General features: G+C 46.5%; 4 protein-coding genes across 31 annotated transcripts in view; 3 read left to right on the top strand and 1 right to left on the bottom strand.

Moving 5' to 3' along the window:
- The window catches only part of Ubr2 (ubiquitin protein ligase E3 component n-recognin 2), a 94,299-nt gene extending 87,994 nt beyond the window's left edge, over positions 1-6,305 (bottom strand). For all 4 annotated transcript variants that reach the window (XM_004846569.3, XM_004846568.4, XM_021259802.2 and 1 more), the window contains exon 1: positions 5,872-6,305. In XM_004846569.3, the coding sequence (XP_004846626.1) occupies positions 5,872-5,949 (78 nt within the window). In that variant the 5' untranslated portion in view covers positions 5,950-6,305. The remainder of the gene's footprint in view (positions 1-5,871) is intronic.
- Positions 6,306-73,597: 67,292 nt separating this feature from the next.
- Positions 73,598-261,191, top strand: Trerf1 (transcriptional regulating factor 1). Of its 24 annotated transcripts, none has more exons than XM_087184550.1 (18): positions 73,598-73,783; positions 74,615-74,698; positions 149,129-149,256; positions 199,436-199,543; positions 221,586-223,254; positions 224,623-224,669; positions 225,704-225,854; positions 227,150-227,464; positions 229,343-229,718; positions 230,815-230,881; positions 232,474-232,613; positions 232,750-232,853; positions 235,061-235,136; positions 242,097-242,185; positions 244,892-245,005; positions 250,750-250,953; positions 254,032-254,279; positions 257,884-261,191. In XM_087184550.1, exons 5-18 carry the CDS (start codon positions 221,842-221,844, stop codon positions 258,206-258,208), a joined length of 3,669 nt encoding a protein of 1,222 aa, XP_087040676.1. In that variant the 5' UTR covers positions 73,598-73,783; positions 74,615-74,698; positions 149,129-149,256; positions 199,436-199,543; positions 221,586-221,841; the 3' UTR covers positions 258,209-261,191. The 24 variants fall into 24 exon arrangements, with proteins under 24 accessions (XP_087040676.1, XP_087040682.1, XP_087040680.1 ...); XM_087184547.1 differs by having other exon boundaries at positions 73,764-73,859; XM_087184562.1 differs by lacking the exon at positions 73,598-73,783 and adding an exon at positions 73,856-73,996 and having other exon boundaries at positions 149,129-149,210.
- A 4,116-nt stretch (positions 261,192-265,307) lies between these two features.
- Positions 265,308-274,556, top strand: Mrps10 (mitochondrial ribosomal protein S10). 2 transcript variants are annotated; one of them, XM_004846575.4, is made up of 7 exons: positions 265,308-265,400; positions 268,586-268,650; positions 268,740-268,809; positions 270,943-271,079; positions 271,878-271,986; positions 273,875-273,964; positions 274,205-274,556. In XM_004846575.4, the coding sequence occupies exons 1-7, from the start codon at positions 265,353-265,355 to the stop codon at positions 274,286-274,288; spliced, it is 603 nt and encodes a 200-aa protein (XP_004846632.2). In that variant the 5' UTR covers positions 265,308-265,352; the 3' UTR covers positions 274,289-274,556. The 2 variants fall into 2 exon arrangements, with proteins under 2 accessions (XP_004846632.2, XP_004846631.2); XM_004846574.4 differs by having other exon boundaries at positions 268,737-268,809.
- A 7,603-nt stretch (positions 274,557-282,159) lies between these two features.
- Guca1b (guanylate cyclase activator 1B) lies at positions 282,160-285,726 on the top strand. Its single transcript, XM_004846576.2, is given in 6 exon segments — positions 282,160-282,328; positions 282,331-282,444; positions 284,087-284,236; positions 284,398-284,440; positions 284,443-284,505; positions 285,599-285,726. Coding segments are annotated over 6 exon segments (588 nt in total). The 5' UTR covers positions 282,160-282,238.
- The last annotated feature ends 947 nt before the right edge of the window (positions 285,727-286,673 follow it).

Genomic DNA, 286,673 nt, shown 5'->3' with positions numbered 1-286,673 from the left:
TTCACAAAGCTATTTTCCGGATCTCAAGTTATTTCACTTTCTCTAAGATGTCTTCTCAGTCCATTCCCCACACGTACATCCCTTCCCCATATCCCCAGGTCTAAAATGGGATATGGCCTCAGTGAACATTTAGTAAAACTGAATGACCCTAAGTACATTTATACTACTTACTGTAATATAACCTTGACATTTCAGAAAGATGCTCCATGAGGTTTTTTCTTTTTGGTTTTTTGAGACAGGGTCTCATTGTGTAGGTCAGGCTGGCCTTGAACTCACTACGTATCCCAGGCTGGCCTCGAACTTGGGGTGATTCTCCTGCCTCAGCCTCCCAAGTGCTGGGATTACAGGGGTGCACTACCACACCCGGCCTCCACAGGACATTAATGAAAGCAGAGGAAGGGAGATCCAGACCTAGAGCCTGGATCAGGTATCAGTCTCTGAAAACTAACCCTAAAAAGCTCTAGAAAGGCACCCTTCAAACCACTTCCCTTCTCTTCCCTGTTTCTTTCTGTCTTCCTTTATTCTGTCATTTATCTGTCTCCTTTGCCATTTGTGTTTACTTATTTGTTCGCCATACTGCTTTGTGTAATGTGTAAGTCATTTTGACTCTAAATAAAAATATAAAATCAGAAAACATGAAATAAAACAACTTTTTAAAAAAATGCAATTAACTGAACTGCTAACACAACTAACAGATCCAATGTTTACCTATGAATTACCTAAATTCCAATTACACCCATGTTTAAAAAAATATGGTCAAGTTAACACCTAGTGCCATAAGTCAACGTAAGGTCTTCATTTTAACTATTACTTGTATAATCTGCACTTCCTTCCTTCTAAAAATAACATGTAGAGATTTTAAATATTCATGAGGTGGGATATAGAAACATTCTAATTGATTTCATGTTATTGAAGAACTTTTACTAAAAATCTAAAAATTTTGTTCCTAAGAGACCAAATGGAAGGTTATAATCAAATACAGTGAGTTTCCATCCTAAGGTAAAACTGTATTTTCCAAACATTGTTATCTTTTGTGTTTGCCTTATGTAAGTAGGAAAGAGGCTAAATTTTGCGAGACAACCCCAAGATTTTAAGGATTTGCTCCCTTCAGTGGCTCCAAATCAAAACTGTGTATGGGTGCATGAATGTATGCACATACTTTCACCTCAGTATCATAAAACACAGAAGTGGTTTTTTTCATTTCGTTTTGTTTTTGAGACAGGGTCTCTTTATGTATGAAAAGGGTCTCTTTATGGCCTTGAACTCACTATGTAGCCCAGACTGGTCTCAAACCTGGGATGATCCTCCTGCCTCAGCCTCCCGAATGGTAGGATTACAAGCATGTGTCCCCATGCCTAAGATGTTTTTTTAAAGTAGAGGGCAGTGCTTGCTTCAGAAGCACATTTACTGAAGTAGAAGGCAAAAAGTTACCAACAAGCAAACTCAGACTCTTACTCTGAGCTAAAAGTTTTGTTGGCTGCATCCGAATGTCCAATTTCTTACCCACTGTCAGAGCAAACCAAAGTACGAATAAAGGTAATCAAATTATCCTAAGCAATTTATTCTTTGTGGATAAAAATTAAGCAATAAGTCTGAAAGAATTCAGACAATTTTTTTTTGGTACCGGGGATCGAACTCGGGTTCTTGCGCTTGCGAGGAGGCAGGTGGCAGAACCACTAAGCTAAATCCCAGGCCCTTAAATTCAGGCAATTCTAATTTACAACACAAAAGGCTTTATTTAGAAAGCATTTTTGTGCCTTGCAAGCACAAGGACCCGGGTTCGATCCCTGGTACCAAAAAATAAATAAAAATAAAATTTAAAAAGCATCTTTTTTTTATATCATATGTTCCCATTTCTTGTAAAATTTAATCTTTGTAGAATTTTAGTCTGGGAAGAATAAAAACCTTACTAAAATAAATTATGTAGATTATGTAGTCTTGGGGCTCCAGCAATGGACAGGATAAACATCTTTAGATTTCCTTTAGTAAAAACATTTGGAAGCTAATATTAGCTTCTGGTTAAGAAAAAAATATCAGCCACCTCACATAAAACACATTTTTGGTAAAACAAGTATTCATTTTAAATATCATTTTATTGTATATTGTAATAAAAAAAGACTTCAAAATCTAGTTTTAGAAAGGAAGACATATGTTCCTTATCTTTAAAAAGTTTACTACCAGAGCTGGGTGTGTAGCTCACTGGTAAAGTGCCTGCCTAGTGTGCGCAAAGCCCTGAGTTCAATCCCTAGCACTGCCAAAAAAAAAAAAAAAAAGGCGCAGTGTGCGCGCGCGCGTGTGTGTGTATGTGTGTTAATTACCATTAAGTGAGAAATCTAACAGACCTGGGCTCTATTATGGGCACCTTCGCCTGATTAAACTCAAGACTTTGGACACAAAGTAAGAAAACTTTGTAACCGCCTTTTGAATAATGGTTCATGCATTTCTCAAAGAAAATCTAGAGCTTTTCCTCTTTAGTTCCACTGTTATATGTGGACTGTAACTATTTCTTCAACATGAAAAAACTACTGAGATTTCTAATTTGGATGCATTTTAATTTGTCCTTATTTCAGACACCTGTAGCTGTCACATCCACGTGCACTAGAGTAGTAAGGATTTATAATCTTATACATAAAATCACTCATAAGGGAAGTAAAGGAACTGTCAACTCATTCCACTAAAGTAAACATGCTATGACAACGTTTCCAGGAGCTTTCCTTTTATTGAATGCCAAATTTATGCCTTGGGATACAGAGCAAGAACAATAAACTCAAAAATGGGTGAATTTCTAGAGGTTAGCCTTTTTACTGTAGCATCGAATTATATTACTCTATGGTGAATTAAAATTGCATCCTCTAACACAGTTGGTTTTGCTTTCCAACAAGGATAAGCACCGTGTAAGTTAATCATAAAACAACACTGGTGCTCCAACGGAGTTTTGGGAACTACATTAAAATTTTTAAATAAAGGCCGGGGATTTAGTTCAGTGGTTTCGAGGCCTGCTGCGCAAGCTCAAGGACCTGAGTTTGATCCCCAGTACCAAAAAAAAAAATTTTTAAACCAATTCTACTAAGCGCTCTACAAATGAAGAAGAGTATTTACAACTAAAAACAATAAATACAGAAACTCAGTAATAAAAGACAAAAAGCCTTAATGAAAAATGGGCAAAAAAGATACACAAATGACCAATAAATTCAACAAAAAAATTCAACACCATAAACCACCAGTGAAATGGCAACCAAAATCCTGGGAAAGCACCCCACACACTATAGAACAGCTACGTTCAAAACACAAATGCTGGCAAGGATGTGAAGACACCAGAACACTCACACACTACGGTAGAAATGTGAAATGAGGCAATCGCTGTGGAAAACAGTCTGGCAGTTCCTCAAAAGAGTTATTAACACATGACCCAGCAATTCTATTCCTAGGTACACAGCCAAGAGAAATAAAAGTGTCCACACAAAAATCTGTATACAAATGTTCATAGCAGCATGGTTCATATATCCAAAAAAGGAGAAACAACCCAAATATCTATCAATTAATGAATGGGTTAAACGTGCTTTAGCCACACAATGGGTTATCATTTGGCAATAAAAAACAAACGAAGAGTTGACACATGGCACAACATGGATGAACCTTGAAAACATTCTGCTGAAAGAAGCCAGTCACAAAAGACAATCCATTGTACAATTCCAATTTCTATGAAATGTCCACAACAGACAAATCTATGGAGACAGAGAACAGATTAGTGACTTAGGGTTTGGGAGCTTAAAATAAAAAAGGAGAGGTGCAACTGTATACACAATTTCATATTCGGGGTGATCAAAATATTCTAAAGTTGACTAGTAACATAAAGTTACAGGACTCTGTGAAGACACTAAAGACTACTGACTCGTACATGGTACGAGTTATTTTCCAAAATACTGTTTAAATTTTTAAAGCCAAAAATAACCTACACAGCCTTACAACTTTAAATAAAACTATGAAGGGTCAGGGATTTAGCTCAGTGGTTCCGCTGCCTGCCTCACAAGCACAAGGTCCTGAGTTCAATCCCCAGTATAAATAAATAAATAAATAAATTAATTAATTAAAAAAAACTATGAAGACTCAAGTCCAAATTAATAATTTTTTTTTGTATTTCCCTTAATTTTTCCCACAATGTCTGCTTGAGAATTTGCACAAAAACTAAGAGCGTAAGCCAGGTGTGATCATGCACAACTGTAATCCTAGCACTCTGGGAGGCTAAGGCAGGAAGACTGCAAGTTTGAGCACAGTCTGGGCAACTTAGCAATTCAATTCAGCAAGGCCCATCTCGAAACTTTAAAAAAAGCTGAGGATGTAGCTCAATGCAAAAGCCCTGGGTTCAATACTCACCACCGGGGGGGGGGGGGGGAACTTTCCTCAGGAGCCTCAACAAAGTAGAGAAGCTCTAACCACTGAACAGCCTGACTTTCAGAAAATGGATAATGGAAGATCCAGCCTGTATCACTGGGCCAACAGACATAAAATTCAGTGAGAAAAAATGCTACTTTAAGATAAACAGATTCAACATCTCTTACTGTAGACACACATAGTGAATAGCTGTTATTATTTTCCTGTTTACTGGTAGCATGACTTTCATTTTCTTCTTCCTATCTCTGATAAATGAAGGCAGATGGGGCTGAAAATCCTTGGGTTGTGCAATAGTTAACTTGATTATAAATGAAAACAGACTTAGACTAAACAAGTAAATTAGTCTTTTAAAAAATACAACAAAACATGGCAAAGACTCATCACTCAACAATGTATTTCTCTGAACTTTTCACCTCTACTCCTGCCATTCATTTCCACTTGAACTGCACCAATTCACTCAAAATTACTCCCTGACCAACAACTCCAGAGCCCCCACCCACATTTTGTGGGGCACTTTGGGAATGCTGACTGGTTTAATGATTTCTCCTAGTGGAGGTTCTAGAGGTGGGGTTGGAGTTGTTTTGGTCCATTCCTAATCACCGCGGACATCTGTTTTAATGGGTGTTCCCTGCCCTTACTGGGGAAAAGACCCCACTGAATTTATTAAAGTAATCATTTTACAATTCTACAACTTATACTAGCATATGTATATCACATACTGTGTTTGGATGGTTTAAGCGTGGGGGCCTAATTGCTGTTACCATGCTGTGATCAACTCTCACTCTGGCTGATAAGGTTGCATCGTTGACCAAAGCTGCTCTCTCAAAGTTATGTAACGTTTGTTCTCCATCCAACTTTACACAACTCCTAGAAAAACTGTTTAAATTTTTCAGCCTCCACTCCTACTTCATGCTCTATTTTCGTGTTGAGACATCACTTTCCACACATGCATCAACACAGTGCACTAACTCAACCAGTGCAAAAATAGAAGAAAAAAATAAGCACTAAAGGGGTAAATGGAGGGACAGTGTTGTTAGCACCCTTGGGGCCTCGGGCAGTGTCAGAAACAAAGTCGGGACCTCGATAGGGCAGCACGCCTGCCTCAGATGAAGACGCACTGACTGCTCGGCTCATCCCAGAAAATGGAATCAGGAAGGTAAAGCGGGTGACTACCCCGAAAACACTAGGAAGAGTCTCTTTCCCTGCCCTCTTCCAAGCGCTGGTCTGAAGGGCAAAGGCCTATGTGTCGGGGATTTCATAGAGCGTGCGGGGAAGAGGGAAGAATGCCAGCGCTGCGGGTTCGCCAGACAGATGGGAAGGGGGCTGGGGCACGGGACAGCTCCTTCGGGGGATCCTGGATCGGTGACCTCCCCGGCGGCTTTCTCGAGGACCCGGCCCGTACCCACGCGAGCGCTGGTGGCCCTCAGGTCTCCAGGAGCCGGTTCTCTCGGGGCGTGCCCGCCCGGCCCCGCCACTCACCCCCGCCGTCTCCTCGGCCGAACATTCCAGAAAAGTGCGATCGAGGCCCTGCACCTCGGGCTCCAGCTCTGACGCCATCTTCCCTGCTGTTCCTCGTCCTCGGTTCCAGCGCTCCCGCAGCCTGGGGGCGGCAGCCTGGCCTCCGCCCCAGCAGCCGCGACGGTCACCCGTACACCGGGCCGTCAGTCCCGGGCCGTCCTCGCGCTGTGCTAGGAGCAGGAGAGAAGTGAAGGGGGACGAGAACTCGCGGGAGTGACGGCGGCCTCCCGCGATCGCCGCTGGGCTCAGCGCCCAGGAGCCAAGTCACTGCCTCGTCCCTGACCCAGGGAAGGACACAGAGAGCCCCGGGCCTGACACTCAACTAGCCACTACCGCGTCCCACGCCGCGAAAGGGGCAAAAATACCCAGGAGCGAAGCAGAGTATGCTGGGTACTGTAGTCGTTGCGGCACGCGAGGGCGTGGCGCCCTTAGTAGCTCCCCGGGCATCATGGGAGTTGTAGTCCATCTCCTAGCTGGAGTCCGGAAAGGGCGGGAAACGGGGCGGGACTTTTCTGCACACCTAGAATCCTGGCCAAGGACTGGAGGAAAGAATCCCCCACCAAGGAGAGAGGCAGAAGAGCAAGATCAGTCTGAGAACTGTAGTTTCATTTCCCCAATACCATTTATTCATTTTTGTATCTGCAGCTCGGTAGATACTCAAGTTCTTGTCGAAGTCTGGCATGTGGCAGGCCCTCAATGCCTGGCAAAGCAGTGAATTAGTTACATTCTATTTCTGTAGTTCTAATGCCCTGTCATCCATTATACCCTCATACATATACTAGTAACCAAAGTGAATATTACCCAATTTTTTTTAACGTTTTCAAACATATTTGTAGTGGGGCATGGTGGTGCATGCCTATAATCCTAGAACTCAGGAGGCTGAGGCAGTAGGATTGCTGTGAGTTCGAGGCCAGCCTGGGCTACATAGTGAGTTCAAGGCCAGCCTGTAGTTCAGGGAGTCCTTGTCTCAAAAAAACAGAAAAATAAATTTAAAAAAATTTTTAAATTTAGTAAGTCATTTATTTATACCCACTTGTTAGAATATATTACAAATCTTCCTGTAAAGGAAAAGATGTTTAACAAGCCAATTTAATAAAGATTTACTCTTTTTTTGTTTTTATTTTCTTGAGATGGAGTCTTCCTATGTAGCTCAGGCTGGCCTTGAACTCACAACGATCCTCCTGCCTCAGCCTCCCTAGTCCTGGGATTACAGGCATGCACCACCATACTCAGCTAAGATTTACTTTTCTTTTTTTTAAGATTTACTCTTGCTAGGACCATTTTATAGAAATACACAATCATTGTTAGACTAGGTGCAAAAAAAAAAAAAAAAACAACTACATTTGGTTAAAGCTAATTAGACTCTTTTTGACTGACAGGTGGGCGACTGGGCTTCCTAGCACACAAGTTTTCAATTTCTTCAGAGTTTTTCAGCAAACTTACACATTTTATCAGATATGCTAATTTATTCCCAGAAGGAAGTTGTGAATTATATACAGAAAAAACAAGTTCTTACCCAGACTAGGTTTGGGACATGTCTGTGTTTTTTTTTACACTTGATCTTAGCCAAAAGGCTGAGAAGTGATGTCTGTGGGGTTTTTTTGTTTTGTTTTTTTACCGTAGTTTTATCCAAGTTTAAAATAAGAAATAAAAAATTATTTGTAACTGCACAGTCCAATTGAACCATATCATCACTTTAAAAAATAAATCATCTATGTATAATATCAGAAACTCAAAGCCGATAAGAATATCTTTAAAAAGGGAAATCGAGTACTTCCCATTCCTCTTATTCCCAAACCCCTCTCCACTCCAAAAATCATTTTAACACTTTATGATTCTGTCCAGAAAAATATATATGCACATATCTGCACAGATCCATGTAATGTGAAATCTTGAAGATTATTCTATGTATTACTTTCTTTCTTGACCAACTTTCTCACACTGATCCACTTCCTGGCTAGAATCAACCTGGAGGAAAACTGATTGTCACAACCTGGAAGCAATGACTGTGTCTCTTGAGATCCTAACAGTGGATTTAAGCCATTAAAATAGATTGTAATGGCTGGGGATTTAGCTCAGTGGTTCCACCTCCTACCTCGCAAATGCAAGGAGCTGAGTTTGATCCCCGGTACCAAAAAAACAAAAATCAAACAAAAAAAATAGATTGTAAAGAAAATTTCTGCTCTTAACATTATTTTATTCCTTCTATTACTTTTAGACTGATTTTAATGTTCTTTTGCTAAGTCCTTGAGTTGTATACTTAAGTTATTGATCTTTCTCTTTTTTTCCCCAATATGTACATCTAAGGCAGTAGTTTTCAAACTTGAACATAAATAATATGTTGACAAAACACAGATTTTCGGGCCCCAGAAGTCAGAATTTCTGAGTCACTGGGTTTTGGTTAGCCCCTGAAATTTGCATTTCTCTCACATTCCCTGGCCATTCTGCTGGCATGAGGAGCAACATTGAGACCCACAGATTTATCATACAATACATATCGCATTGTGTACTGCTCTAACTGCATTCAGCACGCTTTGGTACATAGCATTTTCATTATCATTCATTTAAAAATATTTTCTCATTTTATTGTGATTTGTTCTTTGACACATGTAGTGTGGTTTTTTTGTGTTTTTTTTTTTGTACCGGGGATTGAACTCGGGCCCTTGCGCTTGCGCAGCAGGTGGCGAAACCACTGAGCTAAATCCCCGGCCACATGTAGTGTGTTTTTAAATTTCCAAATGCATATAACTTTATTGAGATCTTTTGTCACTGATTTCTCATTACAGTATTCTACTGTCTGGATTTTGTGATGCTCATGGTATTTGTCAGCTTTTATAATTTTATACTCTCTATGTAGTTAGACTGACCTTGAACTCACTATGTAGCCCAGGCTGGGCTCAAACATGCAGTGATCCTCCTGCCTCAGCCTCCCAAATACTGGGATTACAGGCATGTGCCACTATGCTCAGCTCTTCCTCTAGAATTTTGAAGGCATTTCTAAATACGTAGTCTTCCAGCTTCTAGTATTGCTATTAAGAAATCTAAAACCACTTTGACTTGTCATCTTATATTTCTGGTCTATTTTTCTATCTCTGGAAACCTAAATGATCTTCTTTTCATCCCTAAGATCCTGAAATTTCATAATGATGACTTGATGTAGATTGATTTCCATCCATTTGTTCTGGGTACTAAGTAGCCCCTTTCAGTTGCAAAACTTACATCTTTAAGGTTTGGGGAATTTTAAAGAAATAACTTTTCATTTATTTATTTTTCTTTTTTTAAAATAAATTTTATTTTATTTTATCTCGATCCCCTCTCAAGCCCTCTCCCCTCCCTATGAAGAGAAGAGTTGTTTCCATTTTCCTCTTCTATTTTCACTGCTTTTCTTGTCCCTTCCTTACTTTCTCCCTCCCTCCTCCCTGTTCCCCTTCCCATTTGAATGCTTTTTTCCCATTTCCCAGCATTTATTATAGATTTCAGTCCTTATGTCCACTTTCAGTTTCTCACAGTAGAGAAACAATGCGGTAAAACATGTGTGTCTGATTTATTTCACTTAAGAGTATGGTCTCAAACTGCATCCATTTAGCTATAAATGTCTGAAGCTTGTCCTTCTTTATGCCAGAGTAGTACTCCATTTAATTAAAAAACCACATCTTCTTTATCCACCTGTTGGTTGATGGGCTGTTTCCAAGATTTAGCTGTTACACATTGTGCTGCTATAAACATGGGTGTGCATATACCACTGTGGTATGATGTTTTTAATTCTTTCAGGAGGATACCAAGAAGAGATATAACTGGGTCAAATGGAACTTCTAGTTTTAGTTTTTTGAGGTGTCTCCACACTGATTTCCACAATGGTTGCACCAGTCTACACTCCCACCAACAGCGGAGAAGAGTTCTTTTTTCCCCGCAGCCCCTCCAGCATTTGTTATTGGTTGATTTTTTGATAGCAGCCAAGAAATAACTTTTTTTTTTAAGAAATAACTTTTTATAAATAGCATTTTGCCTACTTTTCTCTTTTCTGTCTTCCTGGAACTCCTGGGCTAATCTTTTACTTTTCTTATCTTTTCTTTCTTATTTTCATCTATTGGCTTTTATTGTTCTTTCTGGGTGATTTCCTAGACTTTATCTTTAATCCTTTAAATGAGTGTTTCATTTCTTCTATTTTTAATTTCCAAGTGCTCAGTTTTTTCCTTGACTATTCTCATTTAAAAAACATATTGCTGGGGGTCGGGGATTTAGCTCAGTGGTTCCGGCGCCTGCCTTGAAAGCGCAAAGTCCTGAGTTTGATCCTCGGTACCAAAAAAACCAAAAACAACAACAACAACAACAACAACAACAAAACATATTGCTGGGGCTGGGGATTTAGCTCAGTGGCACCACGTTGGCCTTGTAAGTAAGTGCAAGGTCATGAGTTCAATCCCCAGTACCAAAAAAAAAAAAAAAAAAAAGAACATATTGTTCTTTTGTGCTTTCAGTATGTTATCTCTACAAGGATTTCAAATATGAGTGGGATTTTTTGTTATTATTGTTAAAGTTTTCTTCTCTCCTAGTTTCTGCTTTGTCCTGGTTTCTTTTTTTTCCTCTGTTGGTTTTAGTCTCTATTTTTTGCAAGAGGCTGTAATTGGTGATTATTGGCTCATTTTTAAGTGTGGGAAACTACAAGCCTGCTGAGATGCTCTGAAACCAGGGGTTGTGGAATGTGCCATAGGAGGTCTGCCTGGGTGTTACATTGGCCAACCTATGGTGCCAATATCATTAAGCCTTTCCTCTTAGTCTAGTCAGATTTCTCCAGGAAGACCCTTGGTCTTTTGCCTGGGTGATAGAACTGTCCAGTCTTTTCTGATTGTCAAAGGAGCTGTCCAATACGGCGCCCACTGTCAGACCCCGCAGGAACACAATTCCCAACCTCCCAACCTGGATCAATTAATCACACTTATTGTAGAGTTTTTTTTTTTTTTTTTGACAATCTCACTTTGTAGTTCAGGCTGGCCCGGAATTCTCTACGTAGCCCAGGCTGGCCTTGAACTCATGGGGATCCTCCAGCCTCAGCCTGCCAAGTTCTGGAATTATAGATGTGTACCACCATACCTGGTTCCCGCTGGTCCTTATGTGCTCTATCAGTCCATTAGTAGCTGATGCCCAAGGAGACACCTTAGGGTGTACCTGGTGTTGCTCCCCACAGTGAGGAACAGTCTCTGTGCTGTTGAGAGCTGAGCTTTGACCAGCAGGAGCCAACATGAAAAGAAACAGGTTCAAAGCACCTACGCTAAAAAGAGAAGATTCTTTATGTGATTTTGTGTACAGAACTTATGTTGAAGGTCATATTTAGTATTTCCCGGGCCTCCGTTCTCCCCTTCATGATTTGACTCCCAGATAGTTAGTTTATCATTTATAGCTTATCTACCATTTCTCAAAAAAGAGTTTTCATTTTTACTTTAATCTTTCTAGTGAATTGTGAAATCATAAATTCCTGTCCCAGCTTATTCAGTGAGTAACTAGATTGGTCACTGACATCTTATAAAACCCAAAAGGCAGAGGGAAATTTCATCTTAGACTCATATGCTTACTTGTTAGTTTTACCAGTTCCTAATTCTTTTTCCATTCTTTGCTTCAATCTTTACTTGTGCTTTATCAAAGCAAAGTTTAAAACTCTATATTTGTATTTATCAAGTCTCTTTCTGGGTCCCATTGCCAGCCATATCTGGGAGTTTGGCTCATTTATTTGGGAGACTTTTACCTGTACCCCATTAACTCTGCTCTTCCTTTGGTTGTGCTACCATGGAGTTATGTGATAGGGAACAGTTATCACAAGAGTGAAATCCTCACCTACAAAATGTGGGGTCAGTCTCTTTTTTATTTGTTTCTTGGGAAAAACATACAAACTGAGAGTGCCATTTTATATTTAGATAATAAACTCATGCTTGACTCGCACGAGCTGTGAAATCATTTCCAGAGCACATACTAACAAATCAGGAATGCTATCCTGTGCACAGCCTCCTAAGAGTTGATTCTATAATGCTTGCTTTTATTGAATTAAACACTAATTGTTTTGGGACCACACTTATGGCCCAAGTGGGCTGTATGGCAGTGAAACGTAATCTCCCCTTCAGCCACAGCGGGGCCATTATGTCCGGGCACTGCAGTGGTAGGCACGGCCCGTCTCACAGGGCTGGCTGTTAAGTAACCACCTTGGCCCTGTGCCCACACCAGGCCAGGCCCATTTCTGCATGATCACTTGCTGGCCCCCTCAGCTTCACCACCCTCAGGATACCCACACCTTTGCTCTGTGGGCTTCCTAGCCAGGGATCTGATGGCTTCCTCATGAGGAACCAGGAACTTAATTCTCTCAGAATTACCAATTGGATCTTCAGCATTTTGCCCTAGGCAAGCAAAAGGCCAGTGGCCCAGCCAGTGTGTTAACATTAACCACAGCTCAGGAACTGGAGTCCAAGAGAGAAAGTCCTGTTGTGCCTTTAGAGGTGAAAGGCATGGGGACTGCCTTTAATTCTGCTTTTCGAGGCCCCTCATCCTCTGAATTAGCCCTCCACCCAGGGTGTCAGAGGACGGCTACTCTGGGCGGATTTAGAAATGACAGCGGCTTTTGGCAAACCCTGCCTCAGAGTCAGAAACCTGCACCCCCTGCAATGCCACTGGGAGCCTGCAGGGGCCGCTCTTGCCCAGGCCTGGCCTCCACGGGGCGGGAAGGAGGACCCGCCTGCGTGGGGCTGGCCTCTCCCATCCCTGAACAGCCTCTGCTCAAACAACGGAGCTTGCATAGGTTTAAACGTGATCACATTGCACAGCCTGGGCCTCAGAAGTACTTGATGTCCCAATGTTGTTTTAGCCTCCATAAGCAGCTGGTGACTGACATTCAAAGGGACCATGCTGAGGACAAAGCCAAAGACCAAGTCCTTCCCCTCCCTCCGAAATCCCCCAAAGTCCTGGCCTCTTAGGTTAGCAGATGCAGGGCTGTGGACCCCAGAGCCCCAGACGCTCCTTAATGTCTATGCCTGCTTTGTAGTGGCAGGGGACTGAGGAACAGCAGGCCCTGCTAGTCCAAGGCGAATTCCTCCAGGGCCCAGAGGTGGAGCTTGGCTGGCCCCTTTTCATTCAAAAATTTAAAAATAAATAAATCAACTGAAGACAGAGCTACAGGCACAGTTGTTCTTGAATTACCTGTAAGTAATAAGTCACCATTGATAGAATAACTTCAGTATCTGAATTAGGGCCCCTGTGGAAATACTGCTGTCTAAGATTACAGTACGTTGCTCACGAACTGATATTCCACTGTAGTGGAACCAGTCTGGCTTTGCCACAAGAAAACTAACTAACTGACTAAAATGGGTTGTCAGATGTAGCCAGTGGAAATAAAGACACCCAGTTAAATTTTAATTTCAGACATAACAAATTTTTTTTTCATTGTAAGTGTGTCTCACATATTTGCAAGGGACATCCTAAAAAATCAATTTGTTCTTTTTCTGAAATTCAAAATTTTAAGTGGATGTCCTGTATTTTATTTGCCAACCATGTTAAAAGAGAACTCAAAGACCTGAGATCCTCGATACCATTGTGTAGCCATAAGCACCAGTAGGGTATGGGTATATTTTCCCATAAACTATTCACGACTATACACCAATATTTATATGTGTTCTCAAATCCTGGCTCATCCATTTGCTGAGTGACTTTAGAAGAGTTATTGAACCTCTCTTGGGTTAGTTTCCTTATCTGTAAAATGAGGATAATAACAGTACATGCTCATAGAGCATTAGGGGCTTAAACAAATCTGTCACATAGGGGGCACTGAATGAGTGTTATCTCTTAACAAACTATCAGTAAGTTTCTATTATTAATAATGATAATTATTATGATTTTTTTATTCAATAGGGATCAAATTCAGGGCCTTGCATGTACCAATCAAGTGCTCTACCACTGAACCACGTCCCCAGCCCAACAACTATTATGATCACTATACAGCATGTCTTCAAATCTGAGTGGCGATGACTCACAAGAATTGTTCTGTACATTGCTCTTCTCATCTTTTGTGTCTTGTTCTCATATTCTTGTTCACAGATGCATAGAATTCCTGGTAAGAATTGAAGTCTACTTCTTCTGGATCATATCTACATGTCCCCCCAAAGCCTCCTGTGTTCACAGGAAGGATTTGAAAGGTGATTGAATCACAGGTGCACAATAACTAAGGGCAGTTAGGAGGTGGGGCCTGGTGGGAGGAGGTGAGTCACCCCGGGGAGTGGCCTGGAAGGGTATATTTCCCTCCCAGGCTCCTCCCTCTGCTCTCTGCTTCCTGGCTGCCACAACTTGAACAATTTTCCTCACCCAGGCTGCTGTCCATGCAATGACTGAAACTTCTGAAACATGAGCCAAAATAGACTACTCCTTCTTTAAGTTGAGAGTCTCAAGGGTTTCTTCTCAGTGCTGAGAAAGTGACTCATGGTCGTGTAGGTTATTTTCACACCTTTCTGTCTGAAGATAGCTGCAGTGAACACCTTGGTGGCCCCACTGCTGCCAGCATGCCTGCTTTGCACTTCCCAGAAAACAAACCTCCTGTCTTCTACCAAGGAGGTGGGAGGGGATCCAAGCCTCTTCACTACTACTGCTTCTTCCGCTTTTGTTTTGTGTTTTGCAGCTCTGGGATGGAACCCAGGACTTTACACTTGCTAGGCAAGTGCTCTACCCGGAGCTATGCTCTCAGCCCTGAACTACTCTCAGTTCTCTTTATTTTATCCTCCTTCACTTCCAAAGGTAATTGGTTCCACCAATTCCAGACCCTTGGAAGGCTTCTATAGTAATAAATTGGCTTGATTCTTATCTTTCCTTATGGGCATCTTGGTATTCTATTTTTTCTGGTCTGAGTCATTTTCTTATAGGACAGCAATTCATTTTTGTATGTTTGTTTTGTTCATGGACAAAATAGTGCATTTCCTTGTTCTTACCTTTCCAAAGCACACAATTGTAACATCTGCAAATAATGAAAATTTCCAGGCCGGGAATTTAGCTCAGTGGTTCTGCTGCCTGCCTTGAAAGCTCAAGGACCCAAGTTCAATCCCCAGTACTAAAGAAAGAAAGAAAATTTCCTTTTCCTTATCAAATTTCATACTCCTGTTGCTTTCCCTTCTCTAATTGCAGTGGTTTATTCCTTTAGTACAGCATGAAATGGAGGTGGTGATGTGGGCATCTTGTTGGGTTTTTTTTCTGGGATTCTCTTAGTATTTCATTATTAAACAGGGTGCTGGTTTTGGTTTATCTGCACATATTTATTATGCTGAAGAAATATCCCTCTCTTTTATTAAGTCATTTTTGAGACAAATGAATGTTGAATTTTCCCAAATACCTTTTTTGTCCTCTGTCAATTGTTTTCGTTTTGGAACAGGGTCTTGCTCTGTAGTCCAAGCTGGCCTTCAACTTGCTATGGAACTCAGGCTTGCCTTGAACTTGCGATGTAGCCTGGGGTAGCCTTGAACTTGTGTTCCTATTACGTCAGCCTCCCAGATGCTGGGATTACAAGCCTGCACCACTGTGGGTGCTTTCCCCTACGAATTTTTAAAATATATTGTTCATAAGTGAAATTTGTCTGTAGTTTTCTTATTGATGCTGCATTTTTCAGGTTTTGGTGTCAATGTGATGCTGGTGTTTCAAAAGTAGTATCTGAAGAGAGGGGAGGGGATTGGGCAAAAATAGAATCAAGCTATATCTTGTAGAGGTACACTCTATGATGAATGGTATCATCATGTATGTCTAAAATGTATCAAGGGCTGGGGATTTAGTTTAGTGGCACCGTGCCTGTCTTGCAAGCACAAGGTCCTGAGTTCTAGCCCTGGTACAAAAAAAAAAAAAGCACCAATAAAATTAATTTAAAAAAAGAAAAAGAACAAAAGCAGTATCTGAAGGCTTGCTTTCTCTTTGGGCTTTCGAAAAGTTTAACAGCATTGGAATTATCTGGCGAGGAATTATAAAGCTGCAGTGTCCAGCTCTGGGACAGATTGGATCACCATCCCGCTTCCAGTCAAGTCTCAGTCTGCCTCTTAGCAGCCTCCCACGTTGTCAGCTTTGAAACTGTAGTCGCAGCAGGCACAGAAATAATATTGAATGAAAGATGTGAAATTTACTTTCTAGAAGCTTCAGGGAGCCGGAAAAGGAGGAGAAGGAAAAGGAAAAGGAGGAGGAGGAAGTTAATTGTGTTGTTTGGACAAGAATTTAGTTTAACAGACCATGTTATTTTTCAGCCAACCACAAGACAAGCCTGATAAAATAGGACAAAGGAAAAGGCATTTCTACTACTCCTTTTTCCAGAGAGTCTGGGTCCCACAGCTCTGTGGTTTCTGCAGTAGCTTTGGTTGATGCTCTCCTGAAGGAAATACATGAGGCCCTCTCTGTACCACTGGAACACGGTCTGAGGTTGCCAAATCCTAACAAACAGCAAAGCACTGTGTTAGTGAAGTAATTTGCTTTTTTTCTCTGATGAACACAACGTTGAATTTATTGTCCTGGCTTCATTTGGCTAACTCGGGACCTAATGATGTTTCAGTTTACTGCCTGGGGAGATACTGAAGTGGAAGGTTCTAGAAAGAATTCAATACATTAAAAGGAGAAACTTCTGGCCATGTCTGCATATGGAAATGACTTCCTCTGAGAGCTTAATTTTACCACCGAAACACAGTTGAACTGAGTGACAGGGGTGTCTTATAATTCTCCAACTCTATAGTTCTATGAAAAGCAATTATTGAAGGCCACCACTTCATCAAACGTGGCTGCACTGAGAGCATCATTCTCAATGGCTAACTGCATTGCCAAAGCTAAGAACCCCTTTACTACTGGTGCAGAGTTGATCCTGCCCGTTGCTAAGGACATTGTCATGAACTTTCAGGAGATGCTGCAAGTCAGAAAGCAGCATGTGTTCCTCTTTCAGCTAGCGCCATAATTAGACAAACTATTGAAAGAGCAGCGGATTTTGAGTGGTATGGAATCTAGACTGAGAAGACTACCCATGTTGACAACAAGGAAACAATGGTTGTTTTTGTGCGATGTATTTTTCAGAAGGACGTGCAGGAGGGTATGTTATATGCACTTCTGTTGCCAACCAACACCACGGCTCCAGGACTATTTAAGTCTTTGAATGATTACATATCAGGGAAACTGAATTGGTCATTTTGTGTCAGTATATGGATGGAATGGCTGCCATGCCTGGACAGCTTTCTGATTTCATTACCTGGGTCAAAGAGGTTGTTCTGAACCTGAGTCTACGCAGTGTGTCATCCACAGAGAAATTCTGGCTAGCTAGAATTCTGGCTACACAGAAGGGAGATGGACCACTAAAGGTACATCATTGGCCAGAAGTTTTGAGTTACAGAGATTTCTTTTAGAAAAATAGTCATCACTGGTAGCACCTTTTACTGACGAAGAATGGGTTGCAAAACTTGCTCACTCATGTGACATATCCAACCTGCTGATTGAACTCAATGTGTTCTTTAAGGGGAGAATGACAAATGTGTTGAAGTTGGCAGATAAAAATGGCTGCATTCAAAGACAAACGGGAATTAAGGGGGTGACTTATGAACATGGGGATTTTCGATATGCTTCAAACATTAGCAGAGATTTTGAAAGAGACTAAGCCAGGGCCTTCTTTCTCCTAGCTGGAGCACAATCATCCATTTTAGCTTTCAAAAGAGTTTGCACGTTACTTCTCCACCACAAAATACTCCCACATTGGGAAGGAATGGGTCTGTGACCTATTTGGGAATAGCCAGGTGAATTGACTTTCTCTGTGTTGGGAGAGGATCAGCTGCTTGAGATTGCAGATGATGGTGGCCTTCAAAGTATGTTTGAGACAACTTCGCATCTCCATGCATTTTTGATGTTAAAGTTCAGGAGGAATATCCTGAGACTGACACAAAAGCACTGGAAAGCCTGCTTCCATTTCCAACATCCCATCTTTGTGAAGCAGGGTTTTCTGCAGTGACAGCAACCAAAATGAGATTGTGGAGTAGATTAGACATACGTGACACACTTCAGGTGTCACTGTCTCCCATCACCCGGAGATGGGACCATCTGGTTGCAGAAAGATGAGCTCAGGGAGCCCATTGATTCTGCATTATGGTGAGTTGTAGTCATTTCATTATATATCACAATGAAATAATAATAGAAATAAAGTGCAAAAATGTAATGTGCTTGAATCATCCTGAAACCACCCCTAGTCGCGTGGAAAAATTATCTTCCACAAAACCAGTCCCGGGTGCCAAAAAGTTTGGGGACAGCCTCTCTAACAGGGTTAAAGGCTGCAAAGTGAGCCTCTTGGCCACTAGAGGGCAGAATAAAGCACTTGGGGAAGGAAGACTCGGCCTGAGGGCCCAGAGCAGTAGTTCACAGTGGGGCCTGAAAATTAGCTCAGTGGTTTCGCGGACCCAAGTTCGATCTCCGGTACCAAAAAAAAAAAAAGTAGTTCCCACTGGGGTTGTTGGTGCCTCAGGCTCCTGGACTAAATTAAATCCTCTAGGCTCCCCCAGAGGACTTGACCTTGGCCCCAGGACTGAAAATTGATTTGATCTTTCTTGAAAAAACAGTGTGATTATAGAAAATATTTATTGAGTGCCCACTCTGTGTCAGACACTAGGGAATCCCTCTTGTGTATTATCTCATTTAAATCAGCACCGCAATCCTGTGCCCTGATACCGTTATTATCCCTATGTTCTGATGGAAAACAGGGGCTACAGAGATTAAAAAGCGAGCTATGGCCACAGATCTGGACAAGAAAGGATCAGAACCCAGGAACTCTGCCACGGTAAGCACTGCTGAACCTCTCAGATGGTGCCAAAATAGACTTTGACCACAGCATTCAGTTGTTGGATTTTACTCAAGGAAATGACAAGACAATTGCATAATTCAGAACAAACTAGATCTAAAAAACTTAATGTCCTATTCTGGTAGGAGACCAGTCAAATAAATTATTCACACACAATTACATAGATCACACAGGTTGGGCCAGGGATGTAGCTCAGTGTTGCCGCACCTGCCTGGCAAACCCAAGGTCCTGAGTTCAATCCCTGGTACTGCAAAAAAATAAAACAAAACAAAACTTAGTGCCTTAGATTGCACAGGTTGATTTTTTTTGCCTACTACACTAATTTTTCTGGGATAAACTCTTTTTGGTTATGATATAATATTCTTTTATATGTTATTGATTTAAGTTTTCTAATCTTTTTTTTTTTTTGGTACCGGGGATTGAACTCAGGTCCTTGCGCTTGTGCAACAGGCGACGAAACCACAGTTTTCTAATCTTTAAGGATTTTTATACAAGTATCTAGCTTTATGAAGGCTATGGTATATATGCAGTTGTGTGTGTAGGTGTGTGTGTGTCTGTGTATGTTTTGGTGCCGGGGGACCTCACACATGCAAACAAACTATTATATAGCCATAAAACAAAATGATATGCAACAGCTAAGAGTGCTGATCAAGAAGTTACTTATTGAAATGGAAAACTCTTCATTAAATACTAAGTTTAAAAGCAAGTTAGAAGCTAGGTGCAGTGGCACACACCTGTAATTCCAGCACTGAGGGAGGCTGGGGCAGGAGAAGGATGGGAAGTTTGAGTCCAGCATGGGCAGTTCAGCCAGACCCCGTCTCATGATAAAAAGTAAAAAGGGCTGGAGGTGGAACTCACTGGTGAATTGTCCCTGGGTCTAGTCCCCAGTGCTGCCAAAAAAAAACAGAAAAAAAGAAAACACATCCTGTTCAATATCCAGAAAGCAAAAGCCAGAGATTATGTACATGCAGGAGGGAACACTAAACTAGCAATGGTTGGGTAAATCTGAGGGGAAGCTTAGGAATTTTAATTTTCATCTTTACATTTTTCTTTGTAGTCTAATTTTTCTATAATGTATCTTTTGGGTGATGTTGTTAAAAAGAAATTCAAACTGAGATATTTCAGGATATGAAAGAACAATGCCCATTTAAAGGAAGTGGAAGGAGTAAATGGGAACTAGTTTTTGAAATTGTCCTGGGCACTAATTTTAGCCCTAAAACTCTTGGCAGCCAAAGGAAACAGAGAAACATATTGGTTTGTGTGTCATTTTCACATTATTTCAGTTAATGTTTTAGGAGAAAGTCTCCTAAATGGTTTTCCTGTTGGTAATTGTTCACTGCTGTGAACTTCAGAGTGTGGGACCTGAGTAGCTGCTCCACAAGGGTCCCGACTCTGTGTCACCAAATACACTTCGCTTGACGGGACCCATGTGTGCTGAGAGCCTCTGGCGAGGCAGGCTGGGTCTTCCCTTCCTTGAAGCAACATTCAGATTCCCAGCTCCGGCTCAGCCCCCATCTGGAATCCCATCTACAGGAATCCTTCAGGTTGACTTCAAGCCCCTTCACTGATCTCCAGTTCAAACCAAGCACCCCCTTTTGTGAGCCCCGGGGCCCCCATTTCAGTACCTACACATCCCCCATCACTTCCTAAGCAACCACTATGACTCCTCTAGCAGACTGGAGAAGCTTCCTGAGCATGTTCTCACCTGTATGGAGCCCCGGGATTTGCAATTTAGAGTTTAAGGGAAGACCTGACAGCTATGAGGAGCCACGAGTCCCGATTAACCCCAGGCTTTCCCAGTTTTATCACGGAAAGTTGTTTTTTTTTTTAAATCATTGAGAGTTCTGCATCTGGAAAAATTACTTTGTATTGGCAGGATAGCTAGGCAGCTGGGTGTGGTGGCATATCCCTATAGTACCAGCTGCTCAGGAGGCTGAGGCGGGAGGATCACTTGAGCCCAAGAGTTTGAGACCAGCCTGGGCAACAAAGTGAGACCCTGTCTGAAAACAACAAAGATAGTGGTGCACGCTATGCTTTTATGGATACTCTATTCCTTGATTTCTTGAATTGTTTAGTATGGTAAAATCTTTACTGGGCATGTGCTCTTTTTTAGTTACACTACATTGACAAAAACCCCTTGCAATGCTTTTATTTAAGCAAACTCTGGGAGCAGAAAAAGGTAGGGAGTGTTTATCCAGGGGAGGAAACTGAGGCTGAAAAGAGTTTTGGGAATTTTTCCAGATATTGAGTGCTGGCCAAAACGAGGAGGTAGATCTATGAGCTGGGCTCTTAACTGGGGCTTCCTGGAATTTGAAAATACCCACCATCGACCTCCATCGTTTCACATAATTGCGAAGGACCTTTGTAAAGAAAACCACAAGTTGTAGTCTGAGGTCCAAAAGATTTACGCGAATGAAACCTAGGATGTCCTATTTTGAGTGGAACAATTCACTATGGTAAAGATAATTACCCCTAAATTCATTGATCTTAATGGAAGGCAATTTCAAAGAAAATTCCAACAAGATCTCTTCTTGTGATATAACAAAAGGATTCTAACGTTCACCACCCTACCTCTCAAGACAAGTTTAGAAGTTTCTGGAAAAGAATAATTATAAAGGAGGAAATTATATTATGGGATTAAAAAATTATTAAATTACAGTGATGAAACGGTGCAGGGGCATAGAATTGATTGATCAATAGATTTTTTTTTAATCTAAAAGAGAGCCCAAAGTATTTAAGAAATTTGGTATATGATAAAAGTGGCTAAAGTAATTAGAGAAACGATGGTTTAATCAGTAAATGATGTTGGGTGAATCGGCTGATTATCTGAATGCAAATAAAATCAGGCCTCTACCTCTCTCACAATACCAAAATACATTTCAGATGGCTTGCATCTTTTAATGTAAAAAATGAGGCTACAAAAGAACCAGAAAAACCAGCAAATATTTATGAGACCTTCTTGTGTAGAAAAAACTTCCAAATATAACACAAAAGGCAGATACAATAAGAGTAAAAACAGATTATATTTGACTACACAAAAAATCCACTTGTAGAAAGTACAAGAGAATTGACAGTGTGGGAAAACCCTCACTACTTTTCTGACCAACAATTTAAAAGACTTCTTACAAATCATTAAGAAAAGATGCACTAATAGGAAAACGGCAAAAGACCATTTACCAGAGAAGTAAAAATGGGAGCAAAAGTATAGTTAAAAAATTCTAAACGCTGAGTAAGCAAATGAAAGTAACTAAAAAACAGAAAGATCTCCCTCTCTTTTATCCTTTCTTTTTTTTTTTTTTTTTTTTTGGTACTGGGATTGAACTTGGGACGTTGTGCTTGCGAGGCAGGTGGCAGAACCACTGAGCTAAATCCCCAGCATCTTTTTTCCTTTCTTTTACTTAGTCCGAGTAGCAGAAAAATGGAAGCAATAATATCTTTTCCTGCTTGGGTACCGACAGCAGGCTTTCCATAAAGCCAGTTGTATCAGGAACCAAAGGCCTTGTCAAAGGGCATAGTTTTTGATCCAGCAACTATATAGAAATGTGTTCTAAGGGAATAATCAGAGATATGTGCAAATGTCTCTTTATAATTATCTCCAGAGGAATTTTATTTATTGAAGTTAAAAGGAAGAAAGAACCTAAATGCCTAGTTCCAGGGAAACCGCTGAATAAATGATAGCATATTGGCTCTATACAAAAGGACACAGTTAAAGAAGGATATTAAGCAGTTGGGGTCATAAGAAAATGTTTAATGCCGTGAAAACCCACCTGGCAATGTATTTGTCTTGGCAAATGTAAATGCATATTACTCAGCTGCGTGCACGGTATGGCCCTGTTTGGTTACATACATACACTCATGGTATGAATTGTGCATTGGTAATGATTTCATTCTTTTTCACTTGTATGCATTTCTATAGTATACTTGTTTTTTTTTTTTGAGACAGGGTCTCTCTATGTAGTTTAGAACTCATGACGTAGCCCAAGGTTGGCCTTCAACCTGTGGCAATCCTCCTACTTCAACCTCCCAAGTTCTGGGATTACTGGCATGTGACACCAGGCCTGGGTAACATTTAAAAAAAATTTTTAAACAGGGTCTTACTACGTAGTTCAGACCGGCCCTGAACTCATGATGTAGCCCAGGCTGGCCTTGAACCTGTGGCAATCCCCCTGCCTCAGCCTCCCAAGTGCTGGGATTACAGGTGTGCCATGCCTGGCAGTATACATTGATTTAGTTTTTCTAATCAGGAAAAATAGTAGTTACTATTAATTGTTATTAAAGGAAATTTCCAGACCCTAGGCTGTAGCATTTTGAGAGTATGGAATTATAGAGATGTTCGTGTTCTCTGATGTTTACTTCTGCAATGCATGGATTTTATTTATTGAGCCAGATCACTTTCATAGTCAAAAGAAGGCAATTTTTAAAAAGACAGAAAGATTAGAGACAAAAAAGGTTATACCCTGAATCCCACTATTTCAGTTTTAGAAATCTGCTTAACCCTGAGTATAGGCAAATGTTTATAAAGCCTGCTCATCACAGCAGTGTTTATAGTAGAAAGAACAAGTGAACAAAAATGTGCTAACAGATATATCAACACCATCTCAGTGTCTAACAACGAGGAGAAGGAGAAATTCGTTTGTACAAACCCATTAGATGGACCTACAGCTGCACAGTGAGGACACACGTGTCTGCTTTGGTTCACCACTGATATTATCTAAGTTACTCATCTGAATCTCACCATCCTCATTAGTAAAATGGGGATCACAGGACTTACCTTACAGGATGGCTGGGAGGATTTTTACCATCAGTCAGAATTCAGGCAGGAAACCAATGAGACACTCAAACTGGGTCATCTGGGGAGAGTTTACTAAAGGGACTCCACGGAAGGGAGGCGGGGCACAGGGAAGTCACCAAGGAGAGTGCAGTAGTGACAGGAAGTCACAGGAGCAGTTCTTGGATCTCTGCCCAGCGGCTCTCCATAAACGCTCCACCCCCACACTCAGTCTCCTCTGAGACATCCGTCCCTGCTCTGTCCTGGCTGCTGCAATAAGACATCCCAACAAACCCATATCCCAGTGGCCCCCAACTACCAGCATTTGTTCCTCTTCCTGCCAGGCCAACGGGGGTGGCTCTGCCTCAGGTCCCAGGGTGGATTCATGTCACTTCGTCCTGGGATCACTGGCCAAGAGGCCAAACAGGCCAAGCCATGGCAGGCCTCCTGTGGGTCTGCAGATGTCCAACAGCTAACATGTGATACCCGGCTGAGCCCCCAGTACATCCATCCAGCAGGTACTTGCATTCCGTATGCTCACATGGCAAATCCTTACCTAGGGAGGGAGCCAGAGAGAAGAGCTGGAATTGCCATCCAATCTTCCATGTGGCCACTGGCCAGCCTAAGGCAGGTAGAGGACCCAGGAGCTCCTCAACAAGGGTTGTGTATTCAGCCTTCCCCGGCACAGGGCATCGAGTCTTATTTTAAATTTTATCAGTGCATATTAGTATTCCATGACGAAGTTAGCACAGGCATTTAGCATCTCTTAAGCCATTTCAATCCCATGACCCCTCTCCTTGTCATCCCACGGCTGTCTCCTTCCCATCTCTAAAAGTCTGACCCCTGGTTTCCTGTGCTCTCTCCTTTATTTTAATTAATTATTAATTTATGTATTTTTAAAAGTTTCTTCTATAAGAGAAATCATGTGGTTATACATGTGATTATGTATTAAAACTTTTTAATCTGGCTAATTTCACTTACCACGATGGGTTTCTAGTGTCATGTATTTTCCCATAGATGACATGATTTCATTCTTTTCCATAGCTGAGTAATACTCCATTTTCTTTATCCATTCATCTGTTGATGGGTACCTGAGCTGTTTCCAGAGCTTAGCTACTATGAACTGTGCTGCTATAAGCACAGATGTAGCAATGTGATGCCCTTAATTCTTTTGGGAATGTGCCAAAGGGTGGTATAGCAGGATCCGAGGGTTTTTCTGTGTTTAATCTTTGGAGGAAGAATCTCCATACTGATTTCCATAGTGGATGGATTAGTTTACATTCCCACCAAAGTGGAGGAGGAGGGTTCTTTTCCCCTGCATCCTTACCAGCATTCATGGCTTTCTGTATTTCTTTAATTCAAATGTGGGAATTCAATAGAATTGGATTTTTTATATTTGAAATTTAAAGTTTTTAATTTAAAAAATTAATTTTTTCTCCATTTTAATTTTATTAGTCCATGTTTGCAGTACATAATGATTACATTCCTGGTGGGGAGTTGCTGCATGCACATACACATCTTATTGTTTTTTTTCATCCCCTTCTCTGTCTTTCGTATTCTTAATGAAAGCCATTCTGACTTGGCTGAGCTGCGATCACAATGTGATTTTAATTTGTATTTCTCTAAGTAACAGAAGCAGCATGGCACTGGCACAAAACCAGAAATGTAGACCAATGGAATGGAATAGAAGACATGGAAATGAACTCAGGCACCTATAGCTGTGTGATTTTTGACAAAGGGACCAAAAAATACACTAGAGAGATAAGACAGTCTCCTTAACAAACGGTGCTAGAAAAACTAGTGACCAACTTGCAGAGAATTATAGCAAACCTGACCTCTTACCTTGGACTAAAATAAAAATGGATCAGAAACCTAGGTCAACATAGGGGAAACACTAGAAGCCATAGGCAGAGGCAAGGACTTCTGGGTCAGGGCTCCAAAAGCACAGAAAATAAACCTGGAATCAACAAATGGGACTCATAAATTAAAACTCTTCTGCATAGCAAAGGAAACATTTAACAGCATGACGAGACCATCACTGAATGAGAGAAAATCTTTGCTAGCTCCTCTTCTGATAGAGGATTACTATCTAGAATATAAAGAACTTAAAAATTTAACCCCCAATAGACAAGAGACCCAATAAAAAGATGGGTGAATGAACTAAATAGATACTTCTCAAAAGAAGTACAAATGGCCAAAGAGTGTATGAAAAAATGTTCAACATCTCTAGCCATCTGAAGGCAGGGTCTTCAGGGACTACACAAGCTATTTTTTTGTTTTGTTTTGTTTTTTAAGAGTAAGAAAAATTTATTGAGAGAAAGACAGCTTCTGTCTAAGTGAGACAGACGGGGGACCAGGCGACGGCACCACTAAGGTACATCCCCGGCCCACAACCTAATGTTTTAATGAGTTCAGGATAGTAGCTGGCATGAAAATATATATATATATATATTTTTTGTTTGGTACTGGGAATTCAGTGCAGGCCCCTCATACTGAGCTACATCTTAGCTCTTTATTTACTTATTTTTAAATTTTGAGACAGAGTCTCATTAAGTCACTAAGTTGCCCAGGCTGAGCTTGAACTTGTATTCCTTCTGCCTTACACTTCCAGGGTGCTGGGATTATAGGCATCTACCACCATGCCTGGTTAAGTGTTTATTAAATGAGACAATAAAATATGGTACCATTGAGAATGATGTCTTCAAGAATTTTAATTAAATGCTTACAATATTCATAGTTAATTGGAAAGTGAAAGAGGTTATGAAACAGATATGTTTGTACATTATAATATAATTTTAAAATCCAATATACCCAGAAGAAAGACTAGAAAGAAATTAGGCAAAATGTTCATGTTGTTGCTGGGAAGTGGATTCATGAAGTATTTTCTTTTCTGTGCTGTGTTCAGATAAGGCTGTCACATATGGCAGTCTAGGTAGTGCACTGCACAACTCCGGGAGGCCCTGTTTATCCCCTTCACACCTCTAACTTGCACAAGTTTAATCCTCACAGCTTCTAAAACACAGATGTATTACTCTCCTGTAATCAAACAAATAAAAGCAGTTTTTAAAACTGCAACCTTGGGACGGGGATTTAGCTCAGAGGTTTTGCTGCCTGCTGTGCAAGCGCAAGGACCTGAGTTCGATCCCCGGTACCAACAAAAAACAAAAATCTGCAACCTTGCCTCATCTTCCCAAAACATTTCAAAAACAAATGAAGTTTGTCATTTGTATTTGTGCATGAGAAAGATGAGTCCTGAGTCTGCAATGACTGTTTCTCTCTCACACACACACACACACACACACACCCGGTACTGGGGATTGAACTCCAGTCCTTGTGCTTGCGCAGCAGGCGGCAGAACCATTGAGCTAAATCCCCAGCCCTACAATGACTGTTATAAAGGTCTCCTCTTTTACCAGATCTGAACCACGCAGCATAGTCACCACTGCAGAACTGAGAAGCATGGTTTGGCGTGTGTTTGCATAAATAAAGAAAGCATATTTGGCTTGAGTGAGTTATTACATTTTTAAAAAAACTTCAAAATATATTTTATCTGCTGGAAAAATCCAGAACTACTGAATCAGAAATGATGAATCTAAGAATAAAATGCTCATATCAAATTCACAATGGAGAAGATTTAAAGTAAAATGATTTCAAGTGAAAAGATTTGTCATCTCAGTCTCTGAGTGCCCACACACCACTCCTGAGTGCGTCCTAAAATCTATGCCTAATAAACTTTTCCTGTGCCTCTCAAAAAAATAAAATAAAATAAGGCAAAAAGATTTAAAGTAAAATGGCTTGTCTCCACATGCCTAGGATGGATAGAATCTGCTGTTTTCAGTGGCATTCAGACCAGTCCTGGGCTTCTGTTTTCATGGTTTGGTTTTGTTTTTGAGAGAATCTCACTATGTAGTTCAGGCTGGCCTTGAACTCACTATGTAGCCCAGGCTGGCCTTGAACTCACAGTGATCATCCTGCCTCAGCCTCCCAAGTACTGGGATTACAGGCATGTGGCACTATGCCCAGTATGGGTGTTCTATTCTTTGAAGCTAACACATTCACACACACACACACACGCACATGCACACCTCCTCTTTGAAGCCTTCCATTCCCTGTGTAACATTAAACACCCCTCCTCTATGTCCACAACCCACTATATGTACCTCTATTCTTTTATTTAAATTTTTTTATTAGTATGTATTTGCCATCCATAATGTTTACATCTATCTTAGGGAGGAAGTACAAATACAAAACATCTTAATTCTTTTTATTCTACTTCCCCTCCCTCCACCTCTAGAATCCCCTTCCCATTTGCAAATGATCTATCTCCCTGTTGCCTATTGTCTATCTTTTGTCTTTTGAAATTATTGATAATTTCTCATATAAGACAATGTCCTCCTATTCTAGAACAGCAGATAGTGTCCTAGGCATTCACATGACTTGGTTGTGAGATTGTCCAAAGAAATCATGGATTCCCTTCCACTTTTGTGACTGCAGTGCCCTGTAGTGGGCAGTAGGTGGAGAGGAGAGGGGGACCCACCCATGGGCACACCCTTGGGGGAAGGCTGAGTCAGGAAAGCCCCAGGGACCATACCCTGCCCCGAACCCCTGGCAGGATGCCCTGGAAACCTTTCCCCAGCACCGAAAGTTACTGAGCTGTAGGTGGGCCAGCCAGGGGACGGTGGGTCCCCAGGATTCTTTTCAGATTTTTTAAAACTTAATTTTCTTTCTCCTTCTTTTCTTTTCTTTTCTTTTCAAGATGAAAATGTTGACTGCATTTCAAATCTAAGCTGGAAGATGTGGGATGGTGGTGAACTTGCTGTCCCTAACGCCACTGTCCACCCCTGCTGGGTCATAGCTGTCCTCCTTTTCCTCTCCGGCACCATCAACAGGTCACAGTGTTTAAATGTGCCCCTCATCTTGGTTTGGCTTTTCTTTTCTTTTTTTTCTCCCCTTCCCTCTTCTTTTCAGTTCTGTAGATTGAAACCAGGGAGCATTTGGCCCCTGCACCCCCATTTTGAGACAAGGTCTTACTAAGCAGCTCAGTTACCCAACTAGGCCTCAAACTTGTGACCTTCCTGCCTCAGCCTCCCAGAGTACTGGGATCGTAGGTATGTGACACCTCACCGGGCTTTTTGTTTTCTTCCAATAAAAAGGATGCTGCCTCTGAACCAGCCGAGGGATGTGGCTGCAAAGCTTGGACTGGTTCACGCTGGATATCATTGTATGTGAATACTTGCTACACAAAACTCTAAATCTGCATGATTCCAAGTTTGAAATTCGGAGCTTCAGGTCACAGTGAAAGTAACCAGTGCACATGCTGTTGTCGGATGGAGTTCAAATGTCCCATTGACCAACCTGATAAATGAATTCAATGAAGGGTAAAGGCTGGGAAGAGATGTACACTGCAGGCCACCCAAACCTCATTTGCTGGGTAGTGGCTATGTGGGGTGATCAGAAAATATGGTGAATGTTTAATTTTAAAAAATTACAGTAAAAGACACATTGCCCCGAATTCCCCACTAACTACTCCTTCTTGCTTTGAAAATACTTATCCCATCGTTCTTGCCACTTTCTGCAGCAGTTCTGGAAGTGCTCTTTCGTGAGTGTCTCTAATCATGCTGTTGTGGCTGCCCTGATGTCCTGAATCTACTCTGTGTGGCTAATCCCGGCCGACTGTCAGGCAGATGTGTTTCCTATGCTCTCAGGGGACTGGCCGGTGTGGCTGGCTCTTGTGGGTCATTTCCACTGTGATTGGCTCAGAGGTAAAGGTCTGTGTCCATGAGTTTGTGACGTTGGTCATGTGACAGAATATTCCCAGGCGGTACAGCGTGTGCAGCCCTGGAAGGCTAAATTTTGTACAGTGAAAGAAGAGGGAGATTGGAGTAAATCGACCAAGATTCCAACGGTTTCTATCTGAGTTTAGGTCTGCGTGTTTCATTCACATCTGCAACATTTCTCCTCTACTTTTTTCCCCAGGGGATCTGCGTTGGAAGGGAGGATGACTCATTGCTCGGCCACATCTTCCTGTCACTATTTAATCCCTTAATGTAAAAGAGAATTAGGCAAGAGGATTAAGGGAGATTAAACAAGATTCATTACTGAGTTATTAAAAATTAAGCTCTGGCTTAAAATAACCCAAGAAGGGACGTGTACAACCATCCAAAGGACATGAAAACTCCTCATTCAGGCACAATAGATGTTATCTACTCGTTCCTTGATAAAATCAATAACCAACAATATGCTCGGAAGACACCATTAGTGTTTCTTCATCCTGGACTCCTGAAAGGCAAGTGTAGACCTAGCTAAGCCTCTCAAGCACTGGCATAGGCTCATCCAAGACCAGCTCTTCTTTCCTGGTGGTGACACACTCATCACATTCTTGTCACTCTCCCAAGGCTGTCATTCCCCCAGACATTCTCTGGAGCAAGACTTATGGGAAACACTGAAAACTCACTGAGCTTTGCCTCTAGCCCTCCTTCTTCCTTTGTTTTTTTTTGTACCAGGGATCTAACTCAGGACCTTGCACTTTCGAGGCAGGTGATGGCACCCTGAGCTAAATCCCCGGCCCCTTTTTTCTTTTTAATGACAGACCTGGCCTCCAAGGTCATCATGCCCTCTAGACTTTATGTAGGAGAACAGAATGATAATCTGTGACAAACCAGAAAAAGTGAGCTTAGGTTTTCCTGAGAATGTATCAAAAAAAAAAAAAAGAAAGAAAAAGTTTAGATTATAGAAAGATGAATAAAGTGTTTAAAACAAGGTTTTAAATAATGTTGTTTAGTGAGCCAGGCATTGTGGCACACATCTGTAATCTTAGCACTTGGGAGGCTGAGGTGGGAGGATTGCCAGGAGTTCAAGGCCAGCTTGGGCTATATAGCAAGACCCTGTCTCAAAAAACGTTTTTAAAAAGTTGCTTAGTAAGTTTCACTCCTCTCCAGGTACTTAAATCTCAGAAAGGACACTTGCAGACATTAGGGATAGACTGAGACTCTAATGAGACAAGCTCATGTGGCCTTTGGAGCTGCTGGGTGTTGCATGAGGAGGGGTCATGCTGTGGGTGGGCTTCCTACTGCTGTGTTCAGGGTCAGGGCTTGTAACTTGCTTAGGAGGACCATGGGTGGGCAAGCCTTCAAGTCCAATGAACTTATAGCAAATTTTTCCTGAGATGTACACAGGTCAGGGGAATGTGGAGTATCCCAAGCTCTCATCAGATTACTGTAGTCTATGACCCGAATGTGAAGACCCTGCTTCCAAGACTGAAGTGTTTGCCTTCTGGATTCTGCTGCAGGACATGCATCTTCAATAAGGGTAATCTTACTTTCCCCATCTTACAGATGAGGCAACAGGCTGAGAGAGTTTGAATGACTTGTCCAAGATCATACTGCTCAATGCTTGTCCGTCAGTTGGGGTTGCTATAACAAACTACCATAGGCCAGGTTACATCACAACAGAAATGCATTTCTCACAGTTCTAGAGCTGGAAGTCTGAGAACAGGTGCTAGTATAGGCAGGTTCCAGTGAGGACTGTCTTCCAAGTTGCAGATTGTGTCTTCGTGTATCCCCACACAGTGAAAAGAGGGTTATAGAATGTGCTAAGGTCTCTTATATGAGGGCACTAATCCCATTCTCAAGGGTCTCATCCTCATGACTCAATTTCCTCCAAGAACCCCACTTCCTAATACCATCACACTGTGAGTTGAGAGTTCAACACACAAAGGTCCAAGGGACAAAATGCACAGCCCCTAATAATGGTAAGCCAGATTGTATACCTAGATCTGTCTGACATCAGACCCCTTCCCCCATGGAATCTAGATTGGATGAGGTATGCTTTAACCAATAGAACATGATGGAAATGATGTGCAGGCTGCGTAAAGGTTTCAGAGCTTCCTCTTTTACATTTTTGGGAGCTCAGTGCTGCCACAACCACTCTGTTGGAGAGGCCACATGGAGAGATAGAGTTCTTGAGACTGTCCTGGATGCCCAGTGCCCCACCTGAGTCCAGCTGTCCAGCCACTCCTGGCATGTTACCAGACATGTAGGGGAGCTATCTTGGATGACCCTGAACTGTAGGGCTTCCAAATGTCCTTGGCCCAGCCAACATCACGTAGAGCAGAAAAACCACCCAGCAGAGCCCAGTCAACCTACAGAAACATGAGAGATAACATGATGTACAGTGGCTGTTGTTTCAAGCCTCTAAGTCAGTGATGGTGAACCTTTTAGAACTTTCAATGATACAAACAGCCTGCTGTGGCACATGTGCCATAGGTTCGCCATCACTGCCCTAAGCTGTGGGATGGTGTATTATATAGTAATAGATAAGCAAACACTTATTATATATCAATGGGTAGACAAAGTAAATAAAGCGCATATTATAGCAAGGTAATGTATTTACAAGACGTATTTATTTCACAGAATACCCAATCAGAAATAAACCTCATGAAACCAATAGGCAGACCATGATAACATAGCAACTTATATTCCCTAGGATGGCTATAATAAAAAAGATAGATAGAAACGGGCATAGACCAGGATGTGGAGGAATTGGAATACCCACACACTCCTAGTGAGAATAAAAGATGGTACAGCTGCTTTGGAAAAACATGGTAGATCCTCAGAATGTTAAACAGATTTATTGCGTGACCCAGCAATTCCACTATTAGCTATATATCCAAGAGAAATGAAAACCTATGTTCCTACAAGAACTTGTACAAGAATGTTCATAGGCAACATTATTCACAGGGGCCAAAAAGTGGAAACAACTCAAATGTCTATCAACTGATGGATGGGCAAATAACATATGCCATCGTCCCTACAAATGGACTGTTACTTGGCAATAAAAAGTAACTGCTTATACCTGCTACAATATGGATGAACCTTGAAAATATTAAGTGAAAGAAGCCAGTCATAGAGACCAGAGGTTATTTACATGAAATGTCAGAATAGGTGACTCTACAAAGACTAATCTATAAAGTAATAAGCTATCAAGGAATAAAACTAACCTATATAGTAATTAATGGTTGCCTAAAGTTGGGAGCAATAAAGAGAGTGACTCACGGGTCAGAAATTTATTTTGGGGGGTAATAAAAGCATTCTAAGTTTGTGTTAATGATTTCAAATTGTAAATATATTAAAAACATGACTTGCATATTTTAAATGAGTGAATTATATCTCCATAAAACTGTTACCAAAAAAGTCATCTTCTATAAGGCTAAACATTGTTTTGACCACTCTGGGTACCAGACTTCTGCCTGTGATCAGATAAGGCTAAGCAACCCAGACCTCTAACCATAACAATATTTGTATGGGCTTTTCCAGTGGGAGTTTGTAGAACCAGCATCTGAAATGAGAACTGCATGTCAGTTTATTACCCAGTAAGTGTAGTGTCGTTTTACGGTTAGAATTCTCACCTCCCTCTCGTCACCAAAGTGATGATCCCTAGCGAGATTTGTTCTGAGTTCTTACAGTCTTTGGAAAATTTTGTTAAGTCACTTCTTAGAACCTGCTGTGCTGTGGGTTCCATGTGCTTTCTGTTTTGTTACATTCTTGTGCCAAGTCTCTTACATATCATCCGATTATGATTAGGAAGTGATGTTAGCTTGTCACCATGAAGAATGAGGAGGGAGGTATCAGTTCCTCCTCAACTTCCCAGAAAATAAAACAATGTTTATAGCTATACTTGTAGGAACACCCAAAGTGTTTGAACTTGCTATGTAGAAAGCCAGAAAATATAAGTGACAGTTGGACTATCTTGCAACAGCATGGTAGTAAATTTTTTTACTATATGATTGCCTTTTTTATCTGTTTCACATGGTTTTGAAATAAATATGTTTTGTTTTGTTTTCAGTACCGAGGATCGAACTCAGGACCTTGTGCCTGAGAGGCAGGCGTGGTGCCACTGAGCTAAACCCCCGGCCCAAATATGTATGCTATATTTGCTATTGGCTACATTTTATTATTCAGATGCATTAATTCAAATCTATTTGTTGTGTATTTAAGACTTCTGTGAACTTACCATTTTAGATTCTTACAATTAAAATAATAAATATTTACTTACTGATAAATTTCAAGCATGTCAGTCTTTGTGTTGGGCACCTAAGCAGGTCACAAATTCCTGCCCTCAAGTAGCTCCTGGTAGATGAAAAGTATCTCACTGTATGAAGCTAGATCTTCAGTGTAGGTTTAGGTCCCCAAGCAACACACATAATAATAAAATAATAATAAGGATAATTTAATTAAAATTAAAGCTCTGGTTTTTTTTAATCTATCAAATTTTGATAAAGCAATGTTAAAATGTCTCACTTTAGTTGTGGAATTACCACTTTCTCCTTTAGACCTGTCAGTTTCTGCTCACTGCACTGTGGAGCTCTATTGTTGGGTACACAGTGGTTTTGGACTGTCACGGCTTCCTGATGGAGTCTCCTATAGTGTCTGATTTACTGGTCATCTTACTCTGTGAAATTTTATTACAGACATTATAGTTTTCATCTCTAGAGGTACAATTAGGGTCTTTTTATATTTTTCTGTGTATCTGTTTACAAGTATCAATCTTTTCTCTACTTTCTTGAATATATGCAGTATAATTAGAACTCTTTATTGTTCTGATCTACCAAATTCTATCATCTTGCTGTTTCTGGATATGTTTCTATTATCTGATTTTTCCTCGTTGTGGATCATAATCTCCTGTTTCTTTATGTGCCTGGTAAGTTTTGATTGGATGTTAGACATTGAGTATTTTACCTTGTTAGATGCTGAATGGTTTGTAGTGTTATAAATACTCCTGCATTTTGTTCTGGGATACAGTTAAAAAGGTAATAGTTTCATTCCTTTTAAGGCTTTTTTTTTTCTGTATTGGGTATTGAACCCAGGAAACTTCTCACCCAGCTACCTCTCTAGCCCCTTTTTAATTTTTTGTTTTGAGACAGGGTTTCATTAGTTGCTAATTTGGACAGGCTGGGGTCAGACTTGAGATGCTCCTTCCTCAGCCAGGAGACAGGGCTCAGATGCCAGCCCTCTCCAGGAGTTACTCGCAGCAGAACAGTGGCTTTGCCCTCCAGGCTGCGGTCCTTCCTAAGGTCAGCCTGCCTCAATGATTGGGCCTCTTGTCCCCATGTGGGCCCATGCATGCTGATGGCAAAGGATGGAACTCTTCTGGGACAGCAGTGACAAGAGCCCCCCAGTGTCTGAGTTTCAACGCTGTGGATGTCAGGAGCAATGTGGTCCTAAGGCTTCCTGATTCCCCAACTGATCGGTGGTGACAAAAGTAGCAGCTCCCTTCATGGGCCGCATTGGCCTCTCATCGTGCAGCCATTCCCGGAAGCTCAGCCTGGGGCTCTTCCTACTGTCTTTCAGACCGTCTTGTAAATACCTTGTTCCTGGGACTGTTTGTTTAAATGAGCCAGAGCATTTTCCACCATCTACAGAACCCAAGAGCACCTCTTTCTTTCATACCGCCACGCTCTTCCTACCCAGCGGGGGGACAAAATTCCACCTGGGAATTTTCCTCCGCTTGTTCGGTCCTTTGAGTCCTGTAAAAGCTTCCCAGCCCTGGGAATGTAGGACCTATTGTAGGCTGTTCTTGACCACGTATAGCTCACAACAATACATTTAGAGAATTTGTTCCATAGCAAATGAAGAGCTCCCTAAAGGGAAAAATTCCCCAACAGCATGTACTTTTTAAGGAGAAGGTTTTCTTTTTTTAATTTAAAAGTAAAATGTAGTTATTTTTACGTAAGACAGTTTTCCATCTTGAACACATTTACATTTTTTCTTCTCCCTTTTAAAGCCTATTTCCTGAAAAATGTTCAGAAGATTTAAGTGTCTAATATTTTCCAAGACCATCTCATGATTCATCAGTTTATTGTTTGTTAAAATGTTAGCCTCAAGAAACTGAAACTGGCTTAAACGGGAATGTTCATCTGGATTTTCTCTTCTGATGTACTTCATGGATGACATGAGAATGAATTAAAAGATTAAAAGTCAACATTTCACTGAGTCTTTTGGATAACAAAGAGGCCCTAAGAACCAAGGGAGGCTACATAGGCAGCCCTCATCCTGTGAGGCACCCTCAGATATTAGCAGAATTTAGCAGGGCAAGGTGCGCATACCTATTTATAATCCCAGCACTCAGGAGGCTGAGTCATGAGGATCACATCACAGTTGAGGCCAGCCTGGGCTACACAGTGAGTTCAAAGCCAGCCTAAACTACATAGCCACACCCTGTCTCAAAAGGAACAAACTAACAAACAAACAATATTAGCAGAATGTGTAGTGTAGCCAGAAGGGGCATTAGGCCTCTCACCTCATTACATAGAGGAAGAAACACTCCCAGGTAAGGGGCAGAACTAACTCAGAATTGCTAGAGGCCCACTTTGCAATGCCCTCTCTCCTGGCTTGCTTATTTTTAAGAACACCCTTTTTGATCACCCTTCCCTTTCCTGCTTTCCAGCCCTTTCTACTTCAGCTAAATTAGATGCCTTTCTGAGTATCCGTATTTTTGAGAAATACAGAGGCCACTTAAGGAGCTAAGCATTTCCTTCTCACTCAGAGCTCCATAGAAGTTAGGACTCCCATACCCAGGAAAAGTTCAGAGAGGGAGTTTGATTCACCCAAGAACACACAGCTAAAATGAACTCAGCCTCCCGAATGCTCTGGCAATGTCCTTCCCACCACGTGCCAGTGGGTGACTCAGTGCCTTACATGATTGCACTGTGCCTTTGCTTTGTAAAGCATATTTAAAAACCACCCAGGGGAAATCTGTATGGAGATACCTCAAAGAACTAGGGCTAGAGGTCCCATTTGACCCAGTTATTCCCCTAGTGGGTATCTTCCCCAAAGAATTAAAAGAATCATACCACAGCAATATATGTGCACCCATGTTTATAGCGGCACAGTTTGTAATAGCTAAAGCTTGGAAACAGCCCAAGTGCCCATCAACTGGAGACTGGATAAAGAAGATGTGTTTTTTTTATAAAATGGAGTACTACTCAGCCATAAAGAACAAGAAACTAGAGTCATTTATAGCTAAATGGATGCATATCGAGGCCATCCTCTTAAGTGAAATAAATAGATCACACGTGTAAATACCAAATAGTGTCTCTAGTGTGAGAAACTGCAAGTGTAAATAAGGATGAAAATGATTAAAATGAATAATTGATAATTTGAAATAGGAAAAGGTCCAAAGGTGGAGGGGTAGGGGAAAGGAAAGGAGGAAAAGGAAAAATTATGAGAAAAGAAAAAAATGGAAATGAAATCTATGTAAATAGGGAAGGGTGCACAGGTAATGGGGAAAAAATAAGAACTAAGATACATCATGTTCAGGTACAAACACCCAATGATAAATGTAAATGTATTGTATACCCAGAATGTACCAATTAATATATTAAATAAATAAATAACCACCCGGGGGGAATTGATGGAGTACCTATCATTAAATATCATTAAAAAATATCATTAAAAGGAGGTGTTCTTTGAAAGGCAAGCCAGTGACATTACCTTTCCAAAGCAGACGTTAGGAGGAGGTTCCTGTGTAATTTTTCAATCGTTTGACTTTGAGATTTCTACCTAGAGAGCACTCACGGATCTGCGTGTCCTTTTATGATGGCCTGAATCAAAGTTTGCTTGAGCAGAAAGCTGCTAAAGGTCAGCGATCATTGTCTATATTGTGAAAATAATATAAACCCACTCCAGATCTTTGGTTTAGGAAAGAAAAAAATATCATAGCTGTACCATGCGGCATGATATTGGTATTACTCCGTATAGTACATGTCTTTCTATTAGGAATGTTTTTACATGGTCTTCTAATGTCCATAGCATGCTTCTCAATTTGTATCCTGCTTCCCCCTGGTATAAGATCACACATGTTTTCCTTTTTTTGGAACCGGGGATCGAACTGGGGTCCTTGCGCTTGCGCAGCAGGCAGCGAAACCACTGAGCTAAATCCCCGGCCCAACACGCGCTTTTCATGTAAGGAATTGGCTTCATGAGCATCAGGCTTAATGGCCACAAACCATTACACTTCATGGGTGTCTGTGATTCTGCGGAGCCACGACCATCATTCTGAGGGTTTGTGTCGTCAAAGACAGCAATGGGATTTGCTTTAATTTAAAAAAATAGCTCAATTATTTATTGAAAGCATTTTTCCTTTGGAGCCGAATGGCATGTTGGGATGAACACACATAGGATCAGTGGAAGGGATGGGCCAGCTCCTTCTTTGGTCTATACCCTGCTTAACGTATCGCTGGTCAGTGCCGCTCGAGTATAAGTCAGTCTTAATCCTTTGCTGTATTATTCAGTCTGCACTCATAATGTATTACAGGTTTAAAACAGAAGGATATGGACTGCTGCTATTAACACATATTAAGTTAATGGGGAAAATGAAATTATAATTCTGTACTGACATGTGCTACAATGTGGAGATCTGTTGAAAACACTATGCCAAGTACAAGGAGCCAGTCATGGAAGGACAGATGTTGTATGAGTCCCTCTTTATGAAATATCCAGACTGACTCATTCATAGTGATAGAGGGGACTGGTGCCTCCCAGGGACTGGAGGGGGAACGTGGGGATGCCTGCCTACTGGGCTTCTAGGTCTCTTCCGGGCAATGAAAATATTCTGGAACTGGAGAGCGGGGACAGCTGTACAAGATCGTGAATACACTAAGTGTCACCAATGGTAAATTTTATGTTGTGTGTATTTTACCACAATAAAAGTTTATAATTCTGGGGGTTTTTTTGGTACTGGGGATCGAACTCAGGACCTTGTGCTTGCGAGGCAGGCACCGGGATTTATAATTCTGAAAAATTTTCCTTGAGATAATCTTTACAAACTGTGTAAGTTGTATTTATTTTGTAATTCTAATAGGAAATGTCAAAACAAAATCTGTTTTAAGAGGAAGGAGGAACAGTTTGTTTACGAGGGATAATGATTATCCAAACCCAAATTTCATTCCCAAAGGTGTTTGTAGAGAAGTATTTGCAAAATGACAGCCCAAAATCCTCCTCATTTCTTTGTCTTTTTGTTTTTCTGTGAAAGCATTTAAAAAATATTTAATGTTAACACTAACCTGTGTTATAAATATTTGTCTTATATATATGGTCATGCATCTGTATTTTGGGAGTTGTTTGTTTGTTTGTATTTTCTTTTGTTGTTGTTTTTTGTTTTTGTTTGGTACCAGGGATTGAATTTAGGACCTTGCACTTGCCAGTCAGGAGTGGCACCACTGAGCTAATTCCCCAGCCCAGTTTGGTTTGGTTTTTTTTTGTTTTTTTTGGTACTGGGGATCGAACTTGGGTCCTTGCGCTTGCTAGACAGGCGGTGGAACCACTGAGCTAAATCCCTGGTCCCGGTTTGGGTTTTTTAATAATAAATTTTATTTTATTTAATCTCCATCTCCCCTCAAGACTCTCTCCTCCCTATGCACAAAAGCTTTGTTTCCATTTTTCCTTCTATTTTCACTTTTTTCTTGTCCCTTCCTTTCTCCCTCCCTCCTCCCTTGTTCTCCTTCCCATTTGAACACTTTCTTCCCATTTCTCAACATCTATTATACATTTTAGTCCTTATTTCCACTTTTGATTTTTCACACCAGAGAAACAACGCAGTATTTAAACATATGTGTTTGATTTATTTCACTTAGGAGTATGGTCTCAAGGTGCATCCATTTAGCTATAAAGGTCTGAAGCACATCCTTCTTTATGGCAGAGTAGTACTCCATTGTATAAAATGCCCCATCTTCTTTATCCACTTGTCAGTTGATGGGCTGTTTCCAAGATTTAGCTATTACAAACTGTGCTGCTATAAATATGGGTGTGCATATATTGCTGTGGCATGATGCTTTTAATTCTTTTGGGAAGATACCAAGAAGAGGTATGGCTGGGTCAAATGGAACCTCTAGTTTTAGTTTTTTGAGGAATCTCCACACTGATTTCCACAGTGGTTGCACCAGTCTACACTCCCACCAACAGTGGCGAAGGGTTCCTTTCTCCCCACAACCCCGCTAACATTTGTTATTGGTTGATTTCTTGATAGCAGCCATTCTTTCTGGAGTGAGGTGGAACCTCAGTGTTGTTAGGGGTTTTGGGGGCTTTTTTTGGTGCTGGGGATTGAACTCAGGACCTTGCACTTGCAAAGCAGGTGGAGGAACCACTGAGCTAAATCCCCAGCCCTCAGTGTTGTTTTAATTTGCATTTTATGAATGACCAGTGATGTTGAACACTTTTTCATATATATATTTGTTATTTCTAATTCTCCATCTGAGAACTGTCTTTTTATTTCAGATGCCCATTTTTCCATTGGGTCTTTAAAATCGAGGGGTCTGATTTTTTGGATAATAGTCCTTTATCTGAATAGCTAGTAAAATAATTTTTCCACTCTGTGGGCTGTCTCTTAGGTCTGTTGGTGGTTTCTCTTGCTGTGCAAACACTTTTTAATAAGATGAGGTCCCAGTTGTTGATTCTTTGTAGTATTTCCCATGCAGTCTGGGTTTTGTTCATGAAGTCTTTGCCTACTCCTATGTCCTCAAGCATTCTACCTTAGTGTTTCTGTTTTAATATTTAGATTTTTGATCCATTTTGATTTTAGTTTAGTGCATGGTGAAAGATATGGGTCTAGTTTCAATCTTTGGCATGTGGAAAGCCAGTTTTTCCAGCACCATTTATTAAAGAGGCTATCTTTCTTTCATTGCAGGTGTTTGGCTCCTTTGTCAAAGATGAAGTGGCTGAGTATGTCTGGAATTGTTTCTCCATCCTCTAGTCTGTTCCATTAATCCTCAGGTCTGTTCTTTTGCCAGCACCATGTTTTTTTGTTTTTTGTTTTTTTAAATCATCACCATAGCTTTGTAGTATAATTTAAAGTCAGGGATTGTGATATCCCCTGCTTTGCCTTTGCTGCCCAGAATTGTCTTTGGTATTCTAGGTCTCTTCTGCTTCCAAATGAATTTTAGGATTGTCTTTTCTAATTCTGTGAGATATGCTGTTGGAATTTTGATTGGGATTGCATTGAATCTGTACAACAATTTTGGAAGTATGACCATTTTCACTATACTGGTTCTTCCTATCAAAAGCAAGGGATATATTTCCATTTTCTGGTATCCTCTTCAATCTCCTTTTTCAGAGTACTGTAGTTTTCAATGTAGAGGTCTTTTACTTCCTTCATTGGATTGATTCCTAGGTATTTCAATTTTTTGAATCCTATTGTGAAAGGGATTGTTTCTCTAATTTCTCTCTCTGTGAGTCTGTTATTTGTGTACAGGAAGTGTTGACTTTTATCCAGCTACACCACTTAATTTGGTTATCAAATATAAAAGTCTTTTGATAGAGTTTTTGGGGTCTTCTATGTAGAGTATCATGTCATCTGCAAATAATGATAATTTAACTTCTCCTTTCCTATCCTTATTCCTTTTATTTCTTTCTCTTGTCTAATTGCTCTGGCTAATGTGTCTTGAAACAGAATATGAAGTTAAAAAAATAAGAGTTGACATTTTAAGTTAAAATGCAAGAATGTTAAACACTAGTCGATGAAAACCATTTTTATTCATTTTAATGCCACAGCGTGTAATTGCTTTCGATCCATATTGAGTACAGTACAGGTTTGGCCTTTAAACTAAATGGAACAAACTGTTCCATTACTATTTCATTTTCTTTCATTATTATTTTATTTAAAAAAAATTTTAAGGCAAGGTCTCACTGAGTAGTCTAGTCTGGTCTTGAACTTGCAGCAATTCTCCTGCCTCAGTTTACCAAGTCCTGGGATTACATGTGTGTACCACCATGGCCAGCAAACCATTCCATTTTTAAAATGTATATCATGGACTGGGGATTTAGCTCAGTGGCACCGCGCCTGCCTCACAAGTGCAAGGTCCTGAGTTCAATCCCCAGTACCAAAAAAAAAGCTTCTGCAAAATGTATATCATAAATTGTAAATTGTCTGATCTAATTAACTTTGCATTTGTGTCATATGTTAAATGGAAGTTAGGTTTTGTCTAAATAACATGAATTATTGAAGCTTATGTTAATCTTTCATACAATTTAAATATTATCCTGTTAAAATATTTTACAAAAATAAAGAATCATGGGCCAGGGATTTAGCTCAGTGGTTCTGGCGCCTGCCACGCAAGCGTGAGGTCCCGAGTTCGATCCCCGGTACCAAGAAAAAAAAAAGAATCATACCACGGCGATAGATGTGCACCCATGTTTATAGCGGCACAGTTTGTAATAGCTAAAGCTTGGAAACAGCCCAAGTGCCCATCAACTGGAAACTGGATAAAGATGTGGCTTTTTAATAAAGTGGAGTACTACTCAGCCATAAAGAACAAGAAATTAGAGACATTTATAGCTAAATGGATACACATTGAGGCCATACTCTTCAGTGAAATAAGTAGGACACACGTGTAAATACCGAGTAGTTTCTCTAGTGTGAGAAACTGAAAGTGTAAATAAGGATTAAAATGATTAAAATATATAATTGATAATTTGAAATATTAAAAGGTCCAAACGTGTAGGGGTGGTGGGAGGGGTAGGGGAAAGGAAAGAAGGGAAAGGAAAAATTATGAGAAAGGAAAAAAAATGGAAACGAAATCTATGTAAATAGGGAAGGGTGGAGGGGGTGAAGGGTGCACAGGTAATGGGGAAAAAATAAGAACCAAGATTCATCATGTACAGGTACAAGCACCCAATGAGAAATGTAAACGTATTGTATACGTAAAATGTACCAATAAAAGAATTAAAAAAATATTTTACAAAAATGTTAAAATATATAAAAAAAGGTAATATTTAGAAATGTAGCATTTTAAAAGTACTTAGAACAATGCCTGATATATATGAAGCATTATATATCTTCGTTAAATAAAAAGAATGTAAAAAAAGCTGAGTCTGGTGGTGCAGGCCTGAAATCCAGCACTCTGGGAGGCTGAGGCAGGAGTCTGAGCCCAGCCTGGGCAACTTAGTGAATTAGTAAGATTTTTTTCTTAAAAATAAAAAATAAAAATTTAAAAATGGGCTGAGGAAAATAGCTTTGTGCCAAGTCCCTGAGTTCAATTCCCAGTACTGCAAGAAAGTTATAAAATAATATTTAAAAATACTATATACTTTATAAGAGTATATGAGTTGGCAAAGGAAACTTGCACTGTTAAAAAATATGTGATGATATTTTTAAAGCATAAAGAAAGTTCTCTAGTTTATGTTATTTTTTGAGGTATATTCATAGGATTAGGGTTTTTGGCCCAAAAGCTGGGACGACATGCATTACTTTTGATATGTGTCATCGTCTCTGATCTTTTCTTTGTGGCACTTTGCATAATGTTCAGCTCTAAGCTGGGCTCTGGGCAATAGGCCTCACCAGACTTTCTCTTCTGATCTTCACAGTAGCTCTTCAGGGGAGAGGATGTTATCATCCCTATTTTCTAGATGAGCAAACTAAGATTTGAAGGGTTGACTCATCGTGACCTGATATCTTGGAGGAAATGCAGAGTTTCCATTTCAGGGTCATCAACAGGGAAGACGGTCTTGTGGTAAATTCTCTTTTGGTTGAAGGGGGGGTAAGGGGTCAACTTGTCACCTATAAGGGACATGGAGAGGGATTATATCGTGGGCTCGACAGTCCTACAGTTAAAGACTGGGAAGATAGAAAATAAGTTGGCTAGTGGTGCATGGGTGGTTGGTAGGATTACTTGGTGTCTTTGTTTAAGCAAGAGAAACTTATATTTTCACCTAGTTTCAGGGGCCATCAGTCCAGGGCCCTGGGAGAGGGATCTTTCCTTGCCTCTTCTAGTTTCTGGTGGTTGCTGCCTGTCATCTTTGGTGTAGCTTGGGTTGTAGATGCATCACTTTCATCTCTGTCTTCATATGGCCTCCTCCTCCATGTGTCCAAATTTCCCCTTTCCCCTCTTCTTGTAAGGACATGGGTCATGTTGGAGATACCATCAACCCCAATCCAGAATGACTTCATCTTAATTTGATTATAACTTTTAGGATATTATGTATTTCCAAATAAGGCCCTGAATTGGGTGGACATGAATTGGGGGGAACACTTTTCATCCCAGTATGATTGGGTAGCAGGAGCCTGACTGTTTGGCTCTTCTCCACTCCTGTCTTGTGCCCATGAAGAGGCCAGCACAGGCTCTGATCCAAGAGAGTGAGGAGGAAATCCTTGGGTCCAAAGAGCAAGCTGGGCATGGTGATGCATGCCTGTAATCCCAGGACTCTGGGAGGCTGAGGCAGGAGGATTGAAAGCTCTCACCAAGCCTGGGCAATTTACGGAGAACCTGTCTCAAAATAAAAATAGATGGGAAGCTAGCTCAGTGCAAAGACCCTGGATTCAATCCCTAGTACCACAAAACAAACAAAGAAACAAACACAGGAGCAGGGTGCAATAAATAGCTCCCAGTCATGGTAACAGGGAATCTCAAAGGAAAAGATAGGCACAGAGCCAAGGATTTCTAGCACATCATTCAAGAGATGCAAATGAAACAAATGATTAATATCTAAGAAACAGTTAAGAGAATTCACAGAAGGTGATTTTAAGGGAATTATAATGAGAATCTTCACAGGGATAAGAAAGATAATTGAATTCAGGAGACAAGAAGGAAGTTATGAAAAAAATCAAGTAGAGATCTTAGAAGTGAAAGCTACTCAGAAAGAGGAGAGAATAGCAGAATGAATGGAGGTGAGGAGCTATTTAGTGTGCTGAGAATAATAGCTGAGAGTTTCTCCCAGAATATTGTGCAGAATGCCAGAGAGAAGATAGAAAAGAAATGTTTGTAAACATGGAGGACAGACTTGCAGCTCCCTAATCTCTCTATATCCATTGCAGAAGAAAATGAAAAGAGAAAAGATGAAAGGGAGAAAAAATTCAAGATATAATCAAGGAAAACTTTCCAGAATGGAATAAAGACACAAGTCTTCCAGTTGAGAACTGAGCAAGATGAGTAAGAAATGATGGCACCTAGGTACACAGAGTGAAATTTTAAAACAATGACTATAAAGAGAAATCCTGAAAGAATGCACAGTTTAAAAAAATTCTATAAAAACTGATGCCAAAATTCCCAAGAGAAACAAGAAGACAATAGAAAAATATCTTCAATGTCTTGAGAGAATATGGCTATAAATCTAGAATGTTACAGTGAGCTAAACTATCATTCAAGAACGAATGCAAGGCCAACTGAACAATTCAGGGATTATGGGCACCAATCCCTTGTGTGGCAAAAAATTCACTTTAATATATTTTTTGCAGTGCTAAGGATTAAACCCAGAGCCTTTACACTGAGCCACGTCCTTAGCCTTTTCATTTTTTATTTTGAGACAGGACCTCAGTAAGTCTAAGTTACTCAGACTGGGCTTGAACTTGTGATCCTCCTGCCTCAGCCTCCCAGAGTTCTGGGATTCAGACATGTGGCCATCGCACCCAAGTAACTGTGTACAAGTTTTGGATTCTCAAATATTTTACTACTAACGACCTACTGTTGGTCAAACACCTTATTGATAATACAAATAGTTGATTAACATGTATTTTGCATGTTATATATACTGTATATGCTGAAGCATACACAGGAACCTCAAAAGATCGTTTTTCACTGCCATACACAATTTACCAGAGAGGCAGACCACTCACTTGGCATCAATGAGTGGCACCTGTATTTATGACCCATACAGGAAGTTCCTGACTCTGCCCTTTACCTCCTGGTGGCAGGAGGGGGTGTGGTTTTGCCAATGGTTGTCATGCCCCTCCCTTGAGGAGGAACTGGCATTGCTTGGCTCAGTGTCTTGTCATCGTGCTTAATCACAGCTACTTTCCGGGCTGCTCTGACAGGAGATGCAGCCCAGCTGTCAACTTCTGTGCTCCTTCAGTGGCCCCAGATGTTGCCCCATCTCTGGAAAATCTTTAGTGGCAGAGATCAAGGAGGGATCTAGGCCCACCATTAGCATCCCCAGCATCCTGAAACCCCAATAAGTTGTGATTACCACAGCGAGAACTCCAAATGATTTCCCCAGTTTGGCCTGTCATTTTTCACGGAGACATCATAGCTGTCAATCAAACAGCCAGTGTCCCTCTATGTTCCCCCAAACTACTTCTATGACAGTGGATGCCCTGCATCTGCTCCAGGGGATGTCTACCCTGACCACAACAGGCTTGAATTTGAACCAAGCAGAACTGAACTTGGACCAATCAGTAGGTGTGAATGGGAAGGGTTGTGTTTAGATCAGTTTGGACTGACTGGCACTAATTTTAGACCAATCAACAGGATTGAATTTGGACCAATCATAGGCTTGCAGGTGCTATTAAGCACTCCTCTCACATTTTGTGGGTGGTTTTAGGAGTGTTGCCTGTTGTGCACTGATACCTGTGTACTGTGCACAGGTCCTGTTCAAACAAAGCCTCATTCCAGTGGTCCTATAAATCTACTCATGATTTATGCCTCAGGTAGTGTGGGCTAGAAAGGTCCTAAGTATTTACTCAAGATTCTTATACTGAGTAATGTAGACAGAGTGGTCACTTTGACAAAGAGCAATAAACACTGGAGACTGTTAGCTGTGAAGAGCTCAGAGACCAGCAGCAGATGAAGATCAGCAGCAAAGACCAGCAACTGCAGGGTCAGCTGATGGCGTGTGGCATTGGTTGGTGTTGACCAGTGGTGCTGCATTAACCAGTGTTGACTGGTGGCAGCTGGAAGCAACAGAGACCAGCAACCAGCAGAGTTGGCTGATGTCTTCCACATTAAGTGGTGTCAACCAGAAGCATCAAGGCCAAAATCTATAACACTGAGGACTGCGAATCACTGATGCTCAAAGCCTGGAGCCACTAGGGGAGCTGCACTTTGCCAATTCCTGATTTCTATCTGCACTGAGTTAAAGAACTCTCAACTGATTGGTAATATTTACGTCAACACTCTCAATATCTTGAGCTTACTATGATAACAACAAGAGATGGTTGTGATCATTATCATGGTAGGGTTTGTGATATAATTAATTTTATGCAGTTAATCCAGTATCTTTATGTTTGTTTATATTTCTCTTGACTGTATGGTGCCATGTATGGTCTTTAAGTGTTTGTGTACGTAAATTTTGATTAATTTTAACTTTTTATAATCATTTGTGTATATTTTATGGTAGTCAATGATAAAATAGACTATCATCTACACATTTTTTTTTTGGTATCAGAAATTGAACTCAGGACCTTGCACTTGCCAGGCAGATGCGGCTACACATATTTTGAACACTCATAATATACCTAACTTTGTCTTAATTTTTTCTATATTTCGGAGGTTTAAATTCTGACTGCAAATTTTTTCAAATTGTCACAAGTCCTACAGATTGAAATCAATGAATGGAAATGGAAATACACAGTTCAATGGGTGGTCGATTACATATTACAGACATTCAAGGAATATGAAACTTTGCCATCCCCCAAGAATTAATAAGAGATGGCTAGGAGCAGTAATGCATGTCTCTGGTTCCAGTGACTCAGAAGCCTGAGGCAGGGGGGTGGCAAGTTTGAACCCAGCCTTGGGGACCTGTGAGACCCTGTCTCAAAATTTAAAAATGAAAAGGGCTGAGGATGTAGTTCAGTGGTAGAACAGTTGCCTTGCATGCATGAGGCCCTAGGTTCAAACCCTAGTACCAGAAAAAAAGTGATCAACAAAGGTTTTTATTTAAAAGAATGATCCCCACACTCACAAAGTTGAATATATTTGAATTGTTTTAATTCATTCCATTTACTTTTATTAAGGCAAAATTGTCACATTTCTAGCTGGTAAGCATCTCTTCTAGTTGGTTCCTAAGCAAATTTGACATTTTCTCTGTGGTCTTTAGCATTGCTGTTTCTAATGTGACAAGTTGGTCCAGGCTCATTCTCTACATTTCTTGCTCCAGATCCTCCTACCTCAGCCTCCCCAATAGCTGAGATTATAAGCATGCATCAATGCATTCAGCCTTTATTACCATGTTCTGTAAGAAACAGGGGTGTGATCTTGGTTGTTAATTTAATTGGATTGAGAAATGCCTTGAAATTTAATAAAACACACTTTTGGGTATGTCTGTGTGGGTGGGTGTTTGCAGAGACAGTTGGCATGTGGGACAACAAACTGAAGGAGGAGACTCACTTTGAATTTGGGTGACATCATCCAAGAGGCTGGAGGCCCAGATGGAATAAAAGTAAAAGAAGGAAGAACCCTACCAGCAGAAACCTCTGCCCCTCTGCTTCTGGCTGACATGATGTGAGCAGTTTTCCTCTATCACAGCCTTCCACCATGACGTTTCTGTACTTTACCCCAGGCCCAGAAATAATGGAGCCATCTGACCGTGGACTGAAACCACTAAAACCATGAATCACAATAAATTTTCCCTGCCTTGAGTTGTTTTTCTCAGGTGTTTTGTCACGGCAGTAAACACTAACAGCAGGAGAAAGAGAAACATTAAACACCACCAGCAGGATATAATTAGCGAAACCCAGACTATACGAAATTCTGGAGCCTGGTGTGGTGGGGTACACCTGTAATCCCAGCACTTGGGAAGCTCAGGTTGGAGGATCACTTCTAGTTCAAAGCCAGCCTGGGCTATGTAGTGAGTTCAAGGCCAGCCTGAACTACATAATGAGACTCTGTCTCAAAAAACCAGAAAGAAACAAACAAAAAAAGGAAAACAAAAGGAAATTCTGTAGAGCATCTGATCCTGTTCTTTAACAGATAAATTCCAAGCAAAAAGAAGTGTATGTGTGTGTGCATAGACTATAGATTAAAAGAGACATAAAAGACATATCACGCAGGACTGGGGATTTAGCTCAGTGGTTTTGCCGCCTGCTGTGCAAGCGCAAGGACCGGAGTTCGATCCCTAGTACCAAAAAAAAAAAAATACATGCTGAAATATTTATGGATGAAATGATATGTTGTCAGGAATTTCCTTCAAGACCATTAGGGGAGGGGTGGAAATAAAATGATCATTGCTATGAGTTGAACATTTGGGGCTACTGGGCCAGGGATTTAGCTCAGTGGTTCCACCGCCTACCTCGCAAGCGTAAGGTCCTGAGTTTGATCCTTGGTACCAAAAAACAATCAAACAAAAAACATTTGGGGCTATCAGTTCACAAATGGGATTTATTATATTATTTTCTGCCTTTTGTGATGTTTTAAGAGTTAAAAATGAAAAAGATGCCAAACCTAAGAAGTTTTATGGGAGGAGTACCAAACTTTTCAGAAGGAGATAATTTCTGTGTTTTATATATTATTCTAGATTTGGAAAGATACCCCACACAAAGCGCTGAAACCAGTAAGATCCACCTCACTAGTAGCACAGAGGCACAAAGTAAAATACAACAGTAGATCAGGATGTACCAAAGATATTATGATGTGGATTAACGTGACAAAGAGAGGCTAGAGAAGTCCAGAAATCAATTTGAACAAGTCTATATAATTTACTACATGCACAGATTAGACAATAAATGCTTAAAACATAATTAATAAAATTCAGCATTTAATAATAATTTAAGAACTCTAAGCAGCTTGTTAAAGAAGGGAAATTTCTTTTTTTTTGGTACCGGAGATTGAACTCAGGACCTTGCGCTTGCGAGGCAGGTGACCAAACCACTGAGCTAAAACCCAGCCCTTAAGAAAAGAAATTTCTTAACAAAGGGACCTACCAAAATCTTATAGCCATCACAATACTTGGTGAATTTAGAAGCAATCCTATTAAATCAGGAATAAGAAAAGGATTCTGCTTTTGCTCTACTATACAACATTAAATTGGGAGATCTAATCAATATAATAATACAAGAAGAATGAATAAGAAATCTATAAATGTAGGTGGTTTTGTCTACTAAACACAGAAAAATATGGTTTAAAATAGCTTATACAAAAAAATAGTTTATACAATAAATAAACTTTACTGTCTCCAATAAGAAATTCTGAGGTAGGAAATGTCCAGAATTGGCTTATTCAGTGGTTTCCTGAAATCATTAAGGACCCAGATTCTTTCTAATTTTACTTCTATGTAGACTCCCCAGTGTGACAAGTTTCACGTCTCTCCAGCTTGTCCTTCCTGAAGAAACAAGATGGCTCCCTTAGGACCAGCACCCTATCAAGAGGAAGTGATGTCAACTTCAAGAGGGCAGGTGTTTCCCAGAAGCATTCCAGTATATTCTGTCACATGACCATGTTCTATGGTCAGAACTAGAACACATACCTGTCACTGAACAATGTCATAGACTTCCCAGTCTGCCCATGATGGGCATTTAGCAGAGGGAAGAAAAAAATCTTAGTGGTTAGACTACTAAGGTTTTGGTGTGTTTGTTACTGCAAGATAACCAAGCCTATCCTACAAAATTCAACCTTAGTCAAATGTTTCTTTTGAATAGTTCCAATATTTCTTTATGTAGATACAAGCAAATAACAATATAGATTGTTTCACTCTATATTTGCATAAATGGTAGCATGCTTTGTTACTATTCTACACTCTCCTTTTTGTTACTTAAAATAGAGCCTGAAAATCTTCTATATCCATATATGTGCTGCTGAAGTAAGCACAATCTTTCTATATCCAAAAAAACCTTCTTAATATTTTTACAGCAGTATTATAAATATAGAATACTTTACTGAATCAGTTTCTTATTGATGGGCACTTTGGTTATTTCCAATACTTTTCTATTGCAGACAATAATGCAATGACAAATTGCCCTGTACGTACATCATTTTTTCAGTATGCAGGGGAAATGTCTAAAATCTCCGGGAGTAAAAATGCCACTTCAAAGGTTAAATGCATTGTAAATTTGGGAAATATTGCCAATTGTCTTCTATTATGAGTATTTCAATTTTTACTCTTGCCTGTAATATACGAAGTTACCTGATTCTCATAGCCTTTCTAATAGAATGTGCTATTCAATTCTTGGATTTTCTTCCTCTAGTAAGTATCTCAGTTGAGTTTCAATTTGCAATTTCCTTATTATTAGAGAAATTTAGTTTCTTTTTATATACATACAGCCTTTGTATAGCTTTTTCTGTGACCTTTCTCATCAAGTACTTTGCTCATTTTTCTTTAAAATTATGGTTCAATATTGGTTTTTTTCCTATTGGTTTATTATAATATATATATTTGGATAACCAGCCCTTTACCAATGGTGTAAATTGCAAACATATTTTCTAAGTTTCTCATTTGTCTTTCCCCACTGCTGTAGCATATCTTTTCATGCATTTAAACGCTTTAGGTAGTTAAAATTATTAATCATTTTATATGTATCTTCTGTATTTTGAGTCACAAAGAAATTTGCTTATGTTTTCCTATACTAGGACTTAAAAATATATATTTCCGGGGCCAGGGATTTAGCTCAATGGTTTCGCCACCTGCTGCACAAGCAGAAGGACCCAAGTTTGATTCCCAGTTCCTATATATATATATATATATATATATATATATATATATACTGTATTGTGGTACATGACGAGAGCTATAGCTTTAATTTTATTTTTCCCAGGTCCAGTTGTTTCATGCCATTTACTTTACCAATCCAATGTGAGTTGCCTCGTTTTCACATCCCCAATTTCTGTACACAGCTGGATTTATTTCTACCCTTTCACCTATTTCTCCTCCTTTAACCCATCTACTTAGGCACCATTATCATGCTGCTTTAATTAATGGAAACTTGGATTTCACTATCTGATTAGGATAGCTGTGTCACATAATAACGTTATTTTCAGAGGTTTTTTGTTGTTGTTATTCTTGCTTATTAATTTTTTGAATAAATTTAGAAACGACTTACCTATTTCTGGGGTGGGGGAAGACAGGAACTTTATTAAGATGAGGTTAAATTTTAAAACTGACTTTCAGAGAACAGACTTTTTGTCACTTTTGTTTGTTTTTAATTTTTTTGTACTGGGGATCGAACTCAGATCCTTGCACTTGCGAGGCAGGTGGCGGAACCACTGAGCTAAATCCCCAGCCCCTTTGTGACATTTTTTAAAATCAGAGAATAGGGTCTATCTTTCATTTCTATTTCTTTCAAATAGGGACTACTTGTTCAGTCTTAGGCTTGTGTCCCATTGTAGTATTTTGAAATGTTCTCTGTAAAGATACTGGATATTTCTTGTTAAGTTTATTCTTAAGCAGTTTATCTCTTTGTTGTTGTTGCTCCTGCTATTGCCAATGTGGTCTTCTTTTCCAGTAAGTTATTTCAACTAGTGTGGTTTTATACAAGAAAGTTAGTCACTGCCCTATATTAACTTTGTACTTTGCAATTTACTGGATTTTCTTATTATTTGTAGTAACTTTCAGTTCATTCTCTTAAGTATAAAAATAATTCTATCTGGGGCCAGGGATTTAGCTCAGTGGTTCTGGCACCTGCCTAGCAAGCTCAAGGTCCTGAGTTCGATCCCTGGTACCAAATAATAATTCCACCTGAAAATACTCATAATTTTACCATCTTTTTTACAAGTTTTTTTTTTTTTGAAACAGAGTCTCATTGTGTAGTTCAGGCTGGACTTGAACTCACAGTGATCCTCCTGCCTCGGCCTCCTGCGTGCTGGGATTACAGGCTTGTACCACCATACCCAGTTTATGAGATTTTTTTTTTTTTGTACTGGGGATCAAACTCAGGACCTTGGGCTTGTGAGGCAGGCACGGTGCCACTGAGCTAAATCCCTGACCCATGAGATGTTTTTTAAAATCTAGAAAAGACTTTTATTTTTTCCACATTGCTATCAGTATTAGTTGAGATATTAATTTTCTCCTAGGACATAAATATAGACAGATTTTTAATATTGAACCATCTTTTCATTCACAGAATAAAGATCACAGGTATTATTTTATTTTATTTTATTTTTATTTTTTATTTTTTTTGGTACGGGGGATCAAACTCGGGTCCTTGTGCTTGCACAGCAGGCAGCAAAACCACTGAGCCAAATCCCCCACCCCTACAGTTATTATTTTAAATGTACCTCTGATTCTACTTGTTGACATTATACTGAATGTTTTTGCATTGGTATTTGTAAGTTAGCTTGGTTACAGTTTTCTTTGTGTAATCTTTATTGGTCTTGGGTATAAACATTATATTCGCTTTGGAATCACTTAAAAATAAATGGTCAGATTGAGGTTTCTCAGAAACCATGGGCCACGTGAATTAGGTCACAAACCAGTGTGAAGACCAGCTTGTGGTTCTACATTTTCAGGTGATATTTTTATTTTGCTTCCTAACCACCGCCAAGATTGAAGCAGCAAGTTTTCTCACCGTACTTTTTGAGGGCTGGACTTTTCGACCTCTTCTTTTGGTGTTTTAGCTGTTTTGAGGTCTCCCGTTTATCTCCCCCACGTTGGAAGAAACCCTCTGCTTCTGATCTTGTAGGACCATGGGAATGGAAACTCAGGGTCATAAAAGACACCATTCTAACTGGTTTCTCCTTTCACTCCTTTGCTTATGTAACATTTTGTGACCTTCTGGCCGACTCACTTAAAATATTTCATTTTTACACTGGAAACAAATCTGTTTTGTCTAGCATTTTACTTGTTTTGTAGCAAGAAGGTTATTATGGTAACTGGGCTTCTGCATTACTATCTAGAAACAGATATTACAGCTTGCCATGTCAAATATTAAAATATTTTATAACACTAAGAATTAAAACTGCATGATTTTGGCACAGAAATAGGTAATAGGTTAATGGGGGTAGAATGGAGGTTGTAGAAAAAGGTCTGTCTATTTATAAAAAGGAATAGTAACATATAATGTTGGCCTCACATTCAGTAGCGTTGGAATAATACTATTTATTAACATAGCATTAATTAATTTGTTAAATATTTAGTATTAGAAATTTATTAATAGAGACTATACTCTTGGGAAAAATAAAGCTACATCTCTACCATTTGTTATTCCCAAAATAAATTCCAGATGGAGTAAAGGGATAAATTTTTAAGACTTCAAAGCTATAAAATTATTCAGTGAAAATACAGGCAAAATATTTATAACCACTAAGAAAGGCAGAGCCTGTAATGCAAAACACACACACGTGTACACACACACACACACACACACACACAAACTCATATGGAAAGATATAGGCAAATGCTTATAAACACAGGGTTAGGGGAGATTTTCTAAAGTAAAGCACACTCACGTGCCAACACCTAAAAAGCCTTACAGGAAAGACTACTCCTTAAAGATAAAAATCTTATTCATGTAAAACCCATCAAAACCAAAATGAAAAAGAAATCAAGGGCTAGAAGACAAGATTTGCACTATAGATATGGTAATAAAAAATTAATATCACAAATAGGTAAGATAATGAGTGTCACTAAGAGACAGGAATTTCTTATCCCAATTATAACCTTATGAAACTGTTATGCTGAGAATGACACAATACCCTCTTTGGGAGGTGGGGAAATTTGCTGTCATCAAACGTAATTATTCTGTGGAGAAATGTGTGGCTATCACCCTAAGCGGAGTACATATATATGATAGTTTTACAACGACCAGGTCAGGTCAGTTTGGAGGGCCAATTGTGCTTGTATCAAATTTAAGTTCAAGGGCCGGGGATTTAGCTCAGTGGTTTCACCGCCTGCTATGCAAGCGCAAGGACCCGAGTTCGATCCCCGGTACAAAAAAAAAAAAAGAAAAATTTAAGTTCGATTTTCAGAACTTCTTCGTTTGGACTTGTGGATGAATGATTGAGGAGGTGTGATTGGATTTTACACTTGGTAAGGAGTAGCTGGAGACATAGATGTGCTAGCAACTAGCCTGGGGCCTAGAGATCAGCTTTTCCAGGAGTTGGAAATGTGGAAAGACCTGGAATGCTAGCACCTTGGTAGCCTCTGAGGGGGAAGCCGGTCCACGATTAAGCTCGGGACCAAGGAAAGTGCAGGGAACAGCAGATCTGAAATTTTAGTCATGAGAACCAACACCTTTCCCTATAATTTATGCCAAACTGAATTAGGGTTACTTTTGTTATTAGGCAAAGAGGCATCCTAACAGGTATGTTAGTTGGAAGCATGAGAACTACACTTCTCCAAATATTTTATCAGCTGAATTTTTCTCCAGAAGGATTCTGCCAGTAGAAGTTATTCACAGATCTGGAGGGCAGAGGAGCCAGAAACCATCAGTTTTACTCTGGCATTGAGGAGCAGACACGTAGCATTTAGGAGATGAGAGGTCTTTGAAAATCACCCTGGCTCCAAGCTTCAGGCAGCTGTGACCATTAGCACTGGTTTCCTTTAGCTCCTGCTTTGGGTGGTAGAAGCTTTGGAATTCTTTCAAAATCAACTATGATAGGAGAGCTTGTGGCGCTTTTTCTAGACTTCAAAAAGGTAAAGCAGTGTCAGCTTTTGCAATTGGGACATACAATCAATGGGCATGATTTCAAAGAGAACAATTCTATTATTAACCAGGATGAGGACTGTCATGGGCCAGAAAGAACATATTTCAAGCTTTAACAAATTAGCTGTTTAGAATTTATCGTGTACCGTGTCAGACACCGCTGGGGATACAATGATTAAAATGCTGATCTGTCCTTTAGAAGCTGTGTCAGGAGATGTGGATTTGACTATATGAAACACTAAAGGCTTAAACTTGAAAGATTTATTTTTTTAGTCAGGTGTGGCAGTGCACGCCTGTAATCCCAGCACTCTGGGAGGCTGAGGCAGGAGGATTGCAAGTCTGAGCCTAGCCTGGGCAATTTAGGGACTTAATGAGCCTCTGTCTCTGTCTCAGAAATAAAAAGTAACAAAATGAGTTGGGGACGTAGCTCAGTAGGAAGGCCCCGGGTTCAATCTCCAGTACTGTAAAAAACAACAACTTTTCTTTTTCATTTAACAAGAAAGAGATCTAGAGGAGATGGTTCCAGGACGGAATAGTCACTTCACAGAGTCCTTGGATGCCAACCTTCTTTTACTTTTCTACTCCGTTATCCTTAGCTGGTGGCATTGATCCTGAAGGTCATCTCATGGTCCCCAGAGGGGCTTTCCTAGTTCTAGGCTCTTCTCTTTACCCCAGGCAGAAGGCAGCTGGAGGGAGGATGGGACAAGATGTTCCAGAAAACATGTCTCCTGATATCTTACTGATCAGAGTTCAGTGACATTGCCATATTTTCCCGGAGAGGCTGGAAAGTGTAGTTTTTATGTGATTTTCTACCACCCTGATTAACTGGGGCTCTGTTAATAAGCAGTGGGAAGGAATGCATTACCGGATGGCAACTTGTATTTTTGCCTTACAGATGAATGGATAAAAAATGTGGTATACACATACAATGGAGTACTACTCAGCCATAAAAAAGAATAAACTTGAGTCATTTGTAGGAAAATAGATACGCCCTGAGACCATAATGAAATAAATCAGACACAGAAGGTTATATATATCATGGTTTCTCTTACATGAGAAACCCAAAATATAGATAATTTAAAGAGAAAAATAAAAGAGAGAGGATAGGAAACAGGGAGATAGATTTTGTGGAAGTTGGGGGTAGCGGGAGAGGGTAAGTCTGGGAGGGATAAAGGAAATAAAAATTTTAAGATGTGATATTTATATATGTACCAATCCTCCAAGATGTACATAATTATTATATATCATAAACATATGCCAATAAAAATAATAATCTTTGCCTTAGCAAAGTTAGAGTCTACCTTGGGAAATTAGCACCTGTAGGTTTGAAAAGACCACAGTATTTTGCGAAGGGCTAAGTGATGGGTTACAGTGGAGTTTGGAAGAAGAAGGGAAGGTGCCAAGGTGGTCTGTGAAAGCTTCCTGGAAGAGCCAGGATTTGAACTCCCCTTTGAGGGTGAGTAGGATTCACGCACACAAGAAACCCCAGCAAGAAGAGCCAGGCTGAGCGGAAGCCCAGAGCTGGGCCGTGCAGATCAGCCATGGGTAGGCAAAACGCGACCAGTCAGACCACACATCTGGCTGGGATGGAAGACTCTTAGGCTAGAAAGGAAGGATTGTTGGCTGATCTTAAAAAGTCACCCAAGATAAAAATTCTGAGCCCTCTCTACCAGGATAAAAAGCTGAGTCCTAAATTGGCTTCCCTGCTGCTGGAATTGACATTTCTGTATTCGCTAACTGATTCACACCAGCCAAAATGACTACAGAATTCATTCCAGTGAGTCGCCCTAGTGGTGGATTGCCCCAAATCCCACAAGAGTGTAATGAGTGAACACACGACGACAGTAATAAAAATAAATGCATGAGAAGCATAGGTCCAAGGCCCAAAGTCATTATTCATTGAATGGGGGGAGGGAGAGGCCTGTGACTAGAGGGGTTCTGGGTCCCTTTCGTAAATGTTAATTGTTTATTTCATGATTCTTCTCTGATCTAAACAGACTTTAAGCTGCCTTTTCTTAATATGCTGCCATAAAGGATTATAAACCGGAGAGGAGGTTGGTTTAAACAAAGTAATCAGAAAGTAAGCAATCTCCTTCTCCTGCTCCCTGGCTCACAGCTTGTTTTGTCTGTTAGAGAACTTGCCTCTTTGCTGCGTGGACCTCAAGGTCAAATAGAGGTCACCCTCTGCTTTTTGAGGTATGGGTGCTTTCACATTATTTGCTCATTTTTATGGCTGAGGATAACCACCCATTTGCCCAAATAACCAGGGCCCTCTCAACACAAAGATCCGAGGGTGGACCCTGGCAGGGGGGCTAATCGTGTTGGACAGAACGCAAACAAGTACAGAATCTCATCGCAAGGATACAAATATTTGCAGTTTAGACAAGGAAGATAGAAATGTGACACAGAGCATTTTAATCATTTAGTAGAATAAATCGTACCAACATGACACTAAAACTGTCAACTTGGTGGAAAAAAGGATAAAAGTCCATTAATAATACAACAGTCATGCTTACTTTTTCACATGAGGAAAATTCCATTACAACAAACAGCCCATGGCCTTCAGGTTGCTTTTATTCAAAGTCAGTTATAAAGAATATATTGCTGGGAATGATATTTTGGATCAGAAGATGAAGCCTAACTAATTGTTTTTTTGGGTTGAGAACCAGCCGAGATGGAGTAGCTGTATGAGTGACCTCTTTTATGCGATATTTTAAAGCGTAGGTCTTTCATGTAGGTGCACAGTTTGGTGAGCAGAATTCAAATCCATATTCTCCCTTGTGCATGGCATAAACTGCAACCTTTTGCAGAGGCCCAGTTGTGCAACTTTGTTCTTTTAAGGCCTGTTCAGAAATTGACTTTCTAGAATTTTGTCCCTTGAGTCCACCATGCTAGAGATCTCACTGTATGCACCCTTTTCAATGACAGATAAAATTTCCCACTTATGAATTTGGACTAATGCTCTTCCTACCTGGTTTTAGAAGCATGTTAGATTTGTCAACAAAGGTCATGACACATCTGGAAGGACACCACACAGGGTCTGCCTGAGGCCCTCTGAATGTACAATCTCCCTGGGGTGAGGGGGTTGTCTGAGCTTAGGGTCCCCTAAAACAGAATCTTTACACAAGGACCTGGGCATGTATAGTTTATTTCAGAGGCAACCCTGGGAGGCACAGTGAAGGACTAGGGATTAAGATGAGGATGCTGGAAACATTGATAAAGGATGCATCACACAGGGGATTCTCAGAGACCCCTTAAAACACACCTCAGACCTGCCCGGGCAAGGCAAGGAAGCTGGGGTGTGTCCTCACTGACCCTGACCTTGTGGACTGAGGAAGACTGAGCCCAGGCTATGGCCTGACATGGAACCAAGCCACGGCAGGCTCAGAGGCTGAAGCAGCAGGTGTGTGACATAGACAGCCCTGGTATTGCAGGAACTTTCAGCAAAGCTTGAGGTGGCCTCCCAGGGACTATGGATGGGACATGGATAATGTCTCCCTCAGAAGCTGTCAGTGCACAGCATATCCTGATATGGCCCTGTGGCCTGTGCCCTCACAACTCATTAGAGGGTCTTCCCAGGGACTCATGCACTCATAGATGGGTGGCTGGATCTAGGGTATGTGATACTGGGATTAATGATGTCTGATAACTAAATTGGTTTAGCATAGTTCTGGGTCTGGATAATGAAAGCCCCACCCTGGGTGTAGGTGGCACCAACCAATAGGTTTGTAGCCTGAATGAACTACAAGGGGAATGAAGAAGGAAGACTTACTTGCTGCCTCCTGCCTACCCTGTCGTGGACTATTTCTGTTCTTTGATGCCCCTCTGTTCCTTTAAATTTGGGCAACAGGTATTTTGTCTCAGGAATGCAAAAACAAACAACAAACAAAAACTAGGAGATGGTTGGGCAGAGAAAGCTCAAGAGCCCTCAGGTCTCCTTCCTGCCCTTGCAATGGTCTTCAGCCCATGCTTCCCACAATGGGGCCCTGTAGTTTCCTACGTGCAGCTGAATGCGTGGAAAGACCACATTGCAGCTCATGGTGACATTCTTGGAGCTGCTTTTGAGCAAACTGAAATGAAGTGACTGCCTGACACAGAGAAGCCCATGAAAATGAGGGTCCATACAGCCTTGAGGGCACCAGGAATTCCAGGCCCTGAGACCCCAGTGCTGATGAAAGGTTCAGAGCCTCCCTCTTGCCTGTCACTAGGCCCTGTGGACCAGGGGCTCCAGCTTTTCTGTAGTTGGGGACTCCTTTGAGAGTCTTTGAATCATGGACTTGCTTCCTAGAATAATGTGCAAATACATCCACGTAAATACACAATTTGCATACATTTTCAGGGGACCTATATAGCCCCAGCAGCTATCAGGGGACATTTGTGTCCATTTCTATGGCCCAAATGATTGAGCTGGACTTTCCCAGCCCCCTGACACTGTCCCTAAGATAATACAGTAAGCTGATGAAGGATCAGCTAGTCAGGGACCATTCCAGCTGTGTCACCATTTGTCTGTGTGCCTGTGGGAAGGGCACTGATCCCTGTGGGCATTGATTCTCTCATCTGCAAATAGGGATAATAATAGTGCTTACCTTGTAGGCAGGGTCAAAGAGTTAGTAGATGTGAGGCATTTAAATATCTTAGTCTGTTTTGTGCTGCTATAACAAAATATCTGAGACCAGGTAATTTATAAAGAACAGGATTTTATTTCCTCACAGCTCTGGAAGTTCGAGGTCAAGTGCAGCAGGATCAAGGTCTGATGAGGATCAGATTCACTTCCATGATGATGCCATGGGCCGGGGATTTAGCTCAGTGGCACTGTGCCTGCCTCAAAAGCACAAGGTCCTGAGTTCGATCCCCTGTACTCCAAAAACCAAATGGTGCCACAGATGTTATGTCCTCTGCAGGAGGAGCACCTGATCCTCCTGTGGCACAGGATGATGGCACAGGAGAGCTGAACATGGACACAGCCCCTTTTCAATCCCTTTACCCATTCACAGAGAGGACCCACCATGCCCTCAACACCATCTAAAATCCCCACCTCTCCACACTGTCACATGGCAACACCAGACTGGAGGGGACACATGCAGACCTTAGCAATGGTGTGTGTCATTGCAGGTGCACCAGGTGCTGTTGCTGGTGTTACTCAGGTGGGGCCTGCTCTGGAAAGTAGGAGTCTCCATGGAAAGTGTGGCTATGATGTCAGTAGATCTCCCAGCTGTGTGACCTTGAGGGAATAGGGCTTTGTTTTTCACTCTCTTGGTATCAATTTCCTTACCAAGGTCACTGGTTCTTCATTAATATTTTGTAATTCCCCTATTTCTATGCCATGGTGATATTATGAAAATTTAAAAAATTATAGTAAACAAAAATAAAAGGGAATGCCAGGCACAGTGATATATGCCTGTAGTCTCACATAATCAGGAGACTGAGGCAGAAGGATTGCTTCAGCCCAGGAGTAAAGACCAGCCTGGGGAACAAAGTGAGATCCTGTATAAAAGAAAGAAGAAAGAAACAGAGTGAGAGAGAGAGAGAGAGAGAGAAAGGAAAGTAGGTTATCATTAAACTGCAGTAGTCTCCCTTTATCCAGTTTCACTTTCTGTGGTTTCACTTACTTATAGTCCAAAAATATTAACAGAAAATTCCAGAAATAATTCCTAAATTTTAAATTGTGTGTTATTCCAAGCAGCCTGGTGAAATCTCACACCATCCTACTTCATCCCCCCAGGGGAAGACTCAGTGTTTCCACCCTGTATACACTACCTGCCTTGAGATGGGGGAGAGAAAGTGGAGAGCTGTATTCACAAAACTTTCTTTATAGTTGCTATAATTGTTTTATTTTCTCGTTAGCTGCTGTTAATATTTTACAGTGCCTAATCTGTAAATTAGGCTTCACAATAGACACGTACATTTAGAAAAACTTAGTATGTTAGGGTTCAGTACTGCCCACAGTTTCTGGCACCAGGCCACTGTATATAAAATGCTCAGGCTCAACTATAGTGAGAACCCTAATAAAGCTGTCAGATGTTTTCGTGTATATAAGGAGTCACTAGGAAGGTGGTAGCCTCAACTGTGCACAGGTACCAGGGTGTGGTTTGTATTGATGACTTGAATACCATGGCCAATACCATGAGGTGACAGATTTTTATAAAATCTGTCAGAAAGTGACCCACTCTTGATAAAGTTCTTGATAGAACAGTAGGAAAACCTCTCAGAGCACATGTGGCTACACATGCCTGTAATTGCAGCACTCTAGGAGGCTGAGGCAGGAGGATAGCAAGTTTAAGTCCAGCCTGGGCAACTTAGTGAGAGCCTATTTAAAAATTTAAAAATATTTTTCTTTATAAATGGGACTAGAGGGGTGGGGATTTAGCTCAGTGGCAGCGAGCCTGCCTCAGAAGTGCAAGGTCCTGAGTTTGATCCCCAGTACAAAAAATAAATAAATAAATAAATAAATGGGACTAGAGGTGTAGCTCAGTGCAAAGGCACTGGGTTCAATCCCTAGCACTGTAAAAACAAACAACACAACAACAGACAAATATCACACACACACACACACACACACACACACACACACGCTCCCCAAACAACTTCATTTTAATAGTTTATATTCCTGCAAAAATGAGTATAAACCTGTGACAAAGCCCTCTTCGATTATACAGAATACAGTCAGATTTCAGGCTCAATCATTGTAAACAGGCTTTGTGCCTTATAGCTGTCCAGCCGCACTCTTGGCCACATCCTGGTGGTGGACGGGGCACATTCTCTGCTGATGAGGGTGGTGCCACAGGTCGAAGGAAGGAGCTCATCCCTGCTCTGGCCACTAAGGCCAGGAATGTCAACCCCCACTCATTGTGATATCAAAAGTCCCTCTAAGTTTCTAAAACACACCCTCGTAGGGAAGTACATTTCTCATAACAACCACTGGTTTCCTCGTCTTGAATCAAAAAAGCCCAAAACCTCAGGACCAGAAAAAGCCTTCTTTGGTCTAGATTTTACTGCAGTCTCAGCCTGGGGCAATAAGACTAGAGCAGGGCCAGCCGGAGGGGACCTCCAAAGCCCTCTCACTCCTCTCTGCAGGGCCTTCCACCATCTGCTTCCGCCTCGCTTTCTCCCTATCTAAACCTCCTTTCAAAAACGGAGATAGCAGATATTTGTCTCTCGGTACAAATATACGTTAATCTTATGTCTCTCAAATCCAAATAGCCTAGAAGAACATAAAGGCAATGAAAAATTTATAGTATCAATGAGATACCATTTCCTGCTCATCATGCCCCCCACAGACTGGGGATCGAACTCAGGACCTTGTGCTTGCCAGGCAGGCTCAGTGCCACTGAGCTAAATCCCCAGCCCCCTTGCTCATCAATTTGGAGAAAATTTCAAAGTCCAACAATACCAAACATTGGGGATAAAAAGGTGGGGAAATTGGTGTAACCAGTTTGGGGGGCAGTTTGATTTTATCCATTAAAACTGGAAACACCCATATCCTATAATCCCGGAAAGCTACTCCTAGATAGATATATCTTAGAGAAACACTGTGGTTGCCACCCAAAGATGTATGTGTTTGTGACAGTATTGCTTTTTAGAGTGAAAAACTCAATCAACTGGAAAGCTTTAAATGTCATTAATAGAAGAACAGATTCATATATCACCATGTAGTCAGATGCAGAATATTACACAGCAATCCCAAGGATGAATCAGAACTTTGTGTCTGCCCAGTGATGAATCTTTAAAATAATACTGAGAAGCTAATTGCAGGGTGTATAGTGTGTGAGACCATTTAAATAGTTTAAAAATCTTCAAAACAATAGCATATATTGTTTATAGATGCACGCATGTGGAGTAAAAGCATAAAGCATGTATAAAAGTGATTAATTTTTACACCAACATCACGATCTTGGTTATTTCTGGAGAAGGAGAAGAAGAAGAAGATCGGGGAGGGGGTTGCAGGAACCCCATGGTTTCTTTGCAAGCTTCTGTTTTCTTAAAAAAAAAAAAAATCAGAGAGAAATGTGGCAGAATGTCCAGGTTTAATTTGCTATAAGTAGTGCTGGATTTATGAGGTATTCGTGATCTCTTTTATAAAGTATTCTGATGAGTAATATTCCATAATAAAATAATTTTTTAAATAGATGTGTCTATAAGGGGGATTTTTACTTTTTATTTAACAAATTCTTTTTGACCTGCTAAGCGGCAGGGGCTGAGGTAAAGAAATGGGCAATGAACAAGGGTCACACAGAGGCTTCGTGACAAGGACACAGGCCCAGCAGCCTCCCCCAGAGAGAAGGCAGGGAGATGCCGCCAGGGGCTCTGCGAGTCCCCGCGCGGGCACAGCAGGTGGGCACCAGGCACCGTTGACTAAGCGAAGTGAAGAACTGAACAAGGACTGTATTCATTTGGAAACTTCGCTTGGGCACAGGCACGCACTCAGCATAACAGCGGCTTGCACCTTTCTTAGCCTGTGGCCAAAAGACATAAATAGAAACCAAAATTAATTTCATTGTGGGCTTCCCACAAGTCAAGTATGGCAGGAAAGCCTATCGTTTTCTGCGTTTACATGGTTTCTGCGCTGGCGATGCCAACCCCAAAGTGAAGCTAAGCCACCCCTGTATCTTGGACGCTCCTGCTAGCTGTGTCCCCAACTCCTGCCTCTAAGATCCGGGAGCTCTTTGAAATGTCGGCCTTCCAGTTTCTCTGCTCAAAATCCTGCTCACCCTGAACAGTGTCTCTTCCTTTCTTTTATGTTTGCACTGTTAATGTTTTTCTCTGGCCTAAAAAGCCCAGGCCATCAGGAACTAGAGTTGCCTTTCTGCCTTAAACTAAGCACATAAAATATATGAAAAAATGGGGACAGAGTTGGACAGGGGTTCAGAGGATAGGAGGATGACTGAGGGGCAGCAGACTTGGGGGTAATGAAGATATTTGTTACCTTGATGAGGTGATTTTTTTTTTTACAGGTGTGTGCTTATTTCAAAATTTATTAGGTTGTTAATGAATGGGTGAAGATGTGATTTTTTTTAATACCATGGAGTACTACTCTGCCATAAAGAAGGATCAGCTTCAGACATTTATAGTTAAATGAATGCACCTTGAGACCATACCACATTGTTTCTCTGGTGTGAGAACCCGGAAACGAAAATAAGGACTAAAATGTATAATAGATATTGGGAAATGGAAACAAAATGTTCAAAAGGGAAGGGGAACAAGGGAGAAGGGAGGGAGAAAGGAAGGGACAGGAAAAAAAGTGAAAATAGAAGCAAAAATGGAAACAAAACTTTGGTATATAGGGAGGGGAGGGAGGAATGGGGAAAAAAGAGGCAGAATGTATCATGTACAGGTGCAAATTCCCTACGATGAGTGTTATGATCATGTATGCCTAAAATGTAAATAAATGTTTTGTTATTAAAAAGTTTGAGCCCAGCCTTAAAAATAAAAAGAAACACGATTACTTACACACACAAATTCATCAGGTTGTGTACTTCAAATATGAGCGGTTTATTATATGTCAATTATACTTCAATAAAGCTGTTTAAAATGTACTAAGAAAAAAATAAAGAACCAGGAAGCACAGGCACCATTTAAAAAATATTCTCATGCTATTAATCGGGTGATTTCTCTTCACTTAGCAGATTTTGAAAATTCCTGGGGAGCAGAGGTGAACATAGAGTAAAAACTTCCCCTCCTCTGTCAGCTTTGTGACCACTGCTCAGCACAGGTAGATATACTATGAAGTGAACCCAGTTCCTCGGCTAAACAGTCCTTCCTTCCCAAACACCCGCACCTAACTTTTTATAGCTTTGTGCGGCAGCACATGCGGTGGGATCCATCCCGGGCGGGCCAGAGGCTGTGACTTCAGCCAGCAACAGCTGCCACATGGACTGAGCCTTGTGGTCCTCGACAGCACCCCCTGTGTCATGAAGGCAGGACGTGGAGTCAGAGATTATTCTTAAATCCTAAGATCTAAAATTGTTTGACCTGTTGGTTTCGGATTTCCTTGGGATGCATTAGCTCTTTCCTTTTATTTTATTTAAAAAAAATTTTTTTTTGGTGCTGGGTATCGAACTCGGGTCCTTGCGCTTGGGCAGCAGGTGGCAAAACCACTGAGCTAAATCCCAGGCCCAGCTCTTTCCTTTTAAATTTATTTTTTATTTTATTAGTACATATTTGCATTTCACGCAATTTGCAATCATCTTGGGGAGTGGTTACATGTAGAAACCACAGCTTCTTTCCTTCTTTTTAAAAATCCCCTTCCCTTTCCCTCCTCTTCACCCCCTCCAATTCCCCTGTCCCGTTTTTCATTCTTGTTGATATTATCAATCTTAGCTCATGGTATGGCATATAAAGTTTACATTAACTGAGGTTCTCAGGGTCCTGTACATGGCGTATCTTTATTTGCATAGCTCTTTGTGTTAGTCTGTTCATCCCTTTGGAATGGGAATGACCAGCCTGTCCCTGGCCTGCCATGCATTTTGGGAGCACATTGCTTGTTGGGTTTCAAGGGCTCACAATGAGCCCTACCATGAGCCTCAACTGTGTCCCATTTGGATGAAATCTTGGTGAGACTTTGGGGCCAGTGGGATGAGGTGAATGCATTTTGTAAGTGAGGAAGACATGGGTTTGGGTGACCAGGGGTTAGGTGCCACGCTGAGGATGAATGCGGAACTCCAAATTTCATACCCCGGAGGGGAGGGCATTCAGGGGGCTAGAGGGCTGCTCTCTGCTCTGGTGGGTGGGATCCGTGCCACTTACAGGCTTGAGTCTGCCTCAAAAATAAATAAATATATTAAAAAGACTGAAGCTGTAGCTCAGGGCAAAAGTCCTGGGTTCGAGCCTCAGTATGGGTTGAGGCGGGAGGTTGGAGGGTGTGAGCTCATCTTTCCCTTCCCCTTTTGGCTTCTTCCAAGCAAGAACACATCAAGCAGGTGCTGTTTTGACACCTTGTAAGCACAGAGCAAGCCCTTCCTATGTATCAAATCTGTTAGCAACTTGATTTTAGGCTTACAGCCAGCCTGCAAGGCTGTAAGAAACCAATTTCTATTTTAAAAATATATCATCCAGTCAAAGGTCTTTTGTTATAGCAGCAGGAAAAGACTAAGAGAAGTACTTAAAGGGAAATTTATAGTATTAAAATGCTTACATTAGAAAAAAGGTTGTCTCAGAAAGAAAGAAAGAGAGCAAGCAAGCAAACAAGCAAGCTGGGTGTGGTGGCACACACCTGTAATCCCAGCACTAGGGAGGCTGAGGCAGGAGGATTGAAGTAAATTTGAGGCTGGCCTGAGCTACACAGTGAGTTGAAGTTCAGCCTAAACTACACAGTGAGACCCTGTCTCAACAAAACAAGGTAAGGCAAAACAAAACAATACAAAAAACCCTCAAAAAACCAAAGGACTAGGGTCAGGGATTTAGCTCAGTGGTTCCACCGCCTGCCTTTCAAGTGCGAGGTCCCGAGTTCGATCCCCCGTACCCCCCCCAAAAAACAAAAGAAAAAAACAAAACAAAACGAAAATACAAAGGACTTTGGGGGAGGTGATAGAATTGTATGTATCCTGAATGTGATGTTTACACAAAAACTGCACATGCAGCCACACATCCAAATGTCAATTTTATTACATGTTAGTTAAAATAAAGAAAGGAAAGGTCATATCTACGTAGGGGCCCTGATTCCTTAGGAAAAATAGAATTTGCCAGAATGTTGGGTTCCCTATTTAATTCTAGAGGAGAAAACAAATATTTTGGAGTCAAGTAAATAGGTAAATAAAAATAATGCCAAGGAAATAAGCCAAACTAAAAGAGCATACCTACTTGCAGGCTCAGTGCCAGGAGGTCAGAAGTAGCCAGCTGGGTAAATGTTATCCTACGTAACTACAAAGCACGGACAAAATCCTGCTTCAAGTTGTTAGTGCAACAGGCAGAACTGGAAAACAAAAACTAGACAGGGCTGCTTTCTGATCTGAAATTGTCAGCGTTCAAAGGTTTAGTGTGCTGCTTTCCTTCATTGACTTAACTTCATTTTCTTTCTTTCTTTCTTTTTTTTTGTACCGGGGATTGAACTCGGGTCCTTGCACTTTCGCAGCAGGCGGTGAAACCACTGAGCTAAATCCCTGGCCCTTAACTTCATTTTCTATCATGCTGGGCCTATTGAGTACTCTGACTCCATTTTTCCTTAAAGAAAGTTTGTGTATGGGACTCACAGCGGGTTTATAGTGATGTGTAGGGGGCCGGGGGATGTAGCTCAGTGGTTCTGCTGCCTGCCTGGCAAGTGCAAGGTCCTGAGTTCCATCCCTGGTACCAAAAAAAAAAAAAGAACTGGACTATTCATAGTGATGTGTATTTTCCTCTCTCTACATCTCAGTGATTTTTTAAAAAATTCCCTACTGAGCATGGATTACTTTTACAAACTAATATGTGAAGTACATTTTAAGAATTTAAACCAAGCTGAGGTGTGGTGTGTATGCTTGTAATCCCAGCCCTCAGGAAGCTGTGGCAGGAGGATTATGAGTTCAATGCCAGCCTGGACTACACAGTAAAATCCTGTCTCAAAAAACCAAACCAAAACCCTGAAGTCAATTGCTAGAGTATTTTTCACACAGAAAATTTCTGGACTTTGTTTTATTTTGCAAATAAGAATGGGCTAATAATCTAGGTACAATATCAACTGGTTATAAATGAGTGCTTCTAAAATGGTTTCAAATACTGAGCTCCCTTAAAAAGAGTATATGTAAAACAGTTCGGCAGTTTTCCAAAGAGTTAAGCACAGAATTACCATATAACCCAGCAATTCCACTAGCTATATAGCCCCTAAAATTGAAGACAGGTATTCAAACAAAAATTTGTACATGAATGCTCAAAGCAGATTATTCCCAATTGCCAAAAGACAACAACTTAAATATCCATCAGCTGATAAATTCCTTATATCCATACTGATAAATATTATATATGCACATAATGGAATATTATTTGGCCATGAAACAGAGTAAGTACTGATACATGCTTCAAGATGGCTGAACTTTGAAAAATATTATGCTGTTGATGTGAAACATAAAATATCACATACTGTACGAGCCCCTTTATATGAAATATCTCAAACAGATAAATACAGATAAAGAGGTAAGATTAGTGGTTACAGGGCCTGGGGAGAGGGAAGCATGGGGATTAACTGCTTACTCTAGAATCTATCAAATATCCTAATGATGTGTGAAATACGGCTTCTTCTAAGTGGGAGCCTATTTTTTCCTCAGGCTAGAAACCTGCCTAGGACAGAGACAGCTATCACTTATATTACTAAACAAACACGTTAGGGCTCCCATCTTGAGCAAGGCTTTCTCTCAACACCATCCTTAACAGACTTGGAGGAGGCCCTCTGTCCATAAATTATGCTGCCTTATTGATTGTCCAATGGGAGTTACATAAACTCGCCTGTGCTGTTTTTATTTTCGTTGCTTTGGTCAGTACAGATTCAGGGATGGTAAAGAACCTAGCGCTTGAGGAACATCCCACATCCCTATTGTTTCCTTGCTTCCTCCATCTCCTAACACATACTACATTCCACTTCTTGTGTTCCCTCGCACTGGCCCTGTTCCAGAGTCCACAGGTACAGTGGAAGGGAGGTGTATTTTTCAGTTCACGCCCTTCTCTCCTCAGTTTTCTATGCCTCAGTTTGTCTAGCATTAAAAAAGCTAGCATGGTGGCAAATGCTTATAATCCCATCATTTGGGAGGCCAAGGCAGGAGACTCGCCAGGAGTTCAAGGCCAGCTTGAACTACAAAGCAATACCCTGTATCTAAATAAATAAATAAAACTAAAAACCTCCACCTTTAATATAAAGAAAAGCATTATATAGAAGGGTTTCCATCTTTGAAGAGTTACCAAATATACTGTCTTATCTTTTCCCCCGAAATGCAACTTTTCTCTCAAAGAGTACAAACTTCCGTTTCAAAACAGGGTCATCCCTGTAATCCTAGCACTCTGGGAGGTTGAGGCAGGAGGATAGAAAACTGCAGTCCAGCCTAGGCCATTTAGTGGGATTCTGTCTCAAAATAAAAAAAGAAAAACGCCTGGGGATGTAGCTCAGTGCAAAGGCCCTGGGCTCAATCCCTAATAACAAAGTGGGGGGTATGTAAAAATAATTCCAGCTGTTTAAATCCAGAGCTACAAAAATTACCCCAGAACAATACATGAATGCTCACTGGGCCCCAAACATTTCCTTTGGTTATGAATTGGATACATTTCCATTTCCATCCAGCTCTGATCTGTCCCTGAGATAGGAAGTACAACAGTCTGGCCAGGCTGGAAGCTGGAAGGGGCCTGAGAGGTCCTAATCCAAACTGCAAGGGGAAGAACTCAGAGTCGCAGCTCTGGATGGGGCAGCACTGGTAAGGCGCAGAGGAGAATTTTACCCAGGGTCTCTGACTCTGGTTCTGGGCATTTTTGGAAGTGACACTTCACGTGCCACCTACTAGGATTTTTTCTTGCTGCAGAGAATTGACAGGGTCAAGTACTCAAGAGTTAACACTGCAGGCTGGGGATTTAGCTCAGTGGTTTCGCTGCCTGCTGTGCAAGTGCAAGGACCTGAATTCGATTCCTGGTACCAAAAAAATAAAAAAGAGTTAACACTGTAGACTCATAACCAGTAAGAGTCAGAAGGAGCAAAGAGGCTACAGATTGCTAGACAGGATCTTTCTTCATTTTCCCTCCTTATTATAAAATCAGGCTAGAGGCCTTGTCTTTTTTATTCTTTAACTTACATTTGGAGAAAACCCAACCTTTTCCAAATCCATCTCAAATTGGTAAAATATAACCTAAAGGTGACATTTTGGGACAAATGTCAAGTTACCCATAATCATTTAGGATACACGACATGCCTTTAAGATCTCCCTTGTGTACTTTTGAAAAGAAGTACAGAGAGAAAAAAAAGGAGAGCGAGAGAGAGAGAGAGAGAGAGAGAGAGAGAGAGAGAGAGAGAGAGAGAGAGAGAGAGAGAAAGAAACAAGAATGCCAAATATTTAAGACAGAGGATTTGGGTTCAGGTCAGACTGGTTGCAAATTGGTGCAAGTTGTGCAATCTCTCTGGAACTCCCTTTCTGCTTGCATCTCTGTAGAGCAGGGGTAGTGATGACAGGAGGTAGATTAAACAAGATTTTAGCATGCAGCACAGTGCCCAGCACATGGAACGTGTTCCGAGGATGTTAGTAGTTACTGGTGTGGAGAAGGAGAAAGAAGCACAGTGTTTAACCATCTGCTTTGACATTGGGGGGTCAGATCATCCAACATAAAGAGTTAACTAGGCACCTAAGGAACTCTCACTAGAGCTGAAGAGTTTTAGGACTGCTAATCCTCATTGCCGCCATAGAGGAAGAACAGGGCAGGTGGCAGACAGGGTGGGAAGAGACTTTTGTTGTTGATTTGAATCTGAAACCACATAGATGCATTAAGCTTATTCAAAAAATCAAATTATATTTTCAAAAAGTCTTTTATCAGATGGTGGTGCACATCTGGAATCCCAGCACTTGGGAAGGCTGAGGCAGGAGATTCACAAATCCTTGCCCAGCCTAGGCCATTCAGGAATTTAGTGAGATCCTATCCCAAAATAAAAAAACCCAAAAATTTTAAAAGGGCTTCGTGAAGGGAAGGGGCCAGTAATGGGATGATCCAGATCTAACCCAGATCTAAGGATGATAATATCCCTTCACTCTGTACAGTCCTCCCCAGGAGGGTGTCAATCATGTAGGGCGGGCTTTGCTTCAGGATCGCAACTGTATTAACCTGACTTGCTTTCAAAGCACAAAGTAGTATTTTAATCTCAGCCATCCTCCCTTTGACCCTTTTTCTAAAGGTTCAGAACCAGTACGCACAGAACTGCATTACTCACCCGGTGGATTGCCTGCAAAAGCTGAGTTGATTTTATTGGCTAAATGAGGGCTTTGTTTGTATTATCTGTGCATTTATCAGTGCTCCCCCCCACCGCCCCGGGCTTTTAGGACATAGATAATTCTTGCTCAAAGCAGTTAAGACTCCTGGCTGGCACCTCATTTTCTGGAGTGCTGGGGAAGTGGGTGGGGCGACACATAACTCCATTCACAAATAATCAAGCGCTTGTTTTAAGATTAACCTATTGAAACCTCACATAACACTATTATCCGTAGGTACCACCAATCCCATTTTACAGGCAAAGAAACTGAACTGGGTGAAGTTAAGCAGCCCAAGGTCAGAGCTACCGGTAAACGGTTGGCTTAGTTTACCTATCTGTTGGCAGTGAACCCTGGGGGCCACACATGTAGAGGGGTACTTTGAAGGTGACTAAGGATCCTAAGCTGTGTAGTAGCTATAGCTGGGGAATCTCAAATCCTCTGCAGCTTCCGGTTTGGACGCCCTAACGACCAGGATGTAAATTTCTGCATTGGCCCGGGGCAATTGACTTCCTCCTTGAGCCTGATTCCTTATCTGCTCAGGTTCCTTATCTGCCCCAGGGAGGAGCTAGATGAAAAGCCCTCTCCTCCTCGCGTTAGGCATTAGCGAGAGTGGGTGTGTGTTGGGGGAGGGGGACGCGCTGCTTTCCCCAAGTCCCTGTACGAAACAGGGTCTAAGCCAATTCCCTTTCAGGAGGTCAGGCCCCTGGGCAGAGGTGGCGCTCAAACTCGGCTGCTCCTCTGCCACTGGGAAAGCACAGCTCGGGCCACCGCCCCGCTGCCGGGAGTTGGAGGGTTGGGTCTTTCTCCCCTAAGGGAGTTAGAGACGAGGGTGTGCGCGCAGAAGGGCTGCTGGGAGTGACAGCTGAGTCACACCCCGAAGGTCCAGCAGGAATTAGTGTTAGCTGGCAGGGGAAGGGAGCGGATCATGCACCCTACCAACAAAGAAAGCTTGCAGCGCACGAGGAGCGATGCAGAAGTCCGCAGAGGCGAAACCACGCAGGGCTTCGGATGCGCTTTATTCTAAGGGAACGGGGAGGGCTTGGGGGATTAAAGGTGAGCAATCAGGAGTGGCAGAAAGACCCTCGGAGGCTGCTGAAGATGACCGAGGATCTGAAGCGACCCTACGCGCTGTCCCTCGGCTTTCTTTGATTTGGGCCAGGGCTCGGTCATAGGCTGGGCGCCGGCCAGACCCTCCTTGAGCGAAGTAGTGCGGCGCCCCCTCCTCTGTCGGGGGCTCTCAGGTCCAGGCGCCCCAGAATTGGCAGGGCTAGGCGGGAGGGCTTCCTCCTGCATAAGATGAAAAGCCGGTACCCCTCAAAACACACAAACCCCTCCTCGGCCGCCGAGGGCTGCAGCCTCCTCCGCCCATGACCTCATGCTCTAAGCTCCCGTATCGCCTTCCCCCGCCCTGTCCACACCCCGAAGCCGAGTGGGGGCGGGGTGGAGTAGGGGACAGCGGCGATCTGGAGCGCCGGAGCAGTTTACTCATCCTGCGCGAGATTTGGGGGTAAGGGGCACAACGATCCTACACTCTGAAAACAGGATGGTGTAACTTTTCCTCGTGCAAAAAAAAAAAAAGAAAAAAAAGAAAACCCCCGAAACCCCGCTGCTTTTCTTGGGATCGACGCCTAGAGACTAGCTCAACTCTTGGGCTCCCTTTGGGAGACGTAGGGGTCGCGGGCTGGGCTCCAGGCCCTCGCCCTGGGAGGGACCTGGGCGCTGTCCGGCTCCCCGCGCCACTGGGGTTCGAACCCCGGCTGGCCTGCCTCGCAGCGCGCAGCCCTGCCCCCCGGCTCGCAGCTGCTCTCCGTTTGGGTGCAGCGGTTTCCCCCGCAGAGCAGGAGGAGGAGACAGCGCGAGGGAGCGACTCCGGCTCGGGTTTCCGCACCAATGCCGAGCAGCCCCGGGCGGCCCCCGGCTGCCGTCCCTCCTCCCCGCACCACGTCCCACAGTCATGGCGCGCTGGCGGGCGGGCGGGCGGCGAGGAGGGGCGGGCGCGCGGCCGCACCCGCGCCCCCTCCCCGGGTCCTCTCCCCGCTGCCAGCCCGGGCCCTCTCCTAGGCAACCTCCCTCCCCGGCCCGAGCGCCTCGGAGGCGCAGCCCCCTCCTCGGAGCTCCGCGGACCCCTCCCCGCCCCCACGGGGCGGAGGGATGGAGCGCACGCCTCGAGAACCCCGGCCCTTCCCGGAGCCCCAGGCCGGCCCAGCCCACCGAGGCCGGGTGTGGTGGGGGCAGAAGCAGCCCGTCCCCGCACAGCCTGCCTGGCCCTTGGCATCTTTGGAAACCCTTCCAAAATAAAGAAATGAAAGGAAGGAAGGAAGGAAGGAAGGAAGGAAGGAAGGAAGGAAGGAAGGAAGGAAGGAAAGAAAAAGAAAGAAAGAAAGAAAGAAAGAAAGAAAGAAAGAAAGAAAGAAAGAAAGAAAGAAAGAAAGAAAAAGATCCCCCCAACCCCCAGTCTTTAGATTGCAACGCGCGGTACAATAACCCGGGCGGCCACGCAGGAAGCAATCCTGCACGGGTCCTGGTGTAAGGCGGCAGCTTCCCGGCCACGCTGCCTTCTCCGGGGCCTCGATTTACCGGCCACGCCGGAGAGTCCGCTGAGCCCAAGACTGACAGGTCCCGCCCGGGGCCGTCACTGGGCCCTCGTCCCATCCTCTTCCAGGGGCTCGCCAGCCTACAAAAGGTGCAACCTCACGCGCACGTAGAGCGCACACATGCACCGCCGGGAGGGCTGCGAACAATGCGCCGGGCGTCCCGCGCCCGCCGGAGCGCGGCGCGCTGGGGGACAAGGGACGGGGGACGGCGGACGGGGGACGCGGGCGGGGGCCTCGCGCAGGACCCGCGGGCTGCAAGCGAAGCTGGACACCTTACTTCCTCCTTCCCCGCCCGCGGCCAGCCCGGCTTTGCGGAGGGATATCTCACCCCTCCTCTGTCCCTCTCCTCCCTTCGCCCGCCTCCCCCCTTTTTTGCTCTTGCTCCCCCCGCCCCACCTCACCCCGCCTTTCTCCTTTTGCAAGAAAATAATTTGACAGTCGATTTGCTGACAGGGGAAGAATTTGCATCCTGGATTAAAAAAAAAAAAGGCCGAGAGGAGCTTGGGAACGGTTGCTAGGGGTGGGTAATGGTGAAGAAGGAGGGGGTACCGAGGATCGGCTGAGGGAGGGGGCGAGGGTGGGGAGCCATGCAAAAGGTAAGGCCAGGTTGCCGCGGCTCGGCCCCGTGTGGGCTGCGGCCGGGGGAGGGGCGAGAGATGCATATGTATTTCGGGCTCCCCAGCACACCCCCTTCCCTCCCAGCGATGGCTGAGGCGGTGCATGCAGACGGGGAGTAAGTTTCCTGAAGGGGCGGGCGGCTGCACGCGCGCAGCCCGGCGCTGCGAATTTGCACCCGGGAGGGAGAGTGGTGGATGCGGAGAGTTTAGAGTTGCTGGCGGAGGGCAGGAGGGGAGCCGGGCGGGGAACGGGGGCTGGCGGGCGCTATAGCTGGGAGTAAGTTTCCAGGATCGGGAGAGCCTGCACGCTAGCTCGCTAGTAAGTTTCTGGAGGGGGAGGGCGTGTGGGGAGCGGCAGAGGGAGGGGTGCATGCATATAGAAGGGGGAGGGGGGAGCAGATTTCCTGCGGGGAGACTGAATGCATATGGAGAGATTTCCTGGAGGGAGGGTGGAGGCGTAGACGGGCCGAGTAAGTTTCTTGCAGGGGTGGTGGCGGAGGTGGTGGGTGGGTGCTTTGCAAACCCTGCGCTTCCCACTGGGAGAGGGGGAGCACGCTGTTGGGGGTGGGGTGGGGTGCGAGGGGCCAGGTTCCCTGCTGGGGAGAGGGGCTTGCATCTGGGGAGTATGTTTCCTGGCGGAGCGATATTTGTTTACTGGCTGAGGGCAGTACTGGGAGTGAGTAGCTCTGCCAGAAGGCGGCTGACATAAATTAATATTGAAATTACTCCATCAGCCCCACCGGCCCCCTGTCGCACCCCCCAAGCGGAGACTGGGCTTCCTGTCTTTTTGCCATGCACTTGTTGCAGAAGCAGCCAAGGTAGGCAAGAAGCTTATTACGTTTCATTTTTAAAAAATTAGTTGGGGGGATGCTCTGGGAGAAGACGGGGTGGGGAGGGAAGCGTGGGGTAATCGGGCAAGACAAGTCTCCCGCCTCCCCTTCACTTTCCGGGTGTGAGCTGGGCCTTCTCCCTGCTTCCCTTCTTCCCGGTTCCCTCTCAGGGCTGCAGAGCATCACAGCCCAGGGAGAGGGGGAGGTGGGCGCTGTAGTTGGCCACCACGCCTGCAAGGGTGCTGTGGAAGACTGGGACGTTATAAAGCCTTCATTCTTCCAGCCAAGAAACCGCAGGACCCTGGGGATGTGCCTTTTGGGGTTTTGACATGATGCATGTGTACATGTGTGTATGCCTGCAGGCTCTGTGGGGGCTGGGCGCTCCCTCGAAGTTAGTGTGGCCCCCCGGGTGGGAGAACATAAAAGGGGGCGAACTTGCCCCTTCACTCCCCAACTTCGCTTTGGGAGACTGGGAAGTTACCGCCGGTGGTCTGAAGAAATAGATTTTGCAAACAAAACAAAACCACTCATTCACCGGGGAGGCGGAGAGCACCTGGCCCGCAGCCTCTGGCCAGCGCTGGGCCGGAGCATGTGCGCCTGCCATCCTTGGGTTCAAAAAACCCTCTGGTTCTTCTGTGTCCCTTCCGCCGGCCCGATGGAGCCAGCTTCGTGGAAACTCTGCCCCAGACGAGTCGCTGCTTGGCAAGAGAGCACATTGAAGCCCTTGCTAACAGCGTGGCCTGGGCTGTCTTGGGAGTGGTTCAGGTTTAGGAACGACCGCTCCTAGCTTGGCTGGAGCAGGCCCTGGAGGCGAGCTTTAAGAGAGGGGTTTTAAGTTGTTCCAGTTGGTGCCAACCTTCTGCATCTTCAGCCTTTCAAGGAAGGGGTTTGTTGAGGGAAAGTGTGGTTTTGCTGCCCACTGGAAGGCTAAGGAGCGTGCCCAGTCAGCATTTAACCAGTTAACCAGCAGCCTCTGCCTCTCCTGGCCTCTGATTTCTTGGCCTTCAGCCTGCTGGTTTTCTGCAGAAGGGTTGTAGGTCTTGGCTGTCAGGGTGCCTTGATGGTGCTGGGAGTTTAACTTTGCCAGGATAATTTTAGCACCAGGAGGTCCAGCCTGGAGATGTTCAGTAGGGTTAGGGAGTAAACACCAGTGGGGTTAACTAGAGTTGGTTAAGCTTTCTCCAGTTCTGTAAGGGGGGAAAATGGGTTAAAAAAAAAAATCTACGCGTTTCTAATGCACAGTGCTTTTCTTTCTTTCTTTCTTTCTTTCTTTCTTTCTTTCTTTCTTTCTTTCTTTCTTTCTTTCTTTCTTTCTTTCATCTTTCTTTCCTTCCTGTCATCAGATTTCCAGATTGAGGGGTGATATTTGGCAGTTTGAGAGTTGATTTAGTGGGAATTAAATATTATTGATACTTATCAAATGTTCCTACCTAGGCGTTAGTTAAACAAATTAGCTATTATTTTTAACCATTGAAAATCGGAGTCTCCTTGGTACATATGCTGGGAGGACAAACAGTATCTTTATGTGTGTTTATCCCAGGGTGGAATTATTTACATGCCTAGCCTCGGAGCTAAGAGCTGTCATTCAGCTTTTCTCCTTACATTTATGAGATTTATTTTATTGTCTTGCTTTGGTCATTAATCAAGTCACAGTGGCTTTTTTTTCCCTCCTTTCTACCGAGAATGTTCTTGTGGTAATAAAGGTTTGAAGGCCCATGAATCATAATTCATTCTTTTAAAATATTGTGATTGTCAGGATTTGATTTATAGGAATTGATCCCTGGCATGACACACCTCTCCGGGGCCCCACCCTTGTAGGCATGTCCGTTTTTGCCAGCGGATTGTGTAGAAGCTGGCTCGATGTGTCAGAGAGTGATTCTCTTAGGCTTTAGAAGCATTGTGAAGATGAATTCGCCAGGTTCCATGGTGAACATGGGTCTTCACAGCTTGGTAAGCAGGCTTCCACATAGCAGGCATGTGTTACCATCACATCGTGTTGATGCGAGCTCGCTGTGAAAACAGTTGTTCTGTGAACTGTGTGGAAAGTACTCAGTTTTGCCTCCTTCACTCACTTGGGCTTGTGGGTTTTTGTTGAGTTAGGAGCTTAAACTGTAAGGAGTGGACAGACTCATTGCTGCTTATATAATAAAATGTGTGGTCACAAAAACAAAGCTTATTTATAATTTTCTTTCCCTCCTCCTTGGATGGGTGGTTTAGTCCTACTAACCAGAAGCACTGGTTTTGGGGAAAGTACAAGGATTCTCCATAAAGTTGATCACTAAAGAAGTGTTAAATTGTCTTATATGCAGGAGTCACTTTAAGTCCACAATGTTTGTAAAGTGACAAAGACTTTTTAAGGTGGTTTGATACTCAAGGCAGGGGAAACTGTCACTAAAAAGATAAGTGGGGAGGGTTCCAATTTCTAGCCATTTCTAGGCTTCAGATTTTTTTTATCTTAAACATGCATGGTTGGACTTGAGTTCCCTTCCCTCGGAAATTGTGCGTCTTGCGGAGCAAGGTCCCAGAGGTCTTGAGTGTCTTCCTGGGCCAACGGCCAAATTGCTTCATTGACTTGGGTGAGTTGATTAACTTCTGTTTTTATCTTTTCTTGGACAAAGAGGATACCTTTGCATTCCAAAAGGGACTCTTAAGCGGCCTGGTAATCTTGAGTGTCAGACACCAGGAATTACTGGTGAAAGTGCCACTGTTTTGGGAAAAAATTCCCAGTTATACCAGCAAGTGAGAGTGTGTGTGTATGTGTGTGTGTGTATAATCCCGGGCACCAGAAATCAGTTCAGTTCATCTTGGAAGTTTTCCTTTCCAGCCAGCTGGCTAACTGGTCTAATGCTTGGTCAAGTGTCAAGTTAAATGAGCTGTTATTTCCAGGCACAGGTAGCTCTGGGGAGGTAAGCCGGGGAGGACCCGAAAACCCAGTGTGGCCTTACCTACTTTCTGCAGAGACTTCATCTGTGGGTAATTGGGGTTTGGCTGAGTGGTTGTGATGGGGTTCAATAGCAATATTGTGTTTCTCACTTTTGGGATACTGTGTATTTTACCATGGGCATTTTGGGGGAAAGCTCTTGATGTTTTTATTGACTTTGGACATTGATATAGGAAGTAAGGGTCCAGACTAGTGACTCAGGCCCCAGGCTGTATAGGCGCGAGTTGATTGTTCTGCTCCAAGAGCAGCTCATTTTATTTCTGACCTTATAAAACCATGTGACGGGAGGGGATTAGAATCTGCTGGGATCTTGTGGATTAATGATAGTTCTGGATTTGTATATTGGAGGAAAACCAGTGAACTAGAGGAGAGGCTAAAACATACTTGATTTCTTTTACAGGCCGGAGACAAGAACAGCTGGGTTGTGGTTATTGCCTTGCTTTTTGACAAAGGTGCTGTGCCATTTTTAATAAATAGGATGGTCTTCATACAACTCTCTTAGTAAATGTTTTCTTCCCGGTTAAAAAAATACTCAGTGAAAAGCCTCAGTGATATTTTCTAGGAATTTTAAATTCTCAGAGTAGCTGCTCATAGCCAGGCATGGTGGTACATGCCAGTAATCCTAGCACTCAGGAGGCTGAGGCAGTAGGATCACCTGGAGTCCGAGGCCAGCTTGGGCTACATAGTGAGTTCAAGGCCAGGCTGAACTACCAAGTGAGACCCTGTCTTAAACAGACAAATAAATAAGAGAGAGTAGCTGCTGATAGTAATTTGGATTTACTTAGGAAGTGGGTAATTTTTGGATTTATTTTTTCTCACAAAGACAATAAGATGGGAGTGGGTTGGGATATATGTGTAGCTATTAGGCAGTTGGTTTAGCAACAATAAAAAAAAAAAGAATTTTTTGAAAGTGGAGGAAGAGATAAAGAACCCGTGTGCCAAAGTGACAGTGACACTTGTGGGGTCATAGAACGAGGTAAGAGAATTTTCATGATATAAGAAGCACTGGTTTAATTACAAAAAGGAAATAAAAGAATCTCTAGTTTATTCATTCATACAATGGCAGCTGCTTTTTGAGCACCTCCTGTTTGCCTGTCACTATGTGAAGGGCTGGGAATCTGGTGATGATGAAACTTAGGCTGTCCTGCCTGACCCCTGAGTCAACTCCACACAGTTCAGAGTCAGACTCGGAGAGGAGGGTGTATTGCAAAGTGTAATTAATACTCTGCCAAAGCCACCAGGAGCCATGGGCCTTTCCTAGGAATGGGGTGGGAGGAGTCGGAGCACATCAGAGAGCAGAGGCTGAGGCAGCACAGCTCTGGCTTTGGGGGAAATGAAGCACTGAATGGGCATGTAGACAATCATACTGTGGACCTCGGAAAGGCCTGGATATCATGTGCAGAGCAGTGGGAAGCCACTGGAAGTGCACAGTGGGAAGCGCCAGGCTCTAACTCACATTTATGGTGCTACTGGGGATTGAACCCAGGACCTTGCACATGTTGGGCAAGTGCTCTACCGCTGAGCTAGATCTCCAGCCCTCTAACTCACATGCAAAGGAGACAGCATCGGTGGAAGAAAGTGGAGGGGGCAGGAGTGTAGTTGAGGGACGCAGGAAAGAGTTGGGGAGAAAGAGTTGGGGAGCAGGTGGAGGAGGAGCAGGAGAGGGAGCATGCAGAGGAGCGGCCCAGGGAGAGGTTGGCTGCTGGAGGTAAAATGGACAGGGCTTGCAGTTGGGTTGGCTGGGGTGCAGGGAAAGGGAATGTAGGATGACTCCCAAGTTTCTGGTGTGAGCAGTTTTGGGTAGAGGGTGTTGCTCTTTGTTGAGAGGGAGGAAGAGTGGGACAAGGAGGGGCACAATCAAGCTATTTTCGTTTGGGCACTAGTAGATTTGAAATGGCCATAGATGCGAAATGGAGCTGTCAAGGCCGTAGCCTCATGTAGCGTCTGGTTCCAAAGGATTGGGCAACCAGGCAGGAGATAAAAATGCGGGCCCTGGCTGGGCGTGGTGGTATATGCTTCTAATTCCAGCACTTTGGGGGGCTGGGGCAGGAGGATCACAAGTACGAGCCCACCCTGGGCAATTTAGGGAGACTGTGTCTCCCAGTAAAAATAAATAAGTTAAAAAGGCTGAGGATGTAGCTCAATATGAAGACCCTGGGTTCAACCTGTAGTACTGGGGAAAAAAAGGCTCTATCAGCATGGAGATAGCACCTAACTCTAGATCGGATGAGGTGCACGTACTGGTTATTTCATGACATTGACAAGGCCAGAAAAGAAGCCACTGGATTTGGCAAAATGAACCATTGATGACTTTGGGAGGAACAGTGGAGTGGAGGATTGGATAGGACCAGAACTGGAGAGGGTTGAGTGGGGAATGTGGGCCAAAGAGCTCTGAAAAGTAGATACAGCCAACTTCTTGGCAAAATTTGACTATGCTGGGGGTGGGGAGGGGCACAGAGTGGGAGCTGGTAAGACCCGTATGTAAAGGAAAGGGTGCTGTGTTTGTTTGTGTGCTGATGGGAAGCTCGGTGGGTTCAGTTGGAAAGGATTTGAAGAGTCCAAAGGGAAGAGCTGGCCTGTGCTGGGGTGAGAGGGTCAGAGGAAGCAGCCCAGAGGGGACATGGATGCAGCTGAGAGAGAGGCAGGCGGGCAGCTCTGGGGAGGGCTCAGGCTGCACCTCCCCAGGGCAGGGTTTGGACTGCAGAGGTTAAAAACTGCATCTGAAATTGTACTGCATTTTCTGAACCCTTTGACTGCATTACTGAGCCACATGGAGGACAGAGAGGGTCTCTTGCTTGGGGAGCAGAGTCTTTAAAGTAATTTGTGTCTCACATTAGATTTATTTGCAAACTAGGATTGGAAAAAGGCTTCTGTGATTTTTCAGCTCTGTTCAAAATTTGGTGGCCACTGTGTCATATGTTTTGAGCAAGAAGCTAAAAGCAGGACAAAAAACTGCCTCTAGTTCAGCTGCTTTTCCCAGAAATACCCTGTGGGTCCTGCTAGCCTCTATAGTCTCAACTGTAGGGGTCTGTGTGAGAGGTGGGCAGTGAGTGAAGAGGGAGTTTGGAGAGCTGCGTTGAGCTATGAGGCCCTGGACAAGTCTCAAGCCCTTTGCCTCTGTAACAAGGGTGATAGCATCTGTCAACTTCCCGCTCAGAGCTGTGTGCGGTGGAGTCAGATGATGTATGGAAAGTGCTATGTAAACTGTAAGAATCGCACCCAGGATGCAGCAGGTGACTTGATCTTCAGCCGATCTCTTTGCAGATCTAAAGTCTGACAATCACTGAAACACAATTCCTTAAGTTCCCAGAGCTTCTCCTAAAACTCTGTTCACCATGTCCCCTCCCACCAGCGTCCCCTCCTACCCACTTTCATATTTGGGCTTTTCAAGTTCTCTGAGATCCCTTTAGCAAAATGAAGAAGGCCAGCACCAGAAATACTGGCTGAGAAATACCAGCCAGGATAGGTTCCATCTCTGATTGCACATTCAAAAGTTGAGAGTGCCCCTTCAAAGGGTCCAACAGGGCTGGGGATTTAGCTCAGTGGTTTCACCTCCTGCTGCGCAAGCTCAAAGACCCAAGTTCGATCCCCGGTACCAAAAAACAACAACAACAACAAGAACAACAAAGGGTCCAACAAACTTGGTCTGTTCTGTAGCGGGGACCTTGACCCAAGAAACTGGCTGTGGTCCTCTGGTCTTAGAAGTCTGAATTTGTACATGGTGTTTGAGGCTATTTTATAAAGCCAGGTCTTCCTAAAATCAGTCTGTACTCCTCCCTGTGTAGTCCATTACTGTGCATGCTGGAAAATTATTTCCAGTTTTAAAAAAACATCCAGTGCTTTTCACTAATTGGATCCTCATCTTCTGCTTAAGAGTGAGGGTTGATTTGTTTATTTGGAAATTATTTTCATAATGAGAAAACATTAACCATATCAAAAGCAGGTAGACTGGTAAATGACCTCCCGTGAGCTCATTGCTTAGATTTTTGCAATTAGATTTTGCCACACCCATGGATGAGACTTCCTGTGTCTGTATAGTAAATAAATGTTGGCTTTGAAACATCAGTGGAATCCATATTAGTTTGATTTCATAGACAAGGGAGAATAATCAGAGAAAAATAAGAGAAAGAGAGGAAATGGTTGACACTATCGAAATAGCTAGTAGTGTTCACCTAGTTTTTTGTTTTTTGTGTTTTTTTTGGTATTGGGAATTGAACTCAGGGACTCACGCTTGCCAGGCAGACACTGCACCGCTGAGCTACATTCCCGGAGCTCACCTAGTATTTTATAGTTCCAAAGGCTTCCGGCGGGTCTTACTTATATCTCCTAATCACTGTAGAAGGTAGACAGATTCTCATTTTATAGCTGAGAAACTGAGGCATAAGAAGTAGAATTGGAAAAAAAAAGTGACTAACCCAGAGTCGTGTGACTAGCTAGGGCCAGAAACCTTATTTTAACGCCAGAATTTGAATGGTCTACCAATTTTGTGCATGCTCAAATAGATAATGCGATGTAGTATTAAATAATGAGAATGTGGTACAGAATATATGCAAAAGATTATGGAAACCAGGAAGGTCATCTGAGTATTTTGGGTTTACCACTCCAGTGACCTTAGTTGGAAATACCCAGATGATTTAAGCATGTTTTGGACGTTACATTTTTTAAAAACTTGAATTGCCTGGCTCTGTCTGCAGCACACGGCTTTCTGGCTGCCCTGTAATTAGGGCCAAGACTTGATGTTAGCAGCCCGCTGGCTACTCAACCTCAGTCCCCGGCTGTCTTCCTTCCCCGGCCTTCTGCTGGGCCCCAGTGGTCACTCCAGGGTGGCCTGGCCTCTGGCCTCTGACTTTGGGTATCAGAGGGCCCAGAATAATTTGCTACCTGGAAAGAATCCCTTCTGGGGGCCCCTAGGGGTCCCTGTTTAAACAGAAGCCCTTCTTACCTTCTTAGTCTTTGGGAAACTGCCCCCCCCCCTTTAACTCCGTTGAAAATTTTTTAAAAATGGAAAAGAAAAGGAGAATTGATGCCCAGGGAAAGGTTTGCCAGGAGTGTTGTTAGAGTTCTCTTATTGTCATCCTCATAGGCAATGCCAAACTCCCTTAACATTTAACACGAGGATCTGAGGAAGGAGGCTGATTCTGAAGTATTGGGGCTGGTTCTTGTTTTTTTTTCGTTTGGGTGAAGATGTTCGAGCCAGGGGCTTTCGGGGGAGCCGTGGTAGGTAAGGGCATTTCAGGGACTTCTTTCTTTTTGAAAAATCTGACTTCTTTACAAGCCAGTGTGGCGGTCAGAGGACCCACCTTGCAGACAGCCCCTTCCTGAGGTCTTTCTCCGTGCCTCTGTGTGCCTGGTCCTGGCTGGGGGTCTGCGTGGACCGGAGGCTGGGACCTAGGTCCCCTGCTGCCTTGGGCTTCTAGGGCTCTGTTGTCACCTTTGTCATGGGGCGTGTCTTCCACCCTTTCTGCACTGGGAGCTTGGGAAGCACAGAACTGGGCCACTTCTCATTTTTATACCCCTAGCATTTAGCATAGAGCCTGGCACTAGTTAGTGGTATAAATGCTTACTTACATAACAATCAGCTGGTTTAAAATTTTTGTTTTGTTTTGTTTTGGGGTTGCCCACGATTCTCTCCCTAGTAGATCTTGTTGAAGGTAGAAATCAGGCCTTGCTGCTCCCAGGCCCAGTCCGTGCAGCCCCCCGAGGAGACCAGACCAGAGAAATATTTCCTTCCCCCTTGCCTGGCCATGGAGGCCCCGCAGTCTATAGCCAGGGTGGTTTAACTGAGCTCACGAATGCAAATGCTGTCCCTTCCCCCATCCCTTTTAATAAGTGACATTTTGTTAAATCAGTTATTCAAGGCCTTATCTATATTTCTGTCTGTGCTGGCTTAGTCAAAATAGGAAAGAGAGGGAATATTAGATTTCTTCACTGCCCTCCTCCTCCTTCCCCTCTGAGCAACTCTGTGCAGGATTTCTGATCGGGGAGGGCTCCCGCGTCCTTGAAGAGTAAATGCCGCTTACAGAAAAAATGTGCAGGGCTTTGACTTGTAGCGAACGCTGTTTTTCAGCAGCTGTGATTTTTTTTTTCCCCCATTTTTCTTTTTCTTTCTGTTTTGATTAGTGGAACTCATTGTGCTGCAGGGTTGGGATTGCGTTGGGGGGGGGCGCGCCCAGGGAGCAGCATTTCCGGGGAGAGCTGGAGTTGGGGAGGAGCCGGGAGGGAAGGGATTTATTGAAAATATATGTCTACTTCTTCGATGATAAAGAGGCAGGCATGTAAAAATGCAACAGGGAAATCATTATTGTGGTAATGTAGGCAGAGCTCCGCTTTCTCATTAACCGAGCCCAGCCCACGTGCAGGAGGGGGCGGCGGGCTGCGCGGAGAGTTGGAGTATTCAATAATAGCAGAAACTCCGGGGACTGTCTCCCGCCCCCCTGCGCACCCCCTCCAGCTGCCTTCGCCTTTCTCTCTCCAATCGGTTTGCAACCTTCTCAAAGCTGCTTGATGGATTTTGTGGTTTCTTCCCTCATCCTCGCCACCCCAAAATGCAGCGAGGACTGTGTAATTTTAAAAGTTGGAATTAAAATAAATTTTCTCTTGGGAACTTGAAGAGAATTTTGGCAGCACATGGTGAGTCAGAGCTTGGATGATAGCCCTCGAAGCTCAGGGAATACGGAGTAGAGGCTGTGCAGGGCCTCAGAGGTGAGAGCCTGTGCCCTGGGGACTTGGAAGGAAGGGTCCAGGTCACTTTAATAGGATGTCACTATTATAGTGAGCTTACTGTGCGCCTGGCCTTGTGCGATATTTTAGTCATTTTCTTCTGTTACCATTGTAAGAGGCAGAAAAGCTGCCCAACTTACACTTGGGGCAACTGAGCCTCAGAGCATCAAAGCGATTTGGTTAAGGACTTACAGGGTTCCTGATCCTTGGGCCATGCTGCCTCTAAAATTTCATTAGTCACTCACCCTGTACAGATCTCTAGATCTTTTTTTTTTTTTTGAGAGAGGATCTTACTATGTAGTTCAAACTGGCCTTGAACTCACTATGTGGCCCAGGCTGACCTCAGAATCAATGATCCACCTGGCTCAGCCTCCCAAATGCTGGGATTATAGGAGTGCGCCGCCACACTTGGCTTTATTTTTGAGACAGGATCTCACTATATCACTAAGTTGCCCAGGCAGGTCTTGAAATTTTGCCATCCTCCTGCCTCAGCCTCCCAGAGTGCTAGGATTACAGGCATGCACCACCATACTCGGTGAGGGGTTCTTTTCTGAAGGCCTGAATCCTATTCATAAGTTCTTTACCCTTGTGACCTAACTCACACCCCAAAAGCCCCCCCATACCACCAGAGCGGGGGTTAGGATTTCAACATAGGAATTTTGGGGATGCATTCAGTCTATACCACTATCTTACTTCATTTTTATTACCTTTAGGTTAATGCTCTAGATCTGCTATCCAATATGGGAGCCACTAGCTATTCATGGCTATTTAATTTCAAATTAGTAAAAAATGAATAAAGTTAAAAATCCAGTTCCCCAGTTATACCAGCCACATGTCCAATGCTTAGTAGTCACATGTAGCTGGTGGTGATCCTATGGGCCAGTGTAGATGGAACACTGGTGTGCATTAGTACGTATTGACCTGCTAGCTAGTGGCTCACAGTCTCTTCTGGATGAGACATTTCTTTCCCCTTTGTCCCTTACCTGTCCAACTCCTGTTTCCCTCACATGCCTTCCTTAAAAGCTGCCATCCATCAGGAGGTTTATTTGGGCTCATGGTTCTGGAGGGTCCCGTCCAGGACTGTTGTCCCCTTGCTTTGGGGCCTGTGGTGAGGCAGCACAGGGTGGCAGGGGACACGCAGGGCAAAGCGGCTCACCTCAGGGTGGGGTGCAACATAAAGAGGCGGAGGGGGCTGGGTCCCCACGTTTCCTTGAAGGCCACAGCCCAGGGACCAGAAGGCCTTCCACTAAATCCTACCACTTCCCACATGCTGAGCTGGGGACTAGACTTGGGTCTACTCCAGGAGCTCGGGAGGTGCTGGAGACAGAGTCAGGAGCACCCACGGTGGGGACCTGGCTGTGGCAGGCACACTCAGGTAGGGGCGCTGCTGTCTGGGAAGTGTGGCCTCTGCCTCTCCCTGGACATTGTGGGGCCCCTTGCAGTTTCTGAGGGACACTGCTGCGTCTTCGTTCTGTCCTACCCTGCCCCTTTCCACTTTATCCTTTGTGAGGGGGTGGCCTCCATCCCTCTCCGCCTCACCCTGTGCCCACTGTCCCTGTCCTTTTGGGGTGTGTCTCATGCCATTTCATCTGCTCTGAAGCCTGTGCTCAGGTCTGAGTGGAGCTGGGCTTTTAGCTTCCTCTTCATCCCCCGCTGGGGGAGGACTCTTTCCGGGCTGGAATTGAAACGTTCAGACGGTGTTTGGAGAGGAGACTGGGAGGTACCAGGTCAGCTGGGCCACCTCTCGGAAGTGGTGAGGAAGAGCCAGGATGCCAGGGCTCTAGGGTGGTGTTGGCACGAGGGATTCTTTCCTTAGGAAGATGAGGATGTGTGCTCTGGTCACCATGTCCCCACTGTGTGCGCTTGGAATGGGAGACATTTCTGATGAGACCAGCTACCTACTAAGTGCAAACGTGTGGTGCGATTTTAGATCTGTTTTTTTAAAATGTATTTTTATTAGCACATGTTTGCAGTACATAGTGATTACATTCGTCGTGGAGAGTTGGTGCCTGAACATAAAACATCTTAACTCTTTTTATAACTTTCCCTCCCACCCTGCCTCCCACCCTCTATTTCTTGGTCCCTTTCCCTTTTGGGAAACATCTATCTCCCTCTTTCCTAGCCTCTCTCTTTTATTTTGCTCTCTAAATTATTTATATTTTGGGTTTCTCACATAAGAGAAACCATGTCATATTGAAGCTTGTGTGTCTGATTTATTTCATTTAACATAATGGTCTCAAGGTTCATCCATTTTCCTACAAATGACTCAGGTTTGTCCTTCTTTATGGCAGAATAGTACTCCATTGTGTGTTAATACCACCTTTTCTTTATCCACTCATCTGTCAGTGGACATATAGGCTTCTAAGATTTAGCTGTTATGAATTGTGCTGCTATAAACATGGGTATGCATGTGTCCCTGTAATATGATGCCTTTAACTCTCTTGGGAAGATCCCTGGGAGGAGAATAGCTGGGTCAAATGGAATTCCTAGTTTTAGTTTTTCTTTTTAGTTCTGTTACCTCATAGTCCCACAGCAACTGCACGAGGAAGGCATTGTTATCCTCATTACATCAGTGGGGAAATGGAGGCACAAAGCAACTGAGAAGCTTGCTCAAGGTCACATGGCTAGATTGGAACCCAAGCCCCCAGACCTGGGTGACTGTAGAAGCAGGTGCTTTGGCCACCTCTGTGTCCTGCCTCCTGGGGGCCGAAGCTAAGTCCTCGGGGCCTCAGGGTCCCTGTCCTTGGCACCTTTGCTCCCCTGCCTGACAAGGTTTGAGAGTAAAATGAGAGAAAAGGTGCAAAGGGGCTTTGAGAACTGTTCAGCTCTGCTTTCTCCTCTTGTGCATAATCATTGCCTAAGGGCCTATGCTGTGGGAGTGTTGTGTATGTGAGCGCACGTGTGTGTGACACAATTCTGTTAACTTTCAGAGTGTGTGTGACTGATTGGTTCATGTGACTTGGGGAAATTGTTTCTTTTTTGTACCAGGGCCTTTGCACTGGGCTACATCTCCAGCCCTTTTTATTTTTTATTTTGAGAGAAGATCTCGATAAGTCTCTAAGTTGCTCTGGCCGGGTTTGAACTTGCAATCCTCCTGTCTCAGCATCCAGGTCACAGGTGCTCGCCAATTTACTTGGGGGGAATCTTTGATAGCCGATCAGGTGGGTGGGCCTTCAACCCCCGCTGAGTGCCCGTGTGACCCTGGGGATGTCGCTTCATCTTCCTAAACTTCCGTGTCCTGAGATGGTAAGGTCTGTTTGGATGCTTCACTGGGGAAAGGAACATCCTGCCAGACTGTCACTGTGTGTTAGTGACAGGGGAGTGAGTCTTGGGCACCACAGTCCCCGAGTTGGGCCCTTGGACTGCCTGCTCTCCCTGGTCGGCAGGTGTAGTTCTGATTTATGAAGCAGTCTCCTGCTTTTAAGGCTGGAGAGGACATGGTTTAAAGCTTCATTAGAGTTAAAACCCTTTCCCTGAAATTACATAAATGGCAAGCGAAAGTAGTTTGTAAAACTTCTTTGGAAGGGTAGAGAGAGACTATGAATTGCACATGATGATTACAGAGAATTTGGAAAATATTGACAAGGATAAGGCAGAAATTAAAAATTGTCTTTAATTCCTCCGTGTTAGCATTTTAACATATTTCCTCTCAGCATTTCCGGTCCCAGATAGTTTGTGATGAGAAGAGTTTACTTTGGAGTCAGACTGTCTAGATTTGAATCCAGAATTGTTTTTTATTTATTTAATTTATTTATTTATTTATTTTTGGTACCGGGGCTCGAACTCCGGTCCTTGTGCTTGCGCAGCAGACGGCAAAACCACTGAGCTAAATCCCTGGCTCAGAATTGTTTTTTAAAAATTAATTTTATTAGTACATTTAAGGTATATAATAAAATGACATTCATCATCAGAAATTTGCAGCTTTACATAATCTCTCTTGTTTCTTATTTTTCCCCCTTCCCCTGCCCTCCCTTCAACCCCTGCATCCCTCCCTATCTACAAAGACTGTTTTTCCATTTTTTTATTTTCTTATATTATTTCCATTCCCTTCTTTCCTTTCCCCCACCCCTCCCACTTCCCCTTCCCCTTTGCCCCTTTTCTTTCCTTTTTTTGGTACCAGGTATTGAGCTCAGGACCTTGCGCTTGCAAGGCAGGCAGCAGAACCACTGAGCTAAATCCCCAGCCTTGCCCCTTTTCTTCCTATTTCACATCTATTATACCTTTTAGCCTTATTTACACTCTCAGTTTCTCACACTAGAGAAACTATTCGGTATTCACACATGTGTGTCCTATTTATTTCACTTAAGAGTATCGCCTCAACGTGCATCCATTTAGCTATAAATGTTTCTGCTTTCTTATTCTTTATGGCTGAGTAATGCTCCATTTTATTAAAAAACCCCACATTTTCTTTATCCTATCTCCAGTTGATGGGCAATAGGGTTGCTTCCAAGTTTTAGCTATCATGAATTGTGCTATGAACATGGGTGCACATATATCACTGTAGTATAATCCTTTTAATTCTTTGGGGAAGATACCCAGCAGGGGAATAGCTGGGTCAAATGGGACTTCCAATCCTATTTCTTTGAGGTATCTCCATACTGCTTTCCACAGTGGTTGCACCAGTCTACACTCCCACTAGCAGTGGAGCAGTGTTCCTCTTTCCCCACAGCCCTGCCAGCATTTGTTATCGGTTGATTTCATGATAGCAGCCATTCTTAGTGGGGTGAGGTGGAATCTCAGTGTTGTTTTCATTTGCATCGCATTGCTCAAATGACCAGTGATGTTGAACATTTTTTCATATGTTTATTTGCTATTTCTACTTCTTTGTGTGAGAAATGTCTGTTCATTCCAGATGCCCATTTTTGGATTGGGTCTTTAAATTTGGGGGGCTCCTGATGTTTTTGAGTTCTTTATATATTCTAGCTAGTAGTCTTTCGTCTGAGGAACAGCTGGCAAATTTTTTTCCCACACTGTGGGTTGTCTCTTAGCTCTGTTGGTGGTTTCTCTTGCTGTGCAGAAGATTTTTAGTAAGAAGAGATCCCACTTGTTGATTGTTTGTGCTAGTTCATGGGCAACTGTGAATTTGTTCATAAAGTCTTTTCCTACACCAGTGTCTTCAAGAGTATTCACCTATGTCTTCAATGTCTTCACCTAACCTCTGTTCCAGCCAGTTCAGCCGCACTTCGTCCTGTTTCTTCATTGACTCCAATCAGTCTGATGTTATTTTTCTCTGCATCATCTAGCAGCTGCTGGATTGATGTCTCGTGGTCCCTTACTATTTTTAAGAAATTTTTCTTTTCTTGGTCACTAATTGCAATCTTATCTTCTACATCTGAAATTCTATCCTCGCATTGGCTCATTCTGCTGTGTAAACTTTCAATGGAGTTTTTAATCTCCTGGAAATCTGTTTGCATCTGTTTTATGGATTCCATTTGTTTCCTATGTTGGAATTCCATCATGTTCCTCAGGTCCTCTATTTTTTTAATCTGTGTCAGCTCAAGATTTATTAATCATGTCTTGCACTATGGGCACAATCTCTGCTGTTATCTGAGAAATTATTTCTGATTTCATTTTTTCCAGGTCCTCTTTTGTTGCCAATTCAGAGAGTCCAGGTGGTTGAGTATCAGATTGTTCCATCTCGTTTCCCTTTGGGGTTGCCTTAGGTGATCTGGAAGTCTGGTTTTGAGACTTGTTTACATGTCTCCTCATTTCAGCAGATGCAGCCTGCTGTGCCTTTGTTGAGGTGACTTTTTGCTCTTGAATTCTCAGCAAGCCACCAAGCAGCCTTCAATCTGCTGCTCACCAGTACACCAATTCCTGGGTTCAGAGTGGTGGCCTTCTGGATCCCTGAGCTGACCTGTTGTCTGGGCGGGCTTTGGCTCTCCATGCGCTTATCAATGGTATTGGGGCGAGCCTCTGGGTATTGCTTGTGTGCCTGTGTAACCCTTTTCCAGGTGGGTCCTTGGCTGTGGCCAGTGGTATGGTGGGCCTCTGGTTGAAGCTTGTGCGCCTGTGCAGTTCTCTTCTGGGCGGGCCTTTGGCTTGGGAGGGTGTGCAGGAACCTCTGGGTCAGGGTGGAGCCCTGGCTGGGATCCTCCTGCAGCTGCGTTGGTCTTGGGCTCACAGCTATTCCCTGGGATCTGTGCACACTTAGGGATGGAATGGCGAGCCTCTGAATCCGGAATCTTTAACTCATTGGAAATAAGAGAGACCTGTGGGGCCGAGTGAGATGAACTGAGATGATGCTTGTAAGGCGTTTGGGGCTGTTCCTAGCAGATACTGAGTTAATACATATTAGTCATGACTTTGGGATTTAAAATAGTGCTGGAGTTATTTAATACCTTACTCATTAAATACACTTTAGTGGGGTTTTTTTGGTAGTACTGGGGAATAAACCCATGACAATCACATTGAGCTACCCTTTTTATTTTTTTTTTGGTACCGGGGATCGAACTCAGACCTTCCGCTTTTGAGGCAGGCAGCAAACCCACTGAGTTAAATCCCCGGCCCTACACTTTTATTTTGAGACAGGGTCTTTCCTGCTATGTCACTAAATGCCCATGCTGGGTTTGAACTTGTGATCCTCCTGCCTCAGCTTCCCATTGTGCTGGGATTATAGGTGTGTACCACCATGCCTAGTTTGTTTAACAAATATTTATAGACCGAGTACTATATACCAGGCACTGGATCCCATAATTTAAGTAGTTTCTATTATTGGAAATATAGCCTTTTTATCATTTTTAATTATTATGAGTAATGTTTTGATGAATATTCCTGTACATAAATCTTTAAGCATAACTCATATTGTTTTCTTAGGATAAATTCCTAGAATTTAGAGTTACTGTGTTAAAAGGAGTGGACATTTTAAAGGTTCTTGATCATATTTCCTTATTGTTCTTCAGAAAATTTTCATTATTTTTCGTTTGTACTACCACACAAGGCGAATAGCCACTGAACTTCACCAGTCTCGATACTATCATTTTTCAAGAAATGAGAATTCTGGAGTCTCATGGGTTGTCCCTTAAACAATGTACATTACTTCTTCAGGGCTCAAGTTTTTCCTGCTGCAGAGAAGAGTCTAATAAATATCGGGTGATTGGTGACTGCAGCTTGTTGATTCATCAAGAGCTTTGGAGTCCTGGTGTGGAGGGACTATGCAAATGACCTGCATATTATCAAAAATTGAGGCTTTATGCTGGGTTAGAATTTCCTAGTGCTCTGGGAAGAAGGCTTTAGGATACCAGGGATCCAGTCTGTATCAGCAGATTCATGAACATCCCAGAACTAAGGTTGCTAGTAACTAGATGAGGAATTATAGGGTCTCCATGCAGTTTTCAAGAAATTTGTTCTTTTGAACTTTGATAGGAAAATGAAGGCTATCATCACTTCTCACAAGTTCAAGAAAATATAATTACTAGCTTTTATATGAAAAAAATGTTGAGCAAAAAGGTGTTGTACTGAATATGCTGGAGTACAGAGAAAATGAGAACCAGTCATACTCCAACAACTAGGGAGAAACTCTGTAATAAAAACATGACACGCTTCCTTCTAGTATGTTTTTAATATATTTATCTTTGCATAGTTGGGTGCCTTGTATTAGGCTTTACATCTTTTTTTCCTTTTTTTTGGTACCAGGGATTGAACTCTGGACCTTGCGCTTGCAAGGCAGGCCCTGAAACCACTGAGCTAAATCCCTGGCTTTACATCTTTTTTTTAAAGCACCTAACTTAAAATAATATTTTAACCATTACCTGGACAGTGCAGGCTTCTTTAGCATGTTGACTCCTTTTACTTTATATTGTTTGAGACCTTATGTATTTTAATTCTCTCTCTAATACATTGTTTTAAACAATCACAAATAACAGATTAATTCATAGATTAATCTTTTCTATGATCTTCATTTCTCTCTGAATAACCATGCTTCTCTTTCAGATTAATGTCCTTTGAAGAACTCCCTTTGCGGGGGGGTGTGCAGGATATTTTCACTAGATATAGAATTCTAGCTTGTGGTGTTTTCTTTTCACTCTTGTTATGATTGAGAGCTAACCTGACCCCAAAGCCTCATGGGTCTGGAAGGTGATTGGATGATGATGGCTGGTAGCTGATTGGCTGTTAGGAGGTGAGGTGGATGTGGACTGGCCCTGGAAGCATTTGTCTCCCTCCCTGGCTCCTCCCTTGACTCTCTACTTCCTGCCCATGAGGGGAACAGTTTTCTTCCTCCAGGGCCCTTCCATCATGCCCCCAACCATACAAGGATTGAAACTTCTGAAACGTGAGCCAAAATAAACCTCTCTTCCTCCAACTTGTGGGTGTTGCAATGAGGAAAGTGACTTAAAAAAATCCTTTCTAGATGTGATTCCATTTTTTCTGGGTTCTTTGTTTCTGTTAAAAAGTCATCTGTTGATGTTAACAGGCTTCTTTGAAAAGTCACATTGTGGGGGCCAGGGATTTAGCTCAGTGGTTCCACCAAATGCCTTGAAAGTGCAAGGTCCTGAGTTCGATCCCTGGTACCAAAAAAACCCCAAAAACCAAAACCAAAAAACGAAAAGTCACATTGGGTCTTTTTTCCTCTTTGGCATGTTAAAATGATTTTACTATGATGTGCATGTGTGTCACTTGTGGAATTCAGAGAGTGTCTGAAAGTTGTGGCTTGACATTTTGAGTTAGTTTTCAAAAATCCTTGGGTAGTTCTCTTCAAATACTGCTTTGCCCCATCATCTTCCTCTTCTATTCTCAGACTCCTCCATACACATCAGACATTTTCATGATGTCTCACAAATCTCTGAAGCTCATTTCTGTGCATTCTGTGCTTCAATAAAATATTGTTTTATTGGCCTGTCTTCCAGGTCACCAATCATTTCTTCTTTTTTTTTGGTACCAGGGATCGAACTCAGGTCCTTGAGCTTGAGCAGCAGGCGGCGAAACCACTGAGCTAAATCCCCAGCCCCCAATCATTTACTCTTGCTTTTCTTTTTTCTTTTTTTTCCAGTGCTGCAGATTGAATGCAGGGCCTTTGGACTGATCTACATCCCCTGTTTTTTTATTTTTTATTTTGAGATAGGGTCTTGCTAAGTCACTTGGTTGATTTACACTAAATTGCTCAAGCTGGGCTTGAACTTTTGATCCTCCTGCCTCAGCCTCCCAGAGTGCAGTGATTATAGGAGTGCATCACAATGCCCAACTGTTGTTATTTCTTTAGAAATACTCATACCATACTCACCCAGTGCCATGCATTGTCTTATATGCAGTGTAATATTGATTTCAGTTCTCCTCAGAGCCCTGGGACGTAGATACAATTAATGGTCCTCTTTCTGAAGGGGAATCTGAGGTCCAACCTGGCAGGGTGCTTGCCCAAGGCTGCCCAGCTGCTCAATGTCAGCACTGAGCTACCCAGTCTGATGCTGGGGCCATTTGGTTTGCTACCACCCTTTACAGCTTTGAGCTACTTATTCTAGTTTATTGTTCCTTTCTTTCTTTCTATCAGTTTTAGCTTATTTCACTGCTCCTGCAATATTTTTTTTTTTTTTGAGACAGGGTCTCACAATGTAGCCCAGGCTGGCATCGGAACTCAAAACAGTTTCCTGCCTCAGCCTCCCAAGGGCTGGGATATAGGTATGTTCCACTGTGCCTTTTTTTGGGCCTTATGTTTTCCCTTGCAGTGTGGTTGCTGGGGGGTGGGAATGAAGATGAAGAGAACCTGGGGAAGGAGATGCATTGACAGGAGCTACTGTTGGGGCTACGGCTGAGATGTGGCTGCTGCCCTTTACCCTGCCTAGTAGCTTGCACAGTATCTTGGGGGCCCCTGTTGTGTATTTAATGACAAGGCGATTTCTTTTCCTCTTTTGGTTTGTTGAGACTCACTGCTGTGTAGCCCAGGCTGGCCTTAAACTCACAGTGATCCTCCTGCCTCAGCCTCCCAAGTGCTAAGATTACAGGTGTGTGCCACCATGTCAGCTTGACAAGGGTGGATTGGCCAGTGCTGGCTGGGCCACTGCCTTCCTCTGCAGTTTAGAGAGTAAAAGTGGTCCCAGTTCTCCGCAGGGATCAGCAGGCAGAGGTGCTCCCCTGCCCGTGCCCTGCCCTGCCCCGCAGCTCCCTGTGCTTTCCCACCTGCGCCCCTTCTCCTCTGGAACCCACTCCATCCTGCTTCTTCTGCCCATCTTTCCCGTCCACCCTCTTCCCTTCCACTTTCCTGTTAACTGCCGATTACATAGCCAGTGTTTTAAGATTATATTCTATTGATTCAATAAACTTTGTTTTCTGCTTTTAGTATAAAAACAAGGTTTTAAAATTTGGCTGTTCCATGGGAAAAATAAATTGTTGAATGACTTTCCCCTTGTCTTTTGATTTTGTTTTTGTTTTGCTTTGTTTTGGTACCGGGGATTGAACTTGGGTCCTTCCCCTTTCGAGGCAGGTGCTGGAACCATTGAGCTAAGTCCCTGGCCCGTTTTTGTTTTTTTTTTAATACTGGAGGTCAAACCCATGCTAGGCAAGCAGTCAGCTACACCTCCAGCCCCTTTTATTTTATTTTATTTTATTTTATTTATTTATTTATTTTTGGTACTGGGGATGGAACTCCTCGGGTCCTTGTGCTTTTGCAGCAGGCGGTGAAACCACTGAGCTAAATCCCTGGCCCTATTTTATTTTATTTTGAGAGGCCCTTGCTGAGTTGGCCAGGCTGGCTTCAAACTTGTGATCTTCCTACCTCAGCCTCCCATGTAGCTGGGATTACAGTGTCTTTGGTTATTGATATTTTCTGTTTCATTTCTGGACATAGCTATGTTGTTGTCCCAGGGCCTTTGCACAACCACTCAGTCTCCTCTACTTGCTTTGGTCTTGGAGAGCCTCGTCCCTCCCCTCCTGCAAGCCCTCACTCAGTTGCATCTCTGTCCCTACAAGGCCACCTCACCCCTCTGCTGACCAGGGTGCCCGGTCTCCTGCCTGAATTTTCCACCTTTTTCTGGCTCACCCTCCAGCCTGCTAATGTTCTAGCATGAGCTCATGATCTCTGCTGTCTGCCTCACTCCTGTGCACCCAGAGTGGGTCAGGCACGCAGTAGGACCCCTAAGACTGGGTGCTGGATGCTTTGTCCTTGGGGGCTCCGTCGGTACCCCAGCTCCAAAGACTTTTATCGCATTCTAGGATCTGGCAAATCTCTGCCTGTAGGAATTTTTTTAATTAAGATTTTTATCATTCTCTCTTCCCCTCCCCCCTTCCAGTTCATTTAAAACTGTTATGAAACAAAACTCATTATGCTTTGAAATCTGACAGAGTGAAGGCCCCAGGAGAGGGAGAGGAGGTGGTGGGCGCTTCCTTCCACCCCCGCCTCAGTGTGGTCATGTGCGGGGCCCTCTTGGGACCGGGGTGGCAAGGGACGTCACTGGGAGAGTGTCACCAGGCAGAAAGGAGCACGGGCCTCCCTGAGTCCGAGGGTCCCCAGCCACTGAGGGAAGAAAGGCAGGAGGCTGTGGAAAAGGAGGAGAGGGAGATGCATTGGCGTGGTTCCTTTGATGGAGTAATGTCACAGGAGAAGTCAGGAGTGTGGCCCTTCTTTGGAAGGACTTTCAGTTTTTACTTCACATAGTAAGGACTTTTGTTCCTTCATTCAGCAGTGTTTACCCAGCTCATGCTGTCCACAGGTGCACTTGGGGGTCAGGGGCCTGGACCCCGAGTCAGATCTTGGCCACTATGTAGCCTGCTGCAGACACTCCTGGGGACCCAAGTGTGACCCAGTGGCTCCAAGCCAGTGAGTTGGCCTCCTCTGTCCTGGTTCCTGGGAAATGGGTGGCGCCATTGGAATGGAGGGAGGAGCAAGTGGCTTGTGCAGAAGTAGCCTGGCCTCTGCCCAGGGCTCTTGTCTAAACATCTCCCTAAGAGGGCCCATCCTGGGTGCTCCAGGGGCAGCCAAACCTGTCCCTGTCCCCATTCCTTTGCCCAGCTGCAGCACCCCAAGGTTCTTCCCAGGCCGCTGAGATTCAAGCCTTGATCTCCTTGGAGTTGAGGGTTTTTCCCCCCGGAGCTGGGTAGTTTCTCCGCCCAGAAGATTGTGGCTGGGTTAGGCAGGGAACACGTTACTGGTGTGCAGAGATGTAGGACTGTGATAGGGCCGTCCGAGGACCTGGGGTTTCACCCGCTACCCACCCTCTGCCCAATCTCCACATCTCATCTGCTAACAAAGTCGCAGTGCCAACTGATTTGAGTTTCACCCCTTTCATTTCCTCTCTTCAGTCTTCCGATACTCAGGCCCTAAAGAGCTCCAGACAGCCCCCCGCCGAATGATCAGCCCCGCAAATGCTCTGATAAATTCAGGAGAGAATCATGCGGCCTACAGTCATCCACTGATGGATTGTCCCGACCAGAAGTTACACAGGGAAGAGATGAAACAAGCTCACCCTGCTTGGTTCTGGGCCAAGGCTTGGCTATGCAGAACACAAGGCTGAGGAGGCCCTGATCCCTCTTCGAGGCCTACTTGGGGATAGCACGATGTCCTGAGAGGTCACCCAGGCTGAACTCTGTATCTGGCCCCTGACGGCCTCCCAGGTCCTGACCAGCTGGCCCCTGCTACACCCAGTGGCTGCAGAGCACTGTAGTGCTAAGTGTGTACTAATGCACCAGGAGTCTGACCTAATAAAGAAAAAATAAGTATGTAAAAGACAATGTATTTCATTTGCTAAGCATTTGCTTTTAAGTCTCCTGAGTAAAATAGTTTTTCTTTTTTCTTTTTTTCTGGTACTGGGAATTGGACTTGGGCCTTTGCACTGAATTCCATCTCTAGCCCTTCTTCTTCTTCTTTTTTTTTTTTTGGTACCAGGGATCAAACTCAGGACCTTGTACTTGTGAGGCAGGCACAGTGCCACTGAGCTAAATCCCCGGCACTAGCCCTTCTTTTTTTGAGACAGGGACTAAGCTAAGTCACTAAGTTATCAGGTTGGGCTTGAACTTGTGACCCTCTTCGCCCTCAGCCTCTCAGCATGCTGGGATTACAAGTGTGCACTACCAACCCCAGTTAGGTATTTTTTCTTACAAAATACCTTTATTTAGTTTTATTTAAAATAAGTAAGCCTAATAATAAATATATGTAGGTGTTAAGTTTATATAATACGTTTATAAACTGAGTTTACTCATTGACTTTACAGTGGTACCTTGGTTTATGAACTTAATTTGTTTCATGATTTTGGGGAAGGTAGCTGTGTTTGTGTTTGTGTGGAGAAGATGGCTGTGGTTGTGTTTGTCACCCAATGTGGAGTTTACGAATGGAAGCAAAATTTTGTTGAGCGCCTTTTTTTTTGGTACCCGGGATTGAGCTCGGGACCTTGCACTTGCGAGGCAGGCGCTGGAGCCACTGAGCTAAATCTCCGGCCCCTGTTGAGCACTTTTGTTTGCAAACTGAATTGCTTGCAAACAGAAGTGTTCGTGAACTGAGGCGTTGTTGTATTATGTCAGAATCATTCACTGTATGCAGTATACAGGGACAAGCATCGATCAGGGTTGGCAAAGTCTCTGGAAAGGGCCTAAGAATAAATATTTTCAGCTTCCTGGGGCTGTGCCTGTTGTGACTACACAGCTGTCCCCCAGAGCATACAAACACCCCTGGATTGCCCAAACGTGGATGCGTAAGGCTGTGTGCAGTCAGGGTTTTTGTTTTTTTTTGCAAAACCAGGTGGTGGGCAGGATCAGCAGGCGGCTGTGGTTGCTGCATCTGGTGGGATCCTTTGAGCGTCTGTGACAGACACAGCTATGAACACAGAGACATGGTTGGCTGTGACCTTCACAGAGTTCTATCCTGGGTGCAAGTGCTTCTTGGCTACTGTCAGCTGCATTGCTTTGAAAGCACATGTGTTCTAAATTGCTGACCAGTACTCTGGGTGGGGGGCATGGCCGTTCTAAGTAACTTTATAGAAGAAAGTTCTAGTGCATACACAATTCTGCTACTATTTTTTTGTTTGTTTGTTTGTTTGGTACTGGGGATCGAACTCCGGTCCTTGCGCTTGTGCAGCAGGCAGTGAAACCACTGAGCTAAATCCCCAGCCCCAATTCTGCTACTGTTATCCATGGTGTCTGGAGTACTGTATGTACTTGCATTTGGCAGGGAGATACTATTTTGAGTTTCTTTTTTCCAGGCCACCCAAGTGGCTGTGCATATTTCTACGCATTGGTCTGGACTATATAATTTTAATGGCTACATAGTGTTTGCTGCTGAGTCCCAGGGAGTCATGGGTGGCAGGTGTGGGCCTTTGCTAGCTAGAGGTCGCTTCCATTTGCAGCAAGAAGCCTTTCTGAGTTGGAGGCTACCTCTAGGGGCCTTGGGATCATCTGGGTGAGTCAGGCCTGGGCGAAGCCCCCTTGTCAGCCTGCTGGGTGACACAGGGTGAGTGCAAACATGAGGGGCAGGTGGCAGAGTGACCTTGTACCTGGAGTGCAGGTAGAGGGAGAGCCTTAGTGGGCTCTGGAGTCTGCAGGGCTGAGTGGGGTAGGGGGTCAGGAAAAGCAGCCCCCAGGGCTGGGGAGAGAAAGCCCAGGCAGTTGTAGCCAGGTGGGTGGAAAGCCCTGGACTTTGGAGCCAGACCTGCCTTATTAGACTCTGAGTTGGCTTTTGCTCCTGATCTGTGTGATTGAGTGCCTTTCCTTGCCTCTCTGAGCCTTACTTTCTTGGCTGCCACATGAGGGTGCCATTCATACCCACTCCATAGCAATGTTGTAAGGCCCAGATGAACAATCCAGCAAGTGGATGGATGCATGCTGTGCAGACAGTAGCTGGGTGTGCAGTTCACAAGAGTGCCATTTACTTTATTAGTAATGTCATGAAGAAGGCACGAGGAACTGTCTTATTCCCAACCTGGCTCCATCCTCCTTTCAGTCTGAGAGCCGAGGTTCAACCTCATCATTTCCATGTCCATGATAACTCAGACCTGAGTCCTGAGCCCAGGCTTTTCCTACAGTCAGATGAGAGCCTGAGGCTAGCTGGATAGGCCCATTACCAGTTATTCACGCATTCAGTCAACCACCACAGAGCCCTGCTTTGTGCAAGCTGGGTGGTGTGTAGAGGTGGGAAGCAGGCATTTGTCAGGTAGAGCCCAAGTGCTTATCAGGGCCCCGAGATCTGAGCTGGGAAAGGACGCAGATGGAGTTAGGCTGGGAGAGAATGCTCTCTATCTGTGCCGCACCACCTAAGCTCATAGCAATCAGGGCCCACCAGTGACAATGGGCATCTCTCTTAACCCCTGTGACGGACAACGTTAAGACACTGGGTTAGCAAGCGCTGGAGTGGATATAGGTTATGGGGTCTCTGTGGGCTGCTGGTGGGTGGGGTGTATATTGATGCAGCCGCTTTGGAAAACTCTTTGGCATTTTCCGGCCAAGGTGCGCGTTCTCGTACTGTGTGTCCCGGCGTTTCCACTCCCAGGAGTATAATGATCATGATAAAGCCGAGCCCATGGCCATTAGAAGGTGTGCACTGAGAATGGTCCCAACCATAGCACGGGCCTGCAACTGATAGTGAAAGTGGAAACCCAGGTGGAAGTGGGTAAATACACTGGTCGCAGGATGATTCTCATCCAGTGCCAAAATGCCTGGAAAACGTCCATGTGCAAGGGGGGGAGTGAGTCTTAGCAATGTAAATTTGAATCTGAGAAAGAAGACCCTGAATGTTTTGTACAGCAGGAGCCTTTTAAAATTAAATGTTAAAGTCAACCCAGACTCAAAAGTACATCATTTAAGAATGCATAGAATAAGCAAAGCCGTGCATGTTGGGTGGCAGATGAGGCTGTGCCCCAGCATGGTGCCTGCCTCTCTCTCTCTCTCTCTCTCTCTCTCTCTCTCTCTCTCTCTCTCTCTCTCTCTCTCTCTCTCTCTCTCTCTCTCTCTCTCTCTCTGGTTTTGTGAGACAGGGTCTGGCCATTTAGTTCAGGCTGGCCTTGAACTCACTATGTAGCCCAGGTTGGCCTCGAACTTGCGGGAATCCTCCTGCCTCAGCCTCCTGAGTGCAGGGATCACAGGCGTGCCAGCATGTTCGCTCTTAATGGGCTGTGACAGCTCCCGGAGCAGAGATACGTACATGAGCCAGGGGAAGTCAGCTTAGATTTTGAAGGCACAGTGGATTTTCTTTTCTTTTCTTTTCTTTTTAATACCGGGGATTCAACTCGGGACCTTGCGCTTTCGAGGCAGGCGGCGGCACCACTGAGCTAAATCCCCGGCCCTGTTTTTCTTTTTTTGGCCTTTGCTTCGGAAGCTTTTCTTCCAAAGCCAACTTACAAAACATTACCCACCGGAGTAATGACACTGGTTGCATGTGTGTGCGTTTAATTTTCTTATGAGCACGAATGCACTTTTTGATGACCACAAACGCAGATAGGATATCGGCAACGCGGATGCGTTTGATATCGATCGTTTCCTCCCCGTGCGAGGCGGTGCTGGCCGATGTCAGCTCTGAAGCCTGTGTTTGCAGCCAGGTGTGAGAGTCCTTGTCGCGCAGGGGACACCGATGCGGCAGGGCGAGGCCTTCTCAGTTTGGCCCCAGAGCTGGCAGGCAGAGCCGCTTCAGAGATGAATAAGGAGACACTTTCAGGTTGAAGATTTGGGCTGCATTTGCATAGCGAAAGTCTTCCTCACTTTCGCTCTTGTTTGATGAGCCTGGGGCCTCCTAATTTAATAGTGCAAGGGCGGCTGTGCTGGGACCTTGTATGGAAGATGTAGCTTTCAGAGAGGGGTCAGGGAGGAGCTGGGAGAAACCCAGTGAAGGCCGAGGGAAGGATAAAGCGTCCCTGCGCAGAGGCTCAAAAAATGCTGCGTGACCCGACGCCACGTAGGAGCCGCCGAAGGCCCAGGGCAGCTGCCACACGAGCGTGGCCCTCCTGGGCGGCTCTGATGGAGGAGCAAGGTGTGCCGGGGGAGGAAGGAGGGGGCCCAGAAGAGGTTGAGAGGACGAAAGGGATCGGAAAGGCAGTCACATGCAGCGACTGCGTGAGGCAACGGAACGCTTCACGCAAAATTCTATCAGGTGGAAGACGGAGGGAGCGCTACTGCGTACAGTTCTAGAAGGGGAAGCTAGAATTGAAAGGGGGAAGCGTTAGGAGGAGATATTTGATCGCAATTTGCAGTCCATTGGTAGGTTGTGTAAGTCAATCTAGTGGTCAACATTAGCAGTTAAAAAAATAAAATAGGCGTCGTGCCACATACATGTAACCCCAGCACTTGGGAGGCTGAGGCAAAAAGATCACCACGAGTTCAAGGCCAGCCTGGACTACATAGTGAGATCCTGTCTCAAAACAAAACAAGAATAAAAATAAAAATAGAATAGAAGGAAAAGAGTAGCATAGGAAAAAGACTTTGTGGGCTAGATGTACATAGGTCACCGGTTTCTTGAAAATATTTGTTTTATATGTTTATACGTATGTATATAGATCTATGTACTTTGTCGTGATATAAATGACAGTTTGTCAGGGGAATGAGAGTAGAGAAAGTTTGAAAGCCATTAATTATAACATACTTTCATTTAGTAATAATTCTTCCAGCCACTATGTAGACAGGTGCAACCACTGTGGAAATCAGTATGGAGATACCTCAGAGAACTAGGACTGAAAGTCCCATTTGACCCAGCTATTATCTAGAATTAAAAGAATCATACCATAGTGATATATGTGCACCCATGTTCCAACTTGGAAACAGCCCAAATGCCCATCCACTGGACACTGCATAAAGAAAATGTGGGTTTTTAAAAATTAAATGAAGTATTACTCAGCCATAAAAAAATGAAAAATTAGAGACATTTATAGCTAAATGGTTGCACATTGAGGCGATACTCTTAAGTGAAATAAATAGGACACACATGTGTAAATACTGAATAGTTTTAGTTTGAGAAACTGAAAGTGTAAATAAGGACTAAAAGGTATAATAGATGATGTGAAATAGGAAGAAAAGGGGCAAACGGGAAGGGGAGGTGGGAGGGGTAGGGGAAAGGAAAGAAAGGAATGGAATTAATATGAGAAAATGAAAAAATGGAAACAAAGTCTTTGTACATAGGGAGGGATGGAGGGGTTGAAGGGAGGGCAGGGGAAGGGGGAAAAAATAAGAACCAAGAGAGATCATGTAAAAGTGCAAATTTCCAATGATGAATGTCATTATATTGTACACCTAAAATGTACCAATAAAATTTTAAAAAATAATAATAATTCTTGCTATTTACTGAGCATTTATACTGTGCTAGGTGCTTTGCTGAGAGTTCCAGGTACATTTTCTCATTTGAAATCTCACGAGGACCCTGGGAAGCCAAAACTGGTCCAGTCTCAGAGAGAGGAAGGTCAGATTCGATGGGATGAAGTGATTTTCCCAAGGCCAGGGGCCATGTGAGAGGCTTGGCCTGGAATTGAACCTCAGTGGAGCCCCCAAAAGCCTGTTCATATAAAACCATCCTGTACTGCAGGAAGAGCTGTTGGCAGAGCTGTCCCCAAAATGGCCCAGGCTGTCTGGAAAAGGACAGGAAAAATGGGAAGTATGGCTTTCTTTGATTCTAGATTTAATTAATAAATAGGTTAAGATTTGTTTACGAGGCTGGGGATTTGGCTCAGTGGTTCCGACCCTGACACCTGCCTTGCAAGCATAAGGACTGGAGTTTGATCCCTGGTACCAAAAAAAAAAAAAGGATTTGTTTACAAGTGAGACTTTCTTTTAATAAGTTTCCTGAATATTTCTTTTTCTTTTTTTTCTTTTTGGTACTGGGGATTGAACTCGGGTCCTTGTGCTTGCGTAGCAAGCGGGGAAACCACTGAGCTAAATCCTCGGCCCTCCTGAATATTTCTTAACGTAGATACATTTGCTTTATGGCTTTGCAAGGTTATTAAAAATAAAATGTTTTCTGACTTTCTGTAATGAACATTAATTACTTTTATAATTCACATAATTTAAAAAAGTCATTATAAAGGAAATAGTACTGCGAGGCAAGACAAACCTTCCATCGAGAATTCTTGCTGGCAAGTTTTGGAGAGGCACCTGGAGATGGGTTGTTCCTACTCTCTGGTGGACTGGGGAGGCAGTTGGGGGTGGTTCCTTGTGGACTCTCTTCTTATCAGTTCCCTGGCCCCGCCCAGAGCAGTCTGAGAAGGGCCCATAGCTCTCAGAAAGAGGAGAAGCTTCTCAGAAAGAAGGGGAGCTTCTTTCTCTCCTAACTGCAAAATGATGCTCCCATCGATTCTCTTTTTGTTGTTGTTTTCATTATTTGTTTTGTTTTTTGAGACAGGGTCTCACTTTGTAGTTCAGGCTGGCCTTGAACTCACTGTAGCTCAGGCTGGCCTTGAATTTGCAGAGATCCTCCTGCCACAGCCTCCTGAGTGCAGGGATTACAGGCATGTGCCACTGTGCCTGGTTTGGGGTGGTTCATTAAAAGAGCTGCCAATCTGGTTCTTGCTAGTTAAGTTCGTTTTCCCTTGACTCGAAATATAAGGTGAATACGAGGTGAGGTGGCTGGTTGGCCTCAGCTGGGAGGGACGGCAAATGGGCGGTTGTTGAAGGTTTGCTTTACGCTCTGTTATCAAGGCTAATAATATGACACTTTGAGGCTTTATGGCTTGATTAGTGGCATACGCACTTGAAAGATCACTTGAAAGATCCGGCTCAGGGCTGCTGTGTGAGGTTACAGTAGAGTAATTAGCTGGAGGTTGTGAAATGCAGGGGGCGGTTCCACTTACTAATGGCTGTGGGGCAGCTGCCTGCTACTGAGCTAGCTACTAGTGATCTAAGACGGCTGTTTGTTTATGGGGTCTGTTGTGGACCCTGGCAGCATGCAGTTCTTCTTCACCTCTGTTAGTGCCTGTCATCTGCACTTGTGAACCCCCAAGCCTCAGGACCATCTAATGTTTTGCTATCAAAAGCAGGGCCTCTGGTTGTTGTTTTATTATTATTGGTACTGGTACTGGGGATCGAACCCAGGGCCTTCACATTGAGCTGCATCCCACACACTTTTTATTTTGAGATAGGGTCTTGCCAAGTCACTTAGTTGGCAAGGTTGGGCTCAAACTTGCAGTCCTCCTGCCTCAGCCTCCCAAGTGCTGGGATTGCAGACAAGCACCACCAATGCCTGGTTTAGGATCAGGTGTGCACAGATTCCCCCTGAGTTTAGCGATTGGTTTTTACTATGTAGTAGTGCAAAAGCAGTGGTATGATTCCAGTCCACCTCTGTTGTTCAGGTCTGGAATTGTACGTGTGTGTGCGCACATGTGTCTGTGTGTTTCCATTTTGCTTGTGGCATCAACGTGAGGTTGTGGTTTATGCACCTAGCTCACCAAGTTCTTGGCTCAGAGAGCCATTTCCTTGAATGCAAGTCTGGCATGGCAGCCTGTGGGGGGTGTGACCAAAACACCACTACTTTCTTCCTGTCCCCTCCTGTGCGGGACCCCTCGCTGCCTGGTGTGTCATGCCTACACCTCTTGCTGGGGCTCCAGGGTCCCTGAGTTTCAGGTTTACCTGTTCCCGGCTCCGGGCCAGGCAGACGCCAGCCTCCATGCCCTGAGGGTCCCCTTACTGGCAGTGATTTCTCCTCCCGTCGCTGGGTGATTTCTCCTCTCTGTGGCACGCTAGTCCCTCGTCATTCTGGGCTGTTTACTGGAGGACTTTTGTTCTTGTGGACCCTTCACTCAGATGACACACTTTTAGATGGCAGGACCCTTGTTTGCCAGGCAGCTCCGCCTCTTGAAGCTGCTGGATGAGTGGTTCCTTCATCCCAGGCACGTAGGGGCAGAGAACTTGGGGGAACAAGGTGACAGGGCTGCTGGCCTCAGAGGACTCAGGAGAGAGGCTGGGAGGAGAAGGGAAGGGCCTCGCCAAGGGATGGGAGGCATTGCCCGCGGGGCACAGGACAGAGCTGCTCTCTGGGGTACCAAGGAGACACAGGGCCAGCCCACGTCTCTCCAGAACATGTTTCCAGCTGGCTAGATCCTCTGTCTTCTGTGTGTGGCTCTAGGAGTGAGACGAGCTGGGGCCTTGAGTGGCGAGAGCAGTCGGTGCAGAAGTGAGGAAACGGGCCGGTGGGTGGTGTCCCAGTGAGGTTTGGGGTGGAGTCTATGTTTGCATCTAATAGCGAGGCTAGAAGGATCTTTTTCTATGTTTAGAAGTTGTTTATGTAATGTGAAAGTATGTGTTCGTTAAAAAAAAAGTAAAGAAAAAAAGATGCTAGAATAGATTACAGTGTAAACAGACCAATTACCGAGAAGACATTGAAAAAGTTGCCAAAGAGCAGTTCCTTAAAATAGTCCTAGGATTCTACGTTTTCCCAGGTAGACTTTTTCAACTATTGAAGGCACAGGTGATTCCAATTGCTATTTAAATTGTCCCGGAGCACAGAAAGAACGCTTGAGTTCTTTTTAGGAAGCTAGTGTGACACAGCGTGAGAAAGGACAGTGTGCACTCGAAACCACACAGTGAACTCAGTTCGGAAGACCAGGATGCAGAATCCTAATAATGGGACAGCAAATGGAATCCACCAGCCCATTGAGCGCACTCCGGAGTCACGCGGGTTTCAGAATGGAAATGTGAGCATAGGTTAATTTTAGGGTTTCTATGAATAAAAACCCACTGTATTAAAGGATCTAAGGAGAAAATAAGATGCTGAAATGGTTTATGAAAAATTTAACATCTGTTCCTAATTAAAATAAACTCCTAATAGGAATAATTAGATACGTCCTCAGCACGGGAAAATACATGTTTGTCAAGCCAGTGGTCAAAGTTTTACTTAGAATTGAGGTAGTGAATAAATACCAGGTGTATACTCATTAAAATCCCAATTAAGGACAATAATTATATAATATTGTTCTGGAGGGATGAGCTGGCATCATTAGATAAGAGAAAGAAGTAAGAGATATAAAAACTAGAATGAGGTGGCAAAACTAAAGATTAAATGAGAAGGTTCAGTAAGGTGATTGGATGCATGTTAATGCCCAAGGTCAGTAATTCTCTCACATCCTAAAAAGCATGAAGGAAGGAAAAAAGTCCCACTTATGTAAGCAACAAAAGAGATAACATATCTAGTTTTAAGCTTAATAAAATTATATTTGTATATAACACCAGTGCTCCAAGAGGACATAAATAACTTAGAAAGATAATATAACTTTGGCTAGGTAGAGTCAGTGTTATAAAAATGTCACTTTTCCTATACAGTTAAAGTGCGAGCACAGTAAAATTACTAACAGGATTATTTTGGGAATAGAAAAGCCGATTCTAAGTTTATATGGAAAAATTTGGCATGCATGAAAAATATGAAAAATGGGGAGGGTCCAGCTCTAACAGCTAGTAAGCACTTTTAAAACGAGAATAATTGAAACAGTTTGGAACCAATTGGCTGAAAAAGTAATGTAACAGAATAGGGAGCCCTGAAATAATTATGGGTATGTGTGTATAATGTGTGATAAAGGCAGCATTTTCAATGTATGGGGAAATAAGGATCTTCAAAACTGGATAGCTATCTGGGGACAGGGGGAGCAAGACCCCTAATTTGTATCTTAGGCTAAAATAAGTCTATCAATGACAAATCAAAGATTGAGCTAAAGAGTTAAGGTAGAAAAGCACCAGAAGAATTTTTCTGTCATCTGAGAATAGAGAAACGTTTCTAAGTTTAACAAAAATCCTAGCGGCAGCAAATAAAAGATTGATGAATTTGACTTGAAAAATGAGAACCACTGCCTTAGAAAAACACCATAAACAAAACCAAAAGATAAATGATAACTTGAGAAAAATATATTTACAACACATGTGATAAAAGGAACTAATTTTCTTAATATACAAAGAGCTCTTAGAAATAAATAAAAAAGGTCATTAACTCAATTGAAAATTAAGCAAAGGACATGGACATAAATTCATAAGACAAAAAGTGTGTAAGGCTCTTCAGTATATGAAAAGAAGTGTAAGCTGTCTAATGATAAAAACGCAATCAGAACTGGAACAGGAGGGCATTCATAGCCTGTCAGATCAGAAAAGATCAAAACATTTGATCATACACTGGTTTGGTAAGGATATAAAGAAAAAGTACTGTCGTACATTGCTGGTGAGAATAAGTGGATCCAGTTGCTTTGGAAGGCAATTTGTGATATTTATCTAAATTATAAATCCCATATCTTAGGACCAGCAGCTTTGTTATCTGCCCTAGGGAAAAACCCTCATGTGTGCACAGGGCTCATTGACATTGTTGTTATAGTGGAAAATGGGGACAGAATTGTAAATATCCATGGTTAGGAGGAGGGCTAAATAAATCGTGGGGTGTTCAGACCCTTAGTGGGTCCCTAAATCACCTTAGTGTTAGTGGATTATGATGTAGTATGAGACAAAGAGTAGAAAATAAGGCCGGGTGTGGTTGCACCTGTAGTCCCAGCATTTGGGAGGCTGAGGCAGCAAAATCGCTGCAAATTCGAGGCTAGCCTGCGCTACATAGTGAGTTCAAGGGCAGCCTGAACTACATAGCAAGACCTCGTATCAAAAAAACAAAAAACAAACAAACAAAAAAACGCAGTGCCTTGAACATCGTGTGGGTAAAATATTTGGTGAGCTTTAGTTCAGTTTTGTATATTCACAAATGGGAATTGGATTACGGTACAAAATGTGTTTCTTCTGACCATGAATGAAACTCAGAAATTTTGAAAAACACTAAGAATGGGGAGGTGGATTTAGGGATGGAGGGGGAAGCAAGGGAGGGACAGGGAAGCAGATGTAAAAAGGATTAGGATGTCATATATATGTGGACCAACTCCTCATGAGGAATGTATTCACTGTGTATTGTAAACATGTACTGACAAAAATAAATAAAGTTTAAAAAAAGAAAAAGAGCAGCTAAAAGGAATGTGTCAGATTGCTACCTGGCCATGAAAACAGATCTCAGGAAGGTAATATTGAGTGGAAAAAAAGCAAGTTGCAGAATGGTATGTGCAATGTGACACTATTTTTGAAAAATTAAGCACTCCTGGGCCGGTGGTTTAGCTCAGTGGTTCTACCACCTGCCTTGCAAGTGCAGGGTCCCGAGTTTGATGCCCAGTACCAAAAAAAAAAAAAAAAAAATAAGCACTCCCAACACACCATTGCGTTGCCAGTGCTGTGGATTTGCTGGGATAGTGAACATAGACAAAAAAGAGGCACGAAAAAGCTAACGTAGGAGGGCCCTTTGGGGTCCAGTGTGACGGTGAGACAGACCTGTGCTTTGTAAAAACACACACTTGAATTTCTACAATGGAAAGTATGAGTGGTTTGTTTGTAAATTTGAGGGATTAAAAATGTTTACACCTGGGCCGGGGATTTAGCTCAGTGGTTTCACCGCCTGCTGTGCAAGCGCAAGGACCCGAGTTCGATCCCTGGTACCAAAAAAAAAAACAGTTTACACCTTATTGAAAGACTCTTTGAGGCTGCCGAGGCCGGGTGCTTTCTGCTGGGCTGTTCTTGATTTGTCTTAATTCCTCCAATATGATCCCTCTGTGTGGCTCTCATTTTGCATTTGGCGGGTCTTGTGAATTTGCAAATGTATGCTGTTAACTCTGTTTTTCAAACTTATTAGTTTAAAATTCAATTCCTTAAACATTGTATCAAAGGCTCCTTTAACCAATCTTCGGGTTTTTCTAACTTTTCCAGTTCATTTATTTTTTGTTTGTTTGCTTTGTTTTTTAGGTGTTTGATTGTTTGTTTGTTTGTTTTTTGATTTTTGGAGGCAGGGTCTCACTATGCAGTCCAGGCTGGCCTCGAACTCATGGTGATCTTCCTTCCTTTCTTTTTTTTTTTTTTTTTGGTACCAGGGATTGAACTCAGGTCGTTGCACTTGCACAGCAGGTGGCAAAACCACGGAGCTTAATTCCCGGCCCATCATGGTGATCTTCCTGCCTCAGCCTCCCGAGTGCTGGGATCACAGGCATGCGTCACCACGCCTGGGCAGTTTATTCTTTTAAAAAATTAATTGGGCTCCAAGTTTGTTAATTCCATGAGATTTATTTCCCCAAAGAGCCAACTTTCTCTTCCTCAGCACTTGTTCGTGTTATTTGTTAATTCTATTTTTGTTTTTAAGTTTTCTTTTCTCTTTCATTTTTTCAGACCTGCACCTACATCCCCACAAGCACAACACTGCTTCCTCAGGTCTCCTTGGGTCCGGAGACCTGGTTAAATGCAAATTCAGGTCCTGCTGATGCTGCGTTTCCAGCCACTTGCAGGTGGGAAGGAAATGGCACCTGCCCCTCCTCCAGCCTTACGTACCACATGTCCAGGGTCCAGTGAACCTGTCACCGTTACGAGCCTGATGCTTTTAACTAGTGTAGTAGGGGCCACACCACTGTCCTTTAATGTGGTGAAGACGCAGTGCTCTCCCCTCTTCTTTGGTTTGGCTTTCTTGGCGCCCACACACTTTCCAGAGAGGGCTGCAGAATTTCCCTGGGTGCGTTTGGCTGGGGGAGCAACTGTCTTAGTACAGCGTGGCTGCCCAGCCTGTGCTAAGGTAGCCAAGTGTGTGGGTTCATCCAGGTGAGCCGAGGGTGATGGGAGTGATGAGGATGATGGGACATGAGGAGGCACAAGGCTGCGACTCTCCCTGTGCTGGGGTCCCCTCCGTTCAAGCAGGGTGGTGTTGCCCTGGGCAGTGGGAAGCCTGCTCTCCGACCTTGGTCCTCCGGGGTCTCCAGCCTCATCACCTACTTTCTCTGGCCATGTCCACCCTCAACTCTGACACTCACCCCCGGTCTGAGGAAGTAGAAGCTCAGAGCCTTTCCGCCCAGGATGCTGGGCTCAGACCCAGTTCTGGCTTTGACATGCTAGCAGAGCCTCTTGTCTTGTTCCTGTGTCCCGTTTCCTTCTCCGAGTCTCAGTTCTTCTCAGAGGCTTCTGGGTTGGTTCCTGTTCTGCTGCTGTGCTTGGTACCAGGTCCTGTCTCAGAACCAAGGCCTCTGTCCTTCTGTTGGGATAGCACGGTGTGGTGGGAGGGGGGCAGTTTAAGTCCCCCTTGTCCCCTGCCTGGCCGAGGGACCCTGGGTAACTGACTTAACCTGGCTGGCCTCTATGATGTTGATAAGTACTGGACAGAATACTAGTGCTGCTCCCAGGGCTAGACCAGAGTCTTGCCTGGCCAGCCACCTGGGGCCATGGTAGCCTTTGATAGATGTCCCTCTGTCTGTGTTGCTGAAAGTCACACGTCCTGGCTCCCTCAGCCAGTTCCAGTCTCCCACTGTGGGGCCCAGAGGAAAGACCCTCGAACCCTCCTTCAGAAAGGTGAGAGTTGGGAATGCTTCACGGAGGAGGTGACATTTGAAACTGGGGCATCAAGATTCATACCTCAATTTTCCTATTAGTTTTTCCAAATGAATTTTAAAGTCACATAACAAGCTGTTTAGAAAAATGAGTCTTGAGGCTGGGAATGTAGCTCAGTGGCACTTTGCCTGTCCAGTAGACGTAAGGTCCTGAGTTCGGTTCCCCATACAAGAAAAAAAAAAAAGAAAGAGAGAGAGAGAGAAAGAAAGAAAGAAAGAAAGAAAGAGAAAGAAAGAAAGAAAAATGAGTCTTGAGCTGGTCATAGTGGTGTATACCTGTAATCCCAGAACTTGGGAGGCTGAGGCAGGTGGCTCTCTGTGAGTTTGAGGCCTGCCTGGGTTACAAGGTGACAGCAAGGCCAGCCTGGACTACATAGCAAGATCCTGTTTAAAAAAAATTATATATATATATATTATAAAGCATCATAAAAATATGTGTATCAGAGATTTCCTCCTAAGAATGCTAAAAGACCCACATGGTGTGACCCCTATAGCAGCTTTGTAATGGGCTGCAGATTGGAAGTGAAGTATTAGAAGCATGCTCTGAAAAACAGGAACTAAACTACTGCCTCTTATCTTGACTCTTATTTAACAAAAGTTTACCAGATGCTTGTCATAACAATATAGGAACAAAAAGAAACTAGAGGGATTGATATAGGGAAGGAAGAGATAAAAATATCGCTGTTTGCAAATGACACAATTTCTATTCAAAGAAAATTACAAAATCCTTCGTGGCTGCTTCCAAACAGAAGTTAAAGTATTGAAGAGTCAATACTCCAAAGTTTATGTCTTGATTTCATGGCCTGGCTGTGAAAATTCCAGTGAAATATTTAATAAGACATGAAAAAGCGTAATGGTAATACTAGTCAGGTAAAATTGGTGGCACACATACCTGAGGGTGTTTTGGAAATCTTTTTATGAACACACCAGCCAGGTAAGCAGTGGTTGGATTTAGCTCAGTGGTGCTGCCACCTGGTTCGCAAGTGCAAGGTCCCAAGTTCGATCCCCGGTACCAAAAAAAAAAAAAAAAGTGGACCATGTTAGGAGAGAGCAGGAAGGAAGATTGGTGCATAAAATAGATCTAAGTCCATGGAAGACATTTATAGACAGCAAATTTGTAGACAACAGTGAGGAAAGACATAATCTTTAAAGTAAACGGCTCTTGGGAATGTGGAGAAAATGAATTCAGATTTATATCTCACATTCAACGCTGTAAGTTCTAGCTGTATTCAAAAGTTAGTTTTAAACTCTTAAAAGCCAGAGAAAGCAGATGGAATATTTATCCTTGCTGTGAAGAGCACATGTGTTTGAAAATTCTATAAAAGTGATCATTAGCAGAGTGGGATGTGTTTTACTGTAAAGGAATAAAACCTGTAAGATAAAAAGAATAAAATCTTGTTAAAGGGGAAGGTGGTAGAAGAGGAAACAGTTGTGATAAGGAATATGTTGTCACAATTTCACCCAGAAGCTGGGCCCTGTGGTACAGCCTCTAATCCTAGCATTCTGGAAGGCTGAGGCAGGAGGATTGCATATTTGAGCCCAGCCTGGGGTACTTAATGAATATCTGTCTCAAAATAATAAAAAGAAAGAAGTCTGGGGAATGTAGCTCAGTGACAAGGCCCTGTGTTCAATCCCTGGCAGGAAGGAGGAAAGGAGGAAAGAGAGAAAGAGAGAAAGAAAAAAGAAAGAATTATACACAGGATTGATACAGACCTTGAAGGCAGATCTGTGCACCCCATAAACTGAGGTGGACAAAGGGTCTGCAGCAAAGGTAGTGCTTTTGATGGCTTGGAATATTAGCCACAAATGGATCAAATTTATAAAACCCTCTGTTGAGGCCTCTGGGAAAGAAACCAGGGTACCACTATGCTGCTGGAGAGTATTGTGACCTTGTACGATGGCATTTCATATCCTTTGACCAGTATTTTTACTTTGGGGAATAAGTCCCATAGAATAACCCTAAACAAGAAGAAAACCAACTTGTATGAAATGATGGGGGGCATGGAGGAGGAAGTAACCTGAATGTAGGTAATTAGGGGAGGTTAGTGTGACAATTACTCTTTTTTTTTTTTTTGGTACCGGGGATCGGACTTGGGTCCTTGCGCTTGCGCAGCAGGTGGTGAAACCACTGAGCTAAATCTCCACCCCAATTACTCTTTGATTGTCAACTTAATTGCCTGGAGAGACACCCTGGAGACTAGCAAAGCACATTTCTGGCTGGGCCTGGGTAGGTGATGGGGACTGTATCTGGTCCCTGGTCCCTCTTGAGTTCCTCTGCTCTTCTCTGCTTCCTGGGTGACATGAGTTGAGGAGCCTTCCTCTGCCATGTCTTTTTGCCATGGTATTTTGGCCTTAAGGCAGTGACCATGGACAGAATCCTCTAGAAGTATGAGCCAGAATAAATCTCCTCTTTTATTTATTTATTTGTTTTTGGTACTGGGGATCGAACTCGGGTCCTTCCAGTTTCAAGGCAGGCGACAGAACCACTGAGCTAAATCCCTGGCCCTAAATCTCCTCTTTTAAGCTTTGAGTGTCAGGTATTTTGTCCCAGCAATAGAAAAGCTGAATGATACAATTAGGTAAATGCTATAGGAATACAGTGGCTACCTACCCACTTGATTCAGGATAGGAACAAGAAATGGTTTACGAAGGACAGCTTCCCTTTGCTATGCACACACACTAATAGGAACCTGGAGGGCCGGGGATTTAGCTCAGTGTTTCCGGCGCCTGCTTCAAAAGCGCAAGGTCCTGAGTTTGATCCCTGGTACCAAAAAAAATAAGAACCTGGAAAACCCGGGCTTATGTGATGTGCTTTTGATTAGTTTCTTTCCCCTGTAAAATTACTAATATGTTATGTAACGCAGGATTTTAGAAGAAAGGAAGGGGAAATTCCGATAGTAAAAAGGAAACGTGGGCAAGGTGCTGTCGTGGAGAGGCTGCACTGGGCAAGGTGTCCGCGCAGGGCTGGATCTGAGTCACTCCACTGCCATGTGGTTTGGGGCAAATCACTTATCTCTTCTCTATACTCCCTTATCTCCACCCTGAAAGGAGGTATGGTGCACCCCAAATTAGATCAGAGGAATTCTTGGCTTTTGAACAAATACTCTTCATTAAGTCAGTTTTCCAGAGGCCTGGAGGCCTTGGTTTCCATCATTCTTTCACAGCCCTGCAGAATGGGTGTAGTTTGGGGCAGGATCCCCTTCCAGAGTGGCACAGGGAGGGGAAGGCGGCTACATCCCAGATAAGGTGACTGGCAGAGCCATCGAGAGGAGGCTGTGGCCCCTTGAAAACGTTAAGCAAAGAAGTATGGGCCCTTTCCATGCCACCCGAGAGAAAGGACATTCTATTGGGCAGACTCAGGTTTACCAGCAGCTGAAGCTTCCTCTAAATCTGGTTTGTGGACAGGGCAGGAAGAGAAGGAAGCCAGCTACTTCCCTGGCATGTTTGGGAAACTTTGCAGCCCAAGACTTTCTAGAGTCAAGCTCCTCTACCTGGGAAGCTGAGTGACCTTGAACTTTTTAACCCAGGCCCCAGCTTCCTCACCCTGAAAGGGTGGTAACGTCTCCCTGGTTTGTGGGGAATGATGCAAGATGCTATAAACTCATGCTTCCAGTCACTGTTGGTTCAAGTTTTCCCTGAATGGATGTCACACACACATCATGTTGGGTGCCACAGGAACACGGGGCTGTCTGGGCACTGTCTGTGTCCTTGGGGGGCTTATCCAGACCAGAGGGGCCATTAGACAAATCCCTAAAGGAGTAAGCATCCTGGGAAGGCAGCAAAATCAGGATGACCTTAGTAGGATGGGTAAAATTGAGGCCTTTTGGGGAAAGAGCTGGTGGCTAGATGAGGTGCAGAACTGGGGGGTGGGTATTTGTTGAGGAATGTTCTAGAAGCCTTGGGTGAGGTCAATTTGTGCAGCAGCACAGGATGTGCCGAACGCACTTCATGGCTCCATTCATGTGTGTTTGCTGGTAGCCTGCGAACCGGCCGAGGAATCTGGGATTCGCAGAGTCCAGCTTCCTTTTGGAGAAGCAGAGGATGAAGCACAGGAAAACTGAGAGACAGAGAGAAGGTGAAGGTCATGAAGGGTCTGGCTGATGTTGGGGAGGCAGTGGTAGCCTATGGGACCAGAAGTCAGGCCCCTGAGGCTGAGGTCCCCACTTTACCAGTGCTGGCCATTGTGATCATGACCAGCCCCCCTTGTGTTCAGGTACAGCAACTCACCTTTTCCAGTTACCTGCCAGGGCTGCCATTTTGCTCTGTGATTTACATAGCCTACCTCACCTATGTCCTCCCAAGACCTCAGCCAAGGTAGGGTTCATTATTTTGTTTTCTGGTGAGGACGCAGAGGCCTAGGCAGTACCATAGGGAATGGACTTGTGGCCTGTCAGCCCAGGTGGGTCTCTCAGCCTCCAGTAATATGTAATATGTAAAGGCTTTAGTGACCCTCGGCCACCTGAGTGTGTCCCTGGCCACAGGGGTTCTGTGCCCTGCCAGTATGAGTTGGTCTCCACTCTTTTGTCTGTTTGTGCTGCTGGGGATCAAACTCAGGGTCTTAGCTCGTGGTAGGCCAATGCTTTGCTTCGGGTCTCCCTGCTCCTGATGAATTCAGAGAGAGCTGGAAGGCCTCGCTGTCTGGGGCCTTTGACACCAGGTGGTCCTTGGGGATAGCTGTGGGAGGAGGGTGGGATTAGCAAGCTCAGGACAGGGAAATGAGTTGGGTGGGGCTCCCAACCCAGCAGAGCCTGTGAATTACCAGGCCCAGTGGCTGGGTGCAGCGGGGCTGTGCTGGGCAGCTCTGACTCAGCCCTGGCTGTGGATCAAGATGGCTAGATGGGGTGCGGGAGGAAAGTGGGTCCTTCCAGGGGCAGGAAAACCCATGATGTGCTTGGGTACGGAATGGGAAGGTGGAACTGGAGTGGAGAGACGCTCTGGGAATGCCTGATGTGGAGTGGGCGGGAGAGTGCAGGGGGACCCCAGCTTTTCATGTACAGCTGCTCGGTGGCACCCAGGGAACAGAGCTAAGAGTGAATCCAGGAGGAACAGGGTCGGAGGAAGAGGCTGAGCTGAGCTTACCTTAGGACACGCTGAGTTTGACAGCTGCAGGTGGGAGCACCGCACCACCAGCAAACAGATGTTCCATTCGGCACTCGAAGCCATTGATGGGGAGAGTGTGGGTGGGAAAAAGCAGATGGACAGTGCTGCCCAGGAGGACACTGACAGTTGCAGGACTGGAACCCAGAGATTTGGAGGCTGTGTGCGCCAGTGATAAAATACCCTGGCCCTGGTCCTGCTCCTGCAAGGCAGAGTCCGTGCTCCCAGGCCCAGTGGTCCAGGGCAGGTCTCGGTGCACCTTCCAGAGCTCCCCTAACAGAGCCACAGGCTGGTGACTAACAAGGCAGGTGTTATCCTGTTGCGCTTCAGAGCTGCCTCTGGAATCAAGGTGCTGACAGGGTGGCTGCTTCCCCAGGCTCTGTGTATTCCTCAGGTGAGTGCATTCTGGGCCTGCTGCTGGCTCCTGACAGCTGCTGGCCCTGCTGGGTGCACCTTGGCTTGGAGGTGCATGGCGCCCGATTCTGCCTCTGCTGCCACATGGCCGTGTGTGTATATGTGTGTGTGTGTGTGTACGCACACACGCGCGCATGCATGCACACTCATTGCTGTTTGGATTGGCATTGGATTAGGTGAGCTGAAATGAGTATAACCCCCTGTTGACTGCTCATATCTGCAGAGCGAGGCCCTGTTTCTACATAAGATCACATTCTGAGGTTCTGGGTGGTCATGGACTGTGGGGTGGGACAACCAAGCACAGCCGAGTGTTTGCCTGTTCCTTGGTCTCATGCCTGCTGTTAGATGAGAATTTAATCAATTAAATGAAAAAAAGTCTGTAGAACAGCTGGTCTTGGAACCTCTGTGAGGGCAGCAGTGGTGTTGTTGGCCTTGGTGTATGTGGCACTTGGCATAGTGAGTGACCTAGCAAGAGGTCCATGAGTATTCGTTTAGAGTAGGAATTGCACAGGGAAGTTGGGCATGGCAGTGCACACCTGTGGTCCCAGCACTCGGAAGGCTGAGGCAGGAGAATTGCCACAAGTTCAAGGCCAACATGGATGACTTCCATTGTAGGATTCTGTCTAAAAAACAACAACTCCAAAAAACACAGAGAGGCTTAGCCTGGTGAGATGCGTGTGTCTGAGCACAGAGATGGGACCCTCCCTTGGCACCCCCTCCCTGCCTGACATCCCCAGGAGCTGGGGGACTACAGTTCAAGCCTGGGCTCACTGCTGCCGGGTGGCAGTGTGCAGGGGTCTCAGTTTGAGTCAAGCTCTCAGCCCTGCACCTGGTGCTTGTCTTTCATGTGGATGGAACAAACTCGGCTCATTCCCTTCGAAGCACCTAGGGTGGCTGCAGTGCATGAGTCACCATTTACTGTAAAGCTTTCAGATGCCCGGCAGACATGCCAGTTCGGAGGGACAGGGCCCGTGGGGACCGACAGCCCAGCCTCGGTGTCTAACGAGAGACTTCCGTGGTCTCTGCGGTGCAAGTCTTGGGGGAGGGCACGCGGCCTCCTCAGCCCCCCTTGCTGGTTTTCCTGCTGGAAGTTTATTTTGCTTAAGCTCAGGGTAGACACGTGTTGAAGTGAGTTAGAGAAGTCTGTGCAGGTTTGCGTTTGCTTGCTTCCAGACTGGAGGTTTATGCTTGTGTCTGGTTTTGTTTTTTCTGTGTGGGCTATTTGGGGTTTTTTTGTTTGTTTTTTGTAAAAAGGGCCCTTTTTTGTTGTTTGATTATCGGCTTCTGAGAGCAATGTTTCAAAGCCAGAGACCGTTGTTCCTTTTAAGTAGAAATGTCTTTGGCTTTCTCTGCCAGCCGGTGATGGCTGTTTTCCATTCCAGAGCTGAATGTGTGAAATTCCGTGTGGTCTCTGATGGTGGCCGGGACTGGGGGTGCTTCCATCTTTGAGGATGAATTTGGTTGGAAAAGAAAACTCCCAGGCTCAGGGAGCCCCTCTTGCAGGTGGGGCAGGCTGGGGGTGGCTGGAGAGGTGCCCCCAGAGTGCCCTGTGTATGCTGGCACCATGCTGGGCACTAGGTGCCCTAGGAGCTGGCTTGTGGCAGGTCGGGAGCCCTCATGGAAGGTGAAGTCTGCTTGGACAGATAAAATGCTGCTGAGCAGGTCTGTGTGCTTGTCTGTGTCCTGGGCCTTGGGTAAATTATGTGACCTCCCAATCTCAGTTTCCACATCTGTAAAAAGGGTTAGAGATAGTTCCTTCCAATTGGGTGGTTTTAGGCTTTGATATTTAAGGCACCTAGTACAGGGCTCTGTATAGTAGGGCTCAGAAAGTGAGGGTAGTAGACTGGTTTCTGCCTCTCTGCCTTGGAATTTGCTGTTGGCCTGCTTGGAGCCCCTCCACCCCGCCCAAGTCCGGGCCCTCCTCTGGGGCTTCTCCACCCTGGCCCCTGCTGCTTTGCCTCAACCAGGCCTTTCGCAGATAGGTTGAGGATGGCACAGTCCCTGGAGTTTGTTTCACACCCTCTCACCCTGCTCTGGCCAGTTGAGCACAGGGGGCGGTGAGCTTTGCCTTTTCCGAGGCCCCAGGCATGATTTGGGTCTTCCAGGGATTTCTGTGTGTCCCCGGGAGCAAGCAAGAGGCCGTCAAGTGTGTCCAATCTAGATTCCGAGACGTCGGCACATAGGCAGGATGGTGGGGACAGTGGCCGCAGAGTGTTCGAGAGTGGGGCTTTGGGGCTGTCAGGGTACTGGTTGCTGTGGGTGGACATGAGGTCGCCAAGGACCCGGGCATCAGGGTGACGTCCTTTGCTCTGCCCCCTTTTTCATTGGCGGTGTCTCCTTGAGTCCCCATCCTCTCCCATGCCCAGCTTTTTGGTGGAGGCTTTTTGCTGGAATACAGCACCTTTGCTTCTGTAATCGGCTGCCTCACAGTGATATTATTGTTACCTTTTCAACCTAGTGTTTCCTGTGCTCCTCGGGGGTGTGGTCCTTGATGCAGGGCCTCCTCCCAAGCAGACCAAGGTCCAGGGAGTAGGGTGCATAAAGTGCTGAGTGAAAGCCCCCCACAATGAGACTGGGTGCAACTGCGAGCCCCTCTCACCCCAAGAAGGGGTAGTTAGACTTCCTTAATCTTTCTTCTTTGCATGTATTTTTGCACTGGGCTGTGGACCTGTCATTTGAATTGCACATGCTGAGCCCCACAGGTCCCTGTGCATGCAGCATTTAGGGTGGTCTCTTCCTGCATCTCTTGGTTATTGCCAGACCTGTCCAGGATGCCATTGTTCTGGTTTCAGTGCAACCCACTTGAGTTCTTCTCTCCCTCCCCTTTGCCACTTCACATAGGCATTAAGCCTGCTATGGACTATAGCAATGGCTATTAATTTTCTAAGCCTGAAATCTGGAAGAACTCTCTTGTCCCAGTGTTTTAAATATGAAATGACATCTGGGTTGCATTAGCCAGGAACCCCAGCACCATGGCCATTCAGGAGGTGTGGGTTCTTTTCCGGTTGTGTGTTGGCATGGGGTATTGGCTTCCGCCAAGCAGTGCCCCTTGCTGTCCTGCAAGTGGGTACCTGAATAAACCCAGGCCCCCCACTTCACAGTGCGACTATTCTCATTGGTGGGCAGCTGTGGAATGGAGTTTAGTTGTTGAGGGGCCTCTACTTTCTCTTTGATTAATATGCTCTTGTCTCTAATGGAAACCATAACATAAGCTGCTTACTAAAATTTGACTTGGGTTAATGAGAAACCTCTGAGAGGGACCCACTTCCTCTTCATTTTTATTTTACTTTTGAAAATTCTGTACGTCTGTTTCATTTCTCTTCCTCTGGACTTTTCTTTTTCAAAAGTCACCAACAGCCTACTACGAAAAACAGAACCAGCCAGAAAACAAACCTGGGCCCTGGAAAACACACAGCCCTTTCTCTGCGTTCCGGCTTCCTCCCACCCTGTGGTCGGGCTGTGTGCTGATGGGCTGGAGGGCCTGAGGAGGGGGCGTTGAGGCCGCAGGGGTGGCAGTGGATGGAGGCCCACGTGGGAGCTGGACTGGGTGGGGCTGTCCTGCTCAGGTTCCAAGTTCTTCTTCTTTTCCTTGAAAAGCTTTACCAGAGGGTTTTCTTTTTAAGTTTTATTTCTAATTGACAAACAGTAATAGGTATAATCATATTAGGAGCATATTCTTCACCTCAAATGTTTATCACCCCTTTGTGGGGACAACCCTTACAGTCCTCTCGTTTAGCTGTGTTGTAATACATGTCATTTGACGTCAGCTCTAGTCACAGTGCTGTGCAACAGAGCATCGAGCTTTTCCCTTTTCCCTATAACTTAGCACCCAGTGACCAATGTCTTCTATTTCTCCATCCGCCCAGCCTCTGTTAGCCATCATTCTGCTCTCTTCTTTGGTAAATTCAGCTTTTTAAAATTCCACACAGAAAGAAGTGAGACGATACAGGATTTGTCTTTCTACACCTGGCTTATTTCACTCAACATACTGTTCTCTAGATTCACCCATGTTGTTGTAAATGACAGACGTTCCTGTTTATTTTAAGGCTGAATAAAAAAATCATTGTTATATACCATGTTTTAGAAATCCACACATTCATGGATGGACATTGAAGGTTGTGTCTGTACCTTGGCTTTGTGTTGAGATGAACACAGGAGTGCAGATATCTCTAGGACACACAGTTTGCAATTCTGGTGGGTACCTTTAGCCAGGAGTGGTTTTGCCAGATCATTTAGTAGTTCTGTTTTTACCGATTCCAGGAACCACCATACCATTTTCCAAAATGGTTATAACTAATTTGCAAGAGCACCAATAATATACAACTGTTTCCTTTTTCTCCATATCCTCTCTAACACTTGTTATTTCTCATCTTTTTGGTAGTAACCAGTCTAACAGGTGTGAAGTGAGATATCTCTTTGTGGTTTTAATTTATATTTTTCTGATAGAGGCATTGAGCGTTTTTTTTAATGGATCTGCTGGCCATTGGATATTTTCTATTGAGAAATGTCTATTTGTGCTGTTTGTCATTTTTTGATAGCATTGTTTTCTAGTTCTTGAGTAGTTTGGGTTGCTTGTGTATTTTGGATATTAGTCCTTTATCTGATGTATGGTTTGCAGATATTTTCTCCCAATATGTGGGGTGTTTATTGTTTCCTTTGCTGTGCAAAAGCTTAATAGTTTGATGTAATCTGTTTTTGTTTTCATTGCCTGTGCAATGGGGCTCAGGTCCAAGAAACCTCTGCCAAGACCAATGCTGTAGAGCTTTTAGTCATTTTCTTCTAGTTGTTTTATTCCTCCAGGTCTTTTTTTTTTTTGGGTACCAGGGATCGAACTCGGGTCCTTGCACTTGCACAGCAGGCAGCGAAACCACTGAGCTAAATCCTCTGCCCTCCTTCAGGTCTTTGTGTGTGTGTGTGTGGTTTTTTTTTGGTACCGGGGATCAAACTCAGGACCTTGTGCTTGCGAGGCAGGCGCTGGAACCTCTGAGCTAAATCCCCGGCCCACCTTCAGGTCTTTTAAGACTTTGATGCAGTTTGAGTTGACTCTTGTATAAGAGATAATAAGATAAAGGTCCATTCCCATTCATCTGTGTGTGAGCAGCCTATTTGCCCAACATCACTTATTGAAGAGACCATCTTTTTTCCATTGTTCTTGGCATCTTTGTGGAACATAAATTGACCAAAGATGTGTTTATTTCTGGGCTCTGTATCCAATTCCATTGTTTACTCTGTTTGGATGCCAGTACTGTGCTGTTTTGATTATTATGGCTTTGTAATATATTTTGAAATCCAGTAGTGCAATTCTTCCAGATTCATTCTTTTTGATCAAGACTGCTTTGGCTCTTTTGTGATTCCATAAGAATTTTACATTTTTTTTTCTTTTTGTGAATAATATTAGAATTTTCATAGCGATTGGGTTGAAATGTAGGTCATTTTGGGTTGTGTGTACATTTAAATAATATTAATTGTTATAATCCATGAACATGGGACATTTCCCTGTTCATTTCATCTATTTTTTTAGCAATATTTTTAGTTTTCAGTATACCAATCTTTCATTTCCTTTTAAAAATTTACTCCTAAATACTGCATTTTTATGCCATTGTATATGGTTTTGTTTTCTTAATTTCTTTTTCAGATAGTTCATTGTTAATGTATAGAAGCACTGCTGATTTTCTTTTTTTTTTTTTGGTACTGGGGCTCGAACTCGGGACCTTGCACTTTCAAGGCAGGCGCCGGAACCACTGAGCTAAATCCCCAGCCCTGCATGCCTTGTTTTTCTTTCTCTTACCTGATTGCTCTGGCTAGGAGCTGAAGTTTGAAGGTTGAACAGAATTTTTTTACTGGGAGAACTCTGACAAGGCCCGTGGGGAACTAAAGACCAAGAGCACATTGTGGCTACAGTCTTGATTTCTTCATGCAAGCTAATCCACAAATCCCAAATCCATAGTGCTACAAAATCCAGAACTTCTTGGATTTCAAAGCATTTCAGATTTTAGGCTTTTAGGTTAGAGATATTCAACTATTAAGGTCTATGCAAATACCCCAGCATCTGGAGAATTTGGAAAACAGTTCTAAAACACTTCTAGTCCCAGGCATTTTGGATAAGGGATACTAACCTATACTACACTGCATCACAACAAAGGCGATTCTATTCTGGATCTAAGTGGTGCTTCTTGGGTAAGGCTTTGCAAAGTACTGGGACCTGCTTTCCTTTGGGTTATGGTTGAAGACAGAAGGATGGCATCAGGGAGAGCAAGCATCTACTGAGCATTCTATGTGCAAATCTAGTTGGCAGACATCATCTCATCCGGGCACTCAGCAAGGGCTGGAGTGGGATTCGAACTGAGGACTCTGACTCAAGAGCCCCTGCTCTTCTCTTCGTTGCCTTGCACCTTCTCCTAGGGAGTCAAGGATGCTAAATGATTATCAAGCAATGGAATTCAGGTCAATAGGGTAGAGGGGATGCTTGGGAAGATATTCCATTGCCTTAACTTAGATCGTCCAAGCTTTCTTGAGTGAGTGGAAATGTCATTTTGGTCATTCTTTCTGGAGGACTCTCCTTGGTGCCACTCTTTCGTCCTGCGGCTCTTTGGCTGGTTTATCAGACGATTGCCGTCTCATCTTCCATAGGAGCCAATATCTTTTGACTTGTGATCTGGGTTGTTAGTGCCTTTCTAATGGAGACAGGTCTGCAGCAGGCAGGATTGGCCAGATTGGCTTCTGTTTGGTGGGGTGGAGTTTTATTGGACAAGGGAACACTGCTCATGAAATTGAAGAGGAACAAGGTAAGGAGTCTTGGCCGAATAGGAGGTGGCATTTCCTGGGACCAAGGCGGTAGACAGAGCATCGGGATTTTGGACCCTTTCTCCTGCAGGCTATCTTGAGAAGTGAAGGCTGTGTGGGGAGGTGAGTGCCATTATGGGATGTTTGACTCTCGCTAGATATTTGGTAATTCTGGCGTAACATTGTCATCCAGGTTCTTCTCTGGTGCCTCTGTCCTGTCCTTTGACCCCTCTGACAGTGGTTTATAGAGTCAGTACTGTCTGGGGAAGGTGACTGAGGCTGTCGGTTTGTCACATGAATGAGGCGTAGTCCCGGCGAGGTCCCAGCCCTGTTACACATCTGCTCTTTTGTCACCTTTCTCCTTCCAGGATGCCCTCTGTCTCTTTCCTCTTCTTCCTCTCTTGTCCTTCTCCACTGCAGTATAATTTTAGTTCGCAAGATTCTCTCAGGGCTGTGGACCAGTTAATCTTAGAATCCGTGAGCGTCTTGCCTTTTATCTCTGTTCACTATATTGGGGTCTGTGCTTCTGCTGCTAAAAAAATGGAAAGCCAGATGCCGAGAGCGTTTGTGCAGTGCTCGCTGCCTGCAAAGGTGGCTTGGGACTGAAGATGATGGTCACAGCTCCTGCTGCAGGCCCTACCTACAGGGACCAAGTGGGGGAAGGGGCCCAAATGCTCTCTGCTTCCAAAGCATAGGTCCTTACAGTTCCTGGGGGGACTCAGAATTCTCCTTCTGTCATCTCAGACTGTTAATGAGAACAATGTGGGTTTTGTTGTGGAAACTAATGACTAAATCCCAAACTATATGTTGTTGCCTGTATCACTCATTTCAGACAAGAAGTTCAGAAGGGCTTAGTAACTTGCTTGAGGTCACACAGCTACTAAGTGAAAGAGCCTAGGTGTGGATGAAGATCTGAATCCAGAGTTCATGGTTTTCCTTGGCCATACTTTTACCTATGATCAAAAATATTCATTATTCTCCTTTGTTCCCCCCTTTTGCAGGTGGAGGCTGGCTAACTTAGCACTTTGAGCAGTGGGGTGACACGCACCTTGGTGGTGCTGTCTTTGAAGGGTTGGGTGTTCCAGACTTTGAGGGGCGGCTGGCCTTGGGGGAATGGTCCTCAGGGTTGGGGCCTCATGTCCGTCTGAGACAGTGTGAGGAAGTCTTGGAAGTCCAGCTCCCTGCTCCCCAAGCTTTGGAGTCAAGAGAGCCAACTCCATTGCTTTCTCTGGCACTTTCTGGCTTTCTACTGCATTTCTGATGGAGTCCTCAACTGCAGCTTGGTAGACAAGGAGCCAGAAGGAAACCTGCTCCGAGGGCTCGGGAGAAGGGAACGGGCAAGGGTTCTGCTGTGGGTGACCATGATCAGATCTGATTGCCCCAAATGCCCTGCAGGGATCAGCCTCACAGGCTGGTGAAGCGAGGTCAACTCGGGGAGGGAGGGGGTGGTCTCAGCAAGCACAGGGAAATTCAGGGAGCCCCTGACGCACAGCTCGGGGCTCTGCATGGGCTGGGGCCGTGCTCCTCCTTGAGCTGTGATTAGTAATCTTATTTTCTGCTGTCAAGGTGTCCCACAGCTCTGCTCCAGGGTGGCCGCAGACCTTCTGTAAGGGAAGACACCTCAGGAGGCAGTGAAAGGAACCATGGCCTGGGCCATGGGAAGAGAAATCCAGTGGGCTTGTGGGCGCCAGTGCCTCTGATTCATCCAGAAAACTGGGAGAGGTTTCCTGAGCCAGATGCCCCCTTCTCTTAGGGGGAAGAAAGGAGTAGGGACTTGGGGCTGGTCGTCGTAGTGCTACAGTCCCTCCCTGTGTTGCCTGGATACAAGCAGAGGGGCACCCCTTCTACAGCCATCCTTTGGGAGCGCCCCTCTCTGCCTCCTGTTTACAAACATTCATGCAGAGCCCAAGGCCGGCTGCCCTGATCTGCCCACATCCTGGGGTGCTGTCCGGCCACCAGGTGTTGGCGGGGGGGCTTCACCCACAGGCTGCCTCTCTACGTACCAGGGTCCCAGCGGCCCTAGAGCCGTACACTTAGAAGGGCCTGGATGATCCCTTACTCAGCGGCCCCCTGACTTTACAGAGAGCTGCCTGGACCCAGAGAGGGGAAGTTGGCCGCCACCATGTCACGCAGTCCCTGCCGCCCAGCGGGTCACAGACCTGACTGCAGAAGGGGCTGAGGGAGCCCGCCCTGCCCGTCCTGTTTTCCCTGCAGCCGGAGCTGGTGTTACAAATGAGGCCCCACGACTTCATTGCAGAGAATGCCGTCGGGTACAGTGTGCCTGGTGGTTGCCTAAATTTAAATGAAGTGGGCTGGGGTGGGTGGGAGTGCAGAAGATCGGCTCGGCGCTTTCATTAAAGCACAATGTGTTGGGGGAAGGCTCGGTTTTTATTTTTACTTCACTGAATGAGGGTTGAGCACAGAGCTAAGACTTTTTTTTTTCTTCCCTTTTCCTCTTCTTACTTTTTTTTTTTAATGATTAGATACCTATATTTTTATATTCTTAAATCAAGACTGGTGATGTGTTTCACTTTCAGCCTGAGTATAAATTAAAAGTTTGAATTGGGCTGTTATTGTTTTGCATTATTATTACTATTTTGCATGTTGTGATGGGCGAGTCCAGGTCCGTTGGGCAGGGCTCTGAGTGTCGTCCTCTGAGAAATCTGGTTAGACTTGGGATCCCTTCCCAGTTCCAGACACTTGCTGGCTCTGTGACCCGGGATATGGCTTCTAGACTTCTGTTCCCTCCTCTGTTCAATGTGGGTGGCAACAGCTCCATGTGGGAATCAAAGTAGGTCTACAGTCATGGGTGTGAAGCTCCCGGCATGAGGCGTGACACCTGGAGGGCCCTTCTTCACTGAGCCTCCTGTGCCTTGTCCCTAGAGGTCAGGGGACAGAGCAGGACACCAGGTTGAGATGATAGTTTGCAGAAGGTGACAGGGAGGGACTGGGACCTTCACACCATGTAATGTTGCTGAAGTGTGCACACGTGTGCGTGTGTGTGTGCATGTCTGTATGTAGGAGAAGTGGATTTGGGGGAAAACCTGTTCCTCTTTCTGGAGAACACCCCAAGGAGTGTCTTCTTGGGCTTCATCTCACTGATTCTTTGCAGTTTTTTAGCCTTTGAAAACCCAGATTTAAAACTCCAGTCTATTGTCTTATGGTGATAAAACAACACATTATAGAAAAGTTGGAGCATATAGAAAATCACAGAGAAGAAAATGAAATCACCCATAATTCCACCCTTCTGGAGGCAGCCAGTGTGAGGAATCTGAGGGCCACGCCCTAGCTCTTTTTCTGTGCATCGACACGGCCTGTTCATTTCCACACAACCAGAATCACACCACATAAACTGTTATGTAACATGCTTTGAAAACAATATATTGTGAGCACTTGCTAGTTGTTGATGTGGGTTTCGGCCTTGGCACTGTATTCAATCTTGCAGATATTCCGTAACGTATTTTACCACCTCCCAGGGTTCATCATTTAAACTGCTTTCCTTTTCTGGGGCTCGTTCACTTACTGCTGCAGTGGGTTTGGGAATGCAGATTTGAATAGTAGGTCATTGTGGCAGGATTGCAGTTCTTGGGTGGAGCATTCTGAACTGAACAGCTTTGTAAGTTTTGGGGCTCACTGTACCTCCCATGCTTAGACCTGTGTACGTTCGCAGTCCAGGTGGGCACCGCACCTGTCCTCTTTGCTCCCTGCCTCCACGTCCTGCTCTTCACTCTCCACCCTTCCATAGGAAGGGTTACTTCTCAGGGGCAAGGGGAACTGTGAGAAGTCACCGCTGCCCCAGATGGATGACTGTGAAAACCAAGAGGTGCTTTTCTGACCCCTAGTTCTCCTTTCTGCAAAATGAAGGTCACGTGAAATATGGTCATGGCTTCAGATGGGCACTGGAACCTGCAGTACCATCAAGGTGTTAGTTCTTGAAGTTGATCTCTGGCTCACTGTCCTTGACCCCTTTGAGGGAGGCTGATCACTAGGCCTCATCTGGGATTGTGCTGGGGCCGGTTTGCACCATCTCATGAGAATCCATCTACACATTTCTTCCCAACTCTTTGTTCAATGGCCCTCACATTGGCAGCTTGAAATTGGCCATTATGGAAGAATCTGTACCATGAAAATTAATGAAAAATGCAATGATTGGTTTGTTTTAGTGGAGAGCCTGCTTGTTAAATATTTGCTATCTGCCCACTAGAGTTTCTAATGCTCTCATTTGACATTTGACACAGTTATTTTGAGTTTGAATTTATAGTTCTCCTTTCCTATGCTAAGGTCTCATTTTCCCCCTGCTGGACTATAAGCTCCTGAAGGCAGGAACTGGGAAGTTGAAGCCTTTGACTGGTGTATCATGGCTACCATGGAGACCCAAAAAGCAGCCTTTACACAAATGAGCTCATGACTGTGTAGAAAATTCTACACTGAGCCACGCTCAAAGGGACCCACAGCAGCTACTCAGGGCCCTGGCCCAGTCCTCTCTTAATGATCCTTTATTGATGGGTCTTACATACACAGAATTTTAGTTATTTAGCCTAAAAACTGCCTAGGGTATAATAAAGAGGCTTTATTTCCCTATGTTTCCATCAGTGGCTATAATAATAGTGGCTAATGAGAAATAACTAACATTTATTGATTGGTGCGTGCCAGGTTCCTCTTAAAAGGTTTTGCAGGGGCTTCCCTGTGTATTCCTTGCTTCAGTTGAATAAGGAACACTGTGACACTCGGAGGCATGATGGGGGGACATCTAGGACTGACTGCTCATTCATTCGATCATTCATTCATTCATTTGGCACCGAAGTCCTCCCCTGGCCAATCACCTTGCATGCCAACAGCTCTTGTCACATTTTCAATATTTTTTGGCGGGGAGCAGAGCTTTGTTCATGGAAAGATATAGGAAGACACATTGATACTCACAGCAAGCTCAGGTCATGGGCCAGTGTGCACAGAGCATCCAGCATACTGATCTGAGCTCCAACCGAGGTCATGGCCAGTGGGGTGTGAGGGAGGGCTGGGCTGGATTGTGGGCAGAGGGGGAGGAGAAGGAGGAGGATGAGGCGGAGGAGGAGGAGGAGAAGGAGGAGAGGGCGCCGGAAAGGTCAGGGATGGCAGAGGATGTGCAGGTTTGGAATCAGAGGCTCACTGGGCAGGTGCTTCTTGGAGACAGGGTTTCCATGGCACATGGGGTGCAGGGAGGGATGGGGGCTGGATGGCTCCTTGAGACTCTGTTCCCTGCAGGGAACATGGGTGTTCTTCATCCTCAAGCCTGAGCCGTGAGCAGCCCTGCCCTGCCTTAGTGATGGGGACAATGGCAGGGGCGCAGTGATCTATCTGGCCTGGGGACCTGTTGAGGGGCAGCCCTTAACCTCAGGCTCCCTGGAGCCAGATGGGTTGTGAGGTCAGGCTATTCTTCCCTCCAGAACCTGCTTTTAGAAGATGGAACTTTCTGGAATCTCACAGACAGAAAGTATTTTCCGATTGTCTTCCTCACCTTGGTGGGTCAGCCAGTGTCCAGAGCGGCTTCAGCAACATTTATTGACTGTCATGTTCATTTGATAAGATCTTAAAAAGCCCTGCCCTGGGAGATAAGGGAGCCAGGATCAGTACTTGCTCTGTGGTTAATAGTTCTAGCTGTGCCATGCCGGCCTTGGCCTCAGTTTCCACCTCTGTAACAGGAGGGGCTGGCCAAGTGGTATCCCTTGTGATGTCCTTTTCTGCTCTGATCTTTGAGGCTGAAGATGAGCCTGGGTCCCCTTCACAAAGCATTTACATTGCTCACCCCCTCTTCCAAAGGATAACCCCAAGATCAGGAATGTGTGTCGCCCGGGTGTTTCTCGTCTGTGGATGCCAGGTATTTTTTCTGCTTGGCTCCCAGTTCTAAGCCACCTGGTATTAGCTGGTGATTAAGTGGCCATCGCCCACACAGGATGCTCCCCACAAACACAGTCCGCCCACAAGTGTTTTCCTAGCACCCCCACTGTGGAGGGGAGGCGGTGAAATTTTGGGTGTACTTTCCTGATGGTCGGGTGGTTGTGATTTCTGTCTTTTGTACAGTCCTGTGTCTCAGAATAGTACCCAGCCTCCTCCTGGTCCCTCCAGTGGCCTCCCACTGAAACCATACAGTGATACCAGCTTCAAAAATAAAAAAGTTGTGAAGTGAGCTGAGGGAGCAACAGGAAGTGGGGAAGCGAGCAGAACAAAGCTCATGACGATGACGATGATGACATGCACTCAGAACGCTGGTGATCTTTTTTTTTCCTTTTAAAATCATGTAGCTCTCTTAAATTATGGAGGTAGACACTCTTGCTTCTTTAAAATGGCTCAGCTTTGTCAGAGACCTACAGAGAGCGCAAGTAGCCAGTGGGAAACAAGTTTGGGGAACCTGGAGACACCCCCAGCTTAGCAGAAGTTAGGCCAGTTCATGTGGTCCTGAGCCACTTCAGTGGTGGATCCTTCTCCTCTGCTCCCTGAGGGCCAGGAGAATTGGTTAAAGACCCGCCTTGAAGATCTTGTGTAGGCCTACAGTTAGCTCTTCTGGGACAAGAAGAGGGGAAGTGGAATTCTGTCCCTCCTTCTCCCACACTGTTTCTATTTTGGCTTCTAAGTTTCTCTTTTCCTGCCAATGGCTTGAGAAAGAGAGGGAAAGGGGGAGAGAGAGACAGACAGACAGACACAGTTACAGAATTAGTTTCCAGTATTATGAAGGCCTCATGTTAACAAAACCCCAGCAAGCTCACTGAGAACTGTCACGTGTGCCCCCTGCCAAGAAGGACACGTTTCTCACGTCCAGGGACAAATCTCTGGCTGGCCAGGTGGAGCAAGGACTGTTGGTTGAGACACCTGCGGCCATGGTCCTGGGTAAGCCCCACTCTGATGGCTGTGGCCCGCAAGGGACTTTGAGAGGCTTCGTGCTCACAGAAAGGATGCTGCTTGTTTAGGAGCAATGTGTGCACAGACCAAACCCTCACGGCCTCCTTTTACCTCCCTGTCGAGCTTTGGAAGGCTTTACGGATGCCCAACAACGATGGCCAAGGAGTGTTAGGGTAGATACAAATGGTGAGCTGGTCTTGCTGGGCACATTCTTGAGGTCCCAGGTGTGATCTTATTTCACCCGAAGAGAGTTGGCGATGGAGGCCTAGCACAGACAGCTCAGTGACCCCAAATGATGGAGCCAGTGTCCTGCCCCTTCTAAGCCTGTGGCTTCAGTCACAGCCTTTGGTGTCCACTGGCGTCAGCTTCTGAGATGGCTGGGTTTGGGGTGAGTCTGCATCTGGCATTAGATCTCTCTAGGGCCAGCTCACCGGTGCTGCTTGACTTTGACCCTAATAGCCGGGTGGGCAGTCTGGCCACTGATATACAGACATCTTCATTCCCGCTGTGCCACGGCCTTGCAGATTCAGTGTCAACTGTGTTTTGGGGTTTTTTTGTTGTTGTTGTTTTGGGGGTTGTTTTTGGTATCGGGACTGAACTCTGGACCTTGTGCTTGCAAGGCAGGCTGCAGCACCACTGAGCTAAATCCCTGGCCCTGAACTGTGTTTTGTCAGAGATGCCCGAGGGATTGGTTTCTTAAAGAAAAGTTAAAACTGGGCGTGGTGGCACACGCCTATAATCCCTGAATTTGGAAGGCTGACGCAGGAGGATCGCTGCAAGTTTGAGGCCAGCCTGGACTACATAGTGAGACCCTGTCTCAAAAAAAAGATTTGTACAAACTTTTTTCTCATTTAAATTGTCCTATCTCCCCAACTCTGTTACATGTCTGTGGCACTTGGCTTTGCCGTTGTGCAACTGTGCTGAAGGTGGCTCTGAGTGCTGGGGTGAATCCGGAGGGGGTGCTGTGTGCCAGTCCCTCCAGCCGGCGGCCAGCTAGAGTGCAGGGAACACAGCTCAGCACCTTCCTGCTGCTTCCTGTGCCTTCATTTTTGTTCGCTGTTTCTCGGGTCTGATTTGGTGGAGGCCTGGAAGGCTTACGCTGGGAATTAGCCAAGAAGCTAATTGAGTAACATTATGCACCACGACAAAGACCAAGAGACTGAAACAATTTTCAAAGCCAAGCAAAATTGCCTGCTTGACCTTCGTGGGCCAACTTGGGGAGCCCTACACACTTTCCTAGGGGAGTCCCGTCTTCCGAGGAGCCCAAGCCTTGGGCCTCTCTTCCTGTGGAAGTGCCACCAGGCTCTTTGAAAGTTTCTAGGTGGCGGAGGTGAGGGGTGGCATTTTTCAAGGGGATGAAACTTGTGGGAGGTAGGTAGAGCTTTAAGGTAAATCTCACCACAGTCTGATTTTCAGTTTTTTATGAATCAAGAATGCATAGAAGTTGGTTTGCATGCCTGGAAGTTGTACCTGCTCAACTGTGGTCGGTGGCCGCCGCGTGGACTTGATACAAGGCTGTGTGGGTGGCCGTGCACACATTTCTCCTGCTCTTCTGCCCGTGGGAGTCGGGCACCTTCTAACCACTTGACAGACAAGCATAAATAGATGAAAAATAATTCTGAACCAACTTCATTTTGATATTGCCCATCCTGTACTGATACTGCCTTAATAAAGTTACTGGGTTTTTTTTTCTTTTTTGAAACTCTGCAAAACTGAAACTTTTAGCATTTGTTTGAGCCCAGCCCGAGTTCTTTTATCTCCCAGTTGGTTTTAATGCCTTGAGGGCTAGGCAGCTAGCTGGGTGGGATCTTGCTGACCACACGTCGCATCTCAGTCTGTGGATTGTAAAAATTCTTGTGGGAAATGTGACATCAAATGTGAGCATAGATTGGCTTCTCTTTTTTTTTAATTAAAGAGTAGCTCACTATCTTTGATTAAGTACTGTAAGGAATTCAGTGTTCAGCACCGGGAGAGGTTGCCTCTCTACTTGCCCACGAATAGGCAGAATACAATTGAACATAAAATTAATGTGTTTGTGGCTTAGAAACCCACTTTGTCATTAACCACCATTGCATGCCAGCCTGAAGCTTGTACCAGGCCAGAGCAAACCGCAAGGTTGTGGAAGAACCTAAAGGAAATCAGGGGGTGACTTAGTGGTAAAAAGGTAAAGGCTGATGGATGGGGCTGCAGAATAGAGAAGGGAGGGAAGGAGACCAAGTCCTTCAGCTCCTCCTGGCCCGCAGTAGACTTGGATCTCAGCTTAGCCACGTGTGAGTCAAACACCGAGGCTCTGGTGTCTGCATTCCCTCGGATTAGTATTTGAAGTGGAGGAAAAGGTGACACCAAGGACATATTATGCTTGCTGGAGGGGGGTGTGGATTTACCCCCAGCACCTACATTTGTCGAGTTAGACTTAATTTATCCAGAGCCACCGTTCTCTAGTGGAGATGGCGTTGGCTGATTGGGGACATTGGGCAGTGTCTGAGGGCATTTTTGGTTGTCATGGTTGGTGTATGTGGTAGGGAGAGGTACTAGTAAGGAATAGGGTGCTGCTGAACATCCTAATGCACAGAAGCCGACCCACAACATCATCAGCGGCAGGTGTGGGGACCACCTAGGTAGAGAAACCTTGAGCTCAGGGCTTGGCTGCTGCTCACCCCGTCTTGTCTCTGTCACTTACTGGAGGAGTCTTTGGTCTTCTTAGGGGATCTGTTTCTCTCTACCCTAAACCGGACGTTAACGATCTTTGAATTGCTGCTCTGCATTGGATGCGGTCTGCATGCCATCCCCCACCCTTATAGAGAATTAAAAATACGAACTATTCAATAAACTATAGACTTAGTGCCAGTCAACTATAAAACACATGCCTCTTCCAGGCCACTTTTTGACAAGTTTCAGGTAAGAATGATAGCATATTAAATTATTAGGCAGTTTTATGACTGTGCAGGGAAGATTTATCCTTTGATGAATAAATATTGCTGTAGCCCAATTTAGAACTTGACAAATGCTGATTTACTGCTTAAAATATAAGGGTTATTTTATGACGAAGTGGCAGTGGCGGTGGAGTGGGTTTAAAAGTGATGTCGGTGGCACTTTTGAGCAACACACCATTAAAACATTGCCACAGGCAGAGCTGGAGGGAGGAGCCTTGGGTGGCTGCTGGGTTCTCCTGCCACTCCCGACAGGTTTGGGCACCCATGAGGCTTTGTGATCCACAGTCCCTGCTTTGAGGCGTTATTAAAAACGTGGGTGCCCCCGGGTCCCTGATCCTGCAGTGGAAAGGATTCCAGTTGCCTGTCCATGTAGCTTTAGGGTGATAGCATCTCTCAGTGTCAGCAGTTGTAGATTTTTCAGTTAAGGGGCAGGTCGTTTTGCGGATGAACACTTTGAAGACCGTGGTGCAGAAGGAAGCTGTGAGTTTCTTTTGTGTTCTGGATCATCCAGCATTTGAACCAAAAACCTGAGACATCTGAACTGACAGGCAAGGATACTTGTAGGAACAGAGGGTTTAAAAATGGAAACTGACCTGTAACTGACAAGAGAGAGCCTGATCAGTTACTTAAGGTCTTTTTCTCTTTGCTTGCTGGTTTTTGACTTACTGATTGATTGAATAGTTAGTGTTTGCATAGGGCATACAATTTGCATGTTACAAAGTGTGTGAAGTGGGGTAAATAATTTTTCCTGCTCTCTGCAGCCTAGTTCTCCTCACTAGCAGTAGCTCCTATTATAATGTTTGGATATCTTTGCAAGGATCACCTATGCTTATATGAATATACATTTTTCAATAACTCTTGGCATACTGTTCATATCTGTGCCTTGCCTATCTAACCCTGCAATATACCTTAAAAAATGATCCCATATAGTAGAGGGAGTGCCCTCTTTCTTTGTTATAGCTGCATACCATTCCATTTTATGGAAGAATCATCATGTATTATAAAGCATTATCCCAACGGTAGAGATCGAGCGTGTCTCCCCTCTTTTTTCATTGGATATCATACCGCAGGGAGTATCCTTGGGAACACACCATTACCTGTGTATGTATCTGGGGGGTAGATTCCTAGATTGGAGTCTCAGGTGGAAGTGTATATGCAGGTTTGTGATATTGGTAAATGTCACAAGTGTCCTTTCTCGGAGGTTGCAGCAGTTTGTACCACTGATAAATGAGATATCCTTGCCAACACAGTGAGTTATCTTTTTGATCTTTGGCAATCTTGGAGGATGAAAATTGGTGTCTCTGTTTGAATTTGCATCTCTTTCATACGTGTGGTTAGACACCTTGTCACAAGCTCAAGATCCATTTGTATTTCGTTTTCTTGCATCACAAACTCACTCTGCCCATTTCTCTCCCCGGTCATTGGTCTTTGCCATCTTAGATTCAGTATCTCTGTGACCTATCTCTGTGTCTAGCACCAGTCGCTCTGAGGCTGGCTGTGTGTTCAGATTCGGCTTTGGAGACTTCAACAGATCAGCTGCCACCTGGTGATGAAAACAAATCCAAGCCCTCAGATATGGCTGAGGCTGCCTCGAAAGCTACTGGAGTCCCCCGCTGAGTGCTTCCTGACTCTGTCCCCATGTTGCTCCTTCAGAGCTGGGAGCCACCTGACCAGATGCACAGCCAGTGCCTATGAAGAGTGCTGAGCTCCTGAAGGCCACTGGTTTGGAATGTGGACAGGACTGGGCCAGGGAGGCCAAGTCAGGAGGGGACTGTGGCCTGGGGACCCACACTGAACAGGTGCATTTGAGCATAATTCCAGAAAAGAGCCGTGGCAGCTACAGGGGAGTTTGCAAATTTATGGTGTCCTAGGAGTCAGGGAAAATAAAATACACTCTTTTTTTTGGTACTGGGAATTGAACTCAGGACCTCTCACTTGCCAGGCAGGCACTGCACTGCTGAGCCACATTCCTGGCCCGAATACACTCATTTTTAAACAACGTTACATTTTCAATATTACGCTCCATATGTTCCCCCCTCAAACTTCAAGCGTCTTTTCAGCTGTTTATTTAAAGTAGTGGTTCTCACCTGGGAGTCATTTTCCCCTCTCCCAGGGGCCTTCAGAGACACTTCACAGTCAGGTTTTGGGGGAGGGAGCGGAAGGTCAGTGCTGGTGGCCCACAGTGGGCGGTGGCCGAGGATGCCACTGACATTGCCTGCCATGCACAGGGCAGCGTCCGTGGCAGCCCAAGCACCAGTGCTGTCGTGCACAAAACATCTTGGTCCAGTAGTGCGTCTGGTTGTCAGTCTGAACAAAGTCCGATGAAGCCATGGGGTCCTGCAGTCTTCAGACACTTGGGCCAGTGTCCATGTCACAGTAGGACCTGTGGATTTATGTGCAGGTGAGGAGTGGAAGTGGAAGGGAAACATGGGGAGAATTTTAGCTGGAAATGCAGCCGGCACTGCGTTGAAAAAGTCTGCCCAATGTGTCCTGACTCTGGGACAGTGAGAACTGAAGCCTGGTGGTGGGTGACCACTCGTTCTTCCTAACCCCCTCTTTCACACCGCTCTCTTTTCCCTTCCTTACCCTCTCTCCACTTTCTCTATCAGTTTTTGGGCAGGATTTTGGTGGGAACATCACTTTCCCCTAAGGACACTGTGGATGGGGGAGGTGGCATTGCTCCACCGAGGCTCCGAAACCACAGAGACCATCAGGGTGGCATTTCCGTGTGCCCAGGGCCCCTGCTGGGCTCCGTCTGAGTTTCCCAGGCCCTCAGCATGCTGCTGCTGGGTGGTTTCCACATTCGGCCGTGGAGATTTGAGAATGAGCAGAAACCCCTGAGGATTTTTGCCTTGGGTTGGGAGAGGGTGGTGGCCAGGAGCACACATTCAGGAGGTGAGGGCTTGCTTCCTCCCCTGCCTCTGCTGGCCGGGCTGTGAAAGGGCGGGTAGGAAGAACAGCCGATTAGTGTCTGCGAAGGACTCAACTGCACCTGTGGGTGATGATGACGATGGTCTTTTCCCCACTGGAGTTCCAGAGTGTGCCCTACTCTGTGGTGCTGAGGCTGGTGACCCTGGGTCTCCACCTGACCCCCGCCCTTGCCTGTCTCCTGCCGGAAGCTGGGAGGGTGACAATACCTGGGCTTGCAGAGTCCCCAGCAGCCCTGCTCTTGGTCCCCAGCCACAAAGCTACAGTTCCGCCTTTTTTTTAAAAAAACATGTATTTTGAGACAAGGTCTTGCTAGGTTGCCCAGAGTGTTCTCAAACTTGCCATCCTCCTGCCTCAGCTTCCTGAGTAGCTGGGGTTACAGGCAAGTACCACGGCAACTGGCCAACCCGGTGTTTTAAGAAACCACTAAATACAGAGATTTGTGGCGTGTGCTGAGGTGGTGGAGGGAATGGTGCAGATAAACCTTGTCCCCAGAGAGCTTCCAATCCAGGGAGTGGCTCAAGCCCCGGGGTCAGGAACTCTCAGTCTGCTGGGGAGCAGAGTCCCTGTCACCAGGGAGCCCCAGTCTGATGCGGAGGTGACTCTGCTCGTGCAGTCTGGCGGAGGAGGCTGGGTCTTGCATTCAGATGCAGTTTGAGGCTTTGTGACATAGACAGGACCCTCCAAGCAGATGGGGTGGGGCGGTTATCCACCCTCACTTTCTCCCTCCAGGGTGGAGGGGACTGGGGGGACCACAGCCTGGCAGAGGCAGGCTCAGGAGCGCCCCATTGGCTGGGCCGGCCACACCCCACCCTGCTATCTTTAGTGGCTGCCCTTCATCCTCTCTGGAGGCCGCTGGCTGTTTCCTGGGCTGGGCCTTCTCTCCAGAGAGCTGCCCGCTGGGGACAGGGCCGGCACTGAGGGTGCTTGGGGACCTTGTCCTGGGTCATAGGGCGACTTTTAGCCCTGAGGACATGAGCCCCCCTCTAGCCTCCCCTTCCCATTTTAGAGGAGAAAATGGGGCCCAGAGAAGGGAAGCACTTTTCTCAGCACCACACGGGGCTTAGAGGCTGGGCCGGGCTCAGGGCCTGGCTCCTGAATCTGGTCCCCTCCTGGATGTGCCTAGACTGGCTATCTGGTAATGACAATGGTCCAGGCCCCAGCTATGTCAGATCAGTTACTCCCCTGCCCAGAGCCTGTGTGCTGCCCTTTCTCTTGGAGAAAGGAGCACTGGGCTTGCTGCAGTTTAGACCCACCTGCTTGGGACCCCCGACCCCCTAATCCCCTCCCAGCATCTTTAACCTGCTCTCTCCTCCCCACTCACACACACTGGACTCCTGGTGATTCCTGACATTTCTACCTCGGGGCCTTTGCACTTGCCAGTCCTTCTGCCTGGAATATTTTCCCCCAGATACTTGCATGGCTAACTCCCCACCTCCTTCCAAGACCCCTACCCTGACTATCCTACATAAAATGGCCCTCCTTTCCTACCACTCTCTATACCTCATGGCCAGCTTTATTTTCCTCCAGAGAATTTATCACCTTGTGACATGGTGTATATTCATGTATTTATCACTTTCTTTGTTTCCTACCTTGTTCTGTTTTGTTCAGTCTGCATCAATAGCAGCTAGGACATGCCTGGCACATGTAAGCACCCAGTACCTGTTTGTTCCAGGGAACAAGAGAGAGAATGTGGGACAGAAGGAGGAAAGAGAAACACAAATTGCACTAAAAGGGGTCCAGGGACCTGGTGTTAGGGGTGCTTTGATTTGGTTAGTGTACTCTGGACAAAGGAAACAATCTGCCAGATGAGATGATGGTACCCTCTTGTGATCCTGGCTACTCATGAGGCTGAGGCAGGAAGATTCAAGTTCAAGGCCAGCCTGGACAATTCAGTGAGCCCCTGCCTGAAAATAAAATTTTTAAAAAGTGCTGTAGGGCCAGGGGTTTAGCTCAGTGGTTCCATCACCTGCCTCTAACACTCAAGGCCCCAAGTTCAATCCCCGGTACCAAAAAAAAGGGGGGGGGGCTGCAAGTGTGTTTCAGTGGCTGAGTGCTTGCCTAGCATATGTGAGGCCCTGGGTTCCATCCACAAAGCAAGAAGAAAGAGAGAGAGAAACAGAACAGAGACAGAGAGGGAGAGCAAAACAGAGAGGGAGAGAGAGAGCGAGAGAGAGAGAGAGAGAGAGAGAACAGCACAACTGGGCGTTGTGGTGCACAGCTGCAGTCCCAGCACTCCAGAGGCTGAGGCAGGAGGATCACTGCAAGTTCAAGGCCAGCCTGGGCTACAGAGTGAGATCCTATCTCAAAATAAACCAACCAAACAAAAAACAGAGAAGAAAGAAAGAGGACAAAATCAAAATGTGATGGGTGCTGGAAACTCCATTGCTACCCAGATCCAGGCCACTTGGTGGCTTTCTTTGGTGCCCCAGGCTGGCGGCACTTCCTGTCTGCCCTGAGCTCCGTCCTGTCCTCCTTGGGTGATCCTCGCCTGCAACTAAATGTCACGCTTCCAAGAAAAGGTGACCCATGCTCTGGACCTAGGTTGGCCCTGGCCCTACCCTCGAGGCCCTCCTGGGACAGAGCTGGTGCTTTGTGGAAGGCGAACTGCCTCAGAGGCCTCTGGCTGTATCAACCTTCAGTTTCTCTCCACAGCGTACTCCCATTTCTGAGGAGCAAAGACAGTTACCAGAAGCCCCCCGCTGAGGAGCCAGGGGCAGCCTGTCCCTGAGTGTGGGGTCACAGGCCGGCGTGTGACCCTGGTGGCTCTGGGAAGCTGTGAGGCTGGAGGGGAAGCTGGGAGCTTCCGGGTTCTTGTCCTGCCCCTTCTGCGGGCAGGCTCTGCAGGCTACTTCCCTTCTCACAGGCTTAGCTTCCTCATCTGGAAAGCGAGCCTTGGACAAACCCGGGTGGGGAGTCAGAGCTCTTGGGGTTCCATGCAAATGGTCAGGGGACCTTGCCCCAAAGAGACCAGAGCCAGTGACCTGAGGGGCTGCAAAGGCCCCTTCTGGCGCTGACATCCAGTAGAGGCCTGTGCTTTAAACTCCCTGCACTCTTTGGGTTAAATAGCAGCTTTTTTGGTGAAACTCTGACTTCCTTGATACTTTGGAAATAAAGGTGACAGTTTTTTTAAAAAAGGAAACGTTTTAAAAGTTTTTCTCAGTGCCAGTTACTTTAGTTAATGTGGGTTTTTTTGGTCTTTTTTCTTCTTCTTGGTCTTAACCTGTAAGCGATCACAAGATCAAATGAGTTTCAGTTTGAGTTCCCGCTTTACAGTCTGTGTTGCCTCGATTTATCACGTCGGCTCTCAGGTCATCCGGCTGTTTCAAAGGGGCCTTATCAGCCAGAGCGGGAAGATGTGGTCTTGGCAGTTTGGAAGCTGGGTTTTCCGTGTCAGTGTAGACCTCGTGGCCCTCCCCCTCTTATCTGCCCCCCTCCCCCAAGCCCCCCAATCTGGCCCAGTGGGTAGCAGCCGGCTTTGGGAAGATGGTCAGGTCCTCCCCACTTCCCACATCCTTACCTCTTGCTCGGAATCAGCTTTGTAACATGTAGGGCCCAGTGCAAATGAAAGATGGGGCCCCTTGTTTAAAAATTATTAAGACTTTCAAGATAGCGACAGTTGCACGAGGCCCTCTGAAGGTGGGACTTGCTCTTTCCGCTTCTGTCTCATAGGCTGAGGAGCTGCATAAAACACATTTTCATCGTCATTAAAAATTCCCTCTGAAGGAATCTGACTTGCTTCTGTGTGTCTGTGTGACTTGGGGCAGCTGAGCTGAGCCACTGTGTGTTTGGAAAACCAACTACCTGGGCAGGGAGGGGTGGACCGCATCTGTGGTTTCAGGAAGGGAAGGATGATTCATGCATGTTGTGTTCTCTGAGTTCTAGAGGATACTAGGGAACTTTTTCAGGGGAATGGGCATCATTTGTTTTGCCCTTTAAGTCTTCTGATGGATAAACCACATTTTGTATATCCGTGGAGTAGAATATTATTTAGCCATGAAAAGGGATCTGGCACAGATACACACTACAGTTCCTGAAAACATGGGGCCAAGGTTCAAGAAGCCAGGCACAAAAGGCAACGTAGCCTGTGGTTCTGTTTATGCAAAATGGCTAGAAAGGGCAAATCCATGCAGATAGAAAGTGGTTGCCAGGGGAACTAGGGGGTTGGGAGTGGCTGCTAATGGGTCTATATTTTCTTTACAATGATGAAAATGTTCTGAAATTAGGTCGTGGTGATGCTTGTGTCACTTTGTGACTATGCTGAAATCAGTGACTTGTGAATTTTACGGTGTGTTAAAAAAAAAAGAAAGAAAGAAAGAAAGAAACTACTGGGAAAGAAAAGCCGTTGATGGGCTCAGGTCCGTCCCCTCTGGCCTCCGTGGTGTAGGTGGGGTGGCTGCAGGAGCAGCTTCTCTCCGGCCGGGGTCCCCCTCCTCCTTGTCTGCCCTCTGGTGGCTGCTGACTCCCAGGCGCCGTTTCCCAGGGAAGGTCCCCGGAAGCCCCGTGCGCAGCGCAGATGTGGCTGCCTCACCTGGCCTCTCCCGAGGCACTTGTATCAGCTTTAAAAGGAGCCCGCGTTCAGGGAGAGGGACCAGTGTTTAAGTTTAGAATTCCAAGCAAGTGCAGGTGTGCGGGAAAGGTTTTCATTTCCCATGGACGGGCATGTTCTCAGTGGCTCTGGGGCTCCAGGGAAGCCGGAGCCCTTTCTACAAGATCTGGGGACCGGAGACCTGGAGGTGGTGGGAATGTCAGGCTGGACCTCCCACAGGCGGTGTGTCCTCTCCTGGCCACTCTGCCTCTTTCTGCAGGTGGCATTCTGACTTTGGAGGCTGCGGGGGTGGGTGGGTGGAGTGGATCTGATTCCCGTCTTGTTTTGGCTCCTTGTCCCCCCTCAGGGTTTAGAGTTGGAGGCAGAGGCTGGCCGGCCTGCTCCCTTCCGGTCCCTAGGCCTCAGCTCCGCCCCCTATTGGCCCCGCCTCCCTCACTCCCTCCTTAAGCCACCTGTGGCCTCCCCTGCTTCCCCAGGACCACAGACCCCTCCTTCCAGAGCCTATTTGGTTCATGCTTCACTCTTGAGAGTTCCCACTAGTCATTTTTTCCCTTGTGCCTTTATGTTCTTTTCGGACCTGGAGAGTGAGATAGCTACCATCTTTGGATCTCTAGTTCCTGGCACAGTAACTGTCCACAGTCAGAGCCTACTAAATGCTTTTGAATTGCATCAAACCGGGGCAGCGTTTGGCCTTGTGAGAGGAGGGTGGCAGTCAAATCAGCACAGAGATGACAGAGGAATTCGTGGGCTGGGGTGCAATTTGTTAAGAGGTGAGAGGCAGCGTTTGTGACAAGAGGGGCTGGTGCCTTAGGTCCTCCTGGTGTGGTTGGAGTCTCAGAGCTTCCTGTCACCGAGCTGCCCCGGGATTGTCTGTTCCTGGCAGATCCTGTGGATTTCGGGTTTCCATCTTGAACCGGAGCAGCCTCTGTGAACAAATTCTCAGTGTGCACCTCTGGGTGCCAGACCCTGGTGCAGAGCCTGGCTCTCTGGTGCTCCAGGACCGTCCAGGGGGCTGGGTCTGGAGGAGCCCAGATGCCCGGATGTTCCCTTGGGGCTGGAGGGGGTCCTCTGCCCTGTGCCTCCTGGGGGTCACCAGCTGCCTGGAGGTGTGAAGTCACGTGGCTCTCAGGCAGAGCTCGTGGGGACTCAGGTCTTAGTTGCTGCCGTTTCCGTTCTGTTCCTGGAGGGTGAAGGATCGAGGGAGAACAGGGCTGTACAGATGGATGTCTCCAGGGCAGGAAATGCCAGAAATGTGCAAAGGGTCCAACTAGAGAGACGTTAAGGAGGGGCCATTTACAGAAGTGTGGGCAGGGCTAGAGCAATCAGAAGACACAAGACGCCCAGGGTGGCAGAGTGGGAAGCGGTTACCTCACCAGCCAGAAGGGGGAGCCCCAGAGTTGAGGCAGAGGGGCCCTGACAACCACTTCGATGGGGAAGGGACACAGCCCCTGGTAAACTGTCCCCAGTTGGGGAGAGGAGGAACAAGGGTCTCCCTTTGAGCACATCCAGTGGGAGGGCTGGCAATGTAGTCAGTGGTCCCAGGAGGGCAGAGGGCCGAGCGTGCAGGTCACATGGTGACTCCCCAGTCTGCCTGGGCATGGTGATGCTCCTGCCCCCCATAGGTCCCTTGGGATGTGACCAGCTGACCAGCCAGGGCTCGCTTCTTCCTGGCATCATGGCTGTCATAAAGAAGAAGGTGCCCTGGCTGCCTCAGCAGGACAGACACCAGGTGGTCTTGCCCATGGCAAGTACAGGTGGCATTTATTGTCAACAGGCCCCGAGTTATGATCATGTGTCACCTGTGTCCTCTTCACATCTCTAGAGCAACCCCCGAAGGCAGCCACCGTCAGCATCATTGTTGTGGTGGTGATGGGGAACGTGGGTGTAGGGGAGCGTGTTCCTGCCGCGTACCCACCCTGTGGTCAGTGCCCGAGTGCCAGCCCACGGCTCAGGGTGCTCTTTCCACTTCCCTAGCACTTGACCTAATTGAACCCACCTAGGGGGACCCAGCCTAGGTCTCACTTCCTCCCGAGACCTTCTCCAGCCACTCCCACCTCCCACATTGCTCCCTTGGCTATTGGTGGCAGGTGACCCTCCTGTGCCCCCACTGTCAGCCAGCTCTTCTGAGCATGTGCATCATAGGCTCCCAGTAGCCCCCAGTACAGATCTTGGGTCTCAGATTTTCTTTGAACTCTTTGCTCACTCAAAAGAGATGGGAGTAAAGGGTTTATGGAGCCAGAGGCAGGGTTAAGGGGACCGTGTGGGGCAGCCCAGCAATGTGGGAAGCCACTGCCACTCCACGGTCAGAGGGTGCTGTCACTGGAGAGGGGTCTTGGGTAGAAGCTGAGGCATCTGAAAGCCAGTTTTGTGTGCGGTCAGTAAACACTCGCTGAGCCAACGGGAAGGAGTCTGAAGAAGAGAAGGGAAGGGAAGAATGGGCACTGGATAGGAGCCAGGTGGGGCTTCCAGGCTGGCTGAGCATTTGGGGCCAGGAAGACAGGCTCATATCCTACTGAACCCACAGTATGTGGAGCAGCAGTTCCCCTGAACGGATGGATTTAACATCGGCTAAACAGATGCAGTGGAGGTGGACAGTTGGAGGGCCAGAATAGTCAAAGGCTTCCTTCTTAGAGGATAGGAGGTGTGCACACAGCCAGGAGTGTCCATGAAGCTTTCCCAGAAGGCCCTGGGCTGTGGCAGAGTTCAGGGCCATGGCACCCACTTGGCAAGCAGGAGGAGGCCCTGAGTCCACTCCCAGTATCACAGACAGCATCAGCGACAAAACACACAACACAGGCCACGCGCAGGCCACAGTCTCACCTGGGTCAGGCATGGCCAGTCTGAAACTTTTGAAATTTCAGAGTCCTTGAAAATTTACCTGGAGGGTGCCAGCAGTTTGGATAATTGGCAGATGCCCTTCACCTTTGCAGATGAGGTCAAGGAGGGGTTTAACCTCATGTCCCCCTTCCCCAGGGGTCACCTCAGTCCACTTACGGAGAGGCCCTCGGGCCGCCTTGGTGTGGGGTTGCTTAATCTCATTTCTTTTTTCTCTATTCCTATTTTTCTCTCTATTTTTTCCCTATTCCTATTTTTCCACCCACTCATGTTGGGCTGCATCCTCTGCACGCTGGACAGCAGACGGGGCTGGGGAGGAAGTGGTTGAAGGAGGTGAGGACAGAGCTTGAGGGCTACTCACGAGCCTCTCTTGGTGGCCCTGGTGGCTCCTGCTGGTCACATGTGTCTCGGGATTTCCCTCTCTGCTTGCTCCGGCGTCCCCCTGATCCCCCACCCAGCCTCTGACCCCAAGCTCTGTTCTCATTCCTAGAAGCACCCCTCTGCCCTCCTCTTTGTCCTGGGAGGCATCAGAACTGCAGGGAACCCCACGGCTTCACCCCATCTCAAGCCTTTGGGGTGCTTGCCTCCGCAGGGACTCAGAAGGGCTCTGGGGGGCACCACTCAGGCAAAGCAGGCAGGGACTGGGGAGACACGCAGGAGACCACTGTGGCACAAGGTCAAGCCAGGAATGTCTTCCACATCTCTCCTTGGGGGACCCAGTGGCTCAGGAATGGCTCGAGGTCAGAGGCCCATGAGGGCTCAGAGGTCAGGAAGGCCAGCTGGGGAATCCTCCGTTTACCAAAGGCAGGAAGGGATTCTGCCTCCAGTCTGTGACCTGGCCAGGCGCCGGCGCCTTTGCTTCTGTTCAGGGGTCAGATGAGGCTTTGCTTTAGGTTTTAGACTCCCATTGTTCCTTTGTTACCTAGGTAAAGCAATAAAGATAACGAAGAGGAGAGGGGAATGACATGAAGGTCACCTGCAATCTCACCACTCAGGGAGCATTTACAGTTTGAACGTGGGTGCGGAAATGCCCCAGATAATCTGTATTGACAGAGTGGAAGCAAACCCAACATGCGCAGCCTGCTGGGTGTGTGTTTTGTCCACTTAAGAAAATACAGGCTTGCCCTGAATTCAAACTGAAGCGTCAAAGAGAACCCCTGCTGCTGCCGCCCATCCCCTAATTCCATTCCCCAGAGGTAGCCCCCTTTGTAGTTGCTGGGGTGTTCTCAGTTAAGGACATGTTTAGGAGAATCGTGAGTGTGCGGTGGTAAATTGTGAATGTTCGTGGTTGTAACTTTTACAGATATTGTTGTGTGCTGGGCACGAGGAAGGTGGAGGGCTGGGCTTGGAGGGACCTTCAGAAACAAGTCTGTAGAATGAGGGAAGGGAGGAGATGGAGAATCTTCGAGAATGGATTTTGATTGGATTTGTTACGGGGAGCAGGCAAGTGATGGTGATTCAGCTCTTGCCTCCTGAGTAGGGTGGGGTGGAGGGGGCAGTAGGAAGGCAGCTGAGCAGGGGTCCTCAGGAGCTGATGGTAGGACTAGTAGGTATTTATCAAGTACCTTTACTTGACTAAACTAAAAGTTGGCAACTCTGTTAGTCCCCTTCCTTTGCGTTAAAAAAAAATTCTTTTAAACAAATCTACATCAAAAAATCCGAGCGGGCCAGAGGTTTAGCTCAGTAGCACTGCACCTGCCTGGCAAGCACAAGGTCCTGAGTTTGATCTCCAGTACCGGGGGGAAAAAAATCTGAGCAAAATTGCAGAACTGGATTAGGAGTTGTCAGTGTCGGATTTGGGCTGCTCCTTTGCTTTATTTTACTTACAATTATTGCAGTGCTGAACAAACCCAGGGGCTTGTTCATGCTAAGTGCTCCAGCACTGCCTTTTTTTTTTTTTTGAGACAGCGTCTTGCTGAGTTGCCCAGGCAGGACTTGAACTTGTAATCCTCCTGCCTCAGCCTCCCAAAGTGCTGGGATTATAAGTTAGTACCATTGCTCCTGGCCCTCCTTAATTTTTAGATCTCATTTTCCTTATCCATAGATCAATGGTTCTCAGCCCTCAAGATACAGTCAATTGGGAAATTTAAAAAATAACAACAAAAAACCCTGAACCCAGGGCCCCACTCCAGACCAAATGTATCAGAATTTTGGGGGGTAGAACCTGGGAATTTTTTTTGTTTTGAATTCAGCCAACATTTAGAATCCCTGGATTTGAATCATCCTGATGGCTTATCTTAGCCTGGTTTTATTTAGGCTTCCCAGTTGCTCCGACAACTCTGTGTCCTGTATTATGTAATTCTGTTCCTTGTAAATACTGTGCACAAACGTTATAAACATCTCACTTAGCAAGAGGTCTTCTTTTTTTTTTAATGAGAAACTCCCCATAATTCTCGTCAGGCTCCTGATCTAATGCTAACATCCTGCATCAATAAATCAGAGTCATAAATGTAGTAAAGCATCACATCATTTTTTGACCCAGTTGAAAGCCTGGGCTTTAATCTTGAACTTCTCTCTCCTTGGTTTTGCAAAGCTGCTGCCTGCAGGCCCTGGTCTCCCCCACCCCCGCCCCACCCCGCCCCAAGAGACTCAAAAGACTCAAATGTTAAGAGTGCAAATGTTACTGGAAGTGTTTTGCTAGAAGCATTGAAGGGGATACCATGAGCTCCAGAGGAGCAGAGCCACATCGGGAGGCTTATCGGATCTTGACTCTGCCTGCAGTGGGAGGAGTTTGAAGAGGCTTGGTGCCATTTTATCTCCACCATTGAAGTTTTTGGTTTTCATCTCTTCCTAAATGAGTCACTTTTTAAAAAAGGAGCCTGACTTGGGGAGGGAGGGAGGGAACCACTGCGGGTAGGGCTGGCAGTGCTGGTGATTGCACTGGAGGCATGGGCTGTACCCTGGGCCTGTCTCTGCTGGGGTTAGGGCCGGCTAAGTCACCCTGGCTGAGATGGAGCTTGCAGTCCTCCTGCTTCAGCCTCTCAGAGAGCTGGGACTCCAGCCCCACACCTGGATTGATATTGTTTATTCATTACCAAGTACTTACTAGTACCCATCCACCAAGACTCAGTCCACAGGTGCTGGGGAGATGGTGGCCCCAGGAAAGGACTTCTAGTTTCCCCTCGAGCTGGGACATGGATCTGTGTCCCTTTATGGCTGCTCTCAGACTGAAGTTAGAGTTCTGCCCTGGGGTGAATACACAAGTGATGTTGGGGTCGGGTGAGGCGTCAGAGGGGAAGACAGTGGCAGACTGAGGTCGCATTTGCACCGTGGGGTGCTAAGGGACTAGGCCACCAGGAAGAGAGGGAAGCAGGGCCCCGGGGATCTCTGTGTGTCACTTCCTCTTTCTGTCTGAAGCCTCCCAGCTGGAAAGGGACCCCATGCACCGCATTGCCCTGCACCTGTGGCTGTACAGAGCGCCCTGTCCTTGGTGCCCAAGAGAGAGTGGGACAGGTAACACATAGTAGCTTTGGAGAACGGAGCAGTGCACACAGCATGGCCCATGTCCCACTCTGAGGTCAGAGTGTGACCTGCTGCAGTGGTGTTTTCCAAGTTTGTCACCGACTTCCTGTTGGGCAGGGTCTGAGGTCCAGGCAGGGTCTCACTATGTAGTGCAGGCTGGCCTCGAACTTGTGATTCTCCTGTCTCCGCCTCCTGCTGACATTTGTCTTGCTTCTTTGCAAACTGTCTCATGGAAAATGCTCTGTCCTTTCTGGACCTGTCCCCCTTAGTGAGGCCCAAGAGAGCCGGGAGGTCTAAAGGCTGGAAGGAGGGAGGGAAAGGACATGAAGTGGCCCCTTATGTAACACCAGAGCTATGGCAGATCTTTTTATTCACTTCCAGGTTTTTTTTGGTACCGGAGATCAAACTCAGGACCTTGCGCTTGCGAGGCAGGTGGCAGAACCACTGAGCTAAATCCCCAGCCCACTTCCAGTTTTATTTGGGCCTTGCATCAGCCCCTGCATAGCCAGACCCAGAGAGGCCAAGAGAGCAGTCCCAGGCTGAACAGCTGCTGGGGGGTAAGGTGAGGGTTCGATCCCTGGCCTGACTTTCACTGCCTGTTACCTCAGTCACAAAGAGCACACCGCCTCTTTGGCCCCTGGTGTGTTGGTTTCTCAGTGGGCATCTTGGCAGCCGGCACTGCCATCTTTTCTCCAGGCCCTTTGTCGCTCAGGGCTGCCCTTTTTCCTGCTCATCCCCTCCTGTGGCCCTGGAACCCCAGATGGGGTGGGTGGTGGTCCAAGATGGTCAAATCTGATTTCCCGGAACCCAGTCCTGACTCACGGTGATCATGAGCCCCACTCGGCTGGGTCTTTCCCACGACAAGCTCTCCCTTGAAGGAAGAAGTCAGGTTGTCCGTCTGCCCTTGATCATGTGTGAAAGAGGGCTGAGCAAGGACACTAAGACCCTGAATCTGCAGGTGTGGGATGAGGAAGCACCCGGTCCAGCTGTCCTCCTCCTCCTCAGCACGGCTTTTAGCAGCACAACTCATAATAGCTAAATCTTTTGATTTTTTGGTTTTTTTTGGTACCGGGGATCGAACTCGGGTCCTTGCACTTGGGAGGCAGGCAGCAGAACCACTGAGCTAAATCCCCGGCCAATAGCTAAATCTTGAAAGTGGTCTAGATGTCCATCACCAGATAATGAATAAAGAAAAGGTGGTATTTACACACACCGGAGTACTACTCTGCCATAAAGAAGGATAAACTTGAGTCATTGTAGGAAAATGGATGCACCTCGAGACCATAATGTTAAATGAAATAAATTAGACACACAAGCTTAAATAGCACATGGTTTTTCTTATATGAGACAAATATAAAGAGCATTAAAAGAGATACAGTAGTACCTCGGTTCACAAACTTAATTCTTTCCATGATTCTGGTTGCATACCAAATTGGATAAGAACCTAATCAAATTCAGTGGTTAGGTTCAATGTTGACCTTATGAGGAGAGAATTAAGCTCACGAACCAAGATACCACTGTAATAGGAAGTAGGGACATAGATCTTTCTCAAATGGAAAGGGAATTGAGAGATGGGTAGTGGAAAGAGACATAAAGAGAATATAGATGTGTTATGTACATGCACCAATTCCCATGATGAATGTGACCATTATGCACTTCAAATCTGGACTCATAAAAATTAAAATTAAAAAATAAAGAAGCTATCAGACCCCTCACCTCCTGCAGGGAAACAACAGGTGAACTCCAGTCCACAGCTTCCGAGGGCCGTGTCCCTCCCTCCTCGTTCTAGTTCTCTGCATTTTCTGAAAACCCTTTGTAGTTCTATCACCTGGCAGCAGACTTGTTCTGTGGGCCATGGAGGCCCTGGGGGAGCCAGGGACAGGTGCAGGTGTCCTAGGCACAGCCGTCAGTGTCCCCCAGGAATTTGCAGTCTAAACCAGCAGCTGGTGCCCAGGCCAAGATCTGGGGAGCATGAGGGAGCTGGGGATCCAAGGTGTCACTCAGGGGACTGCAGAACGGGTGGCAGCCGATGGTGGCCGGTAACACGGAGATCAAGGTGTCTCTGGGTTCCCTCCTTGTGAGGACTCCAGGAAAGGATCAGTTCCAGGCCCCTCAGGCTTCCTGTGGTGTCTCCGGCACATGTCTCTGTGTCCGCATTTCTCGGTTTTATGAGGAACCCAGTCCCGTGGGGTTAGGGTCCCCACCCTCCATCAGCATGAACTCATTTTAAGTCATTGGATCTGTAGCGACCCCTCCCCAACTGCATCTCTTGTGAGATCCAAGGGGTTAGGGCCTCAGCATAGAGTTTTGGGGAGATCAGTTCAGCCCATAGCACAGTTTAACCCACTGCACATGGGAAGGTAAGGCTAGAGGTTAGGTTACTGCGGTAATGTGTGTGGCTCTGCTGGCATGGACCCCAGTGTCAGTGGTGGAGGCGGCTTGAAGTGAGAGCTGACAGCATTTGCTGGTGGATCAGGTGCAGGGTGAGAGGGCTGAGGGATCCCTGAGGGCTCAGGTTCAGGCCTTCCTCGTTGGCTGGGGCTGGCGCCTCCCCAGGCAGCCCTCCCAGACTATACCTCCTTTTCCCTTGTGTCATCAAGTCTCCTGAACTCGATTTTTGGGTCCCTCTCCTAGGCCCCGGCTCCGGAGGATGCAGAAGGAGGAAGGCACCAGAGTAGCCCGGCCCTGAACGCACCACCCTCACCTCCTGCAACAGGTAGCGTCTCTGGGGTTCTTGGCACCAGAACGGTGTGTGGCAAAGGGTGAGCATCGTTTCTTTGACCCTGGGTAAATTTTGGTAAATGCCCAAGAAGGGAGGAGGGCTGCTCCCTGGACACCATGGATTTCCAGAAACCTTTCCCTGGATTGGCACACGGGTGTTCAGTGTCATCTAGTATGGGGTGGGGGGCATCCTCTCTTGTCTCTCTTTGCAGAGCAGTTGCAAATAGTTAAGAATCCATCGCTGGGTGTAGTGGCACAGGCCTGTAATCCCAGCACTCAGGAGGCTGAGGCAGGAGGGCTGTTGGGAGTTCGAGGCCAGCCTGGGCTACACAGTGAGACCTTGTCTCAAAACAACAAAGGGCTGGGAATGTAGCTCAGTGGTGCTACACCTGCCTGGGAAGCGCAAGGTCCTGAGTTCAATCCCTGGCACCAGGAAAAAAGAAAGAAAGAAAATGCTTTCAAAACAACAAAAAGAATACAAAGGCTGTTCGAGGACAGAGGCCCTGCCTGTTGAGAAGGAATTAGAAATGGCTGGGTCTCTGGAGAATTGTGGCAGAGAGGCCACTAGGAGCCCGCGGAGCTGGCCAGGGCCTGTTCCTGCTTGAGGAGCTTCTGCTGGCCCTGGGGCTTCCTAGTGTGTCTGTTGCCTCCTGTACTGTGGCTGTTCTGGGCTTGGTTTGCCTCTCTAGGAGATGGGCACACAGCTGGGACTCCTTTGTCAGGTCCCACACAGACGCCTGCAGAAGGATCAGTAAATTTGTGTGGAAATTCGATTTTAATTTGTTTCTTTGGCTGTAAATCCTGGCCGAGCAAGAAACATCTCTTTCCCACATCCTCTTAGTGACAGAGGGGGAGGTGAGGGGGAGGACTCAGTGTGTGCACTGTCCCCCTCGTCTTAGTGGTGCTCAGAGTTGATTGCTTTAGTTTATCTTTTCACTGTTTTTGTTTTTGGTACTGGGGATTGAACTCGGGACCTTGTGCTTTCGAGGCAGGTGCTGGAACCACTGAGCCAAATCCCCGGCAAGTTTATCTTTTCTTTCTTTTTTTTTGGTACTGGGGATCGAACTTGGGTCCTCACGCTTCCGCAGCAGGCTGCAAAACCACTGAGCTAAATCCCTGGCCCTTAGTTTTTCTTTTCTTTTTATTGCACCTGATTTTGATTTGATTTTGAAGCCACTCCGAGGGTCCAGCAGGAAGCAAGTGCTCACTGAGCTAGGGTTAATTGCTGTGTCTCCTGAAGGGAGTGTGTTTGTTTCTGTTGTTTTTGTTTTGCAATACTGCTGAGCCACATTCCCAGCCCTTCTTTTTATTTTGAGACTCGGTCTCACTGATTAGCCCAGGTAGCAATTTTCCTGCCTCAGCCTCTCAGAGTGCTGCATGCACCACTGCTTCAGCTCCGAAGGGACTCTGGATTCTGGTGCAGGCAGGGCTGAGAGTCAGCGACACATGCTGTTGGCTGGTGGGAACTCTGGGGACCCTCCTCCTTTCCACCCTCAGAAGACCCCGGGGGTCAGGGGCTTGCCCACAGCCACACAGTTCTTCATTGAAGTGGTTTGAAAGCTCATGACAGCTGAGAAGCAGTAGGAAGTGCCAGGAAGGGCTGCAGTTGGCACTTGGGTGGGGACAGCTGAGAACCCCGTGCCAGCAGCCTGAGGTCCAGTTCTGGAGTGGGCACGTCGGAATGAGGGACCAGTGAGCTCAGGTTCTGGGGTGCAGACTGCCACCTCTGAGTCCACGTGTGGCAGAAGGGGACAGGGACTTCTCTCAGGCCTCTTCTTCTTTTGGTTTGGTCTTTTGAGACAGGGTATTGCTATGTAGCCCATCTGGCCTTGAACTTGTGGTGACCCTCTTGCCTCAGCCTCCTGAGTGCTAGGATTATAGGTGTGCAACACCATGCCTGGCTCTCAGGCCTCTTTTTTTTCTTTTGGTACCAGGTATCGAACTCGGGACCTTGCACTTGGGAGACAGGCACCGGAACCACTGAGCTAAATCCCTGGCCCTCTCAGGCCTCTTTTATAAGGACATTAACCCTGCCTCTTCATTACCACCTGAAGGCCCCATCCTGGTAGCATGGCCTTCCGGGTTAGAATTTCAGTGTGTACATTTCAGACCAGGGATGCTCTTGTTTCCCATTTATCAGTTTGGATTCTTTGAGGCATGAAAGCAGAACAGCAAACCCAAAGGCTCTCAGAGAACACAGGGGGTTAGTGAGCTCATGTAGCCATGGGGTGCAGGGATAAGGTGGGCTGCAGGGAGAAGATGATCCAGCAGCTGAACAGTACCCTAAATCATCCAGTTTCTTTCCATCTCTCCTCCACTTCCACTTTCCTGGGTCAGTTCTCATTTAGGCTGGCATCTTCGTGGGAACAGGGAGGCCAGGGGTACACAATGGGTACAAAACTCTGGGCACTGTTGGGGAGGAGGGAAATGGAATTGAGAGCCGCAGCTGACACCCACCGTACCATGTGGTCTTTAGAAGCCAGTTACTAATTTGGACTAATCTTGGAGGGTGACAGTGAGAGGAGACGCCCTCCTCATGAGCGAACGTCTGAATTTTAAAATGTTCTAATGCAACATAGTTTCAGGCAGAATCTTCCAAACTGTTCCAGTTAAGAAGCAGGCAGCTTGTGTTTCACAGTATCTATTAAGACACAGGATCTTCTAATAGGTTAACTATGCCTTCCGCAATCCTCTTTAATTTCTAATTTGCTTATTCAACCTTTTTATAGCTCGTGTAAACACTGAACTCAAATTCTGGGTTGGTGGAGATTAAATTACAGTAATGAGGTTCCTCATTTATAACCACTCCTATAAAACGGGAATAAGAATAGCACCTACTTTATAGGTTTGCTGTAAGGATTAACTGAAGTAATCCAATAAAGTGCTTAGCCCAGTGGCTGGCCCAATAAATGTTACCTTTATTAGTGTCATATATCTCAAAATACTGTCAGGTTTATGTGTTTACGTGCATGTTTAATCTGGGAAATTAACTCTCTTCACAACAAATATATTGTCCGCCACTGATTAGCTGTTAGGGATGAGGTAAATAAGTGTATTAAAATATTTATGGATTTATTCTTTTTACTGATTTTTTTTTATTAGAATTCATTTGGAGGAAAACCCAAATAAAGAAAAGCTTAAGTAGTATACAGTTAAGTTAAAAGTAGTTATAATCCTTGGAAAAGAGGGATTTTAACATTTCGTGGCAATATGTTATTGTATTGTTAGTTGAAATGTCCTTTAATGCCAACAAAAGAGTAGGAAGGACATAATCTAAGAATAAAACTTAAGTCTTTCAATTGAAAACACTCAGCTTTAAGAATAATTTAATACCCGGTTCTTCTTATTTTTCTGATGTCACCTCTGAAAATGACATCGGGGTAGCAGCGTGGCCCTGTCCCCACTCATTAGAGGTGTGGGGAAGCAGCTGGAAGTGGGGAGTTAATGTGTGTAATGCGCAACTGTTGGGAAAAAATATACCTTTTGATTGGATTTAAAGGTTAAAGTTGGGGAGAATTCAGTTTAACACAAACCTTGATAAATCCAATTCATTTTATAAAGAACCAGTCACTCACCAGTTATTAACAGAATTGTTAGTTTAATTTTCTACCAACAAGAAGGAGGAGAACCTCATGATACCTAAATAGTTCAAAATGCTGAGTTTGGTCTGAGAGCCCAGAAAGGGGGGGCCGAGCAGCATCAGAGTTTCGGGTGTTAGTGTGTGTAGCAAAGTTGGATCTCGGAGCTGCCAAGATTTCATGACTCTTCAGCTGCCTTTTAGTCATTATAAAAGCCCCAAGCATGCTGCCCACCATCCCTGACACTGCTCCGATGCACCGGCCTGCTTGGCTTTGCCACAGACATGCTTTGCCTTCTAGCCAGGGATTAAACTTCCAGGTTAGACAATGACTGGGGTGACAGAAACTCCTCTGTCCTCATTCCCGCCAAGAGAGATGGCTTGTACATCTTTGAGGGACCTTGATGGAATCATGGCATCCTGGAGCCAAGGTGGGGTCTGAGGCCCTCGTGTTCGTAATCCTTGACTGGCAAAGTTGTGCCAATCCTAATGAACAGTCCATGGGTCCTCTGTGAAGAAGGACATAAACTCAGAGGTGTTCCTTCAAAAAAAAAAGAACAGGCTATCTGTGGCACACTTGCATTTACAGCCATTGTCCTGTTTCCTGTGTCCCTGGCCCATGTCACTGTTTGAGAACTCTGGTCATACAGGACAGTTCTTGAATGTTGTAGGAAAACTCAGCCGTGATTTGTTCACCTTGCCTTTCTCAAGATGTCTCTCACTCCGCAGAAGACTGTGAGATCAGCAGAGCTGTGTTTGTGAGACATTACCAGAACATTCTTGCCTCAGTCACCTTGGGTTGCCATCACTAAATGCCACAGACTGAGGGGCTAAAGCAACAAATTGATTCTTCATAGTTATAGAAGCTGGGAAGGCCAACATCAAGATGCCCAGCATGAAAGGTTTCATTCTGAGGCCTTTCTTGTGACACATCAGTAGCCGCCATCTTGCTGCGTGCTTTCCTGACCTCTTCCTTGGGTGATCTTGAAGACAGGAAGCTCTGATGTCTCTTCCTCGTCTTAGAGGGGCACTAATCCTGTTATGGGACTCTCCCCTCATGACAGCATCTAAACCTGAACACCTCCCAGAGGCCACAACTCCTAATACTCCTGTTGGAGATCAAAGCATCAACATATGAATTTGGAGGGACATAAACAGTGAATCCACAACAACTCTAAGTCTTTATTTGTGCTCCCCTTGAAGCGCCTCCACAGTCACTGGTCCAGGGGCCCTGCAGTAGAGAAAAGATTAGTGGGATGAGTGTTTATTGCTGTGGAAGAGTGGAAGCAGTCTAAAGCTGAGGTGGCTGAGTGACTGGAACGTGAGGTGACCTGGGGCTGGACAGTGATCTCCTTGTCTGTCCAGGCCTTAGGTTCCCGTATGCCAGTGTTAAAGGTATGCTTCCTGAGCTTGGTCACCATCAATGACATTTAGATGGTAAACATTGTATATTCCCTGACCACCTTTTTTCTCTAGTCTCTTTTAAAGCCTCCTAAAAGGAGACTCTTGGAACCAAAGCTTGGGAAATGGTTTCTTCTTAACACTTCATCATCTGGGGCATTTACTCTCTTTTTATGAGGAAAAGAAGGCAGTAAATTAACGCAAAGTGTTCCACTAAAGATGAGCATCTCACATGTCTTTTTAAATGTAGACAGACATGGTTGTGTCCACATGGGGAAACACACATGCCCTGGTGCCAGGTGGAATACGTCATAACAAGACAGGGCCTGAAAATCCTTTAAACTCTCAAGAAGCAGATAATTTCCATATTATATAAACTGTTCAAAGATTTAGACAAAAGATAGAAAACTTCCAGATGGTTCTTTCAAGCCAAAATGACCTTGATATCAAAGCTGGCAGGTCTCCAAAGGAAGTCTCCACCAGGCTGATTTAGGAATGTAAAAATTTTAGGTAAAATTCTAGCAAATAGATTTAAACAGTAAAATATGTGAAAGGGAAGGGGAAGTAAAATGGTTAAGATGTGAGATATATATTATATACATTCCCTCAAACAAATATAATTATGTATCACAAACATATGCTAATAAAAAATAATGTGATAACCAAATTGATTCACATACATTGATGAGGTAAAAAACACATAATAACATCAGTAATTTCAAAAAGGTATTCAAGCAATCAAACTTCTAATTTTTTATGAACTACTTAGAAATATATATAATGATCATTTTTAATATGATAAGGAAGATGAGGGCCAGGGATTTAGCTCAGTGGTTCCTCTGCCTGCCTCGAAAGCACAAAGACCCAAGTTCAATCCCCGGTACCAAAAAAACCCCCCCAACAATTAAGGAAGATGAAGTTGATACAGCCACTGGCATTACACTGACTGGTGAGACACTAAAGGTGTCATTGGTCACTGTCTCAGTTACTTTTCTCATCACTGAGCCAAAATACCTGATACTTACAACTGTAAGGAGGAGAGGTTTATTTTAGCTCACAGTCTGTAGAGGTTTCCATAGTCGGCTGGCTTCAAGGCAGGGTGGCATGACAGAGGGGCCTGGCAGAGGAGAAACCGCTCATGGGATGGTGGCAGGAAGCAGAGAGGGATCAAGGGAAGAGGAGGGTGATAGACTTTCAGGCCACACCCCCAGGGACCCACCTCCTCCAACAAGGCTTTGCCTCCCTACATCATATTTAGGACAAATCCACTGATGAGTATCACACCCCCATGATCCAATTGCCTCCCAAAAGCACCACTTTTGGTACCGGAGCTCGAACTCCGGTCCTTGCACTTGCGAGGCAGGTGGCGGAGCCACTGAGCTAAATCCCCGGCTAAAAGCACCACTTTTGAAGGAATGAGGTTTTCACGGGACATGTAGATATAAACATAACAGTCACCAATAAGTTCAAAACAAGACAGGCGCAAGAACATTATTTAGTCAATACACAGTCATCAGATAGTAACTAGGAGAATAAATATTATAAAGAAAATAATAAAGTTATCATTAATTATGATTTGTCTAGTTGTAGCCAAGTGTGGTGGTGCACACCTGTAATCCCAGCAGTCACAAGACTGAGGCAGGGGGATTTCTGTTATTTTGAGGCCAGCCTGAGCTGCAGAGTGAGCTCGAGGCCAGCCTGAACTACCTAGTGAGACCCTGTCTCAAAAACAAAAACAAAATAAAAATAAATTGCCTAGTTGTAGACCAAGAAGACTTAAAGAGCTTAACTGAAAACCCTGTTTCTAAGTACTAAGAGAAAATTAAGTATTTGAATTTTTCTGAAGTTAGTTCCTGAATCTTATGCTATTCTGAAATAACATCAGAATGTTTTAAATTTCACAAGATGGCTGTAAGTGTATTTGGAAAAATAAGTAGATGGGAGCATCAGAGGAAATTCTGAAAATGATTTTTTGCAGAAAGGAATTAGATCTAATGTGTTTCAAAATATATAGCATTGCCAGATATTAAAATGTGATACAAGGCCTTTGTAATTAAAACATTGTGGTGCTGTCGTAAGAGAAGGAAGGAGATAAGTGAACTAGGGTAGTTCAGAAATAGACTGTGGCATAAATAATTTAATAAATCATAAAGCAGTCATTGCAAATCAATGAGGAAGGGAAAATTATTCAATAAATAATTTTGATGCCTCATTAGCAATTTGGAAAAAGTCATTTTGGCTTCACCAAAATGAATTACAAATGGATTAAACAATTAAAGTGCAAAATGTAGAGACATAGAAAATCTATAGAATTGAATATTGCTGAGAAACAAAAGGAAAACATTGAAAAGGAAAAGGACAGTTAGTCAAACTACAGAAAATGAAAGATTTCTTCATGTAAAAATAATGATGGGAAAACAAAGACCAGGAAAAGATTGGCAGTAACTGGCACAATTAATATCTTTATAATGTGAACTGCTTCATTTCAAAAGAGGAGTACAAGACCTTGGTGGATCACTTGAATAGGTAACCAAATACAACACTAAGCAAATATCTAGAAAAGAATAAATTCAAATTAAGAGATAATACAGATTAAAATGGTATTCTTTTAACATGTTACCCAAAAAGACTTTTTTAAATGATAATCTCCAATTCTAGTGACTTATTTTTGCAAGATTGTAAAGCAGTTGTACAATATATTGAAGAATCCTATTACCCACTTGTACATTTTGAGCAAGTAATACCTTTTTCATGGATCTTCTCCCATCCCCAACGAAGGAAATAAAACAAAATATTTAGTAAACAGTTTAAACAAAGATCCTTCCCTAATGCATTATTTATAAAGCAAACACACACATTCACGTGCACACACAATAATGTCTGACAGTTGAATAACTGTAAAATATTAGTTCTCTGAGTACAGTTCTCTACAGTAATTAATAATTACTTTGAAAATATTTGGCAATGTGACAGGGCATTTACAGTGTTATTTGATGTGCAGAAATTATGGCATAAATTATGTTGCGGTCCACTGTGGAACGGAGTGGTGTGGCTGTACCATCCAGATGAATGAGCTACGGCTGCACACGATGCAGAAGATTCAGGAAGAGAACGTTCAGGGGAAAAAAGCAAAAAGCAAATCCAGGCATTGTGCTGTGTGATTCCAATTCTGTAAAGTTCAGATGCATGGAAAGCTAACAATACAGTGCTTGGACATCCGTAGGGGTGTGGCATGACCTAGAGGAGGACCAAGAGAGGGTAGATAAGAATTCAAGATGGAGAGAAGAGAAGGAGGGGAGGGAGGGGGTAGAGGGGGAGATGGTATCAAGGGAATTGGTGGAACTCTTCCTTAAGGAGTGCTCTGGACACACATACATATGTTACTGGCATTTTTATACTCCTTTAATATATTTGTGTTAACTAAAAGAACATTAAAACCCATATTTACTTCGATCCCAGGTATCAAAAGCAACAACAACAACAACAAAACCCATATTTACTGATTCACGATTATGTAGGAAATGGGTATCCCTAATAAAGGAAGTAAGGGCTGTGCTTCCGGGTGAGGTGACTTGTTCTTTCACGTATTCCTATTTCCAAGCTGTCTATGATGTACTTATATCCCATCTTTAAAAGAAAGAAAATAGGGCAACTGCCATCATAGATGACACAAGAAGTCTTGAGTCCAGATGAAGGGTCCCATTGCCCCGAAGGTCAAAGGCTTCCCCACCCAGGGAGAGGGGAAGTTGGGTTTAAAAGGCAGAAGGGAGCAGTTCAGAAAAATAAGTCTGTCCCCAGTGGTCAGTGAGAAAGCTTTGATCCAGGTTGTCTGCAGGAAAACTTTGGACCCGAGGTTTAATGAACTGCTGGAATGGATGCATTAGGAGGGCTGGCATTTCTGTGGATTCCTTTTCTTTTTTAAACTTTATTAGTTTTGTCTACTTATAACTATAATATGATTGGCTTGAAATACTCTTATGAAGAATAATAGAACCAGAAGCTGACTAGACACTAGAATTAAAGCTCATGTTAAAGGAAGTGCTACAGGCTACCTCAGGCCACATTAAAAGACACCACCAGAGCTGGGCATGGTGGTACATGCCTATAATCCCAGGACTCTGGGAGGCTGAGGCAGGAGGGTTGTAAGTTTTGAGTCCAGCCTGGGGAACTTAAATCAATAAATAAACTAAAAAGGGCTGGGTATGTAAATCAGTGGTAGAGCGCTTGCCTAGCATATTTAACGCCCTAGGTTCAGTCGCCAGCATTAGAAAAACAAACAACAAAACACAACTGGGATGCAACCAGGAAGTTGTGTGGGACACATGACCTATGTGTTTCTTTAGTAAATAAATGTCACAGAAAAGAGGCAGGAGAACAGTAGGTAATAAATTTAAAAAGACTCAAGAGATTCACTGGTGGGATGTAATAAATCTTGTTTGGACTCTGATTTTAAATAACTGTAAAAAAGGCATTTATGGGATAATTGGGGAAACTGAGTATTTGATAATACCAAAAATGTTAATTTTAGGTGAGATATTGTAAAACTAGATATTACAGTATTTATGGATAAATGAGATAATAGATATTTATTTTCAAATAATCCAATGGAGGCTTTGGCTATGTTAGTTCAAAAAGTCCATAGATAAGTAGGTAGGTGGGTGTGTGGATGGATAGATGGATGGGTGGATAGATACATAGACAGACAGATGGTATATCCAGTTATATGGACCATAAAGATAATACAAGATCAGCCAGGTGTGATTTTTTTTTAAAATACTGGAGATTGAACCCAAGGCCTTCACACTGAGCTACGTCCCAGCCCTTTCTATTTTTGACTGGGTCTTGCTAAGTTACCCAAGGTAGGCTCAAACTTGGGATACTTCTGCCTCAGCCTCCCAGAATGCTAGGATTACACATGTGTGCCACTAGGCCCAGATCAAGTAAGATTGAAGCCGAGTGTTGGTTACATATATTCTAGCTACTTTTGTGCATGTTTGAATTTTTTGTAGTAAAACAGACTATAAATTATAAGTTATACATGTTCATAGTTGAAAACTTTATAATTTAAAGTATAAAGAAAGAAATGAAAGTTACTCATAATCCCACTCCCCAGAGATAACTGCTACCAACACTTGAATAAAAATCCTTCCTATATTCTTTTGGTATGCATCTATAACACATGTACTTACAGCACATATGCATTTTTAAACAATAAAGAAATTAAACTGCCTGTGTTGCTTTGTATCCTTTTTTTACATAATGAGTACTTATGTACTTTAGTACATTTACATCTTAAGCATAATTTTAATGGCTGTATATCATCTCGGTATATGAACACACACACACACACACACACACTCTCATGTATTTAACCAGTCCCTTATGGGTGGATATCTAAATCATTTTATTCCTTTTCAGACAGTTCTGCTGAATACTTGTTTATTTCTTTTCACAAATACCTAGAAGATCAAGGAATTTTTAGCAGTTTTTTTCCCTGTTGTGACAAACTGCTCACTGGAAATGTGACAAAATATGAAGCCAGTTTTTGCAGTGTATATCACCCAGTTTCACCATAATCTCTGCTGCATTGGGTCCTATATTTATAGTACTTTAAAAGTTTGCCAATCAGATAGATGGTCTCATTTTAATTTGGGTTTATTTGATTACTAGTGAGTTTGGAAATTTGATTACTAGTGAATTTGGAAATATTTTCTTATGTGTGTTGTCATTTGTATTTCTTATTTTGTAACTAGGTGCTTATGTATTTTCCCTCCATTTTCATATTTATTGTTCATTGATTCACAGGTGCTCTTTATACATATTAAAGGATTCTAACATTTCATACCTAAATTGCAGCTTTTGTTCCTAGTTTATTGTTTGCCTTTTAACTTTGCAGTGTTTTTGAACAAGGATTTGTCTGGAATTATTTTATTTTAAAAATTATTATTATTATTATTATTATTATTATTGTGTGGTGCTAAGGATGGAAGCAAGGGGCTCACTCAATGCTAGGCAAGCTCTGAACCACCAAGCTACATACCCAGCCTCTAGGACTGTTTTAGTTGATCACTCAAAAACTTAAGAATTTAGCTTATTTCTTTCAGCTCTTATAGTTTTTTGTAATTTAATGTGTGTAACTTTATTTAGTATTTTACCAAGAGATTTCACTATACAGTGTTGCTATCCAAAATCTTTTTATATTAATGCTTTTTTTAGTTTATCAATTAAGTAAGTCATTGTTGTGGTGGCAAAGAATACATTTTTTACAATTTACTGAGAATTTGTCATTTGGTACATCAGATACAATTTAGTAGTTTCCTTTTCAGTTGTTTCTTTGTGTGTATATTAGGGTAACACTAGCTGTAGAAACAAAACTCCAAATTGCTGCTTAACATAATATGGGTTCACTTCTCACTCAATGCAGTATACGTGTGCCGGATTAGTGGCCACTACAATGGAGTGACTTATTGGCCCAGGCTCCTTCCATCCTATGGCTCTTTCAATCCCTAGGGCCTTGGAGTCTTTCTGGTCTACTTGGCAAATGAAGAGAACATGGAGAAGGTACCTGTGGGAGTGGCCATATGGCACCACCTAGGCGCATGGGATGCTGGGAAATGTAGTCCCTGGCTGAGCAGCTGTTGTTTGTTTGTTTGTTTGTTTTTTGGTACCGGGGATCAAACTCGGGACCTTGCACTTTCGAGGCAGGCGCCAGAACCACTGAGCTGAACCCCCGGCCCCAAGCAGCTGTTTTTCAGTGAATCTGCACTTTAGAAAGAGAAGCATGAATATTTGTTGGACATTGAGTTGAATCTGCCACTATATATTTATAATGTATAAGAGGTAGATACTTTCTTTGTGAAATGGAATCATTTAATCCAGAGCTTCGAATTTTTAGTATTGTTTTGTGAGCGTTTTTCTATCTTTAAAACTTTGTTAAGAACGTGTGTTTTAATATCTACATATTATTCCTTGTGTTGGTATATCATAATTTATCATTTTTATATTATGGTAGAGTTAGGTTTTCTAGATTTTTTTTTTCTTTTGGTACCGGGGATCGAACTCAGGACCTTGCTTTTGCGAGGCAGAGGGAGGAACCACTGAGCTAAATCCTGACCCTCTAGATTTTTATTATTGTGAATATTGCCACTGTAAATGTCCTCATGCATAAATCTTTGATAATTCTCTGGTTAATGCCCTGGGGAAAATTGTTGGGAGTGAACTTGCTCAGTATTCAGGTGACACATCCCTATCATCAGATGGCCCTTCAGAAGTGTGGACTGAGTTATGCTCTCATCAGTAGGTAGTGTCTGAGGGTTCGACCTTCAGAGTATGCTAGACTATCTTGGGTATTATAGTTGTTTTGGGTTTTGCCAATTTGGTAGTTGAAAACTTTATTGCATTGTTTGTTTGTTTGTTTTTTGGTACTGTGGATCGAACTTGGGTCCTTGCGCTTGCCCAGCAGGCAGTGAAACCACTGAGCTAAATCCCCAGCCCCTGCATTGTTTTAATTTGGAGGCTTTGCTTACTAATGGGTTTAGATTTTTTTTTCACAAAGCTCTCAGTTGTGTGTGTGCATGTGTGTGTGTGTGTACATTGCCTCTTTCAGTCCCTTCCCATTTTTATTTTGCAGTTTTCTTTTTCCCAGTCATTTCCAAAGGAATTTTATGTAATATATCCATTAACTTGTTATATGTTGCAAATATTTTTTATCTAGCTTCTCCTTTCTTTGATTTTGTTCCATAACCTAATTTACTTAGATTAAACTCTGCAGCTGAAACTCTGATGTGTGATATCATACCCACTGAATCTGTCTGATGAACAACACGCCTGAGATTAATAGTTGGCTTTTTGCTTTTTTATTTTTATTTTCCCAGTGCTGGGAATTGAACCCAGGGCCTCCATACTGAACTACATCCCCAACCTTTTTTTTATTTTATTTTTTATTTTGAGACAGAGTCTCACTAAGGCTGGGCTTAAACTTTCAATCTTCCTGCCTCAGCCTCTCAGAGTGCTGGGATTATAGGTGCTTGCCACCATTACAGGTGTTGGCTGATTAGTAACATTTTAAAAAGCAAAGGAGTCTGCTTTTTTCCTCCCTAACCCATCATATGGTTTGAAGGTTCTTCATATAAATTTGGGTGATCTAGAAGTGAGAGGGGTTGAAGTCATCATCAAGAAAATGGATTTTAGGGTCGGGAATTTAGCTCATTGGTTCCGCCCCCTGCCTTGAAAGCTCAAGGTCCCGAGTTTGATTACCGGTACCAAAAAAAAAAGAAACTGGAGGGCCGGGGATATAGCTCAGTGGTTTCGCCACCTGCTGCGCAAGCGAAAGGACCCAAGATCAATCTCCGGTACCAAAAAAGAAAGAAAATGGATTTGACAGAGGGTTTGGGGCAGTGTCTGAGTTATCCACAAAGATAGCGAGGTCAACTCCTTGACACTCTTTACCTTCTCTGGAAAGACAGATCCAGTGACTCCATGGCCGAGATAAGTGGGTAGCAGCGGGGTCTCGGGGCCTCCAGCTGTGTTTCATGTGACATCTGATAAAGAGCACCTGCACTACAGTGGTGGAGACCACGCCCGGGGGCAGGGAGCTGAGTCACAGTCCCAGCTCTACCACTGACCCAGTGTATGATCCAAAGGCAGTCACTGGTCCACTCAAGGCCTCAGTTTACCCATCTGCAAAACATGAGGGGTCGCTGTAGTGATGGGCTGGGTGTGTAGATTCCAGGGGTCTTCTGAGAGTCATTCTCCACCGGTGCTGACCTTTGTCCCCTGGATGAGCAAGGAGCAGGAGGTCAGTCCCCTTGGTCTCCCAAGAGATTTAGGTACGAAATCAAGCCAGTATCTGTCTGCTCCAGACACAATGTCATCTAAATAGGATACTCACCTAATGAGATTAGATGAATCCAATATGGTATTCCTTTAAAACACAAATACTGCACCACTTTTAATTGTAGTAACCAAATTAAATTACTCATCCCCAATTGGATTTCCAGCAAACTTAATTTGAACATGAGCTCAGGACTGCAGGCCCCGAGTAATTTTTTAAAGATATAAAATAAAATAAATCAGTGGGATATTGGGTAGTGCTGCCCTGGGCTCTTCAGAGGTTTCCATAGAAGGAAGTAAGTAAACATTTGGAGAAATCCTGGGAAGTAGAGCTGATGGACAGTCTCATTTTCCGGCTTATCATTAAGGGTTGTTGTTGCCCACTCCTCCCACCCTGTGGCCCTTACTGGTCTTAGAGGACAGGAAGCTACTTGAGACAGGCCCAGGAGTCAACTGCTCTGTTTCTTATGATTTCCCTTCTTCTCTTTGCTCCATGGTAAACCCTTTACCATCTTCACCCCCTTTTAGGAGGACATGTTATGGAGCCATAGGGGTTTGGGAAGGAGCCAGACAGCTTTACAGCATTATACTTTAACCACATTTTCTCTCCTTCTGTCAGTGAGCTGATGGATTACCTGAAAACCAACCTACATTCATTTAAGCAAAAGAAAAAAAACATGTATTGGCTCATGTGCTTGAGGATTCTAGGGATGGGTAAATCCTGGCATCCCATGGGGCTTCCTCCAGGGTTCAGATGAGATGCCGCATGCCGGATGTTCTCCTTCAACACTGATTCTTTCTCAGGCGTGATCTCCCCTCCTGGCCCCACGATGGCAGACCATGCTGCTGGACCTGCGTTTTCTTATTTTCATCCAGTGAGGGAAGAGAAGTTGGGTCAGCTAAAGGCCTGATATCGAGGCTTGAGGTGCTCCTGTGAACCAGTCACTGTGCTGAGGGCACAGGACAGCTGATGGAGATTCAGGGCACTGTTGAAGAAGTAGGCAGGCAGTTGTCCCTCCAGACCATGAGTGCAAGATATGGAGCCTTCCGCTTCCCAGGCACTCGGCATGCATTATCTCACGGGAACTGCAGGTGATGCCGGGGAGGCAGGACCTGCTCGTGGACAGGAAGTGGAGTTCACCATGCAGTCAGCTTACCCAACACTTTCGGCGGTGGAGCTAGGACCAGAGCTCCAGACACAGTGCCTTGCAAGTCTCCTGTTGCTTCTCTCTACGTATCCTGCCTCCTTTCTCCTGGTGCCTACCCTGCCCTGTCCTTTGCATTCCCTTAACCCCAGCACGGGTTCTTCTAAGTAGATAGCCAGTCAGTAGTTGGTAACTTGTTATTGACTGACCACTGTACCATCAGGCCAAAGGAGACCTTTCTGCTCATGGTTTGTGAATATCATTATAGCAAAACCGATGTGTTCGATTTCCAGTTATTCATCAGGATTGTCCCTGGCGATCCAGTCCCTCTTTCCCCAAATTATGGGGGACTTCTAACAGAAGGATGGGTTTTATGTTGCTGGAAGGACATAAAGAAGTTCTGAGGGAAGTGTGTTGTGTGCATGTGTGTATGCGTAGATTTGTATAAGGGCCTGCATTACACAATTAAGCGCGTTTTGATTCCGTACTCTCAGTGCAGAGAGCTGAAATTCCCCTTGATGCTCATCTTCCCATTTCACTGTCACTTTTATTTGTGAAGGTTGCTATTACCAAGGTCCTTACTGACTCAAAGACCAGTGAACAGGTGTGCATTTGGCAACATTTCGAGTAGTAACTATACGTTTGCTTTGGATTTTTGAGAAAAATCAGATGCCTGTTACGTTCTTCCTGAAAACCCTCTCCCATTGATGTTGCCTATCGTATTTTGTTTCTACTCCCTGGGAAGCTCTAGAATTTCCTCGGGCTGGGTCTTCTTGTGCTGACTGAAGATTGGCCGTCCACTGACTTATCCACTCTTCACCCCTAACTTGGTGGTTCACTAATTGTTTTTGTGGTTCACTAATTGTTTTCCTTTGTAAAGTTTTATCTTCTTGTTCGTTTGGTTAACTCTTTGAGCTCAGGGTTTGGTCTTAATACTTTTTTTTGAGTCCTCCAAAAAAAGCCCTGGCTGCCATGCTAAGGGGAAGTGGGTGCTGGCTTGGTACCTGGGGTGGTGGTGTGGTAGGTGTGCCTCTGAGGCCCCCACGTGACTGTCATTGTCCTTAGACACAGTCTTGCCATCCTCTGGTCACTCCTACGATCCTCCAGGACAGCTCTTACACAACAATGGGACAGGAAATAGGAGTTGAAAAATTGCATGATTCTTGCCTTCTTACAGGACTCCCACCAGAGCCCTCCCCGTCCCTCAACTGTACCCTGAGCCTTTGAAGTCACAGACTGCAGCCTGTTCTTTGTGTTCTAAACTTAAGAGTCTGCCCCACAGTCCATCTCCAGTGCCCAATAAATCCGTGTTCGATGGATGGATTTATCCATCGGTGGGTGGAGAGAAGCCGCCAGCACTCCTGAAGGACCTGGCTTTGCGAGTGGGCGGGAACTGAGAGGGTAAAGGGCCAGGATGGGGATGCAGTTGGCCTGGGAACCCACTTCTCCTTGTTTCTTCTGCTTCCCAGCACAGATGAGGCGCTGCCATCAGGGGAAAAAGGTTGTGGCTCCAATTCTAGGTTTTGTTTTAAGCCATCACTGAAGAATTGTCTCTTTTGTCTGAGCCCCTTCAGAAATCTGCATGGCTGAGACAAGAGGATGAGGCCTGAGTACAGAGTGCCGGCTCTGTCATCTCCTCGCTGGGTGGCCCTTCCACCTTCCCATTGTCCCTGGGGCTGGCAGAGCCATGAGGAGGAAGAAAGAGGACCCCAGGGCCAGGCAGTGTCCTACCATCCCTGAGTATGGCACCACCAGGTGGGCCATGCTGTCCAGGTTGCGTGGGACTGTCCTAGTTTTAGTACTGAAAATCCTGAGTCCTAGGACAGCTATCTTTTTCTTTCTTTCTGTCTCTTTTGATGGTATTGGGAATTGAATCCAGGGCCTTTGCACTGAGCTACATCCCCAGCATCCCCTCCCTCCTTTTTGAGACAGGATCTAGCCAAGTCACTCAATTGCCCAGGCTACCCTCGAACTTTCCATCCTCCTGCCTCAGCCTCCTAGAGTGCTGGGGTTACAGGTGTGTGTCACCACACCTGGCTCCGTTCTTTTTAGATGCCCCTTCCCCTGCCCTGTCCCCTGCCATCTGCCTTTTCCAATTCCTTTACCCTCTTCAGTGTCCTTGACTTGACCTTTCCCCCTCTCTTCCTGCTGGCCCCACTGTTCCTCTCATAGCCTGGCTTGAGTTTCTGCTCCTGCTACCTTTCCACACTGGCCTCTGGGTCGCTGGGGACCGACAGGAGTGAAGCACTGGGGGTGGACCAAAAGTCTGGGAGCTGGACAAGGCTGCAGGTGCTTCTTGCCCTCCCTGGCTCTGGGTGACTCCTGAAGTCCACTAAGATGGGAAAGCCCTGCCCCACAGGTCCGTCTACTCTTGTTTGTAGACACAAGGGACTCACACAGTGGGTGGGTGACTCACTGGGCTGGTTTCCCTGGGCACCCGTCTGCTGCCACGGCTGTCAGCCTGGCAGAGGAGGGGATAGGAACCTTGCACACACCTGAGCAGGCCCAGGGTCTGGAGTGGGATTCAAGGAGCCCAGTTTGACAGCCAGGGAGGACAGGGCTGTTTATGCAGAGAGGATTTTTACTGGCAAATTACTCCATTTTATGTAGTAGGTTAACTTTATATTCTAATGTGATTTTTTTTTTTAATCACAAGATTAAACAACTGTGAGTCTGCCCCGAGAGGCAATAGAGCAGCTTTTGATTTTTCTAGAGTTTTCCTTTTTTTGGAAGAGTCCTAAAGGGGAAGCTACTGAGGCTCAGTCTCTGCAGACCTGATTGGACTGTTTTCTCTGCATTGCTGGCCTGTGAGTGAAGGTGAGGTTGCTGTTCTAGTCCTAACCCCTCGCTTAGCTCTTCTGTAGCGAGCTCCATGGCTTCTGTGTGTGTGTACACATGTGCATGTACACAGATGATGGCATGCGCTTGTACAAATGTGTGTGCATTCAAATGTAAATAGCTTTAAAAGCTTATAGGAGCTGGAGATGGTGGCACACACTTATAATCCCAGCTGTTCAGGAGGCTGAGGCAGGAGGATCACAGTTTTGAAGCCAGCCTGGGAAACTTAGCACGACTGTGTCTTAAAATAAAATAAAACATGGGCTGGGGATGTAACCCCATGGTAGAGCACTCGCCTAGCATGAGCAAGTTCCTGAGTTCAGTCCTCAGTAACACACACACAATTATAGGAATAATGCACAGTTTTTGTAAAACATTTAAAATTGTCTTTGCGGGCCAGGGATTTAGCTCAGTGGTTCCGGCGCCTGACTCTCAAGTGTGCAAGGTCCCGCGTTCGATCCCCGGTACCAAAAAAATAATAATAATAAAATTAAAAAAAAAAAAATTGTCTTTGCTCTTCCCTCTCAGAAATAACCAGAAGGAACATTTTCATTTGTACGTTACAGATGTTTTCCCTGTGCTGCTCACATGTACGCTCAGATACAAACAATTGTTATTTACACAAATGAGCTCATTATATGTGTGTGATGCTTTCTTTGGCCTGACCTCCCATGGATTAGTCTGTTCAATCACTCAGCAAATACTTACCGAGTGCCTCTCACATGTCTGGCACTGTTCTGGGTGCTGGGAACACAGCATTGAACACGCATCTCCTGCCAGGCATGGTGGTGCACTCCTGTAACCCAGCACTCAGGTGGCTGAAGCAGAAGGATTGTCGTGAGTTCAAGGCCAGCCTGGACTACACAGTGAGACCCTATCTCAAGAAAGTGAAAAAAAAAAAAGAACATACGTTTCCTGCCCTGGTGGAACCCGTGTTCTGGTTGGGGACAGGAGCCGTAGCACAGTGCGTTTGAGAGGACCCATGGGACTGCATAGGCCGGGCGGGAGGGGAGGTCTGGTGTCCTGGTCAGTCCTCTCCATGGTCATCTGTCCCCAAAACCTATGGAGTGATGCGGCACAGGGGCACCTTGTGCCTTGGTCCCTGAAATGCAGTGTGGAAACCACCACATAGATGGAGGTCGTGTATGGTTAAAATGGCAGCCTTAGGTGTATGCGCAGTTACTGTGTAAGTTCAGTAGGGTTTTGTAGGCTGGCCTGGGAGTCTAACCATCGTTTTAAATAGGGTTTCTTGTGGCTACAGGATGTCAGCTCATAAAGAAATTACTTTGAAGGAAGCCTTTAGTTAGAGCAAGGCTCTTATAACTGGGAAAGTGGTGGTCTGTAAGTCATATTGTATTTTCTTAGCATCTTGTGGGTGTCTGGCCTCCCAGGATTCCATCTAGACCATGGGTTTCTGGGAAGTCCTGGGGCAGATGGCAGTCACATGATCGGAAAGGAGTCAGAGTGCAGCAGGGCTGCCAGAAGCTGCAGTCAAGTAGAGAATCCACCAGGAGCAGGGCATGGGGACCATCCCTGAGAACCAGACCCAACAGCCTTATGAGACCAGGGCAGCACCCCAGCTTCACATGAACCAAATCCTGTGAGTAACCATGCTGTGCAGCCTGGTGAGGGGAAGACTTGAGAGAAGTTTGAAAACTGTGTTTCAGTGTTTGAAGCACCATTTTGTGGTTCCCCAAAAAAGACTGGTGAGAGAGGCATTTCAGGAATTTAAAGGACAAGGTTTAACAGCCCAAGCTATTGAGGATTGGAACATACAGTGAGCTTCCCTTCTTGACAAGTATACAAGGAGAAGCCAGATGGCCACTTATAAAGGGTACTGGAGAGGGGATTTCAGCTCTAGATGGGTGATTAGACTAGGTGTTGACAGGCTTTTCTGACCTAGAGCTTCTAGATTTTCTGGCTTACATGGCAAATAGACTTAATTCCCCAGGCCCATTTTGCAGGGTGATGAGTAGTGGTGGCTGGAGCTGAGTAGAAGGATTTGAGGCTGGCTTGCTCTGAACTAACCAAATGGAGCTCTATGATTGATTAGCAATGTCTGCCCTGAACAGAGGCTGGGGGTGCAGATGCCAGGCTTTGCCATCTTCTTCACAGTGGTGATTGGTTGATGGTGACCTTTGACTTGGGTCAAGTAGAAGAAAGGTGAACAAGCCAGTCATGGGGGCACATGCCTGTGATCCCAGCGCTTGGGAGGGTGAGGCAGGAGAATTGATACAAGCCCAGCCTGGGGTACATAGTGAGTTCAAGGCCAACCTGAACTGCATCGAAAGATGTCTCAAAAAACAGAAAGTAGTGAGCAACCAACCATCCCAGTTGGCCTGAGACCAGGGGTGTTCCTAAAATGTGGACTTGGAGTTTTAAAACCCACACAGTCCCAGGAACACTGGAAGGACTTGGTCATCATAAGGAGAAGGGGCATCATCGGCACTTGCATACTGGGCTACTTTTTCTACAAATGATGCTCCATCTTTATCTCCTCTGAGCCCTAGTACAGGCCTCTGGCCTCAATAGGAGCCCAGCAGACACATGCGGAATAAATGACTTGCATGCAGTTCCTGGGAAATGGTTGCAATATCCTTGCAATTAATTAATTTGTTTAATTAATTAAAATGATTTCACTAATTATATGCACTGGAGATTGCACATTTCATTAGACTGAGCAGCTGGCTCTACTAATAATTACCGGAGCCCGGGATGGCGGGAGGGGAGGGTCTGTGTATAACTTGATATTGAACTTTTTATGTGCTGTCCTTCCTGCACATAAAGCTGAAACTCCCACCCCATCAGATTGGAGATGAAGCGATTTTTAGTTTTCTTCTGTTCTTTTGGTTTGTTTGGTTTGGTTGGTTAGTTTTAGTTTTGGATTTTTCAGACAGGACCTTGCCATGTATTTCAGGCTGGCTTTGAACTCACTAGGTAGCCTCAAACTTACGGCAGCCCTCCTGCCTCAGCCTCCTGAGTCCTGAACTTGCAGACATGCACCATCACCCCTCACTAGTTTTTCGTTTTCTTCTGGTAGTGGCAATGGAATGTGGTCATCCACCCTTTGTGACTGGTGATCATTTTCTCCCTGAAACAACCGCATGACTTGGGTGACAAGGGCGTCACATCAGGGTTAGACCTGGGCTTTGGCATAGTTCAGACAATTTGCTCACCCCAGGGTGGTGAGGGTGAGTCAGACCTCCTCCCTGGAGAGAAACAAGGCCTTGTGTCTGAAGGAAATGTGCCTTCCTGGGTTGCATCGTATGTGGCTTTGCCCTGCATGCACTCCCTGCTGGGCCCGGGGACTTAGGGAGACCTCGGAGAAGCTGAGCTTGTGTACACAGAGAGAGGACAGACCCAACACATGGGGCCCCATGCTTGGGTGATTCTGCCGTCAGAGCTGAGTGTGTATCTGCAAGATCCCCCTGTGCTCCTAGGGAGGATGATTATTGACAGTTGACCAGGACTGATCAGCTCTTCCAGGCCAAAGCTTCCGGTTTTGTTTTTAATCTTTTCGACTGCTGCAGGCAGATATTAACTTACATGAGACGAGAAAAGCCAGGCTTGAAGAGGTTCAAGTCCTAAGCTCAGCCTCATACCAAGCAGGGCTCAAAACCAGAGCTGTGGGGCTGGGGATTTAGCTCAGTGGTTCCGGCGCCTGCCTCAAAAGTATAAGGTCCCGAGTTCGATCCCTGGTATCAAAAAAACCCAGAGCTGTGAGTCCCTAAAGTCCCCTGGTGATTTTACTCCTTGCTGTGCTGGTAAATGATTTGAGGTCCTGAAAATTACACACTCGAATTGGGAAGGATGGGAGGGACAGCCATCAGGCGGGGCCACCTCCTCCCCCGGGGGACTGTTTAGGAGCTGGGGCTGGTAGGGCTTTGGTGAGACTGGATCTGAACAGATCCCAGCACCCATAGGCAGGTGGTGGGTGCATCAAGAATCACCCCATAAAATTTGATCAGCTGGGGTGCTATGGAGGAGTGAGGTGTACTGGCCAGAGAAAGTTCTAGAAAAAAAATTGACCCTTTCTGGAAAGTCCTCTGAGAAGGTTAATTTAATGTGATCTGATAAAAGCATTTTCTTTTTGCTCATAGTCACCATTTAGGGAAAGCGACCCTCTGAAGCTTGGTATGTGGGGTGCGATGAACAAAGTGTTACAAAGGCGTGTGAAAGAATGGATAGATGGATGGATGGATGGATGGATGTGAACTGTGGCACATGGTTCTCTTGAACTCATATTCCTCTCATGGTCTCCCTGCCCACCCCCAAGGTAATCTTGGGGTGTCTGTCCATCCCATACAGCTGTCACTCCACATGCCTCATGAGTTAGAGCAGGAATGGGCTGCCGTGTCTGAGTCACACAACAATATGTGAATCATTCTTGAAATGAAGGAGTCCTGAAAATGTGACTAATTCCTGTAGCATGCACAGGTACGAAGTGTGTCTGGATGTGACTGGCAGTCCCTGTGCAATTTGGAATTTTGACTTGGTTACTCTCGTTTGGGGAACAGTGGCGCTGGGGTAGGTGCAGGGGTTCTGGCACCAGTGGGTGTAGCATGGAAGAACAGGGTGCCGCTTGGACACCATTCTTGCCCTTGGGTGCTTTGGGACCTAAAGGAGGCTGTGACATGTTGATGGCTGCAGAAAGCATGTCGGTCTGAACAAATACAAAGCAGTAAAATGAAAGATGGAAATCTTAAACCGATTCAAGATTAAAATATATTTTTAAAAAGTTACATACATGGGCCGGGGATTTAGCTCAGTGATTCTGGCGCCTGCCTCAAAAATGCAAGGTCCTGAGTTTGATCCCCGGTAGCAAAAAAAAAAAAGTCACATACCTGATTAAATTCTGGAAGTCCCTGGCCCCAGCCAGGTGGTGTCCAGAGTCCATAGCTGACATGGGAAGAGCTCTGGGCTAATTCATAAGTTGTGTTTCTGTTTGCAGAGCTGTTCTCAAGAGTAGCTACTTGTCCAAGGTCTTTGTGTGTCCGCCTGAATGAGTGTGGCAGAGTCCTGACACTGCTGTGAAATTCAAGGTCTGTTAAATATAAATACACCTGAGAAATAGCCTTCTGTGCTTGTACTCGCTCATTGCAGTAGTCCAAGAAGAAAAGCAACGTAATCGTGGAAGTTGTTCATTATCCTTTGCAGCTCAGGGTGAACTGGGTGCCTGCACTAATGCCTGCAGAGCATTGCTGCTGGAGGACCAAGGTTTGGACGTTAGTCTTGGCATTTTAGAAGTGGGGCTGGGTGTCTGGCTGCTGCTGGGTTGGGAGTCAGGGGTGGGGAAGATGAGCAGGAAAAGAAAGAAAAAGACTGCAGTCTGGAGGTTGGTGCAGAAACTAGATGGAAATAGTCATGGGCTAGGAGGTGAAGCAGAGAGGAACTTGGCACATGCCTTTGGCGGTAACAGCCAATGAGTGAATGGTGGGCTGAGAAGTGGGTACATTTTCTCTTAAGACATGAAGTTGGGTGGAGGCGGTGGTCATCTGGTGTTGACCTGCAGTTTGACAACATTGAGGCCAGACTGGAGTTTTTTCTGGCTTTTTACTTTGCCCTTCTCAATGTTTTGGCTTGTTTTGGTTTGGTTTTTGGTTTTTGTACCAGTACCTCTTGTCTCAACAGTTCCAGGACTAGCATGTGGCTGTCCTTAGCTGCAAGGGAGGCAGGGAAAGTGGCGATTTAGCTTTCTAGCCTCCGTGGCGGAGGTGAGCAGGAGATCTGGGGATGGCTGCCAGGTTATTCAGCCAACTGTCTGGTACAGACCCATTGTGAACAAGTATAAGTAAAAACAAATGTATGTTGCCTCATCATCACAGAAGCCAGATGCTCCGGAGGAGTTCCTGAGTGTGGATTTTGAGTGGAGTCTCAGGGGCTATGGCATGCAGGGGCCTTTTTCAGGTCCCATGCCAGCGTCCTGGTTGATTCCTGCCCTGGTCTGGGTGCCAGAGGTGGGGGAGCTGGAGTGAATTCTGATGGAACCCCCAGGATGCTGTCCAGGAGGGGAGAAGGGAGGAGCACCCCCTTTCAGCTCCTGATTCTCAGAAGCCAGGCAGCTGCTTTTTAGAAGTTAATTGTAGAGCCATGATTAATTTCTTTATAAATGCAATTTGAATGAGCAGGTGCATTTAGTATATGATCTAAGGGTTCCAGCAGTGGCTCCCAAAGCCTCACACATCTTCAGCACCATTTTTAATTCTGCCTCGCTGAGTGTGTATATGTGACGCCTATCACCCTCATGGCCCAGGTGACTTTTCCTTCACTTGGCCTCAGAGAACCCCAGTCTTGCTGCAAACACTGATTGCACATGCACCCCCCAACCCTGTACCCTGCATTTCTTCCTTCCTGCTCTCCTGTCCTTTTCCCTATGTCCCCTTTTCTATGGGGCCCAGTAGAAGCCAGATCTATGACGAAGGCCGGTGCTGCTTTTGGGCATCAGTGACCAACCATATCACAGTGGTGAGCCAGGTGCCTGTGATCAGAAAACAGGGACCTGGCCGATGTCAGCACAACCCCTCAGTTTCCTGTCAAGGCCCTGAGTAGGGCTTCCTCAAACTTTAATCTTGCGCAGATGCCCCGGGGATCTTGTTAAAACACAGCTTCTGACTCAAGAGGTCAGGCTCGGCCCTGGGATGCTGTGGTCCTGAGACGCATGGAGGTTAATGCCATTGCTGGTCCAGGTAGCCAGGGCCTCGGCTTCCAACCCGGGAGCCTTTTACTAAGTTCCAGGATTTGGATCTGGCCTACCAGTGGTGTCAGAATCCCTGCTTGATGAGGCCTGGGGGTCAGTGGATTTGAAAAGCCTCTGGATGGTTTTATTCCGGACCCTCGGTTAGAATCACTAAGCTGGGGCTGTCACTTCCATGCCGCTGCTCTGTCATCCCCTCCTTCCACCCTCCTTCCTGGTGGCTCCCTGTTACAATGCTAGTTGTCCTTTGAGGCTCTGCTCAAAGGCCACGTCTCCCCCAAAACCATCCCCCACCCTCCATCCATATCACTGTCCCTTTCTCATGCTGCACAGGCCCCAGTGTTGTACATTTTGTGACTTGTGTGTGGCTGTCTCTTCCAGTAGACTGTGGTGGCCTCACCCACTCATGCATCTGCAAATAGAGACTCAAGAGCCGGGAATGAGTCAGGCTACTCCTGGCCCCAGAGACAAACCACAGGGGTAGAGTGGAAGGAGCACCTCCAGGTGGCCTCTCCAGACCCAGGGTACAGGGCATGGTAGCAGGGATGGTGGCAGGTGGCAGGTCTGTGGGACAGTGGAGAGGGGACAGAGAGGAGTTTGGTGTTGCATGGATCCTACTGCTTCCCTGCTTGTCAGCTTCCCTCCCATTTGCTGGCCCATTCATTCATGCGTCTTTCCCATCCATTCATTCATCCATTCCACCTGTGTATTCCATCCTAGCTGTCAGTCTCCGAGACCCCCAGCACAAAACAGGCCCTCCTGGAGATTAGGCCTCTGCTGTCCAATACTGTGGCCATCAGGCATGTGTGGCTATTAAAATTTCAGTTCTTTAAAACTGAATAAAATTGAGCCAGGGATTTAGCTCAGTGGTTCCACTGCCTGCCTCGAAAGCTGAAGGTCCTGAGTTCTATCCCTGGTACAAAAAATAAAAAAAATAAAAAAAATAAAAAACTTACAACTCAGTTCCTGAGTCGCCCTGGCCAGATTTCAAGCCCTTAAGAGGAATAGGTGGCTGCAGACTGTACTGTGTGCCTATACGAGGTAAAATATCTCCATCATGGCAGAAGCTGTAGGGGTCCAAGGAGTCTAGCAGGGAGAGAAGTGTTTAAGGAAACAGCAGCAACAAAGCTCAAGCTGTGGAAACCAAGCAGAAATGAAGCAGTTCCAGGAGCAGAGACCATGCCTTGCAGGGAGCAGTGATAGGACAGGTGGCGTGGGCAGGGCTGGCGAAGGAGAGGGAGTAAGGAGGGAGCCCCCAAGTGGTGCCTGGAAAGTGCCTGATTCAGAGCATCTCTGGCTCACACCCTGCCCACAGCCCTGGCTATCCCTGGTGAGCACAGACTGCTTCAGTTTCAATCCACTTCCTTAAATGCTTACTGCCTCAGTTTCCTTATCTGTAAATCGGGCCTCATAGTGTATATGGTAATTATTGAGTGGGTTAAATAAGTTGATGTCCCTGACACATTGTGCCCACTCGTATGAGTTGGATGCTGCTGTCATTGTCCTCCAGTGTCCCTGTCCAGTGAGCTGGGGATGCCCTACGTGTGGCTGCTCCCAGAATTGAGTACCTGGTGCACACACCCAGCCCCTGGGAATAGGAATCCTGGGTTCGGGGCTCCCATGGCCAGGTGAGCCTGAAGCTGTGGCTCCCAGTGCTCCTGCCCACTCTGCCCTGGTCCTCCCTGTCCCCTGGAGTCCCCACAGCTGACCTTGGGAATGTGTGGCCTGACTGTGCAGAAATCGCTGTGGCTATGGTGTCGGCGTCGGCATCTGGCCTCATAGCAGCCCACCAGGCTCCTCTGGATGTGAGGACCAAGAGGTGGAAGAGACCATGTGGGCTACCTTGTCACCTCGCCCGTGATGAAGCCCTGTCCCCCACGATGTCTCCCAGGTGCTCGCAGCCTGTCCCGTTGCCCTGCTGTTCTCACTCCCACATGGGTCACTCACAGCATCGAGCATCCCCTCTCAGCTGTGGTGGCCCTGACCTGCGGCGTGTGATGGCCTCACCTGGGCGGAGACTCAGCACCAGCGCCCTTTTCCCAACAGGGAGTCAGCCATCAGTGGCCTGTGACTCCTTGCCCCCCTTCTCCCCAGGTCTGCGCTACTCCCCATGCCAGAGCCAGCTCCTGTCCTCAGAGTGACCACTGAGCGGACAGGCGCAGGCAAAGGGCTCAATCTGTAGGATTTGTTCTCAGCCTTCTCACTAACTGAATCAAAACATGGCTGAGAGCTGGCCCGTGTAAACAGTGCTTTCTTGTAATGAGATTTGATCAATGAGATTGGCCTGTATAATAGATCGTAGAAATTTTAAATTTCATTTTGTTTTTTTGAGACAGGGTCTCACTATGTATTCCAGGTTGGACTTGAATTCACAGTGCTCCTCCTGCCTCAGTCTCCCGAGTGCTGGGATCACAGATTTGTGCCACCATGCCCACCAGGTAGTAGAATTGTTGATAGGTATTAGAGATTCAGTTGCCTTCGGTATTGGCTTCAGTTGCCTGAAAATTTTGAAAGAAGGTAGTCGCAGGGAAGTTGTGCAGGGGACCTGAGGTGGCAGGTGTTGTGGATGGAAGACCACATCAGTGGTCACTACCAATGAATGTCCCGGGCTTCCTGTCTTTAGCTGGCTGGGACTTTGTCACTCATTGGGTTCCGCTTGCCTATCCAAAGTAGTTTTCTGTTTTTTCCTAAGATTTCTATGTTTAGCCCTGTAGGAGTTCTTGGCTTGTATATACACACACACACACACACACACACACACACACACACACACACACACACACATCTGTGTGCATTCCCCTACATAAATATCTGTGTGTACATAGTGTGTATGTGTGGATTATATATTTATTTATTTTTGGCGTCCCTTGCTGCAAGCTCACCTAGAAAAGATAGTCTCAGAGAACAGAAATCTTTGCTGCATCCTTGAAATTTTCCATTTCTTTGTGCCTGGAAGGTGGTTGGATGTGGCCGTTGGGATTTGTCACTGCCCTTGGCCTGGCATCTCTTGTCCGTTGATGGGTATCTGTGTGGCAATTTCCTCTCTGAGTTAAGTAAGCACCAGAGGGGCCCATGTGTTGTGGAACCTCCTGTGTCTCCCTCCCTTAGGGGCTGAAGTTGCCCTCAGGGCCTCCTGTAGACCTTTGTGCCAGTTGGGATGAGGGATGGGTCTCTGTCCCTTCCAAGGTGGGAACCTGGCATACTTGTTTGGAGACCAAAAGTGGCTTCTTTTCCGGGCAAGAAGAAACAGCTCTCCAAGGGCGTGGCTGCTGCTGGCTCCACCCCCTAAGTCAGTGCCCGATGGAACAACAGCACAGGGCCTTTGGAAAACAGGGAACTGTGCCCTTAGATGCAAGAGTCACCTCATGACGATGCTGGTGACTGTCATCAAAGTAAACTCACAAGCACTGACAACAGTCATGAGCTTCCTGAAACACAGCCCCTTGCTAATATGAGACCTCAGAAGGGCAAAAGACAGGGGTGTGAAACGAGCTTCAGAAAAATGAGCTACATTTTCCTTTACTGGTGGTCTTAACCAGGAGCCATCTTGGTTGGCCCCAACCAGCAGGGGCATGATGGATATCAAGGGACAAGTCCGTACCAGAAGTGTGTGCCTGGATGCAGGCTGCTGGTGCCTGCTGCTCACCCCCAGGTCCAGCTGTGTGACCTCCAACATCACCCAGTAGAATCTCCTTAGGGGCAAGGATTCCTTCCCTTGCCCTCCAACAGTCCCAGGATGTCATGGGTGTTCATGGTTATTTGTGGGATGACCACAGAGGCCTGGGTCCATAGTAGGACAGGCTCCTCTCAGCCAGAAATGCCTAACGGAAGGCGCCATCTCAGCCAGTGGGAACAGTTCCTTTTTTTCCCTCCATCTTGATAGTGACTGGGCCACAGCTTCTGGAATTCTTAATAGTTAGCACCATGGTGGGAAAATAAGAACAGTCTGGAAGAAGCCAGTGGAAGGCACCTTCCTTCCATGGGCCCTGCCCAATTCTGAGTCCCTCTGAGCACAGGTTAAAGGTGAGGTCTGCAGTGATGGGGTTGGGCCTTCGGAGAGAAGCTGGGGTTTTCTGTGTGCCTTTAGAGGGGACCATCCCCGCTATTGGGGTCAAAACCATTGTTTCCTACGAGACTGGGGAGAATGACATCATCTGTGATTCCTGCTACTCTGACATTGAGCCCTCAATAGAAGGAGGGGTGATATTTCATGCTTTAGGTCCTGCTTTTAAAATCAAAGATTCGTACAGCCCAACAATACAGAGTAAGCTTGTTTTCAAATAAAGACTTGGGGGAAGAAGGGGGGAGGCTTCTTGAAAAAGGTGAAGGCTTTTTGCTGGTAGGGGCCCTTCAAAGAGCCCCAGGGTGGTAGCTGGTGTCCAGTGGGAGACAGAACAAGTACACAGACAGCATGCTTCTAAAACATGCTGCTCCCTCAGTAATCCACTGATCTGTTAATTCACAAACGAGTGAATCCACCTGGCCCCACCTCCTGCTCCCTCATAGTGCAGATTCAGTGTCAACATCAGTTTGCGTGGGGGCTTTCAGACAGTCAGTGTCATGCCTGGCCTCGTACATTTCCTGAGTTTTTAGGAAAAGGATGGCTAATGATTCACTCATGTTTTACTTCCTGGGGACAAACTCCCCTTTCCCATCTCTTTGGTGGTGCTCCATGACGAGGCAAGGCTGGAGGTGGAGGGAACCTCAGAGGGACCCTGCTGGCCCCCGGGGCTGGTGCTCATTGCTAGGATTAGGATATTAACTGCATTTCCACCAGCAGTGAACACACCTGCATCTCCACACCCTGGTCCTCACTGGGTGTCTTTGACCATGCAGTGTGCGCTCTGCTGGGTTGATTCCTGGGTCAGGCTGCATGCGCAGTGGAGTTTAGATGGGTATCATTCAGCTTACCAGCTTCTCCATCATCAGTCTGTGAGCATGCTTTTTGCCTCCACATCCTTGCCAACCAACACCACAGTATGATTAAAAAAAAACTTTTCCAGCGTGCTAGGTTATTTTAATCTGCATTTTATTGATTTCTTCTGAGGTCAACTATATTTTATGTGTTTGTGCCATTTGTATTTCTTGTTTTGTGGCTAGCCTGTAACTCATCCCCTCCGTGTGTCTTTATCATTTTCTTATTGATTTTTAAGCTTTCTTTATGTATTGAGGATATTAACAAGCATATAGAAAATTATTTTTTCATTTTATTGACATTTCATTTTATGTACCCCTTTTGTTTATGGGTAGGATTAATACCCTTTAAACAGTGAACTTATCTGCCTTTTGTCTTTGCAGTGTCCTTCCAGAATCACCCAGGTTCCCTTTATTTTTTCGCTTGCTGGGGCCCGGGGGTGGGCAGGCTGCACATTCGTGTGGTGAGTTCCAGGCTGTGCCCCTCGGTTCCTTTGGAAGACCGGCCACAGTGCTTCCAGGAGTGGCTGTGCCCCAGGAGGAGGAGGGAGGGTGGGAGGTCCTGCCTGGGACTCCACGTGAGTGACCTGGGTGCCACTGCACATTGGGGTGTGGATGTCCAGGAGTGTGGATATGACGTGGATGCTGCTGCTGGTGTCACTTAGAGTCCCTCCTACCACCAATATCCAGCCTCGGGAGCAGTGTTAGCTGCGAGAGCCACAGGAAGAGAGTCAGTACCCAGGCAGAGGGGCCATCCCTGGCCAAGACCCTTCTGACTGATCCAGCTGAGGAGAGAGTGAGGACAGGATGGGACCAGAACTTCTAGAGGCCCCACTGGTGGCCCAGCTCTGACTTCCTGTGACCACGGCGTAGGAAGCTTCCAGTGACCCAAGCCCATGCTGTTCTCATGCAATGGCCTCATCTCCTAGTTGTGTTTTTGCCCCGTGCTGACTACACCAACTGCCTCCTCCCTCTGCATTTACCATATTCACCGCCTAGTGAGGAGGCCACCAAGTGTGGTGCTGGGAAATGGCTCTCAGCTGCCGTGCTAAGCGTAAGCTGGGGACTTCCAGCATTGGGGTGAACTGGAGCCTCGTTTGCCTAGCTGGTCACCTATGGCCTAGAAACTAAAATCAATTTGTAAAATGTGTGAACAGTGCCGTGGTGACCGTTTTTGCTTTTTAGCTTTCAGGAAAGCAGATCTATTTGAGATACTCTGATCACATTATCAGCAACCTTTAAGACTCTTTCTAGAGTTTGCTTGCTGTTCAGATGCATAATACACAATTCCTCCTAAAACCTAAAACTGGAAAATGGGACATAGAAAACCATAATAGAGGCCAAGTGTGGTGGTGCATGCCTGTAATCCCAGCACCCTGGGAGGCTGAGGCAGGAGGATTACAAGTTTGAGCCCAGCCTGGATAACTTAGTGAGACCCTTTCTCAAAATAGAAAGTGAAGAGTTAGGGATGTAGCTCTATGTGAAGGCCCTGGTACTTCAAAAAATAATAGGGCCGGGGATTTAGCTCAGTGGCACCGTGCCTGCCTTGCAAGTGCAAGGTCCTGAGTTCAATCCCTGGTAACAATAATAATAATAATAATAATAATAATAAATAAAAATGAAAACATGAAGTGGACTGTGATCACACAAAACTGCCCCTTCTTCTGGCCCTTAGACACACCAAGTTCACACCCACCTCCAAACCCCTGCCCTGGTAAACCTCCTGTCTTCCCCCGGCTGCCCCAGACCCAGCACAGCTGACTGCCTTTCTTAAGTCCTACCCCAGGGCTTTGACCTGGCAAAGGGCTTCCCCAATACCCGATCTCTTTCCTGCTGTTTCATTCTTGTTCTCCAGGCAGTTACAGCCTCAGTAATAGCAGTACTGAGCACCAGAGAGTGCTGTGACAGCTTGACTTGGAGGTGCATTTGACCCTCGCACTGACTCTGTCAGGAGCAGAGTGTTGTTATTGCACAGATAAAGCAACTGAGTCATGATAGAGGCTAATGTGTCAGCTTGGGTGGGAGCCATCCACGTAGTAAATATTTATTGAGTACTTATCAGGACCAAGCTCAGTCCCAGGATATGGGGATTCAAAAATAAGCAAGTCATCTGGGTGTGGTGGTGCATGCCTGTAATCTCAGCGACTCTGGAGGCCTGGGCAGGAGGATTGCAAGTTGGAGGTCAGCCTGGGTAATGTAGCAATACCCTATCTCAGAATAAAATTGAAAGGGCTGGGGGTGTATCTTAGTGGTAGAATGCTTGCCTGGCATACATGAGACCCTGTGTCCCATCCTTAGTACTGCCAAAAGAACAGAACCATCATCCACACATTCAGCCACCAGGAAACCAGGCTGGGTCAGTCACTCCTCTCTGAGTCCCTGGCCTCCTTGCTCACACAGATATCTGTGCTTTAGTTTCCCTCTGCGGCAGGGTAACAAGGGGGGTTCTCTGCTCTTCCTGCTTTGGTTCTTGGGAGATGAGCTGGAGAAACCTCTTTGGGATGGGCACAGCGGGCCACAGGGGCAGTGTCATTGGTCATCCTCACCCTGGGCCAGGAAACAATGCATAGCCAGACTCTCTTCCTGTCAGCCTGAAGGAAAAGCAGAGAATCAGCCACTGCTCATGTCAGTCCTGGTAGTTACTTGTATATCAAATTCCTCCCCCACCCTAAATGTCAGCATTTTATAGCATCGAGGGATTCGTAAATATCTCAAGGATTCTGCTAGAATCTCAAAATCATTTTTTGGTCCATGCATGTAAGAGATGCTGTGCTTTTATACCTGGCCAATAAGATTCTGGGATTTGGGGCAGCGGTTCTACCTGATCGGCAGAGGTGACGGTTGGTGTTTAGAGAGGCGACCACTCAAACGTCCCCAGTCTAGGGGCTGAGGATGCAGCTCAGGGGTAGAGCACTTGCCTGCCATGCACATGAGGGAAAAACAAACAAACAAACCCTAGTCTGCTACTGACACCTTTTGAAGGAAATCATTCATGATGAGGGTATCAGCCTGGCTGTTTAATTTCAACAGCTGTTGTTATTCTGGAACCTAATGCAAGTGTTCTGTTTTGCTTTCTCTTTTTTTTGCCAAGACCATTAGTTAAAAACAAGCCCATGGTAATAGACGATATGTTGGTGCCTGGTGGGGAGACAGCCAGGGAAATAGATTCTCTGTCAGGGTCATCCTCCTGAGAACAGCAGCACTTTAAAGAAGGCTCATGTGTCTCCCCATCTTCCTAAATAAGTCACAAGAGGGACTTCAGTCTCCAGTTCTTGCCCTGGGCTCCACCCCTTTCTACCATCCATAGTTTGTTTCCTGAGTCTGATTTGATGCATGATCTGTCGGTAACCAAACATGCCCTCGCAAGCTGGGGAATATTTGCAGCGTGATAAAGCAATTATGCACAATCCCTCTTTCCAAGAAAGACAGGCATCAGACCTGCTCTCCCTGGGAAGGATCCAGGCTTCGGATCCTCCTGATTGTGCTGTCACATTCAACTCATTGCATTGCTACCACTGTAGCCACCCAGCCGGCATAGCGCTTAGATTTGAGCAGTCATCATGGACCAGACTGCGCTAGGACCTAGGGTAGGACAGTGAGTAAGTCACCGTCCTTGCGTGCCAAGACACGAGAGTTCAGTAAAGTGTTCCAAGCTGGACTCCCTGGAGTTTCATTTTCCCACTGCCAGGAAAAGCAGGGTTTGGCCAGGAAGGACCAATGGAGGAGATGACCCTGGTAGCTGGATCTTAATGGCTAGGGCTAACCCGTGTCCATCCACCCTCCCTCCCTCTCATCCTCTTGTAGATACTAAGCACCTTCTCGGAGCAAGTCTTCCACCTTACATCGCTACTTCCTCTCTCTTTCATCAGCAGTTGCCAGGCTCCTCCTCCCTCCAATGTCTCTGTTGCTTCTGACAAGTCACTTATCAGAAAACCTTGACAGTATCCTATTCCAAAAATAAAGTCTCAGCTCCTGAGCCTGGTATTGGGAGCCCCCCATGCTGCCCCTCAGCCGTGTTTCATGGACTGCTTCCCTCTCTGTCTCAGGCTCCTTAACGACAGTGCCTCACTACGTACAGGCTGGTTTTGAACTCACCATAGAGCCCAGGCTGGTTTCAAACTCGCTGTGATCCCCCTGCCTCAGCCTCCAGAATGCTAGAATTACAGGTGTGCACTGATGCACCCAGCCACCAACAGCCCCTCTGGAGTCCCTGTGCCATCAGCTGACAGTGTCAGTGTCCTTGTCTCACCTGCCTCCCACTTGCACCTTCTGTTTTGCTTTTGCATTAAGATTGATATCATTTACTTTGTTTCCCTCTGACTTCCTTTCAGTCTTCAATGCTTTGCCTGCAGGTTGATTTTAAAGCCTGAAAAGCTGGCAGATAGAGTTAATGTTGCTGTGAATGTATAAACTACACTTTTGACCACCCCCTCTCCAACATACTTGTTTGACTTGCCTAGATTTAAGGTTTTCAGCCCATGCTTTAAATTTAGCAGAATTTTCATAAATGATTTAGAGTTGGTTTGTGTTTTAAAGATTGAAAGGCCTGGCATATGCAGTCTGGCTTCCTGTGTAGTAATGCTCGCTGGAGCTGCCCCCTTTAGGACACTCAAGAGTCCCTGCTCCGGTCCCTCCATCCTCCACTCCAGTGTGGTCCAGAGGCCCTGAGTGTGATCTGTCTGTTCAGTCCTTCCCTTACCTGATGCTGAAGGTGTTTAAGTATGTACATTTGTAAGCATGATGCCCGCTTTACTCTCTTTCGAGCCAAATACTTTAAAAGAGCTTTTTATTTTTCTAAGAGTTTCTCATTGCCTTTCTTTTTCTTTTTCTTTCTTTGGTTTTTTGAGACAGGGTCTTGCTATGTAGTTCAGGCTGGCCTTAAACTCACTGTGTGGCGATCCTCCTGCCTCAGCACTGCCAGGGCTGGAATTGTAGGCGTGCACCACCACACCTGGCTTTTTCTTTTCCTTCCTTTTCCTCCCTCTCTTCCTTCCTTTCTCTTCCTTTTTTTCTTCTTTCTTTTGTTCCTCCTTCCTTTCCTTCTCTTTTTTCTTCCTTCCTCCCTTCTTCCCTTCTTCCACCTTCTTTGCCATTTGCTATTATCACATTTTCCTGTCCAACTCTCCAGCCGATTGGGTGCTCTGCTCTAGAGTTCCCCTCTCCCTAAGATGCTCTAGTCTTGAGTTTGACCTGGGTGCCCTAGGTCTCCCCCACCACTGTCTCCTGGGATCTCCCTGAATTGCATTACTAGGCTGCTTCCGGGATCTCCCCCCCCACCCCGAGATCCATTCCATTCCTCCTTAGAAGAAAATCCAGAGTTTTTTTGCTTGGGAGAGTAGGTACCTGGCTGCCTCATGAACTACGTGCAGAGGACTCCACTCTTCTGACTTCAGATTCCGTCTCCTTCTCCCTCTTCAGCTTCATAGCTGTTGCCTGCCCTGCACCACCGGGATCTGAGTCGTGAGCCTCTCACCCTCCTGTGGACTCCCAAAGTCTGAGCCTGCTCTGGGCTCAGGCTTCCTGAGGCTGCATGGTCAGTTTCTAATCTCCCGTCTCTGTTTTCCAGCGAGTGGCCCCAATGTCTGTCCTGGGTAGCCCTCACTTTTATCCTTCGTTGTTTAAAATTGTGCCTCTAGAAACTTACTTCATTTTCCTGTGGTGCAGATGCGTCTGGATGGAGAGGATATCAGCGAACAAAGTGAATTTGTTGTCTGTCTTCGATGAGTGGTGCTCATGACTTGCGCCCAACCTCTCTAGAATCCATTTTCATTTTTAGCCTGTCTCAATTCAAGTGCTGAACTCCTTGCTACCTCGGGCGCTTTTAAAGCTAAGTTTACCACTTTTAGCATTTAGAAAAGGATTATTGTTTATAATAAATCCCTATTGAACCCATACTTTCTAAAATGATCAGATTTGGATCTTGTATTGGTTAGGGAAACATTAGCTGCTGAATTGTTTCTGCATTTTAGGAATTTAACAAGAAAGTTTATTTCTTGCTCACGTAAAATATAGGTATTTGTGGTTGTGATGGGCTTTCCTCCACAAGGTCATCATGAGACCCAAACACCTGGTGTCTTTGACTTCATGCATCTTCAGAGAGAACAATATCACCCCACGGAGGCAGAAATCTTGGTGCCAAACTGTTACATTTGGTGCACAAATCCCAGTCTTATACACAGTAGCTAAGCAGATACAGAATAGCTCTGTGGCATTAGCATTTCAGGCAGGAAGGCCATAATCGTGACCTGAAGCTTGAGAAACCCTGCTGCTGGCCCTCAGGTGCTCTGCCCTCCGGTGGGAGAGAAGCAGCATGTAGTGCAGTCTCGCCCAGCTCCTGTCCCTTGTCCTTTGGAGAGAGCTAGTAAAGCGAGTCCCACTTTGCTACAAACGGAGAGGGAGGGTGTGGTCCCCAGCATCCAACTGGCTTTTAAGTGACAAGTCCTGTGTATGGAAGGGGGAGCACAGATTTTGGAGGGTAGGTGGCCTCTGCCCACCTTAGGACCCTATTTGCCCTCTTCCTGGGCTGCTGTTTGCCCCCCCCATCCCCTCATCGTCTGCTTACTCAGCTTTGCTAGGATGTCGCCCTCTCAGAGCGGCATCCCTGACTGCTCCCCTGTCTGCTTCCCCCTCACATCTCTAACCATCTAACTCTCTGCATTTTCATTATGAATAACCATCTGCTCTCCGGACTGTGGGCTCCACATCCTCAGATTCAGCCAATCACAGATCATAAATATTCAGAAACAAAAACTGTGTCTGGATCAAACCTGTACAGACTTTTTACATAGGTGTTATTTCCTAACCAGTGCGTGGTAGTGGGCCCCATCAGTGCCCTAGAAGTGACCTGAAGTGCACAGGAGGATGCGTGCAGGTCCCGTGCTAATACAGTCCTCTTCCATTTCAAAGGAGGGACTTGATGTGTCTGAAGGGGATCCTGACAACTGGCTCCCACTGATACCCAGGGAACACTGTGTTTTTATTTTGCTTCTTCCTGTTAAAATGACTTTTTGTTGGGTGCGGTGGTGCATGCCTGTAATCCCTGTTCTCTGAGAGGCTGAGGCAGGAGAATCATACGTTTGAGCCCAATTTAAATTTTAAAAGGGACTGTAGCTCAATGCAAAAGCCCTGAGTTCAGTCTCTAGTATCCCCAGTGTCAACAAAAAGACCCTCTAGGAGGCCAAGAAATTTTGTCTTCTGTTGTGTGCCAGTCACTGAGAACAGTGCCTGGCTTGGAACAGCCACTCAACAAACCTTCTTTGGATGCAGGAGCTTTATATTGCAAGGCTTGTCGGGACTTCTGCCTGGGCACAGCTGTGGACATCCAAAAGCACTGGGTGGACTTGACTGCCAGGAGCTGACTTAGGTGAAGTTTGCCGTTGGGGAGAAATCATGCTCTCACCCATGTCTTCTTGTTCGGAAGAGGTTTACCAGTGATAGATTTGCTAATAGCTCCTCTTTTATTGTCACAGCTATTTGTGACCATAACTGCAATTTGTATGCACTCTACTTGGGTTGGGGTTTTTATTTCCTATGGTGTACATGTGCTTGTCTAATAGTGGTAATGAGTTTGTGTTTAATTATAAGCCATGAGGGGTCAGGACCACCACAAGGGGGTTCCCCAGAAACTGCTGTGTTTAGTAAGTACTACATAGTAGCTTTATGGCCACACTCCTGCCTGTTCCTGCCTCTCTGATCTTTTCAGTTCTCATCCTTCCCTATTCTGGGCCTCACTCCTTTGCTATTCCTCTCACTGGACTCTCTTCTTTGTCCCCAAATCCTCATCCTTACCTCCGTGGCCCATGAAGACCACGTCTCCCAGAAAGCAGAGGGCTGAGTGGGCGGCACTGACCCTCTAGGAACACAGGAAGCACAGTGTGACCAGCGTTGCCGCCACGGAGCCAGCTTTCCTAACATTTCCAACTCCAGAGTCCTTCGAGGAAGGCCCACGTAGGTCATCGGAGACCTAGGACGCCTGGCAGTCTCCCTCTGGTGGTCAGAGAGCCTCTAGTCCCACCCAAGGCTCTGCGCAGGCTCTTGGTTCTTCCAGGAATTCCCTGTTCCTGGGCAGACGTCCAAGAGATGAGGCTGTTTCGCCCTGCAGGGGTTAGGATGGACAGAAGGAGAAAGTACAGGTGGTAGAGAAGACCCTCTCTTCGCTTATGTGATCACGCAAGGGGGTGGGGCAGCAAGTGAGCTCCTGCGCCCATCACATAAAGAGACCTGATTGAGCGACACTTTCTTTCCTCCTGCTTCCTGCCCTGTTTTTTGTTCTGCGTGTCGTGAATTGTATGCATAAAGGAGCAGCCTCCTTGGAGTTATTTTTACAGGTCTCCTGTGCTCCGTATGACTCAAGGCTGGCCTGCTATTGAAGACAGTCCTTAGGCTGCACCAAGGGACCCAGGCCCCAGGCAGTCTCGGGGGCAGGAGTTTGGGTCCTGGCTGTGGATGGCCCTGGGTTTCTTTCTATCTGGGGGCCATGGAGATAAGAAGAGGAAGCTGGAAGGGAGTCCTTACTGAAAGCAGACCCTCCTTCCGGTTTCCCCCTTTGTCCTGCCAGCCCTGCCTCATGTCTCCATCCTTTTCTGCTTGGCAGAACCCACCAGGCTGCTTGCTAGCCAAGGTGAGCAGAGGGTGGCGCCTGAAATCTATGGGTAGACGAGGGCATCTAGAGCCTGGTGGCTCTAGTTCAAAGCCAAGAAGTCTATTTGTGCAGTGGCCTCTAGCACTGGGGGAAAGGAGGATTAGTAGCATCCACTTTGTGCCTGGGTCCCCACTGCCCTATTTACCTCCAGCTCAGCATTCCTCCCACACCCTGCCAGCGAATGGGTGTCGCAGAGATGAAGCCCCTTTCCATGTGCAAATCGAGCAGGGCACAGACCCAAGTGCCGCCGGGAGCGATGGTGGGCTCCATGTCTGCCCGAGAGGGGTCACAGGTCCAGACTTGGACCGGAAGTTGGCATCCAATGCAACTCAGCCGTGGTCCAACAACCCACTGTGACCACGGTGGGAGGCAGGGGGGCTGCTTCCATTTTCCAGGGGGGAACTCTGAGGGCTGGGAGCGTGGGTGCCGTGCCCAGGGTCGTGCATGTCACAAGAGGCACCGGATTATTTCACCTTAAATCTGCAGAGTCCATGACCCTCTGCTGACCTGAAACCTCAGAAACTGCGGAAGTCCAGGCTCATCTGTGTTTGTTGTCCTTGTGGGAGCAGCATCCCTCTCGTTCCGGCTGCTTCCCAACGACAGCCTGCTGTCATCTGCTGTGCAGCTGCCCAGGAGGGTGATGGTGGGACAGCCCTGAGCGTGCTGCTGTCTCTGGCAGCCCTGGGGGGAGCAGTGCGACTGGGGGTGCGCCTTCTTCCTCCTGATCACTTGACCCAGCCCCCTGCTCCCTTTCTGCCGTGGACACCATCTCCAACTCGAAACAGGGGCCAGTGGACAAGGTTTCTCTTTGATCATTTGAGGTCCTGAGCGCGCTTTCCCATAGTAGCTCAAACATGAGGCGCCATCTCTTCATGATCTGTCTGAAATAGAATATTAATACCATTGGTTGACTCGAGAGTATCAATATTAATGATTTAGTTGCTTCATTAATAAGAAGTCATCCCCATCTCTTGCCAGAGGACTGTGAGAGCCTCATAGCTGGCCTTGCTTTTCCATAATTGTCCTCCTCTAGTTTATTCGTGTAAGAAGTCACTCTAAGCCCATCTGTCCTGTGCTCACAGTCCTGCAGGGAGTCCCTGTCCCAATGACCCAGCCGTCTCCGCCTCAGTGACCTCACCTGCCAGCCCCTCCACGTAGCTCACTCCACCCAAAGGCTCAGCGTCTGGTTTCCTCTGCCTGGGACTCTGTTCCCTCCCCGAGTCACCTCTTTAGGTGACCTTAGATAGATGGCACCGCCTTCGTCCTCTGCCCCTCATCCACTTTGGTTTCCTTCCAAACACTTACAGGGCACACGCCTTTATTTACCTGTTGATCTCCTCCACCAAAACATCAGTGCCCTCTCATTTGTTGTATTTACCGCTGCGTTTCCAACACTAGGGGAGCACCCGGCACATAGAAGGTGCCCAATAAATTCTTCTAAGTGAACAGTGGATGAATACTGTGTCTACACATTTTGGCAGAGGCTGGGGACACTGGTTTCATTAGTCTCCTGCTGCCAGTTTTACTGAGGCCAACAAATGCTGTCTTGATGCCTGCAGGGCAGGATTTTTAACCTCAGCTTGAAGGATGGGTTAGACTAGGAAGTTCACCCTTAGAGGGGTTTCTCTGTGCATTTCCGTATGGTTAACAGCAGCCCTGACTCCAGCCCATTAGGTGTTAGCTGTGGCAGCTAAAGACATCTCCAGACTTTGCAAGTGTCCCCGTCCCCACTCCAGGCTACTTGCCCTTAATGAGCACACAGATGATCTGGAGAGAACAGAGGGATTCGGCAAACGTGGGGTGAGGCCTGAGAGTATATAATTTCCTGGAGACCTCGCACCATGCTTGAGTACTAAGCCTCAGCCCTAAGCAAAGAGGAGCATTTTGCACGTGAAAAGCTGAGCCCCCCACCCCGAAATGCTCGAGGCTAGGTTTTGCGATATTTGCAGATTCAGTGATGAGATATCTCGGGCCGTGGAACAAAGTCTAAACCCAGAAGTCATTTGAGTTTCATATGCATCATACACATATGGCCTGAAGGTAATTTTATACAGTATTTTAGTGATTTTGTGCATGAAACAAAATTTTATGATGTGGAATTTTCTGCCTGTGGTCTCAGATTGGCACTGAGGAAGTTTTGGATTTGGGAGCATTTCAGATTTCCGGATTAGAGGTGCTCAGCCTATATCACACAGAAATGACATTTCCACCCTTAGCGGGAAGAGCCGGTTAAAGGACACCGTGGTGGAGTATATGGACAAAACATGGTGTCTGAAGTTGCGTGCTGGTCTGCATCCATTGTTAATCAGCTGTGCACCCTCGGCAATGTACCTAACATCTCTGATCCTCAGTCTCCTCATCTGTTAAGGACAGAGGCCATGCCTACCTTGAAGCAGGATTCAGGCATAGCAGCTTGGAAAGCACCACGCCCAGAGCCTGGCACACACTGGAAACTCAGTGAATAGCATCCTGTTGCTGATGCTTTTGAAAAGAAGCATCGTCTATGTGGTCCGCCCTGCCTCTTAGGCTGGGCCTGGGGACCTCTCCCCCTGAATCACCTAGGGTGTGGGTGTTCTTTTAAAAAACAGGTCCCCATAGCTTTCACCATGCACTAATCTAAAATCAAAACGGATTGAAGATCTAAATATTAAAACAGAAATACTAAATCAGCTAGAAAAATAGTATAAGTAGAACTCTTGAAGACATGGGTATAGGCAAAGACTTTATGAGCAAACCCTGATGGCACAGGAATTATCACAAAGAATCAACAACTGGGATCTCGTCTTATTAAAAAGCTTTTGCACAGCAAGAGAAACCACCAACAGAGCTAAGAGACAACCCACAGTGTGGGAAAAAAGTTTGCCAGCTGTTCCTCAGATGAAAGACTACTAGCTAGAATATATAAAGAACTCAAAAACATCAAGAGCCCCCCAAATTTAAAGACCCAATCCAAAAATGGGCATCTGGAATGAACAGACATTTCTCAGATGAAGAAGTAGAAACGGAAAATAAATATATGAAAAAATGTTCACCATCACTGGTCATTTGAGAGATGCAAATGTAAACAACGTTGAGATTCCACCTCACCCCAGAAAGAATGGCTGCTATCAAGAAATCAACCAATAACATGCTGGCGGGAGTGTGGGGAAAAGAAACCATTGACAATGGAGTACTGCCCTGTCATAAAGAAGGATAAGCTCGAGACATTTCTCGATAAATGGCTGCACCTTGAGACCATAGTCTTAAGTGAGATAAGTCGGACACACATGTTTAAATACCACATTCTTTCTCTGGTGTGAGAAACTGAAAGTGGAAATAAGGACCAAAATATATAATAGATTTTGGGAAATGGAAAGAAAATATTCAAATAAGAAGGGAAATGAGGGAGGGGAAACAGAAAGAAGGGACAAGGGAAAAAAGAATAAAAGAAAAAAATGGAAACAAAACTTTTGTAAATAAGGAAGGGAAGAGAGGTCGAAGGGAGGAAGGGAGTAGGAAAAAAAAGAAGCAAGACAGGGATTTAGCTCAGTGGTTCTGCCTCCTGCCTCGCAAGCCCAAGGTCCTGAGTTCGATCTCTGGTACAAAAAAAAAAAAGGAATTATTGCCTGCGATTTAGCTCAGTGGTTCCGGCGCCTGCTGGGCAACCACAAGGTCCCAAATTCGATCCCCAGTACCAAAAACAAACAAACAAAAACAAAACAAAACAAAAAAAGAACCAAGATACATCATGTACAGGTACAAGTGCCCTATGATGACTGCTGTCATTATGTATATCTAAAACGTACCAATAAAGGTTTTGCTTCTAAATAAATAAATACAGGTCCCCAGGCCCAGCCCAGTCCTAGTGAGTCAATCCTTCATGGTGGGACCCAGGAAGTGTCATTCATTTTCCTGAAGTTGAGATAAAATTAACCATTGGCCATCCTAATGCTCTTTGACCTCCCCTCCCTCTAGTTCTTTATCACCTACAGTTGCACGGGAGTCTCCCCCCACCAAGCCCCTGTCACCCCCTTAGCTGCATTTGTCTCCATGGACTTAGCCATCCTGAATGTTTTACCCAAAAGGAATCATATAAGAACTTGTCTTTTCTGTTTGACTTAGCCCATTGTGTTCAAGGCTTGTCTGTGTTTTAGCATATACCAGTATTTGATTCCTTTTAATGACTGAAGAACATTCTGTTGTCTGTGTGTACTCAATTCAGATCAAAGCCAGCATGGTGGCACACACCTGTAATCCCAGCACTCTGGGAGGCTGAGGCAGGAGGACCTAAAGTTCGAGTGCAGCCTGGTCAGCTTTAGCAAGACTCTGTTTCAAAAACAAACAGACCAGTTGGTATCTGGCTCATTTTACCTTTATGGCTACTGTGGCTCATGCTACCAGGCACATTTGGGAGCAAGCTGGTGTTTGGGTGTTTGTTTTCAATTCTTTCGGGGTGTCTGCTTAGGACCTAGCAGCATTGCTGGGTCCCATGGAAACCCTTTGTTTAACATTTGAGGAATCAGGGCCAGGGATTTAGCTCAGTGGTTTCCCTGCCTACTGCGCAAGAATAGGGACCTGAGTTCAATCCCCGGTACTAAAAAAAAAAAAAAAAAAAATTTGAGGAATCGAATGTACCCTGTAGGGGCGACACCATCTTCCATTCCTCCCTGCTATTCACAGGAGTTCCAGTCTCTCCGTCTCCACACCGACGTGATATTTGTTGTTTCGGTTATGGCCAATCAGAGAGTGTGAGGGGAGCTCATTCCTAACTCGACCACTTCAGGGTGGCCCTGTGGGTGCTGAAGTCAGAGACAGGAGACTTTAAGAACCGCTAACCCTTCACTGAGTTAAGCGAGAGCCTGCTAGGAAGCTGAAATTGTCACTTCATGTATCGTTTTCATAGTGCTTGGATTTTTCCCCTATCTCTCCCTTCCCCCATTAGTGAGGGCAGCGGGCAAGGACAGCTCACTCTTGGCTTGTCCTGGAGAGGCCAGGTCAGCACACATGGCCATCCTTGTGAGTGACCTCCCTCCACTCAGGACCCCATGGCCAGTTTCTGCCACTACCTCTCCCTGTCCTCCTAGGCAGCCCCGGAGCACCTGTCCCAGCAGGAACTGATCTGACGCTTCCTGTTTTCATGAAATTTAAATGTGAAGTTTTAGGTTGTACTGCATGGTAAGAGCCAGATCTGTTTTAATGAAAAAGCAGAGATACTACTCCAAATAGTTCAGTTTATCAGGAACATATGACGCGACTCTTGTGATCCCCAGGGTGAGGGGACAGAGGACTGTCAGGGGAGGGGCCTGGAGGAGACACCTCATGAAAGGAATGATAGTCCTGGTTAACAATGGGGATTTTGTTTTTGTCTTCTGCAATTTTTACAAAGTAATTTCTAGGGTGGAAAACAACATGGAAGTGCTACATTGTTATATACAAGCAAGGGAGGGATCAGGACCCACTGTCACTCCCTGTGCCACCCTAGACCTGCTCTGGGACATAGCCAGGGCCTCTGCCTTCAGCCAGCCTTCTCAGCCTTGACCCCAGGGCGTGACTTCCTGGGGTGCTCTGCACACTGTTGTTTAGAGGTTGGTGGTGGAGCGGGGCCTCCCCGGGAGGTCCTGGCCAGGATTGAGAACTGCTATGCACTGAGGTCAGACACAGGGATGAGAAGGACTGACATAGCTCACTCCTGGGCAGAGTGAACTCTGAAGGAGGAAGCCGCTTGTGAATTGTATCAGTCATTACTTCCCGCTGTGATAAGTGGCACTGGCCACTTTCTGGAGGTTGGAAGCATCTCACTGAAACTGTGGTCTGAAAGACGGGTAGACAGGTGAGCCGGGAAAAGAACATCCCAGCAGAGCAGCCAGCACGTGCAAAGGGCCTGGGGTAGGAGAGAGCTTGGAGTATCTGAAGGGCTGAGAGACAAGCTGGTTAGAGCTGCAAGCAAGGCGGTGGGAAGCCTCAGGTTGGAGAGTAGGAGGTGGCCGGCCACCCACTGTCAGCTGTGTTGAGTCCTTCTGAGCCGGTCCAGCATTGATGTGAGAGTCCCAGGCATCCGTGGTCTGGAATGAGTAGATACTTGGGACCCGGATGAAGTGCTCTGGAATGAAGTGATCTGCCTGTGTCACCCGACAGCTTGGACAGGACCCTGCCCCTCCTACAACCTAGGACAATTCCTTTTCTCAGCCTCCGTGGGGTGGCACAGGGCGTGGCATCAGAAGAGAGATGTTTGGAGAAAGCATGGAGTTTGTCTCACATCTAAAAAGCTTCCAGGCCAGGTGTAGTGGTGCTGTAACCCCAGCACTCTGGGAGGCTGAGGCAGGAGGATCACAAGTTCCAGCCCAATCTCAGCAACTTAGTGACTTAGCAAGACCCTGTGTCAAAATTAAAAGGGCTAGGGCCGGGGATTTAGCTCAGTGTTTCCACTGCCTGCCTCGAAAGCGCAAGGACCCGAGTTCGATCCCCAGTACCAAAAAAAAAAAAAAGGGCTGACAATGTAGCTCAGTGTGAAGGCCCTGGGTTCTTCCCGGTACTGCAAAAAATAATAAAATAAAATACTTCCAGGCCTTCCTTGAAAATTGGACTCCTCCCATCATCTCCCCAGAGAACTCGTGTGACGGAATGAGAGCCTGGGGTCTGAGATTCCTCTCCGCACGGCGGCCTCGTACATGTTCAGTAGATCCTGTTCCTCATTAAATTCCTCCTCCTCCTCCCCATGTTTCTTCCTCCTCCCCCACCCTCCACTCCTTTGCCTTTTCAAAATCCATGGCAATTTCTAATTTCTTGTGGGTGGCATGGAGGGAGTTCTTCACACTTCATTCGGTCCCACCTCCCATGTCAGAAGCCCCGGGTCCCATCCTGTGTCCCTCCCTTCCTGGAGACACCCCCCACACCCCGGCTGGAGGGACGGGGCTGTTTCTGTCATCTTCGCTGCCTCCGGCTGAGGGGAGCCCTTCCTCTGTGATTTGAGCTTCTCCGTGCCCATTTTTCGGTATTTGTTTCTTCATAGTCATTTTTTACCTCCTCAGAACTCTCCAATCTTTCTTCCCCCTTCACTCTAGCAATAGTGTGGGTGGGGAGGCAGTGTTTCTTACCACCATTATACAGGAGGTAAACTGAGGCAAGGCAGCCTTGCCTGGTGGATTGGTGGCTGTGGGGCCTTAGAAAGCCACGTCACCTTCCAGGTGTCTCCTCAGTGGTCACAGAGCAAGGAAATCAGTAAGACTTCCGGCCCCGTGGGAGGGGTGGCCTTGGGCTTTTGGCTCCACACCCTGGCTCCGCTGCTCAGTTCTGGGCCTCTTGTACAGTGGTGATCTCAGCAGAACTGCAGGGCTGTCTGACTCTCACAGGAGCTCCCTGGGCAGCACCCCACCATACTTGGCTTGAACCAGCCGTGGAGATGTGGTAGCTGTTACCTCCTCTGCCGTCTGGGAGTCACCTCTGTCCCCAGGGTCATTGGTGTGGAACTGAGGCAGGGACTAGAGTCCCAGCCTGCTGGCTTCTGGCCGGGGCCCTGGGTGGGGTCATGTGGAAGTCCTCCAGGTGGTGTCTCGATGCTCTGGGATCTCAGCACAGAGGCTGGGGACCCTGGAGGACACAGACCGAGAGACTGTGCATCGTTGGGACCCTGGGTGGGCTGGGCAGTTCCTCCACAGGAGCTGATTGTCACGTGGAAAGAGGGCCTGGCTGTCCCCGCCCACTGGTAGGAGTGATGGCATCGGCGTCCCTTATCCAGGGCCTGCTGGGGGCCAGGCAGTGTGCTCAGTGTGGACCTGGGTTGTCCCTGATCTCGAGACCCTAGCGAGGAAGCCCAGCATTTCTCCAGAAGAGGAGCGGCCAGTGAGGGCCAGGCCAGGACCCTGAGCTGCCCAGCTGGAGTTCTGGGCAGGAAGTCTTGTGCCCTTCCTGCAGTGACGCGACAGGAGGCTTCCCTAGTGACAGTGCTCACTCACCCACACCTCCAGACCACACTTGTCAGACGTCTGTCACCGTTGCCTGATTTCACCACTGGCTACACTGATTTTAACCAAGTTACCACTGTTGCAGAAAACAATTAGATAAGACTCTTAAGACTTGTTATAGGTCGGGGAAGGAGGCAAGGTGGCTCCTACTTTGAAAGAGCAAGAATTTAGCAGATATGCACCTTCTGCTCCTGATTTGCTTAGGTAACTTCTTGGGTGCTTTCTTGAAAAACCTCGCATCTTTAATACCTTTGACTACCACAGTGATGAGGCACGGTGAGATCAGGAATCAGAATGACTGCTAGGTGTGGTGGTGCATGCCTATAATCCCAGCACTTGGGAGGCTGAGGCAGGAAGATTGCTGCCAATTCAAGGCCACCCTGGGCTCCATCATGAGTTCAAAGCCAGCCTGAACTACATAGTGAGACCCTGTCTTGAAAAAACAAAAACAAAAATAGGGACCAGAATGACCCTACTAAGAGCCTCCTTTCACAGCTAGAGTGTGTCTCAATCCTTCCTGCCACAGGACCTTTGCACAGGCTCATTTGTGCCCGAAACACCCTTCCCTCCTTATCCTTCCTATTTCACTGCGCTAGTTTATTCTTAGGGCCCATATTAAAGACTTAGTTTCTTAGGAGAGCGCTACTGAGCCTTTCCCATGCCAGGCTAGCATTGTGTGCTATTAGAGAAGTAGCCATCTTCTTTAGGCCGCCACTGTTACAGTTATTTCTAATGTGTTAATGTAGGCTTGGCTTCCCCTGCTAGACTGTGAGCTCCCTGAACATGCTGGTCTCCAGTGGGTCATGTATGCCTAGTGCCTTGTGCTTGCTAATGCGTATTAACCCTGCCCGCTGCAGACAGAGGGATAATGGGTGGAGCTCATTTCCTTTCCCTTAACACCAGCCAGTAGTCTCCATTGAGTAGGAAAAGGGAACTACAATTAGGTTTATAAATCTCTCTCGAGCCTCTTTGGCAGAGAACTCACGTTCAGAAATTTAGAATGCACAGTGGGTGTGGCACGTGGCTGTAATCCCAGCACTAGGGAGGCTGAGGCAAGAAGATCACCACAAATTTGAGGCCAAGATGGGTGAGTTCAAGGCCAACCTGGACTACATAGCAAGACCTTGTCTCAAAAAAACGAAAAAGGAAAAATAAAAAACCCTGAAAAAGGCCCTCCCTGTATGGTGCCACACGCCTGTTATCCCAGCACTCAGGAGGCTGAGGCAGGGGATTGCTGCTAGTTGAAGGCCAGCCCAGGCTACATAGCAAGACCCTGCCTCAAAAAAGAGATAGGGAGGGGGAGAAAAGGAGTGGAGTGGAGAGGAGAGGATGGAAGAAACTTGGAGTCCAGCCCCATACCTTACATACAATAGCTACCCACTAAAGGCTGATGGTTACCAGGACCTCGGGTGCTACCAGAAGCCTGAAGACTTCTTTTCACACTTGGGATTAAAGACAGTGAATTATTCTTAGGAACTAAGTGCATTCATTCCCTTTTGTTTGTTTGGTTGGTTGGTTTTTATTTTTGCTGGCCTTGAATTCACTGTGTAGCCCAGGCTGGCCTCAATCTTGTGACGACCCTCCTGCCTCAGCCTCCCAAGTGCTGGACTAAGTGCATTCCCGATTCCCACCCGTGCCATAGCTGGGCTCCCCAGTAAGGTCCGAGGGCTCGGTTGCCAGCTCTCATATTGACTTATTTGTATATAAACAGTTTTCCCTCATCAGAGCCAACCTCCAGAGATAATGATCTACAATCTTTGCAGACATCGCTGCAAAGATGTTCTGTTGCTATAGGAATGTTTGTGATGTGCTTATCGCTAGAATTTCATGAGCAACAAGCTCCAAAATTGCAGATGATTGGGCTTTTGAAGCGGAGAGCGAGAGTGTATGTGTGGATTGCATTAAAGAAAAACAAAATAAGGCTTTGAAAGGGGAAGTTTTCTTGGAAGGAGATATTTTCTTCTAAAATTGAAGATAAGAACTACTTAAAAGCAGGGTGGGGGTGGGGGGGTTTCGAGCGAGGAGTGCTTTCCCCTAGACATTCAGATAGGTGAGGGTGACTCAAACCTTCCCTCAAGCCCGAAGGCTGTGGGTGGGCAAAGACTTCTGGAGCTGGTGGCCACTAATGAAGGATTTCTGAGTCTTGGGAAAAAATCATTTTCATAGCCCTAAATATAAGAATGAATACCAGCAGCCCTCTTGCCATTTTTAAAGTTACTTTTTCTGAAATATTCTAGTTCTTTTGTTTTGTTTTTTTGTTTTTGTCTTTTTCTAGTACTGGGAATTGAACCCAAGGCCTTTATACTGAGCTGCATTCCAGCCCTTTTTCATTTTGGGACAATGTCTCACCGGGTTGCTAAGTTTCTTAGGCTGGGCTTGAACCTGAGACCCTCCTGGCTAGGCTTCCCAGAGTGCAGGGATAATCAGCATGTGCCGTCACATCCAGCTCTCAGTTCATTTTGTTTTGTTTTATTTCTTCCCAGGTCATTTGAATAGAGAGCTCCTTGCTCTCATTTAGGAGGCAGCTTGAGCCTGCTGAGCCGAAGTGAAAGTAGGGAAGTGCGGGGTGGTGCAGATTGGGCTGTGAGCCTCATGCTTTGTCACCTGAATGCAAAAGGTCGGTGCCACCATCAGACAGCCCAGAGCCACACTTTCCCAAAGTCCCTGCCAAGGTTCTCCCTCCCGGAGAGACTCCTGCAGAACTAACTCACTGTAGTGGAGAGAGTGAGTCCAGAATCCTTATCCCGCCATCCCTCTCTGAACTCAGCCTTCCCGCAGTCATCTGGGCAGCTCAGGCTGCGTGCGGAAGTGTTCACAGGCCCTGCGGCATGGCCGTGGCTCTGCCCAATGCCCTGTCCACGGTCCGCAAGAGAGGCACGGAAGTCGAGTGCACAGTCTGTTGGGTCCAGTAACTAAAAAGTGGGCTTGTACTTTGCATGAGTATCTTTTCACTTGGTTTTTCAGCAGTTCCTTTTACTGTCTCTCACAAACAAACTCATATGTGATGGTTTAGAAATTAAAGTAACAGAAGTAAGTGTTCATCACACATAGTTTGAGAAGCACTGTGCCGTAGTACTTCATACAGTATGATCAGAAAATACAGTGCATTTTTCAGTTGTTTAAAATTTAGTACAGTAAAAGACACACTGCCATGAATCCCCCACAAAACACTGTCCCTCGCTTTGAATGCACTCATCCCATCATTCTTGCCACTTTCTGAAGCAGCTCTGGAAGAGCTCTTTCATGAGTGTCTTTAGTTGTGCTGCTACGGCTGCCTCGATGTCCTGAGTCCATTCAAGTCATCACCTCTCATGGTCATCTTGGTGTTCAGGAAGAGCCAGAAGTTGCCTGGTGCCAGATCCAGTGATTACACTGTGAGTGTCATGCTTTTGTGTGCTGCTTTTCCATCTCGTGGCACTGGACGGCAGCAGTGACTGTATTTTTGACCACCTCGTATAAAGACATAAAGGCGGACTTCCAGAGCAGCTTCAGAAAATGGCAAGGACGATGGGATAAGAACAAAGCAAGCAGGACTATTTTAAGGGCAATTCATGACAGTGCCTTTGACTGTAATTTTTTAATTTAAATACACACTGCAGTTTTGGTACATTATTTAGTTTTGCAAGCTGCCATAGCTCCCTTCAAAAAAATAGGATGGTGGATGAATTTTGGGAAATCATAGCACTTAGCAAATTATTTTGTAGTGAAACGTGCAAACCCCCCTCCCTCGGTTTCTGTGAGCAGGAACTGCATTTAATTTACCTCGGTGGCCTCAATTCCTCACCACTGTAGGGCGGTAGGGACAGTTTGCTGAGTGAATGCCTGTCCACCCCTCGGTCGCTGAGAGGGGGTGTGTGGGCAGCCCCAGGAGCTCTAGGCTTTCTGGCAATGTCCAGCATGGAGTGGTGACAGCGAGCTTGGAAGCAAAAGATGAGGAAGTAGTTGGGCCTGATGATGCCATCAGTTAGCTACTCAGGAGGCTGAGGCAGGAGGATCACAAGTTTGAAGCCAGCCTGGACTACATAGTGGGGCCGGGGATTTAGCTCAGTGGTTTCAGCGCTTGCCTTGCAAGCGCAAGGTCCTGAGTTTGATCCCTGGTACCAAAAAAAATAAAATAAAATTTAAGAACAAACAAACAGCTGGGTATTGGATGTGGCCCTGGATTCAATCCCCAGTACCACAAAAATAGAACAAAACAAAGCTGAGGAAGTGACTTGTCCTTCTCCTTTGTCCTGAAGGTCTCCTCTTCCCACCTGACAGCAGCATGACAGCAGCATGACCCGGCGGCCACAGGAGAAGTCCCCAGAAGCAGGCCCCCTGCTCAGCCACCTGCTGCCCCAGTCTGGGTGAGCCTGCTTCCTTCTGCAGGAGGCAACAACATTTCACCCCAACAAACTCCACGTGCTTGTGTAATCCCTCAAGTGTGCTGGAAGGACAGGGTGTCCTGGGACACGGGGACCTTAGAGGTGTGCATCCCCCTTCCAGGCAAAGCAGGCTGTTCAGGTTGCCTGTCTGGGGTGAAGCTCTTGTAGCTCCTCCGCCACAACCTGCATCTGGGACCTGGGTCAGGTCCTCAGGAAGTTGGGATGGGAGAATCTTGGGGATGAGGACAGAATTGGAAAAACTGCTGGTCAGTGAGCTGAGCGTCCCAGGACGGGCAGAGACACCCCTGTCCCTCACTGGGGCCTTGGACAGTCGGCCAGGCCCATTGCTAACCAATGCTGGGCAGTTTCCTGTTGGAAGACCCTTCCTAACAGGGGGACAGTGTCTGCTTCCTGTCTGCTGATCCCTGCCTTGCCATCTGTCACTTCCTCATGCCTCTGTCTTTGGATGTTTTTGGAGATGTCTGCTCCTTTTTGTGTGAATTCTCCCTAGAGACTGGTGCCATTCACCTTGTCCTCCTGTCCCCCCATGTCTGCCCTGCCACCTGCTCACACAGCCTGTGACGTCTCAGTAGAGAATCCTTCACTCCCAGCTCTCTCTGCAGAGACTGTTGAGGGTCCCTTTGAGCCAGGCCCTGAGCTAGACCCGGGAGGTACAGCGTAAGCAAGGAGGACCGGCTTGCTGTCTTTTCTTCTTTCAGTGCTGGGGATTGAACCCAGGGTTGCACGAACACTAGCCAGGTCCTCTACCACTGAGCCACACCCCAGCCCATGGGTCTTTTTGTATTTATTTACTTTTTATGGTGCTGAGGATTGAAGCCAGGGCCTTTGCACTGAACTGCCTCCCCAGCCCTATTTTTCATTTTTATTTTGAGATAAGGTCTCACTAAGTTGCTCAGTTCCCCCAGATGAGACTTGAACTTGTGATCCAATTGCCTCAGCCTCCAGAGTGGTGCCATTACAGGCATGTGTCACCGCACCTGGCTCTGCTTTTTAAAAAACACAAAGCTGGGGCTGGGGATTTAGCTCAGTGGTTCTGCTGCCTGCCTCACAAGCGGAAGGACCCGAGTTCGATCCCTGGTACCAAAAACAAAACAAAACAAAACACAAAGCTGACTGACTTCTTGGAGAGGTTTAGAATGTGCACTGTGCTGCTTTTATATATTCCTTCTTTATATTTTATCTCTTTTCCACTCTTTTGTTTTTTGGTACCAGGATTGAACTCAGGTCCTTGCGCTTACGAGGCAGGCAGTGGAAGCACTGAGCTAAATCCCTGGCCTCCACTTTCTTCTTAAATGTTCCATAAGTGTTGAAAACTGTGTTCTTCATTGCATCTAGTTTTCTGTATACAATCACCGAAGTAAGTTAGCTCCTTGTGCTGCTGCTCAAGTCGTCTATTCCAGGGGTCCCCAGGTCCTGGGCCAGGGACCAGTACTGCACCCTGGCAAGAGGTGCATCCTGTGTTTGTCACTGCCTCCTGCCAGAAGGGTGGGGCATTAGATTCTCATAGGAGCATGGCCCCTACTGGGAACTGTGTTCCTCTGGCTGGGTCCTGAAGCCACCCCCTCCTTACTCTGTTTATGGAAATGTTACCTTTCATGAAGCCTGTCCCTGGTGCCAAAGGCTTGGGGACCACTGATCTATCCTAGTGCTGTGTGTCCTTCTCTGATTGTGTCTGATGAATGTGTTGATTCTTAAGATAAATGTGTTAAAATCTCCCACTGGTTTGCCAGTTGCTTGCTCCTTGCAATCCTCAGATGTCTGCTTTATGTATTTTAAGGCAGTGCTCCTTGGTGTATGGATGTTTAGGGTTCTTGTGTATCTTATGGATGAATTAGGATTAATTCTTCCATTTTTGTATGCTTTGCATTTTGTCTCCTCATTCTTTTAGATTGAGGTGCCCCCTCCCCATTCTGTTTTCCATCCTCTTCTTTGGAATCTACACAGTTTACGTTTATTCAGTCGGTGGTTACCCCGACTATTTTAACAGGCGTTCTTAAAGTCTAAAATTAACCAGTGTCTTTCTCTTCCTGCCAAACATTACAAGAACCACAGCCTGGTTTAATTTTAATCGCTACCTCCTGCCTTACTATTATTACTGCCAGCTTACTATGTTCTCATGTGTTTTCATCCAACCCTATTTTCCCCTACAAATTAGACATCCTGATTTTATACACTGTTAGTATACATTTACCCATTTATCAATATTTTTTCTCACTGTTCTTTCCTGAGCCAAGGGTCATTTCCTTCTGCCTGAAATAAAACCTTTAGCATTATCCTTTAGTGAGGGTCTGTGGATAGCAGACTCGCAGGATCTTTCTGTTTAGCTTTTAGTTTTTGGTGGCTTGGAAATAGCTTTATTTCACTCTTGGTGTTGCAAGGTAGCTTTCCTGGATGTCTTGTCCTGGTGGCTTTGTCATTGTCCTCCAGCCTCTGGGACTGAGCTGAGAAGTGGGCTGTCAGTCTGACACCTGCTCCTGTGGTCTGGCGCTTCTCTCTGGCTGTGTTAAAGAGTACTGTTTTCTTTGGTGTTCTGCAGAATTACAGTATGTCTAGGTGTATGTTTCTGTCCTTTTTCTGCTTGGGTTTCGCTGGGTCTCCTGAAACTTAAGATTCCTAGATTGGGCCGGGGATTTAGCTCAGTGGTTCCGGCACCTGCCTCGAAAGCGCAAGGTCCCAAGTTTGATCCCCAGTGCCAGAAAAAAAAAAAAAGATTCCTAGCTTGCAATTGCTTGGAAGACTTCATTTCTCTCTCTCCTCTCCCAGCTTCTGGAGCCTCAGTACCTCACGAGCAACCTTCTCACTCTTCTCTTTGTTTTGCACCCTCTGCTTTATATTTTTCATCTGTCTCTCTGTGCTGAACTCCAAATAATTTCTTCGTGTCTACTTTCTATTTAGCTCATTCATTCTGTGTCTTCAACGCTGCTTAATCCATCCATTGACTTTTTTCATTTCCTTTATTGGTCATTTCTAGATGTTCTGCTCTGTTATTTTTCGAATCTGCTTGGTGATTTTCCAGGTCCCTCATTTCGTGCTCATGCTTGAGGTCGTTTATTGCTATAAAATACTGAATTCGCTACTTGGAGAATTTCTAAATCTCATATCTGGTGATTGCAGAACCTGGCTTCTTTGCAGGTCTGGTTCTGGTGCTGGTTGCTTTTACTGCCTTACGAGCTGCTTATTCTCTTTGGAGCTGTATTCTTCAGAATCATTTGAGGTGTGTGTTGAAGTTGGTTTTTCCAGAAATGACTTGCATTAAGTTTTGTTTGTTGCTTAAGGGTGGGATATGGGGTGGGGGTGGGGATGCTGCCAACCCCAAGTTGCTTAGAATTCATTCTGTACTTGAGGCTTTCTGGCTACACACAAACTGCACACCTGTGCAGAGTCCCGCTGATGGTTACACAATCTCAAGAGAGACTTTTTCCCAGCCCAAGATGAAGTATCCTTGCGTTCTCCTTTTGTCTGTGTGTTTACTTCTTAGTCCCCAAGAATGGAGCCCATTAGAGCCCTCGCTTTATGGGGGGAGACATCTCCCCAGGCTTTGAAACCTGTGGAGCTGTGCCTGGGAAAATCAGAACTTCCAGGGGTTCAGCTCAAACACTCGGGGCAAAAGCCAGCCTCGCTCCTAGCCCCCGCTCTAGCTCCCTGCTTCCGGTGTGTTTGGAAGGATTTTTCCATTTGTAGCAGCTCAGCAATGTGCACACGGTTTTTACTATTTAAGACTTATCCTGCGCATTGGTAGAATACCACCAGAAAGCACATCTCAGCTTCCTCTCCGAGGAGGCCTTACTGGGCAGAAATTTCTGTCCCTTTATTACAGAGGAGGGAACCAAACCAGGCTCAGAGAGGGTCTGCAGCCAACCTGTGAAGACCTAGGAGGGGAAGGATGGAGAAGGAGCATCTCCCTCTCCTGCCCACTTCCTCGTCTTCCCTCTCCCCAGGACAGTGGATCCCTGGGTCACTAGCTCTATGCTCACAGAGGAGATGAGTTTGTACCAGGATGCTTTAAATAGCTGGACAGCCTTGTGAAATTTGTTTATGAATCTATTGTTTATCTTCCTTGAGAGAGGAAATGGCTTTTGCATATATTTGGCTCATTCCCCGGCGCTCACCAGCGACTTCCCCTCTTCATTCCACTCTGCAAGGGGGTCCTGGACCCCAGGCCAGGTCCCTGTGGCTTCTCACTTCCCCTGCAGGCCATGGCTTCCAGTCCCCTTCTCCCCTGCCCTCAGCCTCTTCTTTCTTCTCTGACTCCGCTCCTTGTGCATCGAGGAAGGGGACTCTTCAAACCACACTGGTTTGGCTTTTGGGCTTTGGGGGCAGGGAGCAAGAGGTAAACTTGACTGCAGAGCCAGCGCTTGTCAGCTTCTCGTCTCTGGGGCCTCAATTTCTCCATCTGTCACCTGCTTGCTTGGAAGTGGCTCTGAGCACTCGATCATGACATTACGACTGATGGCAGATGACTTCCAGGCCAGGGCTCTTGTTCAGTGATGCTTTTAAATGGTTTCTTAAAATGGGGAAGAAGTAGAGGCACAGATTGAGTGTAACTAGGGGTCCATTCCCACCTGCTACAGCCACATACTGGCCTCACTATTACATTCTTTGAACTGGGTATTTTTAAAAATAAGCATGGTGGTGTTCATCTGTAGTCTCAGCTACCCAGAAGGCTAGGGCAGGAGGATCCCTTGAGCCCATGAGCTCAAGACGAGCCTGGACAACATAGCAAGACTCGGCCTCAAAAACAAATAAAATAACCTGTGTGTGACAGAATGCAGGCCTGACCATTGCAGAGGATCTGAAACGGAGTCTGGAGGTGAGGCTGGGCCCCGCATTCCTGAATCTTGGCCTTTGCTCTGAGCTGTGCCCTGGGGTGGGGCCAGGAGAGGCTGGAGCCACACCATGCTACTCACCATGGCACCCCAATTGCTGAGCACAGCCTCAGGGGTGATGGGGCAGGGAGTAGGGACCTTCACTGTCCACCTACCCCGTCCTTACAGCGCTCAGAGATTTTTTACTTCATCTCCTAGGAAGTGGCTTTCTATTACCCCCAGAGCGGTAGCAAATCTCAATCTTTGATACATATCAGGCAGCAGCCCTTATCTGCATGTCTGCTGTTCCTAGTGACTCCATACAGTGGGTGAATGGTCTAAAAAGTGCACCGAGCAGCTGCAAACCTAAACATTCTCTAAAAATGGGTCTGATATATTTTAAAGCCCTTGTAACCAAAAACGCACAAAGGAGAAAATGTTTTTGTTTTACTGTCAGAGCAGATGCGGGGGGAGGGTGCTGCACCCTTAGTGGTGGCGACATCCTCTGGGGAGACTGGAGGGGAGGTTGAGGCTGGCCCAGGGGACAGGTGGGGAGAGGCGGCTGCAGAGGGGCCTCCACATCCCCGATAGAGGTGGTGGGCCTGAGAGAGCCACACAGTGCGACCCTCAGGTCTAGACCACTATCTGCTCTTGAAGAGCCACTTCCCATTAGCAAGGATACCAAAGGCCCAGGGGTCCAGTAGTGCAGGTTTGCCTGGTCACCAGCTCCCACAGTATGATGCTGAGGAGGCTGGGCACAGAGGTGACAGACTCAGGAGGGGCTTCTTGGTTCTCCCAACCTTGTCCTGAGGTCACCCATCTTCCAAACCCTGCCAGCAAACCTCCCCATCTGTTAGCGGGATGATGGTCCATGCTGCCTTCCCCTGGGAGCCAGGGTTGATTATTATACCCTATAACCCGCCTTGCCTGTGGCCAGTGTAACTGGTAGATTCCTTGATCTCCCCCGGACACTCCCCAGGCCAAATTCTCCTTCTAGCTGAGCCCTGACTGTGAAGCAGGGTACAGATGAGACCATTTCTAGATCCGGGGATCAGGAACATCATGTCTGAGGAGTCTGGGATGCCCGAGTCCAGGTGGGTAGAGATGGGAGGTGTCTGGGGTGAAGGGCTGCTGCGCTTTGAGAGTCACGCCAAAGTCAATGGAAATATGTTGTAAATGGAGTCGTCAGGTATCTCGTGGGAGACGGACCATCAGCTCCTTCTCTCCATGGAATGGTCTTCTGAAAACACTGTAATAATCTTTGCTGTCCTGGTCAAGTGTGTTATGCAAAGACAGCATTACCCAGGCCGAGCTGCAGTCTGCTCTGAACCCCCCTTTCACTCTCTTCCCTATTCCAAAGGATGGTGGGACAAACTGAAGACGGGCATCCAGCATCCTCGCCTAGGCTAGGTCTTCAGGGACCAGCTAGGATACCAGTGCTGGGAAGCCCTACTGTGTAACCGCCTGGCCCAGGGTTTTGGGTTTTTTTGTTGTTTTTTCCTAGTACTAGGAATTGAACCAAGGGCCTTCTCACTGAGCGACAGCCCCAGCCCTTTTAAATTTTTTTTATTTTGAGACATCTCACCAAGTTGCCCATGTTGGGCTCATGCTTGCAATCCCCCAGACTCGCCTCCCAGAGTGCTGTCATTACAGGCATTCGCCCGCCACCATGGCCAGCTGGTGGCTCAGGATTTGGGGGTGTCCTGGGACGGGGGCTAAGGGGGCTCATCACACAGCCTCAGGAGGTCACAGGCAGAGGTACCTCCTTGGAGCTCACCACTTCCCGCCTCCTTGTTCAGCAGAAGTGGAGTCCGAGGTGCACGGAGGGGAAGTCATCGGCCCAGCGGGTCACAGGGCTGGTCTCCCTTTCGGCTCCATCCGGGTTATCTTGATACAGGGTTGCATTTCCTGAATATGCAGCAGCTGGGCGGGTGTGGGGAGGAGGGCAGGGGAAGTGGGCTTAAAAGAATGTTTAAATTTCCTGTGCAGGAAGATAATCTGTGAGCAGTCATCAAGAGGAGAGGGGAGACTTAGTTTAGCCCAGAACACCAAGAATGGAGGGAAGAAAGGGGGCTCCAGGACAAGAGTGATTCACAGAAAGCTGGGACATTTTTATCAATGAACTAGGAACAACTCGAGTTTGCTTCCTGGCTTCCCAGGGGTGCCTCTTGCGGGTCTTCTTGGAGAATGTGCACGTCCTGCGAAGGTTCTGCTCTCGCTCTGGGAGCAGCGGTGTGTGGTCCTTGGGAGCCCTCTGGCTTGGAACCAGGTGCCTTTGGCTCCTGTCCCCCGCGTTTGCTTTCTTCTAGCATGTGTGACCCCAGGAGCCCCCATCACTTAGCTCATCGTGTCCAACTGGGTCCGCCTCCCGGAGATGATGACTGAGGTGCCCCCCAAATGGCACGGCTCAGGCTGGCCTCAGTTTCGCTTTCCGAGTGGCAGGAGGCTGCCATGAACTCTGAGGGAGTTGGCCATCAGATCAGGGACACACAGGCCACCAGGACTGCCCCGGATGGGCTTCCCCGGCACGACCCTGCCTGACAGGGTACTCTGTGTCCCCCAAGAAGGCCATTGTCTCAGCAGGAGAGAGGCTCCCACCAAAAGTAAGGTCACAGTGTGTGTGCTGCCAGCCTCCTGGGTCTCTAACCCAGGGAAGAGTAGGCTCTGACCTTCTCTGCTCTTGAAGAGGGGCTGCCCAACTCCAGGCCTCGAGCACATCCTGAAAGATGAGCGTGGTTGTCATTGCACCTTAGGTGGCTGCTAAAAATGACTTTTCTTCTTGTGAGGGCTTGAACTGCCTGAGAGCTGGACTCTACCTTCCTTGCTGGCAGTACCAAGTTGGACAGGTTGGCCTGACCTGGGGCCACTCTCTGAGTCCCTCTTATGCACCTCTGGACTACACTGGCCTGTGGGCACTGTAGGAGCTTCCTGCAGAACTGAGCAAGTCGTGCGAGCACTTGTATTCTGCTGGTGGCCCTGGCTGGAGTATGGAGCCTTTCTGCCACCTCTCTGGACCTGCGTCTGGTTGCACATGAAATACCCAAGGGACTGGTGCTTTTGTGGGTGTTGGGGCAGGCAAGGTCATTGGTCCTTATATCAGAGGGCCCCAGGCTGCTGCTCCATGGTGTGTAAATACCACATTTTCTTTATCCATTCCTCTCTGGATGGACATGTAAGTTGCTTCCAAGATTCAGCTGTGATGAATTGTGCCACTGTACAGTGCATGCATCACTGTAACATGATGTCTTTGCCTCGTTTGGAAAGTGACCTAGAAGATGAATAGCTGGGTCAAATAGAATTTCTAGTTTTAGGGTTTGTTTGTTTGTCTTTGAGATAGGGTCTTGCTATGTAGTTCAGGCTGAATTTGAACTCACTGTGTAGCCCAGGCTGGGCTCTACCTCATCCAATCCTCCTGCCTCAGCCTCCCGAGTGCTGAGATTACAGGCATGCACCACCACATTTGGATACTTTTAGTTTTTTGAAGGATCTCTATACTGATCTCTGTAGTGGTTGTGCTAGCTTACATTCCCACCAACAATGTAGTAAGGTTCTTTTTTCCCCACATCCTTGCCAGCATTTATTATTTGATTTCTTGATGAGGGCCATTCTTTCTGGGGTAAGATGAATCTCAGTGTTGCTTTAACTTGCATTACTTAATGGCCAGCGATACTGAACATTTCTTCATGTATTTATTGGCCTTTTGTACCTCTTCTGCAAAGTGTCTGTTCTTTTCAGTTGCCCATTTTTTGATTGGGTCTTTTATTTTGGAGGGGGGTCTAAATTTTTGAGGTCTTTGTGTAGTCTAGATATTAGTCATCTATCCAAGGAACAATTGGCAAAAATTTTTTTCCCATTCTGTAAGTTGTCTCTTCATTCTGTGAGTTATTTCTGCTGCTGCACAGAAGCTTTTAATTTGATGTGGTCCCATTTCTTGATTCTTGGTGCTCTTTCCTGTGCACCTGGGGTTCTGTTCAGAAAATCCTTCCTTACGTGTTCTTGTCACTTTCTGAAGCAGTTCTGGAAGTCCTCTTTTGTGAATGTCTTTAAGAGACGTGATCAAAAATACAGTGAATGCTGCTGCCCGGTGCCATCCAACAGAAAGGCAGGCTCTGAAAAATGTGATGTGTCCTCATCCACCTCATTCATCAGATCTGGCACCGTGCAACTTGGGCTGTTCCCCAAAGTCATAATGACTATGAAAGGTAAACATTTTGAATCGATTTAGGACATCGAGGCAGCCATGACAGCCCAACTAATGACATTCACAAAAGCAGACTTCCAGAGCTGCTTCAGAAAACGGTGAGAAGGCTGGAATAAATGTGTTTGAAGCAAAGGGGAGCATTTTGAGCGGGATTCATGGCAATGTGTCTTTTACCGTAATACTTTTTAAAATTTCAACATCCACCATAATCTGTGACCGCACCTTGTCATATGTTGGTGTTTCTTTTAGAATGATTTTTAGAATGTTGCTGTTGGCCTTGAGGACACGTATGCTGCTCACAGATGCTTGGGTTCCCTCTCAGAGCCTCAGCACAGGTCAGAGGAGCTGTGGCTGTGACCCAGGGAGGCCGGACTTTCTTTGGCTCCGTTGATGTCAGGCAAATTCCAGTCTGTAGAACAGACCCTTCTACATCCCAGAATTAAGCTGCACCTCCCAGGGCCATTCAGAGGACTTCACTCTTCCGCTGGGAGGAAGGAAGGATGGATTCATTTTCCTTAACTTGTCCCCCTCCCCCTGTTCTGAGTGGGATTGCCACTTAACTTCTTTTTAATTAAAAAAATGCTATTCGGGGTGATGGAACATAATATTTAGACGTGTTGAGCTGACAGTTGATGGGTGTGTTGTCAATACACCATCACCACAAATCACACTGCCGGGGCTGGCTGGGAGGAGCTGCGTGTGCAAATGTGTGTGCACAGGCACCTGCTGGTTAGAGCGACCCCAGTCAGAAGCAGTGTGGTGGGGAGGGAGCTGTGGAGCGCTCAGTCTGCAGTGAGGGCGGGATCTGCCTTCCCTCCCCAGCCCCTGCCTCTGGGCTTTTAGGCCTTTAGTGCCCAGGGATGCAGGGAGGAAGGTGAGCCCTGGGGTGGGGGCAGATGAGGCAGCCGAGTGCTGAGTGGCCTGTGAAGCTGCATGGGGTGGTCTCAGTCACACTGAGCTCGCCATCTATGCAGCTGGGGTCCTGTTCCTCTGTGTGGCCCCACTGTCTGGGTGTCACCTTGACACTCCTCATGCTGCACCTCCAGTTCCACCACCAGGTCCTGCCTGGTTCACCCCCGAGCAGCCCTCGGCATTGGTCTCTTCTGAGCTCCCAGCAAAGCCAGGTCTCCCTCTGGGGATGGTGGTGCACACCCGTAATCCCAGCACCGGGGAGGCTGAGACAGGGGGATGGCTGTGAGTTCAAGGCCAGTGCTGTCTCTGAAAAACAAAAACAAAGTCTCCAGTGTCCTCCCCTACTGTCCCTGACACATTCTCTGCACCAGGGTAACAACTGCAGCTCGTGAGCCCAGTGTAGTTCCTGTTGGATTTTGTCCAACCCAGGATCTGTGAGTTGTTGGTACAGAGGAACACTTGATGATGTGGGAATCCTACATCCAACCCGAATTAAGTAAAATGTAACCCTCCCTGAACACAATTCCATCCTTCTCATGAACAGATCTGTATTATAAGAAATTGCACTTGATTATTATTACCACATTTGAGTTTCCTCCAAGATTTTGTAGAAATTTCTTTTTGCTCATTATTTTAGTGTGTATGCAGTAGCTTCTATTTCATGTCTTGGCTGCAAAGCCAGGAATAACTTTGCAGTACAATTTTGCTGAGGCAACGAGAAAGAACTTTGTAAATGAACATTGTCACCTGGCCTTCCTCACACACAGCTTGAGATGTTTTCTTGGCTCCTGCATGCACTTGGGATAAAGACAAGGTCCTTACTCTCGAGAACTCGGGTAGTCAACTCCTGCCTCTCCCAGCTTCACCCACTGTGGTCCTTGATCCTCCATTCTGGCTGCTCACTGGTTGTTGGTGCCCACCTGCCACAGGGCCTTTGCCCATGCTGTCCTGGGCTCCATTTGGAATGCAGCTTCCCACACCCTCTGCTCCTTCCCTGGTTTTTTTGCTGAAGTCTCAGACCTCTGTTATAGCCACTCATTGTGTCATAAACCGGCATCTATCCCTATTGAGATTCACCCCAAATGGTAGGTCCCGAGAGAGCTGAGGCTGTGTCTCTCCCCACCTCCACTGAATCTGCTGTGCCTGGCACACCATGGAAGCCTGGTGGTCAGAGAGGGCTTCATACCCCTGTCAGCCTGAACAGGAACATGTAGGCTGGGAAGATGGAGGATAGGAGAAAGTGTGGAGGGTGGAGGGAGGGCATCAGGAAACCCTGTGTAGCCTGCAGGCCACTGGGGTGGGTCTCAGCGGGTGACTGGAGGAACGGTTGGAAACCAGCTGGGCTGATTCACTGGTCCTGTATTCATTTGTAGACTGTCACTACCATGAAAAATAAGAACCAACTATCTATACACATATAGACGCACATAAATGTATATATTCCATGTTTACACAAAAGATAGCATTAGACACATTACTCCACATCTTTATTTTTAACTGAACTTTGGAGATCTTTCTATATCACTTCATTGAGTTTCCAGTCATTTTTACCAGCTGTATACCGCTCCATCGTGTGCTTATTCCAGAATGTTCTTTAATCAGTCCCTTGAGTTGCTTTCACCCTTTGGCTATTCAAAACCCACTGCAGTGGACACCACTGTCCATGCAGGACCTTTGCATATGTATATCATTCATTACACGTTTCTTCTTTAACTGATTTTCTAGAAAGCAAATTCTGAGGGTGGTAGTTCCGCCTAGCCCAACTGACGCATCAAAAGCCAGCACAGTAGCCCGGTGTGGTGACATACACCTATAGTCCCAGCTACTCAGGAGCCTGAGACAGGAGGACCAATTTTTTTTTTTTTTTTTGAGACAGGGTCTCCCTTTGTAGTTCAGGCTGACCTTGAACTCACTATGTAGCCCAGGCTGGCTTCAAATTTATGGCGATCCTCCTGCCTCAGCCTTCCGAGTGCTGGGATTACAGACGTGTACTGCCACAACTGGCAGGACGATCATTTTGAGGCAAGATTGAGGCCAGTCTGGGCAACATAACGAGACTTCATCTCACAAAAATACAAAAGCCGTTGCACCTTTTCTCCCTCCTGAGTGCAGATCTTAAAGAAATTCTCACAGCAGTTCGTAGGGGATGTATCCGGGAATGTTCGCGTCACTGGGAGCTAGGCCAGGTAGAAGTGTGTCTCCTGCTGCTTTCCAACTGCGGCTCGCTGCTCTGTGACCCAAGGAGACCTGGAGTGCTGGGGCACTTCCTGCAGGCATCCCAGCCTGAGTGCTGGACCCTGTGGTCCCCAGGAAGGGAATTGGCTCCATCCTTAGCTGACCTTAAGCCAGCGCACAGGGCAGAATCTGACAGGTTCAGGTGCTGCAGTCCGTAAACACTGAGAGATTGGTTTTGGGCCAAATGCTGCTCTTGGAACCAAGGAGAGAGAGAGGAAGAGAAATAAAAACTCCCAGAAAACTTAAAATCTGGTATTGGTTGAGAAATAGAACCCTGAGCTGCCCAAGCCTGGTGGAGCCCTATTTGGGGATTCCTGTGAAGACTGTCAGGGGAGGCAGCAAACCCGGAAAGGGCAAGATACCCCCTCGATCCCCCAAGGCCTTGCCATACCTAGAAGCCAGGCTGTGATCCCTCTGCCATCCACACCCAGAACTCGAAGGCCAGGGGGTTTAGCTCAGTGTTGCCCCGCCTGCCTCGAAAGTGCAAGGTCCTGAGTTCGATCTCTGGTAACAGAAAGAAAAAAGAAAAAAAAAAAAACCATGCTGGGAATCCCGGGTGAGGCCGGAGGAGGAATTCTCACTTCCAACCTGATTCCGTAACACCAAACTTTCTCAGGCATTAATCAACTACACTGTGCACTTTTTCTGAACCTTGGGATGCTGTGACTCAGAGGGAGTTTGAGGCAAGGCCCTCCTTACTCTCTGTCCTCAGCAGTGCACATGGCTAGTCCTTTCTAGGATGTCCCCCATGGGCTCTCTGGTCCATCGTGCCCTGCTTTGCAAAGGACCTGTAAGCTGGCACAAGGTGCCGCCAGGGCTTCTCTTGGGCCCTCTGATGTGGAGCCTCGTTAGCTGGCAGCAGCCAGGCTGCCACGGCACAGTGAAGGTCAAAGGAAACTTCCCTAGGGACCACCAGCCAGGGGGGTCGCATCCCTGGGGCTGCCTGGCATGAGCTTTGATTCCTCTGCCTGGTGTCATGGAGTTCACTCCTGCCAGGCACACACGATGCCAGGTGGAAGATGCTGCCTGGCATAGAGATGAGCAGGGGGGTCTCTGCCCACTCGGGGTGCTCATGCCTGGAAGGAGGGGAGCCACCTGTGAGAGCTGGGGCCTGGGGCCCTGGAGGAGGGGACATTTGGGAAGTGCTGCTGGGGAGGCTTTAGCCAGATGCCAGAGGTCCCTCTGGTTTGTTAACCCCCACCCCCACCCCCATAGACCTTCCAACTCTGAGCCAGAACAAGCCAAGAGCCTGAGGGCTGTGGCCTGGGCCAGGATGTGGCTCTGTGTGGCTCCGTCACTGTTTACAGAAGGCCCAAGTGTGGTGCTGGCGTCACAGCCTGGAGTGCCCTGGGCCTTCTGCCAAGGGGCTTCCTGTCTGAAACACAGAGCCAGACAGCCTAGCAAACCCTGACCCAAGACACTGCTCAGCAAGTGCACAGGGGGACATCGCTGTCTGTATCGGAGACAGTGATGGTGCCCACCATGCCCTCCCTGCTGTGCCCTGCAAGGAAGCCCGGCTGTGCTGCCCACCTGCTGGGCCCTCTCGACACTTTGGGTCCCAGAATGTTGGGCATGGAATTTGTGCAATAGCAGTGGAGCCCTTGGGTGCTTGACGGTTTTTGTAGATTAATAATTCACTCTGAGGCACAGGTGGGGTGTGGTGAGCTGAGCTCCCTGGCAACACCTTTTCTCCTCCATTTTAATCTCCCACATTCCCTGGAGCTCTGGCCGGAAGGAAGTCTCCCCTCCTGCCCTGCCCTGCCCTGCCCTGCCCTGCCCTGCCCTGCCCTGCCCTGCTCAGCCTAGCCCAGCCTAGCACAGCTTCGGGGATGGGGAGCCCGTTCCTGGCCATGGTCCCAGAGCTGACTCAGAAGACTCTGCACTGAATCCTCCAGGCCAGGAGTAGAAGACTTTCCCTTTGGGCCCTGGACCCCTATCCCTCTACCCTGCAAGACCCTCCTAAGCCCCCAGCTTCAAGAGCCTGCCCACCTCCCTCCCAAGAGGCCTAAGCTCCTCACTGGGGCTCCCACCCTTCAAGCTGGGATTGCAGGTTGCCCCTCTCTGCCTCTTCCTTGTGAAATTCTTGGGAATTCTTGTGGAAGCATGCAGGGTGGTGGGATTTTACCTGCTCTAGCAGAGTCCTGCCACAGAAGGTCCTCAGTGTGCGCCCGTGTTCCTGGCCTGCCCGTCCCTCCTGCACAGAGCAGGTCTTCAGGGTGGTTGCTGCTTGGTTCTGAAAATCTAGCCGTCCTTAAGAGAAACTTGAGGTCAGGAGGTTGCCTTCGTTTGGACCCTTCCAGGACTCCCGAGCACGATACTCTGCACACTTCTTGGCCAGCAGCCCCACCATCGCCAGGTGCCTGAGGAGCCAGGCAGGCTTCTCAGTCCTTGTCCCTGTCATGTCCCCCTCAGCCCCTGTTGTTCCAAGGTGAAGGATGTTAATCCCAGTGGCTGTGTTGGAACCTGTCCCCGCCAGCCTCCCTGAGCCGTGTGTTAGGCAAGAAGCGCCCGGTCACATCAGTTACATGCACGTAACACCCACACACACACACACTTCCTTGGCTCCTAGAGGACAGGTGGACACCTCCTGGTGGCCTCCACGTTTTGTGCATTTGTGCCACACGAGGCTCTCAGGTCTCTTCTGTGAATACCAGCTGGGCACAGAAGCCTGGATTTGGGTTTCTGCAAGTGCACAAACGATGAAGTGCTGATTGAATGGATTTTACTCAGGCTCCCTCTGGAAAATACTTCAATTATTTGGATATACAAAAACGTGGCTGAGGTCCAGAGAGGGTGAGTGACTTTCTCAGGGTCACAGAGTCAGCAGAACCAAAGCCCAGGGCTCCTGGCTCCTCCCACGGTCCCCACTAGATCCCCCCACAGTCAGAGTCCATGCCCCTGTCCTGATCTTGCCACCCAGTCCTAGCCATTTGTAGAGCTGTGGGGTTTGGAAAATGTGCCCCAGTGCGTGTCGGCCAGACTGCAGACCATGGCTGCCTCCAGAAAGCTGCCCTAGACGCCTTGCCCCCAGGCTGTCCCCTTGTCATCAGATCACCACCCCCCATCCATACCAGCTAGGGAGACAGCAGAGGTGGCAAGTGGCTGGCACCAGGGGGAGACCATGTTGAAGTCCCTGATAAAGACCTGCTAGTCCTGGAGCAAAGACGGTGGTGACAGAGAAGACCAGGAGCCTCCACACCAAAAGGTGAACAAGCTCCAACCTCCATGTCCTGTCGGAGAGGATCCACAGGGCGCAAAGTACAACTGTCAGCGTGAAACAGAGCCAATTCCTAGAACTCGGAGAAAGCAACGGTGCCACTGAAATGGGAAAGTAAATGTTCCGTGGAGCCCCAGCCAGCTGAAGAAACCTTCCCACAGCTGGGAGTCAGCCTGAAGCCCAGGCCAGGAAGGAAGGGAGTGAGCCAGACGCCGTGCTGGACAAGATTTCGGTGCTAACCGCTGGCACTGGCAGAGCATGTCCATGGTAATCGGGTTACTGGCTTAAAAAATACCCACCGGCTTTATTTAAAAGACGAATCAAAAAGCATTTAGAGTAACAACATTGCTTAAAAGGGAGCCATGAGCCACAAGCCCACATCTTGGAGGGTGGCCCTTGGCTCCCGGCTCTTTAGTGGGCAGAGCTGGGAAGAAGACTCCCTGGGGACCTTCGTTCAGCTTTCTTTCAAGCCCTGGAAGGAAGGCTTGGCTGCCACACAGGCCAAGGCATTTGGGGAGCTGTGTATACACAGTCTCTGAATGACCGCCCTGTTGGGAAAAGGAAAATCTTTGGTTTTTCTTCCTCAAACAAGCGGTGGTGGTCTGGCGGGAGGAGGGTGTTGCCCCTTCCGAATTATAAGCAAATGAGTTCTGCAGAGACCTCAGCCAAAGTCAACTTCCTCTCCTGATTTCTCTCTGTCTGTGTCCCTGGTTCAAAGGATGGTCTTGGGATAGACATCCTCTTGCAGACTATGTCCCCATCCCCTGGTGCCCCTGGCTGGGAGGCCAAGGAGAACTTTGATGCTCGCCTAGAGCAACAGCCAACAAAGTGTGGCTCCAGCCAAGTCCAGCCCAAGTTTGGTTCACACCTGTTCTTGGGCAGCCTGTGAGCAATGGAGGGTTCTGGCCATTTAAATAATTTGAAGGATTCTTAAAAGAAAAGCAGTCTTTCTTGCTATATGAAAATTCAAATCTCACTGTCTGTGTATGACGTGGTACTGGACCACAGCCACATGTGCCATTTATGTACTGTCTGAGGCTGCTGTCATATTACAGAGGCAGAGTTGTGATGGGGACCATGCAGTCCCCAAAGCTGGAAACGTTCACTAACTGCCCTGTCTGTATGTGTGCCGACTGGAAAGCTGCTGGGGAGCCTTGCTTTGCCTGCAGCCCTCCGTGGATCGGGCGCCTTAGGGCACTCAGCCCTGCACAAGGGACGGTGAATCCTGTCCCCAGTCTGTGTCAGAGGCGTGGAACCTGCTCTGGGTTTCACTTCTTGGCTCACTATTTCAGTTCAGTGAGCGTTTACTGAGCACTTGCTGGGCCCCAGTCACTGACCGGGGACACAGGATGGGTTGCCTGCTGTCCCTGCCTCTTGGTGACTGGGCAGCCTGGGGAGACAGGTACAGAAGCAGGTGATGTATGTGTCAGTGTGACAGGAAAGGCAGTCACGGGCTGTGGGGAGCATAGACGAAGGCCTTGGGTTCAGGGAACATTTATTGGTTGGGCACACCGTGGAGTCCTGGAGCCTCGCTCTGAGGAGGAAATTGACTGAATAAATGTGAAAGTAGTAGTTCTGTTCCTTAGTTTGTGGATGAAAATCCTCCTGATACCAATTACCCAATAGGAAATTACACATAGAGTACAGCGGTGACCTTATTGGAGAAATACAGACGTGGATCCTGGGTTGGTATTACAGCAATTCTGTAGATTGACTAATCCACCAAGAGCACTTTCTCGGTTTTAAATGATATGTTTCAGGTAGCCTTTTGGCAAGAGGCTGGACTATGGGCCTGGTGTGCTATATTCCCACAGAAGGGGCTGTGGCAGCTATTCTTGCGGGAGTGTGACACATCCCCGGAGGATACTGACACACTTGATTGATTGTGCCAGGCTGGGTGCTGGGTGGCTGGGGTCTGAGACAGGTGGGAGACTTCTCATATACACCTCTTCTAAAAATGTTTCACTGTGAATTTTTAACTTTATTTCCAAGCATTTATTTGGGATAATTTTCACCCTTTGGTATATCTTCTCCAATCTTTTGAGTTTGGAGCCATGTGAATATAGTATCTATTCAAAATGCACACGCTTCATGTAAAATAAATAGCACGTGGTTTTGCTATTATCTCCTGTGTTGTGGTGGGAAAACAATTTTCTCTCTCCTTCATTGAGCAAATGATCCTTGATTGCCTGCCATGAGCCAGACACTGTTGTAGGCCTGGAAGACATGTTGCTGGGCCTCGGTTTCTTCATCTGTATTGTAGGGTGTTATGGTTTACATCTGGATGTCTCCCCAAAGCCTCATGCGCTCAAAGGTGGGGCTTTTGAAATATGATTGGATTATGGGGTATGGCCTGTTAGGAGGTGGGGTTTGTGTGGCAGAGTTAGGTCACTGTGGGTGTGGCCTGATAAGGCAAATCTCCCTTCCTCTCCCCCTGCCTCATGTCCGGGCTGCCATGAGGTGAGCCGCTGTCCTCTGCCAAGCACCTGTACCATGCCGTCCTGGCGTGGAGCCAGCCAACTATGGACTGAAGTGTGAACCAAAATGATCTTCACCTCCTTTAATTTGTTGTCATGTACTGAGTCCCAGCAATGAAGAAGCGACTAAGACATGGGCAAACTAGATGATCTAAGGCCTTCAACTTGAGGTGCGGCAGACTCACCAGAGCCCCCGAGCAGTGGTCTGGGTGGGGCCCATGAACTAGCAGGTGTGGCAGGTGATGCTGATGCTGCCAGCCCAGGAACCCCACTTGGGAACCCACCTAAGTTCCATCTGGATCTGTGCTAATAAATAAACTACATTCCCATTCTGTGAATATCAGCAAATAAAGCAAGGTTCCTGGAGCCCAGAACAGAGAGTATTCCTTCTCCCCAGCAAGCTGAGAGGACTTCACTAGACAAATGCATCAACAGAAATGAAAAGATCTCGCCTCCATGAAATCACACAATGTTCTAAACCTGTGAGTCCCAAGATGTCATTCTTCCTGGGGGAAGAGGTGCTTTGCAGGGCTTTCAAGGAAGGTGAAGTAGACAGACCTAAGCCAAGAAGGCATTTGGAAATCACCAAGCCCAACGCCCACAGGAAGAGGAAGATGCTGCTGGGTATCACCTTAGGGCCCAACACAGTTTATCCTGGCTCACAGAGGCGTCCTGTGAGTCCCTGACAAGCCCAGCAGGGACACCTGCACCCAACTCCATGGCTGTATTCATGCTGCTCCCGTCCCCTCCACCTCTTTTGGTCTCACTCGTCCATGAGAACTGCGGTGCACTGTGGGTGCTCTCCCTGAGAACTAGCATCCACCCACCTCTACTGGGGATCCTTCTCCATCTCTCTCAATTCATTTGGAGACCTGATCATTATTTTTACTCACTGATTCATTTATTCAACAGATATTGTCCTTCCTTTAACAAATCCTTATTAGAGGGCCTGTGAGGTAATGGGCGTCATAATAGGTTCTGGGAATAGAATCATAGATTATAGAGACTGATTCATTAATCAAATAACTGCACTGGTGGCTGCCCAATTACAGACTGAGAAGAGTGGTCCAAAGGAAAGGAATATGGTTTTATAAGAAAGTAGAGAAAGGGACTTGATATAGACTTGAGATTTGAAAGATGCTCAGTACTTGGCTAGATGAAGGGGAAGTGAGGAGGGGGAGAGCTCTGCACATGGAAGAACAGCATGTGCAAAGGTCCTGTGCTGGGAAGAAGTGTGGCCCGTTCCAGGAGGGAGCTCCGTGGAACAGCTTCAGGCTTGGGGGAGATGATACTCAGCAGCCTTGAACACAGAGGCTCTGACCATCAAAGCTGAGGGAGTCACTGGGGGGAGTGGGGGTGGGGGAGGCCGCAGAGGGGGAATTTCCTGGGACTGCGTCACAAGCCCGGAGGAGAGAGCATTACCAGGAAAGACGGTCACTTCTGTCTGGGATGTTTCTCATTCCCCCTCTCCCTGCTCACTGGCATCTGCGTTCAGGTCTCATCTGTGTCTTCCCTGAGTGCAGCACAGTTGTGCTGATTCTCAGGTTTCAAGGGCACTTGAAGCCTTTGGGAGTGTGGACTGGATCTGGTGACACGAGCCACCTTGGGAGCAGCGAGGGGACTTGGTCTCCCTGCTTTTGAAGCCCCACACCCTGGCCTCTCCTCTGAAGTCTGCAGTAACGTCCATTGCTCAAGTTCACTTCATGTCCAGGGTCCTCTCTGGTGTCTGTGGACAGCCTCTGCTTCCGCTTCCTGCTGCCTTCCAGTTGCCCTACATCCCCCAGACCAGAAGCTGCCTCACAACCTCCCGCCTCTTTCTCCTGCAGGAAAGAGACAGAGCCCCAGCTCACCTTGCAGGTGGAGGGCGCGACTCCAGGGATCTCCAGACTGTTCTGCTTAATGTCTTTGCTGAAAGAATTTTATAAAACTCTTTCTCCCTTCACCCATTTTTAAGTTTAAATCTATGTTTGTTTTCATATGTTTGCAGTAAATGTGATTTCCAGTCTATCCTAAACATTGATTAAAAACAATAAATAGCCTCATTATATAATCCAGGCTGGAACTTGCAGCGATCCTCCTGCCTCAGCCTCCTGAGTGCTGGGATGACAGGCGTGTGCTGCAACACACAGCAATATTTTTAAGTATACTATTGGATCACTGTTTAAAAATCTATCCAGTGGAATCTCAACACCATAGCAATTTGATGCCCACTGTCCCTCATTTTAAAAATGCATGAATTCGCTCTTCTTTAATAGTCTGTTCTTTTTCCTCCTGGAAATTTTATTTCCATTTGGCTTTCCCCTTAGAATTTTATCCTAATGTAATATATGTAATATATGCTTATGCTTAGAACTCTTTCATTTGTGTCCTTACCATGTTTCTCTACAACAACTTTATATAAGATTGAAACTTTTAGGGCCAGAGATTTAGCTCAGTGGTTTTGCCGCTTGCTGCGCAAGCGCAAGGACCCAAGTTCGATCCCCAGGACCAAAAAAAAAAAAAAGATTGACACTTTTTTAATTTTCTTGAATCATAAAGCTCTGCGTATTAAAATTTTGTTCAACTTAGAGTTATTATAATTATGAACAGAACACAATTATCGGAAAATCACAAATGTATGCTTAATTTGGATAAGTAATTAATAAACATAAAAAGTAAACATATTGAAAATGCATCTCTTAATGAGATGGTCGTACTGGATGACTTTTTAAATAAACTTTTTATAGATATACAACATGCTCACTCGTACCTGACCAGGTCATGGTGAACAGCTTGAATTATCACAGAGTCCAGGTGCCTGTGCAGTCACCACCCAGGGTTAGGAATAAAATATTGCTGGTGCTTGAGTATGTCTGCAATTTGTTTACTTATCCATGTAAGAATCTTATTTATGGGCTGGGGATTTAGCTCAGTGGTTTCGCCGCCTGCTACGCAAGCGCAAGGACCCGAGTTCGATTCCCAGTACCAAAAAAAAAATCTTATTTATTGCTAGCGTGAGACAAGAATCAGCATCAATTGTATTTCTATTTTTCATTTATATAGATATAAACACTGAAAACTATTTACATGAATTTGATTGAAATGGAAGTTTGTTGGGTTTTTTTGTTTTTTGGGGTTTTTTGGTACCAGTGATTGAACTTGGGACCTTGCACTTGTGAGGCAGGCAGTGGAATGGAACAGAAGTTTTGTTAAAGTGGGGTCGCTGTGTTCTTTGATCTCCTTCTGAGCTATATAGTGATCTGTCACCAAGAATTACATTTTAATGTTTTCTATTAGTTCTTCCTAGTTAAAAAAGAAAAAGAATGACAAGTTTATCTTCCAGAGAGAGAGGTTGATTTACCACTCATCTGCTTTCTCTCTTGACTTTGCAGGTGCCTGCTTGTGTGGTCGCCAGTGGTGTGGTGGGAGGGGCAAGGGGGATTCTCTCTGGGTCAGTGACCCCCAATTAAGATCTGGGGTGGGCTGGTGAGGGGCTTTCCATTCTTTGTGTAAAGGAGGGTGTTGCTTATGAAAGAGCAGGCGTAGAAGGACAACTGGCCCCTCTTCAACCCCCAGTTCTAGAAGAGTTTCTGTAGAAGTTGAGGATCTGGAAACGATTCTCTTAAAACTTGAGCATGAGCTTTCCAGTCTCTGAATTCCCATCTCTCCTACTCTGACCACTTTTATTATCTACAGATCTTTCCCCTTCATGCTGTATTTCTTCATGTGACCCATCACCTTTGCCAACTCTAAGCTCCTCAAGGGGCTCCAGCCAGGTGCCCATGTCTCGATCATTTCCTAGCATTCTGCCTTACACTTAGCAGGTACCTAGTAGGTATCAGGTAAATGGCCTATCATCAGTTTCTTCACAATACTCCGGGTCCTAGAATGGTGCTGGATGTTCAGTAGCGGGGGTCCCAGAAGAATAGATGAATCAATCAATGAGCAAAGAGGAAAATAATAAATCCATGAGCTAATGAGCTACTGGGCTGGACAAAGGCTTGAGAGTAAAAGAGTCCACACCTTGTGGGAGAATCCAGATCTGCAGACTCATAAAGGCTGTGGAGTGTACAACACTGCTTTATATTCCTCTCTATAATGGGTCGTTATAGGTACAGCCACTCATCAGAAAGCATCAATGTAAACCGTGTCTCGCACTTTGCATCTTGTCTTGCAGGTGTGTGCAGCCTCTTCTCACTGTGGTGGCATTTGGTCTGGACCTCAGCGTGGGTGAGGATGTAAAACCCCCCGCTCTGCACATGCGTGGTCCAGGCCAGCAGGAACCCCCAGCCCCGGCCACCCTCACGCACATGTCAGCCGTGGAGTAGTGTGGACATCTCCTCTCAGCTTCTCAGGGTTTCAGTCTTTGGCTTTTCTTCATTTACTTTGTTTTATGGTTTTGTGGCTGGACATTGACAACCAAGTCAGGCACCATGGGGGATCAGCAGTTGTACAAGAGCAACCATGTGACCCACGGTGGTGAGAACCTTTTCTACCAACAGCCACCCCTTGGTGTCCACGGTGGGCTGAACCACAACTATGGGAATTCAGTCGCAGCGGGTGGAATGGATGCCCCTCAAGCTTCGCCCATCTCCCCCCACTTTCCTCAAGATACTCGGGATGGTCTGAGCTTGCCTGTTAGCTCCAAAAACCTTGGCCAAATAGATACCTCGAGACAGGGAGGATGGGGAGGCCACGCAGGACCTGGTAACCATGTCCAGCTCCGTGGCAACCTGACCAACTCCAACATGATGTGGGGGGCGCCGGCCCAGGTGGAGCCAGCTGATGGCTATCAGTACACCTACTCCCAGGCCAGTGAGATCCGGACCCAGAAGCTCACCAGCGGCGTGTTACACAAGCTGGACTCCTTCACCCAGGTGTTTGCCAACCAAAACCTGCGAATCCAGGTCAACAACATGGCCCAGGTGCTGCACACCCAGTCGGCAGTGATGGATGGAGCCCCTGACAGTGCCCTCCGCCAGCTGCTGTCTCAGAAGCCCATGGAGCCCCCAGCAGCTGCTCTGCCCTCCCGCTACCAGCAGGTGCCCCAGCAGCCTCACCCTGGTTTCACAGGTGAGCTGTCCAAGCCGGCCCTGCAGGTCGGGCAGCACCCTGCCCAAGGGCACCTGTATTATGACTACCAGCAGCCCCTGGGCCAGATGCCGATGCAGGGAGGACAGCCGCTGCAGGGCCCCTCGGTGCTGTCCCAGCCCGTGCCACAGATGCAGCACCAGTATTATCCACAGCAGCCACAGCAGCAAGCGGGACAGCAGCGTCTCTCCATGCAGGAAATGCAGCCGCAGCCTCCGCAGCAGCTCACCCGCCCGCCTCAGCCTCAGCCTCAGCAGCTGCCGCGGCAAGGTCCAATGCAGATACCTCAGTATTATCAGCCCCAGCCTATGATGCAACACTTGCAAGAGCAGCAGCAGCCATCGGTGCACCTGCAGCCCCCATCTTATCACAGGGACCCCTACCAGTACACCCCGGAGCAGGCACACGCAGTCCAGCTGATTCAGCTGGGCTCCATGGCCCCCTACTACTACCAGGAGCCCCAACAGCCCTACAGCCATCCCCTCTACCAGCAGAGCCACCTGGCCCAGCACCAGCCGCGTGAAGACAGTCAGCTGAAGACTTACTCCAGCGACAGGCAGGCCCCGGCCCTGCTGAGCTCCCACGGGGACCTGGCACCTCCTGATACCGGAATGGGAGACTCGGCCAACTCGGACCTGACCCGGGTAGGCAGTGCCCTCCCCCACCGCCCTCTCCTGTCCCCCACGAGTGGGATCCATCTCAACAACACGGACCCTCAGCATCCACAGCCGTCTCCCAGTGCCATCTGGCCTCAGGTATTCTCCCTGTGGTGTTTCTCCCCAGTCTCATGGTATGGCAGGGCCAATCCTAATCCTTCCCCCAACCTCCTTCATACACTCACAATGCTAAGCTACCGGTGCCAGATACTGTGCCAGGTACCTGGAAGTCAGAATCAACTTTTTTTTTTTTTTTGGTACCGGGGATCAAACTCGGGTCCTTGCACTTGCAAGGTAGGCGGGGGAACCACTGAGCTAAATCCCCAGCCCCAGAATCAACTTTGATTCAGTCCTTTGCCCAAGGAGCTTATGATCTCAGGAAGGAGATGGTCAAAGAGTGTCCCAAAGTGAGTCACGTGATGATCCAGATCTTGAGTCAGATACCAGGGAACCCCACAGTTAGGTGGGTTTCTCACACCCCCTGCCTGTTGGATCTGTTATCCTCAGTGTATTTCCTGGAAATGGGTCTCCCTTCAGGACTGTTATGACAGCATCTCTCAAAGCATATTGCCCTGAACAGCAGTTCTGCAAAATATTAATGATATTGCTGAGAGGCAGCAGGTTCTGCATAGATCTGGAGATTCTTAATGTGGACCCTGTAGGCCTTTAATAGGCCAATGTGCATTGTGCATACCACAAAAGGGATAGTGCTGCAGAACCTAGGTTGCAAAGTGGATTAGAAGGGTCTGGTACGAGACAGGAGGGAGTGGTGGGGACTGTGGACAAGAGAACAGGGACCCATCTCATTCAAGATGTTTAAAATCAATCCAGCCAAACAAAACATGGCTGACAGCCACATTGACCCTGTGGTCCATGGTTATTAACCCTTGATTGGTTCCCCCAAAGTGGCCACAGACAAGCCTACTAAAGTCTGTGCTGGGTACCATTCGTGCCTTGGCATGGTCAGGTACCATGCTCAGGTGACAACGGGGCCTCGGGCAGGGGGGACCTGAAACTCGAAGTAGATGGTAGAGAAGCCACTAATGGAGTTCAGGGCTGCAGGAGAATTTCCCCTTGGCCTGCTTGTGTCCCGGGCACAGATGTGAGAGAGCCTTTGTGAATATATGAATGAGCTGGAGGGATGTTGTGTCACCTAGCTTTCCTCTCCGTGTCCTGTGTGGGGACAGAGCCTGTTGTGCAGGGTGGGTGTGCCCGGAGAACAAGAAGGAGAGGTGGGAGCCCTTTCCTGTGGGCCTGTGCCTGGCACAGCTCTGGGAGAGGTGTGGTCGTCCCTCCTCAGGGGCAGGGAGGTGAAAGCAGCCGGGTGCAGCAGAGCAGGGCCACAGTGCGCACCAGCAGGGGCACTGGGCCCGGAGCCCTGCTCTTCTCACCGCCTGAAACCCTCCCTCAGAAACTTTCTCTTTCTCTTTCTTCTTCCCTTTGGTGTCCGGCGTGGCTCAACACTAGATGCACCTACCTGATGGGAGAGCCCAGCCAGGGTCCCCTGAGTCAAGGTAGGACAAGGGGCCACTTGGTGGGATTGGGGAGACTAGGGGTTTTCCTGGGTTGTTTCTCATTGTTCATTTCTATTGCAAAGTCAGCTTCTCCAAGTGTGCAGGGGTAATAGTAACAGTGCTGTATTTGGGCACTGAGAGGGTGGTAGGAGCACTGTGTGCCTGGCCCTAGGCGACACTCGAGGGTAGAGCGCTTGCCAGGTATGTGTGAGGCTCTGGGTTCCATCCCCAGCACCTAAAAAAAAATCAAAAACAAAATGTAAGCACTCAATAATTGTTAGCCATCATTATTATCATTTTATAAAAGAAAAAAATGAGACTCAAAGCTGGGCATGGTGGCACACACCTGTAATCCCAGCACTCTAGGAGGCTGAGGCAAGAGGATCACAAATTCAAGCCCAGTTTCAGCAACTTGGTGGCTTGGGGAAAAGTCCAGTCTCAAAAAAAAAAAAAAGGCTAGGAGGCAGCTCAGTGCGAAAGCCTTGGGTTCAATCCCCACTATGAAAGAAAGTGGGAGTGAGGGAAAAGAGAAGGGAGGAAACAGGCTCAGAGAGTTTAAACAGCAGTGTGAGGATTGACTTCAAAGCCCACGTTCTGTCCACTGTCCATTCCTTTGGTTAGTAAGGATTTATTGAATGCCTCCTGTTGCGTGCAGCAGTGCACAGTTGACCTGCTTTCTCATGCATGAGCATGGCAAATAATTAAAGATGTAGGCAGAACCTGAACTGCTGAAACACGCAATCCAGGGGCTGCCCCAAGGGACATCAGACACACTTGTCACTCAGCAACACCTCCCAGGGAGCTGTGCTCCAGCTGACCCCAGAAGGGCAGTGAGCCACAGCGGGGAGAACCCCGGTTCCTAAAGGCCTGGAGGGAAGGAGAATGTGTTTGTTGGGCAACTCTTGTGGGACTTCTATGGGCCACAGAGTGGGGCACTGAATGCATGAAATGTGTTCCTCGGGGTGTTTGGTCTGGGATGACTATTCCCCCTTCTCACTGTGAGTGTCCTCTCCACCTGGCCCTCCCCTGAACAGTGGCCAACCCAAAGGAGTGTTTGGGGAGCAGTTCGATGCCAAGAACAAGCTGACATGCCCCATCTGCCTGAAGGAGTTCAAGAGCCTGCCCGCCCTCAATGGCCACATGCGGTCCCACGGGGGAATGAGGGCCTCCCCCAGCCTCAAACAGGTTAGCAGGCACCCCACCCCACCCCCGTCCCGTCCCGTCCTTCCCAGGCCATGTGCTGCTTGCTTTGCTTTGCCGCCATCAGACACGGGTGACACAGAGGAATGTGAGACTGAAAAGCCTATACTAGGACACTGGGAGAAGCCAGGCCTGAAGCCCCCTCTTCCCTGGCCTTGTGGACAAGGGCCAAAAATGGGTGCTAGAAATCCTTTTAGGGAATCCCAGTCTTCCTCCTGGAGAAGACAGCCAAAGAAAACATGTAAATGCAGTACCCTTTTTAACTTGTGTTGCTTGAAACCCCCCTCCCCCAGCCATGGTCCTTGAGCCTTCAAGGTCAGCAGTTGGTGACCAAGGAAAGCACAAGTAACCGACAGGCTCTCGGCCAGAACCCTCTGCTCACTATTGTGATGGTGTTCAGCTGCAACATCCAGCGTCCCTTAATCACTCTGGATTATCCAGGGCAGCTGTCCAGGTAGCAAACTGTCCATGAGTTTTTGAGTTAGATTAAAATTCTCAGAATTCCTTGCACATTGTTGATCCTAATCTAAATCTAAGGGATTAACTCTGTCCACCAAAATCTTGGATTACCTGGATCTCTCCATCTCCTGGCCATGCCAGATCAAAGAGCTTTGTCTTCATTTCAAACAAACAAACAAACAAAATATGATTTGCATTTTCAGTGTGGTTTCTTAACCTGGATAAAATTGAGGATGGAAACCAGGCATAGTAGTGCACACTTATAATGTCAGCACTCTGAGAGGCTGAGGCAGGAGGATTGCGAACTGGAGCCTAGGATAGGCAATTAGTGACTTAGTGAGACCCTGACTCAAAATAAAAAATAAAAAAGGCTGGGGATGTAGCTCAGTGCAAAAGCCCTGGGTTCAATCCCAGTACCAGAAAAAAAAATTAGAATGGAATGCCTAATTCCATTCGATGCATGTGTGAACTGAGGCCCACAGAATTAGAAGGTCCTACATAAGATCACACACTTTATCTTGACAGACTATAAGTCCATGTCCTTTTCTTTCGAAACAATGACAACTCCAAATTTTAAAAATATTTCAATATGTAAGTGATACATGGTCAAGATGCGTCCATGAGGAAACAGAACGCATGGCCTTGTCTACAACCCATCAGCACCACTCAGGATGGGGACCCAGGTTACAGGAAGGATGTCACCGGCAGTGGTTCTCTGTCACCCACGCCTGATGTCCTGCAACCTTTCAGGAAAAGCGAAATGCATTCCCCTCGGGAGAGCTGCGCTCAGCCCAGGGTCAAAGCTTTCATTGTCTGTGTAGGAGGAAGGAGAGAAGGCCCCGCCGCCTCAGCCCCAGCCTCAGCCCCAGCAGCCACTGCCGCCTCCACCTCCGCCTCCGCCGCAGCTCCCTCCCGAGGCAGAAAGCCTCACACCTATGGTCATGCCCGTGTCTGTCCCTGTCAAGCTTCTCCCGCCCAAGCCCAGCTCTCAGGGGTTCGCCAACAGCATCGCTGCCGCCCCCTCCGCCAGAGACAAGCCGGCCAGCTCTGCATCGGATGACGAGATGCCTGTGCTCGTGAGGATGACCCTCTCTCCCCCACACTCTCCCCAAGGGGCTGCCCCCCGCGCTCCCGCTGTGAGTCGCTGCTCTGCCCCCCTGCCTGGGGCGGGGACATCCCTTTGCTTTCTCAGAGATAGGGACAGTTCTTCCAGGGTCACTGGCCAGAGCTCAGCCATGGCCCAGCCCCCTTGGCCACCTGTCCACTGCCTGCTGCATTCTGGTTACTCTTGCAGGCTGATGGCTTGGCTTGGATTCTGGACACCTCGTGGTGTCCCCAGGTTAGGACAGAGGATGGCTCAGCCAGCTGTCACTGATTCAGCCATACCAGTGATTCAGATGCGGAAGTACTTCTGCTCCGGACATGAACAGCCATTGCCCAGGGTTCCCTAGGACCTCCAGGCCCCTTCAAACATGGCCATCAAACAGGTCACCCCGGCAAAGTGATGTTTATCACTCATTGTTAAATTCTTCTTCCTTGCCTGACTGCCCATCTCACCCCACTCTGCCCTTCCCCGGGGAACCTGTGCCTGCATGGTGGGCTGTATCAGACTCATCCCACCCCACAGCCTCCCGTTTCGATCTTGTTTGTCCTTAGAGAAGAGGCGGCGTAAGGGAAAGTGTGGGCCAGAAGAGGCCAGGGAGGATGATTAAGAGAACCAGAAAAGTCAGGAAGAACCATTTTGGTTCCTGTTGCTATCAAGGACTCAGAAAAGGAGAGACTGATGGGAACCTGGAGAGGAAGAGTCTCACGAGCTGGCAGGAGACCAGTGACAGACAGAGAGGAGCCCACATGCCCAGGTCCCCCTCGGCCCAGGGTGGCGCCTGATGTCCTAGGAGGAACAGTGTCTGCCCCGGGAGAACTCTCAATCAGAGTTCCTAGTCATGCAGGGCCACAGCCCAGGCAGCACACACCCCGCCCCAGACACTCAGGGTGGTAAGAGAAAGATGAGAGCAGAGGAAAGAGAGAGGAGAGGATCTAGAAAGAACCCTTGAATTCTAGCCTCAGCTGTGCCCCTAGCCAGGTGGGACGAAGACAGCTGAGATGCTCCCCCCTCCAGCCTCCCTTTCCTCCCTTTCCCTGAGGCCTGGACTCCTCTGTGGTGGGAGCTGTAAAGGGCTCGACTCCTGGCCCGGCCCCAGAGTCTAGCTGCCCCCTGGGGAGACCCTATGATGGCACCTGTCCCGTGGACATTCGGAGTGCTGTCTGCCCAGGTAGCTCACAGCCTCACCAGCAGGATCAGGCAATCTTGTGAGGAGCTGGAGGAACAGGACTCAAGGGCACAGGAGGGAGAGCCCAGAGGGGCTGTGGCCCCTGGGCTTAGCAGTCAAGTTTGCAGGACACAGGATCCTGTGAGGCACCTGTGCCTGGATGGCCATCAGGGACCTGGAGCAGCTTAACTTTAAGGGCTGCACCCTACAGGGCATTGCCTCCTTCCCCCACCTCGGCTTCTCCCCCACCTCGGCCTCTCTTCCCCACCTCGGCCTCTCCCACTTCAGCCTCTCTTCCCCACTTCGGCCTCTCCCACCTCTGCCTCTCTCTCCACCACAAGGGCCCTGAGCTGCGGGCCTCAGGTGGGCGTCACGTGGGTATGTGTGCTGTCACGTGGCCGCCCTTCCCGTCGACCCCCGCGAGGCCCCTGGCTGAGCAGCACACTGACCCAGTGTCCCGTGGCCTCAGCAGCGCCCCTGCGTGTCTTGGTGTCTGTCACGCGCGAGGCAGGTGTCACCAGACCAAGTGGTGACAGGGAGGCAACCGAGAGGTGCGGGCCCACACTAGGATCCCTGTGCCTTTCCAAGGGCGCGGGTCCCCTCAGCGGGGCTCCTGTCACTCAGGTGTGGCGACAGTAGAGGAACCCAAAGCCGCGCCCCAAACCCGGGCGGGGCGGGGGGCGGCTCTGTTCCCACCCGAACCCTGGGGACAGCGGCCCCGTGGAACCCGCACTCTCCCCACAGGACGCGCCCCGGAGGCCGCCGCGCGCCGAAGAGCCCCGCGCCACTGAGAGGAGGAAGCCGCGGCCCCGGCCCGAGCCGCTCTTCATCCCGCCGCCGCCCGCCTGCGCCCCAGGGCCCGTTGTGGGTGCCACCGCCACGCTCTTCCAGAGCCAGCTGCGCTCGCCACGCGTCCTCGGGGACCCGCTGCTCCTGGCCCCCGCGCGCGACCGCGAGCCCCCGCCCTACACACCGCCGCCCATGCTGAGCCCGGCGCGCCAGGGCTCGGGGCTCTTCAGCAGCGTGCTCCTGGGTGGCCACCTGGGCGGCCCGGGGGCGCCCCCGGCCCTGCCGCGCACCCCGCTCACGCCCACGCCGCGCGTGCTGCTCTGCCGCCTCAGTGAGTGGCCAGGACGCGGGGGGGTGGGAGGTTCCCAGCCACCCACCGGCAGGCTGGCTTTCGTCGGGTATCTAGGGGTAGCAGGTGCAGACCGCTGCGCAGAAACAGAGCTGGTTCTCAGCCTTAAGGAATCCCAGGGACAGGGTGGAGCCTGCTCTCGATATCTAAAATATCTAAGATGCGTTGGTAACACTCCCAAGAAATGCATTTAGAGGGCCGGGGATTTAGCTCAGTGGCACGGCGCCTGCCTGGAAAGCAAAAGATCCTGAGTTTGAGCCCCGGTACTGAAAAAAAAAGAAATGCCGGGGTATATTCAGGCCTTGACGTTTTAGCGTGCTTCCTAAAAATCCAGCATGAAACTTGGGCCTGGTGGTGCTGAAGTCTTGTACTTCCAGCTCTCAGGAGGTTGAGGCAGGAGGATCTCGAGTGTGATCAGCTTATTCAGACCCTATTTCCAATTTTTCTTTAAAATAATAAAAATAAAAGAGCTGGAGATGGAGCTCAATGTAAAGTCCCTGGGTTCAGTCCCCAGCACTGCCAAAAATAAAATAAAAATTTTAAAAATTCAAGCTTGAGCTCATGCTTGGAAAATTAAGGCAGGAGGATTTCAAGTTCAAGGCCAGCCTAAGCAACTTAACAAAACGTCTTTTTTGTTTTGCTTTGGTTTGGTTTGGTTTGAGACAGGGTCTTGCTCTGTAGTTCAGGCTGGCCTTGAGCTCACTATGTAGCCCAGGCTGCAGGCTGCCTTTGAACTCGTGTGATCCTCCTGCCTCACCCTCCCAAGTGCTGGGATTACAGATGTACACCACCACACCTGGCTGACCCCATCTTAAAATAAATAAAAAATAAATATCATGAGGAACCTATATCCAGGATCTCTTTCTGCATAGAAACCATATAGCATGGCAGGCCAGCATGAGGCAACTGGCTTCTCACCCTGTGTGAGAAATGGGTGCCCTAAGCTATTTAGCACCAGGCTGCGTCCCTCTCTCTGGGGACCGAGATGGATTGGGGAGGAAAGGAGGCTGCCCATTTGTTTTAGTTTCTTCAGCGCCCCTTCCCTGTTGGCCAGTGATCTGTGGTTTTTGTGTTTCAGACAGCATTGATGGCAACAATGTGACGGTCACCCCAGGGCCTGGAGAGCAGACTGTGGATGTTGAACCGTAAGGAGAAGCCAATTACTCTTTAGGACAGAAGCCTCAGCTCAGGGTGGGATTGGGAGCTTTGAAAAAGATAGTTCTTGGGGCGGGGATTTAGCTCAGTGGTTCTGCTGCCTGCCTTGCAAGCGGAAGGACCCGAGTTCGATCCCCAGTACCAAAAAAAAGAGAAGAAAAAGACAGTTCTTGTGTAGTCAGTGGCTGCAGAGAGAGAAGTTATAGAAATTGTAGGGTCACCATGTCTCTTGAGTATTTTTGTTTCCCTCTAATGTCTTATATTTTAAGGTCTTGGCTAAATCCTAAATCCATAGTAAAAGCCCTGGATGCAGAGAACCTAGCATCCCCTTCTCTTGTCCCACAAGCCAGCCTGTGTGGGCTATGTGATTTCACATCCCTGGTGGCAGTGAGGCATCTGTCTTGGGTTGCCCAACTCTAAGAGGCTCCTTGCTGGGCATGGTGGCACACACCACTTAGGAGGCTGAGGCAGTAGGATTTTCCCAAATTCAAGACCAGCCTGGGCCTACCTAGTGAGTTCAAAGCCAGTCTGGATTACACACCAAGACTCTGTCTCCAAAAAGAGAGAGAGAGATATGTCTGAATGCCCTTGTTGCCCCATCTGCTCTGTCAGATTCTTGGCCAGTCTTCCTTGAATCATGTGTGAGTACTGGGAGGTATAGTAGCCCCCCTTTTCTGTAAGGGATATGTTCCAAGACCTTCAGTGGACTCCTAGAACCTGGAGTAGTACCAAACCCTGTGTACAAGCACTCAATGCCCCTGTAGTTTTATCTGATAACCAAGAGAGCCATCGATAACAGATGGGCATCATATACAGCCTGGATACTCTGGACAAAGAGATGATTCACACATGGGCAGGACAGAACGAGTTGACCTGAGATTTCATTATGCTACCCAGAATGACAATTTAAAATGTATGACTGTTTATTTCTGGAGCTTTCCATTTAATATTTTTGGACCTCATTTGACCATAGATAACAAGCCATAGAAAGCAGAACTGCAGATAAGGAGACACTGCTGTGTTATGGAAAGGAAAAGTGGCTCTTTACATGGGTAAGGACAGAGAGGCTAGGTGGCAGAGTACTAAATGTACTGATTCAGGAATCAGAAAACCATTTTGGGGATGATGGTGTACATGTATAATCTCAGTCCTTAGGAGGCTGAGGCAGGAGCATCACCACAAGTTAGAGGCCAGTCTGAACTACGTAGTGATACTCTGTCTGGTAAAAATAAACACTTCATATTTGGGGGTGTTTCCCCCCCTGGTTACATGGTACCATGAGTGATGCTCTGCACAGCTGTTCTTTTGGAATTAGCCACCTGTCCACACCAGATACAGGGAATGTAATGGCCCGGGCTAGCTGCTCCCCACAACACTCCCCCTGTCTTAGAGCTGTTGCTTATCTCAGTGAAAAACCTGTGCCTGGAATCTTAGGGTCAGACTGTGAGGAAATGCCCCTGTGTTCTTCTTGTAGAAGGAACTAGTTTCCTCCTTTTGCAAGTTCCTGACAGTTGACCTTGGCCTAAGCAATCAAACTGAAGACCACATGGTTTTTTGGGGGGTTTTTTTCTTTTTGTTAAAGACGCATCAACATTGGGTTGAAATTTCAAGCTGAGATCCCAGAACTCCAAGATGTCTCTGCCCTGGCCCAGGACACACACAAAGCCACACTAGTATGGAAACCTTTACCAGAGCTGGAAAACCAAGACCTCCAGCAACAAGGTATTGGCCCATGGGAGGAGCTGGGCAGGTGGCCAAGGCTTGCTTCTCTCCCTGGGACTTCTGGCTCCAGGACTGGTGGTGTTTTCCATTATACTGAGCTCTCTCTGATGCAGTGGCTTCTCCTTGTTCCCAACAGTGGAAAATCTTCTAAATTTGTGCTGTTCAAGTGCATTGCCAGGTGGAGGAACCAATTCTGAATTTGCTTTGCACTCTCTCTTCGAGGCCAGAGGTGATGTGATGGTAAGGAGCCATGGAAAGGATGCTTCATGGTGGGGGTCTATACTCTTCATACCAGAATCCTGTAGAGTGCTTTCCAAAGTGTCTGTACCACCCCATGCACCGTGCAACTAATTCCTGAAGTCCATGGCTGGTCAGCACATGCCACGTTTGTTCCTCATTTCAATGAGTAGGTCAAGACTTAATAGCCTAAACAAAGTCTTTGCAAATAGGGAAGGGTGGAGGGGGTGAAGGGAAGGCAGGGGAAGGGGAAAAAAAATAAGAACCAAGATACTCATGTAATGGTGTAAGATCCCAATGATGAATGTAACTGTATTTTATACCTAAAATGTACCAATAAACTTAATGGGGAGAAAAAAAGACTTAATAGCCTGTGGGCCAGGGATTTAGCTCAGTGGTTTTGCTGCCTGCTATGCAAGTGCAAGGACCTGAGTTTGATCCCCGGTTCCAAAAAAAAAAATGAAGACCTAATAGCCTGTAGAAAAGCATCTCCAGTTGGACTTCTCCTTATACGTCTCCTCCTGGTTTATAATTGTGGGCACATCTGTCCTAGGAAATTAGTTCTTTTTCTTCTGTTTGGTATTTCACATCAGAAAACTGAGTCTCCAGTGATGGAGGTAGGAAGTTTTCCTGAAACAAGAGTTGGCCTAAAGCAGCCTGGCACACTGCTGATAGTCCACCCAACTATGGAAATCACCCACGGTTGGATGTTTACAGGCCTCTCTTCTTTTCTAACTCAAAGGAAGTGTTTACTGTACACCAACTGGTTCCATTCTTTTACTTTTAACATAGTTCTGCACATGTCCCCAAACCAGAGCCATGGTACCCTCTTCCCAGAACCACACCTGACCATTCGCCTGCTCAGCCTGGACTTCTGGCCAGATTACTCCATCACTAACCTCAGCTTCCCCTTTGTGTAAATACATGGTTCTTCCTGGTACTAGACCCAGTCTCCTGCCTTTAGATTTTGTGAAAATAAACAATTGGCCCAATACTCCAATACCCTTCAAGTATCATCTAGAATGTTGTGGAACTTCTCTTAACCCTTGGAGATCAGTGTTTCAGAATAGCACTTCTCAGACTTTTAATGTACATACAAGTCAGCTAGGGGATCTTGTTAAAATGCTTCTTCTGATTCAGCAGGTGTGGGCGGGGCCAAGAATCTGCCTGTCTTAATTGGCTCCCAGGGGATGATGGCACCACAGGTCTGTGGACCACACTTGAAATAGCAAGGTTAGATTCTTGGCTTTGCTCTGCCTCTAAGCAATCTACTGCTCAACTCTATCTGCAGCATTTTTTAAAAATCCAAGGTGGCTGATGGAGGCATATTTGAAAGGGTTGAGTTAGTGAGGCTCTGTGGAAGGACAAGGCGTGGTGGAGTTATTACTAACACAGCTGTTTATGTTCAGTTGTAATGAGACATAATTTTTCTGTAAAACAGTTACAAATCACCCACTCGTTCCTGGATTCCTTCCCCAGAGACTCAGCCTCCACTCACAGGAGGCCCTCATCAAGGCAGGAGTATGTTAGCTTTTTATCACTGTGACAAAATAGCTGAATGAACCTAAAGGAGAAAAGATTTATTTTTGGCTCAGAGTTTCCAAGGTTCTAGGCCTTGGTCAGCTGTGACTGCGGTGTTTCTGGGTCTGTGATGAGGCAGAGGATCATGGCAGAAGGGTGCAGCAGGGCAAGGCTGCTCACCTCATGGCAACTGGAAGTAGAGAGAGGAAGAGCCAAAGAGCCTGTGTTATGGGCTTCCTCCTTCTGCTTTTGTTCCACCTGTATCCCCACCCTTTTGGATGGTGCCATCCATATTTAGGGCAGGTCTTCCCCATCCATTTGCTGTCCCACTTGCCAGTCATCTCCGGGAGTGCCCTCACAGACACAACTAGAGAAGTGTGCATTGCTGCTTTCCTAGGCATTCCTCCATCCAATCAAGTTGACAGGATTAACCATTAGAAGGAGTCAGGTCTCAGTCACCACTGTGTTTTCACTGACACAACCAACTGGCTTCAGGCATGGACTGGGGAGGGTGTGAGAACCATGGGTACTGTTGGGTGCTGAACCGAAAGGAAGCCTACTTAGGGTGGTCTCCGTCTGGCTTTCTTTCCCATGCCTGAGCCCCCAGGATTCCCCCTTTGGATAGATGACCTCCCTAGGACACACAGACCTCTTACTGACACTTGCCTTTGTTTCTTCTCTATCTACAGGCAACTCTGGAAATGCTGCTGCTGGAGAAGCCAGTCAGGTTAAAATGTCATCCTTTAGCAAATTACCACTATGCCGGTAGGTTGCCAGGAATCCTTATGCCCTGTTACTTCTTGAGAGCAGGCTGCTTGCATGTCTGGCTGTGTTCCTTCTCAATAACAGAAAACACTGGTTCTGTCCTAATCATCACTTGTGACCAAGGCCTTCTAGGGCATAACTGGTGGGTGCATTTGTGTCTGTTGCCCCACTGTTGAGTTTTGTCTGGTGACCTCCTGCCCTCGTGGGTGTGCTGAGGCCTGGGTGATAGTGGATGGTGCCTGCATAAGTGGCAGTAAGACCTGTGCATTGGAGGAAAGAGCCACAGAGGGTACAACACAGAGTGACAACAATGAACAGCTCCCATGTCTTTGGCATTGGTAGAGGTGGATATGGATCTTGACTACACTCCTTGGCCTTCTGCATCCTTTTTTTTTTTTTTTCCACTGTGAAATAAGGCTTGTATTCTACTCCTTGCAGGGATTTTGTGAAGATGATAGGTAGTATATGGAGGCCAATGCCTGGCACATCCCATTGTTATTCATCTATTCAGTTGTTACTGTGTGTACAAGGCAAGCACTTTACCACTGAGCCACATGCCTAGGCCTACTGTGTATACAAGGGACTGCTAAGCACTAACATGCAACAGTGGCTATGACAGACGAGGACAGTGTTCTGCCTACAGCTTGGAGTCTAGGGAGGCGGTTATTAAACTCAGAGTGGGAGAAAGACTTCATGCACGAGAGTCTGACAAGCGTGTGGATTATGATAGCACTACCAGTAAGAGGGAAGTGGAAGGCACCTTTGAGATTTGGATGGAGTGAGAAGCATGAAAAGAGAGGGAAACAGGTTGGGAAGCCCGAGAGGAAACGAATGAAGCTGAGGTCAATGTTTCATTTCCATTAACTCTGGCGAGCCTGCCCACTCTGAGGTCTCCACAATCCTGCTGGGTTCTCTGTTTCAGAGGGGCTGAATCCCCCAATGCTTCTTGACTTTTAATCATTTGAGGGTTTCTTTGGTACCTTGGGGAGACCCTCCCTAGGTAGGTGCTGGATCTGCTCCTTGTCTAAGTGACTAGATGTGGCCAAAAGTGAGAGCTTCTTTATAGAACCTGGAGAGTTCACCGCTTGCCTTATTCAACATGCTCCTGTTCACTCATAAGGAAGCTTTCCTGACTGTCACCACCAGGTAGAAAGGCCTTGAAGCCACTCACTAAGCATACCACACTGTGGGTCACTCTCGGTAACTAGAACTAAGCAAGCACAGAATGGACAATGGAATAAGAAATCAACGGGCTGGGCCAGGGATTTAGCTCAGTGGTTACGCCGCTTGTCTCACAAGCACAGGGTCCCAAGTTCGATCTCCAGTACCAAAAAAAAAAAAGTAAATCAGTGGACCAGTGGCCTAAAGGAGCCAATTTTGTAATGTATTCTCTATCATTTCCTGCTTGGGTCTGTCCCAAGAGTGGGTAGGCAGATGTGGGAATTCTCTTTAATCTGCCATGAACAGTTGCATCCTCTCTTAATTCCCAGCATCATCTGCTGCCCATTAAACCTGACCCTCCTGTTCCCTGTCCCAAGCTTCTCTGTATAGTAAGTGGGACAGTGGGCTGGCTAAAAGGAGCTTTTTGCCATGGGCTAGGAGATGAGGTGGCTGGGGTGGCCAGGACCTTGGGGTTGGTCACATCCAGCTGTGAGCAGCTTCACCTGGGACACAATTTCCCTTAGTTCTTCCATTGTGCCAAACAAGTATGATTATTTTTATGTGTATTATGACATAAAAAAGACTGGAGAGCTATGGACTAGAAGCCCCATACAACTCCAAGCAAAACAAAACAAAAATACCAATATATTACCAAGGAACTGGAGAGTCCTAAGCTCTGTTAAAGTAAATTGGTCTTTTGGGCTTCAGGGTTCCTACCTAAGCCCTTACCCATCCCCTGCTGTTTTCCTCCCAGACAGACCAGGAAATTCTCTTGCTTTCTGGAATCATTTCATCCCTGAGGGATCAGAGGTGGAGCTGAGGTATGAAGAGTTAGCACCTCCAGGAAAAGAATGCTCACTTGTGTGTTCCAATCACTTTGCTTTCTCCAGGGAGTGAGTGAAGACAAGGCTTCAGAGAATCTTCTAGAATTATGAGCAGAAAGGACAGAGGTCACTGGTCTTTAAAGTCTGACCCAACTCCATGCTCTTAGCTCCCTTCTAAGCCACAGAAGAGGCAGCAGAGGCCACCCTAGCACCTGTCCAGGCTATCAGCTACCGCCTCCTGACCCCCTTATTAGGATCCTGGGTGTCAGTGAATCCTACCTGTTGTGGCCCCAGCCTGCCTCGGTCTCTGTGCCAAGATCCATGAGGAGCTCCAGTAGGGCCGTCCACTCCGTTCCAGCCTCATTGTGAAGGGTCTTCGGAAACCCCATAGGCTTCCAGCTCTGTGGCTGTGGGGATATCACAGGAAGCCACCACCTCCTGGCCCTGGGTTGACACCTTAGGCTGCCACTTGTCTAGAAAAGAGGTAGATCTGCTGGGTGAATCTTTCCCCTGGAGGGAGGGCAGCAGACTGGGCTCAGGGAGAGGGCTGAAGTGTGGTGGAAAAGAGACACAAGCCTCTGGAAACCGCTTCCTTCCTTTACTCATTACCTTCTCTTCCTGCTGCACCCTGAGCAGTTCCATGGGAAAAGGAAAGTGACCAATGCTGGGAGCCAGAAGAGACATGCTAAGGGGTGAAGGGCCAGTGGATGGGCAGCTTCTCAATCTGAGGGCTGCTTGCCCAGGCCCCATGAACCTGTACAACATCCTCAGAGGAAGGTGCTGCCTCCCTGGCTCCCTGCACTCAGTTCGAGCCAGGCTGCATGGTCCCTCAGCACCCTCCCCCCTATGTGGCTGACAGTTGCCTGCAGTGGTTCCCAACTTACACCTGCATTGGCTGTGGAAGGGTAGGGCAAGTCTGGTCAGGGTGGGGATGTGCCTCCTTGTCATTGGACAACTTTTGGCATCCTCAGTTTCTCCACTGAACTGGCCATTCTGCAGGTGGGCACAGAGTGAGGGGTGTTAAATTTGGGCCCTGGCTTCTTGGCAAGGGTTCAGCAGAGACTTTTGTCAGCTCCCACCATAGTCGAGGCTCTCAGTGGTCCTGGAACTGAGGGAAGCTCAGAGGAAGCACATGCTCCATGGGGGAAAGCCTGGTCTCTGCCTTAGAAGCTGGGCTAGTATGATGAGGGGGCAGAGTTACATACTCAGGAGAATACTTTTCAAGAAACACAGCTGTGATTTCACTTTCCAGGCACACTTGGCCTATATCTTTAGTTGGACACTGCTGTTTTGCTCTCTTGCTTTTTTGCCTTCCCTGACACAGCTCTTGTTTAAAAAAGGGGGGAGGGGGTTAGCTTAATGGTTCTGCCGCCTGCCTTGCAGGTGCAAGGACCAGAGTTCAATCCTCGGTACCAAAAAAAAAGTTTAGTGGACAAGTTCAAAATATGAATTTAGATTGAGGCCTCCCTCTTTTTTGCCCCAGAGGTAACTTTGGTGGCAACCTGTTTCACCCTGCACCTCCAAAAGAATTACTCAGCTTTCACCCACTCTGGAAAATCCTTTGTAGAAGTGAAGCTCTGGTACAGAAACAGCCCTCCTTTTTCTGTAATGAACCTGTCTTTCTGGGCTAACTACAACAATAACATTAATAAAAGTGTTTTTTTTTTAATCCTGAAAGGAACACAGAAAGGCCTTCTAAAAGATACTATGCCCAAACTTTCTGTTCCCCCTCCGTGTCCCTTTTTAATTGGTTGAGTTCACTGTAGATTGCCCCCAAATTAACTACAGTCCAGAGCTTGTTTCCCAGCAACCGAAGCACAGAGCATTTTTCCTCTGGATACTGTTCCAGCACCAGTTTCATCCAGTTAATTAGGCTCTTTGTCATTAGCCTTAATCCGCTTGTTAGGGGCCCCTGCTGATAATAGCCCAATAGCCAGGAATCCCAGGTGGAACAAATGAGGCTGGGGGGATGTCAGCCCACTGGCCCTGCATGCCTGCTGAGTGGGCAGCAGGGATCTTACCCAGAAAGTGAGGGCAGTGGGAGGACAGAAGGAGAGGGGAGGATTTGCGACAGCCCCATGCCTCGGTTTTGCATTTTATCTTGGATTTTGTCCAAGATACAGAATCCAAGAGCTGGCACAGAAGCTTGTCTGAGAATGAGAGAAGTGAGTTCCTTACCCGATAGACTGCAAAGAAAGAGTTGCCTGAGCCTTTCCTTGGCGTCGGATTCCAGGCAGCAGGAGTTGCTGGCTGTGGCATTGAAACAAGGGGAGCAGGCACAGGAACCAGCCAGCTTCACAGGGGCCATTGGGTTCACACCAGAAGGGCAGCATGTGGCCCAAGGGCTTGGGCTAATTTGGAATCTGCTATCCAAGTGGCCAGCAAAGATCCAGAGCATCTATTGATCCCCTACTGGGTGACAGTCACCATCCCCATGCCATGGATGAGGAAACTAAAACTCAGAAAAGTTAAGTGACTTGCCTGCAGTCACAGAAGGAGTAAAAGGGAGAACCACATTCACAGCCTAAGGTTTCCTGACTAATGTCACCCTTTTAAAAATCATAGTACAGTGGTATTATTTGGGAAGGGCACATTCAGATGTCACTGATCTGTACTAGGCTCCAGCTTGGGAATTCAGTCCAGCAGCCCAGGGGTGGAGTCTCAGCCCCTGTGGGCAGTCCTGAGACAGGAGGTCAGCTCCAGGGTGAGTGGGAAAGGATCTGGTGTCTCACCTGGCCTTTGCCCCTCACTCTTTGGACTCCATGTTGGACACACACTTGGACAAACTGCTGTCGCTTACACTAAAGCACACATCGCAAGACTCCTCAGGGAGCTGTCTCTTCCTCTCTAGGGCCGAGCTCCCTACCCCAGGCCCTGCTGCCTCAGAGGGAGAGGACAGCACAGAGTGGAAGGGGAGCGCGCAACTCACCCTTCTGCAGTTGTGCAGAGAACACATCCTGGGAAGTGGAAGATCCCATCACAGAGCAGCAGCCCCAAAGTCACTACAAGTCACTCTCCCCATGAGATCTTCTATACAGCTAGTTCAGCAAGTTAATTCACTTTCTGTGGAGCTATGGCCGGCAAGCCACATGGAAACAATAAAGGGAGTGGCTGCCTGAAGCTGGCAGATCTGGGAGCTTGACCAAGCTACTCTTTAGGCCAGCAATCAGGTGGCAAGCCTAGCATGGTTGGAAGGAAGCATATTTGCCACAGAGATGGGGTGGGTCTGAGCAAGCTAGGTGGCCCTATTAATATTGCCAGGTCTCAGAGTTTCACCAGTGCAGGAGACTAACGGTCTGGCTAAGGTTGGAAAGAATTCTCACTGATCTCATTGAGGGTTTTCATCACACAGTATCTCCTGATGTCCCATCTGAGCTATAACCAAGGGCCACTCTAAACTCCCAGCCCCTCACCCCTCTGTTGTGGTTTGCTCAGCCAGAGGCCAGGCCTCCAGACTCCTGGAAGATGCGTCCTTCTGCTGAGGATTCTCCGTACAGCTTCCTTTCTAAAAGAAAAGATAAATAATTGCACTGGAATTATTTGCACTGTGGAAACCATACTATACTCTGAGTCTGGAACAAGAACCCTTGGCTTGAAGACCCATGAAAGAGACACATAGAAAAGCTGTTTATTTCAGAAATCTGAATTTCCATCGCTGAGCTATTCCCTCAAGGATGCTAGGACGTCTGCCCACAGCCTCAGGAGGCCTCTCCCTGGCGGGAAAGATTTCACCTGATTCACTGATGTTTGGCTGAATCTTCCAAAGGAAGAGGCATTTAGGTTCCCTGTACTTCTGCCCCATCCCCTGACCATGACTAAATGGAAACCTTGCACCTGCCCTGGAAAGGAGAGAAGATGCTGTGGATCGGGGACCTCGATCTCTTAAGAAGTGGGTGAATGTCAAAGGCCTGGCCATGTGCCATCCGAGGAATCTGATGTGCAGAGTTCAGCAACCTGGAAGGGTGGAGCTAAGATTTCTGAGCCCACAGTAACTGAACCTTGCCTAGCACCCACTGAAATAGGAGCCCCATATTAGTTTTGTATTGCTAAAATGAAATACCTGAGGCTTGGGGCTTTATAAAGAGAGGTTTGCATAGCTCACAATTTTGGAGGCCAAAAGTCCAACACTGCATGCCCCATTGAGTAAGCTGGCCTCTGGCAGGAACCCCTGGCTGCATCACAGAATGGCAGGTGGCATCCTGGTGGGAGTGAATGTGAGAGAGAGAGAGGAAGAGAGGGAGGGAGGGAGGGAGGGAGGGGGAGAGAGAGAGAGAGAGGAGGGAGAGAGAGAGGGAGAGGGAGAGGGAGGTATCACAGAGGAGATAAGGAGCCAGAGAGAGAGTGACGGGGCCAGGAGTGATCTCTGATTAGGCCCTACCTCTTAAAGGTTCTTTCACCTCTCAACATTGCCAGTTCTAAAACATGAGTGCTAAGGGGATCCACTCATCATATCCCAATTATAGATGCCCCTTAGAGGCAGGCATGTCTTGCTCCATACAAGCCCTGCCATTTGCTTTGTCCCCTGCATGTCCTGCTTCCTCTTATGGAGGAAAAACACAGGAATATCAAGTTTCACCAACCCTGTAATTGAGCCATCCTGGATTCATTCTTGGAAGACCTCCATTCATTGTCTGTAAAATGGGATACTAAAAATAACAATCTTACAAGGTTGGTAGTAGAATTTAATGATTAATAACTCTAAATCATTTAGAATGTGACATGTAGGAAGCATTTACAAATGTTAGCTCTTTCCTAGCGCAGCTCTTGCTTGTAGCAGACACCTCGTGAATATTCGTGGAATGAAAGAGTGAGTGAAATGTATCATCTTACTCTTGCTTCTTTGCACCTGCTAATTCCTCGCCCCAGAATTCACTTCTATGGCTTGCTAAACAGTTGTGTTTTGTGGCTTTAATTAAACAAGCCAGCAATTAAGCGTGGGGAGAAATGTTCTTACAAAGTTTGTGTTTTGTTGTAGGTTCAGACAAGTGGACCTCCCTAGAAAGAAAACTGTTTAATAAAGCACTAGCCACTTACAACAAAGACTTTATTTTTGTACAGAAAATGGTAAGCATAATTTCTCCCATTGCTCACTTGAAGTTAAATTTGAAAAGTTGTATATCCAAAAATACTCAAAAACTTTTGGTACTTGGTTTAACATCCTTACCAAAAGACTGTGTCCACCCTCACTGGTGAAGGGTCCTAGTTGGTGGCCCCAGCATCAGGGTGTAGGGGGAAAAGACAGATTTTTGGATGCTATAATGTTGGGGGTCTCTATCTTAATAAAAATGTATAATTCATAATTCTGTCAGAATAACTGGAGCTTTAGAATAGCTAGCACTAGGGCTTCTGGTTCATAATTTGCATAATTTATATCATGTATATTTGACAGATCTATCATGGTTTTGTTTTTTTTTTTTTGGTACCAGGGATTGAACTTGGGTCCTTGTGCCTGCAAGGCAGGCGGCAGAACCACTGAGCTAAATCCCCGGCCCAATCTATCATGTTTTTGACAAAATTTTTCTGGGAAATTGTGGAGGGGAGGACATGTGACCCCCCCTCCCATCCTGTAGAGAAGTTTCTGGAATTAGCCCCCTAATCATGATGACAGTAATAATATAAATAATATATTATGTATATAGCATTTTGCCACAAAATAAAACTTTCCTGTAGATAAAATCATATACTTTATACAACAGACAATAAGCTTTATAGGCTTTATTTGGCTGAGAGATGGTGTAGGCTAAAAAATTAAAATGTTGAGAATATCTCGCCAAGTTGATGAATGATTGTGCCATATTGGTTATGAAGGATAATTCAGGATGTGCAAGTACATGCAGAGCAGCGTCATGGTGACAGCTCCCAGGGCAACTGGTTGGTCCCCAGTAGTGTCCCAGGATAGTGTGTCTCCTGCTGCTAGTCCAAAGCCTTGCCCAGATGAGCATCAGAAATCAGTGGACTTTGATCCGCCTTGCCTCCACCTGGAGCCCTACCTCTGCTCTTGCCTTTTTTTTTTTTCTTTCTTTTTTTTTTTGGTACCGGGTATTGAACTTGGGACCTTGTGCTTGCGACGCAGGCAGCAGAACCACTGAGCTAAATCTCTGGGCCTGCTCTTGCCTTTCCATGCCTCTGGAAACCACACCCAGCAACGCTGACCTTTCTTGAATCACCTTCCCCCCAGAATCAACCTGGTATCTTAGTCAGTTTTTCATTACTATAATATAGTACCCAAAGCTGGGTAACTTTATAAAGGAAAACAGTTTCTTCAGCTCATAGTTGGGAGCTGAAAGTCCAAGATCAGGCAGCCCTTGGTGCAGCCTCTGTTAAAGGCCCAGTGGCAGGTGGTATGGCAGGACCATGTGCAGAAGTGAGAGGTCATGTCCTGAGACAGCTCTTCAGGGCCCTGGCTCACTCTTGTAACAACCTGGTCTTTGGAGAGTCACCTCAGTCCCTCCCAGAGCAAGGCCCTCAGTGACCTGAAGATCCCTCACTGTGCCCCAGCTCATGAAGGGTCCACACCTTCTAGTGCCATCACCCCAGTGACTAGGCTTATGGACCTTTAGAGAGCAAACCACAGCCAACTACCTGGTCCTCGCCTTGTTCTTTGAAGGCCCCCTCACCTGGTGGCCATGATGAACTCACGTTCTGGGCAATGCAGATGTTGAGCGAGGGCACTCTGGGGCGGCATCCTCACTCCTGGGCTAATTCTAGTGTTGAAATTGCAGGCATCAGGCGGGTGCTGCAGAGGACAGGACTTCTGGCGGGTCCCTTCCCAACTTGGCATGAGGATTACCACGTTCCCATCCCCAGGGGTGGAGCCGGCCTTTAATCTGCCTCTAGAAACCTCTCCTGAGCAGAGAGATACAGGAAATAAAGGAATATACATCCCTAACCCAAAAATCCAAAATCCAAAATCCTGCAAAGATTTTGGAGCTTTTCAGATTAGAGATGCCCAGCCAGTAAAATCTATATAGATATCCAAGATCCAAAAGTATCCCCCATCTGAAACACTTCTGAATAAGTGATATCTTTGCCTCTTTGGGGATGAACAAGGCAAAGCTCATTTCCTGCAAAAACTGAGCCCTGTCACCATAACTTTTGCCTTATATTCCTATTCTATTACTAAGGAATATTGCTCATAAGTAGATTTGGAAGGTCACATCAAAGAAATAAGCACACTCAAACACAACAAATGAAAAGGCAGCTGCTCTATGGGATTAAAAACTGAGTAAAGTCTGTGGGTTGACCACAAACAAAACTCCAGCTCTATGATGTAAAAAAAATCAAGTTGCAAAACTATTTATTGTGTTCTTGCTATGGCTTGTGAAGATGAGGTGAGGAGAAGTAGACTTATGCATGCTGATACCGGCCTAAAGAAATTCTGCATCAGGGCGTGGTAGTGCACACCTGTAATCCAGCACTTGGGAAGCTGATTGCGAGTCCAAGTCCAACCTGGGCTGTTTAGCAACTTAGTGAGACCCTGTTTCAAAAGAAAGAGCTGGGGATGTAGTTCCATGCAAAGACCCTAGTACCACAAAGAAAAAGAAATTCAGGAGTGATACCCAAAAATTTAATAGGTGGAGCTAGAACAACAGGAGTGAGAACAAAGTGGGAGGGAGCCTTTTCGTTGTATCCCTTTTTTTTTAATTGAACAGAGTTAGTTTACAAGGATCACAAGAAAACCTATTAATTATCCCTGTTGCAAAATTAAATATTCCAAAAAGCTTGCTCTGTGCCCACTGCTGGAGATAATCCTGAGCACCCTTCCTGCAGGTGAAGTCCAAGACGGTGGCTCAGTGCGTGGAGTACTACTATACATGGAAGAAGATAATGCGGTTAGGGCGGAAACACCGGACACGCCTGGTGGAAATCATTGAAGACTGCATGGTGAGTGGAGCCGCTGAGTCCTTGCTTGTGCTGGCCCCGTCCCCACCCCACCAGGTTACTGATTGGCTGAAGTTTGGTTTGGCTTTGCCATAGAGAGAGCCAGGTCGCCAGTGTGCGGGGGACAGAGGTCCTGCTCCTTGTAGAACCCAGGACTTGACTTCCTGGTGCAGGTGCAGGGAAGGCATCCTCAGGTTAGACCTGAGGTGTTTAGTGACACACGTGAAGGCTGGAAGCTCGAGCCAAGGACAGTGAAGTCAAGATGGTCCCAGGGTCCGCTTGGTTGATTTTTAAGCAGGTGACCTGACCCCTGCAATGTTCCATCTTTTGTTGTTGTTGTTGTTGCTGTTGTTGTTGTTGTTGTTGTTGTTGTTTGGGACCAGGAATCAAACTCAGGACCTTGCACTTGCCAGGCAGGTGCAGTGCCACTGAGTTACATCCCTGGCCCTTGGAATGTTCCTTCTTGATCCTTCCACATCACTGATTCTGGAGACCCTAACATCCCTTAGAAAGATGGAGGCACCCTAGGGTTTCTAACACTTCTCTAAAGCTTGAACAAGAGGCACTCAGTCACTGAGGACCTGGTGAGCAGTGTGCAGATGACCCCACTGCCTGCATCCCCAGGCAGCCCTTCCCGTGACTTCCTCTGGTAACTGATCCCAAGTCACTTGCACATGAAGTACACACTAAACTGCCAAGATGGAAATAGACTCTTGATAGTTCCATGTGCGTGGCTTCGGTAATTATTGTCACTCGTGACTCCTTGTAGACGGTCTCTCTGCTCTGTATCTGTAGCCTGAGGAAATTTCCTTGTCACACTCTGTGAGAAACATTCTGGCTGTTCCTGTAAACATCATGCCTTACAACAACAAATCACTAAGCGCTAGCCTATGTCACCACCTACAGAAGTGTTCACATTCGTGAATATCTGCATGTGTATTTTCATTCCCTGCGTGCCTCGGTGATGTTAGTGCATATAAGTTATTTTCTTTAGCAGAACTTTAGTACTTTCTAGGTGTCAGGCATTGTCTAGGCAGTTTATAAATATTGACTTATCTAATCCAGTATAATTCATTTAATACCAATTCCCTGAAGTAGGAAACTGAGACAGAGCCTAAGTAAGCTGACCACGGTCATACAGCTGGGGAGTGTGCTGACTGAGCCTGATTCCCTCCTATTATACTTATGAGCAACCAAAAATGCAAATTCTCTTTGAGACGTATAAAAGCATATGAACTCATTAGTGCCTCAGCCTAAGCTCTTAGTTAAGCATCAATCCTAGCTGTGAAATACACACAAATATAAATTTATGTTAGAGCCCAAATGTTAGAATAGAAAGTTGTGGAGGGTGGGAATTTAGCTCAGTGGTTCTGCCATCTGCCTCACAAGCGCAAGGTCCCGAGTTCAATCCCCGGTACCCACCCCCCCCAAAAAAGTTGTGGAATAGAATAACATTGCCATTTTTTTAAATCAAAGATAGCCATATTCTAGATTCAAGATAGCCAGTGACCAGGGCTTTTGTTTGGTTTAAGCATTGACAACTTCTATCAGAATATTCTGCCTTTTGCTCATGGGTGGCCTAATGTTTAAAAGAATAGCATGGCCTCCTCTGGTTCAGTCAGCTAAAAGCACTTGAGTTCTCACAATATAAACAGAAATTTGTAATGGATATAAACAGCAAGGATGTTAAGTGGCCTCTGCCTTCTTGCCCCCTACCACCCAGAGGATATATTCTAGCTGGACAATATGACATATACAAGTGACAACTTTACCTTGAACCCCAGGAGCGTTTAAGAGCAGTATGAGAACCAGGAAGTCTTTTAAGACAGCCTTAGGGACACTCACCAGTTCCACCATTTCACAGGCAGCAGGCTGAGGCCCAGAGAGGGGAAGACGCTTGCCTGGGCTCACAGACCATTGCTGGGCAGGTGAGTAGATCGGACAATGGAGGAGGAAACATAGAGAATCTGGCCTTGGAGGCCTAGTGTCAAGCCCTAAGTATGTTGAACTATACAGCAGGGTAGACTACTTTGATGATTTGGAAAATCCCTCCCAATTCTGAATGTGCTGGGCCCTGTCTGTGCCATGTTGGCAACAGGGCAAGATTGGAGGATATGGTCTAAGGTCATTTAGTACCTCTCAGTCATGGGTGGCACCAAGTACCTAGGACAGTGCCTGGTATAACACTGCCAGTGTCTACTAGTGAGTGGGTGAACGTTTTTCTGAGTTGGGAGTCAGTCTGGTTCATGGGAGTGTCCCATCTCTGAACTCACTGTGGGGAGACAGAACGAGGGGGATACAGAGCAGGAAGCCCCTAGAAAGATGCTGTCACACGGGCACAGGCACCATCTTGGTTGGTGGGTTTCAGAAAGGCCCAGACCAGCGTTCAGGCTCCCAAACAGGGGAGGTGAAGATGATGGCCAAGGGTCACACCTTCTGGGCTCACTCTCCAGGAGCCAGCATTGGGTGGCATCAGGAGCATCCACACCCTGTTACTTGTAAGTGTAGGGAGACCAGGAAACTTATGTGCAGAGATGACTCAGCCCACAGAAACAAGGAAGTCTTGATTGATGAAGGCCTGCTTCCTCTTGGGCACTGTGTGCACTGTCTGCTGAGCATTGTTTGCCCAGTGAAGGTGAAAGTTAGGACATCTGGGAAGGTGCAGAAGGCACAGTCCTAGGGCAGGGTCCTGCTCTGTGTCCTCTGGGCCTGCCTGGACAGCTGAGACAGCTCTCCTGATCATGTGTCCTCAAGGCTGTATTAAAAGGCAAGTGAAGGCAGGCATGAGGGTGCACTCCTGTATTCCAGCACATTTGGGACAGGACCAAGGAGTGCAGAAGGCTAAAGTTTTGGAATCAGACCAGGCAGGCTTTGAATCTCGGGTCAGCTTCTTTATCAGCTATGCGACCTTGAGAAAACTCTTTCTCTGTCCAGTTTCCTCATTTGTACAGGGTTGCTGTGAGAACTAGGTGTGTGTGTGTGTGTGTGTGTGTGTGTGTGTGTGTGTGTGTGTGTGTGACAATTTATTCAGTACAGTGTTGTCATTGTTATCAGTAGTGACTGTAAAGTGTCTGTACCACTCCAATTTGTCTTTGAGCAGGTTTGGGTTGTTAAACATTCATTCTAACTTCCCAGTTTCTCATAGTGTGGATTATGTTTGCGTGACTGAGAAATAAAAATGTCATCCTCCTCACAAAAGTCTGTGTGGACGCACAAGGTTTGGCCACTGTGTTAAATACACAGCCTCCTCCCTGCCCTATATTTACCCACTTTGCACCAATTTTGGAATATTACTAAATGTTTCATTTTGCAGTGCATCATAAAATGGCCAACTTGTTGATACAAAGTTCTACATGTTAGGATTTTTGTCCTCCTATCTTTGTATCTCTTAGTCATTTTGTGAGCCATATGGCTTGATGATAAATCATTTTGTGAACATGTATGGATTGCCAGTTGAAGTAAAACCCATCTAAATTCTTGAGATATACATAATCACAGTACAGAATAATTTAATGTACAATTTCATGGATACAGGAAATGTTTCTTCTAAGTTTTTAAGCCAAAGAATGGAATGGCCTTGAGAAAATTATAACAAGTACCATGAAATAAAGACGATTGTCATTAAAATTTAATCGGGTAATTCATTTTCAGTGCAAAACTGTAGACCATGGTCTGCTTAATATTTGAGACCACAAGGTCCCAGTTTTTTAAAGAAGTAGGAAAAATCCTAGGAGTTTGATGTAACGTGGTTTTGTCTGAACCTCTTGGTCTGAAAGATGGTGTCTTCCAACAAGGATAAAGCCATTGAAGTGAAATCAGCCCATGCATTCTGTACAGTGAGAAGTCTACAACATATATACACTGCCCTGTAAAACGATTAGGTCTCCATCAGTATTCACTGAACTCTTCCAGCAAATATAATCATTACTAATTAATCTTAATTAACCTACTGAAAACTGGAACTATTTCTTAAATCCGCCTCACTAATACATCATCTCAAACCCACATGCCTGTGATGTTACGGACAGACGGCACCGGAGTGGCGCAGGTTGCCAAGCGCCCCACATTGGCATTGTCTTTCTCACCCATACACCCCAAACCCAAATGGAAGAGGAAGCCTGTGTTTCTGGATCCCAGAGCACCACTGCTCTCAGAAATCTTTGTTCTTCTTAGAAATTGGTACTTCTGTGTTCTAGGAATCATTTGCTTTCCCAGTTTTTCACTCGGGAAACCAAGACTGGTGTTCACTTGCTCTGGTGGGTCTGGTGGAGACAAATGGCCTGTTGGGCAGAGGCAGGGACACGCCTGTGTTTGCTCCTTCATAAAATGAGAGGGTTGTTTACAGCCTGTTCAGTGACAGTCAATGCGGAACCATTTTTGTAAACATGAAATACAAACTACCATGAAGAGTATGTGCTGTAGAATCCCCTTCCTCGTCCTCAGCCCTTCCTGGGGCTACAGGAGGCAGCGGCCCTCAGCCAGCTCCCAGGGAAAACACAGCATTCAGTAGGGTGGACCGGGGATTTAGCTCAGCGACCCAATGCCTGCCTGGAAAGTGCGAGGTCCAGAGTTAGGGTGAGGCCTCCTGCATCCAGCCCGCTAGGCCCCACTCCATGCTCCTCCTGTCACTTGCACTGCATTAGCCTCAAGGAGGGGTGGGGCCTGCTGCTTCTATGTTTCTGCTGGTTCCCTTTCTGCCATGGAGAGACTAGATGTAGGAGCTGAGAGGATAATGAATTTCTTGTCCTTTTTTATAAAATGCCTCTGGGAGGAGAATATGAGTAGATAGAAACACTGACTAGACAGCTTTCTCCAAACCCATGGTCAGAGACAAAAGAAAATGCACATAATAATAAGTTAAAGGGAATCTCCCCTCCATTTCCCCTCCTTTTTCCAATACTTCTGACAAGAGCAGAGTAGGAACTTAACTCTGTAGGGCACATCAGGTATTACCCCTGGGAGTATGGTAGTCAGCCTCTAAACCAGCCAGGCATGGTGGGGCACCCCTGTAATCCCATCACTTGAGACACTGAGGACTTAGTTTGAGGCCAGCCTGGGCTACTTAGTGAGTTCAAGACTAGCCTGAACTACATAGCAAGACCCTGTCTGTAAAAGAAAAATAAAAGGCCTGCAAGGCAAACCGTTATGTATCTCTGGTTTCTTTCCAGAGGGGGCTCCCCAGTATTGTCATTGCTTGAGAGCCCACAGGCACACACACTGCTGGGACCAGCGGCCTGGCTGAGGTTCGGTCCTTTGTAAGGTGTAATGGTCTTGAACAAGGCAGAGAATCTACCTACAAAACTCTCTCCTCTGGCCGGATCTCTCCTCTCTCCTCCTCCTCCTCCTTGCTCCTTGGTGGCACAAGCCTGTAATCCCAGCACTCTGAGAGGAAGATCACAAGTTCCAGCCCAGTCTGGGCAATTTAGTGACTTAATGAGACCCTGTCTCAAAATAAAAAATAAATCTCCGGTACAAAAACGAAACAAAACTTCTCCCCTCTTTGCCTAAGCATTGTTTTATATAAGAGATGAGGGGACCCAAAGTACAGCAGGAAGCCTTCCTTGACCTCAAGATTCTAAACATCAGAGGCCAACCTTTTAGAAATTGAGCCCAACAGGCTGTCAGACGTTCTTAGGCAGAAGGAAAGTGACACAGCCCCGCCCCAGGCCCCCTACTAGCCTAAGAGTTCTCTCACCACTAAAAATGCTCTCTGGGGGTTTCCCCATTCTTCCTTTTATTAACATTAGACAAGTGAAGAAGAAGAAGAGTTAGAGGAGGAAGAGGAGGACCCGGAAGAAGATAGGAAATCCACAAAAGAAGAGGAGAGTGAAGTACAGAAGTCCCCGGAGCCTCCACCAGTGCCTGCCCTGGCTCCCACCGAGGGACTGTCCGTGCAGGCCCCTGGCCAGCCCTTGGGCGCCTTCATCTGTGAAATGCCTAACTGCGGGGCTGTAAGTGTGTGTGTCTTCCGGGGCTTGGGGACAAGTGAGGGCTAGCTGTAAGAGGTGACACATTTTTTGAAAGGGTGCACTTTCAGCACTGATGGTTCTGCAGTGCACACCCCTGGGCTGGGTGTCCCCCAAGGTCGCACCCCATGGACACCCCTCAAAATGCACCCAGGGAGCCCAGAGACAAGATCACCCTTTTCTCATGAGGTTACCAGCCCCCACTGCCTGAAGTTCCACCTGCCTGGCAAGTTTTGCATAGAGTGTGACTAATCCACTTGTCACTAATTTGAAATTTGAGAAAGTTACTGAAAAGATTAGCTGAAGTTTGTCTTTGTACTCTGTGGGGGTGAAAAGATGCACTGAGCTGACTGATCCTGTCAGTAGCCTAAAGGGGGGTCTGTCGGCACTGGAGGGAGCCTACTGGAGGGGGCACTGACTACATTTTACAGGGAATGTTCAAAAGTGGTTTCCTCTCAGCTCAGTATAGTCCCTGTCCCTTAGCTAGCCTGAATTGGTGTCTTAAAGCTGGCACACCTGTATAGACAAGTGCTACAGCACTTCCCAGATGGGGGTGCTGCTCCTTTCACAGGAAGCCCCAGTCCTTAAGCACCTCTCTTGTCTTTTCTTGTGTATGCTGCTTATTGAGTCTGTCACATAGATGAAGATCCCAACTGCCCTTAAAATACTCATATCCTAGCCAGGTGTGGTGGCACACACCTGTCAGCCCAGCACTCTGGGAGGCTGAGGCCGGAAGATCACAAATTTGAGCCCCACCAGGGTAACTTAGCAAGACCTGACAAAATTTTTTAAAAGCTGGGCTGTAGCTCAGTCTGCAGGCCCTGGGTTCCAGCCAGTATTGAAAAAATGGAGGGCCGGGGATTTAGCTCAGTTGTTTCATTACCTGCTACGCAAGCGCAAGGACCCAAGTTCGATCCCCGGTACCCCCCCCAAAAAAAAGAAAGAAAGAATGGATAAATATTCATATCCTAAAGCAGAAATTTATTTTATTTACATTTAAGAAAAAAGTGAAAAGTTAGGAAAAAACGGTATGTACCTTTTGTGTTAGCTCTGAAGAGAACATAAGGAATCACCACTCGTTTCTATCCCAGACGTTTAGTGGCCTGGCCCCTTCGCTCTGTTGTTGCCATTTTGCATAGAGCACTTCAGGATGACCAAGATGTGACTTGAAATGACTACATTTCTTGGTGAATTTGTTCAGAAACTGGATGCTTCCCCAATATACAGCTGTAGCTTACACTACAATTTTTTACTGACCAGAAAGTCACCTTGTACTTTCTCCAATCAGAAATGCTCAGAAAGATCATTTTTAAAGACTTTTAAAAATTGTGCTAGTTTTATTCCTTGCCTAACGTTGGAGGCAGTGGTTGCTAAATTAGCGATAGGTTTTCCTGTCTGTAAGACAAGAAACAGTGTTCATGAACTGAATGCAGAGCACTCTTCTAGCCGGGCAGCTTGTGGGGCAGCCCCTTGGCTGATAAGGTTAAGGAGCTGGATGCTTTCAGGATTCAGGGGTGTGGAGTGCAGCATTTCTGAACTAGGGTGCTTGTTCCCCCAAGAACAGTTGGCAGTGTCTGGAGACATTGCTGTCAGGATTGCAGAGGTGGCATCTGCTAAGCAGAGCAGAGACGCTGCTAGACAGCCTGCAGCGCCCAGGACCGTCCCCACAACAGAATGGCCCGGCCCTGATTCTCCCCAGAACACAGTGCCGAGGCTAGAGACCCTGCTGTGTGGCAGTCTTTGAAACGCTGCCCAGGTCCTTCCCCATTTAGCACCCTGTACTAAAATATGAGGGTCCCAAACGCCACCTCAACAGTGGGCTCCTGGGCTATGGGTGTAGTTCGGTGGGTAGTGAGCACTTGCCTAGCGTGCAGAAAGCCATGGGTTCTAAACCCAGCACCGCAGAGAAGAAAGGAAAGGAAGGATAAAACCATGGGCTATGCTCGAGTCTGTAGGTAACATACAGCCTACATCAGAGCACAGAATTGTTGCCTTCTGATCTCTGTTTCTTGGTGTGCTAGGCTTCCTGGAGGGAGACAGAGCTGAGCCGACAGGTTGAGCCCTGGGCTGCTGCCTCCATTTCAACCAGAGAACCTCTGCTTGTAACTTGAGGTTTGAGTAAGACCAAATGTGTTAATAAAGAAACAGAGAGGGAGGGAAGGAATTCGTTTTCAGCTTTAAACAAAGTTTGGTACAGTGATCCATGCATAGCCATGTTTATAGCAGCATAATTCATAATAGCTAAATCTTGGAAGCATCCTGCATGTCCAACAATAGATGAATAGATAAAGAAAATGTGGTATTTATACACAATGGAGCACTACTCTGCCATAAAGAAGGATAAATGAGTCATTTGTAGGAAAATGGATGTATCTTGACCATAATGCTAAGATGAACTATATCAGACATGGATGGTTAAATATCACATGGTTTCTCTTATATGAGAAACCTAAAATGTGAGTTATTTAAAGAGTAAAATAAAAGAGATGGTAGAAAACAGGGAGGTAGACTGTGGAGATGGGAAGGGAATTTGAGAATGAGGGGAGACAGGAGGGCAGGGAGGGGAAGGTAAAAATGGTTGCGATTCAATATATATGTGTACCAGTTCCCCAAGGTGAATGCAATTATTATATCACAAACATGTACTAATAAACAAAATTTTGAAAGCTAGTCCAGCCCCTTCTTATTTTGCAGATGGAAAACAATGAGGTAAAAAAAACCTAACAGCCTCTCCATTAGTTATAACGCAGGATCTAGACACCTTGTCTTCTGATTTCAAGATGGCAAAATGAACCCGGGCACGGTGGCGCAAGCCTGTGATCCTAGCACTCTGGAGGCTGAGGCAGGAGGATCCCTGTGAGTTGAAGGCCAGCCTGAGCTACATAGTGAGACCCTGTCTCATAAAACAAACAAAAGGGCAAGACGGGAGGTTGTGTATTTGACCTTCAGCTTCTATGGTACCTGCCAGAGTTTGCTTTGATAAAACCCTATTCCCATTTTTACACTATTGTGTGTGTCCCTGTTTCACCACTGAGTAACTAATAACCCTAATTTCCTTTTCAGGACTGTAGATGTCATGTCACTCCCTCTCTTCCCCAGGTGTTCAGCTCCCGACAGGCACTGAACGGCCATGCCCGCATCCATGGTGGCACCAACCAGGTGACCAAGACCCGGGGAGCTGTCCCCTGCACAAAGCAGAAGCCAGGTGGTGCCCAGAGCGGGTACTGCTCGGTGAAGAGTTCGCCCTCTCACAGCACCACCAGTGGCGAGACGGACCCCACCACCATCTTCCCCTGCAAGGAGTGCGGCAAGTAGGTGACTGGGCCAGGACAGACCCCAGGTCACGAGGTCCGCTGTGGGGCTGGGCAGGGACAGCTGAGGTTTCTCCAGCTAGAGGAAGAATGCGGCTCCTGGCCTCTTCTTCCACTGTCCTTGGGCTCTGGAAGAGGACCTTCCCCTGACTCGGAATGGGGGCACTAGTGTCACTCTGCATCCTGGTCAGGAGTGCCCTAGAGCCGAGATGCCCACACCAGGCACTCCAGCCACACTGCTCACTGATTGGTCACTGCGCTCCACTGTCACATCAAGACAGAGCCGAAGATCCATTTTATCATAACCCGCTAATTAGAGTCATGTGTGACGTAAAACCTGTTTGCCTCACTGCCCTTTCGGGTATAAGGTTGAACAGTAACTAAGGGCGGAAGCTGACTGTAGGTATTAATTACAGCCGCTCACATTTACTGAGCAATTACTCTGTTACCTACTCCACGTGCAGGAACTCATTTAGTCCTTGCACAGAAACTCCTTGTGATGAGCTCATTGTCTCTACCCTTGGCTTATAGGAGGATTTAGGAGCCAGGTGCGGTGATGCACATCTGCAATCTCAGTGCTCTGAGAGGTTGAGGCAGGAGGGTTACAACTTCAAGCTCAGCCTGGGCAACTTAGCAAACCCCTGTCTCAAATAAAAATGGGAAAAGGGCTGGCATGGGGATGTAGCTCATTTTGGAGGTCCTGGGTTCAATTCCCAGTTTCCAAGTACTGAAGGAAAAAAAAAAGAAAGAAAAATTTAAAGTTAGGTAGAATCCCTTGTCCCAGGCACACCGCAAGCAGAGAGCAGTTTCTGTTTTTTAGGGGGGTTTTTTTGGTACCAGGGATTGAACTCAGGACCTTGCACTTGCCAGGCAGGTGGCAGAACCACTGAGCTAAATCCCCAGCCCAGAGTCTAACCAAGCTCTGTCCTGCTGCAGAGCCTGGGTTCCTGACTGCTGCCCTATCCTCTAGATTTGCTTTGTTTACTCACTTTAGGAAGGAAATATTGGTGGTGAGGTGCACAGTTCTCTCCGATGGAATCCCAGGAGAGAATTCATTTCCTTCTCAGGGTTGACCTGACTCGAGGGCACTCCATGATCACACAGGACATCCTGTAGGACCCTTTCTCCCATAACCTTGGTGCCTCAAATGTTCAAAATTACCTGGAGAGACACCCCTGGGGAGGTGCTGAGGGCTGTGCCTCCACATCCTCATGGACACTGTGCGGGTCCAGGCTCTCAGCAACCCTAACGCAGTTCAGAGGTGGCCACCTCGTCCCTGCGGCCCAGTGCTGTCCTCCCCTCCAAGAAGCACAGCGATGGAGAGATTAGTTTCAGTCTCCTGTATGCCCTGCAGTGGCTCAGAGCCTGGACCAGACATCATCCTAATATTGCCATGTTTGGGGAGCCATGCCCTGTTAATCCTCGGCTGCTTTACTTGGAGTAACAGTGAAGCTACTTTCCCTTCCACCTGTTGCCCTGGAGCTGAAGGGTGAGAGCCTCAGGGAGCCAGCGCCTTCCACTCCTTCAGTTCACACGAGCTACAAGTTTATTCCACCAGGTGGAGACAGAGGATGCTTTTACACAAATGCATACAGGTTGCGCGTTTGAATCTCTGAAACCTGAAATGCTCCAAAATTCGAAACTCCTTGAGCATCAACAGGATCCCACAAGTGGAAAATTCCACTCCATGAAACTTTGTCTCATGCACAAAATTATTCAGAATTATCATATAAAATTACCTTATCGTGGGCCAGGGATGTAGTTCAGTGGCACTGCGGCTGCCTGGCAAGCACAAGGTCCAGAGTTTGATTCCCCAGTACCAAAACCAAAAAGCAATAACAACAAAAAATCACCTTCTCATATAAAATATAAGACTCAAATGAATTTCATTTTAAACTTGGGTGCCAGCCTCAAGATATCTTATTATAGATATGCAAATATTCCAAAATCTGAGGCACTTCTGCCCCAAGCACTTTGGTAAGGGAGACTCAACCTATATTTCACACTTTCTGGCTGTCTTTCAGGGGTATGTGTTAAATATTTTTTTTGTTTTTATGCTACTTGAGTTATTTTTCTACCAGAAGTCCAGTTAATATCTTATAAAAATAGAATGTTTTATGCGGTTTTAACATCAGGCAGGAATGCCTCTTGTAGCTGCTGATATCATATTTATCATGTTAAACACTGTAATATGCTTAAGTGGAATTCATCAACCTTGTTGACTTGGGCCTTGGAAATCACAGTTTTGATTACCTTTTTTGTTTGTTTGTTTTTTCCTTTGTGAGCTTGGAAGTGAATATGGAATCTGGACAGAGTATTTCTGGAAATGGTCCAGACAGTAAATATGTTAGCCTTTGCAGGCCATACTGCCTCTATCTGAACTACTCAGCCCTGCATTGTAGTGCAGAAGCAGCCATCAATGACACACAAACAGACAGGGTTGTGTTCCAGTAAAACTATTCACAAAGAACTGGCTGGATTTGACCCACTGACCATAGTTTTCAGGCTCCCGATCTAAAGAGTGAACCCCCAAAATATGACCCCCTTTTCCCCAGGGTGGCTCAACCTCAGCACTGTTACATTTTGGGCTTCCTTGTTTGAGGAAGTGGAGCTATATTCTAAGTGGGACATTTAGCAGCATCCCTAGGCTCCCCCACTTGATATCAGCAGAACATGTCCCTCACTTGGCTGAAACCCAAAACTGTCCCCAGACATCCTATGCAAGGACACGTTCACCCCCAGCTGAGACCCACTCTCATTCCAAGGCCAAGAGTAGGAAATTATGATACTGTTACAGCCAACAGGAAGGGGCCTTCAGCAACAAGGAGGGGTGGCTGCAGCTTAGGAGTCCAGCTCAGTAAATTAAAAAAAAGAGATGGTAACAGGCAACAGTCATGCACCCCTGTTATCCCAGTACTCCAGGAAGTTGAGACAGGAAGTTCACATGTTTGAGCCCAGCCTGAGCACCTTAGTGATTGAGCGAGACCCTATCTCAAAATTTAAAGATGGGGATGTAGGTCAATCCCCAAGACTGCTGAGAGGGGGTGGGGGAGAGGGAGAGAACATTGGCATTGACCTCGTAGGTTACTGGTGACCTTGAAGAGGGCGATCAGATTGAAGTGGAGGGAGCAAGAGACTGATAGGAGACAGTGGAGAAGAGAGAAGGGGACGCCACAGCGTGTGCCAGCAGATCCTTCGAGCACTCTCCATGGAGGAGCAGGGCTAAAGGCCAGGGCACTGTCGAGTTGCTGTATGATGGGAACTGTCGGAGCTCTCTGAGCACTTGGGGATACTCCACTGAGGAGGGGGTGGACATGGGCTGGGGCTGAAGGAGGAGAAAGAGCGAGAGCTCCAGACTCGGAAGGGATGGAAAGGCCTCCTCCATTGTCCTCAGAAGAAAGCTTGACACGCCAGTCGCTGTGTTCTGGTCACTGTCCCTCTACTTTGAAATGCTTAGAGAGGAGGAGGTGATAGACCACGGCAGGGGGAAGTCCTGGGATTCTGTCAAAGACACCCTAGACTGGCCATCCAGCCTGCACCCTCATTCTCTGCAGGACACCAGGATTTCCATGAACTCAGTCACTTGCTGCTTTTTCCTTTTTAGGGTCTTCTTCAAGATCAAAAGCCGCAATGCACACATGAAAACTCACAGGCAGCAGGAGGAGCAGCAGAGGCAGAAGGCTCAGAAGGCAGCTTTCGCAGTAGAAATGGCAGCCACGATCGAGAGGACTACGGAGCCAGTGGGGGCACCAAGGCTGCTGCCCCTGGGCCAGCTAAGCTTGATCAAACCCATCAAAGACATGGACATCCTCGATGATGATGTGGTCCAGCAATTAGGAGGCGTCATTGAAGAGGCTGAGGTCGTGGACACCGATCTGCTCTTGGATGACCAAGACTCAGTTTTGCTTCATGGTGACACGGAACTCTAAAGCCCTGTTTGTCGGTTCCGGACAGTGAGAACCCACGGCCTCCCTCCTCATGAATCAGGAAACCTGGACTGCCCTCTTGTTTTGTAAACCCTTTCAAACTACCTGTTTAAAAAGTGGTCGTTTTATTCAGGTTTAGAAAAAAAATCCAGTTTCTTCTCCTTTTATTTTTATAATTGTTTCTGTTGGGGGTTGGGGGAATAAATAATTGGCACAACTATCTTTAAGAGGTGTTTCATCTGGGCTACACCCTCATGACCTCATTCCCCATGGGGAATGAACCTGACATTCATGTTCTGTTGCTCTTAGGTGTCAACCATTCTGGTAGCCTTCTGTTGCAAAGCTTGCTGGGAGAGTGTGTGCATGTATGTACGTGTGTATACATGAGGCAGGTGGCCCTCTTCGTGCTGGGGCTCTGGATCATCTTTTCTACCTGGAGTTATTTTTATTCTATTCTGACCCACCAGGAAGTGTTCTTTTCCCCAACAAAATAGCTCAGAAGAGCCTGTTTTTTTGTTTGTGGTCAGTGGAGGTTTGAAATTACTTTGTACCACTTGGACGTCCTGTGAAACTGCCTTCACTGGGATTTTGCTATCGTTCACACCTGGACTAAAGCTTATCTAGAGGCTAGCTACAAAGAATGAGTTTTCTAGGACATAAATAAGGACAGCAAATACAAGGGAAATTGCATTGAAGGCCAACAGAAACGGTTTCAGATACACCTTAGCTACCATTTTGCATTCAAACCTGAATGTATTCTCTCCAAGTCACTTACCAAAGCATTTCTAGATTTCGCTAAGCTGCTAAGCTACATGACTTTGCTCTGCCACCTCCTGCCCCTGGCAGCAGGGCTGCTATTGGTACTCGAAGGCAATAAACCTGTAACCCTTCAAAAATGTCATTGCCCAGGCTTTTGAACTGAGTCGGACTGACCCAGCCCACTGTTGGCAAAAGTCAGCCTGGGGCGCAGCCCCTCACAGAGAGGGGCTGCTCTTCTCAGCTCCCTGTCGGTGTTAATGCTTCATGGCCCCTGCTCCCAGGACCCCTTCTTAGGTAGACCCATCCCCCAGCACCGTGGCAGTGCCACTGTCTTGCTGGGCCTCTGGCTGGCACATTGACAGCCTGACAGTGGAGAGGCCATCAGCAGAGGCAAGGGTAGGCCTGGGCATCCTTTGAATTCAGCTCTGCAGGAGCATTTAGCACACACCCATGGGGCCAGCTGCAGTCAAACGCAGCCCCCGGGCAGTGGTTTCTGAATCTCAAGAAAGCCACAGACAAAAGAAAATAGATTCACTCTGTTTCCATTGTTTTGTTTTCAAAGAAGTTGTTTTGGAGATTTCCTTCATCTTTCCTTTAGAAAAAAAAAAGTTTGCTACCGTTTCAACAGGTTGTTCTATCTTTGTGTTTTACCGAGGCAGTTTTGAGTTACGGAGTACCCAAGCATTGTGCACTGGCTTCTGGCAGAGCTATTATAGAACCCTTCCAGCTGCCAGTTCAACAGCTGGTGAAGAAGTAGCCTCTTCCCACTGGTATCTGAGGATGAGTCCAGAATGGTTCCGCAGTTGAGTCTAGCAAAGCTTGTCTGGAAAAGGAGCCAATGCCCAGAAAAATGCTTAGAAAGCACATTTCCTCTTGTTTGGAGATTTGCCAGTTCTTCCAGTGTTAAGCATTAGAGATGAGTTGTCACAGCAAAAAAAAAAAAAAAAGATGCACAGTTTGATTTTAATTTTCCATGCAGTATAGTGTATGCATCTCTGACTTGAAATAACCAAAGAACTCCTCCTTAATGGGACAGTTCGAATACCTGAATTAGTATTTCTCCATTATCAACTTAAAAAATTGACTTCCTATAAAATTTTGCACTTGTTTTTTCCTGAAATGATTCTGCCTGCATGTATGTGCTGTGTCTCAAATCTCCCTCCGCAGCCCACCCCAAAGAACTTTCCTCCCTGATTGTTCATGTCTTCAACATGGTTACTGTTTACGATCAGATGGTTTTTCATTCGTGCATTTAGACCTCTTCGAGAAAGCTTGTATATAAAAAAGTTAACAGATATATTTTATGGAAAAACCCATCTTATTTTCAAATATATTTAACTGCTGTTATATTTTATTAGAGGAAGGTTGTAAATATTTTCTAGGAGTTCTATTGTAAAGAAAAGTATTTTTGAAAAAAATTAATGTAATAAAAAGGAAAACATTTTTAAATAGCGGTTGTGATTGCTTCCTGTTCTGGCTTCATTATGTTCTATTCTCAGCAAATGACTCGCATGCCTTCCATATTGGGATGTAATTTATTCAGGTTTGCACTATTATGTAAGTTGACATCATAATATCTAGTATGCTTAACTGTACTTTCCTGGAATGCAGTTCCCTTGGTCCATATCAAAGCACTATGTATAGCATATTCATAATTTTTCTTTTGTAATGTGTGTATTTTTAATAAGGATTTTATGTAACATTTTGGCCAAAAAAAAAAAAAGAGGACAGTATTTTCTAGTGAATTTTATAACATTTTGCTAAAAATGTTTCTTCCTAGGTCAGTTTTTGTTAAGGTGAACCAAAAGTCTTATTTTACCAGGGGTTTGAAAAAAGTTTGAGGCTTGAAAGCAAAGTTATATTTAAACATCATATGTAACAAATAAATAAAGATGTTTTATAGACTTGTCCTAAAAAGGTGCATTCCTTAAAAAAAAAAAAAAAAGAAAGAAAGAAAAGAAAAGAAACTGGGGCATTCTAGATTGTTTTCCCATTCTGAGTGTTAAGGATTTTAAAAAATTACCACAATACTTTTCCAGGAAGAAAACCAGGAGAATTTTAGTGAGGTTCCAGTCATTCGCCTCCTCAGAAATTTATTACAGTTCCTACAGATGGGCATTCATCAGATAGAAATGTAACCAAATATACACTGTCATATTTATTTGTGAAAACCTGATTCAATATTGCATCAGCTGCTCTGAAAATAAAATATCTTTTTTTGAGTTTCTCTTGGCTTAAATATTCCTTATTTCTAGCCCCTGAAATGACATCTTGATGCTAGATCAAGGCGAATTTGCCTGGTATTGGTTCCTGTACACAACAGGCTTGGAGGTTCGCCACTGCTCAGATTTAATTCTCCTTAAATTGCCCCCGACACGCACCTTGGAAGCCAGGACCGCTGCTGCCCCTCATATGGAGGCTGTGCTGTCTGGGAGAAAACATGGCATTCGCAGCCAGGCCTCTCACACTCTGCCTCACCCACTGGCGTCTGACAGGAAGTCCTCTATCTCTATGAAGTTCGTGTCCACCCTGGTGTAGGTGCATTGTCAGTCTGAATTTCCAAATTTTCATGTGTGTTACTTTTTTAAAAGTTTATTGATAAGAAACTAGATGCTTTCCCTCTAAGGTTAGGAATAAGGCAAGGGTGTCTTCTTTTTTTTTTTTTGGTGCTGAGGATCGAACTAGGGTCCTTGAGCTTGCGCAGCAGACGGCGAAATCACTGAGTTAAATCCCCGGCCCCCATGTGTGTTACTTTTTAACGGTCAACAGCAAACTCTAATAAAAGAAATTTGAAATTTTAGAATCTGCCCTAAGCAGGGCACTCCTGTGCAAGACCTTGATCTCCTAGTTCTGTTAGTTTAACTTTTTATTTTTAGCCATCTATTTTAATTTTTTGTTTGTTTGTTTTGGGGGGAGGTGTTTGTTTTTTGTTTTTGGTACTGGGGATCGAACTTGGGACCTTGTGCTTGTGAGGGAGGTGCCAGAACCACTGAGCTAACTCCCCAGCTGTGTAGTTCAGGCTGGCCTTGAACTCACTATGTAGCCCAGGGTGCAATCTTGCTGCCTTGGCCTCCCTAGTGCTGGGATTACAGGTGTGTGCCACCATGCCTGGCTAGCCATCTATTTTAGATGGTCCTAAATCAAATAAAATCAGGATTCTTTTAGAAACGGTGTAGATTTAGCCAGTGTTGTAAGCTGCAAGTCTACTTCCAGGGGCCCAGGTGTCTAAAGACTTTCCCCTACCATTAGTCAGTCAGTAGTCTGTCCTTGTGGGAGAGGGTGGGTACCTCCACTCCCCTCAACCAAGACACTTAAATAGAACAGGTCCTCAGAGAACCAGGACCAGCCCCTCGCAGGGGTGAAAGGCGTTGAGTAGGATTTTGAAAATGGTCATTGGCTCAGCTGTAACCAACTCACTGTATCACCTTGAGAGAGCTATTTCATCCCTGGGCCTTGGTTTCCTTACCTAGAAAATTGAGATAAAATTTCATGTCTTCCGTGTAAGTGGAAGTGGTTTGCAGGCTGTGATGACTGTTATATAGGTGCAGGGCACTCAACTCTGCCCGGATGGTACTCGGGCAGAGAGGCTGAGGAGCCATCCCGGAAGCGCCATTCGGAAAGACGGAAGCAGCAATGAGGAGTTGGAGTTCGGTGGGGAAGGGCGAGCTGTTGGGGAAACCCATTGGCTGAGAGAGGTCACCTTGACTGCCACAATTTAGAGAGAGCTTCATTCTGAGGAGAGCCCACCTGCCAGGGTGGGCACGGCCATGTCCAGCAAAGTGCACGCAGGTAAAGGTGCTGTTCCCACGCTGGTGTAGGACACGCCACGTATCTCTGCCACGTCCCCGCAGGGGCTGCAGCCTAGCGCAGAGAGGCCGGGCCGGGGCCAGGGACATGGACTTCTGCTCTGACATCTTTCCCATTGGGAATATGTGATGTTTAGCAAATCATCCCACCCCCTTCTTGGTTCTCTTCTCTGCAAAATAGCGTAGCATTTGTGGGGAGGAAAAGTAACTTCAGTCGAAACTTTATTTATAGCTACAAAGCTTTCCCATAAACCACTTGATCTTTTTCCCTACAACCTTGTGAACCAGATGAGGTAGAAGCAGCATGTTAAAAAAAAAAAAAAAAAAAGGAGCATTTTACAAATAGTGAATGACACTTATCCTGTATTTATGTGTCTGGTATGGTACTAAATAATACCATAAAGCAGGATCTCATTTAATCCTCACAGCAACTACTAGAAGTAGGACCTATTATTATTGTTTCTATCTGATATGAAAACTGAGGCTGGGCATAGGTGCACACCTGTAATTCCAGCACCCTTGGCAGCTGAGGCAGGAGGATTAAAAGATTGAGCCCAGCCTGGGCAATTTAGTGATTTAAGGAGACCCTGTCACAAAATAAAAATAATAAAAATTAAGAGCTTTAGCTCAGTGTGAAGGCCCTACGTTCAATCCCAAATATTGAAAAAAAGAAAAAAAGAAAAGCTGAGACTCAGGGTGGAGTCCAGTTATAAGCCTTTTCTCTTGGAATTAAACTACGGTGAACAAAAGCAACTAGACAAAATACTTTGGGGTTGTCATAGTAGGTGAAGGTATTCTAGACAGCTAAGTTAGGTAAAAACACTATGGGCAACCAGACAGGGCTAGGCTCCTGAGAGAGTCAATACAAAAGATAAAAACACATTACAACTGTGGCTGGACACAGAGAGCATCTGTTGGAGGCAGGCCTCAAGACAAAGGTGAAATGACCAGGCCTACATACCTCCCAAATAGATAAGATAAGTGGTAACACCTGGCCCAATAAAGTCTAGATAGACATCAGTCACCCCATTGGGTGACCAAGACTTGCAGGTCCAGCCCTTCCTAAAAAAGTTCTTTGTTCTTTCCATGTGCATTTGCTATGTGACTTGCTTTCCCATTAGACCGATGTTACCTAAGTGGCTATATTTATAATCTTACTAGTTGATCATAATTTTGTCCCACATTATACCCACCTTGTGATTTTGCTCTATAAAACTTGCTCTGTGAAGTGGGGCCCCCAACAACCCATTCAGGCCCTCTCCTATCTCTCTCAGGAGCTAAAATCTCTCCCTCTCAATAAATATTTCCTACTCTTAACTTCCATTGTTCCTTAAAATTCTTTCTTCAATTTTGGGGAACAGGAACTCGGCGTATCTGACACCTAACAGGTTGAAAGTTATATTATTTCCCCTATATCATTTAGAGGTTCTAGATCAAAGGCAGTTATTGTAGAATGTCAAATACTGGGGTAACACAAGGAAATGAACTGTGTAAGATCAGTAGCACAGTGTTATACAAGTTAGCTGGAATGCTGACATGGTGGAATATGCCTGTATCAGCACTCTGGACGTTGAGGCAGGAGGATTGCTGTGAGTTCAGGGCCAGTGAGACCCTGCCTCAAAAAAAAAAAAAAAAAAAAGTTACAGTCAACTAATAAGATTACAAATATAGTTGCTTAGGTTATATTGATCCAGTGGAAAATCACAAAGTGGGTATGAAGTGGGACAAAACTATGGTTAACCAATAAGATTACATGTGTAATCACTTAGGTAATATTGATTAAATGGGGGTCAAATGGAGAAGCAAGTCATCTATCGAGGGAGCATACATGAAATGAATCAGTATTTTCCGGGAAGGAATGGGCTAGGGAAGTTTTGGTCCCTCACCCAAGGTGATTGATGCCTATTTGGAATATCAATCACTCGTTCATTCCTAGGGGAAGTATGTAGGTATAGTCAGTTCTCTAGAAGTCTCTCCTTCAACAAATGCGCTCCAGCCACAGTTGAGATATGTTCTTATCTTCTGCACTGACTCTCTCCAAGGCCCATCCCTGTCTGCCTATAATATTTCTTTTTCTTTTTCTTTTTTTTTTGTTACCGGGGATCAACTCGGGTCCTTGCGCTTGCCAGGCAGGCGCTGGAACCACTGAGCTAAATCCCCGGCCTGCCTATAATATTTCTAATTTAGCTGTCTATAATACAAGGACTCCAGTCAGTTGGGGAAGGAAAGTAAGCTTAACTCCGCTAGAACATGACTGAGATAAGGTGAAGAGCTAAGATTTTATTAGTGGGAGATTTTTTCCCCACGCATGTGTTTTATTAACAAACAAAACCATATATGACTTTGTGGCTATAAAGCATTATTTTTGTAGGAGAAAACAGGTGGGCTGAAGCGATATTAAATATCCGCTGAAGCGATTTTACCCAGAGTAGCAACCGACCACTCCCACAAAAAGCAAGGCATCACATCTCTATGGCTGTTCCTAGGCCGGAAAACAAGGATACACTCTCTCTTTTGTCGAACTCTATGGTCTTACGAAAGCACCTTAACCCGGAAGCGATGCTGGGAAGTGGGGAGGCAGGATGGCGGCGCGGGCAGCGCTTGAGGCTGTGAGGGGGAGCCTCTGGCAGGTAAGGACGGAGGGGCATAGTTGTGACTGAATCTCGTGCCACCACTGTTCTGCCCATCAGGAGCCTTCCCGATATTTACTGCTCGGTTTTATCTCCAATTCTCTTTGAATTAAACAGGAGAATGAACAAGTTGGGGCGAAGGCGGGAATAAGAATTGATGTCAGAGCTGGGAAGGATAGTGAGCACCATCTGTTAACATCGTACATTCCCAAACCCCTCCTTTCACGTTTGCAAAGCAAAAGCAAAAACCCTGAGGCTCAGAGAACTGGAATTCGTGAAAGTCAGAGGCTGAACTGTCCCCAGATGTCAGGCTCTTCCCATAGAACGGACTCGGGGAGATGAAACTGTTGCGGGAAATATGAAATATGAAATATTACATCTCAACCTGTTAAGTGTATGATATGCCGAGTTTTTGTTTTCTAGAAATCAAGAATGAGACCTAGGATCGACGGTGATTAAGAGTAGGAAGATATTTATTGATAGGAAAGCTCCTGAGGGGAGGAGGGGTCCCAAGTGGTAGCCCAAGGACTCCATTTTACAGAGAAGTTTTATAGGATGAAACCCACATGGGTACAACGTGGGCCAGAGCCATGAACATCCAGTGAGGTTACAAGCATAGTCACTTAGGTAATGGTGGTCTAATTGGGAAGCAAGTCACGTACCAAGCGTGGATGGAAAGAACAAGGATTTTCTTAGGAGGCGGTGGGTCCAGAGGTCTCTGGTCACCCCCACGGTGGTCAGTGCCCATCTATACTTTACTAAGCCCAGTTTTTTGAAGAGGTATGTGGGTCTGGTCATCCTGTCTTTTATCTTGAGGCCTGGTTTTCAGCCCATGTGCAGCTGTGGTGTGTTTTACCTTTGCCCTGGCCCTCTCGAGGACTTACCCTATCTGCCTATAATATTGTTACCTAGCTCATCTATCTATAATAAAACAAGGGACTTATGTTTAGTTTTCTGTAAAATAAAACTGAGAATCATAAAAATACTCGCTTAAAGCTGGGCGTGAGCTGGGCTTGGTGGTGCACGCCTGTAATCCTTGCACTGGAGAGACTGAGGCAGGAGGATCCCCGTGAATTTGAGGCCAGCCTGAGCTATATAGACCCTGACTCAAAACAAAACAAACAAGCACTAATAAATTTGTTACATGGTCACATGATTACCATTTTATGGAAAATAACTACATTTTTTTTTTTTTGGTACGGTGGATTGAACTCAGGTCCTTCTGGTTGTGAGGCAGGTGGCAGAACCACTGAGCTAAATCCCTGGCCCAGTAACTACATTTTTTTAAAAAGGTAATTTAGCAAGGAGTGACAATGTTTTCCACTTTTGCAAATGTCTTTAATATCTGGCTTAATACAAGACAGCAGGATTCTCATTTCTGTTTCCACTTTCAGTCTTTAGCTATATCACATCTTTTGTGGCTGAGGGAGAACTTTACACTGGAGAAAGAATAAGAGTGGGCCAGGGATTTAGCTCAGTGGTTCCCCCACCTGCCTTGCAAGCGCAAGGTCCCGAGTTCCATCCCTAGTACCCTCCCAAAGAAGAGTGGAAAGGTTTCACTTAACAGTGTTACTATGAAAAATATTTTTTTCCCTCAACCCCTAAAAGTGTCTCGAAGACCCCCCAGTGATCCCATACCACACATTGAGAACCACTGTTCTTAAGGAAAACCAAATGAAGTTGAAATTTTTAAACAAACTAAACAAAACATCTAAACAAACCTTGCACTCATATACACACACGCACACCCTTAAAAAGTTGAAAAAAGAAATTTTAAGAATTTCTTAAGGTTAACTTGTGGATGTAATAACACTTTAGACATCTATTAAAATCACAGATCTGTAGAGGGAGAATAGGACCGGTAGGTGTCATATTCCTTAAGACTTGTGCTCCCTCCCCAGCAGCTGGATCGTGGGGTCACTGGCATAGATGTGGGGGGAGTTTTCAGTGTGAAGAACAACACATACCTCATGCTACCTTGTATTGTGCCTGATTTCCTTCTTTTGTTTAATTCATCAAAAGCCAAGTCAGAATATGAAATTTTTTTGTCTCCAACAGGGGTAAAAAAGGGAAGAAAACAGTAAACTAAGAATAGGCTTGAAACATTTTGGTGACCAACAGTTACTTTAATTAAGCTTCACTTGTGCTAACATGTTACTTTCGTCTTCATTGTATCTTTAAGGATTCTATTTTACTTTGACTTTCTCAGTTATGCTTTTAAGTCTAAGGAAAGCTTAAGAGAAAAACAGGTTGATAACAAACTACATATATGGTATATACAATAGTACCTTTTAACTTTCCCCAAACAAGGAAGTTTTGTCCCACCAGGGGGCGCTCAGGAAAAGGGATTGGATTGATGCTGCAGGTGGCATGAACCACCATGGGTGTAGTTCCAGTCTGTGCTATATTTTAGTTAATTTACAAGCCAGTTAGCCAAGCCAAGTAGTACATATACTTGAAAAGATGTATGAAAGCTTCAGAAGAAGTGTGCTTATCCCTCTTCTTAGTAAATTAAGTTGTAAAGATGCGTAATAGTTTTTATTGCTTAAAAAATTATCAGGCAGGGGCCGGGGATTTAGCTCAGTGGTTTCGCTGCCTGCTGTACAAGCACAAGGACCTGAGTTCAATCCCTGGTACAAAAAAAAAAAAAAAAATTATCAGGCAAAGTAGCCAGATGAGGTGGGTACAATCCCAGCACTCTGGGAGGATGAGGCAGGAGGATCACTACTCGGAACCCAGCCTGGGAAACTCAGTGACTTAGCCAGACCCTGTCTCAGAATTTTAAAATAAATAAACAAATAAGAAAAGCTCAGTGGGAAAGTCCTGTGTTCAATCCTCAGTATGGGGGGGGGTGGAGTTTGGAAATGTTGGAATACAACAATTATGTTGAAATACAATTGACCTGTAAAAAGTCACAAACATTTTTTTCCTTAATGTTCACATATTTAGTTTATAGCTTTTTATGAGAATTGAGATTCCCTGGTATTTTGGGAGTGGTTTTTATTCTCAAGTTTATTATAATTTTAAGGAAATCTAGTTTGACCCTTTTAGTTGCCCCAGTGTCTTCATCTGGAAGAATGAAATAGTCGTCATTTGAGGCATTGTGCATTTTTGGATTTTCAGTGGAAACCATGAGTGGTTTTGGAATTGACTTTAATTCTGACCTGTGTCCTCCCTCTTTCAAGGGCTTGAGGAATCTGTCTGTACCCAGCTCTAAGAACAGTGCGACCAAGAGCAGTGGCTTTCTCCTGTAAGTATCCACGTGGCCGTGCTGAACTGAAACTCAGATGGGCACTTATGCCATTTTGCTCAGGTGTCTTCTTTTCCTACACACAGCAGCACCGACATGAGGTGGGTCCAGTTTTCAAGCCTACACATCAACGTTCCAAAGGGTTTGGCCAAACCGACGGTATGTGGTCCTTATTTCTTGGCAGAAATGAGATAACTTTTCATTATTATTTCACATGGGCTTGTTACCCAACACTTGAAGATAATATTTTTCTGGGCAGCTGGCACATGCACACTGTGCATTTTCTCCAGTGTCCATGTGCTCAGGTGTTGTCCTTTGGGGCATCCAGCTGAGTTCTAAAGGACAAATTACCCCAAGTGCTACATAATAACCAGTCTCCTGCGTTTACCTCAGCATAACTGAGAAATGTTAATAATTAATGATGCAGAATGCTTGATGTTATATTCTGGAAAAATATTTTTCTTGTAGTCTTCATGTGTTTGTTTTCATTTTAAGTTTTGAGCCTGGGCCTGGACATTGCTTCCTTGTCACAGTGAGAAAGGGCATTAGCCCGAATACTGGGAGTCCACGGGTGGCTGTGTAACCACAGAAGCACTGATTCCATCAGCCTGAATCCTTCTGTTTCCACCCTTCAGAAATAACCCCTTAACTGTTAGGTATGAACCCATCTAGACCTTTGTCCATTGTGTGCACAATGAAATGGAACAGTGGTACACACAGTGCACACTGCTGCTTTTTCTTTCTTTCTTAATAGATCTGGATGTGTTTCCATGAGGTTCGTATAAACCCTAGCCCCTGCCTCAGATGCCTGCAAGGGCCGTCCCAAGAAGAGGTGGCAGGACAGCCACAATAACCACTGCCTTTTGACTGTCTACAGTAGCCACTCATGACCCTGGGAGACCATATAAGGGTACTCAGAACATACCTCAGTGGTAGAGCTCTTGCTTTGCATGTGTAAAGCCCTGGGTTCTGTCCCTAGCACTGTGAAAAATAAAAATAGGGCTAGGGATTTAGCTCAGTGGTTCCAGCGCCTGCCTCGCAAGTACAAGGTCCCAAGTTCGATCCCCGGTACAAAAGAAAAAAAAAAGCCAGGATTGGTCACATACACCTGTATTCCCAGCACTCATGAGGCTGAGGCAGGAGGATCACTCCAGTTTGAGGCCAGCCTGGGCTACATAGTGAGTTCAGAGCCAACCTAAACTATATAACAAGACTCTGTCTCAAAAAACCCCAAATTGGGCCGGGAACTTAGCTCAGAGGTGCTGTTACCTGCCTTGCAAGCTCAGGGTCCTGAGTTCGATCCCTGGTACCGCAAAAAACCCCCACAAAAATAACCCCAAATAAATAGATAAATACAATTAAATACATAATTAAAATTAAGAAATGTCCTGGCGGGATCAATCAGAACACATCTTCGGGTTCCTTTTGGCGTGGGCTATTAGTACATTCTGTTTTCCCAACAACCATACTTAGAGTAATTGAGAATAGATGCCCAGCTTCCTGGTAAGTAGATCTCTTTTCAGGGTGAAGTAATTTAACCCTGAATCATTGGATTAGTAATGTAATTTGCAAGTTTAATGAGTGAAAGAAATGAAGGTAATTTGCCTCTTGGACGAAAATCAAAAATATCAGATCCATTATTTCTGCGTCTTTAGATGTTAGGGTGGAAGATGGAAGTTACAAGTACAGTCATTGTCATAACATTTTCATGAGACATGAGTCATTTGTGTATTAAGGCTGCAAAACACAGATAAAACCTAACAAAAAGATGGCATACTTTGTATAACAATGTTTAACAGTTTATAAGTACTTTAATGTGTTCCCTGACAGACATTTTGGGACCCATAGTGCAGGCACTTTTACCCGCCTCTGCATACGAGGACCTCGGGCAGCAAGCATCTATGCCCATTGTCCTCTGGCCATGAGTGGAGAGGTGAATTCGCATCCGGGTCTTCTGACCAGGCTGCCTTCGCTAGCTGCCCCTGAAGTCCTTCACTGTCAGTCTGGGGTCAACACTTACTAAGTTGAGAGGTTCCACTGATGACTTTGTAGGTTGCCTTGAAAGTCCATTGGCTCCACACTGGATTCTCAGAGACTCTGAGGGTCATTTGCACCTCCACCTGTGATTGATAGGACGTAGGTAACGAGGCTAACAGGGCTGAGATCCTACTCAGCATTTTGCTCTGCATTTATTAATAAACTCTGAAATTCTTCAGTTAAGGTTAATAAGCTAAATTTCCTAGTTACAAATATTAAAAGAATCACAACTGGAACTTTTCTTTTTTATTTTAGATAACCGTTTCTGATGAAGCAGACACATTATACAAACGGCTGTCAATTTTAGTAAAGGCCCATGATAAGGCTGTACTGGACAGTTACGAATACTTTGCTGTGCTTGCTGCTAAAGAACTCGGTATATCTATTAAAGTGTAAGTCTTGCTTTCCCCAACCTGACCCATTAACTGCTCTAATGTGATCAGCCAGGGAACTGGTGACCATCCCGGCTAGGTCTGAGCTGATAAAATGGAGTGGAAGTCACAATGAGCAGAGCTGAGCAGAGCCCCGTTGCATCGTAGGTTATTCTATGAAGGCTCGGCCCCTCCTGCCATCGGGATTGATTAAACACTAGAAGAGCAAGTGAGAAAGATGAGGGGAATCCTGTCTGGGAACCGCATTGCCCTGACTCTTCAGGAAGCCACCTTCTGGGTCTCCTTGAGGCAGGGCGGCTGTAGGGGCACAGACACCCCAGACCCCTCGGCTGTGATAGTCTGGCTGATACACCTGATGTTTTCCAAAATAGAATGTAGTTCTGTGGTTGTCAACCTGTAAGTTTTCCTAAAACAACACATACATAGCAGACATTACAGCTGTGTACTGTGCACTGTTGCTGCTCTTCATACTTCATGTATTTGGGCAATAAGGAACTCAAAGGGTGTAAAAGCAGCAGGTGTGTGTGTGAGTGTGTGTGTCTGTGTGCTGCCTTACATGCCAGTGCTTGTTTTGGGGTCTGGGAGGAGGCTCCTGTTGCTGTCTTGGTGTTTATTTTGGCCTGAGCAGCGTGATAGCAGTTGTTGTTACAGATGACAGTCTTGACTCATGGAAGACATTAAATTGATGACTGCAGTTTGTGAGCCTGGCATACCAAACTGTCAAATTGTCCTTTGATATCAGTGACTCAGGTCTTAACAGCAGGCAAATTAAATTTGTTGCTTGTCCATTGGTTTCAGACACGAGCCACCAAGGAAAATCGAGCGATTTACCCTTCTCAAGTCTGTGCATATTTTCAAGAAACACAGAGTACAGTATGAAATGAGAACGCTTTATAGATGTTTGGAGGTGGGTTTGTGACAGCTGCTTGAACACATTTGAAACACAGGTTCCAGAAGAGCACACATCATGACTTTGCTTTAAGATTGACTCAGTTGACTTTGTCATGAGCCCATGCATGTCTTTTTGTGTTTGTGGAAGCTTCATGATAGGAAAGCAAACTAAGGGCTGGGGATTTAGCTCAGTGGTTTCGCTGCCTGCTGCACAAGCTCAAGGACCTGAGTTCAATCCCTGGTACCAAAAAAAAAAAAAAAGGAAAGAAACCTAAATACCATCTTTAGAGTGTGCCTACTTCTAGAAATCCAAAACAAATTAGTTAAATTCTTTTGCAGTTCTAGGTTTCCACTGTCATGTGTTATCGTTCATTCATGAGTCCATGAGGGTCAGGAGAACAGGACTTGGATTAAATGAGATACTCATGTAAAGCATGTGTATGCGACCACTCCTGGCAACCTACTTTTTTTTTTTTCGAGACAGGGTCTTGCTATGTAGACCAGGCTGGCCTCGAACTTGAGGTGATCCTCCTGCCTCAGCCTCTCGAATGCTGGGATTACAGGTGTTCACCATCATGCCCAGCTTTGGCAACCTACTTTTTAAAAATTTTTAAATAAATTTTATTTTATTTTATCTCTCCCCTCCCTATGTACAAAAGCTTTGTTTCCATTTTTCCCTTCTATTTTCACTTTTTTTCTTGTCCCTTCTTTCCTTTCTCCCTCCCTCCTCCCTGTTCCCCTTCCCATTTGAACACTTTCTTCCCATTTCCCAGCATCTGTTACACATTTCAGACCTTATTTCCACTTTCAGTTTCTCACACCAGAAAAACAATGCAGTATTTAAACACGTGTGTCTGATTTATTTCACTTAAGAGTATGGTCTCAAGATCCATCCATTTAATATAAGTGTCTGAAGCTCATCCTTCTTTGTGGCACAGTAGTACTCCATTGTATAAAAAAACCACATCGTCTTCATCCACTCATCAGTTGATGGGCATTTGGGCTGTTTCCAAGGTTTAGCTATTACAAACTGTGCTGCTGTAAACATGGGTGTGCATGTATCACTGTGGTATGATGCTTTTAATTCTTTTGGGAAGTTACCAAGAAGAGGTATGACTGGGTCAAATGGAACCTCTAGTTTTAGTGCTTTGAGGACTCTCCATGCTGATTTCCAGTGGTCTGGCAACCTACTTTTAAGGGAAAAAGAACACCCCAAAATTTCATCCACCCATGTCAGTCAGTCATCTTGCCATGAAACATACCAAAAATCTTAAACTAACTTTCCTTAAAATCTAGCCTCCTTTTTCCTTTTGTCTTGGGTCACTTTGAAACTTCCACCTCCGGCTGTGGTACTGTACTTGCTCCCCATGTTGCACCCTGCAGCCCCAGCTCTCGGGCAGCAGCGTCTGGGAAGGCACATTGAGGTCCCGTTCTCCTCTGGTCCAGCCAGTGGCTCTGATCATGTTAAGATCTTTTGTGAGGGCTGGAGATTTAGCTCGGTGGTTCCACCGCCTTTCTTTGAAGTGCAGGGTCCTGAGTTCATCCCTGGTACCAAAAAAAAAAAGATCTTGTGTGAGATTACTTAGGGGAAGAACAGGCTCCACCACTTTCCCCAAGAAACAAAAACCTTAAAGATTTCTGCTTTAAGCCAGGCACAGTGGTGCTTGCCTATAATCTCAGCTGCTTTGCAGGCTGAGTCAGGAGGACTCTGAATTCAAGGGCACCCTGTGCAACCTAATGAGATCCTATCTCAAAATCAGATAGGAAGGGCTGGGGTGTGGCTCAGTGGTGGAATGTTTGCCTGACATGTAGGAGGCCCTGGGCTCAATCTCAGTACCAAACAAAAATAAGAGTTTTCTGCTTAACAAGCATAACGTGACCCATTTTCGTGTCTGGGGTTTCAGTTAGAACACCTCACTGGATGCACGGCAGATGTCTACTTGGAATACATTCAGCGAAACTTACCCGAAGGAGTTGCCATGGAAGTAACCAAGGTATGGCTTGAGTCTCACCTCCTGGGGGTCCACACTGTCCTCGTGTGTTGCAGCACCATCCTGGGTCCCTTGACAGGAGGACCCAGAGCTGCCGGGAGTGGAGTTGTCACCATGGTCACAGGCTGTCCCTTGCTTCCTCCCTTCTGTAAAAAGTGAAGAGGAGTGGACAAGTGACTGAGCCCAGTTCACAGTCAGAGCTTGTGTAAGTCTATTGTATTATAGTTTTGTTTCTTTTTTTAGACACAATTAAAACAATTACCGGAACACATCAAGGAGCCAATCTGGAATACAGTAGCTGAGGAGAAAGAAGCGAGCAAGTCCTAAGGCTGCAGCCACCTGGGTCCTGTAGGGAGAGGTGTGCAGGCCGAGGCTGTGTTCACACAGGAGAGGATGTGAGTGCACCCTGCTCCTCCGTGGAGTCTGCTGGCCCTGATCAACTGAAGGCTGAACATGGCGCTTGCGTGACAGATGGAACTGTACCAAGAGGACCGTGCTGTCTGTTCCTGTCTCTGTCCGTGTCAGTGTTTCTGTTGTGACTTTGAACAAACATGAGCAAACCATTTAAATACTCAAGCCAAAAGAGTTGAATTTATAGTCTGTCCCACTGTTGTTCAATTATTAGTTTGTAGGTCCGGGGATTTAGCTCAGTGGCGCCACGCCTTCCTGGCAAGCACAATGTGCTGAATTCGATCCCTGGTACCAAAGAAAAAGACAGGCAATTATTAGTTTGTAGTGATTTGATTTTTATTTATTCTTTAGAAAATGAGAGTTTGGGGCCGGGGATTTAGCTCAGTGGTGCCGATGCCTGCCTCGAAAGCGCCAGGTCCTGAGTTCGATTCCCAGTACAAAAAAAAACACCAAGAAAATGAGAGTTTGAAGTATTTTTCAGCCTGTAATCCCAACACTCGGGAGGCTGAGGCAGGAGGATTGTTGCAAGTTTGAGGCCAGCCCGGGCTACACAGTGAGCTCAAGGATAGCCTGAACTACTGAGTGAGGCCCCTGACATTTTTTTCACTTCCTAGAAGGTAACCTCGTTCTTTAACCTGAGTAGCAAAGGCTTTGCTCTTGACCTCAGTGTGGCTGGCGGGTGCAGCCCTGGTAAGGCCTGGCCAGCCCCTGAGCTCAGCCTTCAGTGTCTGGGAAGTGCACACATTTCAATAGATGGCTCGTGTTTATGACACCCATGAGTGGCTCCAGGGTCACTACAGTGGGATATCTGCTCTTACAAAATTACTGCTGTCAGGTGCAGAGGCCCACGCCTGTAATCCCATCTACCCAGGAGGCTGAGGCAGAAGGATCACAAGTTGCAGGCCAGCCTGGACAACTTAGTGAGACCCTGTCTCAAAATTTAAAAATTAAAAGGGCTGAGCCAGGGATTTAGCTCAGTGGTTCCACCGCCTGCCTTGCAAGCGGAAGCATCTGAGTTCGATCCCCGGTACCAAAAATAAATAAATAAATAAAATAAAATAAAATAACCAATAAAATTAATTTTAAAAAAAAGTTAAAAGGGCTGAGGATGTAGTTCCATACCCCCCTCAACCCACAGTACAGAAAGGGGGGGGGGAGGAAGACAGACATTAGTGCTGGCATCATTTCACTCATCCTCTGGCTCATGCATTCACCGAGCTGTTACCTGCTGAGCTTCGCACTGATCCCTGTACCTGAATAGACTGGGTGGCTTTTAAAGCTTGCAAGGCACAGGTCTCTTCCCTCGGGTTCCTTGCTGATCAGAAGGCAGTGCTTTGTTGGGAGATGTGGTCTGCTTTTCTGCGGGACTAAAGCCCTGAGAGAGGTGACTGGTGGCCGGGCAGCTGGTGTGGCAGCCCTGGGGGAGCACATGTTTCTTTTCCACAGCAGAATTGGGTCCGTGTCTTAGGTTTCCTTCCCCTCTTCAAACCTGTTGCGACTTCTCAATACCCCCCCACTCCAGCTGCATTGCCTGCCCGACTCTTGGGTACCAGGGTCTTGAATCTATGCTGCTCTTGTGTCACAATTACATTAGCATGAGGAGAACCACAGCCCTGTGCCCGGTGAGTCCCTCAGCTCCGGTGTTAACCGGGTCATTTACAGACACCCAAAGTGTGCTTATCCCAGGCATAAACTGATCCTCGGGATCAGGAGCCACTCAGGCAAACAAGCCACACAGTGGTGGCTGTGTCTAGCAAAGCAGCAATGCCTGACACAGTTTTAAAATAATTTTTAAAAATATGGAGAGAGGGATTTAGCTCAGTGGTTCCGGCGCCTGCCTCGCAAGTGCAAGGTCCCGAGTTCGATCCCCAGTACCAAAAAAAAAAAAGAAAATATGGAGAGATCCACTTGGGGGTGGGGGAGCTTCTCTACAGACACTGTTAATCATGGGCTAGGCATTGTGGCCCAGGCCTGTAAACCCAGCTACCCAGGAGGCTGAGGTAGAAGGATCACAAGTCCCAGCCCAGCCTGGGTTACATCTAAGCTAAGTAAGTGACAGTGTTGTTAGGTTAGATGTGTGTGTCTGCTCTCCAGCGATTCTCACGAGCCCTGTCACATGCTGCCATTTTCAGACTAATTAACACAAACGAGGTCGCTTAGCCTAGCACTTCAAATTGTGTGTTAAAATCTTGTTTTAAGGTAAATGCACAAAACACGCACAGCAAAAACTAGCAATATCTCTTTGGCAAAACAACTTGGCATTTTGAAACCTCCTTCTTGATACGAACAAAGCTTTTCCTGAGAAGGGTTTTGGGTTTTTGTCTTAGGTCTCTGCATGTGGCAAAGATTAGAATTAACACCCAGATCTCGCTTTCTGTCCATGGTGCCGATGGGAGGTGACGAGAGGCCTGGATCTGGTGGCAGAATGAACAGAAGGCAGGGAGGAAACGGAGCGGTTTTTCATGAAGGTGTAGCTGCATTCATGCTGCTGTCTTGCATGAAGTATAGTTTCCTCATCTTAACTAGAATCTAATTCTGGTCTGTCTAAAGTTACTGATCCAACTGCAGATCTCTGCTAAGACAAACTAGTTCAGTGCCAAGGTTCAGTTCTTTCAAAGAGAATGACACATTCTTTTGGCCATTTAACACGCTGCCCTGAGAGCAGGGCCAGTCCAGGAGAGGCGTCGGGCTCAGCCTGCAAGGCCCTGGAGTGGGGCTGGTCGCTAGACTCAGAGTTACAGGATTGTTTTGGTCCCACTCTTTTCTAGCTCCTTATTCCTTCTTTTTAAAATAAAGGTAACCAGGCCTGGTGGCACATACCTGTAATCCCAGCACTTGGGAGGCTGAGGCAGAAGGATCACTTCGAGTTCAAGACCAGCCTGGGCTATGTAGTGAGTTCAAGGCCAGCCTGAACTGCAAAGCAAGACCCTGTCTTTAAAATAAAAGGTTCATTCCATGCATTGTGTGTTAAAACTATTTAACTTTGACTTTTAAGAGTGCTGACAATTGCCTTGCAAGCACAAGGTCCCAAGTTCGATCCCCAGTACCAAAAAAAGTGCTCACAGCTAACTTTGTCTTGAGTGTCAGAAGAGACTTTGGTCTTAAATTTTTTTTTGTTTTTGAAACAAGGTCTCTTTATGTAGTTCAGACTGGCCCTAAACTCACTACGTAGCCCAGGCTGGCCTCAAACTCATGATGATTCTCCTGCCTCAACCTCCCATGTGCTAGGATTACAGGTGTGTGCCACCATGCCCGGCCTGGTTTTAAACTTTTCAACAACACTAAATTTAAGATTTTTTTTTTTTTTTTTTTTTTTTTTTTTGGTACTGGGGATCGAACTTGAATCCGTGCGCTTGCAAGGCAGGCAGCGGAACCACTGAGCTAAGTCCCTGGCCCTAAACTTAAGATTTTTGACAACTCTTAGGCATAGACTAAATATATTTTACATCATAAGATAAACATGAAAACAAAAAAAAAGATAAACATGAGCCTTTTAGTGGCCAGAGACAGAATGTTCTGGTTTAGATCTAAAATGTGCCCTGAGAGCAGGTCTTTGGGAAGGTGACCGGATGGTGGGGTATCCACTGATGAGTGCATAGCTGAATGTGTCAGGAGGTGGGGACTGGCCAGAACAGAGCGTCACTGGGGTGCCACCTGGAAGGGTGTACTCTCTTTCCTGGCTCTTTCTGTATCTGTTTCCTGGCTGCCATGGCTCAAACAACTTCCCTCCCTCAGCCCCTTCTACTATGTTGTTTCTGCCTTGGAGCCAACCAGGCATGGACTGAATCCTCAAACTGTGAGCCCAATTAAACCTCTCATCTTTTAAAATATAAATGAATAAACTTGCCACAGTAAAGATGTAATTTTAAGCCACTAGCATAGACTTGTAACAATTTACATGTCAGCAACCATTCCTTCCATATGTGATATTAAATTAGTTTCACTCCACCATTAATGAGTAGCAGAGTTGACAAAGTATGGGCTTTGGAGGTCAACAGACCCCAAGCTGCTGTAAGTTCAGGCAAGATACTTAACTCTATCAAAGGCTCAGGTTACTTATTTGTAAAATGTACCAAATAGTGCCTACTTACTGTGATTGGGACATTAGATAAGTGATAGTACACCTTGCATGTGTAGATGCTCCATAAATGATAGGCGTGGGGCTGGGGATTTAGCTCAGTGGTGCCGGCACCTGCCTCAAAGGCGCAAGGTCCTGAGTTCAATCCCTGGTACCAATAAATAAATAAAAAGTGTTACTCAACAGCAGTGCCTCGCTGACAATCCTGTGTTTAAGAACCAACAAGGAAGGAGCCCAGGTTGTCTCTCACCAGGCGGGGCCATACCTTGGAGTGTGGCTGTGAGGTTTCCTTTAGATGGAAAACATTTGATGTGTTCGTCATCACAGACACCGTGCAGCGGGCTGAGCTGCTCACTGGGACACTCATTGACAGAAGCATCCCCCTTGCCCTCTATCAGCAACTTGGTGAAGTGTTGCTAAAATCATCCCCTTGGGCTGGGGATTTAGCTCAGTGGTTTCGCCACCTGCTGCACAAGCGCAAGGACCCGAGTTCGATCCCTGGTACCAAAAATATAAAATAAAATAAAATAAAATCATCCCCTTTCCAGGAGAGAAACCCAAGGCTGCAAGAGCTGTGATCTGCTCGCAGGTACCCTTTCAGCTTAAGGATGACACTGAAGCCAAAAACTAGAAGTGAAATTGGTGTAATTTTACAGGGTTAGTGAGAAGTACAACCCCAGAACCCATTTAAAGGGGCTGTGAGGGACTCAAATGTCCACATATTAAAAACACAATAGGGTCGGAGATTTAACTCAGTGGTTCCACCACCTCCCTCACAAGCTGAGGACCTGGGTTCAATCCCCAGTACCAAAAAAACCCCCATAATATTCAGGGACCTGGGATTTAGCTCAGTGGTGCCACTGCCTGCCTCGAAAGTGCAAGGTCTTGAGTTTGATCCCTGGTACCAAAAAAAAAACAACCCACAATATTCAAACCTAAATGCTAGATTTATTTCCTCTTTTTCTTCAGCGAACTATCCCATTTCCTCTAATGCTTAGAAGTGAAGCAATCAGGGGACATCTATGAATGAGAGACATAAGAGCAAGAAGAATGCAGTGTGGCCCTGGTGGCCCCACTGGCACCAGTCCTGAGTGATCAAGGGGTAGCAGCAAGGCAGGTCCTGCTGGGTCCCAGGAGCCTGGTGTGGAGGTGGTGAGCAGTGAGACTAGAAGACTCTGCCCCTGCAGCCACACCCAGGGCTGACGCCTGCAGCCCTAGGGTTCCCCGTAAATCCCCTGCTCAGTTCCTAACCCTGCCTCCCTTAAGTCTTACTATTGTTACTCACTTCAAGCTATTATTTTTCTCTCTCCCTGGATTCTTAATCCTCTTTAAAACGATATCTTTATACCTCAATAGCTCAGCGATATTTGTAGGGCAGGTCACGGGCAACTGACGTGCTTGAAAAGCCAGGGTTTGGATTCCTCACCCAGATGCTAAATCAAGTTCTGTTTCATCCATAGAATTTCCTAAGCACAAGCACTTTTAATTCTCCTTAATGTTGCTGGAATAACAATAATGTAAAACAGACCAGGGACAGCAGCACCCTCCTGTGGAGCAGCTGAGATGCTGAGTGTAGACAGCCATGGCTGCTCATGGACAGCGCCATCTTGGAGTGTTGAGATGGAGAAAGGCTGAAACACCACTGGGCTGGGTGATGGCCAAGGTGTCTTCTGGTCCTGAAATCCCACTGCTATCTCACTTCACCAAACACTGCTCATTTGGGCACTGGAAGGAGTCAGGAGGAGTTGTGTTATAAAATCAAGGAGTGACGTCTCCCCTCACTCATCACTGACCAGGAGGTACTTTGCTCAGTCACCCAACAAGTGTTCGTGCCAAGCCCTGATGTCAACACTGGGGGTTCTGTAGTGGACATGGTGAAGTCCTTGTCCTCATAGATTGTAGACAAGTGTGGAAGACAGAGAATAAATAGGGAGAAATAAGACAGTTTCAGATGCAGGGAAGCATTATGAAGAAAATAAAACCGGACAGTGTCAGAATGTCTACTTGGAGGAGGAGTGAGCTTTTGGGGGTGAGGAGAGCACCAAGAAGGAAGCAACCAGAGAAGATATGGGCGAAGTCAGTGCCGAGACCCTGAGAACAAGTGTGGTGTCCACAAAGGAGACCTGGGGGCTGTGAAGCTGGAAGTGGGCAAGGGCTGGATCATGTCATGCACGGTGGGCACAGGAAGTCAGGTGAACTCCTTTCTCAACATAGACAGGAAGCTGTAGAAGGGTCAGAGCGAGATCTGATTTAAGAATGTGCTGCTCTGGCTGCTGGGTTAGAGAGGAGAGTGACATAGGGCCCTGCTGAGAGGACCCAAAGGCCGATGCTTTGGGACTGGAGATACCTGCTTTGCCGTGAAGAGGCAGGGAGACACCAGCGGAAGCAGGCTGAGGACAGGGTCAGGGAGAAAGAAGGCGCAGACCAGGTTTGAGGGTGTTGCAGTCCTCCACTGCTTTCTAAAAGACATCCAGGGCCAGGGATTTAGCTCAGTGGTTCTGCTGCCTGCCTCGAAAGCGCAAGGTCTCAAGTTCAATCCCCGGTACCAAAAAATTTTTTTAAATTAAAAAAAAAAAAAAAAAAGACATCCAAGGTGTCCGGGGATTTAGCTCAGTGGTTCCAGCACCTACCTTGCAAGCACAAGGTCCCGAGTTCAATCCCCGGTACCAAAAAAAAAGATATCCAAGGCTTAATGGCCTAAAACAGTGACAATGTTCACTCTGCTCACAGATCTGCAGGACCCGAGGGGACAGGGCCTGCTCTACCTGGTGTCAGCTGTGGTGCCTCCACATCTCTCTCATGCCTAGTGACTGTGTTCCTCGGGAAGGTCCTGACACAGGCAGGCAGAAGCCTATCCTGTTTTTGTTTTTGTTTTTTCAGTCCTAAGGATTGAACCTAGAGCCTTTACATTGAACTACATCCCCAGCCCTTTTAAAAATTTTTATTATGAGACAGGGTCTCACTAAACCATTAAGTTTCCTAGGGCTCACATTTTTGATTCTCCTGCCTCAGCCTCCCAAGTGTTGGAGTTACAGGAGTGCCCCACCACACACTTGCTGTGTTGTTTTAATACAGGTGACACTAAAGCCGGCTGGAATGCGGGTGGGAATGCCCCGTTAGAGAGGAATAAATGCAGGCTGCCTGGCACAAAAGGCATCGAGGGGAATGAAGCCCTTGAGGAGGAACATGTGCTGGAAACTGGAAAACGAAAAGCTAAGATTTAAGGGAGCTTTGGATACTGGGCTGGGGACCCAACTGCCCCCGGGACTGGTTTCCCGTCAGAGACCCCCATGTCTCACTAACCATGTGCAGGGCTGAGGCCCCGGTCACCTCCAGGTTCTACTCTTCGTGCCGGGAGTTGGTCCCCTTCCTGTCTAACATCAGACTGTCTGTGTCCCCAGGATGGGCCTCTGTGGAGCTGCCCAGTTCCCACCACAGGGCGGGCAAGAATGCAATGGGCTGGTCCCTGCTGTCATCCCTGTGTCCCTCACTCTGCTCTCTGCCTGTCTCTTACTCCTTTGGTTGGCAGGCCTCAGGGGAGAGCCTGACCCCATGGGGAGCTCAGCCCTGCAAGGGAATCTCTTAATGGCCTTAGGGCAGCTTAGCTGCAGGCGGGCACCCTCTCCCTGTCCCCTCCACATTACCCCCGGCATTCAGGCATTCAGTCGCCAGGGGAGAGAGAAAAGGCCGGACCAGCAGAGGAGAGACACACAGAGCCCTGGTCCAAGGAATCAGGGAGCAGAAGCCCCTAGGAGACAGTCTCTGTCCCTCCACATCCCCGGGCCAAGATGGGGCAGCAGTTCAGCTGGGGAGAGGTGGAGGCCGGAGAGATGGATGTGGCCGAGCTCCAGGAGCGGTACCAGAGGTTCGTGGTGGAGCGTGTTCCAGGGTCACGCTCTTCACGCACGAGTTCAAGCACCTCTTCAAGGTCACTGGCAATGAGGGTGCCAGCCAGTATGTGGAGGGCATGTTCCGGGCCTTTGACAAGAATGGGGTATGGCTCGCTGGAGGGACCTGTGGCCAGGCCACCTGGTGTCCATCCCATCCCTACATTGCTCTTTCCCAAACTCCTCCCGTCCTGTCATGCTGTCCTTGCTCCCCGCCTCCTCTTCCCTGTGGCTGGCGGTAGCGGTGAGCAGGCTTGGGTCCTCTGTGGGGTCTGCAGCCCAAGGGCTTGCCTCTCGAACCCACCAGTCACTCAGCAAAGTGGGAGGAGCTGTGAGTTCCCGTTCCTCACCCCTCGCTGGGTCCTGCCCATGGAGACTGGGCGGGTCTTCCTGTCATGAGTGTAGAGGAGCAGAGTGGAGGGATTGTTGGAAAAGTGCTTTCCCACTCTGGGATTCACAAAGTCAAGCCAACCTCGGGGTTTCCTGAAACCTTCTAGTGGCATCTGCAGCTAAGACACTAACTTCTGGGGAAATGTGTGAATTCAGCTCAATGAAAACCCTCTGGTCATCCCAGTTTACCCAGCCTAGGCCCCTACAGTCCTTTAGGTTTTGCCTCCAGTTCCTATTTCCATCCAGCACTTTGAGGGTGTGGGTTGGACCCCAGGGTTAATCTGGAGAACCCCGGAAAGCCACTCAGGTCTGCTGCTGGCCCCATCAGGAAGGGAGGGCAGCCACCATCTTCGGTGCCACAGAACGGCACAGAACCACCTGTGGAGATGGATCCTGTCAGCCGCCCCAGGGCTCAGAGCCCCCTTTCCTCCCCTCAGCCCCTCCCCAGGCTGCAGCCCTGTGTGGGATGGAGCAGCAAAAACCAGGGCAAAAGAAAGGAAACCGATATGCCCAAGGCTATATGCTCAGGTGCTCCCACCTTATCCTTACCTTAGGAGCTGAGGGTGGGGGCAATTAAGATTAAAAAATGATGTTTGGTGGGTTTTTTGTTTGTTTTTTTGAGACAGGATCATGCTAAGTAGCCCAGGGTGGTCTCGAACTCAGCAATCTTCCTGCCTCAGCCTCCCAAGCGCTGGGATTACAGGCTTGTGCCACTATGCCCACCCGGTTCCCAAATTGGATAGTTTTCTAATGTCACCGCCCTCTCTGACCATTAGCCGGCATCCTGCAGTGAGGCAGAGCTTCTGGACGGTGTTCCCTTCCTCTGCCGGCCTCTGAGCCTTCTCTTTCTACTTAGTCTCTGTCTCCAAATCCACACTCACGCCACTCCTCACCTGGGTGCAATCTTTCTATCAGGGAGTTTCATTTCTGGACAAGTTCATAGGTCTAGCCAGGTGGCACATGCCTGCCATCCCAGCATTCAGGAGGCTGACACAAGAGGATCACTGCAAGGCCAGCGTGGGCTACATAGTGAGTTCAAGGCCAGCCTGAACTATATAGTGAGACCTCGTCAAAAAAAGAAAGAAAGATGCCGGGGATTTAGCTCAGTGGTTCCATTGCTTGCCTTGGAAGCACAAGGACCTGAATTCGATCCATGGTACAAAAAAAAGAAAGGAAGGAAGGGAGGGAGGGAGGGAGGGAGGAAGGGAAGGAGGGAGGGAAGGGAAGGAATAGACCTTGAGTGGGGAGCCGAAGTCTCTGACTCGATGACCTGGAGGAACGGTGCAGCTTAAGGCTCTGTGCGCAGCTGGACAGTGGCGCACATGGTGCCCCAGCGCTGAGCCCACCTCACCCCCACAGGACAATACCATCGCCTTCCTGGAGCAGGTGGCGGCCCTGAACCTTGTGCTGTGGGGCTCTCTGGAGCACAAGCTCCGGTGGACCTTCAAGGTCTACGACAAGGACCGCAATGGCTGCATCGACCACCTGGAGCTGCGGGACATCGTGGAGGTGCGGGGCTGGGTGGGGCAGGGTTCGGCCCGCCTGAGGGCGGTTGCTGAGGACTTGGATCTGGTGGCAGCCTGGAGCCGGCCTGGGGTGTGGCTCTGGGGACAGGGCCCTGGGTAGGGGTGGGGCTGGCTGGGTCAGAACCACTGCTTCCCTCCTTATAGTCCATTTACAAGCTAAAGAAAGCCTGCTGAGCAGAGGCAGCCAAGGGCTGCTCACGCCCGAGGAGGTGGTGGACAGGATTTTCCCCCTGGTGGACCAGAATGGGGACGGCGAGAGGCCGGGCAGGGGTGGGCTGACTGCTCTGCTCCTCCCCAGGGCCTGGGAGCGCCTGTGTGCGAGGCCCCCACTTCCTGACACCAAACCCCTCATTGTGAGCTAGCGGAGGGGAGGGTGGCGTGAAATAGCAAAGGGCACCACCGGCATTGGCATTGTCGACCCTGGGGCCACGGATAGGGGGCCAGGCATGCGGAGAATTCAGGGACTGTTGGCCTCAGCCTGGTCTCCATGAGGGCACGGTGGGGAGGCTGAGGGTGGCCAGGAGGACTGATGGGGTTGTGTGGAAGAGCCAGGCAGGTGTTCGGTGTGGTGGTGCACATCTAGGAAGGCCGAGGCAGGGATCACATAGGCCAGCCTGGGCAGTCGAGCAAGACCCTGTCTCAAAAATTAGAAAATAAAACAGCTGTGGTGGCGAACGCCTGTAATCCTAGCACTAAGGGAGGCTGAGGCAGGAGGATCAACTGGGTTGAGGCCAGCCTGAACTACATAGTGAGACCTTGTCTCAAAAAAATGTATTTTTTGTTTTGTTTTGTTTTGTTTTGTTTTGGTACCAGGGATGGGACTTGGGTCCTTGCACTTGCGCATCAGGCAACGAAACCACTGAGCTAAATTCCCGGCCCCCAAAAATTTTTTTAGGGCCAGGGATTTAGCTCTGGTTCCGGTGCCTGCCTTGCAAGTGCAAGGTCCTGAGTTCAATCCCTGGTACCAAAAAAAAAAAAAAGTTTTAATAAAAAAGGGCTGGGAATGTAGCTCAGCGCAAAGGCCCTGGGTTCAGGCCCCAATACCACCACCAGAAAAAAAAAAACAAAAACAGATCCAGGCAGGGGAGACCTCCTTTATATCTTCTTGGGAGTCTCAGCATGTCAGAGGTGTTGTGGGCCAATTCACCTGTGGAGAAAGCCCTGGGCTCCAGGGGGCTCCTGGGAAATCCGAGGGTGGACCAAGCACTCGGAGACTGCAGACTGGTGTGCAGAGGAGCTGCAGGTGGATCCCCAGAGAGGAGGTCTCTACCTGTCCTGCCCCTGCCCCTGCCCCTGCCCCAGCCCCGGTCTTCCCAGCTTCGGTGACCATCCGCCCCCCTCCCAGGCCAGCTGTCCCTGGACAAGTTCATCGAAGGCACCCGTCGCGACCAGTGGGTGATGAAGATGTTGCAAATAGACGTGAACCCCGGCGGCTGGATCAGCCAGCAGAGGCAGAAAACTGCCGTGTTCTGAAGCCCACACGCCAGGCCCAAGCCTCTCCTGCTCGGGTCATCCTGGTTGTCAGAGGAGTGGGCGGGGCCGCGCCACTCTTTCCTTGGCGCCCCCTGCCGGGCCTGAGGAGGCCAAGGGGACTCAGTCCCTTGTGCAGGGCCCGCTGGGGTCCGAAGGGGACTTGGCTGCTCGGCCCCTCAGAGAACTCTGCCTCGCTGGAGGATGAGGGGTCCTGCACGCTTCTAGGAGTCCTCAGTGGGAAGCAGGGCCCAGGTGGAGAAGGGGATCCCCCAAACTGGTTCAGCAAGGCGAGCGCCCGTGTTTCGGGGTGGGAAGCAAAGATGCAGGAAGCTGGAGGTGCTGAAGGCAGGGTGTGTCTTGGGGGTCACAACCACAACCCCTCCAGGCGCCCCAACATTGCCCTTGGGAGGCCCTCCCACCTCCCCCAGGATGTCACCAGGGGCCCACTACAGCAAGACAGCTGTGGTCCTTCTGCCCCTGAGGCTGCTGTGCGAATGAATGGGGCTGTCGGCTCCGCCCCTCACCAAGGCTCCCACCCCCTGCCTGCCGCCCACTTCAGGGTGGAGCTTCACCCCCCCAACCCAAATATGGAGGAAGCTTCTCTGGGGCCTGCTGACCAGGGCCAGGCTTTGCCTCCAGTGGCTGTGGGCCCCTTTCGAACACTTCTTTTCCCTGACCTTGTGCAGGTTGGACTAAATGAGCAGGTTTTACATTACTGCTTTTAGGTGTGGAATTTTTTGTTGTTGTTCTACAAACTCTTTTGTGCAACCCCAATATAGAAAATAGATTAAAAGAGAGCCCTTTCAGTTGAAGACGGCTGAGAAGCTCAGACCCCTCCAAGAACAGGAAGTGAAAATCAGCACCCCCGAGCAGGTTACCCCATAAAACAATTTCCTGTGGGACCTGAATAGCAAGCACTTGCTTTACCTTCAATAGATACATTTTTT

The sequence above is a fragment of the Heterocephalus glaber genome, unplaced genomic scaffold, assembly GCF_053883595.1.
Source record: "Heterocephalus glaber isolate CG9 unplaced genomic scaffold, H.glaber_assembly_v1.0 deba00001497, whole genome shotgun sequence".
NCBI lineage: Eukaryota > Metazoa > Chordata > Mammalia > Rodentia > Bathyergidae > Heterocephalus > Heterocephalus glaber.
The sequence above is the reverse complement of the archived record's forward strand: the minus strand, read 5'-3'. Positions and strand labels throughout refer to the sequence as shown.

What these genes read in the sequence shown, in the direction of transcription:
- Mrps10 (XM_004846574.4), top strand. Translation starts at nt 265,353, where the DNA reads ATGGCGGCGCGGGCAGCGCTTGAGGCTGTGAGGGGGAGCCTCTGGCAG. An exon ending in AGGGTTTGGCCAAACCGACG is followed by an intron (nt 268,810 to 270,942) that starts GTATGTGGTCCT and finishes TTTTTATTTTAG; the next exon opens with ATAACCGTTTCTGATGAAGC. An exon ending in CGCTTTATAGATGTTTGGAG is followed by an intron (nt 271,987 to 273,874) that starts GTGGGTTTGTGA and finishes CTGGGGTTTCAG; the next exon opens with TTAGAACACCTCACTGGATG.
- Trerf1 (XM_087184556.1), top strand. Translation starts at nt 221,842, where the DNA reads ATGGGGGATCAGCAGTTGTACAAGAGCAACCATGTGACCCACGGTGGT. An exon ending in CCAAGACCTCCAGCAACAAG is followed by an intron (nt 232,614 to 232,749) that starts GTATTGGCCCAT and finishes TGTTCCCAACAG; the next exon opens with TGGAAAATCTTCTAAATTTG. An exon ending in AAATCATTGAAGACTGCATG is followed by an intron (nt 245,006 to 250,749) that starts GTGAGTGGAGCC and finishes TATTAACATTAG; the next exon opens with ACAAGTGAAGAAGAAGAAGA.